Below are 219,321 nucleotides of genomic sequence, written 5' to 3'. Positions count from 1 at the left end.
GTCTGGCTAAGGGTTTATCTATCTTGTTGATTTTCTCAAAGAACCAACTTTTGGTTCTGTTGATTCTTTCTATGGTCCTTTTTGTTTCTACTTGGTTGATTTCAGCTCTGAGTTTGATTATTTCCTGCCTTCTACTCCTCCTGGGTGTATTTGCTTCTTTTTGTTCTAGAGCTTTTAGGTGTGCTGTCAAGCTGCTGACATATGCTCTTTCCTGTTTCTTTCTGCAGGCACTCAGCGCTATGAGTTTTCCTCTTAGCACAGCTTTCATTGTGTCCCATAAGTTTGGGTATGTTGTACCTTCATTTTCATTAAATTCTAAAAAGTTTTTAATTTCTTTCTTTATTTCTTCCTTGACCAGGTTATCATTGAGTAGAGCATTGTTCAATTTCCACGTATATGTGGGCATTCTTCCCTTATTGTTATTGAAGACCAGTTTTAGGCCGTGGTGGTCCAATAGCACGCATGGGATTATTTCTATCTTTCTGTATCTGTTGAGGCCCGTTTTTTGACCAATTATATGGTCAATTTTGGAGAAAGTACCATGAGGAGCTGAGAAGAAGGTATATCCTTTTGCTTTAGGATAGAATGTTCTATAAATATCCGTTAAGTCCATTTGGCTCATGACTTCTCTTAGTCTGTCTACATCTCTGTTTAATTTCTGTTTCCATGATCTGTCCATTGATGAGAGTGGTGTGTTGAAATCTCCCACTATTATTGTGTGAGGTGCAATGTGTGTTTTGAGCTTTAGTAAGGTTTCTTTTACGTATGTAGGTGCCCTTGTATTTGGGGCATAGATATTTAGGATTGAGAGTTCATCTTGGTGGATTTTTCCTTTGATGAATAGGAAGTGTCCTTCCTTATCTTTTTTGATGACTTTTAGTTGGAAATTGATTTTATTTGATATTAGAATGGCTACTCCAGCTTGCTTCTTCTGACCATTTGCTTGGAAAGTTGTTTTCCAGCCTTTCACTCTGAGGTAGTGTCTGTCTTTGTCTCTGAGGTGTGTTTCCTGTAGGCAGCAGAATGCAGGGTCCTCGTTGCGTATCTAGTTTGTTAATCTATGTCTTTTTATTGGGGAGTTGAGGCCATTGATATTGAGAGATATTAAGGAATAGTGATTATTGCTTCCCTTTATATTCATATTTGGATGTGAGGTTATGTTTGTGTGCTTTCATTCTCTTTGTTTTGTTGCCAAGACGATTAGTTTCTTGCTTCTTCTAGGGTATAGCTTGCCTCCTTATGTTGGGCTTTACCATTTATTATCCTTTGTAGTGCTGGATTTGTAGAAAGATATTGTGTAAATTTGGTTTTGTCATGGAATATCTTGGTTTCTCCATCAATGCTAATTGAGAGTTTTGCTGGATACAGTAACCTGGGCTGGCATTTGTGTTCTCTTAGGGTCTGTATGACATCAGTCCAGGATCTTCTGGCCTTCATAGTTTCTGGCGAGAAGTCTGGTGTGATTCTGATAGGTCTCCCTTTATATGTTACTTGACCTTTTTCCCTTACTGCTTTTAATATTCTTTCTTTATTTTGTGCGTTTGGTGTTTTGACAATTATGTGACGGGAGGTGTTTCTTTTCTGGTCCAATCTATTTGGAGTTCTGTAGGCTTCTTGTATGTCTATGGGTATCTCTTTTTTTAGGTTAGGGAAGTTTTCTTCTATGATGTTGTTGAAGATATTTACTGGTCCTTTGAGCTGGGAGTCTTCACTCTCTTCTATACCTATTATCCTTAGGTTTGATCTTCTCATTGAGTCCTGGATTTCCTGTATGTTTTGGACCAGTAGCTTTTTCCGCTTTACATTATCTTTGACAGTTGAGTCAATGATTTCTATGGAATCTTCTGCTCCCGAGATTCTCTCTTCCATCTCTTGTATTCTGTTGGTGAAGCTTGTATCTACAGCTCCTTGTCTCTTCTTTTGGTTTTCTATATCCAGGGTTGTTTCCATGTGTTCTTTCTTGATTGCTTCTATTTCCATTTTTAATTCCTTCAACTGTTTGATTGTGTTTTCCTGGAATTCTTTCAGGGATTTTTGTGTCTCCTCTCTATGGGCTTCTACTTGTTTATTTATGTTTTCCTGGAATTCTTTCAGGGATTTTTGCGATTCTTTCAGGCATTTTTGCGATTCCTCTCTGTAGGCTTCTACTTGTTCTCTAAGGGAGTTCTTCACGTCTTTCTTGAAGTCCTGCAGCATCATGATCAAATATGATTTTGAAAATAGATCTTGCTTTTCTGGTGTGTTTGGATATTCCATGTTTGTTTTGATGGGAGAATTGGGCTCCGATGGTGCCATGTAGTCTTGGTTTCTGTTGCTTGGGTTCCTGCGCTTGCCTCTCGCCATCAGATTATCTCTAGTGTTACTTTGTTCTGCTATTTCTGACAGTGGCTAGACTGTCCTATAAGCCTGTGTGTCAGGAGTGCTGTAGACCTGTTTTCCTCTCTTTCAGTCAGTTATGGGGACAGAGTGTTCTGCTTTCGGGTGTGTAGTTTTTCCTCTCTACAGGTCTTCAGCTGTTCCTGTGGGCCTGTGTCTTGAGTTCACCAGGCAGCTTTCTTGCAGCAGAAAATTTGGTCTTACCTGTGGTCCCGAGGCTCAGGTTCGCTCGTGGGGTGCTGCCCAGGGGCTCTCTGCAGCGGCAGCCACCAGGAAGACCTGTGCCGCCCCTTCCGGGAGCTTCAGTGCACCAGGGTTCCAGATGGTCTTTGGCTTTTTCCTCTGGTGTCCGAGATGTGTGTGCAGGGAGCAGTCTCTTCTGGTTTCCCAGGCTTGTCTGCCTCTCTGAAGGTTTTTCTCTCCCTCCCACGGGATTTGGGTGCAGAGAACTGTTTATCCGGTCTGTTTCTTTCAGGTTCCGGCGGTGTCTCAGGCAGGGGTCCTGACCCTCCTGGGCCCTCCCCCACGGGAGCCCAGAGGCCTTATACAGTTTCCTCTTGGGCCAGGGATGTGGGCAGGGGTGAGCAGAGTTGGTGGTCTCTTCCGCTCTGCAGCCTCAGGAGTGCCCACCTGACCAGGCGGTTGGGTCTCTCTCTCACCGGGTCTGGGAGCAGAGAGCTGCTGCGGGCCGGGATCCGCGGGTGTGGGACTTCCGGTAAACACAGAACGTGCCCGGTCCTAGAGAAATTCTGCTTCCATGTGTCCCAAGCTCACCAGGCAGCTTTCTTGCAGCAGAAAATTTGGTCTTACCTGTGGTCCCGAGGCTCAGGTTCGCTCGTGGGGTGCTGCCCACGGGCTCTCTGCAGTGGCAGCAACCAGGAAGACCTTGTCCTCATTTTTAATAGCTAAATAGTACTCCATTGTGTAAATGTAACACATTTTCTGTTTCCATTCTTCAGTTGAGGGACATCTAGGTTGTTTCCAGCTTCTGGCTATTACAAATAAGGTCACTATGAACACAGTGGAGCACGTGTCCTTGTGGGGGGGTGGAATATCTTTTGAGTATATGCCCAGGAGCAGTATAGTTCAGGTAGTGCAATGTCCAATTTTCTGAGGAACCTCCAGACTGATTTCCAGAATGGTTTTACCAGTCTGCAATCCCACCAACAATGGAGGAGTGTTCCTCTTTCTCCACATCCTCACCAGCATCTGCTGTCACCTGAGTTTTTGATCTTAGCCATTCTGACAGGTATAAGATGGAATTTCCTGACAGCTAAGGATGCTGTCTTCAAGTGCTTCTTGGCCATTAGAGATTCCTATATTGAGAATTCTATTTAAGTCTGTACCCTATCTTTTAATTGGGTTACTTGGTTTGTTGATGTCTAGTTTCTTGAGTTCTTTATATATTTTGGAAATTAGCCCTCTGTTAGATGTGGGGTTGGTGAAAATATTTTCCCATTCTGTAGGCTTTGTTTTTCCATCTTACCTGTTCCTGCATTTTTTTTTCTTTTTCTTTTTTCCTTTTCTTTCTTTTTCTGCATACAGGATTAAGCAAAATAGTCCCTCACAGAGCGGTCCTTTCTGACCACACAAGCTATAACCACATCACCACTATACTACTGCATACTTGAATTCCCTTCATAGCATATAGAGATCTATCTACTTCCTTTAGATAGGCAGGTATTGTTCTGTTTTTGAGACAGGGCCTCTCACTCTGTAGTTCAGGCTGTCCTGCAACTCACTACATAAACCAGGCTGACCTAAAATTTGCAGTAAATCTTCTTCAATCCTTCTGCTTCACTGCTGAGTGCTGTAATTATAGGTATAAACCACCATACCTAGCTTTAAATTTTTAATTAACTAAGCAGGGCTGTGGTGGTACATGCCTTTAATCCCAGTACTCAGAGGCAGGCAGATCTGTGAGTTCAAGGCCAACCTGATCTACTACAGAGTGAGTTCCAGGACAGCAAAGCTACACAGAGAAACCCTGTCTTGAAATTTTAATTAGTTAATTAATGTGTTTATATGCTTGTTTGTATGAGTTTATATATACCACATTCATGTGGGAGCCCTCAGAGGCAAGAAGATGGACTCAGATCCTCTGGAACTGGAGGCACAAATATTTGTGAGCTACCATGTAAGTGCTAGGATCCAAACCTGAGTACTCTTAGTCACTGAACCATCTCTAGCACCAACCTCTTCACACACGCGCACGCACACACACACACACACACACACACACACACACACACCTTTTTAAAATTTTGAGACTCTGTAGCCTAAGCTAGACCCCAAATCACTCTGAAGCTGAAGATAACATTGAACTCCTGAGGTCCTATGTCCACCTCCCAGGTGGTGGGATTACAGGTGTGCACCACCACACCTTGAGGGAAAGCACATTCCATATGACCTAACTCTTTATACTACATATATCCTATACTGCATAGCTTCCTCAAAAGGCCTAGGACATGGTAGTTAAACATTAATGCATCTAATTTGGAAAAAAAAAACCTTTAAAATGTAAAAGTATGAAATTCACAGCAATAATACTTTGGTTATGTTTTGTCCACCTAGTATGTTTGGGCTATAAAATATTCAAAACAACCCAGGTTCAGAACTTTGGGCATTGCAAAACTGTTCCCAAAGGCTCATGATGTACTTTGTACATCTGTACCTTTGCACTCTGCACTCTGATCCAACTAGGTCTTATTGGTAAAATTCATGTTCTAGTGAAAGGTAAAAGTTTTAAAGTCGCCCCCCCTAGACACAAAGTTTAGAGCAGAAGAAACCGGTTAGGCCCTGGGATTGTATGTTCCAGGAAGCCCCTCCTAGGGCTATAGAATAGGTAATTACATTGGCCAGGTTCAACAGCTTTCTCCCAGGAACTAGCTGACCATGAAGTTAGATTAGACTCTTAGAGAACAATCTTGAGAAGCAGGAAGCAGCTTCTCCCAGGAGCTAGTGGACCATAAAGTTAAACAATCTTGGGAAACAGGGAGTTTCTCCTTGTGATTTTTCACTGGTATTCTTCACACTCTCCAATGACGCCACCCCTGCCTCCTTGGGTTGTGGTTTCTCCCTTTAAATACCCTTTCTCCCAGCCTCTCGGGGTCAAACTCCACTGCCCCTGCATGGGATATGAGTCTCGACCCCAGTGCACTGGTTCCTATCGATAAACCTCATGTGATTACAGCAAAGATGGTCTTGTGTGAGTTCTTGGGGGGGTCGCATCATCCTGAGACTTGAGTGAGGGTCTCCCCACTCCGGGGGTCTTTCACTAGAAGGCAAGTTTTGAGATCTTTTGCTCATTTACTTATTGATCAACCAGTGCCAAGAACATAGCTTGCCATATACAATGAGAGTTATAAAGATAGGCAAAATTTGTCAGCTCTGACCAATAAATAAATGAATGTGGGGTATTTATTGCTTAAAAATAAATATCATAGATGATTTTTGTCAGAATATTCCATAACCATACTTAGAGATAGGAGCAATGGTACACAATGGTAACCCCAGCTACTCAGGCATCTGAGGAGGATTGAAAATTCAAGGCCATCATTGGCTACATGATAGCTTGATGCCAGCCTGAGCTACAGAGTGCAGGAAAAAAAACTATATAAGGAACAAAAACAGGACTTCAAAGAGCTCTTAGCCTATAGCAAGAGCTACATAGAGTTTATTACCGTCATTCTTCGGAGCAGTGTTTCTTAGTCTTCTCTATGCAGTAAACATCTCTGGCAGCCTGGCAAAGTCTAGAGAACCCCTTCTCAGAAGAAAATGTATGCTTTCTATAAGACAAATATGATTATGAAAGAAACCAATTATATTGAAAGACACTTACCAAAAATAACACCCTTGCACATCTACAAAGTTGTAATGTATATACTTCTTTATTAGAACATGAAATAGAAGGCACGAGCTAAGACTATAAATCAGTGGTAGAGATCAGTGGTAGAGTGCTTGCTAGCACACACAAAGCCCTTTATTCAAAGATTCCCAGCATTAGAGGGGGATCAAGCTCTACCAACAGCACTAGCACTAATGGCTACCATAATTTTGAATTGATTGTATGGTTTTCAGAAGAGATATTTATATGACCATATCAACCTGAATGTGCCCAACCTTGTCTGATCTTGCTATTGAGGGTCTGGCCTGGTTAGTACTTAGATTAGAGAAGAGGTATGCAATACCATATTTTCTTCCAACTCAGTAGGTTAGAATGTTTGCTATGCAAACATTAGGACCTGAGTTTGGATACCTAGCACCCACATAGAAAAATCAGGTACAGCTACATGTACCTGTAACCTCAACAGTAGCATGGCGTGTGAATACTAGAAACAGGAGGATTATTGGAGCCTACTGGCCATCAGCCTAGCCAAAGACCAGCAAGCTCTGGGTTCAGTGAGAGACCTTTCCTCAAAGGAATAAAGTGAAGAGTTGATAGAGAAGGAGATGTGAAATCCTTCTCTGGCCTCCACATGGGTATACACACCTTCAAACACACACACACACACACACACACACACACACACACACACACACACTTTTTTTAACCTGATTTTCTCTTCCTTCCTTCCTTCCTTCCTTCTTTCCTTCCTTCCTTCCTTCCTTCCTTCCTTCTTTCCTTTCTATAGGGTTTCACTATGCAGTCCTGGAACTCACTATGTAGTAAGTTGAATACAGGCTGGATTCAAACTCATAGAAACCCACCTGCCTCTGCCTCCAGAATGTTGAAATGAAAGATTTGAGCCATCATGTCTGGCTAAAATCTGATTTCTATTGGTGACGAAGCCACAAGAATTACTATTGCTATAGTTTGCTATTCACATTATCTAGAGACACATTATCCATATCTATTAGTGAAAGTGAAAATAAATAGGAAGGCTTTTTTTTCCACACGAGTCCACAGGCTCTTTAACTTTCTCTGCTGACAGCAATGGACTATGTTTAGAGCAAACTGAAACCATTGAGTCAATGCTGCTTCTCATTATTTCCAAAGTTGTCTCGAGGTATATCAGCCATTCCTTGGGGTTCAGAGAATGTTTGAGGATGCTCACTCTCCCCAGTTGGGTTTTGTATTCCAGTCTCTTCCACTTTCTCAAAGATCTGTACCATTAAGCATTCTCCCTCTCAAGATCATTAAAAAATACAGATGAAAAAGGGCAATGTTACATAGCAAGAACAACAGTAGAACCTAAAAAAGAAAATCCAGCATTATGTCACAATCCTCAGGATTTATTAGCTCTACCAGGAAATAGAGAAAAACTGATAGTCCTCACCTCTGGGAGATGAAACCACAACAAGGTACTGTAGTCAATCTTGTTGAGCACTCCTGCAGTTACCTCTGCAAAACAGAGTTGCACTGGCCTTGTCTGCAGCTGACGCTGGCAAAAAAAAAAAAGGATCCCCATATGATGGATGCAGAGAGTATACAAATGCGACCTTGTAATTTCCAAATGAGATGAGGCCCAGTTGGAATGAATGGCTTGAACTCAGCAGGAGTGAGGAGATGTGAAAACACCTCTGATGAGCTATGAGAGAATGGGTGTTTAATACATACTCTACTGGAATGTTTATCCTTGAGGACAGGGGAGTGGTGGTTGAACGAGCCCTGCATGATGCTTTCCTAGGGTCACAATAACTTGACTGTTGCCCAAACCAGTATCTACTTTCCTTTTCCCTTTGGTGCTGGGAATAGAACCCAGAGGCCTTGTACATGCTGAGCACCGGTTCTACCTGGGAGCTATACTCCAAACACTGAAGGCCATTTCCCAGCCTTTGTGTAACTGGGGATTTCTTACTGCATTAGACATGGTTGATGGCTCTCACCTAGAAAACCCCAGCTGCTGTCTGTGATGCCTCCCTTTCTTGGTTCTTTAGAATTCTTTCACTTCTTCCTTGGCCTCCTCCCTAGAGTTATTGTTGTTGTTCCTTCTCCTTGAGGATCTCATCTACCTTTTGGGTTTAAATTACTTCCCTGTATTCTATCTTCAGCCTACTGTCTCCACTGAACTTCAGAGTTATATAGCCAACTATTTACTGCCCCCACATACCAAATGCCCCTTAGTGCCTCCAGTGCCTCCTAAAGTGAGCTCAGGCATCGCCTGCTAAACATTCTTTATCTCAGTTGGTAGTAATACTACCTTCCCAGACAATCAAGCCTGATCTAGGCTCTTGTTACCTCATTTAATCAATTCCCAAGTCCTATTGATTTAATTCCTAAGCACTGCTTTGGTTTTTTGTTTTGTTTTGTTTTGATGGTGCTGGGGATTGAACCCAGGGTCTCTTGGATGCCTACCAAGTACTCTGCCACTGTGCTACTTCCTAATCCCAAATGCCTCTTGGATTTGACACTTCCTTTCTCCTCCCCACCTATCATCCAAAAGCTCTTTCCCATTCTATTTCAACTGATCAGACTCTATTGTTGTCCCTCTTTAAAAAGATGCTCCAGGAAGAGAGCCCACAAAAGCCTGTTCCTAAATTCCAAATTTTTAAATACTTTTGCTTAAATACCTTCAGCAATCTCCCACCATGTATCCCTATCTGACCTGTAGTCTCCCCGTCAGTTTTAAGGTTCTCCATAGTTTGATAGATGTGGACTAACTTCAGCCAGTTTGACACCATGCTTTTTGATAATAGTGTACAACTTTATAACCCTGTACAATGGTGTGGTTGTTACTAAAGGAAACCCCCAAATTGTACTTGGAGAGATGGAGAACTCAGATATATTATTGGTCAATGGACTGACTCGAGTTACTGCTTCAAATAATAGGACCCCAATCCTTTGTCTCATATTGACATTTTCCTGAGTCCTGGGCTTTAAATTTTAGCCTATGTGGTTACAGACCTCTAGCAGAAATTTTACTTTTCCCAATTTTGATTTTTTAATTGAACTTTATTTTTATCTTATATGTACAATGTTCTGCCTGTGTGAATGTCTGTATACCACATGCATTCCATACTTGCAGAGGCCAGGAGAGAATGTTGCTTCCCCTAGGACTGGAGTTACAGACAGTTGTGAGCCACCATGTGGGTGCTGGGAATCAAATCTGGGTCCTCTGGAACAGCAACCAGTGCTCTTAATCATTTGGTCATCTCTTCAGCCACTTACTTGATTTTTAAACACCAGCAAGCATGTTTACAGAAGCAGATACAGAAAAGTCAAAGTCAAGGCAATTATGTGGGTGCTGTCTACTTCTTTATTTCTCAAGGTTACACTCCTGCTTAACTCTTTCCTACCATTTACCTTCCCTTTACCCTTTTCAGGCCATAATAGAACTTAACTCACTTTTCCTTCTGTATATCACCAGATAAACATAAAGTGCAAATCTCTGTGTACCTTGTATTTTTTATTGCCGTATCTAACAATTCTACCCAGATGGTGAGAGACCTCTTCTCAGGCACCTATAGCTCCATATGCCTGCTACTGAGCCAGCATGTGTCCTCCTGAAAGGCTGGAGATTTAGTCTGACCTTTGTATCCTTATTAAGCAATACTACAGGGCTCAGTGCATAAGAGAATGGCATTGTTTGCTTAGTGAATAGATACATATGAATGACTGCAACAAGCCTGCATCTTCTGGTGGATTTAGTAAATGTCCCAATCAGTATACAGAATAAATTCCACCTAAAATCCATCTTCCCTTCACAGCTCTGGAAAAATTCTTTCATGCTTTACATATCCATCCAGGTAGGCAGCCCAGAAAGCTGGGAGTCATTGGCACAGTTGAGAAGATGTTATGGGACCAGTTGGATGTTTGTTTTATTTTATTTTATTTTTCATTCTCTCTCTCTCTCTCTCTCTCTCTCTCTCTCTCTCTCTCTCTCTCTCTCTGTGTGTGTGTGTGTGTGTGTGTGTGTGTGTGTGTGTGTGTGTGTGTGTGTGTTTTAGAGGTGTAGGAGGGTGAGAAGCACGTCCTGGACATAAGGAGGTGAGGCAACTGGCAAGGGGGAAAGTGGCAGGAGAAGAGAAAGAGATATGAAGAGCCCAAAGGAAAGAGGGGGAGGGGACAGGTAGGAATACAGTCAAGAAAGGAGAAGCTAGCTGGCACCAGAATAAGGAGTGACAGATGCTTCAAACAGGAGGTAGAAGCCAGTGGGAGGGAGGCTGTGGCACTCAGTGCAAATCCATTCTATCTCTAGAACTGCTTCGCCTGCTCGTGCTCAGAAGCAGACACCAAGGTTTATCCTCCTCCGGGCCTCCCAGTTCTCTAGCTCAGAGGATATAGTTTCTCCTACAACCCCAGCAGCCCCAAATAGAGACGATACGAGAGAGAAGGTGGTAATATCTTCCAGTTGGTAGAATTAGGAAAGATTCAGAACCAAATAAAAGACTAGAGGAAGGTGAGTTTCCCTGGGAGGGGACACAGCTGTCCCTGAAACCCCTGCTCTTGTGATTTGAACGACATTCAGAAGGGAGGGGTCCTGTAGGAAGGGTGCAAAGCAACAAAGGAACCCTTTATCTCTGTGAAACATCTATATTTCTTATTGTGCGTGTGCACAACGGAGGGCATGCATATTGCAGCACACATGTAAAAGTCAGAGGACAATTTTTATAGAGATGGTTCTCTCTTCACTTTGGGGCTCTGGAAACTGAACTCAAGTTGCCAAGCTTGCGTCATAAGTGCCTTTAACCACTGAGTCATCTCATCTGCTCCTCAGCCTTTCTCTTTAGTGTAGACCATAGGTGCAGCTTATTACAGGGTACGGTATAGCAGTCTGAGGGGTGAGAGCAGACATGGCTGAAATATTGCAAAGGACGATACTTTCTAAAGGGTAGAAGGGGACAACTTCCAGGAGACTACAGTGCTGACTTATATTTTTAAGCAGGCTTTACATGGTTTCCAAAGTTTCTAGAACAGACAGGTTTCCTGGGGAGTATTTTCCTGGCCAAGTGATTGACAGGCCCATTTGGATTAATTTAGAGAGGGAACAATGGTATCTCTCTGATTTTATTTTTCAATAGGAAATCACAGCTAAATACTGATTTTATGACTTTCTAGACAGTTTAGAATGCCATGTCACCACACAGTGTGAAATATGACTCAGAGCCTATTCTTTTTAAAATTACATTTATTTATTTATGTGTGCACATCATGCACAGTGTGCACGAGGGTAGGTAGGCAGACAGAGAGCAGATAATGACTTTAAAGACGTGGTTGTCAAGTCATTGGCCTGGGTGGTAAGAGGAAAAGGCTGAGATATTTCACTTGCCCCTCATCCATTTAAAAAAAAGATATATTTTTGTTATTAGCTTTTTTTTTTTTTTGGTTCTTTTTTTCAGAGCTGGGGACCGAACCCAGGGCCTTGTGCTTCCTAGGTAAGGGCTCTACCACTGAGCTAAATCCCCAGCCCCTTGTTATTAGCTTTTAACTCTCTCTCTCTCTCTCTCTCTCTCTCTCTCTCTCTCTCTCTCTCTCTCTCTCTCTGTGTGTGTGTGTGGTGTGTGTGTGTGTGTGTGTGTGTGTGTGTGTGTGTGTGTGTACATGTATGTATGTGAACACCTACAGAGAAGCCAAAGATGTCAGGTCTCCCTGAATGTTCCTAGCAACTGATGTGGGTGCTAGGAACTGGACTGAAATCTGCAAGAGTGGTGCGCTCTCTTTAACTGCTGAGCTATCTACATGGCCCCTAGAATCCTGCTCTTTTGACCAGTAATCTGCCCTGCACTTTCAGTTTCTGGCTTTCCAAGATGCTGATTAAGAGAGAAAGATCTCTCCTAGTTGACCTTCAAGCCTGTTACTATCTGACCACCTAGCCAGGAATTCCACTTTAAGAACTAAGGCCCTAAAATCATTTAGGAGATGCGCATATATTTGATCTGGCCACTTTTGACTGCAAGGAGACATAGAAGGGGTTTTTGATGTGTGACTCAAGAGACCTTTGCGGGTCAAATGACCCTTTCACAGATACGTACCTTAGGATTCATAAACATAGCAAAATTACAGTTATGAAACAGCAATGGAATAATGTTATGGTTGGGGGTCACCATGACATGAGGAACTGTGTTAAATGGTCACAGCATTAGGAAGGGTGAGAACCACTGCTTTAGAGTTTCTCCTCTTGCTGACTTTCAGGCAATAGAATGATCAGGGGGACCATACTTCTGGGCCATCTGAGGTTGAAATGACAATAGAAAACACTTCAGATCCAGCAATGTCACAACATAGGTAAATTGAATGGTGATCTATAGGTAGACCAGGTTAGTTTTACACACAAAGAGTTCCTGCATCTGCCTCCCAAGTGCAGGGATTACAGGTGAGCATCATCCAGCCCGTTCTCATCTAGAGGTTTGATTTGGTTTGGTCTTTTGAATTTTGTCTGTCCAGAAATTGCTGTGTAGACCAGGCTGGCCTTGAACTCACGGACATTAACCTACCTCTGCCTCACAAGTGCTGGGATAAAAGTCATGCACCACCCAGCTTTGGTTTAAAGTTTTAATCATGAGTATAAGAAGGCATAAACAGGAACAGCAGGATGCTTCAGATAAAGATACTGCCAAGCCTGATGACCTCAGTTTGGTCCCTGGGGCCTACAAGGTGGAAGAAGAGAACCAACTCCCACTAATTGTCCTCTAGCTTCCACATGCAGGCTGATGTATTTGTGCACCCACACACATACCCAAGCACACAAAATGAATAAATAAAACAGAAAGAACTCAGAAACAAAAGGCTGCGGAGAATCACAAACCTGCTTTTTAACGAGGGAGAAACAGATAGAACACTTTCCTTATCTGCTTGTTTAGACAGATAAGGTCACATGTGTATCATTTTTCCAAAGGTTTTTAGTTTGTGGGTGTTTCCTATGACAACTCTCCTTTCCAAGGGGATGAACACAGCTAGAAATCCTGGCGACTTTGATAGCATGATAAAGACAAAACAGAACCAATCACAACCAGGTGGAGACATACACAGATATGCCACTGGAATCCCTGTTTGGTCTCTTGGTTCCCTGGTCCATGTGAACTCCATAGGGGAAAAATAACATTTTGAGATAAGTGGAGTTTATTATGAGATAAAGTGAGGTAGTCTCAAGGATAAGGGTGGTCAACAACTAAAAAGACCATTGCAGAGGGGAGACGCTCTCCAGGGGTGAGAATGAGCAAGAGACCAGTGCTCCAACCTACATTAAAACATTAAGGTTTTATTTATATGTGTATATGTCTATATGAATGTATGTCATGTGAATGAGTGCTTCCAGAAGATGGAGTCAGTCCCCTGAACCTGGAGTTACAGGTAACTGTGAGCTGCCCAATGTGGATGCTAGGAACCAAAATGTCTTCTGGAAGAACAGCAAGTGCTCTTTCCTACTAAGCTCTTTCTCTCTCCAGCCCTATAACCTGCATTTTTATAGCAGCTTTATACTATTCCAAAGGCAATTTCTGTAATAGGTCTTGATTGTTCATCCAGTAAAGAGATGGCTGTGGAATCTAAATCAGTTCACTGTCTCCCAGCCTCAATATGTTTCGCCCTGAAATGTCCCTATCTGTGAAGATCATGTCTGCCAAGTACTTGGGCTATAAACGATGGTTTCTCAGTAGTGGAAACTAAAGTTGCCAGAGAAAACGTTAGTGAGTCAGGGTGCTTCCACCAATCCAAAACCCAAGGAATGTTACCAGATAGTGCCTAAGGTCTGTTACGAGTGTCCCCCACTTTCCTATCTGCCTGTTATTTCCACTATTTTATCTTTTTTTTTCTTCCTTTTTTTGAGACAGGGTCTGACTGTGTAGCCTAGCTGGCCTAGAACTTGCTATATTGACCAGACTAGTTTGGAATTCACAGATATCCACCTGCCTCAGCTTCCCTTATGCTGAGATTAAAGGCATGCACAATCACCACGTCTGGCTTATTTTATTTTATTGAGATTGGGTCTTACTATGTAACGTTGACTAGCCCGAAGCTTGCTAGATAGACCAAGCTGGCCTTGAACTCTCTGTCTTCGTCTTCACCTCCCAAGTGCTGGGTTATCAAACAAGTACTACTATATACATTTGATTTTATTTTTTATTAGTTTTTAAATTTTTCTTAACATTTTGTGTGCACATGCATGTATTCAATGTACCTGTATATTGTGCAAATGTGTGCAGGTACTCACAGAGACCAGAAAGGGGCTTCAGATCCCTTGGTTCTGGCCTTACAAGTGGTCAGGAGCTGCCCAATGTAGAGACTGGGACTGAATTCTACTTCTTTGAAAAAGCAGCAGCGAGCACTTTTAACCACTGAGCCATCTCTCCAGCCCAAGAGGTAGAATTTTAAGCTGTATATTGTTCAGAGAGCCAGCAGTCCTAAAAGACAGTAGATTCATATACTAGAGTTCTGTCTTCCATCTCATCTTTAGCTGGTAGATTTTATAGGGAAGAGAAACATGGGCAGTCAGTCAATCATTTGAAAGTTGTCTTGCCCTTCTTAGTTGGGTGGTGAGTCTTGTCTCTGAGATTTATGATGTTGGTGGTTTTCTCCTTATTGTTTCCTCTCTAAGCAGGAGGGTCTCACAAATATCAAGGCCACTGAGTCTCCCCATGCAGGTACTAACCAGAACCAACACTGCTTAGGTTCTAAGAACAGATGAGATCACGTGGGTTCAAGATAGCATGGTCATACCTAGATGGCCAGTGAGTCTTGTATACTTCCATAGCCAGTTGTTTGCATGACATCTAGATTGAAAGCTAACCCAGACTAACCATAAGTGTCTGTAGATTCCTTCTTACAGAATGAAGTGCCAATGTGCACCCCTAATATAGGCTATCTAATGCAGTACCCCTATCTTTGTGCCTCCATCTTGTGCTACTGTCCTAATGAACTCAAATCTTTTAAGGCCATGTCATACTATTTGACTCATGGCACATGTGAGGGTCTGTAGTGAATGTATTAACTCTGGCCATAACCTTGTAATGTGGGAAGTACAAATCAAGTTACTACTGGAAAGTCTAGCTAAGGCAAGATAGAAAGTCAGACGATTAAGAGCTAGAGAGATGGTTCGGTGGTTAAGAACATTTGCTGCTCTTCCAAAGGACCTGGGTTCAGTTCCAAGCACCCATATAGGACAGCTCATAACCACTTGCAACTCCAGACCCAGGAGATTTGAAGCCTTTTTCTGGTTTCCTTTGGCACCCAAACACATGTGGCACACATACCCACACACATAAATAAAGTAAAAATAAATATTAAAAAGGAAAATTAAGGGGGCATGAGAGGGAAAGGAGCCCACTATCTCAGAATCTGATTAAAGCTTCTTCCCAACTGAGAAGAACCCCAGCCCAGTCAATAACATTTACTATAAAATGCTTTCAACATAAGAGTTGACATCAATTTCATAGATATTTTATAGTAAAATATCAATGATCCAGGCTTGTAAGGCCTGAATATATATGACCTTAGATAGACCATCATCTCTCTCCCCAAACATTGTGTGAGATTTTCAAACAAAACTATTTATAGTAAATAAATAGGTGTTGTAGCTAGATTTTTATCTATGGATGTGATTTTTATCAGGTGCCCCCCAGAAACCACTCAGTGATAAGAAAGTAATTTCAAAATACCACTCAAATCATATATACTCACACATATCTATGCATATATAATTTAGCTAGTCTTTGCTACTCTATGGTTTCTTCTTTTTCCCATCCTTTATTCCCCTCCCACCACCCACTGGTTTCACCCCCTAACACTAGACAGGAAAGAAACAAGGGTGGAGGGAAGAGAAGAATTAGGAAAGTTCCTGGATCTAATTCTTTTCTTCTGTTTCTTCTTTGATCATGGCTACTAACACAACCACAGCCAAGCCCCCTGAACAACCACCTACCACACTACTTGGGATCCTGGCATTTATGTACCCTCTGAAAAGTTCCCAGAATTCCAAACATCACGCAATCGCAAAAATTGTCTGCAGCTGGCAAAACCACGCTTCTGCTAGAGCACAAGGCAAATTATTGTCAGCTGCTGTAGACAGTCTGAAGCAGGCCCATAATGTCTACACCTGGGATTAAAACAAAAATACATTCTTGTAATATTTCTGTGTTTTTAAAGAAACCAAAAATCCAAAATTCTCACCACATATAATATATTTTATGATAGTATATTGTATGTATGTATGTACACACACACACACACACACACACACACACACACACACACACTATTACAACAGTAAATAAATGGGTTGGATGTCTTCCTTGAGGAGTGTCTACCCACATTTGGGTATATTTTACTTTCTATGGGATACATCTCTTTTTTTCTAATCCTCATACATAAGCCTATATTAAATATCATTAGTAAAATCTCCAACTCTACTTCATAAACTCGCTAGTCCTGAAATATTTTCATAATTGAAGCCACAAATCCTGGTTTGACCTAATTCTATGAGCTTCTAGAACTCCTCAGGTTGATGAGGGTTAACAGTACCTGTTTTACCTGTATCCTGAAACAGCGGCAGAGCATTCCAAGGTCATACCAATAGTCAGAAGCAAATCGAAACTTTACACTGGGGAAGCATGACCAGGGAGCCTGCACTTTTCTGTCTACAAGAGCAAGTGGACTCCATGGCCTTCCTGAAGAAGGGAACAAGTGGCTCTCTACAGTTACCAGAAAGTTTGAGAGCTGGGCCTTAATTGGCCTTGTACGGCAAGAGGGAAAACATTGTCTCCTTTTAGTCCCTCCAACCAAATCATTATAAATCATAAATACTGAACATCCAGAAAGTCATTTATACCCATCTGGTACTTTTAACTACTGTGCAACAGTTAGAGTTGGGCCAAAACTCAAACTTTTTTTAAAAAAGATTTTTATTTTACATGAATGCATGTTTCCCGCATGTATGTCTGTGCATCTTGTTCATGCCTACTGCCTTTGAAGTCCAGAAGAGTACATTGGATCCCCTGGAACTGAAGTTGAGAGCCTCCATGTGGGTACTGGGAATCAAACCAGGATCCTCTGGAAGAACAGTCAATGCTCTTCACCAAGCCATCTCTCCATACCCCACAACACTTTTAAATAAACTGATTAGACATACACTTAAGAAGAGGTTTGACATCAATGCATTTTACTTTGACTTTAAAAAATTCAGTGCCATATGTGTACAGTGTCCTCATATTTTATATACCTTTATGTGGCTTGATCAGACCTTTGTAGCTTGCTTAAGATTTTCAGTCTTCTTTTGGAGAAACATCAATCACCTCAGTCTTCATCAACAATTAACAAGCCAAGCTGTGATGATTTTTATCAACAGGCACAGCTGGTCTTAGGAAGATGACAATTGTTTGATTTAGGAGATAGTCTATGTAACACCACCTTAATAAAAGAAAGCTGGATCCGAGCTACATGTAGGAAAATGTAATAAATTAATATTAGCCGAATACATACTGCCTAAACTTTGTAAATTTCCAGGTAAATCTTACAGAAAGCACAAGACTGAAAAAAAAGCCTGTAAATCTCTTTTTGTGCTTTGTACAGCCCAGAGAATGATTTATCTATGATCTGCCATAGCTATTGTAGGAACGTAGTTCAAGAATGAAGCAGTTCAAGGGGAATTCTGAGTGCTTGTGAGAAAACTCCCAGAAAACAAGAGTCTTGTGACCTCAATTTCTTCCAAAACATGGATTTGTTCTTTGAATGTGCTTTCATACCCTTCCTAGGTATAGCGGATGGGAGTGAGCTTACTTCAAATTATTCATTACAACTGACTATTTATTTATTTATTTATTTATTTATTTATATGCCTCTGTGGAATGACATTGGTTTTGCCATGTGCAATGTGTCCACCGTATATGGCTCATTCTTGTGTTTGGACATTTTATTCATGATTCTTAACTCTCAGAGTATAAATTGTCTAATGTGCTGAATGAAGTTGGCTATTGCATGGGACTGTCGTCTGCCTCATTTGGGGACTCTGCTCTCCCAGGTTCACGCTGCCAACTCAAATGGTAAACTGCTATGGTTTTGGTTTTGAATGAGTGCTGGTAACATAGAGAAAAGCAACAGTACATAGTAAAACATCATCAAGTTGATGTTTACAATATCCAACAGAACTCACTATTGTGTACAGTGAGTGCAAAATGTCAGCAAAATGCTTCTAAGGGGGCTGGAGAAATGTCTCTTACAGAGGACCAAAATCAGTTTCCAGGACCTACATCAGAGAGCTCACAAACACCTGTACTTTCAATTTTCTCCTGCTTATGCCCGTGGGAACCCACACACATGATCATACATACACAGGCACACAAATAAATTTTTTAAATCTTTAAAAAAAATACTCCCCAACTGCTGGATGTGGTGGCACATGTCTATAACTGTGGCATGTGGAAGACAGAAGTTAGAAAAACACAGGAAGTTTTGGAGGCATTCTGTATAGTGAATTCCAGCCCATCCAAGAATGTGGTGAGACTCTGTCAAAAATAAAAAAAACAAAACAAATAAACAAAAAGAAACAGACAAGTTTTAAAAAAGAAAAACAATTTTGAGTTAGTATATCCTATTTTACAAAGAATGATTTGAAGCAGCTATCAATTCCAGGATTTATCTGTGTCTGACATTATACTAGATGGGCAACAGAAATAAACTAGGGCAAGATGGCAAGAAAGGCTAATTATATTTCTTTTAAAATGTTAATATGGAATGGGGGATTAGCATGAGAGGGTACTGGGAGGACAAGGGGAGCTGATATTGGGATGTTAACTGAATAAATAAATAAATTTAAAAAGCTAAAACTTCATAGAATTTATTATAAGTGACGTTATACCAACATCATGAATATCTACTATGCATTTTATAGTGTTAACACTGAAACTTCTAAACATAGCATTCAGAAACTAATAAAGGAATAACATTTGCAAAAATATGTTAATGTTGTAGAGCTGAGACTCAGAATTAGACCACTTAGCTAGCATTGTGAGGTTGGGACCCCAGCTGTATAAAATAAGCTTATATTATATACTCATGTAGGTTTTTTTGGATTTTGTTTTGTTTTGTTTTGGATTTTTGAGACAGACTTTCTCAGTGTAACCAGTCCTGACTATCCTGGACTCACTTTGTAGACCAGGCTGGCCTTGAACACACAGAGATCTGACTGCCTCTGTCTCCCGAGTGCTGGGATTAAAGGCATGCATGGCCATGCTTGGCATAGTATATAATTATATTTTAAAATTATTTATTTCAGATGCTGGAGAGATGGCTCAGTGGTTAAGAGCACTGACTGCTCTTCCAGAGGTCCTGAGTTCAATTCCCAGCAACCACATGGTGGCTCACGACCATCTGTAATGAGATCTGATGCCCTCTTCTGGTGTGTCTGAAGACAGCTACAGTGTACTCACATACATAAAATAAATAAATCTTTTTATTTTATTGTGTATATGAGTGTGTACTTGTCTATAGGTGTACCATATTTGTATATTGCCTACAAAGACTAGAAAATGGCACAAGACTCTCTGGAACTAGAGTTACACACAGTTGTGAGCCTCCCAATGTGCGTGTTGAACCCAGATCCTCTGTTGGAGCCACAAGTACTTAACCACTGAGCTATCTCTCTAGACCATATTTATGTTTTTAGTAATAAAATTTTAATTTTACAAATTATAATTACATTTCCCCTTTCCCTCTCCTGAGCGTGCTCTCTCTCTCTCTCTCTCTCTCTCTCTCTCTCTCTCTCTCTCTCAAATCATAGCCTCTTTCTTTCATTGTTGTTGCATAAACACAATTATATAAATACAATCTGCTCAGTCTGTATAATGTTACCTATATGAATATGATCATAGAGTTAAACACTTATTTTTGGATATCCTATTGGGGTTCTTCCACAGGGAAGACCATTTCTCCCACTTTTAACATTCACCAGATATAGTTCTTTATCTAGAGTTGAGGCCCCCAGATCTTTCCCTACTCCATGTTAGCATGTCCATCGATGTCATTGTTGTTCAGGTCATGTTTTGACTGCCATGTTAATGAGACTTCATGAGTATAATCTCTTTGATATTTCTAGGGAACACAGTCTCACGGCTAATTCCCTGATCCTCTGCTCCTTACAGTCTTTCTGCCCCTCTTCCACAGTGATCCCTGAGCCTTAGGTACAGGAGTCATGTTTTAGGCATATCCTGTTGGGACGAGTAAGCACACAGTGTTTTGTTTTCTTCATTTTGATCAGTTGTGGTTTTCTGCAATGGGTTCCATCTGTTGTAAAGAGAAGTTTCTTTGATGAGAGGTAAGAACTGTAATTATCTATAAGTCTAAGGATAAATATGCAGAACATAGTTATGCTAGAATTATGCTTGTTTAATAAAATTGTAGCTATAGGGTCACCTCCGAGATGCATGATTTTATTAGCCCTGGGTTGTTGGCTAGTATTCTAGTGCCATCTTATTGAGTGGGCCTTTGGACCAATTAGTGAGCTGTTGGTTACTGCCAAGGTGTGTGCTCCACTACTGTTCTCTTAAGTTATCGTGCCATGCAACAGCAATAGCCTATAAAGCTTTAGGAGTATTTTAAGCAATACTGACCAACAACTTGAATGAGACCTTCTCATAACTGTTGTTGGGGTTTTTGTTAGATAGTCTATGGCTCTTGTGGGGAGTATTGTCAGTCCATATGGGAAAAATTATTTAAATTATGTAAGTTATATTATAGGTAGATAGATAATAATATATATAAACTTTCTCAGACATTCTTGTTATTTTACTTTCCTTCCTACTTCTTCTGTAGTTTTCTTCCTCTCCTCCCCATAACTAAAGCCCCCCCCCACTTTTCCAACTTTCCCCTTCAAGTCACTTTTTTTATTCCTTCTTTTTATTTAAATTTTTTACACTCTACATTTTGTTCCCCTCTCAGTCCACTCTCCTACTATTCCACATCCCATACCTCCTCCCTGCCCCCTTGTCTCCAGGGGGTTCCCACCTCCCACCCCAACCCCCACCAGACACCACCACTCCCTGGGGCCTCCAGTCTCTTGAGGATTAGGTGCATATTCTCTGACTGAGTCCAGACCCGGGAGTCCTCTGCTATGTATATGTTGGAGGCCTCATCTCAGCTGGTGTATGCTGCCTGGTTAGTGATCCAGTGTCTGAGAGATCTCGGGGGTCCAGGTTAATTGAGACTGCTGGTCCTCCTACAGGGTTGCCCTCCTCCTCAGCTTCCTCCAGTTTTTCCCTAATTCAACCACAGAACTGAGCAGTTTCTGTCCATTGGTTGGGTACAAATATCTGCATCTGACTCTTTTAGCTGCTTGTTGGATCTTTCAGAGGACAGTCATGATAGATCCCTTTTTGTGAGCACACCATAGCCTCAGTAATGGTATCAGGTCTTGGGGCCTCCCCTTGAGCTGGATCCCACTTTGGCCCTGTCGCTGGACTTCCTTTTCCTCAGGCTCCTCTCCATTTCCATCCCTGAGGTTCTTTCAGATAGGAAGGATTATGGGTCAGAGTCTTGAATATGGGATGGCAACCCTATCCCTCACTTGATGCCCTGTCTTTCTGCTGGAGGTGGGCTCTATAAGTTCCCTCTCCCCACTGTAGGCCATTTCATCTAGGGTCCCTCCCTTTGAGTCCTGAAATTGTCTCACCTCCCAGGTCTCTACTACATTCTGGAGGGTCCCCCCAATTCCTTCCTCCTGAGGTTGCCTGTTTCCATTCTTTCTACCCTCAGGGCTTCAGTCATTTCCCCCCACCCAATACCAGACCATGTTTCCCTCTCCCCTCACCCCATCCCCTTTCCTTCCCCTGTCCTTTCCTCCCTCCCCCTTGTGGTTGTTTTCTTCTCCCTCCCAAGTGGAACTGAGGCGCCCTCACTTGGGCCCTTCAGCTTGTTGATCTTTTTGAGTTCTGTGGACACCATCTTGGGTATTCTGTTCTTTTTTTTAAGCTAATATCCACTTATTAATGAGGATTATACCATGCATGTCCTTTTGGGTCTGAGTTACCTCACTCAGGATGATATTTTTCTAGTTCCATCCATTTGTTCTTAATAGCTGAGTATTATTCCATTCTGTCAATGAACCACATTTTCTGTATCCATTCTTCTGTCATGAGACGTCTGGGTTCTTTCCAGCTTCTGACTATCACAAACAAGGCTGCTATGAACATAGTGAAACATGTGTCCTTGTTGTATGTTGGAGCAACTTTTGGGTATATCCCCCGGAGAGGTATATGCAGTGCAATGTTCGATTTTCTGAGAAACATCCCTGTGGCATGGTGGGGCATCTTTGGGGTATATTCCCAAGAGTGATATTTCCAAGTTTCTGAGGAACTTCCAAATTGATTTCTAGAGTGGTTGTACCAGTTTGCAATCCTGCCAGCAAGGAGGAGTGTCCCTCTTTCTCCACATCCTCGACAACATGTGTTGTCGTCACCCGAGGTTTTTTTTTTTTTTTTTTTTGTTTTGTTTTTTTTAATTAACTTGAGTATTTCTTATATACATTTCAAGTGTTATTCCCTTTCCCGGTTTCCGGGCAAACATCCCCCTCCCCCCTCCCCCTCCCCTTCTTTATGGGTGTTCCCCTCCCCATTCTCCCCCCATTGCCGCCCTCCCCCCAACAGACTAGTTCACTGGGGGTTCAGTCTTAGCAGGACCCAGGGCTTCCCCTTCCACTGGTGCTCTTACTAGGATATTCATTGCTACCTATGAGGTCAGAGTCCAGGGTCAGTCCATGTATAGTCTTTAGGTAGTGGCTTAGTCCCTGGAAGCTCTGGTTGCTTGGCATTGTTGTACATATGGGATCTCGAGCCCCTTCAAGCTCTTCCAGTTCTTTCTCTGATTCCTTCAATGGAGGTCCTATTCTCAGTTCAGTGGTTTGCTGCTGGCATTCGCCTCTGTATTTGCTGTATTCTGGCTGTATCTCTCAGGAGTGATCTACATCCAGCTCCTGTCGGTCTGCACTTCTTTGCTTCATCCATCTTGTCTAATTGGGTGGCTGTATATGTATGGGCCACATGTGGGGCAGGCTCTGAATGGGTGTTCCTTCAGTCTCTGTTTTAATCTTTGCCTCTCTATTCCCTGCCAAGGGTATTCTTGTTCCCCCCTTTTTTTTTCTTTTTTTTTTTTTCAGAGCTGGGGACCGAACCCAGGGCCTTGCGCTCCCTAGGCAAGCGCTCTACCACGGAGCTAAATCCCCAACCCCTCTTGTTCCCCTTTTAAAGAAGGTGTGAAGCATTCACATTTTGATCATCCGTCTTGAGTTTCTTTTGTTCTAGGCATCTAGGGTAATTCCAGCATTTTGGCTAATAGCCACTTATCAATGAGTGCATATCATGTATGTCTTTCTGTGATTGGGTTACCTCACTCAGGATGATATTTTCCAGTTCCAACCATTTGCCTACAAATTTCATGAAGTCATTGTTTTTGATAGCTGAGTAATATTCCATTGTGCAGATGTACCACATTTTCTGTATCCATTCCTCTGTTGAAGGGCATCTGGGTTCTTTCCAGCTTCTGGCTATTATAAATATGGCTGTTATAAACATAGTGGAGCACGTGTCTTTTTTATATGTTGGGGCATCTTTTGGGTATATGCCCAAGAGAGGTATAGCTGGATCCTCAGGCAGTTCAATGTCCAATTTTCTGAGGAACTTCCAGACTGATTTCCAGAATGGTTGTACCAGTCTGCAACCCCACCAACAATGGAGGAGTGTTCCTCTTTCTCCACATCCTCGCCAGCATTTGCTGTCACCTGAGTTTTTGATCTTAGCCATTCTCACTGGTGTGAGGTGAAATCTCACGGTTGTTTTGATTTGCATTTCCCTTATGACTAAAGATGTTGAACATTTCTTTAGGTGTTTCTCAGCCATTCGGCATTCCTCAGCTGTGAACTCTTTGTTTAGCTCTGAACCCCATTTTTAATAGGGTTATTTGTCTCCCTGCGGTCTAACTTCTTGAGTTCTTTGTATATTTTGGATATAAGGCCTCTATTTGTTGTAGGATTGGTAAAGATCTTTTCCCAATCTGTTGGTTGCCGTTTTGTCCTAACCACAGTGTCCTTTGCCTTACAGAAGTTTTGCAGTTTTATGAGATCCCATTTGTCGATTCTTGATCTTAGAGCATAAGCCATTGGTGTTTTGTTCAGGAAATTTTTTCCAGTGCCCATGTGTTCCAGATGCTTCCCTAGTTTTTCTTCTATTAGTTTGAGTGTATCTGGTTTGATGTGGAGGTCCTTGATCCACTTGGACTTAAGCTTTGTACAGGGTGATAAGCATGGATCGATCTGCATTCTTCTACATGTTGACCTCCAGTTGAACCAGCACCATTTGCTGAAAATGCTATCTTTTTTCCATTGGATGGTTTTGGCTCCTTTGTCAAAAATCAAGTGACCATAGGTGTGTGGGTTCATTTCTGGGTCTTCAATACTATTCCATTGGTCTATCTGTCTGTCTCTGTACCAATACCATGCAGTTTTTATCACTATTGCTCTGTAATACTGCTTGAGTTCAGGGATAGTGATTCCCCCTGAAGTCCTTTTATTGTTGAGGATAGTTTTAGCTATCCTGGGTTTTTTGTTATTCCAGATGAATTTGCAAATTGTTCTCTCTAACTCTTTGAAGAATTGGATTGGTATTTTGATGGGGATTGCATTGAATCTGTAGATCGCTTTTGGTAAAATGGCCATTTTACTATATTAATCCTGCCAATCCATGAGCATGGGAGACCTTTCCATCTTCTGAGGTCTTCTTCAATTTCCTTCTTCAGTGTCTTGAAGTTCTTATTGTACAAATCTTTTACTTGCTTGGTTAAAGTCACACTGAGGTACTTTATATTATTTGGGTCTATTATGAAGGGTGTCGTTTCCCTAATTTCTTTCTCGGCTTGTTTCTCTTTTGTGTAGAGGAAGGCTACTGATTTATTTGAGTCAATTTTATACCCAGCCACTTTGCTGAAGTTGTTTATCAGCTTTAGTAGTTCTCTGGTGGAACTTTTGGGATCACTTAAATATACTATCATATCATCTGCAAATAGTGATATTTTGACTTCTTCTTTTCCGATCTGTATCCCCTTGACCTCCTTTTGTTGTCTGATTGCTCTGGCTAGAACTTCAAGAACTATATTGAATAAGTAGGGAGAGAGTGGGCAGCCTTGTCTAGTCCCTGATTTTAGTGGGATTGCTTCAAGTTTCTCTCCATTTAGTTTAATGTTAGCAACTGGTTTGGTGTATATGGCTTTTACTATGTTTAGGTATGGGCCTTGAATTCCTATTCTTTCCAGGACTTTTATCATGAAGGGGTGTTGAATTTTGTCAAATGCTTTCTCAGCATCTAATGAAATGATCATGTGGTTTTGTTCTTTCAGTTTGTTTATATAATGGATCATGTTGATGGTTTTCTGTATATTAAACCATCCTTTCATGCCTGGGATGAAGCCTACTTGATCATGGTGGATGATTGTTTTGATGTGCTCTTGAATTCGGTTTGCCAGAATTTTATTGAGTATTTTTGCGTCGATATTCATCAGGGAAATTGGTCTGAAGTTCTCTTTCTTTGTTGGGTCTTTGTGTGGTTTAGGTATAAGAGTAATTGTGGCTTCATAGAAGGAATTCGGTAGTGATCCATCTGTTTCAATTTTGTGGAATAGTTTGGATAATATTGGTATGAGGTCTTCTATGAAGGTCTGATAGAATTCTGCACTAAACCCGTCTGGACCTGGGCTCTTTTTGGTTGGGAGACCTTTAATGACTGCTTCTATTTCCTTAGGAGTTATGGGGTTGTTTAACTGGTTTATCTGTTCCTGATTTAACTTCGGTACCTGGTATATGTCTAGGAAATTGTCCATTTCCTGCAGATTTTCAAGTTTTGTTGAATATAGGCTTTTGTAGTAAGATCTGATGATTTTTTGAATTTCCTCTGAATCTGTAGTTATGTCTCCCTTTTCATTTCTGATTTTGTTAATTTGGACACACTTTCTGTGTCCTCTCGTTAGTCTGGCTAAGGGTTTATCTATCTTGTTGATTTTCTCAAAGAACCAACTTTTGGTTCTGTTGATTCTTTCTATGGTCCTTTTTGTTTCTACTTGGTTGATTTCAGCTCTGAGTTTGATTATTTCCTGCCTTCTACTCCTCCTGGGTGTATTTGCTTCTTTTTGTTCTAGAGCTTTTAGGTGTGCTGTCAAGCTGCTGACATATGCTCTTTCCTGTTTCTTTCTGCAGGCACTCAGCGCTATGAGTTTTCCTCTTAGCACAGCTTTCATTGTGTCCCATAAGTTTGGGTATGTTGTACCTTCATTTTCATTAAATTCTAAAAAGTTTTTAATTTCTTTCTTTATTTCTTCCTTGACCAGGTTATCATTGAGTAGAGCATTGTTCAATTTCCACGTATATGTGGGCATTCTTCCCTTATTGTTATTGAAGACCAGTTTTAGGCCGTGGTGGTCCAATAGCACGCATGGGATTATTTCTATCTTTCTGTATCTGTTGAGGCCCGTTTTTTGACCAATTATATGGTCAATTTTGGAGAAAGTACCATGAGGAGCTGAGAAGAAGGTATATCCTTTTGCTTTAGGATAGAATGTTCTATAAATATCTGTTAAGTCCATTTGGCTCATGACTTCTCTTAGTCTGTGTACATCTCTGTTTAATTTCTGTTTCCATGATCTGTCCATTGATGAGAGTGGGGTGTTGAAATCTCCTACTATTATTGTGTGAGGTGCAATGTGTGTTTTGAGCTTTAGTAAGGTTTCTTTTACGTATGTAGGTGCCCTTGTATTTGGGGCATAGATATTTAGGATTGAGAGCTCATCTTGGTGGATTTTTCCTTTGATGAATATGAAGTGTCCTTCCTTATCTTTTTTGATGAGTTTTAGTTGAAAATTGATTTTATTTGATATTAGAATGGCTACTCCAGCTTGCTTCTTCTGACCATTTGCTTGGAAAGTTGTTTTCCAGCCTTTCACTCTGAGGTAGTGTCTGTCTTTGTCTCTGAGGTGTGTTTCCTGTAGGCAGCAGAATGCAGGGTCCTCGTTGCGTATCCAGTTTGTTAATCTATGTCTTTTTATTGGGGAGTTGAGGCCATTGATGTTGAGAGATATTAAGAAATAGTGATTATTGCTTCCCTTTATATTCATATTTGGATGTGAGGTTATGTTTGTGTGCTTTTCTTCTCATTGTTTTGTTGCCAAGACGATTAGTTTCTTGCTTCTTCTAGGGTATAGCATGCCTCCTTATGTTGGGCTTTACCATTTATTATCCTTTGTAGTCCTGGATTTGTAGAAAGATATTGTGTAAATTTGGTTTTGTCATGGAATATCTTGGTTTCTCCATCTATGTTAATTGAGAGTTTTGCAGGATACAATAACCTGGGCTGGCATTTGTGTTCTCTTAGGGTCTGTATGACATCAGTCCAGGATCTTCTGGCCTTCATAGTTTCTGGCGAAAAGTCTGGTGTGATTCTGATAGGTCCGCCTTTATATGTTACTTGACCTTTTTCCCTTACTGCTTTTAATATTCTTTCTTTATTTTGTGCGTTTGGTGTTTTGACTATTATGTGACGGGAGGTGTTTCTTTTCTGGTCCAATCTATTTGGAGTTCTGTAGGGTTCTTGTATGCCTATGGGTATCTCTTTTTTTAGGTTAGGGAAGTTTTCTTCTATGATTTTGTTGAAGATATTTACTGGTCCTTTGAGCTGGGAGTCTTCACTCTCTTCTATGCCTATTATCCTTAGGTTTGATCTTCTCATTGAGTCCTGGATTTCCTGTATGTTTTGGACCAGTAGTTTTTTCCGCTTCACATTATCTTTGACAGTTGTGTCAATGATTTCTATGGAATCTTCTGCTCCTGAGATTCTCTCTTCCATCTCTTGTATTCTGTTGGTGAAGCTTGTATCTACAGCTCCTTGTCTCTTCTTTTGGTTTCCTATATCAAGGGTTGTTTCCATGTGTTCTTTCTTGATTGCTTCTATTTCCATTTTTAATTCCTTCAACTGTTTGATTGTGTTTTCCTGGAATTCTTTCAGGGATTTTTGTGACTCCTCTCTATGGGCTTCTACTTGTTTATTTATGATTTCCTGGAATTCTTTCAGGGATTTTTGCGATTCCTCTCTGTAGGCTTATACTTGTTCTCTAAGGGAGTTCTTCACGTCTTTTTGAAGTCCTCCAGCATCGTGATCAAATATGATTTTGAAACTAGATCTTGCTTTTCTGGTGTGTTTGGATATTCCATGTTTTTTTGATGGGAGAATTGGGCTCCGATGGTGCCATGTAGTCTTGGTTTCTGTTGCTTGGGTTCCTGCGCTTGCCTCTCGCCATCAGATTATCTCTAGTGTTACTTTGTTCTGCTATTTCTGACAGTGGCTAGACTGTCCTATAAGCCTGTGTGTCAGGAGTGCTGTAGACCTGTTTTCCTGTTTTCTTTCAGCCTGTTATGGGGACAGAGTGTTCTGCTTTCGGGCGTGTAGTTTTTCCTCTCTACAGGTCTTCAGCTGTTCCTGTGGGCCTGTGTCTTGAGTTCACCAGGCAGGTCACTTGCAGCAGAAAAGTTGGTCTTACCTGTGGTCCCAAGGCTCAAGTTTGCTCGCGGGGTGCTGCCCACGAGCTCTCTGCGGTGGCAGCAACCAGGAAGATCTGAGCCGCCGTTTCCGGGAGCTTCAGTGCACCAGGGTTCCAGATGGCGTTTGGTGTTTTCCTCTGGAATCAGTAATGTGTGCAGAGTGCAGTCTCTTCTGGTTTCCCAGGCGTGTCTGCCTCTCTGAAGGTTTAGCTCTCCCTCCCACGGGATTTGAGTGCAGAGAACTGTTTATCCGGTCTGTTCCTTCAGGTTCTGGCGGTGTCTCAGGCGCAGGGGTCCTGCCGCTCCTGGGCCCTCCCCCACGGGAACCGCCACCCGAGGTTTTAATCTTAGGGTCATTTTGATTTGCCCATTTCTTTGATCACTAAGGACTTTGAACATTTCTTTAGGTGCTTCTCAGCCATTTGAGAGTCCTCTGTTGTGAATTCTCAGTTTAAGTTCTATAGTTTTTTGATTGGGTTGTTTGGGGTTTTTTGGTGGCTAGCTTCTTGAGTTCTTTATATATTTTGGATATTTGCCCTCTGTCAGATGTGAGGTTAGTGAAGTTTTTTCCCCCAATGTGTAGGTTGCCAATTTGTCTTATTATCTATGACCTTTGCCTTACTGAATCTTTCCAGTTTCATGAGGTCCCGTTTATCGATTCTTGATCTTAGAGCATGAGCTATTGGAGTTCTGTTTAGGAAATTTCTGCCTGTGACAATGAGTTTGAGGCTCTTCCCCACTTTCTCCTCTATTAGATTGAGTGTATCTGGTTTATGTTGAGGTCCGTGATCCACTTGGTTTTGAGTTTTATGCAAGGTGACAAATATAGGTCTATTTCCCCTTCAAATCACTTATATCGTGTTATTCTCTGTCTATTAAATTCCATCCATGGCCCCTTTTACTTTCCTGGTTTCTTTGGTTGCTCCAGGCTATGTACACACATTGAAGACTTGGAGCTGGGAACCTGTGATGAGAGAGAACATGCTATCTTTCTGGGTCTGAGTTACCTCACTCAATACAGTCTTTTCTAGTTTCATTCATCTACCTGCAAAATTCAGGGTTTCGTTTTTTCTTTACAGCAGGATAGTAATCCATAATGTATAAACACCACATTTTTATCATCTATTCATCTAGTGAAGGACATTTAGCATGTTTCCATTTCCTGACTATTGTGAATAGAGAGAGCAGCAATAACCATGGCTGAGTGAGTATCTGTGGTGTAGGATGCCGTGTCTTTTGGACACGCCAAGAAGTGGTATAGCTGGACCACATGGTAGATCTATGGTAGTTTTTGAGGAATCACCACTCTGCTTTCCATACTGGATGAACCAGTTGCAATCCCTCCAACAGTGACTGAAAGTTCCCTTTCCTCTCCATCCTCTCCAGCATTTGTTGTTGGTTGTTCCATTGATCTTTGCCATTTTGACTGAGCTAAGAAGAAGGCTGTTTTGATTTGCATTTTCCTAATTGCTAGGCTCTGTGAACACTTTTAAAGCTATTTCTCAGCCATTTTCATTTCATCTTTTGAGATTTCTCTGCTCAGATTCCCAAGTGCATTTTTGAATGCGTCATTTGGTTTTTTGTGTTTGTTTGTTTTGTTTTTTTGACTTCTTGTTTTTTTGTTGAAGATGTGATATATTTTCCAGTAAAGATTTTTGGCATCTTCATTAAATATTAGATAGTCATAGCTACCTGTACTGGTGTTTGGGTCTTTGATTTTGTTCCACTGGTCTACAAACCTATCCTGTGGTCTATCTAGATAATTCTCATTAATGAACTTTTTTGGTAGATCTGATGAATTTTGAGAGTGGGATTATGGGCATGTGGATTTCTCCTGTTAGTTCTGTGTCTATTTGTGTTGAAGATAATTTTTTCATACAATATATTCTGATCATGGTTTTCCGTCCCTCATTTCCTCCCAGATCCTCCTCACTTCCTCATCCATCCAACTCTGTGCCGTCTTTCTCTCATTTGTCCATTTAGACAATGTCTTCGTTAGGATTTCCATTAGCTGTGATGAAGCACCATGACCAAAAAGCAAGTTGTAGAGGAAAGAGTTTATTAGACTGACACTTCCACATCACAGGCCAACATCAATGGAAGGGTGACCAGGAAGTCTAACAGTACAGGAACTTGGAGGCATGAGGTGATGCACAGGCCATGAAGGGATGTTGATTCCTGGCTTGCTCATCCTGCTTTCTTATTGAACCCAGAACCACCAGCCCAAGGGTGGTACCTACAGTGGGCTGGATCCTTCCCCATTAATCATTGATTCAAGAAAATGGGCTTGCCTATAACCTGATCTTATGGAAGCATTTTCTCAATTAAGGTTATCCTTTTAGATAACTGTAGCTTGTGTCAAGTTGACATAAAACTAGCCAGCACAGAAAACCATCAGGCAAAAAAGAGAGACCAGAATAGAAGATAACAACAACAACCAAAAAAGAAAGAAAGAAAGAAAAAAGAAAAATCAGAAGAAACACATATACACACAAAAATAAAACTAATCTTTTTTAAACAAAGCATTAAAGATATATTCGCTCCACTTCCTAGGTACGTAGGTACTCCCTCCACAGTTACTTTCATCCCGAGTGTGGAGTTTATTACCGCAGTAGATTTATCCTTTGATTTTATATGAATATATCTGTAAATGTTTTCTAGTAGCTTTTAGTCACAATATAGTCTTGTTTGCTTGGAGTGAAACTTTAGACCTGTGTTAACTATTTGTGGTACCTTATCCCTCAACATAGTATATGTTGGCACCCAGAGCTGTAGACAATATCTTGTACATTTACATGGTATTCTTCAGCATCCAAGGGTCTTCAGTGTTCCGTATTTCCTGTAACCACAAATGTTATGACTGGATTGGAGAAGAAACCAAGGACCTGAGAGTGATATGACTTGCCCCAAGGTTACAAGGTGACAGAGCCAAGGCTTACAGATTCCTTACATTATCAGACAAGAGGGGTAAGGATCCAGAAGGCAGGCAAAGTGGGAAGGAGAGGAAGGGAGCTTGGAGGTGAGGGTGGACAAAGGAAGGAGGGAGGAAGCAGGCAGAGCAAGCAGAGAGTGCTTTAAAATCTACCAAGGATTCTCATTCTTAACTCTGGCCCTCATTGGGATTGCCTGGGGAGTTTCAAAACTACTGATGCCTGGTATCCGCCCCAGAGATTCTAATATGACTGCTCTGTAGGGAGGCCTGAGTGAGAGGTTGCTTAAAAGCTTTCCAACTGAGTTGAATGTATAGTCAGAGTTGCAAACCATTGACGAAGCTGAGCAATTTGTTAGGTAGTGAATTAGCTGAGGGGGCAGTACTTAAAGGCTGGCTTGTTAACATTAATAAGATCTTAATCCTTCAAGACTGCCTTGATAATGTGATATAAATAAGGTATTGAGATCTTCAGCCTACAGTCTATTGATAGAAATGAGCTAAAATGAAGGTGATAATCCTGTTTCCTTAGTGTTGTTCACACCAGTCTTAGACAGTAGTGTTCAGTTGTTGTACCCACGCAAGACACAGGGAAGAATGCCACTCAATGAAGGTCACATTAAGAGTTCTTTATTTGCCAGAGTGGAAAGCTGGCTCACACCAGAAAGGACTATTGATCCCAAATGAGGCTGGGTAGGATTTATAAACTAAAAACCTCAATTACATCATACCGGAGACAGGCTACCATGAGGGTTGGGGGATGGGGGGTGTTTTTAAAAGTTTTACTTCAGTTGACTCAAACAATTTATTTTATATTGTAGAACACTGGACTTAGAACAAAGCTGCATGATGAGAATGTTCTGCTCAGCAGGATGCAGTTAGCTGGGGGCGGAGGTGGGCTGGGTTTGAGGGGCCGTTGGGTGAGTTAGCTAAAACTAGGACAAAATGGAATTACTTTGGGTAGTTCACAGTTATCAGGGCTTTAAAGGGGAGAAGGACAGTTTTCTTGATGAATGCTAGCAAACCCCACAGAGTAACAAAATTCAGCAAACATTATAAGTACTTCTTTTATGTGGAGCCTATGCAGCTGGGAAGGAAGACAGAGATGGGAAAATTCCAATCCTTGTCTGGAAGAGGTCCATACTAATGGACCATTCAGACAAACTAACAGCCAAATATACAATGACTTAAGTGTGGCAACCATGGGTATCAGAGACTGCTTGTGAAAGGCTTTATTCAGTGGATCAAGAACAGAGAAGTGGGAGCTCTGTCCACAAATACTTTTCTCAACTGCTGCAAGTTGAGAGGTTACAAATACAGGAATAATGAAGGAGAGAGATGGGCTAATAAAGGGGGAATGGGCATATCTTTTCTGGGCCCTGCCTGTTGTCACTCCTTTTCTAGTCTGGTGTTTCTCATTGTGCTAATAAAGCCTTTAGCCTTGGGAGAGGAGGAGAAAGACTAAGCCAAATCTAGGTCCAGTGAACCGTATGATTCTGGCAAATTATTTCTTCAACTGTTGGCATGTATATATATACAGACCTGAATAGAACCTGGCATAAAGATTAAGGGAAAAAAAATACAGGTGCAATAATACAGGCAGAGATACTGAGCCTTCTCAGCAGTCATTTGCAGGACCAAGTGAAGGGTAAATGTTTTCAGCCAAAGTGTCTTTAAATCCAGAAAAGTGACCTACACAACTGCTTATCAGAATAACTCACATGTCACAGTTGTTATCCATAGCAAAACCAGTGGGAGACTAGGGCTAGCTGTGAGATCTTCTAAGTGTGTGTGTGTGTGTGTGTGTGTGTGTGTGTGTGTGTGTGTGTGTGTGTGTTGCATGTCTTTGCACATTGCATGTCGATGTCACACCAACAATGGCCATGTTCTTCAATCATGCTGCGCTCTGCTTTTTGAATGTATACCATATTAGCATGTATTTAGTTACTTTGTGCATGAATGTGTATGTGTGTAGGCATGCTCTGGGGCAAGAAGCAACTTTTAGGAGTCAGTTCTCAATTTCTTCTTCCTACCATGTGTTTGCAGAACCAAACTCAGGTTTGTAGGTTTGGTTGCCTTTACCATGTGAGCCACCTCATCAGCGTCTCCATCTTAGTTCCTTTAAACCAAATCCCCTATTGAACCTGGAGTTCGATAGAATAGCTGATAAGCAAACCCTGAGCATCCTCCTGTCTCTATTTCCACAGTGCTGGGATTTTAGGCATGCACCATTGCACCTGACTTTTATGTGGTGCTCGGGATTGGACTCAGGTCCTCATGCAGCGTATCAACTGAGCCCTCTCCATAGCCTTCAAAGTAATGTTTGTTTGTTTGAAGCAGGATCTCATTTATGTAGCCTCGGCTGGTCTAGAACTCACTATATAGACCAGATCGGCCTTGAATTCAGAGAGATCAGTCTGCTTCTGCCTCCTGAATTCAGGGCTTAAAAGTGTGAACAACTTCGACAGTGGTTCTCAACCTTCCTCATGCTACAGCCCTTCAAAACAGTTTATTATGTTGTGGTGACCCCAAAGATAAAATTATTTCTGTTGCTATTTCATAACTGTAATTTTGCTACTGTCATGAATAGTAATGTAAATATCTGATATGCAGGGTATTTAATATTCAACCCCTGTGAAAGGGTCACTGGACCCCAAAGGGGTCATGACTCACAAGCTGAGAACCACTGGATTAATCACCATTGCAGTGATTTGAAAGAGAATGTTCCTCATAGTCTCTGATGTGTGGAAACTTGATCCCCAGGTGGTAGCACTGTTTCCATAGGTTTAGGAGATGTGGTCTCGTTGGTGAGCTATGACCCTAGGGATAGGCTTTGGTGTTTCAAAGCCAAGTGCTATTTCAAGTTCTCTTTCTCTGCTCCCTACCTATGATTCAAGATGCGAGCCTTTAGTATCCTGCTCCAGCCTGGTGCTTGCTGCCATGGTGCCCCACCACAACAGCCTCTGGATCCGTAAGCTCAAATAAACCCTGTCTTCTATAAGTTGCCTAGGTTGTAGTGCTTTATCACAGTAATAGAAAAATAATGAATACAAAATGATAGGGAGTCTGTATTCAAAGAATTATTCTAGAAGGGCCTATAAAGCAGCTCACAGTGTATAAGTTTTCTTCATCAACCAGTCTCATTAGTTCGATGTATATCGAACCAGGACTTCTTTATCCAGCTACAAGCAAGCATGACTACATAATCCCTATTTCTTTCACAAATGTTATCATGTTTTTTGTTTTTTGTTTTTTGTTTTTTTTTTTTTTTTGGAGAAGGTTTTTTTTTTCTTTTTCTCAGCGAGTGAGATGAGAATCTTGCAGAATCTGAGAAGTAGCATGATTTGGTTTATATTTAGAATTATTCTCCTCACCCCTCTACTGAGAATTGGCAGTGAGGGAGAACACAGTGGAAGCATTCAACCCCGTTGGTGACTAGTGGAACCATCCAGTGACGAGCTTCTTGTTGGAACAGAGAAGATGGTGAGAAGTTTTGGGTTTCTGAAGCTATTTTAAAGCCGTCTTATACGGATTGGATGAAATATTGATCTTCACTACAAAGCCTGATAATTGCCTTCAAATATCTATGTGCTCTCTTAGATAAACATAATTCTTGGCCCTCTGCCTTCATAAAAGTACTTAATTGGGTACTAATTTCATTTTATTTCATTATTTCTTCCTATAAAGCTATGGCAGCTCTTCAAAGAATAAAATACTTTAATTTTTGAGTTCATATTTGCACACAATGTATTTTGATCAGATTCACCCCTGCTTCTTCCCTGAACTTCTCCTAGATCCATCCCTGACTTCCCATCTCCTCCCAATTTCATTTCCTCCTTTTAGAAAAAATAACTTACTAGATCCAGTTTGTGCTGCCCACATACTCCTGTGGTGGTGGTGGGACCAATCCACTGGAGTGATTGGCGTGGCTTACCATGAGCCACACCCTTACAAAAATGTGACTCTTCCTCTCCTAGAAGCCACCGACTCTCAATAACTCCTCAATTCAGAATGGGGGCTCATGAGCTTCTCCCCACTTAGATGCAAGAACGTTCAGTGACTTATCTTGAACAGGTCTTATGTAGGCAGCCACAGCTACTGTGAGTTTGAATGCAGTGGTCCAGTCATATCCAGAAGACACTGTTTTTCTTCAGTCCTCCTTGACCTCTGGCTCTTACAATCTTTCTACATCCCATTCTGTGATACAGATGACCAGTTTGTAGCTGACAACTACACAGACACGTGCTCTTTCCACTTTGACCAGTTGCGAATTTCTGTGTAGCTGCCCCCACTGCACAAAACAAAACAAAACAAAAAAACCTTCTCTGAGAGCTACATTAATCTATGAATATAATGATATGAATTTAGAGGGCACTTTGATGCCATGTCCACTCTAGCAACATAATAGTAGTAGATTCATCCCTTGGGCCTATGACCTCCTCAGTCATGGACTTGGGCACAGACTTATAGTACCAGGCATGTACTTCCTTCTGTGGACTGGGCCTTAAACCCAACCAGAAAGTTGCTGGCTACCCTCAAACATCTGTGACCTCAGTAATACTCATAGGCATACCTTGACATACTTGTCATTACTGTTACTCACAGAATTCACAGCTGGATATGACTGTTGATGGCCCCCTATACCCCAACAGCCTACATAACACCTTTCAGTCCTATGAAAGCTAGCCATTAGATAGAAAGCATCTGAGTCACTACCAGTTTGATTTTTCATATCCTGTGTCCAAAACTTGTAGTGTCTTCAGCAATAGGGTTTTATCATCAAGTTCTGGTGAACAATGATGGATCTTGGAAGGCCCAGTCTACTGCGCATAGTGCCAACCCTATGCTCCGGGGTTGTTTAAAGAAGCAAGCTGAATGACCCATGAAGAACGAATGCCTGGGTTGTCTGGATACTCCAAATCAATCTCGGTGTGCTATTTTGTACTTGTAGGTCAAAATGTGATATTTGTCTTTCTGGATCTGGGTTATTCTCCAGTTCCATCAATTTACCTGCAAATACATAATTTAATTACTCTTTACAGCTGAATAAAATTCTACATTGTATAGGCACCTCATTTTCCTTATCCATTCATCAGGTAGTGGACATTTAGGCTGTTTCCATGGCCTAGCTATGCAATTAGAGTAGTGAAGAACAGGGATGAGCATATGTCTCTGTAGTAGGAAATAGAGTCCTTTGGACATATGTCCGGGGTGGTATAGCTGGGTCATATGGCCAATCTATTTCTAGCTTTTTTTTGAGGAATCACCACCCTGATGTCCATAGCAAATGTATCATTTTGCACTCCCAACAACAGTGCATAAGGATTCTATTACCTACACTCTCATGAGCATCTGTTGTCTTTTAATAATCCTTGCCATTTCGATTGGGGTAATTTATCAATGTAGTTTTAATTTGCATTTCTCTGATAGCTAAGGATATCAAACACAAAGTTAGCATTGGCTTTACACTCTTCTGTACCTTTTATAAACAATATATTCCAGAAATCTTTACAAATCAGTGTAAAGGGAACTTACTTACTCCTACTTTCCTTCCTTACTTTCTTATGCTGGGAATTAACCCCAGTGCCTTGTGCATACTAGGTAAATGCCCACCAGTTATGCAGAGACACACCCAGGACCTCTCAGGTTTTTTTCTTTTCTTCTATGCATATGGGTGTTTTGCCTGCATGTGTGTCTGTCCACTACATGTATGCTTGATTTCTGTGAAGGCCAGAAGGGCTCATCAGATGCCCCTGGAACTGGAGTTACAGATGGTTGTGAGTCACCTTACAGATGCTAGGAACTAAACCTGGGTCCTATGCAAGAGGAGCAAGTACTCAACAGCTTGTTTCCAACTTCTGGTTATCAAGATAAATAATCTTGTATATGTAACATTTTACATATTCCTAGGAGTGGAATTACTAATTAATTATTAATGTATGTCAGAAATAGAAGGTACTTAGGGAAGGGAAAGGGATGTAAGGGCAAGAGAGAATCAAAAGGAGGGTAAATATGATCAAAAGATGATTTGTTCATGTGTGCAAGTGTCACAGTGAAAATAATTAAGTTTTACAATTAATTTATTAACTATAACAAAATTATTATCCTAAAAATTTGGTGTCAATAGCCAACCGTAGGCATAGGTATATCATACCAGCACTTGGGAGGTGTAGGCAAGAAGGTCATGAGTTTAAGGCCAGCATTAGCTATCCCAAAATACTCTGGTCTCAAAGCAAATAGACAAAAACTGTAAAGAATACTTTGGAAGCTGGGTACAGTAGCATACACTTATAATCCAAGACCTCAGGAAGATGCTGAATCAGGACTGTTGAAAGTCCAAAACAGTTAAAGGCTAACCTGGTGAATTGGCACAATGTAGATCCTGTGAAGTGCCAAACCAGGCATACTAGAAAAACTGGGAATAGAATCAAGTGGGAGTGTAGTTCAGTAGAAGATCATATGCTTAGCTTTCTCAAGGCCCTTGCTCCCATCTGTAGCACCGACAAGGAAAAAGAAAATGTAAGTAGGAAAAGCACAGATAAAAGAAAAAGAAGATCCAGGGAAAAGTAAGAGTGAACAGGACTGGAGAGATGGCTCACTGACTGATCTTCCAGAGGTCCTGAGTTCAATTCCCAGCAACCACATGGTGGCTCACAACCTTCAGTAATGAGATCTGATGCCCTCTTCTGGTGTGTCTAAGACAGCTACAGTGTACTCATATACATATATAATAAATATCTAGATAGATAAAACAAAGTGAGGTGAACAGAGTCGATCTCTGTGGATTTGATAAGTTTTACAGAAACAAAAGAATGAGAACAAAGATATATTATGAGCAGTGCTTTCTTTCTAAACATTTAAGAAAATAATTTTAGGGGTTGGGGATTTAGCTCAGTGGTAGAGCACTTGCCTAGCAAGCGCAAGGCCCTGGGTTCGGTCCCCAGCTCCGAAAAAAAGAACCAAAAAAAGAAAAAAAGAAAATAATTTTAATATAAAACAGTGATCAAATCCCATACGAGATGTTAGGAGCAAAAAGATAAGACACAGTCACACCCCTACATGCTAGAATCATGTCTAGGTTTCCAAGAAGTGACCACATAAGTATTTCCGCAAAGCAATTCTGAAGAACTATAGTTAGTCGTGTCAAATCAAACAAGTTACTACATCCAGTGGAGGTCTAACTAGATTTCTATTCCTAATGTACAGGGGTCTCGTGCTTCACTCCAAGTGGTTAGAGGTTGGCCTCACATTCTTGCATGGTTGGCTAACTCACGATTGCACAGCTGAGAGGCAAATCAGTACAGGGACTCCCCACCCCTTTGCAGGATTATATTCTAATACCACCAGACATTCACAAGGCTTGGGGAAGTCTGGAGAAGGCCTACTCCCTGGCTGAGGGGGAAAACAGTAACCATGTCACAGAAGTCACCTAGACTATTCCCCTTCCAGGACAGAAGGTTAGAATTGCAGAGATTAATGTAAGACTTTTGGTCTCTTTTTTAAATTTTAGTCTATGTATTATGTTTAAAGATTGACCTCTCTTGTGTGTGGTGGTGAAAGGACAGCACATGGGAGTTGGTTCTTTCAACCATATGGTCCTGTGGACCAGATTTGGTGGCAAGCACCTTAATTGTGAGTCATCTTACCTCACCACCACTATTCTACCCCACCTCTTTTTTTAAAAAGAGATTGGGTCTCACTGTGTTCCCAGGCTGCCTTTGAGCATCTGGCCTCAGGGGATCAAATGCCCCTCCCCCTTGATTAGCTGGGACTATGGGCATTTGTCACATTTCTGCACTATTGGAGGGACTGTGCAAGTCTGTGAATTGCTTGGGGTTTCACTTCTCAGTAGCATGAGAATCTTGAGCACTTTGGGTTTATGTTTTCAAGGAGTTAAGAGAGTTGTTGACCCATAAGACAAGGTCCTAAAATGTTTGGAAGCTTGCATCAGAGGATGTTGCTGAGATTTTTTTCTCTGTTTTAGGCTATGCATTCCCTGTGAACCATCACAGCATCAGAATCCAGGAAGCTGGGGTCACAGCTGTGAGCTGCCTGATGTGGGTGCTGAGGACCAAACTCAGATCCTTCAGAAGAACAGAAGCGCTCTTAACTGCTGAGTCATCTCTTCAGCCCTCCACCCCCAAATTAATTTTTAATGTGTCTCTTTGCAGGGTGGTAAATGTGTAAGTCATTTTGGAAGTCCTTATTCCAAGTTGTGAAATCTCAAAGGCAAATGAGAGAGCATTTCATAATATAGTGACTGGCTCACTCCATTTTCTCTTTCTGTAACAAGCTATCAGAGACTGGGTAATTTACAAAGAGTAGCTTATTTGGCTCATAATTTTAGAAGGTAGGAAGTCCAAGAGCATGAGGCCAGCATCTGTTAAACATCCTACTATATCATGACATGGCTAAGGATATCACGTGGCAAGAAAAGCAAATATGTTAGCTTGAGTCTTTCTTCCTCCTTTGAGAAAACTACGAATGACATCATGGGGGACCAACTCTCTCATGACTTCATCCAATTAGAATTACCTCTTAAAGGCCCCACCTCAAAATGCATGAATTTGGGAATTAAGTCTCCAACCATTATGTTTTTTAAAAAGATGGTGCTGAGTTCAGGGCTCTTGCTGTCTTGTAAAAGCTCTATTTGGAGATAGACATTACCACCCTTCATTTTTGCTTCCTGTCTCCATTCCTGTCTAATTCCCAGCTTCAGGTCGTCTCAATGGAAAGAAGCTACTCCATTGCCCAGGAGCTGCCCCATCAGTCCAGGGTAGGCCATGGAACAGTGAGTGTCACTCACATTTAGGGTGGCTGTTCTGACCTCAATTACCCTAACCTAGATAATTCTTACAGACATACATAGACTTTAACCAATCCCTTACAGGGATGTTCAGAGGCTTGTTTTCTAGATGACCCTAGGTCCTTTAAAGATGACAATCAATATTAGCTATCACAAATGTATTTCATTATGACATTTTCATACATGTACATAATGTATTTCCTTTCCTTCATCTTCTTTCACTCTCATTGATCTTCCTCCTCTTTTTAATCATTCCTTCTACTTTCATGTCCTTTTTTTGGTTGTTGCTGCTGCTGCTGCTGGTGACCCACTGACCTCCATTAGGGTTGTTAAAACGAGGGCATGGATATGAATTTGTTTACAGGAGTATGGACACCTTACCAGCAACTAAGCCACTAAGAAACTGTCTCTCCCTCTGCCATCAGCTATTAACTACATATACAGCCTTGGATAAGGGGTTGGATGCCATCCCCTTCCATGGCCAAGTGTTGATAGACCCAACTTATGCAGACCTTGTACAGATATCCATAGGTGCTGTTGGTTCAACAGCCATATCATGACTGGAAATCAGTAATCCACACTTCTCTTTGTTTCTCCAGCTCTCACATTCTTTCTGTTTGTCTTAGTTAACATTTATATTGCTGTGACAAAACACCAGGACCAAAAACAATTTGGGAAGAGAAGAATTTACTTCAGCCTATACTTCCACATCACAATCCATCACTGATGGAAATCAGGGCAGGGACTCATAGGAATCCGGAGGCAGGAACTGAAGCAGAGCCCATGGAGGGTGCTGCTTAGTGGTTTGTTTGTATAGTTTACTCAGCCTGCTTCTTATAGAACCCAATGCCATCTGACCAGGGGTGGCACTACTTACAATGGTCTAGGCCATGCAATATCAATAACTAAAATTAAGAAAATGTCCTACAGGCCAATCTTATGAAAGCATTTTCTCAATTGAGAGTCCCTTTTATCAAACGACTCTAGCTTATGTCAAGTTGACATAAAACTAGCCAGAACACTGTCCCTTCTTTGATGTTTCTTTGAGCCTTAGAGAGGGTAACAGCCCATTTATAGCTGGGTTTCCAGCAGCCATTTATTTTCAGGACTTTGACTAGTTATTGGTCTCTGCAGTCACTACTGACCACCACAAAAAGAAACTTCTCTGATAAAGCTGACAGCATCACTAATCTACAGGCATAAACACTGTTATTTAGAAGGTAATAGACATATCTTATTCATTTAGCAAAGTAACAGCAGTAGCTTCTGACCCACTAGGGCCTATGACTTCAAACCCAGCCCCAGCCATGGGCTTTTGACTAGGTTTTCAGTATTAGACATGAATTCTTTCCTACCAGAGCCAATCCCAGCAATAGGGTCTTACTGTCTTGTTCTGGTGGACAATGAACAAGAATGATAATTATTTATGTTGTTTTGGGGGCCTCAGGAGCTTTCCTAACAACTCATAAGAAAGAGCCCACCTTTGGCATTGGAATTTGTGTAAGATACTCTATAGCTTTTGGGAGTAGCTTTATCCACTCATACATAGGTACTTCCGCTCAAACTCTTTCTAAAATTTTTTATTTATTGATTAGCTTATCGAGTTTGAGGTATCCTTGTGACTCTTCCCACACAGCATTAGCTTTGGTTAGCATCTCCCACAGTAGCCACTCCCCCTTGCTTGAGCCTTCCCACTCCCAGTGTCTTGCTTTCCACGTTCGCATCACATGTATTCCACTACTCCCTCTTAAAGAATATTTCTCCTCTCATGGGCTCCTTTACTGTTTTCTGGGCTCTATACACACCCACTCCTGCATAAATGCACGCATCAAAGTCAGAAGCTAGGATCCACATATAAGAGAGAACATGTGGTGTTTGTCTTTCTGAGCCTGAATTACCTCACTTAATATAATCTTTCCCATCTGTTTTCCTCCCAATTTCATTTTACTTTATGTTTCAATAAAATTCTGTTGTGGGCTGGGGATGTGGCTCAGTTGATAAAGATCTTGCCTATCATACATGAAGCTCTGGGTTTGATCCCCACCATCACATAAAAACAGGGGTGATGACCACTTGAGAGATAGAGGTAGATGGGTCAAAAGTTCATGACCATCCTTAGCTACGTATTGACATAATGAGTTTCAGGCCAACCTGGGCTGTGCAAGACCATGCCTCAAAAAGTTCCATTATGTGTATATACCTCATTTTCATTGGTTGGCTCCATATTCTTGCTACTATAAATAGAACAAGGGTAAGCATAGCTGTGCAAATATTTCTATAAAATATAAAGTCATTAGGGTATATGCCCAGAAGTGGTATAGCTAGATCATATAGAATTTTTAGCTTTTGGAGAAAATTCCATGCTGGTTTCCATGATAGCTCTACCACTTTGCAAGTTGACAGCATAGTTGTGGGTTCCTCTATGCCCTCTATGCCCACATCCTCACTAGCATTTGTTTTCTTGGTGTTGGCCATTCTGACTGGGGTGAGACAGAATCTCAAAGTAATTTTAACTTCCATTGGACTGATGACTATGGATACTGAGTACTTAAAAACAACACAAAACAAAACAAACCCTATTATCAGCCTTTTGTGTTTCTTCTGAGAACTCTCTGTTCAGTTCTTCAGTCTTAACTGTTTTCCTTATAGTGTTGAGATCTTTGGTGAAGAGGCCATGTGTGGTAGCACACATCTGAATTCTAGCACTTTAAAGGTAGGGACAGGAGGATTGGGAGTTCAAGGTCACTGTCAGCCTGAGCTATGTGAGATTCCCCTCTCAAAAGTAAAACAGTAAACAAAAATTCTTTGCTGAGGGGTCTTTCTATCTATTGCTTTTCTGTTGTCAGTATTTTATTTAAGTTCAATATGTGGAGATCATTAAATTCCTAAAACATCTTCAAAATAGTTGGTCCCACCAAGCTAGAAGCCTCCTCACTGCCAGCTATCTTATAGTGGTATAAGGTGCTATGCAGTTTCCTGGGGAGACAGTCTTGCACAGCTATGAGCCATTACATATCAATATCAACCTGCCAGGCAAGATGCTCCCACATGTACAATGGTGGCACTTCTGCTATGAATTAGATTTGAGATCCATGCCATAGGCAGAAATCCATGCCTGGCTCAATGGATAAGAGTGGGTACTACTCTTGTAGAGAACATAAGTTCCCAGCACTCATGTCAGGCTGTTCACAACTATATGTAACTTTAGCTCCAGGATGATCCCATGGATCTCATAGGTACATAACTACACACAAACAACACAGGCAGGCAAGCAGGCAGGCAGACAGACAGACAGACAGACAGATAAGCATAGACACACAGAGAGACATAGAGGCAGAACAGGGGGAGGGAGAGAGACATCCATGGAGACACACACATGCATAATAAAAAAGTAAAGTAAATCATAGCTGGGAGGTGGGGGCACACACCTTTAAACCCAGCCCTCAGGGAGGCAGAGACAGTCAGTCTCCAACTTAGGGGCCAGCATGGTCTACAGAGTGAGTTCCAGGACAGCAAGGGATAAACTCTGTTTTTAAAAATACCTAAATAAATACATTAAATCAAATCTTAAAAAATAGGGTAGAACCAAAATGCAAATGCTTCACTCCTTCTTTAAAAGGGGAACAAGAATACCTTGGCAGGGAATAGGGAGGCAAAGTTTAGAACAGAGGCAGAGGCAAACCAGAAGAGACTGCACTCTGTGCACATCCAGACGCCAGAGGAAAACACCAAACGCCATCTGGAACCCTGGTGCACGGAGGCTCCCGGAAGGAGCGGCGCAGATCTTCCCGGTTGCTGACGCCGCGGAGAGGACTTGGGCAGTACCCCACGAGCAAACTTGAGCCTTGGAACCGCAGGTAGGACCAGCTTTTCCCCTGCAAGAAACCTGCCTGGAGAGCTCGGGACGCGCGGAGGCGGAATTCCTCTAGGACCGGGCACTTCCTGTGTTTACCGGAGGTCCCACACCCGCGGATCCCGGCCCGCAGCAGCTCTCTGCTCCCAAACCCCGTGGGAGAGAGACCTCACCGCCTGATCAGGTGGGCACTCCTGAAGCTGCAGAGCGGAGGAGACCACCGGCACTGCCCACCCCTGCCCACATCCCTGGCCCAAGAGGCAACTGTATGGGGCCTCTGGGTTCCCGTGGGGGAGGGCCCAGGAGCGGCAGGATCCCTGCGCCTGAGACACCGCCGGAACCTGAGGGAAACAGACCGGATAAACAGTTCTCTGCACCCAAATCCTGTGGGAGGGAGAGCTAAACCTTCAGAGAGGCAGACACGCCTGGGAAACCAGAAGAGACTGCACTCTGTGCACATCCAGACGCCAGAGGAAAACACCAAACGTCATCTGGAACCCTGGTGCACGGAGGCTCCCGGAAAGAGCGGCTCAGATCTTCCCAGTTGCTGCCGCCGCGGAGAGGACTTGGGCAGTACCCCACGAGCAAACTTGAGCCTTGGAACCACAGGTAGGACCAACTTTTCCCCTGCAAGAAACCTGCCTGGTGAACTCAAGACACAGGCCCACAGGAACAGCTGAAGACCTGTAGAGAGGAAAAACTACACGCCCGAAAGCAGAACACTCTGTCCCCATAACTGGCTGAAAGAAAACAGGAAAACAGGTCTACAGCACTCCTGACACACAGGCTTATAGGACAGTCTAGCCACGGTCAGAAATAGCAGAACAAAGTAACACTAGAGATAATCTGATGGCGAGAGGCAAGCGCAGGAACCCAAGCAACAGAAACCAAGACTACATGGCATCATCGGAGCCCAATTCTCCCACCAAAGCAAACACGGAATATCCAAACACACCAGAAAAGCAAGATCTAGTTTCAAAATCATATTTGATCATGATGCTGGAGGACTTCAAGAAAGACATAAAGAACTCCCTTGGAGAACAAGTAGAAGCCTACAGAGAGGAATCGCAAAAATCCCTGAAAGAATTCCAGGAAAACACAATCAAACAGTTGAAGGAATTAAAAATGGAAATAGAAGCAATCAAGAAAGAACACATGGAAACAACCCTGGACATAGAAAATCAAAAGAAAAGACAAGGAGCTGTAGATACAAGCTTCACCAACAGAATACAAGAGACGGAAGAGAGAATCTCGGGAGCAGAAGATTCCATAGAAATCATTGACACAACTGTCAAAGATAATGTGAAGCGGAAAAAGCTACTGGTCCAAAACATACAGGAAATCCAGGACTCAATGAGAAGATCAAACCTAAGGATAATAGGTATAGAAGAGAGTGAAGACTCCCAGCTCAAAGGACCAGTAAATATCTTCAACAAAATCATAGAAGAAAACTTCCCTAACCTAAAAAAAGAGATACCCATAGGCATACAAGAACCCTACAGAACTCCAAATAGATTGGACCAGAAAAGAAACACCTCCCGTCACATAATAGTCAAAACACCAAACGCACAAAATAAAGAAAGAATATTAAAAGCAGTAAGGGAAAAAGGTCAAGTAACATATAAAGGCAGACCTATCAGAATCACACCAGACTTTTCGCCAGAAACTATGAAGGCCAGAAGATCCTGGACAGATGTCATACAGACCCTAAGAGAACACAAATGCCAGCCCAGGTTACTGTATCCTGCAAAACTCTCAATTAACATAGATGGAGAAACCAAGATATTCCATGACAAAACCAAATTTACACAATATCTTTCTACAAATCCAGCACTACCAAGGATAATAAAGGGTAAAGCCCAACATAAGGAGGCAAGCTATACCCTAGAAGAAGCAAGAAACTAATCGTCTTGGCAACAAAACAAAGAGAATGAAAGCACACAAACATAACCTCACATCCAAATATGAATATAACAGGAAGCAATAATCACTATTCCTTAATATCTCTCAACATCAATGGCCTCAACTCCCCAATAAAGAGACATAGATTAACAAACTGGATACGCAATGAGGACCCTGCATTCTGCTGCCTACAGGAAACACACCTCAGAGACAAAGACAGACACTACCTCAGAGTGAAAGGCTGGAAAACAACTTTCCAAGCAAATGGTCAGAAGAAGCAAGCTGGAGTAGCCATTCTAATATCAATTAAAATCAATTTTCAATTAAAAGTCATCAAAAAAGATAAGGAAGGACACTTCATATTCATCAAAGGAAAAATCCACCAAGATGAACTCTCAATCCTCATCTTCGATTGGTTTATATACAAGTGTGCAATTTCTAGGCTTGAAAGTAAAATGATGCTATCTGGTGCTGGATAGAGGAGCCTTATTTTTTATTATGGCAGCTTGCTATTTTTGTAACATGGTGATTTGGTTCAACACAATAAAGTACAGTAGTAACTGATCTCCCCCTCTTCCTGGATGAGTGAGGAGATGATTAAATGTTGATGTCAGCATCCATGAGCATATTCAGATGAGCTTCTGCTTCTGTTGAAAAGGATGCTGTGTTTGATTGTGGTCCGAAGCTTTGAAGCACTACTTGGCATCTCCTTCCTTGGAGGTCTCACTGTTTAAACATAACAGATTTGATAGCTTGTTGGTAAGGTGAGGTCCAGCTTGTCTCCACTAGGTCATCTTCATGTGAATCCGGTGGTTATACGGTTTTGTTCTAGGGATATTTCGTTTTTTTAATAACGGTTTTAGCTGACATTCATGGAGAGAATGAATCCTTAGAACTGTGCCACTAGTGAAAGGAAATCCTGTCTAGAGTATGTTTCTTTACAAAGCTGTGTCACACCATCCTTTGGGCCCTCTGCTGGAAAAGTAGAATCAAGTCTCAAATAATGCCTTTTAAATTGTATCCTCTAGTATTATAGATGTAGGACAGTACTGTATCATACCTCTGTGGATGTAAAATAGCTTGTACCTGCTTTATGACACGTAGTAGTAACCGTGCTTTATCAGAGCTGTTTTTAATGATGTTGCTCAGAATGTTTTCTTTCCAGATGATGATTGAGAAGCTAATTTAAAAAAAAAATGGTGCCAGGTACCACAAGAGTAACAGAACTGTGCTGTTTTCTCGGGTTTTGATTTTTACTTTTTTTTTTTTTAATGGAGTGTGCTGGATGTCTCTACAGTTTTGTTCAGATGACTGCAGAACCTGGAAAAGCTGTTGCTGCTGTTGATGCATAACACACTGCTATTATTGGTCTTTTTATATAAATATAAATATATATATACAGATATATAATTTGAATTCTTTGAAACTTTAGCTGTGCTGTCAACTTTGGAAAAAAGTATCCCCGTTTACTGTGTTGAGTTGGCACTGTACAGAAATTAACAGCCATATTGGTCTAGAAATGTTGAACTTAAGTTTTTTCCATTTGTACAGGGGTAACACACTGTATTAAATATGTAAGGTCTTATATACGTGGGTTTGATTACAAAAACTAATAAAGTATTCTCTAAATTAAAGAAAAAAAAACAATTACCACAGGGGAGAAAAAAAATCCTATGGTTTCTGAAAGTTGTAGATTGTAATTGCTTCAGTGAACATGGCTAAACCATTGGCAGTGGAATCAGATAGAGGTTGGGAGGCAACTAGGATGTGTCAGTAGCACTATACAGAAAAAACAGAGGCTGAAGAAAGCTCATCTCTACCAGCAGAGAAGAGAATGTATTTCATTTTTGGAATTCATGATATTTCATGGAAAACAAATGAAGACAGTAGTATGAGAAAAATAGGGATATTGTTGTCTCCTTTTCTTTTCCAATCGCCCGTGTGTGTGTGTGTGTGTGTGTGTGTGTGTGTGTGTTAGTTTTTGTATTAGTCATGGTTCTCTCTCACCAAAGAACATAGGTAATACCTCTGTATCTTATAGGAAGGTATTGTAATGACATACAGTCTGCAGTCCAACAAACTCAACAAGGGGCAGCTGTGTCCAAGAGCACATGAGTTGCTCATCCCATGGAGACAGTAATTTCACCTGCTCTTCTGTACTTTCTTAAGTCTTAGGATCCAATGGCTGTGCTGGCAAGTAAAAGAAAGCAGGAAAGGAAGAGTGCATCTTCTTTCTTCTGATGTTCTTATGCAGGTCTCCATCAGAAAATAAATCTGAGATGGCTCAGTCTAAAAGTGTGTACCAGCATGCCTGAATCCAGAGCTCCCTTTGTCTCAAGGTGACCTTGAACTCTGATCTGCTTACCCCATTCTCCTGGGCATAAAGGCGTGTACTACCTTGACTGAGTCTAAGCTTTTCAAGGTCACTATGCCCCAAGATCACCACGTGAAGAATCAGGAAGGAAGCTTGTGACTTCCTGCCTCTAGATTTGAATCACAAGTTTGTCCTCCATTTCAGCATAGTAGTTCATTCCAGAAGAAGTCAAGTTGACAACCAGGAATAACCATCACACTTATTTTTTCAAAAGGTTGACTTATAGCATAGTCTGCTCACAACCTCATTAATTTGGCCAAAATGATTTTGCACTACAATCCCATTGCTTACCTTTCCGCAGTGCTAACGTTCCCGAGCTGCCTTACTACTTCAAGCATCTTTTGTTGGTTGGCTTTGTCTTTGTTTTGCTTTGTTTTTGGTGACACTGGACTCCTATGTAACCCTGTCTGCAAGTGAACTAAAGTGTGGAACAATACTCACAATACACTTATGTCTAACTCCTGCTTACTGTAAATAAAGATGTTTTCCATTAAAAAAAAAAAAGAACAGAGGCAGAAGGAACACCCATTCAGAGCCTGCCCCACACGTGGTCCATACATATACAGCTACCAAACTAGATAAGATGGATGAAGCAAAGAAGTGCAGGCTGACAGGAACCGGATGTAGATCGCTCCTGAGAGACACAGCCAGAATACAGCAAATACATAGGCAAATGGCATCATTAAACCACTGAACTGAGAACGGGACCCCCGTTGAAGGAATCAGAGAAAGGACTGGAAGAGCTTGAAGAACAACAATGCCAACCAACCAGAGCTTCCAGGGACTAAGCCACTACCTAAAGACTATACATGGACTGACCCTGGACTCTGACCTCATAGGTAGCAATGAATAGCCTAGTAAGATCACCAGTGGAAGGGGAAGCCCTTGGTCCTGCCAAGACTGAACCCCCAGTGAACGTGATTGTTGGGGGGAGGCCGGTAATGGGGGGAGGATGGGGAGGGAAACACCCATAGAGAAGGGGAGGGGGGCTAGGGGATGTTGCCCTGGAAACCAGGAAGGGGACTAACAATCGAAATGTAAATAAGAAATAGTCAAGTTAATAAAGATAAAAAAAATAAAAAAATAGGGTAGAGATCAGGCTGTAAGAGGGACCTCAATACTGTTGTCTAGCTAAATTGGCATAGTAGAAAACTGCCTTCTAAATATTTATGTCTATATTCATAGATAAATACTGGGGGTTGGGGATTTAGCTCAGTGGTAGAGCGCTTGCCTAGCAAGTGCAAGGCCCTGGGTTCGGTCCTCAGCTCCGAAAAACAACAACAACAACAACAACAAAAAAAGCCAAAGTGCTTCATAGATAAATGCTACGCTATGCTTTAATCACAGAAGCCTTTTCCCAGTGAATGGTGGTGAATGAAGAGACTCGTGGCATAGGGAACATTGCAGAAGAGTGGGGAGAAGAAATGTAAGTGGCAAAAGAAGCAGTGTAAAATGGCATCCTGTGGGCAAGATGCAGCTGTTTGAGATCACAAGCTCACAGCAATTCCGGATGACTGTAGGCATGATGGAAGAGACTCAGTGGAGCATTACTTCCCACTGCTGACCTATTTGCTGATAAATTCAGGGAAAGGGGTGGTCATTCCATGTAGTTGTGTGTCCACTGTTGACCCCACCAGGCTCCAAGAGACACTTTCAATCCAATGGCCACACAGATGGCCCTGATTAAACTAAAGGAGTCACTAGACAAAATCCAAACTCATGAATCTGTGGAAAGGAGTGGCAGAGATGAGGAGGGGCATCATAGGAATGAGAAGGAGCTGACAGGATTGTGGGAACGGACTCAGAATGAATGCGCAGAGAAAAACAGTTGGTTCCAATATAAATTGCAGGGTATAAATGCTAATTCCATGTGTCAGCTTGCCTTAATCATAGGTGCTTCTTATTCCTGCTACCTAGAGACCTTACTTCTAGAGGAATGAGTTCTTCCACCATTCCATTGCCCTACTTGTGAAAAAATGGTACCCAGCCACTTTGGGTTTCTTGTGCTTGAGTTAACAGGCAAGGAAGGAAACTCTGGTGTGGGCTGGAGTGACTGATTCTGACCACTAAAGGGAGGTAAGTAAATGTATTCTGGAGTACAGGGATCCCTCAGAGAATTTCTAAGTGTTTCCACGACTCATGACCAAGATCAATGGAAAACTACAACAGCTTAATTCAGACAGGACTACCAATGGCCCACGCCCTTCAGAAATGAAGGTTTGAATTGCTCTGGGTAAAGAATTGTGAGCAGTTGAAAGGATGGGTAGGAAAAGGAAGGTAATTATGAATACTACATATAACCAGGAGTTTATCTACAAAAACAAGGCTTATAATCATCACTTCCTCCTTATTGTGATAGGAGTATTCATTATCTATGAATCAAGTATCTTTGTTTTCTTCCCTCTCTTATCCTTATCATTACTATTAGCTGCATTAATTTTATATCAGCATTTGTTATTAGATATTAAGAATAGGAAACAGGGACTGGAGAGATGGCTCAGTGGCTAGAGAGCACTGGCTGCTCTTCCAGAGGACCTGGATTTAGTTCCCAGCATCCACATGGCAACTGACAATTGTCTATAATTCCAGTTCCAGGGGATCTGACCTCCTCCTGTACATGGTGCACAGACATGAACGCATGCAAAACATCTGTGCACATAAAATGTAATAAAACGACTTTCTATAAAAAGAGAAAAACAATTGAGAACCTCCCCTTTTTATAATAGAATAGTTAGGACATGATAAAACAGTGACCAGAGCAGCTTAGGGAGAGAAAGAAAGCCAGGACAGGAGTTCATGCAGGAACCTGGAGGAAGGAACTGAAGCAGAGACCATGGAGGACATTGCTTACTGATTTGCTCCTGTGCTCACATTCATCTACCTGGATTATACAGCTGAGGCTGTACAGGAAGAGCACTGCCTTCAGTGAGCTGGGCCTCCTACATGAATTAGCAATTAAGAGAATGCCCCACAGACATGCCCACAAATCACTTTGCTAGAGGTTCCCTCTGCCATGCTTGATAACCAAGATTAGCCATCACAAGTGGTTAGGTCATTAATGTCCTTGTCTTTTTTTTTTTTTTTTTTTTTGGTGGAGGTAGAAGTTTTGGCCTTATTATGTAGTACAAACTAGTCTTAAACTCTCTATTCTTCTGCTTTAGTCTCCCAGGTGCTAGGATTACAGGTGTGTGCATCCACACCCATTTTATTTTATTTTATTTTTGGTTTTTCAAGATTGGGTCTCTCTGTGTAACCCTGGCTGTCCTAGAACTTTCTCTGCATAGACCAAAGTGGTCTCAAACTCACAGAGATCTGCTTGCTTCTGACTCCCGAGTGCTGAGATTAAAGGTCTGTGCCACCACCATCTGGTGCATCTAATTCTTATTATCTTCCTTTTTTTTTGAATATTACATATTGGTTTAAGGTGATGTGTATGGGTGTCAAGTTGCTAATGGACAGACTTGTGATGGTTGGCTTTGTGTATTAACTTGATTGGTGCAATAGGATGCCCAAATATTTGGGCAAGTATTGTTTTTAGTGTTATGGTAACAGACTCTATTAAAGGGAGTGCTGGGATAGATTAACAGTTAACTTAGCTCATTGCAATCTGTAATGGGTAGGCCTCATTTGATCAACCAGTTGAAGATCTGACTAGAAGAAAAAGATGAACCCTTCCCAAAGTGCAGAATACTTACATGACTGCTCTTGAATCTGGGCATTGTTTTTCATGCCTTTGGACTCACACTGAAACATTAACTTTTCCTAGAACTCAAGCCTGTCATTTTGAGTCTAGGACTTACATCCATGGTTATCTGGGGTCCCAGGCCTTCAAATGTAAGTTTCCAGTTTGCTGACTCAATCTCTTAGGGCTTTCCTCCCATTAATTGTGGTAGCCAGTTTCTTATTAAATTTCTCCCATTCTGTGTCTCTGTGGGTTTCTCTCTCTCTCTCTCTCTCTCTCTCTCTCTCTCTCTCTCTCTCTCTCTCTCTCTCTCTTTCCTCAAATGGCCCTAACTCTATGATGGTCCAATTTATTATTTTTCCACTATGGTATCAAAGTAATATGCTCTCAGTAGAAATTTTACTTGGAATTTTTAATTTTGACCTTTTTCTGGGCTAGCAATATGCAGTATAATCTTTCTCTTGCTAGGCATTAGTGAGCCAGCTGTAGCTTCCAGTCAGCCTTGTAACTGTGAGGGGAAATAATGTTCTAAGCACACTGTAATACTAAGCTGTGACATTTAGTAGGTGAGGTACATTAAATGCCTTTTGACCTATCTTATTTTCAAGTGATTCTAGGATGTAGCCCCATTGTAAGTTAAGAAGCATGCCTGTATTTATATGCGTATATTTATTCTGTTTGTCTGGAGAGCTCTGGTTAATACAGAGCTGAGCTAGGAGGAGAGCTATAACCTTCAATGAATGAAACTGAGGGGCTACGAAATTCTTAATTATATGGCCTACTATATAACAGTGGGAATTTGTGGCACACGCAGAGTACTACAATATCAGTAGAGAACCAAACAATTAGAATGTGGACTTTGGCTCTCTGCTCCCAAACCCCGTGGGAGAGAGACCTCACCGCCTGATCAGGTGGGCACTCCTGAGGCTGCAGAGCGGAGGAGACCACCAACACTGCCCACCCCTGCCCACATCCCTGGCCCAAGAGGCAACTGTATAAGGCCTCTGGGTTCCCGTAGGGGAGGGCCCAGGGGCGGCAGGACCCCTGCGCCTGAGACACCGCCGGAACCTGAAGGAAACAGACCGGATAAACAGTTCTCTGCACCCAAATCCCGTGGGAGGGAGAGCTAAACCTTCAGAGAGGCGGACACGCCTGGGAAACCAGAAGAGACTGCACTCTATGCACATCCAGACGCCAGAGGAAAACACCAAACGCCATCTGGAACCCTGGTGCACGGAGGCTCCCGGAAAGAGCGGCGCAGATCTTCCCGGTTGCTGCCACAGCGGAGAGGACTTAGGCAGTACCCCACGAGCAAACTTGAGCCTTGGAACCACAGGTAGGACCAACTTTTCCCCTGCAAGAAACCTGCCTGGTGAACTCAAGACACAGGCCCACAGGAACAGCTGAAGACCTGTAGAGAGGAAAAACTACACGCCCGAAAGCAGAACACTCTGTCCCCATAACTGGCTGAAAGAAAACAGGAAAACAGGTCTACAGCACTCCTGACACACAGGCTTATAGGACAGTCTAGCCACGGTCAGAAATAGCAGAACAAAGTAACACTAGAGATAATCTGATGGCGAGAGGCAAGCGCAGGAACCCAAGCAACAGAAACCAAGACTACATGGCATCATCGGAGCCCAATTCTCCCACCAAAGCAAACACGGAATATCCAAACACACCAGAAAAGCAAGATCTAGTTTCAAAATCATATTTGATCATGATGCTGGAGGACTTCAAGAAAGACATAAAGAACTCCCTTAGAGAACAAGTAGAAGCCTACAGAGAGGAATCGCAAAAATCCCTGAAAGAATTCCAGGAAAACACAACCAAACAGTTGAAGGAATTAAAAATGGAAATAGAAGCAATCAAGAAAGAACACATGGAAACAACCCTGGACATAGAAAATCAAAAGAAAAGACAAGGAGCTGTAGATACAAGCTTCACCAACAGAATACAAGAGATGGAAGAGAGAATCTCGGGAGCAGAAGATTCCATAGAAATCATTGACTCAACTGTCAAAGATAATGTAAAGCGGAAAAAGCTACTGGTCCAAAACATACAGGAAATCCAGGACTCAATGAGAAGATCAAACCTAAGGATAATAGGTATAGAAGAGAGTGAAGACTCCCAGCTCAAAGGACCAGTAAATATCTTCAACAAAATCATAGAAGAAAATTTCCCTAACCTAAAAAAAGAGATACCCATAGGCATACAAGAAGCCTACAGAACTCCAAATAGATTGGACCAGAAAAGAAACACCTCCCGTCACATAATTGTCAAAACACCAAACGCACAAAATAAAGAAAGAATATTAAAAGCAGTAAGGGAAAAAGGTCAAGTAACATATAAAGGCAGACCTATCAGAATCACACCAGACTTTTCGCCAGAAACTATGAAGGCCAGAAGATCCTGGACAGATGTCATACAGACCCTAAGAGAACACAAATGCCAGCCCACGTTACTGTATCCTGCAAAACTCTCAATTAACATACGTGGAAAAACCAAGATATTCCATGACAAAACCAAATTTACACAATATCTTTCTACAAATCCAGCACTACCAAGGATAATAAAGGGTAAAGCCCAACATAAGGAGGCAAGCTATACCCTAGAAGAAGCAAGAAACTAATCGTCTTGGCAACAAAACAAAGAGAATGAAAGCACACAAACATAACCTCACATCCAAATATGAATATAACAGGAAGCAATAATCACTATTCCTTAATATCTCTCAACATCAATGGCCTCAACTCCCCAATAAAAAGACATAGATTAACAAACTGGATACGCAACGAGGACCCTGCATTCTGCTGCCTACAGGAAACACACCTCAGAGACAAAGACAGACACTACCTCAGAGTGAAAGGCTGGAAAACAACTTTCCAAGCAAATGGTCAGAAGAAGCAAGCTGGAGTAGCCATTCTAATATCAAATAAAATCAATTTTCAATTAAAAGTCATCAAAAAAGATAAGGAAGGACACTTCATATTCATCAAAGGAAAAATCCACCAAGATGAACTCTCAATCCTCATCTTTGATTGGTTTATATACAAGTGTGCAATTTCTAGGCTTGAAAGTAAAATGATGCTATCTGGTGCTGGATAGAGGAGCCTTATTTTTTATTATGGCAGCTTGCTATTTTTGTAACATGGTGATTTGGTTGAACACAATAAAGTACAGTAGTAACTGATCTCCCCCTCTTCCTGGATGAGTGAGGAGATGATTAAATGTTGATGTCAGCATCCATGAGCATATTCAGATGAGCTTCTGCTTCTGTTGAAAAGGATGCTGTGTTTGATTGTGGTCCGAAGCTTTAAAGCACTACTTGGCATCTCCTTCCTTGGAGGTCTCACTGTTTTAACATAACAGATTTGATAGCTTGTTGGTAAGGTGAGGTCCAGCTTGTCTCCACTAGGTCATCTTCATGTGAATCCGGTGGTTATACGGTTTTGTTCTAGGGATATTTCATTTTTTTAATAACGGTTTTAGCTGACATTCATGGAGAGAATGAACCCTTAGAAGTGTGCCACTAGTGAAAGGAAATCCTGTCTAGAGTATGTTTCTTTACAAAGCTGTGTCACACCATCCTTTGGGCCCTCTGCTGGAAAAGTAGAATCAAGTCTCAAATAATGCCTTTTAAATTGTATCCTCTAGTATTATAGATGTAGGACAGTACTGTATCATACCTCTGTGGATGTAAAATAGCTTGTACCTGCTTTATGATACGTAGTAGTGACCGTGCTTTATCAGAGCTGTTTTTAATGATGTTGCTCAGAATGTTTTCTTTCCAGATGATGATTGAGAAGCTAATTTAAAAAAAAAATGGTGCCAGGTACCACAAGAGTAACAGAACTGTGCTGTTTTCTCGGGTTTTTTTTTTTTTTACTTTTTTTTTTTAATGGAGTGTGCTGGATGTCTCTACAGTTTTGTTCAGATGACTGCAGAACCTGGAAAAGCTGTTGCTGCTGTTGATGCATAACACACTGCTATTATTGGTCTTTTTATATAAATATAAATATATATATACAGATATATAATTTGAATTTTTTGAAACTTTACCTGTGCTGTCAACTTTCGAAAAAAGTATCCCCGTTTACTGTGTTGAGTTGGCACTGTACAGAAATTAACAGCCATATTGGTCTAGAAATGTTGAACTTAAGTTTTTTCCATTTGTACAGGGGTAACACACTGTATTAAATATGTAAGGTCTTATATACGTGGGTTTGATTACAAAAACTAATAAAGTATTCTCTAAATTAAAAAAAAAAAAGAATGTGGACTTTGAGTCCATAATCGGTGAAACCATCAAACACTGCACAATGGGATTGGAGAGATAGCTCTCTTGATAAAGCACCTGCCACAGAAACATGGGGACCTGAGTTTGGATCCCTAGCACTCACTATAGGCTGAGCATGGACTCCATGATCTCAGTGCTGGAGGTTGAGAGATAGCGATTGGAGGATCTGTGGGGCTGATTGGCCAGTCATCCTAGTCAGTCAATGAGTTCCGGTTCCAGTGAGAGATCCTGTCTCAATAAGATGGAGAACAATTAAGGAAAACACATGATATCAATATGTGCTTTTTCCACGTGTGCAAATGTGCACATACAACAGACACACACACAGACCCATGAAAAACACGTACACGCAGGAGCAAGTACATTTTTTTAAAAGAGGCTGAACAAGGGAGGTGTAGCACAGTGTGGCAGTGACTCAAGAATAAAATCCTCAAAAGGAGGAATCTGGAATCTAATTAAGAGGTTTTATCTGGGGCTGGAGGGATACTTCAATGGTTAAGAGCACTGACTGTGGGGTTGGGGATTTAGCTCAGTGGCAGAGCGCTTGCCTAGGAAGTGCAAGGCCCTGAGTTCGGTCCCCAGCTCCGAAAAAAAGAACCAAAAAAAAAAAAAAAAAAAAAAAAAAGCACTGACTGTTCTTCCAGAGGTCCTGAGTTCAAATCCCACAACCACATGGTGGCTCACAACCATCAGTAATGGGATCTGATGCCCTCTTCTGGTGTGTCTTGAAACAATGGCAGTGCACTTACATAAAACAAGCGAATCTTTAAAAAAAGAGGTTTTGTTTGGAATTAGAGAGATAGTGCAGCAATCTATCAAGAGTACTTGTTCCTCTTCTAGAGGACCTGAGTCCAGTGACCTCACAAGACTGTTAAGTCCAGTGCCCTTTCCTGGCCTTCACCCTTTTATGGACTCTGTGGGCACTGCATACAGAGCTGTCTGACTTCCCTAGGAGGGAAGGAGCATGGTTCAGTGGGGGGTGGGGTGGGCGGGGGAACCATACATAAAGTACCAGAAGGCCTCAGTTTTTAGAATCACTGGAGGGAAAAAAAAAGAATGGCAATGGTTTGAGAGACCAGTATTGTAAAAAAAAAAAAAAAAAAAAAAAAAAAAAAAGAACGTCTATGTTCCCATTGGTACAACAAAGTGACTCCTAACCTTCAGAGATGTTGTGAATATAGGGGTTTTATGTGAATGAATGAATGAATGAATGAATGAACATTGTGTTCTAGAAGAGAAAATCTCAGAATGCAGATTAGAAAAAATTTTGTTTCCATGTGTGAGGAAGTAACAGAGACTAGATTACTCTATTGCCTTAAACAACTAAAAAAACTAGATAGTATACGTGAAACAGATCTGAGGCCACAGGAAGTGTGCTATTGTGCTCCCAGGGAGAATGAATCATGATGGTCTGGAGGGCTTCCAGAACTGGCGCAGGGAGGTTGTGATGATTAATCCTGGCTGTCAACCTTACTGCAGTGAGAGGCACCTTGAAAATTTGTAAAGTAAACTTCTGGCTGTTTCCTGAGTCATTGGCATATGGGTCAGTGAAACAGAGTCAGGAAAACCTGCCCTGACTGTGGGAGGTACTGTCCAAACAAAAGTGAGAAGGAGGGAGGCATAGTGGTACACACCTTTAACTCTCCTAGCACTAGGGAGGTGGAAGCAGGAGGTTCACTGTAAGTGAGGTCAGCTTGTTTATAGAGTGAGACCTGAGGTCAAATGGTCCATATAGTGAGACCGTCTCATGGCGACAGATTCTTTCAGGGGAGGTCATTGTCTTCAGTTGTGCACTTACTGGTGAGACCACCAGGCTCCATATACATGGTCACACAGATGGCCCTGGATATACAAAGCAGGTCACAAAACATTAAAAAGGAGAAAAAAAGAGAGACCTGGGTGTAGGAAAGGGAATTGTATTGAGGAGGAGGGTTGACAAGGGTAAGAGGGAGAAGAGAGTGAGGGTGAGAGGAATCAGAATACATTGTATACATTTCAGATATTATCAAAGAATAAATGTAATTAATAACATCAACAACAGCATACTTTGTAAAGGTGCAAGGAGACACATGCATAATCATGTCCTAGACCTTGCTTGAGTGGACACATCTTATTGTTGCTGCCACCACCACCTCCCATAGAGATCAGGCTCAAATGATTCAGTCTCGGAATGGAGAGTTGGCTGCAGAAAACAAAAACAACAACGAAACAAAACTACCCCCAGAGCAAAACCAAATGAAAAATTAAATGTGAAAAATCCAGCACCAAAAAGGTAGTATTCATGTCTGATATCCAAGAAAACTTATCACGCATGTGGCTAGGGTATGGGGAACTCAGTGGCAGGGCATTTGCAAGGTCAGGCTGGTGAGATGATGGTTCAGCAGGTGAAGTTCCTGGCCTCAAGCCAGATCACTTGAGTTTACTCTCTGGGGCCTACATGGTGGAAAGAGAGAACTGACTCTTGGCACATACACAGGTAAATAACTATTTTAATAAAAAAAATTTAAAAGGCTGTAGGTCCAATTTTCAGAACAACAAATAATGATAATTATTATTAATAATAAAAGATAAACTATAGTGCAAAGGAAAATTCCAAGGCATGCAAAAAAAGCAGAAAAAGTTAAGCATAGGAAAATGACCTAGATGATAGAATAGGAAGAAAAAGGACATTATGCTATTATTAATATATGTCATAGCCAGGAGTGGTGGTAGATACCTTTAGTCCTAGCACTTACGAGGCAGAGACAGGCAGATCTCAGAGTTCCAGGCCAGCAAGGGCTACATAGTAAGGATCTTGTCTCAAAATATATGTCATATATTCAAGAATGTGCTGAAAAATACAAACGTGGTCAAAATAACAACACTCAAGGGAAACTCTCCCACACAGGGCTTTGCCCCTTCTCTACTTATGGCTGAGACTCAGTCTTTATTGGAGACAATGTGGCTATGTTACATCAAATGGTAGAACTTGCTGGAAAGCTGCCCTTAGGAACTTTGTAGAAAGCCACTCTCTAGGATGCTAAAGAAAGCAATTCAAGGGAGTTTTATTAGTTAGGTTTTTTTCTTTCCTGTAATGACCTTCCTGAGGTAGACTAATGTAGTTTAAAAAAGATAAACTTGGGCTGGAGAGATGGCTCAGTGGTTAAGAGCACCAACTGCTCTTCCAGAGGTCCTGAGTTCAATTCCCAGCAACCACATGGTGGCTCACAACCATCTGTAATGGAAACCGATGCCCTCTTCTGGTGTGCCAGAAGACAGCTACAGTGTACTCATACAAAATAAATAAATAAATCTTCAAAAAAAAGATAAGCTTAATGGCTACAGAGAGGGCTCAGCAGTCCTGAATATTGTCCACTCTTGCAGAGGACCTGGGTTCTGTTCTTAGCAACTGCACTAAGTGGTTCACAACTCCTTGTGACTCTGTTTCCAGAGGAACTGACACCTTCTTCTGGCTCCAAAGGCACCTGCACATATGTGGGGCACATACATACAGGCAAGTGCGCACGCGCACGCACGCACACACGTGCACACACACACATGCACACACACACACAGAGAGACACACACACACGAAAATAAATAAGCCCTTTTTAAGGCTTATGTAGCTCACATATTTGAAGGTGAAAATCTGGACAACATAGGACAGACTCCAGTAAGGATTCTCTTTGGTGATATCACCTCATGGTGACTGTGAAGGCAAGAAAATATGTAGAAGCAAGCCATCACATTGCTAGATAATAAAATGGAAAGAGCAGGGTTTCCCAAGCCTTTCTAATGGCACCCCATCGATTAACCTTAGAATTTCCCACAATATAACTTTTCTTTGTTTTTTTTTTTTTTTTGCTTTTTGTTTTGTTTTGTTTTGTTTTGTTTTTTTTTTTTTTTGTCTTTGAGACAGATTCTCAAAGTGTAGCTTTAGTGGATCTGGAACTCATTATGTAGACGAGACCGGCCTTGATTTCATAAAACTTGCCTCCAGACTGCTAAAATAACCCCCCCTCTACTTTTTTTCTTTTTCACTATTTATGGGTGTTTTTGACTGTGTATGGACATATGTGTACCCTGTGCATGTCTGGTACCCAAAGAGGTCACAAAAGGGGACTTGCATCTCTTAGGACCAGAGTTACAGACAGTTGTGAGCCATCATGTGGGTGCTGGGAATTGAACCAGGATCCCCTGGAAGAGCAGCCAGTATGGCTTACAGGGTCTCAGTATGTGATTTAGGCTTCCTCCCCTGCCCCGGAGCTGAGGACTGAACCCAGGGTCTTGCGCTTGCTAGGCAAGCGCTCTACCACTGAGCTAAATCCTCAACCCGTGACTTAGGCTTTCTAAGCACTGAGATAATATGTATATTCCACTATATCAAGCGGCCCGGGTGCAATACCTCACCGCTTCACAATACTAACTGCATCCTGGGTGGAGACTAAGCCCCCAACACACGAATCTTTGGAGGACACTCAAACCATAGCAGAAGGACTCTTAACTGGAGGCTTTCTGCCTCAACACTGCTGTGCCAGGGAAAGTTGCTGGCACCCAGTACTGCTAGCCATGCACTGCAAGAGCTGAGGAATGGAGAAGTTGTGAGTGCTTTAGTATCCAGGCAAACTGCTAAATAATTCAACTGCAACTCCAAATAGAAGTTGGCTACTGGGTGTTGCTGGAAACCATGCATCAGAAGGGATGGCTGGTGGTCGTGGGACCCCTAGCTCTTTCCTGCCTTCTCTTTCTCCCTCTCTTCCTTGCCTCTCCTTTCTAGTGCTGGGATCGGAACCATGGCATTCATTTCACATACTTAAGTGGGTGCTCTGGCACTGAGATAACATTTCCAGCCCTTTTATAAACATGATTTCTAGATTCGTTTATTTGTTTTATATGTATGAATGTTTTGCCTGCATGTATGTATGTGCAGTATATACCTGCCTGGTGGGTGCTCATGGAGTTCAGAAGAGGGTGTTGAATCTGCTAAAACTGGAGTTATGGATGCTTGTAAGACACCATATGGGTGCTTGGCACAGAACTCAGATCCTCTGCGAGAGTAGCAAGTGTTCTTAACTTCTGAGCCACCTCTCCAGGCTCCTTGGCTCCTCTTTTGGTGAAAATATCTCCATCCTTCCTTTCTCTTCCTCACCTCCCTCCCTTCCTAAATTGAACTCAGGAGGGTCGGTGCACTAGCTTTGAAACAGGCAATGTGAAATTGCCCCCTTTCAAGTAGACATTGGAAAAGTTGCAAGTGCTACAGGGCTCTTTAAGATGGCGCACAAGAAAGCAAATTCCTCCTTCAAGTTTCTTTCCACTGCCCTCTACTGGTGAGTCAGTGCCACCTGGCAAAGGAAAAAAAATATTTAAAACAATCAGACCCATTTTCACAGAGTAAACAAAAAAGGTTGAATTTGAAACCGCAGTGGGGAGGAGAGGGAAATCAGTCGGCAACCATCTACCTCTTTGGCTGACCAGCTCCTATGTACACACAACTGAGTTTGTGCTGTTAGAAACAGTGAATAGTCTGTGTTGCACAAAGGAACACACAAAGTGTAAGGACTTTGGCAAGACAATTCTTTTATCAAAAAGAGTGCACCCAAAACCAAATAGGGCTACGGACACATGGGCTAACATGGATCCCATGTTTTATCCCTGAAGTAGGTGGCAACTGCATCTCTCCCATAGGTGACAGTTTGACTTCACAAACTGATGCTATTGGCTGGTTGGAACAAAAAGAAAGGAGAAAGTTCAGGAAATATGAGTCTTTGCCAGACTAAGTAACTTGGATTTTTTAAAAACGTTTGAAACTATCCCCCCTGTTTGCTATAGCTGTTTTTTCTAACCTTATCCAGCATTTGTTGGCTGTGTGAAGTCTTTAGTAACAATAAATTATTGTTATAATGAAAGAAGGCGTAAGCATGGTTTAAGGTGGTCCCTGAAGCAAGCCATTGATCTTGCTCAACTTGAGGTTTTTTAACCCTGGTCAGAAATTCCCTTGAACAGAAGGAGTTTTGTCCTAACTGGCCTTTGCTGCTATTTTTTTCATTAATTAATTAATTTACTTTACATCCCCTTTACTACTATTTTAATATTTTCCCTTCTGAAAAGAGAACCCTAGAGGAGTTTAGGAATCAGATTAGGGTCCTCTGGCAAGAACTGCCAAGAGTACCAAGATTTTTTTTGGCTTTTCCTCAAGAAAGAACACAGTTACATTTCTTTGGGGTCTTTTTTACCCAACACTGCCTAGTCAATTTTCTACTTCCTGCTCTTATCATCCCTTTGTCTCTAAAGAGGTAACCCTAGCTGCCATTGTGGGATTTGGGCAGTGACCAATCTGACTTCTTCCAGTTGAATTTAGGGCTTTGGATGTGGTAGTTTGGAGGTAACCTTTCAGAGGGCCAGACTAAAAGATTCCACCTTTCAAATGTAGGAAAGGAAGTCCTTGACAAGTGCCTGCAAAGAGAGGTGAAGAAGTAAAAACAGGAGTCAGCCTAGTTAGGGAACCGGGAGAATCAGAAGAAGCCAGAAGAGAGGATATCCAAATTGAAGTCCATTAGAATCTCTTCATGGGCTCACAAGACTATCCATCTACTGAGCTCCTCCTTGTTTTTCTTTCGGCCTCCAAAGCTAGACTCAGAGGTGATCAAACCACCACCTTCTTCCATCATTTGGTAGCCATCAAAGTGGCTAGAATCAGCCTGTGGTCCTTTCCAGGTGGCTTCTACATGGGGAGAGACAACAAATGTTTTAATTTTAGGTCAAAACAAATCTGGGCCTATCTTTTTTGGTAGGTAGGTGTTGCAGTGAGCCCAGGGCTGACATCTTATATCTGGGTAGCACTTTTTCTTATTAAGCAGAAAATCACCAGTGAGGAATAGTTATCTTAAACAATATCTCATATGTATTCAAGTCTATTATCTGGGGAGTAGGATCACTTGGACTATTTTTAAAAGTCTACCAATTGTTTTAGTGTTTGGTTTTGCTTTCTTAAGACCATGTCTTAAATCACACGTTTCAAATGTCAAGGTCAGCTGAGGATCTGATCCTCAAAGGTCACTTGGCTTTCTTTTACTAGCTGTTCCATCTATGTGAGGATAAGTCAAAGTACTTGTTTGACCATGGCTTTGCCCTAAAGCATAGAGGAAAATTTTCCTGTGTTGACTTCATCTTTGTAGGCTGGACACTTGCTATAGTTCATCAGGTGAGGGTCTCTGAATGAGAGAACAGGTAGATTTCCATAGTTATAGTGGATGTTCAAAGCTGCCCCACAGTTCCCTGGGATCTAGTTGACCTTGGCCTGGAAAGAGGGAAAATACTTCCCTTTTTAACCCCTATGACCCCATTAGTATAGCTTCCAAGTGTGGTTATCGAACATCCAGAAGATCAGTGACACTAGTCTGGTACTTTTAACTACTGTGTAATATTTAGAAAAACCTTGGGCAAGACATGTACACTTCTAAATAAACTTTGGTTATACACACATTTTTGTTCTTTAAGCCAGTCCTTGCCATTGTTATTGAGAGCCAATCAATAGCTCTACTGATTCAAGCAGAGGTTTGACATCAATATATTATACATTTTAATATCATTGTGGTGGTTTGAGTGATAATGTCCCCCATAGGCTCAGATATGAATAGCTGGTCCCTCATTGGTGGTGCTGTTTGAGTAGATTTAGGAGGTGTGGCCTTGCTGGAAGAAGTACATCACTGGGGATAGGCTCGGAGCTCTTAAAAACCACAAGCCATGCCTACTGCACCCCCTCTCTCTTGACTTCCTGTGGGAAAACTCTGCTAATTAAGGAGGAGCATCATGTAGACTCAATTAGATTACAGAATCAATTTCTTTTCTTCTGATAAAACTTGTTCAGTCAGTACCTGAGATTCCTGAAATGCTTTCTCATGTTAAAGGCATTTCAGGTTCCCTAAGCCTCCAGCTAATGACCTTCCTTTGCCCATCCTGGATGTTCCTACTCTCAGTCCCCCAAAACTTTATAAGCCTTGAATAATCTTAAGGAAGGTTGATCTGCCAACAGATAGCTGGTCCCAGTGTGGTCATTCACCAAACCTTCTCACAGGGCTTCCAAAACCCACCCACCCAGGTCATTATTTCTGCTCCCACTGCCCTTGTGGACCGTATTGGCCAATGATCCACAAGAGCAGAGAGACCCACAGCTTCCTACTTGCAGTTCAAGATGTATGTCTCAGCTTACTGTTGTAGCTACCAAGCCTGCTGCCTCTACTCTGCCATCATGGACTCTCATCCCTCCGGAACCATAAGCCCAAATAATCCCTTCATTCTATTAGTTAGTTGCCTTGGCCATGGTATTTTATCACAACAGTAGAAAAGGAACTAACACTGTCATATTTATCATCTCTAACTCTCATCTTTTGTATATCATTAATAAATTACTCAGATCTTTATAATGCTCTAGTTTTCTTTTCCATTCTGGAAACATCTAGACATTTTGATCTTTGCACATGAACCCTTATTTACTAAAACCATTTACAATTTTACATTGTTCTAACATTTTCTTTATTCACTGGTTTTCTTTTTTAATATCATGAGACATAAAAACATAAATTTACCATTGGTTGTGAAAAAATTTTCCCTCCTCATAAGGCCCTTACAGAACACGGGTAAGGGGCTTCTGACAGGAGTGAGGATCATCTGAAAGCAGCCACACTGGAATCTTAACCCAGTATGTATCTAGTCTTTCTCAATATATATACTCTGGCTTCTCCCATAAGGCTGTGTGTGATTAGGGAAAAAAATGAATGCAACTGGCTTGGAGAAGAGGCTGTATATCCAGGTAAAAATCCAATGCCCCCTTTTTATCCACTCCTTTTATGAAGCAATGCCTACCATCAACAGCCACAGCTGGTTTTACAAAGCTCACAATTGTTTAGCTTGTAGAATAGCATTGTGCAATACCACCGTGATAAGAAAAGCTGAATCCAAACTGCATACATAAGTTAATGTAATAAATTAATATTGCCTGTATATATACTGTTAAACTATGAGACTTTGTAAGTTTCTGGATAAACCTTATAGAAAACACAAGACTATCTTTATACTTGGGGTACATGGAGTAACAGATCACAGTCATGGTTTTTGGTTTCGTCAGTGTTATTTTGAGGCAAAGGTTTTTCTCTCTGTTGCCCTGGCTATCTTAGATTTCTTTATGTGTATTGGGGTTGGTCCCAAACTCAGAGATCCACCTGCCTCTGTTGGTTTTGAATGAGTATATGTAACAGATACAGAGAAGCAGCAAAGCCATAGCAAAATGTCATCAAACTAATGTTTACACCATTCAGCAAGACTCAACTAAGAAATCTCTGCTAAGACCATGATGCTACAGTTACTATTGAGAGACTTTTAGGCAGAGGATCCTCTTTATCCTCTCCATGCACAAACACGCCATTACCTGACTTATTTTATCACAGACATCTTTATGAGATAAATGTTGGTATACAGAACAGGTATAATTCCTTCATATAACTGAAGCCCATTGGTTTGCACAGGATAGAAGGCTTGCAGCTGAGTCCAGTAGCAACTAGATGGACTGAACACACCTATCTTTCTTATAAGCTGTCTAGACTTGTCTTATTATCTGTTGGGTCATGCACTGAGAAATAAAATTAACAAGAGACAACACACACACACACACACACACACACATACACACACACACACACACACACACACACACACACACACACACACGTACACACGTCCTATGTGAGACAGACCACTTGATTTTGAAGGGTTACTCTTTGATATTTTTAAATTTTATTAGGTCATGTGTGAGTGGCAGTCTGCACCCAATATCAAAGTGTATCAAGATGACAGATGAGCCTGCCTTTCCCAGTGTCTAATTTGAGCCAGACTTGGGATGATCAACTGCTTGGAAGAATGTGCCCCCAATTAGTTTTGGTGTATCTACAAATGGAGGCAGAGAACAAGAAAAACTTAAGTATTCTCCTTCCTATAAAGAGATCAAGTTGGAGGATTATATAATGATTACATGAGGCAAGAAGATCTTGGTTATTTTGGTATTGAGTCTTTAATATTCCCCTTTAAATATCCTCTTTGACTACTTTTCTTAAAGTTATAAGCTTTCAGTCCATATTACATTTTCTCAATCTAATAGGAGACAAGCATGCTAGCAGTCAGGCCCTCAGGAATTTCCTATTTGTTTTGGAGACAGTTTCTTTACAGCCCTGGCTATCCCCAAATCACTATGTAGGTCAGGATGACCTGGAACTCACAGAGAGCTGCCTGCTTCTGCCTCATGCACCACCCCCCACATACCTGGCTTGTGAATTTCCATTTTTAGGACCTTCTACCATTCAAGGCAACTTGGATTTAAAAAGCCACATTATAATTCACCACATGAAGTCTTGGATTAAGTACTTATAATTTAAAAGAACCTGGAAAAGATGGCATCAGCCTGTTCTTTTCCTAGAGCTATCAATGTCGTTGTAACTGGAAAGGAAAACAGTAGCAAAGCAAATGCATCCAGGGGCTTGCAGGGGCAGAAACAAAAGCAGAAAACAAACATGAAACAAAAGTGTCTCAAGAAGGGAAGGAGAAGTTAGAGAAAAACAGGCAGGGAGATACTAGGCAGAGCAGGCATTAAAACCCAGCACAGCCTGTAATTCCACCTCGGTCAGGAGTTCTCTGCCTCCCGAAGTTGTAGCTGGTGCCTGGTAGAAGCTTGTGTAGCACCTGGCAATCTGTCCTTCGGGTCCCTGTTGGAATGTGACTTCCCAAGTTTTCTCTGGCCTCCTGCAAATTCACACGAACTGTCCATCTTTATCCATTTCAAAGGATTGGCTCCCTTTGAAACCTGCCTAGTACTGGAAGGAGACGGCTGGGAACAATTCTTATGTAACTTCCAGTGAGGGGAAGGATTGGGAAATATAAGTCTTTGCCAGGATGACTTCTTTGTGTTTTTTGTTTTTTGTTTTGAAACTTGTTTCTCTTAGTATAAACGTTATTTCTACCAAACAAGATATGGTGCTTTGTATGAGAATGTCCCCCATAGGCTCAGAGATTTGAGTACTTGGTCCTCAGTTGGTGGAACTGTTTGGGAAGGATTAGAAGTTCTGACCTTGTTGAAGGAGATGAGTCACTAGGAGAGCAGACTTTGAGGTGTTAAAAGACTAGTGCCATCCCCAGTGTCTCTCTATGCCTCTGATTTGTGGATCAAGATGTGAGCTCTCAACTGTCCCTGCCACCATGGCTTCACTCCACCATCATAAAATCATCCTTTAAAACCATAAGCTCCAAATAAACTTATAAGTTGCCTTGGTCATGGTGTTTTGTCACAGCAATAGAAAAAAAATTAGCTAAATATATAAGATATATCTGGCTGGGCATGGTAGCATATTTTTATAATCCCAGATTTGGAGTTATCAGGAGTTTAAGGTCAAGCTGCCTCATTTACACATTGAGTTTGAGGCTAGCCTGCACTACCTGTGACCCTATCTTAAACAAACAAATGAAGCACGAAGATATAGTTATTCTTACATAAGACAAAATTAATCTTTTCACTAAATGAGAAACAAGTTCTAGGAATGATTGTATCCATTTTTTCTTATTCCTTCTCTATTCATTTTCTCTATTAAAAATTAGCCAGGCAGTAGTGGTGCATGCCTTTGATCCTAGCACTCAGGAGGCAGAGGCAGGCAGATGGATCTCTCTGAGTTTGAAGCCAGCCTGGTCTACAGAGCAAGTTCCAGGACAGCCAAAACTACAAAGAAACCCTGTCTTGAAAAACAAAAAAACATTTAGCTAGCTAGCTAGCTAGCTAGTTAGTGTGTGTGTGTGTGTGTGTGTGTGTGTGTGTGTGTGTGTGTGTGTGTTGGGCAGGGTGTGCCACAGCACCAGAATGCTTGTACTTTACCTCCACCATGTGTGTCATGAATATTGAACTCAGGTCAGTGGACTTGGTGGCAAATGCCTTTGCCACTGAACCACTTCATACTCTTCTATTGTCATTGTTTTTTAAAGTCATGTATTTAGGCTGGCTTGGTTTTTTGTTATTTGTTTAATTTTATGTGCATTGGTGTTTCCCCTGAAATTGTATTTGTTTAAGGGTGTTGGACTCCCCTGAAACTGGTGGTGTAGACAGTTGTGAGCTGCTATGTGGGAGCTGGGAATTGAAGCTGGGTCCTCTGGAAGATCAGCTATTGCTCTCAACAGCTGAGCAATCTCTCCAGCCCCATTTATACTGGCTTTGAGCTTTCTAGACATTGAACTTCTGATCCTCCTGCCTCCATCTAGCATGACTAACTCTCAATGCAGCCTAGGCTGGCTTGGAATTCACTATGGACGCCTGGCTGGCCCTGAACTCATGGAGATCTGCCTATCTCTGTGTCCTCAATTGCTGGGATTGAAGATTTGTGTGCTCCACCACACCCAGAATCCTCTTAATTTTTTTTCAAAACAAGATTTCTCTCACTTTGTAGCCTAGGCCTGTGGGGAGGGAGTACACAAAGCACTGAGTTAAATGTGTGAAGCCTCAAGTGAATGTGTACTGTTGACAAGGACCAAGGTCACAGATCCATGGGAACTGGTGAAGCCTTCCTCAGGTCAGGCTCAGAACCAGCAAAGCCATCCTCTAGAGGCCCCATGTGTAGATGTTGGCAGTGTGTGCAAAAGCTAGCAACCACCACTTAGTCTTTCCAGATTACTGCAAGCCAAGACAGTTCCTCTACAGAGGCCTCTTACAGAGGTTAGCTAACTCTTCCTTCCTCTACTGAAGAATAAATGTGGTGAGGCTGCAAGTTGTTTGTTCCATAAGAGCGGGTCCAACCCACTTGACCTCAGTTTTTCCATATGTATGCCTTCTTCATTCCGTCACCAACCTAGTCATATTTCTAGGACCAAACCATGCTAGACACAGTATAGGCTGGCCTCTAGTTCAAAATCTTCCTTTTTCAGCCTCTCAAGTGTTGGGATTACAAGAGTATGCTACCATGCCAGATAAATCTTACTCAATAGAAATGAAGTTGTTTTGCTGTGTACTATGAGAAATGGTTTTTTTTTTTTAAAAATTACATTTGGCTCATCATTGCCTATATTAATTATTCCTCAGGTGTAATTACAGTTGTACAGACCACCCATTATCTACAGACTCAATTATAAACTCAGCTTCTGACAACTACTTGTATAAAAATGAAAGTAAGGAGCAAGAAAAGTAATTAGCATATCTAAATAGATGCACGAATAAGCAAAGAACAAGGAAAGCTACTAAGGCACTCAGTTTTGTGATTGATCACGAGGTTATAATTCGTATCTAGCCTTGTGCCTTTGTTTCTTCTAATATTCATTCTGCATTTGTCCTACTTTCACACAAAACCCCAATAGAGCTGCCCAAACTTACATTCCTAAGGAGCCTGAAGATCATTCTGTTGTGTTTTTCTTTCCCTGGTACTTCTTAACCTTTACCTCTTTACCTCTGAGCACAGAAGTACTAAAAAAATAAGTTTCTGCTTTGTACAACTGGTCCCTGTTTTCACTGTGTAGCAACTGTTCAATTTCCACTTAGTGATTAGGATCAACAACTGAAACTCGTGAAATAACTTTTTATTTTTGAGACAGGGTTTTACTATGCAGCCCTAGCTAGCCTGAATTTGCTGTGTAGACCAGGCTTGCTTGAAATTCACAGAAATCTTCCTGCCTCCAGCATGCTGGGATTATAGCTATGTGCCATCATGCCAGGCTGAATTAACTTTCAAGTTCCCTTCTTTTGCCTGTAGTTTCAACTGGTATTAAGAAACTCCAAACATTCAAAATGTTTGTCCTTCCATTTTGGTGGAATCATTTTTGTACCCTTTGGTAGGGAACATCTAGTTCTTTTGGGACTAAGATTTCCAAACTGGTTAGAGCTCAAAGTTGCTGAGTCACGAAGTAAAAACTGTGAGTGGGTTTCTACTAATTACTAATTGTAATGTTGAGAGTAACTATTCCCGTTTATACAACTTGATTCTAGGACCTGACTATTTTGGCTATAAAATAGACAGTACTACATAATGTTCTCTAGCTTGAAGTATATCTTACATCTAAACAACAACAACAACATCAACAACAACAACAACAAAAACACCACTGGGATCACACTTAACTACCTAGTAAATGATTCTACTTTTCAGTTAGGCCAGGTCTGAAGTGGAAATGTCTAGTTCTTTGGAAAGTTAGTTATGTCACATGATGTTTTTCTGGGGCACACAGGTGAAAGGATGTTTTCCTGAAGCAGACACAGGTGAAAGGATGTTTGACTATAGCAGACACGTGAAAGGACTCTTGATGAAGGAGTATAAATGTGACCCCACACACAGTGGGAAAGAAGCACTGAGCTTTGGTTTGGTTTGTTCTGCTTCATTATTCTTTACTCAAGACAAGCATGTATGGTTCGTCTTACATAGTATTGTTAAGCTCAACTTGTGATAACACTGCCACTGAGAGAAACTCAACCAAGAACTCCTCCTGAAGTTCCTGTGGCAGCTTGCTGCCTTTGTGGCCTCTCCTTAGACCAGTTGGTAAGCCTGGTGGTTTCTTCAGGATTGAACTATAGTTGCTTGGTGTCTGCTTGCTGAAAGGACTAGACTGTAGTTGCTGAATTGTATTTGGTGTTTGCTACGGGACTGACCTGCTGCCCAAGAAGATCAAGCTCGCCACCAAAGAACTATTGCTGAACAGTCCACTTCCCCACATCCTAATAATAGCTTTTCTCCTCCACTACCTCTGCTGGGTGGTGGGCTAGAGGAGAGCTTGAACCTTTATTAAAAGTAGGTTGCAGGGGTTGGGGGTTTGGCTCAGTGGTAGAGCGCTTGCCCAGCAAGTGCAAGGTCCTGGGTTCAGTCCCCAGCTCCAAAAAAAAGAAAAAAAAAAGTAGGTTGCAAAAAAATTTATGGCTATACCAGGTCCTTTAGGATGGTGTGGTATGTGATAAAACCAATTAGTTAGCCATGAACCCATTGCAGCACTTGCTTTGCTCTGAGATGAGTTTGTGGATTTGGAGCGACACTGTGCAGAAAAGTTTACACATTCTGGTGGCACAGCTACTATGGGAAGGAAAGATAAAACTATCAAGAATATATCTCTATTCCCTTTAGGATGCATCTCTGTTCCCTTTAATTATGTTAGAAATTCAAAGGGGTGGGTGGTTGAGTGGGGGAACACCCTCATAGAAGAAAGAGGAGGGGGAATGGGATAGAGGATTTATGGATGGGAAACCAGGAAAGGGGATAACATTTGAAATGTAAATAAATTTAAAAAATAAAAAAAACAAAGAAATTCAATATAATGATCAGCCTATCACCAGGTAGCTGGCTGGTGGGTTCCATGAGAAATAATACCACATCAGGAAGTAAATTATACTCTCTCCTGGTTGGTAGTTTAAGCACATAGTAATAGAATTAACTCTGTCATCCTGAAAATGGATAGCCCATGTAGTTAAGCTCAGGCCCAATTTCCATCCATGTTATTTTATTTTTGTCCATGTACCCATTGAGCAAATATTGGGATAAAAGGGGGTAACTGACATTCATAGGTCACATGTTTTATCCACTGGATAATTGATTTTTATTCCATGTGTATGAGTGTATGCATGTATGTATGCGAGTGGGCACGCACCTGTCTGGTTCCCATGGAGGCCAAAAGAAGGCTCTAGATCCCCTAGAACTGAAGTTATAGAAGACTGTGGGCTGCCATGTGGGTGCTGTGACTTAAACTTGAATTCTCAGGAAGACCTGCCAATGCTTTTAACAACCGAGTCATCCCTTCAGCAGTGGATTATTTTGGGTTAGCATAAAAATGGGTTTCCTTGTGGCATTGTCATGCATATAAATTATTATGTTTTGTCTTTATTCACCTTGCTCTTGCCCTTCCCTACCTTCAATTTATTCCTCTTCATGGCTTCCTCCCTCCCTTTCTGGTTTCATGGCAGGCATATTCTATTACTCTCTGTTCCTCTCTTCTCATAGTCTTCACTTCTACTTTCATGTCTATTATATATGTTAAATGCATATTCTCATTCCATAGAAGAGAAAACTTGATATTGTCTGAACCTGTCCGATTTTGCTTAATATGATTTGCAGCTCCATTAATTTTTCTGTCAATGTCATAATTTCATATTTGTCTGTGGATTAATAAAATTCTAGTGTGCATATGTATGATATATTCTTTTTATGTAGTATAACATATCTTTTTGTTTTTAAATTTTAAAGTCATCACACCAGGGGCTGGAGAGATGGCTCAGTGGTTAGGAGCACAGACTGCTCTTCCAGAGGTTCAGAGTTCAAATCCCAGCAACCACGTGGTGGCTGTAATGGGATCCAATGCCCTCTACTGGTGTGTCTGAAGAGAGAACAGTGTACTCACATACATTAAAAAAAGTCATCAGACCAAAAGCAATGGGGTTTGTTATGGCATTTTCATGCATACATGCCATTATACTTTCTTCTAATTAATTATTCTACCTCATTCTCCTGTCCCTCTCTTGCTGGTCTCTTTCCTCCCTCCCTTCTGCTTTCATGCCATGTGTTATCCTAGTTTGCTATTTGTTACTGTGATAAAACACTGACCAAAAGCAACTTGTGGATGGAAGAGTTTATTTCATTTTTTAGGTTACTGTCCATCACTGAAGGAAACAAGGCAGTAATTCAAGTCAGGAGTCGAAGCAGAACCCACAGAGGAACACTATTGGCTTGCTTTCCCTGATGATAGACTGTTACCCATAAGATAGTCATTCATCCCCTGGTTTGCTTTTGGTCAGTGTTTTATCACAGTAACAAAGAGCAAACTAGTACAATGATTGTTCTGGAGAGTAAATGTGTCTTCTCATACCATTCAGGACAATTATTCAATTGAAGCTCTTTATTCAGGTGACTCTAATTTATAGTAAGTTGACATTAAAATACAATCACTCATGTGTTCTGATTCCTCCCTGCTCTCTTCCTCCACACTTCCAATCTCTTTCTTTACTCCCATGGTTCTCTTTTAGTTTCATGATATACCCACACTTAAATCTAGGTTCCACACATGAAAGAAAACATACAGTATTTGTCATTGTTTTGTCACTGTATTATTTAGTTTAGCAAAAGTGATTTTTCGATTTTCTTGTTTTCCCTACAAATGACATTTTACTTTTTTGAAGATTCTTTGTGGATGAAAAAAATTACATTATGTATACATACTACATTTTATTAATCCATTCATTTGGTGATGGACACTTAGGCAGGTGTCATGTCTTGTCACTAATGAAGAATACAGCAATAAACATGTATCTATCTATCTATCTATTTATCTATCTATCTATCTATCTATCTATCTGTGATATATTGACAGACCCCTTCAGAGTGGTATAACTGGTCATAATGGTAGTTCTATTTTGTTTTTTGGAGGAATCTCCATAGAGATTTTCATAATAGTCACAACAGTTTAAATTCCTACCAGCAGTAAATAAAGGGTTCCTCTTGCCCTACATCTTTGCCAGGATCTGTTGTTTTCTTGATAGTATTCATTCTGACTGGGCAAGATTTGGAATTTCAAAGAAATTTTAGTTTGCATTTCCCTTGATGGCTACTTTTGAAACATAGTCTTATACATTTGTTCTTCTTTGAAAACTGTCTACTCTATTGGCTCATCTATTGATGGAATGTCTTGGGACTGTTGGTGCTAGTTGGAGGTTTTTTTTTTTTTTTTTTTTTTTTTTTTTTTTTGAGCTGGGGACCGAACCCAGGACCCTTGCGCTTCCTAGGCAAGCGCTCTACCACTGAGCTAAATCCCCAACCCCTAGTTGGAGCTTTTAAATAGTCTATATATCAATGCCCTGTCAGGTGTATGCTTTGAAAGATTTTCTCCCATTCTGTAGGCTCTTCACTGATGCTTTCCTTAGCAGTGAATTAGCTTTTAATCTAATGATAGTCCATTTGCCAATTCTTGGACTTATCTCCTGTACTATTAAGGTCTTTTTCAGAAAGTCATTGCCTATTCTCATATATTCAAATGTTTTACTTATGCTTTTCTCCAGCAGTCTGAATTTCATGTCTACATTGTGGTCTTTGATCCTTTCTGAATTGATTTTTGTGCAAGTTGAGAGATATGAATGGATGTAATTCCATTTTTACATGTGGATATCTACTTTTCCCACTATAATATGAAGAATGGTAAGGATTATAAGACCTAAGAATAATTGTATTACTTCACCATTTATGTATAAGGACACACACACATATACTTGGCAAGTAGTTTTCACTAAGCTTTTAATGGATTGCTTATTACAGAGTAAGTAAAAGGTTCATGTTAAGTATTGCTTATTTACATTTCTTTTTTGTGAATTACCTTCTCATGACCATGTGTAGTTTTCTATTGGGGAGTTTGTCTCAGTAATTTAATGTGGCTGGAGAGATATCTCAGTGGTTGAGTGCTTGCTGTCCTTCCATAGGACCTGAGTTAAGTTCTCAACACCTACATTGGGAAGTTCATAACTACCTGTAACTCCAGCTCTATATAAGGGCTCCTACAGTGTCTTCTGGCCACCTTGTGCACCTGGAACCATGTGCTGCACATACCTGCTTCTTCCACATACACACATAAAAATATTTTAAACACAGCATTTTTAGTGATTTCTGTAGGAGTAGCTCTGATGCTAAGGTCCTGTGACCCAAGTGGTTCTTGATTTATTAGTAAAGATGCCACAGGCCAATTGCTGGGGAGAAGGAATAGTGGGACTTTGAGACTCCCACAGGCAAGCTGGGAGATGCAGGAGAGAAAGAAGAACTCACCATGGTTTGGAGGGAGAAAAGCCAACCGGCCATGTGAAATTTCGGGTGGAGCAGCCACAGGCTACTTAACAGGCAGGAGGTTGGGGATGTTGACCTGGGACTAAAGGTGGCTGAGCAACTGAAACAGTGCAGATTTAGGGTGCTGTGCTGGGAGTACTGGAAGATTGGAGGTACCCAGCAGTTGAGCCAATAATGCAAGTTTAAATTGAGCAACTGTGTGTGTCTGTTTTTCATCTGCTGATCCAATATTCTCTGGGAGAGGGCTGGTAGTTTGGTCCACCAGGGGATTAAGGCAGGGTAGCAAAAGCTACATGAAACACATTTCAATGTAATTTGATCACATTTACCCTAAATCTCCCTCTACATCATGTTCTCTTCTAGAAACAAACCAAACTAACCAAACAAAACAGTGGGGAAGTGGTGGTTCAAGCTTTTAATCCCAGCATTTGGGAGGCAGAGGCAGGTGGATCTTTCAGTTTAAGGCTAGCCTGATCTACAAAGTAAGTTCCAGGATAGCTTGGGCTATACAGAGAAATCCTGTTTCAAAAATCCAACCAACCAAACCCCCAACCCCCCCAGAACTCCAAATTCTGAAAAATGAAACTTAAATACGTATGGCTCAATAGGTAAAGGTGCTTGTTGCCAAGCCCAAAGACCTGAGTTTGATCTCTGGTACTCACATTGGGGAAGGAGAGAACCAATGCCAGCAAATTGTCCTTTGAATTCCACAGGTATATTAGCAAGTGTGCACAGCCCCACCAATAAACGTAGTTAATTAAAAAAAAAAACTTTAAAAGAAGAATAAAGTCAGGTGTAACCTCAGCAGGTGGGAGTCAGGGGCAGAATTAGAAGCTCAAAATCATTTATATAAGTGAGTTCAATGTCAGCCTGGGGTACATAAGACCCTGCGCTTCAGGGAAGTAGAAAAAAAAAATACATGCAAGACTTACATGTTGTGGTGTAGAAATGTATTTTTAGACTGTTTGTCTTATGATTCTGTTTATGCTATCTTCAATATTTTATTAGCCATCTACCTCAGTTTTCCCCATTATGTGTTCTGTAGTTTTTAGCCTTAGCAAGATTTTTCTGTATTTCATGAGCTAGCTTGCCTATATTTTGTTTAAATAAGTAAGCTTCTGTTTCACCTTAAGCGTTCATTTAGTGCAAAGCACAGAGCAAACTTCCTATCTTCCTATAGCACTGTTGCATTTCCCATTCTTAAGGAAAAGGTCATTCCTTTTCCAACAGGTTTTTTACGTTTGGCTTCTATTAGGCCATAGGGCATTGAATGCTCAGTCAAGACTGTATTCTTCGGTCTTTTCATTCTGGCTTCTACCTTGTTTACCCTGTCAGTTGATTGTGTGTAGGGGCCAACTAGATTGTATTTCTACATGGATAACCAGTTAGCTTCATTATTTATTAAGCTTCTCATAGTTTTTCCATAAGAACACATTACTTCCAAGTTATTTTTGTAATTTTAGTTGCTGTTGTAAAAGTAATGTTTTTCTTTCTCTTCTCTACTCTATTACCTCCCCATTTCATTTATTTTTGAGAGGGGGTATGTGTGAGTCTCTATTCACTTTTCTGAGTGTCTGGGATTATAGGCCTGTACGACACAGCTGGTTTGTTTTCTAAATGACTGTATTTGAAAGAGTTCTACTATCTCCTCTATTATGTCAACTCACTTTCTTCACTTCATTCTTTTCACCCAACTGGGAATTGAACCTAGACTCTACATTTTAGTTTCTGCATTGTGAAATTTAGTAAGCTGTTATCAAAATGGTGCTGCTGCTGGGGCTGGAGAGTTGTCTCAGTGGTAGAAACCACTGGCTGTTCTTCAGCAGACCCCACATGGATGCTAAGAATCATCTGTAATACAGTCCAGGGGACTTAACATACTTTCTGGGACTGCACAAACATGGTACACTGATACACTCAGGCACATTATAAAAAACACTGCTAGGCAAAGTAGCAGGTATATTACAGACCAACTACTTGGGAGGTTGAGGCAGGATTGCCAGGCTGGGCAGATCTTAATGTTAAAACTGTAGATCTTAATGTACCACAGTATATAGTATGAATAGAAACATCTATATGACCAGCTATACCCAGTTTAAGAAATTATCATGTGATATTGCAGCCCGTTGTGTACCTCTTCCTAGCTACGTTTCTATTCATTTTGCTTTTCACTCATCTTGGACATTAAACAGTACTTTTTTTTATCTATGTAGCTTTTCAGATCCTTTATGCATAGGAATATTTTGTAATGTTTTGAGACACGGTCTTATTACATTGCCCAGGCTATACTTTATCTCCCAAGAGCTGGAACTACAAGCATACACAATTATGGTTGGCCTATTTTGCAACTTTTTGAGCTCAGGCTGCTCTCAAAGCTATTAGGCTCATGTAATCTTAGGGCCTGTCTGCCAAGCAGCTGAACTACAGGTATATCACATCTAACACAATGGACTGTGACTTTTTTTTTTTGCTTACCACTGATGCTGCATATTACAACTGATATTTTTTAGTACATTATGATCCTACTTTATAAATATATTCCAATTTTATATCTTCTAGATATCAGTCTATGTGAATAGTATAACTAGGCCTCTTGTTAGGTTTAAAGTCTAGTAAGAATTCTTCCCTAGGATTCTACCTATATTTTTCATTCCTACAGTCCCCTCAACCTCAAATCCACACACTCCATTCTTTTGTGATGTGCTGGTCACCAAATCTAGGGCCTTGCATATGCTGGGCAAACGCGTATGACTGAGCTGTATTAGTTCTGTAATCAGAGTAAATAAGACAGGGTCTCAATTCTATTGCCCAGGCTGGCCTTTAGCTCACAGCAATCCACCTGCCTCAGCTGTCTTGGTTCTTCAGTAACAGATGGGAGCAACCGTATGAAGTTAGAACTAGCTCTTGTTGACCCGACAATTCTTCCTTGGGACTCCTATCCTTTTTTTAAATAAAATTTTTATCCTTTTGCTCAAGGCAGATGTGATTTATTTTTACTACAACTGGCTCAGGCTCAACCTAGATGGCTCTTTTCCTTCTTAAATGCAAAACTCCTACCCAACTTTACCATGTTCTCAAGGCCATTAACAACTGGGAGAATCTACAAAGCTGCCTGGTCTACTCAGATACCTTAGTATTCTGCATGTGTCAGAGAGGTGATTGCTTCCTCCCAGACAAGATGTTCTGAGATAGGGACAACACAACTGCCTTCTCAGTTGTCAGAGCAAGGTTAAATACAAGACACCTAATGTTGAATAGAAAGAAAATGCCAGCCAATTTATCAGGCCCATAGGATGAAGGTAAGGACATCTTTTGCTTTCCCACACCTATTATGAGACGTTGTCAATAGGGGAGAAAAACAAAACAAAAAACCTTTAAGCTATAATGCCTCAATGAATATTAACCCCCCCCCACACACAAACACTACTTGGGGTTTTTTTCCCCCTTTTCTTTTTTTCCGGAGCTGGGGACCGAACCCAGGGCCTTGCGCTTCCTAGGCAAGCGCTCTACCACTGAGCTAAATCCCCAATCCTGGGATTGTTTTTCTTTCTTTCTTCTTTTTTTTTAAAGATTTTATTATATATAAGTACATTGTAGCTGTCTTCGGACACACCAGAAGAGGGCATCGGATCCCATTACAGATGGTTGTGAACCACCATGTGGTTGCTGGGAATTGAACTCAGGACCTCTGGAAGAACAGTCAATGCCCTTAACCGCTGAGCCATCTCTCCAGCCCGGGATTGTTTTTCTAATTAAATTTTTATTAAATTGTTGTTGTCCAAGGCTGGAACCATCAAAGTCTGATAAAGTGCTGAGTAGAGAATAAAAACCACAAGAGACTACTAGATAATCTCTGAATACTTGCAAACAAATAACAAGACAGACAAAACCAAAAAAGGTGGGGCTGGGGATTTAGCTCAGTGGTAGAGCGCTTACCTAGGAAGCACAAGGCCCTGGGTTCGGTCCCCAGCTCCGAAAAAAAGAAAAAAAAAAAAAAACCAAAAAAAAAAAAAAAACCAAAACAAAACAAAACAAAAAAAACAAAAAAAAAACCAAAAAACAAAAAACAAAAACAAAAAAAACCAAACAAAAAAAACCAAACAAAAAAAAAACCAAACAAACAAACAAAAAAACCAAAAAAGGTTATCTTGTGGAGAGCTAGTCAAATATTTTGCTTATTAAAATTTACTAGGAAGGAACCAAAACTTTAAAGAAATTAAACTTATCACAAATGTTTACCAAATGAAACACTGTGTGGGTTGAGTAAACTCTGCTGCAGTGTGTTCCACTGCCTTGAGTGCAGATCTCATCTTAAATAACAAAAATTCCCCCCCAATTCCTGGTGTGTGTCAGTCTTTTCTCTGAGGAAACTGATGGAAGAAGGAAGTTAAAGCAGAAAGGGCAGAAATGGTTTTCTGGAAAGTTCATTTATCTAGTTTGTGTATAAGAGGGTTTGACTTTTTTCAAAATATTTTTTGTTTGAAAAAAACTCCGTTGTGAAAAGTGAGTTATGAAGAGTGCTCTTTATTTGAAACCTCCACAACACAGATGCCAATCTTGTCTCGCATTGAATCATTAGCTGTGCACATCAACACATTCCAAGCACAAATTAAGAAATGCAAACAGAACAAAAAAATATATATATATATAATTTTTCCCCTATCCAAAGGTTTCAAGTCTCAATGCAGCAAATCCTTCTGAACACAGAATCTGAGGAGCACACTGTTCAGTTGGGACAAACAGGTCCCTGCAAAGGCAACTGCCTTCTTAACACATGGGGTGGGGATCATGGACGGCATGGAAAAGGGAAAGGCAAGGAAAGGGTAGAGGAAAGAGAATGAGAAGCGAACAGGTATGCACTAGGGAAGATGGGCAGCTGGGACACACACATGGTGAGTTGGTGAATTTCATTTATTGGATTTTGACATTTTCTTTCTGGATCTTTTAAACCCCCCCCCCTCCCCAGGTCCAAAAATGGTAGAAAAACCCCACAGAAGTAGGCAGGGCCTTATTTATTAGGCCAGCCCAAAGCCTTCAGAGCACTCCTGGATGGCCAATAGTAGCATGTGGCGGAGCTTCTCAAAGCTCTCATAGGCAGGCAGGTCCAGTTGATTAAAACTAAAACGAAAAAAGATTAATCCATGAGAAAAGAAAAATGAATCCCAGTATTACCAACCTTCTGTTCTTTTCTGAGCCAGTACTACTGCTTTTTGCTGACTCTCCCACTTTTTCTCCAACCTGTTAATTTGGCTTCAAAACTGGCATGAATGGATGTATGTACACCATCATACTATGTGCTTGCTGATGCTGGCATAGAGAACTGCAGTTATAGATGGTTGTGAGCCATCATGTGGGTGCTGGGAACTGAATCTGAGTCTTCTCCAAAAGCAGTATGTATTTTACCTGCTAATCTAGCCCCCCATCTATTAGTTTTTAGCTTTTTTAAAATTATTTTTTGAGACCAGGTCTTGTATATCCCAGGTTGGCCTCAAACTTGAAACTTCTGATTGTCCTGCCTCTCAGCACTACACGTATGCACTACTTTATGTAATTTATGTGGTATGAGGAATAGAATCATGTATTGTGCTGGAAAAGTACTTTTAACCAACTGAACTATTTACCTCCAATCATAACATTTTCTAAGAAACAACTGCCTTTAAGGAGACATTTGGTTCACTAGTGATGTATATGTATGGGTATATATATGCATGTTACTGGAGGTGCCTATAAAATCAAGAAAAGGGCATTATATACTTTGCAGTTGGGAGTTACAGTGGTTGCAAACTGACTCCCATGGGTGCTGAGAACTAAATTCTGGTCCTGTGAGAAGGAGCTCTTAATCACTGAACCATGTATATCCAGCCCTTCCCAGCCAGGCAAAGCTTTGGAATATGCCACGATTCCTGAAAGTGCTATTTGTCAATGTCTTTCCAGTCTTCTGTTTAGCCTATCTGCTCACCTCAACTTCCTCTATAGACTCAATAAACTGAGGTTTATAAGGTTGTAGGCTAGGCAATACTTGTGCTCCCAGCCTTGGGTAGTTGTCTAGAAGTTATCAAGTCTACAAGCGCAATACAATCACTGAAAAGGAAAATGTCATTTCCTAACCATGTGTGAGCTGAAGGCAGGCGATCTGTGGATCTGTCGTCTCGATGAATCTGAAACTTCTGAATGCCATTCATGCCTTCAAGGGCAGCAAATCCTTGCAGGGGCACCTTGGAAGTACCTGTGACAAACTGGAGGAACTTGGCACGGTCTGCTTGGTCAAAGGAACGCAATGCTCTCCAGAACCATTGGATCTGTAAGAAGAGACATACAAAACACCAATGTTAGAGAGCTTGTAAAGATCAGGAATGGCAAAAAAAAAAAAAAAAAAAAAAAAAGATCAGGAATGGCAGTAGACTTGGAATATTAGTCAAGCCCCTTTTGTGGAATGTCCCTTCACAGGATGGGTGAGAACATCAGCTCCAGAAGAACAAAAAGAGGCATAGGCATACTGTTATTCATAAACTAGCACTACTGATGATAAGTGTAACACTTATCAGAGTATGGGGACACCTCTGCTAGCAGCAGCTCACCTGAATGGAGTTGGACTGGTACTTGTGGTACTCAGTGTTAGATTTTAGGTCATCTATGTCGATGGTAGGCAGCCCTGATATGAGCAGCTCTAACTCCTGCTCAGTAAAGATGGATATGAGGCGCTTTGGAATGATTTCATAGAAGCCTTCTAAGAAGGCTGCCAGCTGTTTGCGGATGGCTCCTGGTGAAAGAATAAAAATGGAATCAGAACGCACACAACTCAACTGAGTTATTATAATACAGCCTCAACTTGACACCTGACACGGACAGATCTTCCTGCCTTACCTACCACTGTTTCTAGGCCCCTACAGGATAATAGATGAAGTCTTATTTTGGTCAAGTGTTGTGGTGAAATAAAAGGCTGACCTCTTTTCCTTGAACAAGCAGAGATCTATCCTAAAGGACACTTCTCGTACCTGTCATTCTCATCTGGCAAACCAGGTGTACATATTCCTTCTTGTTCTCCTCTGTTACTAAGATGTTGGCTCCATTGGGTTTGAGGTCACGAACCTCACATACTCCAAATTCTTGAACCTAGAACATTCAAGATACCAATCATAAATATCAGGTTTGGCTTGGCTTACAAGTAACACAGAGGTGCAGGAATGCACCCTATTTCCTTGTTATGTCCCAGACAGGGAGATGAGGCAAAACCATAGCTAACTATTTGTTTTTCACTATTCATTAGCCTAGAGCTCCTCTGCATAAGAAAAAGCTGAAGGATGGAATGAAGGAAATTAAGTCTTTGGCCCTAAAACAAATGAGAAAAGGGTAATTTTAATTTTCTTCTATAATGAACTGTTCTTAGGACTGAATTAAGCACTGGGACAGTGTGTGTGTGTGCACACACCTACTCACAGAAGTCAAAGATGAGTTTCTTTCCCTACTATGTTCTACCTTACTTTCTGAGTGTTTCTCAGTGAACTCAAAGCTCACTGATTTGGCTTTGAGTTCTATGTGTCCTGGAACATTTTTTCCACACATTTGAAAAGGGGGGTGGTGGCGGGCGTGGCGGTGCCCAGATGGCTCAAGTTTGGTTCCCAGCACTCATGTTTGGTTGCTCAGAGGTCTACAACTCCACAGGATTCAATGTCTACTTCTGGTATGTACATACCTGAACACATGGGCGTATACATAAATAAAACTATTTCATGTGTGTATGAATGAAGGTTTGTATGAGAATATGTACACAGGCTGGGGATTTAGCTCAGTGGTAGAGCGCTTGCCTAGCAAGTGCAAGGCCCTGGGTTCGGTCTCCAGCTCCGAAAAAAAGAAAAGAAAAAAAAAAGAGAATATGTACACATAAAGAAGCCAGAGGATAATGTTGTCTGTGTGTTCTGCATTATTATTCCGTAGACAAGGTCTCTTCCTGGAACTAAACTAGCAGTCAGACTATCTCCAGTGATCCTCTTTTGTGTTGACTCCCGGAGCACTGTGTACTAGAACATGGCCATACCTGGTTTTTTAAATGGGTGTTAGATCTGAACTCAGGCCATACATAAGGCTTGCAAAACATGCTCTTACCCACTGAGAAACTAGGAAAACTTGGATTATTTTATCCATTCTATTTTCTGTTTGATAAAGACAAGTCTTTTCTCAATTGATACAGTCAGTTCCAAGGTGTTCCCCAAATATATCTCCCAACTTACCTCAGTGCTGAAGGTGAGGTCATAACCTAATGTAGAGACATCATTTTCAAGCAGATAAACTAGACCCTGGTAGAAGTGGTAATCCTCACTCTCCATATCTGTATACCTAGAAAAATGCAATTAGATAGGGTCATGGCTTGGTTGAGGAACAGACAGGAAAGGGTGGTAAGGATATTAGAGTACTAGGGCTAAAAGCAGTCTAAAGACTAGCACAACCTCACCTGACAGATTTGCCCAAGATGTGTTTGTAGAAAGACCTAGTAAAGTAGCACTCCAGGAGGCGGTTGTCATATACAGCTTTGGCTACAATTCGTCCAACAAACTTGAAGTAGCTGAGGTGGTTGGGGTTACAGTGGGAAGATGGATTGATCGTGTAGGTGACCCGGTCACCAGGTGAGGTACGGAACAAGGCATACATAGGGTTGAACATCTCTCGAGAGATGATCATGTACCACTCTCGCAGTAGACCCCCAGCATCCTGCCCTTCTTCTCCTTCAAACACTATATACCTGCACAAGAGAGCAGAAATGAGAGAGCTGTGCAGAAAGCCACGACAGATCTGACCATTCATGTAGCATCATCATGTAAGCAGGAAAGATTCTGTGAATCTGACTTTGGAGAGTCCATTGTTAGATGAAGAAGTGAGTACCAGGAGAGGTTTGGAAAACCTCTGTGATACTTGTTGCTGCAAGCTATCAATTTCTTCCAGGTGGCTTCATAATCCACCAATGAACAATTAATGACTTGGTGGGGGCACTCAAGCACATGGAGCCTCCTAAACCCAGGGTTACGAATCTGCTTTGCAGGCAGATATCTAATCTATTCCTGATATACTAAGCCCACATCCTTGTCTGCCTAAAGCTTGGTGACTAAGTCAGCCAAAAGGTCAACCAGCACTCCAAGTCCAAAAGCAGGAAGCTCAAATATCATCATCTAAGCCAGAATGTTACTGGGAGTTTTTTAACTACTTCTCCTAAACTTGGGGCCAGATTAGGCCACTGCTACCATATAGCATATAGGCCCTGAACCATCTTGGCTATTTTCTCTCCCAAGTTCTTACAATCGATTCTTCATTTCTTCAGGAGATTTGCGATGCAGCTCACGATAGGAGTCTTCAAATACATGGTCACGGCGGACATGCACGGCCATGTCTTCTTTCCGGAGCCCTTCGTCCAAACGTTCCAGCTCTTGGCGGAAATATCTTAGGATGTAGAAAAGGAAGGAAGTAGGATTGGGGGTGACAAAGCAAATTTATACCTGTCTGTTCAGAAGAAAAACAGGGACACGCTTGTTCCCTTTCATCTTTTAACCTTACACAGCTGGGCTAGATCATTTATTATGAATTCAAAATTTTCCTATTTTTACTGAATAAGTGATCACAGAGACTGTTAGATTTCTATTAGGAAGGACACTTATGGGCATAGAAGGAGCAGAGATACCAAGGAGTCTAGAGTCTCATTTTGACTGTACCACCACCACTATGACTCTAAAGGATAGGATGAGACTTTAGAAATGTAGTACCACCAAAAAACCCTTATAACCCTAGAACAAGTATAGCTTCCCCCCCCCCTTGGGAGGCGACACAGGTATCATTTATGTAGTTCTTCATCACAACACATGCCAGGAACAGGGCACATACTTGCGCTTGACATCAAAGTCGAGGACACGAATGTAATCTACTAAGACAGCGAAAGGTCCATCAGCGAGATGGGTGGTGGACTGCCGAAGTATCTGGTTTAACACAGTGCGGTGAGTCTCTGAGAGAAAAAGATAACAGCAGGAATCAGCATATTATATAGTTCCTAAGAAACTACAAAACAGTATACTAGCAACCAACTTGCTTTTATTTGTTTTAGGGGCCTAAATCAGGAAATAGCTAAAGTCAGGGCCCACTCCTAAGGAGTGAATATGAAATCTGGGCATTTCTAACAACTGGATTTATAATAAAACCCAAATCCTTTGGAATGCAAACGTAGAAGAGCTTCTACAGCAGAACTCTCCTGTCATTACTAGGTCAACTTTTTGCTGTATGTGTGTGTGTTAGGTGTTTGTATGCAAGTATGTTTGTGGACTCTTTCATTCTGCTTAATTAGATAGGGATAAAATACTTTATTCATGGGTCTAAGAGTTCCATGTACCTGCAAAACGAAGGAACTTCTGTGTGTCAGGGGGCAGGCTTGATGAGATGTGCATAGATGAGGGCTCCCTGGAGAAGAATGGGTCAAGGGAGGATGGAGTGGCTGGGGTTAAGGGGGCAGGGGAAAGTGGAGGAGGCTCATCCTTGATGTGTGCCAGCTGGCTCTCACGGGTATCTCGAACAGGAGGCTTGCTCTCCCGCTCTGTGGCATGGACCAAAAAGAAGGCCTCGACAGCAGGCTGTAGCACTACAAGATAGCAATGACAGCAAAGTGACACTTTACAAAGTTAAACATAAAAACACACACACCTTCCTATATAACCACATCACAAATTCAAAACATGGAATAATGAAAACTTGCAGGGTAATACAAAGCCAAGAGAAGTCAGAGAAAAGCAAAATAGGCAATCAATTATAAAGAGAAATCTCAAGTATCAGAGTTATCAAGAGAAAGGGCAATTCTTTTTGAATTCTTGTTACAGACATACAGAGGGAGTCCAACAAACTTAAAAAGCAAGATAATCACCACCACCACTACTTGGCAGAAAGTGTCCAAGAGCAGACCAAGGGGTTGGGAATCTGTAACCTCAGGAGAGCAACTCACCTAATACTGCATGCTGATCATGAGATTCTTCCAGTTCCTTTAAACATTCCCCTAGCATGTCCCATAGCTCATCTAGGCTCAGTTGCTCACTGAGCAGGGGTAACTCAGGTGGTCTCTCCTCTTTCTCCTTCTCTCCCTGTGGTGTTCCATCTGAGACTACTAGACACACAAAGGACAGTCAGAAACTTTCAGAGCGTCTCTCTTGAGAGTTTTTCCCAGAACAAAAGCACAGGACACTAGACAGACTGACTGGCCAGTATTACTCATTGAATAATATCTAGAAGGTAAATTAAATATCAAATTCAACTCCTCAATTATACTAGTCTCTTTTTAAGTTGTCAAAGGCCATATATTGTGCAGTCTTGTCATTGCCTCCTTAGCCAAGGAGGAATCTCTTGTTTAAGTTAAGGGCAACGTGCTATGAAAGTTGTCTTCCGGTACAAATATGTTTTAGGACATTATGTTCATTAAATTCTGATAAATTCCGCCTTTGCAATCAGCTTGCATTCTCCTTTCTTTTTCTAAAAATAAGGCTAGGATACAAATTAGATATTTTGACTCAATAATTTTAAATAAAAGTCTCATGCCTTTTAAATTAAGTCTACTGGTCTCAATTTAAAGCCCTTAAGAAGCCTTAGTAATATTTACCGCCCAATGTTCAGATGATTCAATAAAGCATTTCAAAACTGGGTGTCCTAGAAGAACACTATTTTCAAGTAATTTTAAAGGGCATCAAAAATATTTGGTACGTAACTTATTGAAAAATGCCACATTTACTATGTGCCAGGTACTTGGTTAAGTATTACACATATAAAGTTCCTTAAATTGTGGTGTCCCAAACCATAAACTTAATTTTGTTGCTACTTTGTAGTTATAAATCATATTTTACTAGTTATGAATCATAATATAAATATCTGTTTTTGGAGACCCCCATGAAAGGGTCATTCAACCCTCAAAGAGGCTGTGACCCATAGATTGAATATTGCTCTAGGACCATCTACCTTGTTTTTTTTGAAATAGTGTCTTTCACTAACCTGGTTATCAGCAAGCCTAGGGACCTGCCCATCTTGGCTTTCTCTAGCACTGGGATTGTAAGTGTGTGTGTTACCATGTCAGGTGTTTTTGACCTAGGATTGAAGTCATCCCCCATGGCAAGCACTTTACCTACATTGGACACTGGCTGTTTCCCCAACCCCAACAGTATTGCTTTAAATAAATCATGCCTTATAATTCAGAGCTAACAAATGGGGGAGCCAAGACTTGATGAACATGCCATATTCATGTACAATATGCTACACTTCCTTCTTCTCCTTTTCTTTCTTTTATTTTTTTCTGGGGGGGGGGGGGTGGGTTCAGACAGGATCTCTGGCTGCCCAGAAACTTTGTATATAGACCAGACTGGCTGGTCTTGAACTCAGATATGCCCACTTCTGTCTCTGTAGTACTTGAATTAAAGACATGTGGCACCATGTCTGACTCCTTTTATTCTTCTTATAGTAACATTTTCTCACTTATTTATATATGTATATGTATGGGGGTGTGTGTGTGCCATGGCATCTATGGAAACTAGAGGGCAAATCTGAAGGAGTTTTTTTCCCCCTACCATGTTAAGTACCAGGGGTACTTGGTAATGACTATAAGCAAGTACCCTTACCTGCTAAGCCAGCTCATTCATCTCCTTTTAAGATAGAGTCTCACTGTGTAGCTGCAGGCTTGGTATATGAACAGCTCAATCTTGCCTCAGCTCTATGTATTTATTTAGCACAAACACATAGGGCACATGCTGGAGTAAAACTTGAGGTCATTAGTACTCTCCCCTTTGACCATGTGGGTTCTGGGGCTCAAATTTAGGTTGTCAAGGATTGGTGCTAAGTACAAATACCCTTTACTTGAGGAGTCATCTTGCCAGACCCTAAACTGCTACTTTAAAGACAGGTTCTCCCTATGTTGTTCAGGCTGACTTTACATTTATAGGTCCATTAGAACTTTAAAAAAAAATCAAGCAGCAGCAGTACTGACCAATGGACTGAGTATCTTGAGCACTGGGAGATGGCTGGTCCACATCCATGGGTGATTCCTCTCTCCGGACAGATGTCTCTGACTGGTTAGAAGACTCCGACTGGATAAAAGGAAAAAAGGTCACATAAAAGGTGCAACTCTGCTTTCCTCCAGGACTAGAGGTTGGCCCCTGAATGTCTCATACATTGAGCTTAGAAACTACCTTCTCCTACCTGGCTATCAAAGTATATAGCTCCCTGGATCAAAAGAATAACATGCATACTTCTTTTTTACTATGAGCTTGCAGGTTTCTCCAAGAGCTCCCTGGATGCCTGCATTCTCTATAAGCTGCTCCTACCCAATTCCCACTCATATCCCACTCTACCCCTACACTGATGCTCTGAATATAGACAAAAATTAGACGTTTTCTAGACCAGTTTCTGTTTGTGTACATACTCTTAAGGTAGGTAGAACATAAGATTTTGGTTATTATTATTTGTTCAAACTGAACTCGGTATAATCTCCCATAGGTGGGGTACTTAAGCTATGTCTTTATCAGGTAGGACAGGATACTGTGCAGAAAAAAATACCCAGAGGGCAGCTCTTTTTCTTTCTACCACTGCTGGAGTCATTCCCCCAAATTCTGTACTATATGCCCAGTGTGACCAGCAATATACTATATTTATTAAGAGAGGGTTTCTCTGGTCCTGGAACGCACTATGTAGACCAAGCTGGCCTTGGCAGATCCACCTGCCTCTGTCCTGAGTATTGAGATTAAAGGCCAGGGTAGATAATAGTGACCATAGATAATATATACCAAGCTCAGGGGACTTTCAAGGGTAGCACTTAAAAGCTGTCTTTGCATTAATTTCATGACACTAATTTTTTTTAACCCTACATCCCCTTCAGAACCCAGGCACTGAGCATAAGACAATTTGCACAACACTACTAACTGGATAGCTGGGAATGGGTATGATGGCCAAGCTTTAAATTCAACCAGGTATCAATACAAACCAGTAAATGAAGAGTAAGAGAAACACCAACAGAAAGTAACCTTGCTGTCTAGAGGCATTCATTTAGCAAACAATGCAAAAGCATACAAGGTATGAGCAATGAACTCCCACTGATGACATGGTGCAGGAAGGAGGGTAGAGAAATGAATGAGGGGCCACAGGCATCATGCTAACCGTTGCTGCTTGTTGCTGTCTCCGCGCCCTTTGACCCTCACGTACCATTTGTATAATGGCATCAGCCTCAGCCTCCAGCTGCCGAACAGCTGCCTGGATGCTGCTAGCTGAGCCTAAACCGGAGGAACCTAGAAATGGGAAAAAGGAAGCCACGATATAAAACGTAGAAAGTGGGAATGCTCAAAATCCTTTCTTCTTCATGGATGCCATAAGGCATCTTGTTGAATATGAGTTTTAGTTCAGGCAGTTTTGTATCCTCATAATCAAGTTCCAAGGTAGAGGTAGAGAGGAGCAGGGGAAATGATGCCAGACAAATGGATGGTGGCATGTAGAGTGTTCTATGGGACAGAAGCCACTGTCTGAGAACATGGCAAATATTTTAGTTAAGAGAATTCAAGGAGGCAGAAAGCAAACACTCATAAGTCTTTCTCAGAGAAATGTTGGTCTCCCCATTTCTTTGCCAGATTTCAATCATCCCTCAATTATAACTTGATCTACTCAATCTGAGATAGATAACTTGAATGGGTTATTCAGTACAGCAATCAACATTTGATACTTTAAAACGGCGGCGGCGGCAGCGGGTGTGTGTGTGTGTGTGTGTGTGTGTGTGTGTGTGTGTGTGTGTGTTCTTTTTGTGGAAGCAGCGGGTGTGTGTGTGTGTGTGTGTGTGTGTGTGTGTGTGTGTGTGTGTTTTCTTTTTGTGGAAAGGTCAAATAGAAACAAACAGGACATTTTAGCCCAGCACTCCCAGGGACTCTGGATCCATCCCCCCACCATCCTCAATTAGACACTCTACTTTCATACCTAGCCTGCCTGTCTGCTTGGCTTTTTTGTTAGCTCGTCGTGTGTCATCCCGCAGCTGGATGATGACCTGTAGTACCCTCAAGAAGAACTTCTGGGTGGATGTCTTGGATGTCAACATGGACATAGAAGGCAGTTGGAGCTCCCGGCCACCCAAGGGTCGCTTCTGAGATGCCACAATTACCACATTCTCAGCCATGTCAAACCTGTATAGTGTAGAGGTGGCTTAGGTATATTGACATCAAGGTATAAATACTCAGAATAAGGAGAGCTTCTGGTATTAACTAGAGAAAATAACCTTATAAAGATAGCACTAGTCATTGGAGAATTTTTTCAAAAACACCAGGTCAAGTATGTCATTGAACAAATAGAAAAACCACCTACAGATATGAAAACGAACAGAAAAACTAGCAAAGGTCACTTTTCAAATGTCCCAAATTCTAGCCCACACCCACCTGCTCTGCATTTTGCCTTTCAGTTTGGTGGTCTGTGGCTGCTCCTCAGGTAGGCCATCAGGCGAGAGGGTCTCACATTGGGCTCGCCGCTGCTGTTCCAGATTGTATTCCCGTAGTTCAGCGAGTAGGGTACCTGGGTAGGCAGGAGTCAATTGTTCAGAGATTTCCTTAAAGCAGAAAGCAGAACCTTACCAGGACATCTTTGCAGGAAATTTAAGTGAAAAGAAAAATTTTCTATTTATTATTTCTTCTGTAGACTAACCACTTGGGGACTACCAATTCATCAGACTGTCTTATTGATCTATACAAAATGCAGTTTTGGTATAGAAAATAAAAAGGACCTTTTCTGGAGACAGATCATTATCTAAGTTCTATGTAGGTCTTTAAACTTACTCAGGTTTTGTGGTATTCTTACCCTTTCTCAAAGGATGCTATGGGACTATGAGATAATCATGTATCACCCAGGAACAATTTTAAAGTGGTAGAACTTTAGCATCCTCAAAACTATACAAAAGAGGGCATTATTCTGAGTATAATTCCTGAACCTGATCATAGTGTAGGTATATTTTTTAAGATGAGAAAAGCTGTCTTTCCAACTTTATCATGGAGCTCTTATAGTCACTTATTAGGGAGGAAAAAAAAGCAGGTTTTCTTGTTCTCATAACAGTAATGAATTGTATTCCCTTACTTCTTCACTAAGCATAGATGACTAGCTATATAACGGTTGCTGGTAATATGAAAACAAGAGCTGTGCTTTAGGAGCATGGTCTAGTGTGAGTGTGTGTGTGTTGCTTATAAGAAAACAGAATATAATGCTTTAACATTATTACCGATCTGTTTACAAAGGGTATAACCCAAATGACGGGCTCCATTCAGTAGCAGCTTAAGAACAGTGTCTCGCGTCCCAGAGTCCCCTCGAGAGAGCTGCAGTAACACATTGGCTGCATCTTCCAACCCTTCTTCAGAACAAGAGTGGGATGTCAACACCTAGGTAAAATATAGGGGAGGTAATTAAGTCCTAACCTGAGAACTGAAATGCCTACCTCTTTCCTTCAACTTCAGAAGGTATAAAAGAGCTTAGACTTACCTCCACAGAGAGCTGTAGCTGGTTTTCAGTGAGGCCAGAGGATACCATTTTGAAGTCTACACTACTGCTGCCTCCTTCACCAACCTTTGCTGGAGATTTGTTGCCTTTAGTAGTGGAAGCTTCGAGGAAACAGAACATATTAAAGCTCGGTGATGGCATAAGCCTGGAAGTGCTGCACTGTATAGGCCTTCAAAATGGCAAAGCAGAGAAAATGACAACCTATCTGTCAAGGCCAAATCTGTGTGCTGGGAATTGAACTTAGGATATTATACATACCATGGAAGCACTCTACCACTGAGCTAAATTCTTAACTATGCCTTGTAAGGTGACCAAAAATCCTAAGTATTTCTCTAAATCATTCCCCCATCATACATAGTCCACAACTTATTCTTTAAAACTTACTCTGCAGACAATTTTTAAAAGATTTATTTTTTTATATAAGTACACTGTAGCTGTCTTCAGACACACCAGAAAAGGGCATCAGATCCCATTACAGATGGTTGTGAGGCACCATGTAGTCGCTGGGATTTGAACTCAGGACCTCTGGAAGGGCAGTCAGTGCTCTTCACCACTGAGCCATCTCTCCAGCCCTTGCAGACAATTCTTAACTCATCTCCTACCTGGCTTATTTTCTCTACTTCCTGAGATGACCTGTTACTTTAAATCACACTTTATTCATTCAGTCTATTATTGTATAGTCTAGAAATCTTTGATGAATAGGACTTAATTCCACCCCCTTTGGTGGAGCCAGAGGTTTGGCTTTATACAAACGTGTATACATGCATACACCATACACGCAGACTGTGGTGGTATGGGGAGAAGGGTTAAGAATGAACATCCTGGGTTGGGGATTTAGCTCAGTGGTAGAGTACTTGCCTAGCAAGCACAAGGCCCTGGGTTCGGTCCCCAGCTCCGAAAAAAAGAAAAGAAAAAAAAAAAAAAAAAAGAATGAACATCCTGCCCTCACAATAATCATTTAGGGAAAACTATCTGGATATGAAGTGGGAGCAAGGTGGGAGCCATGGCATAACCCCCATAGCTTTGACTTGTAACACTTACTTGAAACAGTAGTGGTAGCAGTTGTGGGGGTAGTCACTGTGGTAGAAGCAGCTACAGTAATGGTGGAAATAGCTGTAGCAGCAACCAGAGCGGGAGCAGAAGTGACAGGGGTAGTTGCAGCAGGAGGTGTGGGCGTGGGAGCAGTGGCAGTAGTGGTGGTGGTGGTAGTAGATGTATTTGAGGTGGCAGCAGTGGAGGAACCACTGTTGCTGGAGTTAGTTTGCACTTCTGATACTTTGTTTTCTGGGAGAGCAATTGAGATGAGAGAGAGGAGTCTTAGGAGTTTCTCAGTTAAGAGAGAACTCCGGCGGATGACTGGATGTGACAACATGTTCATGAGCTGCCCCAGTGGAGAGGCTTCAAGGCTGTGTAGGGACGTTTCCCCTTCACCACCAGCGCTCACTGGTACTGACTTCACGGAGTTCTTGCCTTTTCGGCTAACATTCATGTTATCCAGTTTTACCAATAAGTCCCAGAAGTCTGTACAGATGCCACTGCTGGAGGACTGTGAGGAGCAAGGGCTGCAGGCCTGCTTACTGCCCCGTTCCCGATCACTCTCACAGTTTGTTTCTTTGGTCCGCTGCTGTGTAAAGTGGCTGGGAAATACCTGCAGGGAAAAGAAGAATAGGCTCTATCTAAATGGCCTCTGTAAAGGATAAGCCTGACAGGAAAAGACAATTGCTTCTCAGACTCTTCCTTTTCTTTAACAGCTCTGGACAGATGGATTATATGACTTTTATCCAGTAGATGGTGAAGCAGCCTAGAGAAAGAAAGACTTTGAAGCAGCACATCAATTACCAATCTTTTCTAAATCTTTTGTCTCTCTGCACTTAGGAAACAAGGAGAACAACACAGCCTGGCAAAGTTGTTGGTATTAAATGAGGTAATGCATTTTGCTTGGTGCCTAGTACAGGTAGATCCCCAATACTGTGTAGCACTGTTTATTATTAAAAAAATACCGAATTTGTCACTTTCTAGTCAAACCACAAAGTCATTAAGTGTTCTGAATCTCAGCTTCTTTATCTGTAAAATAAGAATCATACAGAGTGCAAACAGTTGTTTTAATGACTGAGGTAGTACATTAAAAATTATAAAGAACAAAGATAAAACTCCACGAAGTGATTTATTGGACAATTTCTCAGAAACAGCAAATTGCACAATATAAAATAAAAAACAAAGAGATTCGTTAGCCCTTTACTGTCCAGATCTCACCCAAGGTGTTGATGCCCAGAAAGCCCTGGGGTCAAGGATTCCTTCAAGCTCCTCACCTTGGCCAACTGAATGAGTGTATCCAAAACATGTCTGCAGACAACAGGAGCAGCCTGGGGGTGGATGTGGACAGTGGAACCACTGCTTGCATGCTTCTCTGTATGTTTACGCCCTCCAGAACGCTGAATCTGGAATATGTTAGTCCTACAGCCTAAAGCAGCATCCATTGATACTGAGAGCCAGGAGAGCTGATTGGAACTTTTGGACTCCATCTTGTGGAGCAGATCCAGGGGACGGTTTTCATGGCTGCTTGATGCACAGCTCTTGCTTGACTTCTTGCCCCTTTCTTCGCTCGTGGAAAGCTTGGGTGTCTCAATGCACAACTCACTCTCACTGCTGCGCTGCAAAATGGACAGGAGGCTGCGGATGACCCAGTGGCGGGTCTGGGCATGATAGCAGAGATTTCTCAGTACTCGGTGTAGACGGCTAGTATTGAGCTTTGGCTCATCCACAAAAAGTAGGACCAAAAGGCAAGATAGGGCTTCATGGTCTAGAAGGAGTCGTCCTCGGAGGCGGAGGAGTGTGTCCACATTACTGCCAGAAGGCCTGGAAACAGAGCATGGTTTCTGGGTAACACTAGCTAAAGCACTAGGATCAGGTATATGAGAAGAATGAGTGGGATAATGCCAGGGATACTGTAAAAAAAAGACAAAACAATCCACAGCAACAACTCTCTTGTGTATCTAACATATACCAGGTACTTTACAACTTCTTTCCCTGAAGGATGTTGAATATTGAGATTGTGAGCGAGAGGCTCAAACGAATCAGATAATTGGCTTTTAATTACAAGACCACTGAGAAGTGAGCAGAGATTCATATTTTTATCATTTACCAAGTGATGAAAATCTAAGGTCGATGACCCAGTGCTTGCTTTTGCCTTCTCTAGATTAAGGGGCTGTCATTCTTTTCTAAGGACTGATCTCTTCCATAATTGTTCTAGAATGTTAAATCTACTGTGCTTCATTATTCAGTAAGTATCTCTTCCCTACTGCTGTTAGCTTATCTGTTGCAGTCCTAAGGCCAAGTAGGCTCCCACTTTCTATTTTGTTAACCCATAACTAGTGTCCACTGCTAGCCTGCCTTTTTGAGTCTGGTCTTTCAGCTAAGCCCAGTCAAAGCTATGGTACTCTGAAAATAAGGGAATTTAGAAGGGTTTTGCTTGTCTACTCATTTCAAGGAAAACAGCCCAGAATGGTCATCCAGGCTGCCAGAAAATCTTTTAGTTTTTCTACTTATAAAATTAAGGGACCCGGAAGATAGTATGGTAGGGTTTTTTTTTTTTTAAAGAAAAAAAAAAAGACAAGGGTACCTATTATGGCTGCTGCTACCCCCCATCTGGAAGGTTCCACCCCTCTGTACAGCAAGGCGAGTATACTGGACCCCACGGTTGCCACTCAGGCGACTGGTAAAAGCTACAAGAAAAGAGAAAGGAAACTGAATTTGGTGAGAAGAAACTGGGTTCAAGCAACACAGCAGGTAGTAAAAAGAGGTTAATTAAAGTAAAACAAGGCCAAGATATTGCAGAGCCCTCCCATTTGCGTCCCTCTGTACCTGGGCTTCGGAGAATGGCAGAGAGTGCAGAAGTACTGCTGTGTCCAAAGAGACGCTCATGCATGAGCTGTCGCTGCCGGGCTTCTTGTTCTCGCCTTAGAGCTTGAGCCTCAGCTGCAATGTCAGGTGGCATCACAGCTAACACACTGTCTTCCATGTCCTCTAGGACACTCCGGCGCAGATCTGAGGGTAGAGTCTGAATGAAGGTCACAGGGTCCATGGGGGTGTCTGAGCTGGCATTCTGAGCCAGTTCCCGTCGCTGCTGTTCAGCTCTCTGCTGTGCTAGCACCTATAAAAAGAAATCAATCAATCAATCAAAATATAGCTATTTTCAAGCTAAGTCTGTTCTCACCATATTCCTGCTCACATACTTCCTCTTGAATTGCTGGAGGTAGAGCAGCCAGGAACTCAGGGCTCACTTCAGTCACACCAGGGTTCCCCACTACTGCAGGAGTTGAGCTATTTGTGGAGGGAGCAGTTCGCGTTGGTGGACGTATGCCCAGCTGATTCTGAAGGACTTCCCGACGGATATCATCAGGGAGAGCAGCCAGAAAGGAGGGATCCACACCTTCAGGAAGACTGATACCTAGAGATAGAAAGAAATAGTTCGACAGTTCAATTAAGTTCAAATAGTGTACGCTGTTACTCAACCTTTATAAAGACTCTTTCATGTCGATGTGTATGCCTACCATTATGTAGTGTCCTACTACAGAGACCTAGAAACAACTGACCAATGACTGAAAACTCCATTAACTCTGAGCTAAGGTAATCCATTCTTTTAAAAGTTGCTTATTTCAGTCATTAATTTCCATTGGTTCAGCAATGGAAAACTGACTAACAGTGTCAGTGAGGGTTATAGATATTAAAGGTCCTATTCTATAAAGGTAGGAAATGGTACAGATGAAGAATGTGAGCGAGCTAAGGCTAACCTGACTTCTAAGTCTGAACTCATTTTATTTTATTTTATTTTATTTTATTTTTTTGGTTCTTTTTTTCGGAGCTGGGGACCGAACCCAGGGCCTTGCGCTTCCTAGGCAAGCGCTCTACCACTGAGCTAAATCCCCAGCCCCGGAACTCATTTTATTATGCAACATCTGCATCCTCTTATTGCTACTCTATCTTCAAGACTCCCACCCCCACCCCCAGCTTACACACATACATGGAGGAAAGTATTTGGAGGGTATGTCCAAGCAAAGAATTTTTGGAAACAGAAACCCTATCATTATGGCACACATGGACTTACCAGCCAGGGGATCTTCTTCTTCACTGCTTGTTGAAGGTAGTGGCTCTTCTAAAATTCCACGAGAGTCTGCCCCAGAGATAGCCACGGCAGAATCTCTGGTGGAAGAACTCTCAGAGGATGCAGGTGGGGAGCTAAGGGAAAGAAATCAGTCTCAGGGTGTTCTTTATACAATTTTCCCATAAAAAAGCAAACAAAAAAGAAACCAAGTAACAAAAACATTCCTAATACCCATTTCTCAAATAAGACACATTAATCATAGTGTAAAAAGCATGCTCAACAGTGAACAAGTTAGAGTTTGGCTTGAAATAACCTCTAAAGCATTACTATAGTCTCTTGGCTGTATAGTACTTACCTGTCCTCAGGTGGCTGGGTGGATTCTCTTGACACATCAGGTCTGCCTTGCACATCTGCCCCAACTGATGGGGCATCTCCAGGAGTGGAGCTACCTGCTGTGGGCTGCTCAGAACTGCCAGCTGCTGGAGTATCACCCACAGCCTCTTCTAATGTACAGGAAGCCAGGCTGCTAGTGTCCATGGGAGAACCTTCCAGTTGACTGCTGACAGCTGTTAATGCATCTGAATCTTCAGCTCTCTCTGGGGAAAGAGAGGCTAGAAGGAAGTAAGAGTGAGAAATTAGATGGCTGCTTTGAATCCAGACTAAATAACAGTCAAGGTCATTGGTAGGGTTGTTTCCTTTTGCAGGAGTTAGTAGACTTTTCACTTGTCTACATCACCACTTGATTATCTATAGCCCACTCTTCCATCTCAATTGCCTTTTACATTTCTTCTTAAGACTTTTCTATCTATTACATGTTTGTTCTACACATGTCTGTGAAACAATGTCCCTAGATATCTGAGGTAAAGATTTTGTTACTGTCAGTTTTCCTGCAGGTACCATGCCAGTCAGTGGTTCCAGTTATCTAAATAGACAAGGCTCTTGTGATGGTTGTTGATCATTAATTTGACCAAATCTACTATTACCCAAGACATGGAGACATGGGCCCCTGAAAACATCTTTTAGGAATTACCACTGTGGGTGGTAGCACTCCCAGGGACACTAGGCTGTTCAACTGGAGAAGGGGCACAGAGAATCATGCATATATTCATTGTTTTATGCATAATGATATGTGACCAGCTCCCTCAAGTTTCTGCTCTGACTCTCCCTACTATGACAGAATATAAACTGGAACTGAGAGTCAAAATAAACCCTTGTTCCCTTAAAATAACTTATCAGATTATTTTTACCACAACATTAGGAAAAGAAACTGACAGTTCTTCACAAAAACAAATAAACTGGCATCTTAAGAAAAAAAAAATCTCAGGGGTTGGGGATTTTGCTCAGTGGTAGAGTGCTTGCCTAGCAAGCGCAAGGCCCTGGGTTCGGTCCCCGGCTCCAAAAACAAAACAAAACAAAAAAATCTCTCCAGGCTATAGTATAGAAATTATGGTATAGTGAACTCAATTTAATTTGCTTTGTTAAATATATTTTGTTGAGAAGAATTCTGATGCACCATTTTAAATAAGTGAGAAGTATGTGAATGATAGAAAAACTGAATGACATAAAAAAATTTCAGTTTAAGAAGGCACCACCAACTTTGAAAACTTATTTTCAAAGAAGTTAAATAACAAACCTGATGATAGTTCAGAAACGAGTATTGCCCAGATGAATGGCTAGTACTATCATTAAGCTATGCAACAATAATTAACAGAGGACACAAAGAAGAAATCTCAGCTTCAACCAAGAAAGCTGAAGTGTAAACCTAGGATTCTGAGATCCTAATTCTAAGTGAGAAAGCAGAGAAAAGTTACAAAGATAGCAATTCTTTCCTTTTTATACACCTTTAAAGCTGACGTATTACTCACTTATGGTGGGAGCTGGAGACAATTCCATTTGAGTTGTTTCTGCTTCTCCACTTGGTCTTGTGGGACCCAACTCCTCCAACTCTATAGGCATCAATAGCTGTGTAGAGTTTCCCACTTCTTCAGCAGGCGACTGCAGTTCCTGAGAAATCTCTCCTAAGGATGGTGGGGGTGGAAGTGTTGGCTGCTGCTGGGAGGGTTGTAGGGTACCAAGTGTCTCCTTGGACTCAGATGTAGGTGCATCCGTTGAAGAGGGGGTTGTTGGATAGCTGTCAGGCATAGGAGTCCCATCTTTATTGGAAAGAATGATATTCAAGGTTAAGGGGAACTTAGCGAATGACCATGGGAAGAATCCAATTAGTATATGCAGTCTGGTATGGACACATTCAAATAAAAGACATGAAAATCTTTCTCAAATCAATCTGTTACCAGAAACAGCTCTTGGTTGGCCTATCATAATGATGAAGGCTAAATAACAATACTATTTGTGTCTCAAGACCAGAGATTTGACTCTTGATGATCTAAAAAATGCAATCCTTTCTATGTTCCAGGTAGAAGAGTACCACATAGATAGGGCAAGGCTACCCAGAAAAATCTAATAAAAGTTTACAGAGCTTTACATTTCCTCATCTACTTGGAACAAGAAACAGTCAGAATTCTACATTGCTGCTGTTGTTTACAGATAGGGTCTCATGCAGCCCAGGCTGTCCTCAAACTCTTTTGTTTTTCTTGCTTCTGCCTATTAAGTTTTAGAATTGCAAGAATTTAGAAACAACAATTCTATTCAAAATTCCTAAAGTTCAGTTTCCATTCATATTCTTCATATTCATATTCTACTACAAATAAATGAAGTTATCATAGAATCAAAGAGTAGAAGAATGCCCAGTTTATACTCAATGGTAAAATTATTGGTTAATATTTTCTAATATATGGAACAAGCCATTTAACAGTACTTATCTCACTCTATCATCTGTTCCCTTCCACTTCCCTTTATTATATTCCTGTTTAGTCAATAAACATTTACAGCTTTTCTCTAATGGAGTCAACATTGCCAAGACTTAATGTGAGTATGCCACACACCAGGGAAAGTAGTAAGTTGTATAGTTATCTTCTTATTGGGGCCTAAAATCCCTACCCCACAACAATACAACTTACTACCTCACCCCAGCATGTGCAGATGTCTCTAGTAAGGATAGCAGGCAAAATGCCAGTTTACCTGGTAGCATATCCCACAAAGCTATGATCCCCCAAACTCCATTTTTTAAGACATGTTTTTAAGACTTTTAGATTCCATAGACCACTAAGATTTTAGACTAAGAATGAAAAGGACTAAAGTAGGCATTACTTTTGGTTTTGTAAGGAAAAAAACCCCAGTAACTTAGTAACAATATTTTGTTATCCAAGGTCTAGAAAAATATAACTTCTAAACATAAAAGTCCTTTGAATGGGATAAATCTAGCTCTGAAACACAAACTAGACTTCCCTTTGTTAATTTTCATTCAGGACTGGCAACTGAGAACCACTGCTATCAGGTGTTCTAAGGAAGTGTCATACCAAAGGATGTACCTCAAAGATGTAAAGCCTAGTTTGTGGGGGAAAAGAACAAGATACATGACCTGTGTACATGTCAGACAGAAAAACATGGCACAACCATAACAGGAACCTGAATAGGGCTAGCTGGATGGGAAGTGTACCACCGTGGGAAAGACAGTAGACTGTATAGTTATCTCCAAGATGGGGTATGACCCTAAAACTATACAATCTACTACCTCATCCCACAGAGCACCAGTGTCCGTCTTCAGCCCATGCGGCCAGCTATTTGGAAAGAATCCACTGATTAATTAACAAGAATGGAAGGGAGGGTTACCTGAGACATTCTGTTCAGTGGAGTCATTTGTCTTAGATACAGTACACTGCAAAGAGAAGAGAGACTATTGGGAGATGTTACAAGCACACAAGAAAGGTCAAATATGAGAGTCATTATCCCTTACCTAGACTACCCAGGAATTCAAGGACATGTGGGCATTTCAGAATAACAAAATATTATCTAATTTCTTTATACATACTATACAAATGTTCAACAACAGCTTTGGAGAGGACTTGGGGATATAGCCCAGCAGGAGAGCTCAAGTTTACCATGTGTGATGTCTTATTTTTTATCTCCAGCAATACACTAGAAAGAATGCACTAGGCTACATAAAGACAAATGTATGGGAGTGAGCAGGAACAATGAAAGAATAAAAAAGAACACATCAGAAATTAGCACAATTAGTCAAGAAACTCTTAGCTCCATCTATTTCCCTTCTTCGGATTTATTATTTTTTTCCACTCTAGCTTTGTTTTGGGGCATTGATTTGGATCAAATCTTGCACATGGCTAGTGAAGTATTCTACCACTGAGCTTATAATCCAATGTCCATTTTAGCTCTTTTAGTCATAAACAATGTTACTGCTTTTAAGGCAAAGTTTTATATAAAGATATTTGTTAGAAAAAGTCTGTACTTATAAATACCTCAATGTATTTGCACTAATTTTAGTTAGCATGTTAGGAATCAAACCTGGACCTTGGACAGACTGGGAGATTGCCCTATCACTAAGATATACCCTCAATATCAATGCCCCCCCCCATTTCTTTTCATGTGTAGGAGTATGTGGCTGTATTTAAGTATATGAGCTCAGTTTATGTTGAGCAAGCACATTATCACTAAGCCAATTCCAGTAATTTTTAGTATTTTACTTTGCCTTATTGTTTTATAGTAAGAGTTCTGTGAACGGAGCCTGGTGTTTGTTGGAGGCTTTTTTTTTTTTTTTTGGTGGTTAGGTTGAGATAAAGATGGTGTTGGATCACATGGAATTGGAGTTAGTTTTAACTCCAATTTAACTGAGTGGGAACCAAATTGAGGTTATCCCCAGATCCTCATATCTTTATTTTTAATTTACCTGAAAAGGAGTCAGAGCCATCAAGGATACCACAAGAAAACCTACAGAATCAATTAACCTGGTCCACAGGGACTAACTGAAGACTAACCTATAAACTAGAGAGATGGACCTAGGTCCCTACACATTTGTTAATAGATATACAGCTTGGTCTTCATGTGGGACTCCTAACAGCAGAAGCAGGGGCTATTCCTTACTCTGTTGCTTGCCTTTGGACTCTTTCCCCTAACTGGGCTGCCTTATTTAGCCTCAATAGAAGATGCATCTAGTCCTATTGCAATTTGATATACCAATGTGGGTTGATATCCATTGGTGGCCTCCCATTCTGAGGAGAAAGGGATAAGGGGAGGAGGGGATTAGGGGAGAGAATGTCAGAGGGAGGGACTGGGAGGAGAGGACAGAGTTGGAAGCTTTGATTTGGTATGTAAATTAAAGAAAAAAATTACCTAATATCTTAATTGCTGAGTGGTATATACTATAGCCTTCTGCTCCATTCTTTGTGTGTTTCTATTAGCTTTTATGCATATACATTAGTTGTATGGTAATAGATTTCAGGGTGGGAAATTTTCTGGAAGTCCACTGTGAAATGGGAGAACCAAGAACGTGGGCTGAGTGAGGGTCTACCTTTAGGCCTTAGAGAGATAGAGACTACAAAGTAGGAATATTGTGTAACGAACCATTTTGGTTCGTTCACATTTCCCCAGTAGGATAATGGAGAAATAATTTAGTTCTGGGTTTGATTTTTTTCTTTTTGCCTAAAAACCAGATGAATAGTCAATCTGAAAATGAACAATCTTCCCTGTCAAATGTAATATTCTAAAATTTAGTAGTGGTTTATAGTACTATGAGCATGGCAAAACCATAATGAATATAAAATGATTTATCTCTTAGGTCCTTTGGAGTCACCTGTGCGCTCTGATCTCTGTTCTCCTTGTCTTCTTTGCCTTTGTCTATTATTTTTGTTTCTTCCTCAGCCAGTTGTTTCCTGCGTTTCTCCCTTCTCTCTTCTAGCTCCTCATCTCTCAAGAATTCCAGGTGATTGACAATGGGCACTTTAACCACTACAAGAAAAAGGTAAAGATCAGAGGCTGATTTGGAGAGGTTGAGGAGAAGTAGAGAGGCAAGCTAACAGCCGGAGAATCAAAAACAACACTCTGAATACTCATTTTAGCATGGAAAGGTCCATTCTACACTGATATTCAAGTTGCCACAGACCTGAAACACAGTCATGCATACTCTCGGCATCAAGAACTTTGCATTCCTCTGTCCATCGTGTCAGAGCTGTTGGGATGCTAGACAGGGTTCCTATAGGAGAACAAAATAAAGTGACATTCTTGACTTTATGAAGTGTTGATTGACCTAAAAATTGCAGTACTTCCCTAAAAGGACCCATCATCTGTCCCAAGTTTTGCTGTATTACAGGTACCCAGAGGCAATAAAGAGTTGTTGCCCTTCCTTGGCTAAGACACCAAGTGGTTTTGGTGCCTATAAAATGCAGGAAAGATACTATTTTTCTCCTTAGGATTAAACAAGAACCAAAGATCTCTATCCTCCCTCTTACTGCATAAACTTGCCTGCTTGGCTAGTGGCTGTACTCTGGTCATGAAAAAAGTCATCCAGCAGCTCGTCATCAGACCTGGCGATGATATGGACGTCATCATTGCCAACTAGAAGGCGGGCCCGGCCTCGGCTTTGTAAGGGAAGGCTGCTGCTTAGCTGAAGAATGTCAGCAGCAGCAGAGGGACCAAGCAACCTGTAGGGTAATGGTAAGGTACCACTTTCATTTTTAAGTCCACAGAAACCTGTTATCATGAGATAGAGCATGTAGATCTATTAAACTTACAGGATTATGGATAAGACTTTATCATACTGCATCTAAACCTTTATTACCATTCTTATTAGCCTGTCAGTTTGATAACTGAGCTTAAACTGTGCATTATTCTATGGTTCCTTGAACACCTAAGTACCACTAGGGAAGTTTTTATATGTTACGTATAATGCCTGTGCTGTATATCTTTAAGCCACTTACATTAATTCATTTTAAAATTGTTTCACTTACTATGGGTCAGACACCTTATTTGTGAGAGACTGTTTATCCTTATGGTCAAGATAATGTTCAGGTTCAGTTAAAATTCTTAAGAGCTCCATTGAATCCAACTTCTCATTGATTCTGCTTCAACACAAACTCACCTCTGGAGTATAAGAGGAGGGTTAGGCTGGCGATTCCCAGGGTAGTGAACATGAATGGTATGTCCTGTATTGGCTGTGAGCTGTCTTAGGGTCCTTTGACTGCGACCGATGCCCTGGGTAAGACGAGTTGTAGAAGAGCCACTGCCCAGTGTCAGAGAACTGTGATCTGCATGGCGTACCATCAATGGGTGGGTAGTAGGGATATTTCCTGGGGATGGGGGAATGTCTGCTGCAAGGAAAATATGCAAAAGGGGTCAGTGCCCAAAATAAATTTCTTTCATTGCTGTTCATGTGTACAACCATGTCTCCTGGGTCTTACTTACTCACATGAAATGTGATCTTTCTTCTTTTTCCCTCATTCCCACACCTAATCCAGGCTTTGATACAACCATAGGTTATGCCACCACCTCGTTGTAATCCTACCTTTTCCCAACCCATTTTCAACACAACCACAGTGATGCCTCTAGGCACTTCAGATGCTGGCCCCTTGGTCTAGAAGACTCTGCTTCCCTTTTGCACCTGTTCTTTTGTCCTCATCCCAAGATGTCACTTCTAAAGTCTAACAGGTCAGGTTAGATATATCTTTACTCTGTGCATTAACGTACTACAACGTGGTTCTTTCTTATTTATAATTCCTTACAGACCATAAGTTCCTATAGAGGGTGAAAACTCCTGTTTTTCTTTACCACCTTATCCCAGTACCAAGGACCGGTAGGCACATGTCAGATACTCATTTTGTTGAATGGACAAAGGCTCAAATATAAAGAAGGTTGACGAAAACCGCAAAAATTCTAAGAGTATCATAGAAGGTATCTTGAAATTATCTACTGCTCATTTTTGTTTTTCTCTTCATGCTTTTCATTTACAGGTGACAAACTGAGGCTCAGAGGTAAAAGATTATGGCCAAGACAACAGACCAAAACTGTTAAGTGTTTTCAGCTATATTATGCTTGTGATTTGAGGTAAGACCTGTCCCATGAAGACAGCTTGATGCTAAGAACTCGTCGCTATAAGGGAACGTTGATGTTGATAGGAAAGGAGTGGAGAGATTCATTCTCTCTCCCGATCAGTTGCATCCATGATGAACAGTGAATATATAAAATCCACTCCCTAATGCCAGGCTCAGCGATGTCCATCCAAACCCTTGAGATCCAGCGTTACATATTAAGGATTATTGATTTCCCTGTCACTGCAGTGTGCATTCAGGTGCCTCATGTAGTCAGACTTGGTCTCATTTTTTTTCCTCAATCAAGCAAAACATCAAGTTGTCCAGGCTCTAAGAGCTCCCTGTTTACTGAGGTGGAGATAGTAAGAGCAGCCTCCTCCGATTCCTTCTTGCAAGGATATGTATGCTATCCAGACAGATGGATTCAGACATCCCTTGACCCAGGATGTCAAGACAGTAAAAGTGGTGTCCTCTATCAGATTGATAGCTGCTTTAATTTTGCTTGGCTTACCCTAGAGAAGGGTATAAGAATCAATAGGTAAAAACCCAGCTGAGCCCCTGTATCTTACTAGCACTGGAGAACATGTTGTCAAACTCAATGATGAGATCATCCTCCCGGTCAAAGCGCTCAAATCGGACCAAGGGAGAAGCGTTCATATCAGGGTAATCCTCATCCAATTCCATCTCAGAACCATCATCGTCATCATCTTCATCTCCTTCTTCACCTTCATCATCCTCCTTAAGGGAAAATACGAGATGGAGAATTGCTGGAGGTAAGTGTTTTCTGAAGCCTGGTGTCATGGCCACATGAGCACATGAGGGAGGGAGGCGACGAAGCTAGCTAGCAACCCAGATTGTCCGTTTTTCTGTAGTTCTGTGCTCCCATGGCAGAGGTCATCTGAACCAACCCAAACACAGTCCCCCCTCACCTGATCATCTTCCTCATCTTCCTCCTCCTCCTCCTCTTCATCCTGACTATCATCCTCATCCTCGTTACTGCCACTGCTGTCCTCTTCCTGAGTGTGCTCCTCCTCATCCTCAGGGTCCAGGATATTCATGGAATCTAAAACAAAGGGAGCACATTGGAGGACTATACTGAGTAGCTAGAAAACAGGCCACTGTGCAGGCCGGCAGACTGAGCGGGAAGGCGATGGGGTATCTGACTCTAAGAGAGGAAGAATCAGATCTAGGGTGATGTACAGACTTAGTGAGCCAGCCCAGATTTCCTGAGAGTGCCAATCAATGCATCGACACGCTGAGCAGGGTTGCTGAAATGTGGAAGCTGGCTCCAGGGTGCTGCTTGAGGAGCCACGATGTAGGGCTTGGCCAAGTCTGTCGGTGCCCCCTTGCCTTTCCAGTCCTATTTTGCTACTGACTGCATCCTGTTGATAAGAGGGAATCTGGAGCGATGATAGCAGGTGGGTGAGAAGAAAGCGAACCAAGTAAGAAGTGACAAACTTTGGGCAAGCAGTAGTAAACCGTTATTTGAAAAACTGGCTGAGGATAAAGTGGATGGTGTATGTCAGCGCATGCAGACAGATGCTTCCTTATTCTGCACATTTGGGCAGCTGCCTCCAGGAAAACCCTAGTGTAGTGTCTGTCAGACGTGCAGGGCAAGAAGGGAGGCCTTTCTGGCCTCGGCACTCTCACCTTCTCGGTTGGCCTGCAAGGTGGAAGCTTGGCTGAGGTTGGAAGGAGCTTCATCCATCAGCACGTCCTCTTGTGATTCATCCTCTCCACTTCTGCTCACTGAAGGTTACAGAGCAGAGCCTTCACTGAACAACAGAGGACTTCCCTTTCCAGACTGGGTGCGTCTAAGTAGCTATGTACACCTAATAGATATCCACGTTTGGCTTTTTCCTCCTTTTTCTTTTTCCGATGAGGGAGAATACCTCGATTCTCTGCTGTCAACTATCTAGATGAGCTTGGCCAGTCACTTTACCTGTCTGAGTCTCAGTTTCCTCATCTGTAAAATGGAACGATCACATCTGTCTTGCCAATCCCACTAATTGTGCAATCACAGAGTACGATGGATGTGAAAAAGCTTTGTATCTTTTAAGAATACATGCCTACTTCCATTTATCCTTTGGTTTTCTTGACCATTAAAATAAAAACATAAACACCTTCACAGTGAGGTGGCAGCTGGTTACCTTTGTCATTTTCCATTTGAAACTTAAAAGGGGCCATCCTTAAGGAATGACCACTCTTTTTTTTTTTTTTTACATTATTGAGACACAAAGGCAAAAAGCCCCTGGACTTCATTGAAGAACTGAAAGAAAAGCATTTTCTCATCCTACAGCCTCTTCTAGGCCTCCAAGAATAAACAAACAGTCTTTTGATGTGCCTGATGTGATCATCTATACTGATGGTCACCCCCCCACCACCCGACACACACTTCAGACCTGTCACAGGCCTGTAGACAGCTTGTTAATTTCATTTCTGTTAAAATCATCAACATCACGACAAGCAGCAATCTAGGCTGGCTATGAGCCCTTAGGCAGAGCTGAGCAAGCAGATGATGAGAAGAAGGGTCCTCCCAAGAGAGACTGAGACAAAGGAAGAGGCTTAACTCAGTTCTGGGGCTCTCACCTATAATTGTACTGTTCCCAGATCCGCCATCCCTCTCAAGCAACTCATCTATCAGGTCCTCCAGTTCATTCTCAACCTGGAGAGAAATAGAACATACATATGGATGCACAGAAGTCTATCATTGTGCTAGAACTGAATCCCTTTTAAAAAAGCCAGCAAGGGAGCATATGTTTCTATAATGTGATAGGATGTTACATACAAACCAAACCACACACTTGGTGCTATTATCACAGAGACCACATGCTTCCAATAAATCCACACTGTCTTTCAAATGGGTCCATCCTGGTTAACTGACTCCAGGTTAGTCTTTAAGACCGTCCAGGAATACATGCAGATCACTGCAGAGCCAGCAGTTAAAGTTCATAGGCACAATTTCTTATCCACTGCTACCAAATCTATCATGCTTTTAAAAAAATTGTTAGAAAACTGGTATTTTAAATAACCCAGTGAGATCTAGTGGTATGGCATATGATGGTGCTAAGTAGCTTTCAATAATGATCAGACAGACCCAAGTAAATTAAAGACACTGTACCCAAAGGCCTCAGGTCAGTTTTTTACTTTAACATTTCATCTATGTCTGATTGGAATTTGTACTATTTCACAGTTCTGCCCCCAGCCCCACTTTAACTAAAACAATTCAAACAATTTGTTGAGCATCTACTAAGCACATCTGTGTGCCTCTGAAGGCCGCTTTGAGGCAAGATCTAAAGTACTCACCCACCCACAACACTTGGGGTTTGGTTCAGTGCCACAACAGAAGAAATGTTGAAATGATCTGCCTCCCTACCTGCATCTCTTGTGAACTGAGCACCTCAGGCTGCCCAGCAATCACCACTGAGTCGGTTTCAGCCTCCCCATCCATGATATCCCCATCTGCCACCTCTGTCTGAGTGACATCATGATCCTCCTCCTGTACTTCTGCCTCCCCAGGCTCGCCTGAAACAACCAACCAGCATAATAATCAAAGTGTGTTTATATGCTGGGCATCATGAGGCAAGCATGAACACAATGATTCATCTTTATTTAGGCAAGTTTACGAACTCTCAAGAGTATAAATGAATATGTGACGAAGGAAAAGACTTGGCTACGGGTGAGGATAGCCAAACAAAGTGAAGGAATTCCTTGTGGGGCAGATTTCCACACCATTATGACAGATATCTGCAAGGCTAGCAAGTTCCCAGGGAAACAATAAGCTAGAACAGTTTAATTCCAGAAGCAACAACACCCACCCACCCAGTTCTCCAGACAATTCCTTGTGATTCCCTACCTGGATCTTGCTGATGGCTACTTGAGTCCTGAGAAGCTCCTTGGGCATCCTGCTCAGACTTGCTCTTGCTAGAAGCACTCTTGCTGCCAAAAAGGCTACTGGGTTGGTTTACAATCCGGGAAAGTGTTTCCAAGGGTTTTAGGGCAGCATTGACTGTGTTGGCCATATTGGGACTGAGATACAGAGAAAGATACAGAAACTAAGGATAGAAATACTATATGCTGATCTGCTTAGTATACCTAAGGTTCTTATGGTGTAAACCAAGAGAGAAAAGGCACAAAATCTAGAACTTTCCACTTTCCACTTGGGGATTCAAATACTATTTGATTTTAATACTTTCAAAGAATATAGCCCAATAAAGCAAAAGTTAAATCAATGTCATTATTTCAAGAAGCTATGATAAGCAATGAGAAATCTTTGAGTTTAGAAGCCAGATTTCTAGATGACCACATATGAATAGTAAACCACTTATTAGACTATCAAGGAAAAACAGAACCATTCAACCAATTAACCAAACAAAACCATCTCCAAACCCCTTTTATATATTGTCTTTAATCCTTTTTTGAGACAGCCTCATATAGTTAGCTCAGGCTAGTCAAAGTCTCCATTTAGTAGAGAACAACAGTGAACTCTTGATTCTCCTTCCAAATTCCAAGTCCTGGGATTACAGGTGTGTGCCAACCACACACCTAGCTTTTAGTCTTTAATGATCACTTTTAAGTATAAAATATAGAATTTACAGAGTTCAGTGAAAATATCATAGTACCTGCAGTTAAGAGATGTAACATTTCTAAGTGTTGTAAGATACATGTGGCTAAGCAGAGCATCACTGAAACCAAAAGTCCAGTGGATCTTATAGATCTGACCGCAGTCTCGGATACCAACCAACACTAAAATGAACCAAAGCTCATGGACATCACAAACTGTTTAATAAGAACACAGATGGGGAAATGATGATAAGTGATACATTGATAGGGATATAAAACAGAATGGTTCAATCATTGAAGGCTAGTTGACCCACATGACTCTCCAAAAATGATGGGAAAAGTAAATATTTTTTTTCTTAAAATGTTTAATTTGGAATGTTCACATAAACTGTAGACTCAGGAGATAATCTGCAACATATTTACCCTGAATTCTTCAGCATTGTCAAATGTGCAAAGAAAAGCAAAAGATTCTTTAAGACAGTGTTTCATGCAGGTCAGGTGGGCCTTGACTTCTTGGCCGTTTTTTCTTCCCTGTGTGTGCTAGGATTATAACTGCTACCAACCTTGATTTATGTAATGTTGGGTATCCTTCATGCATACTAGCCAAGACTCTACAAACTAAGATATATTCCTGCCTAGAGAAACAGACTTTTTGACATCAAAATGTCATGCATGATCTTCACTGGATCCTAGATCAAAACACACTCCTAGGGTTATTAAAGGCACAATTAAAATAACTCGAAACATATGAATACAGATCAGTGAAAATATGATTATTAAGCATTATATGGCAAGCTTTTTGGGTATAAATGTTTCACTTTTAGGAAACATATTTAAGAGGTTAAATAGTATGTTTTAAAAAAATTAATTTCCAAGAATTGAGCTGCAGAAAAGCAAAACACAAATGGAGTAAAAATGCTACCAAGATGTAAATATAGACTCATAGCATTACATGACTGAGTTTGGATGTTTAACCTCTAAAAGAAATGGTTTGGGAGTGCTATTATTGAGCTTAAGCTAAGTTTGAAGAATGAGGACAACTAAAAAAAAATCAATAGGTTAGCTGTGCACGATATGTGTATACATGTAATTCTAGTACTTGGTTGGAAGGTTAAGAAGACAAGACAACAGCTAAGATTGTAGGTCCCAGCTTAGTAGTTAATCTTAACAAGGATTACTAATGGTAGGTTAAAATTAAAAAAACCCAGTATGGGATGTCTATCACCTAAGATAGCTTTAAACTGTTGCAGTAGTTTAAATAGGCAACTCAGAAAGTAACAGAGTAAAAGGTACAGCTAAACTACACTGCAAGGAAGCAACTGCACCAAATCTAGAAGGCAAGACTTTTGTAGAAAAGCAGTCTTCATCACTTCAGAAAGTATTAAGAATAACACTAAACCAATTAAAATCTATCCATTTTTAGTGCACACATCACAATATTCACCTACATCTGATTCCCCACCGACCACATGGCACAGGACATTACTTTACCTGGACAAGTCTAGGCTGTGAGGAACTCTGGCCAGGTCATTGACTAGTCCCTTTTTCAGGAACAGTCGAATGATGTTGTTCATGCCATTATGCTGAGTTTTGGCGGTGGCACTACTGTAGAAGCTGGAGGTGGAAGGGCAGGATTCCATGATAGTACTGATGATACACATCACTGCCTGAAGTCTGGGAAAGAAGTTTGATAACTCTGTCAAGTGAATACTGCCCATTTTTAAATGATATCTTTACTAACTTGCCTTAGATACCCTCTTATGTTTTCTGCATTTTCTTCTGGAAATAATACCTACACAGAGAATTTACTTTCTAATTAGTACACGTTGTTTACTACAGAAAATTTTAAAACCTGCTCAATTTTGTGTCTGCATATAGTGAAAATATCCCTTTGGTTTTTTTTCCTAAGTTGCATATCTAGTTCACTTGACTATGGGTACCAGACGTCTGTTCAAGTTTAAGGAACCCCTTGGACCATGAAGTAAAAAATGCTCTTGCTGATCAGTACTAGGTCAGGCATGAAACTTTACCTGGCATGTTTCTCTGTACTCTCAGCCATAGCAAGCGCCCGCCCCAGGGCTGCTTTTACTTCATTCACTAGGGCCACCTGGGCATCTGTGCCGCTCCCGGCAGCAGCCAGACTTGCAAGGAACAGACGGGCCAGGGCAGGTGTGTCCTTGTCTTCTGCATTCTGGGTGTGTGGGAGGAGGTGGTCCAGGACAAAAGCTAGCACACTGCAGTCCTGAAAAGTCATCAATTGTGACATTTACTTACAAGTGCAATTAAGCCACATCATACATATAGCAGCAAAGACACTTTTTCTTTCAAGTCATCCAAGGTACAAGCTTGCTAGGTAAGTAGTGAACCAATTAGCAATCTTTAGGAGGCTTTAATAAAGCTTCAAGATCCCATCTATTTCTCACCACATGGCACAGACTGTCATGGAGCTGTCACTTTGCTTTCTACTTTTTGAGATGTGGCCTTACATAGTGTAGCTCTGGCTGGCCTAGAACTTGCTATATAGACTATTATGGCCATTAGGTCTCCCTAGTGCTAGGAAGCTGTGTGCCACCAAACACAACAATACTTGATATTTTTTAATTATAATAAAAAAGAGTGGGATTCATACAGCCTAGGCTAGCCTGAAAGTTTATCTAGAGTACTGGGATTCTGGGAGAGAGCTAACCACATTGAATTCTTTAAAAAAAAAAAGATTTATTTTAATGTATGTGAGTACACTGTCACTGTCTTTGGACACACAAGAAGAGGTCATTGGATTCCAATACAGATAGTTGTGAGCCACCATGTGGTTGCTGGGAATTGAACTCAGAACCTATGTTAGAATAGCCAGTGCTCTTAACCACTGAGCCATATCTTCAGCCCCTAGATTCTTAAAATTTTGAGTGACTTTGATTACAGCAAGCAAATAAAATAGGTCAAGCATTTTCTCCAGCTGATAGTTGGCTAATCCGAGACCTAAAGAAAAGTAGCTTGCACTAAGAGGTTGGTCAAGGATAGGAGATTTAAATACCCATTTTTGAATACTACAATTCCTTTTGACATTTGCAATGTGCCTGAGACCCTGTACTGAAAACTGGGAGCTGAATGAAAGAAAGAGAACACAGTTAAAGACAAAACTAAATAAAAAATTCAATATAGAATTACTTAAAAATGCCAAAAAGGTGTAACAATACAGGAAGTTGAGATGGACCCTTCTTTTACTCTATAATTTCTGCTCTGATTTCTAGGAAAAAATTAGGTTGTATTTTTCAGGCAGATTTTGGAAGTAAGAAGTGACAGTTGCACAACACTAACACAACTCACCTTTAGTAATGATTTTATGTCAAATTTATATCAATTAGTAGAGTAAATATTTCTGGAGATTGGAGAACTGGACAAACTCATTCCCAATGAAGTACAAAGGTAAAAATACTTCTTGAATCTTGGTAATGTCATCATATTATACGTGTGCAATGTAACCAAAAAACAAGCACTTAGCTTAGAATCAAAGACAAGGGTTTCAATTTTTGTTCTGGCCCTATAGTGTGTGCCTTTACTTGGATCTCTGAATCTTATCTCCTAACTTAAGGAGATGCTTCTACTAATAACTCTGAAGTGGAGGCAAGGATTATCAATGGTGTTTGTAAAACACCGAGCCACACTTATAAGATGTTTGGATAAGTAATAAGCAAGATACTCAATACATTTATAGTTAACAGTTTTGTTCCATAAATTAGGAGTACAACTTATATGAATAAAAACTTTGATATAAAACCAAGTATATACAAATTGAATATATACATGTCAAAAGGGCTCACATATACAATATATAAGGAATCTAAAAGTCAAGTGTTAACTGGCATTCAAACACAGTTCCAGCTATTCCTGAGGGTGGCAAGACTGAGCGCAGGAATTAAAAAACAAAACAAAACACAAGGAAATGCAAGTCCCAAAGATAAAACTACTAACAAACAAACTGGAACAAATAAAATGAAATATCATGTGATGGTGTAAGGTGAGACAATCGGAACTCTCATAAACTACTAGAGTGGTAAACCTTAGTTACCATCTGCTAAAGCTATATAAATTCATGTTCTAGAGCTCAGCAATATTCTAAAATGGAAAGATGACTGAAATGTCTATTAAAAATAGAAATTGACCAAACAAATATGTATATTCATAACAGATATCACAACCGTGAGAAAAAAACTCTAAATGGGGAAAAAAAAATCTCAAAATTTGTCAAGCCAAATAAGATACAAGATTTTCATCAATTAAGTTCCCTACCCTGATTACTCTGATTGCTTCACATCATGACAAAAAGACTACCTTTTCTTTCAATGAGTACTTGGCATTCATAAGTTTCCAACAAAGTCTAGGATATAAACCAACTATTTTAACACTAAAAGAAAATACTGGAAATATTACCTCTTTGATCAACTCAGACTGGCCCACGGTATAGCTGTAGTTTGCAATCAGTGTAGCAATACCAACATAGGACCTCACCAACTCTGCCAGAAGACGAAGGATAGTAGAGGTAGGCATTAAGGGTTTGCTGCCCTTGCCTTTCTGCTTGCCTTCCTCAGAAGTCCGGTCCCCTTCTTTATCCTTCTTTCCTTCTCGAGTCTCCTCTGGAGTTGAAGCTCCTGAGAAAATAGGCAAACACTTCTTAATTTTAAACTGAAATAACATTAAAACTCAAGCCACAGGTAGAAAGAAGACAGTATTTCTCCATTTTAGGCCACTTGTACAAATCAAACACCGATTACCACTGTAATTGAATGATGATGAATATGGATAAAACATAGAAGGAAGATTGGACTAACCATCCATTCACCCGCTATTTCCTGATCTTTATGCAATTTTATGCCCTAGAAATAGTAACTTTCTAAATATTTATCTTTTTTCTTTTGTTCCCACATACTTGCCTAGTACACACTTGTGTAATTTAGTAAAGTGCCATCTAGAAACATGGAAATACTATGTACCCTTTATATCTCATGGAAGTATGTGTTCATTCCTTTAGTTATAATTGTTAGTGTCTCCCTAATTAGACAAAAGTCTTTAACTGTAGTTAAAGTCTATATAGTCTGCCACATACTAAGGGCAAAGACATTTTTCTTTGACTAATATGCTATTACCCAGTAAAGCCATCAAAATAAGTTAGCAAATATTTTATTGATATTATTTTTAATTGTATGTGGATATGTGTGTGAGTACAGATTCCCAAAGAAGCTATGAGCCACCAGAAATACTGCTGGGAACAGAATTCGGGTACTCTGTAAGAACTATGGGTTAGAGTTCTTAATCATTAAAATCCAAGCTTCTCAACAAGCCATTATTTCAATGAAGATTTTTATTATTTTTTAATTGTGAGTGTGTGTGTAGGGGCATAAAGAGTGTGTGCAGATGTCGGGGCAACCAGGTATCATATCCTTGGAAAGTAGAGTTACAAGTGGTTGGTTGTAAGTGACATGTAGTGTTAAGAACTGAACTCAGGTCCTTTGAAAGGTAAGATGGTTTACTTTCTCACATTTTAATCTCTTGGAATTAGTATAATAATATATTAACCAAAGTGTCTTCTAAATTTTATTTTAAAGCTCTATTAAAGGAATCAACTACAAAAAGTATATGACTGTAATCTTGTCAATGGCATAAACACTCTATACAAGCCAGCTCATGGAGTCAAACAAAAGGAATATATACTCTGGTACAAACAGTGTCAACAAAAGGACATCACCATAATGACCATTACCAACATAATGGAAATTACAATTCTATTAAGTTTAGCACCCTGTATCTGCAGAATATCTGGCACAGCCCTAAAAAAAAAATCAGTTAGATGAGTAAATGTAAAAATGACAGTGACACCTGTTAGGAAACACCAGTTTCTTTATCTTCACAATAGATAATATGAAAAGGCAAATTATTACCCTCTCCTTGGGAGGTTCCAGTTGTGGAAGTTTCAGCAGGGGCACCATCTGCAGCAAAGACCTGACTCTGGAAGAGGAATACATGTGAGCTGTGATGAATACAAGTGTTAAGACTCCTTTTAAAACTGATGTCTGAGAATGCTGTAGATTCTTAACCTTTAAACCACATTCTCCCTATAATCTACAGAAAGCTATCGCAGTTTCCAGAATAGTCAAGTAAAGAAAATGAAAAAAAAAATCATAGAAGATAAAATGCCAAAGACACCTTATTTTTTCAGCAATAAATAATTAACACATGTATTAAAATTAATACTTTTTTCTAAACGGTCTCAGTATGTAGTCCAAGATGGTTTTGAACTCACAAAAACCTGCTTGTCTGTCTCCTGAGTGCTCCGATTAGAGGATGAACTTAAACTTTTAAAGCTTCCTTTGATTAACCCTAGATACCTGAGAAAGTAGGAACAGTGGAAAAAGAGGGAAAATGTACAAACGTTGGAATTGGACTTACATTTAAGGAAAAACCTGACTGTGTATCAAAGTCACTGCTCTGACGAGTAAGTGACCGGTACTGCTGGTATACATCGTCACCCATGTCTTGTAGGAGCTGGCCAACCTCTTGGGTCATTCCCCCAGGTTTAGGATCAGATTTGTCTGCTAGAAAAATAACAAACATCTAACTTAAAATATGGTCCTTTAATTGTACAATATCAGTACTATGTTCCTAAGGCTGCACTTAAGAGCACCAGGGTAGTAATTATGCTGTAAAACAAATATAACTATAATTGGTATACACAATATAACCTAGATTATGCAGCATGGTACATCACCAAATTTTGTGCAAATGCCCTTTATAATGCTTACACAATATCAGTTAATGTACTTCTCAAAATGTACGCCTGTCGTTACTGACAGAGCATGGTTGTTATTCCAACACTAATTAGTCTTATGATCAAAGCAGTTCATTAGTCTTTTTACATTCTTAAAGTTTCGATATTAAGCCCCAAACAAACACAAGCAAAAGGCTTGTACAGTATGAGGCCAGTAAATAGGTACATCAATTAGAGCTAAATCATTGTATGGACTGGGGACTTGAAGATGGGGTAATGATATTTGATATGAGGAAAGGATCAGAATATTATTGTAAAGATGAAAAGCACCAAAAGAAAGTCTTGAATTGTTCTACAGTTATTACTATCACTACTTATTACAGTAATTACGACCTGTATAAAACTGAAAAGCTTGGCTGGATTAGAACTTTGGGTTCCAAGTAATTCAAACATAATTTTCCAATCACTCACATGCAAAGGAGGATTAGGGCGGAGGTCTAAAAAGTAAAGAAGTCATGTCACACGAATAATATCCTTTTTGCTTTTTACTTCTAATAGGCATTGTGTAAATAAATACCAAAAACTGTGAATTTTTGGTCACACCTTTCTGTTTATGGTATATTATTTTCTCAAACAACAGATACTGGTAAAATCCTCATCAACATCATTCAAGATCCATTATTAGAACAGATTTATGCACTTGATCTTAAGGACTCACAATTATTCTTATACCTCTTAAAATGTATGATAATTAAGTATCTTCAGGTGTGCATTACTTGTCAAATTGTTTTTTAAAGATTTATTTTTATGTATGTGTGTGTGTTTGTGTATGTGCATATGTGTAAAGGTGACTGCAGGGGTCAGGGTGTTGGATACTCTGAACCTAGAGTCAGAAGTGGTTGCCAGTTGTCTGGTGTGAATGCTAGAAACTGAATCCAGGTTCTCTACTAGAGTGACAGATGTTCTTACCTTCTGAGCCATTTATCTCACCCATGCCATATTCACTTTTTGATCCCAGGACTGTGGGTGTAATGCTTACTAAGCCATGTGCTAGCTGAAATGAACCACGTAAGATAATGTATCCTTTAGAACACTGATTCCAAAGTTGGCCAGATACATACCTTCCTCTGGAGCATGGTACGCAGCCAAAGCATTCAGCATATCATAGATAACTTCCTTAATAGTATCAGGAATGACAGGCAGAGATGAAGGCTTCAAAGGTGTTGTCTTTACCAGCTGCACAGCATTAGGACCTTTAATTCTAAGATTCTCAAATTCATCATCTGAAGCTAGGCCAAAATCAAACAGTAAAGTCAGAAAATAGAACACTGGTACCTAATCCTCATTATCAACAAGAAAGTATCCAGAACAAGGAATTGTGTAATATGTAAAAGCTGGAGAAACAATCACTATAGATTTGTCTTATATTAAGTAAATCTGCCTTTTTATACAGTATAAAGAAATTTTGTTTTTCTTGAGATGTAGTATTTATATTTCAATAAAACAATCTAATAAACTTTTAAATGTCTATATGAACTTCTGGGGAACTCATATACCAAACCTCCTAGAAACAGATCTAGAATCCAATTCAAGTGGTAGTGACCATTCTCACTAGTTTCCTCTTGTGCTGAGATACTTCTATTTTTCCATTCAATTCATGTTTACCATGGGTTTAGGCTAGCTGTTCTGTAATAGATTTCCATAATTTAATACTAATGTAATTACTTCTTCAACGAAATAGTAAAGATACAGGTAGCACTGTAAATTTCTCAAGGGATCCCATCACCCAAACAAATAATTGTTTTTCAATGATCACACTTACATAGAAACCATCAACTATAGTGAACTTTTGTCACATCAAGATGAACTCTTTGTAGGCAAAGACTGGAGTCAATGAGTCTTTGGTAGCTGTAGGAAGGCCTAGAGAAGTTACTGAGAATTTCCTACAGAATTTACTGAGCCAAATGTTCAACCCATGTCTCAGATCTGCCTAAAGAGATTTTCTGAAAAGCTATAGTAGTAAACAAAACTGACCAGTTCCTGAGCCTCGAGGGGCTGGAAGGGCAATGCGGATGCAGCAATTGGCTACTTCTGTGAATATGTCTGGATTGCGGCAGGCTGCTGGTCCAAGGACTCGAAGGATGTAGTTGATCTCCCGAGAGCCGAGGCTGCCAGATACCACACCAGATGTAGTACTTCCAGCTCCACTTGTAGCTGCTGAGCGAACAACCTAGTAAAAAGCATTGCCAATTTAAGTGTCTTAAAAATACAATTGAAAGAATGATACACTTGGTCTTCAAGCCCATTTACAATTAAAATAATGTGTCTCAATTTATAGATTTCAAAAGTAAATTCTTATATGTTTATTAATTGAGGTGTATCTAATTACAGATACCACATACCTTCCACATTTAACAGTCAGCTTTTGACTCCCTAAATGCCGTGATTTTAAAAGCTATAATAGTTCAAAATAGTTAACAAAATACAACTATTTCTTCATGCTGTAGGTCAATCATCACTTTGAGAGGACAGCTACAGGAGCTATCAAACTATAAGCATAGTATCCTCTGTGATAAAAACGTTCAGAAAAATACCATCTTTTGGTGTTTAATGCATTTTAACAAACTAGTCATGATATCTAGTATAGCACAGTATAACCCAAAAAACGTCTGTCTTATTTAGTCAGTTATAAATAAGTCTTAATTAAAAAGTTTTGTTTTGCAGATGCTGGCGAGGATGCGGAGAAAGAGGAACACTCCTCCACTGTTGGTGGGATTGCAAACTGGTACAATCATTCTGGAAATCAGTCTGGAGGTTCCTCAGAAAATTGGACATTGAACTGCCTGAGGATCCAGCTATACCTCTCTTGGGCGTATACCCAAAAGATGCCCCAACATATAAAAAAGACACGTGCTCCACTATGTTCATCGCAGCCTTATTTATAATAGCCAGAAGCTGGAAAGAACCCAGATGCCCTTCAACAGAGGAATGGATACAGAAAGTGTGGTACATCTACACAATGGAATATTACTCAGCTATCAAAAACAATGACTTTATGAAATTCGTAGGCAAATGGTCGGGACTGGAAAATATCATCCTGAGTGAGCTAACCCAATCACAGAAAAACACACATGGTATGCACTCATTGATAAGTGGCTATTAGCCCAAATGCTTGAATTACCCTAGATGCCTAGAACACATGAAACTCAAGACAGATGATCAAAATGTGAATGCTTCACTCCTTCTTTAAAAGGGGAACAAGAATACCCTTGGCAGGGAATAGAGAGGCAAAGATTAAAACAAACACAGAAGGAACACCCATTCAGAGCCTGCCCCACATGTGGCCCATGCATATACAGCCATCCAATTAGACAAGATGGATGAAGCAAAGAAGTGCAGGCTGACAGGAGCCGGATGTAGATCTCTCCCGAGAGACACAGGCAGAATACAGCAAACACAGAGGCGTATGCCAGCAGCAAACCACTGAATTGAGAATAGGACCCCCGTTGAAGGAATCAGAGAAAGAACTGGAAGAGCTTGAAGGGGCTCGAGACCCCATATGTACAACAATGCCAAGCAACCAGAGCTTCCAGGGACTAAGCTACTACCTAAAGACTATACATGGACTGACCCTGGACTCTGACCTCATAGGTAGCAATGAATATCCTAGTAAGAGTACCACTGGAAGGGGAAGCCCTGGGTCCTGCTAAGACTGAACCCCCAGTGAACTAGATTGTTGGGGGGAGGGCAACAAGGGGGTGGAGGATGGGGAGGGGAACACCTATAAAGAAGGGGAGGGGGGAGGGGAATGTTTGCCCGGAAACTGGGAAAGGGAATAACACTCGAAATATATATAAGAAATACTCAAGTTAATAATATTTTTTTAAAAAAGTTTTGTTTTATATGTAAAGCCATTATTTCCACAACTGTCTACCTTTGATATTATAATCTTATTTTCTTAATGTTATCAACAATGTTATATACTTTTGCCTATGCATTTTTTTCATGAGGCAAATCTTTAGCCATAGAATTTATAGATGAAGGAATGGAAAGACTACTGAGCAGTTAAAGAGTATACACTTGCGGATATACTAAATTCAGTTCCCAGAACCCAAGATGACCAAGTTACATCAGGCTACAAATGAAGATCCGTGGGACATGACCTATTCTACTAGACTTTGAGGGCACTGTACTCTTGTGCACATACACACAAATTTTCAGAAAGTTTTTACAAAATACAAAATAATTTCTAGATGAAAAGGCTCTTACTCTGCACTATGAAATTGCCCTACAACGATGTAGCCTTACCAATCATGTATTTTGCTACTGATCTTCTTTTGCTCCCTGTCTCCTTCAATTTAACTTAAGTCTTTCAAAGGTTCCCTTTATCCAATCATGTTCTGTATATAATCATTTTAAATATTTGTGTCTTTTAAAGTCAAAATTCTGTCTATATGTAACTTTTCCTTACCCATTTTCCTCAAATATGCTGCATTAAACAACTGTAAGTCTCCAGATTTTGGACACGTGAGGCAAAACCATAGTGAATGAAGAATAAAAAAAAATCTAATATACAACACACAACCTGGTACCATTTTTCTGGTAAGCAAGTGAAAAATATACATATTTTGATTCACTGTGGTCCCAAGGAATCCCTAAGGGCGACAATTTTAATAACCGGAACAAAGCCAGGAAGAAAAACAGGTATGGCAATACTAGTTTATCTATGTGTGAAACAAAACAATGTTCCAAGATAGCGATAAAGTACACTAATATTTATATGGTGATTACTTAAGAATTCTGCAAATGTATAAAGGAAGTAAAAGATTTACTGATTAAGATATTTATCTCTTAATGTTTCCTTAATGTAAATATTTTTATACGTTTTTTTATTTCTTCCACTGATATATTCATTCAGTTATAAAATGTAAGAACCTATTTTTTTTGATTTTTACAATGGTTGTTACTTAAAGGTCCATCTATGGCCAACAGACCAAGAACATTAAAGAACAAAACACAAAGATGTAAAGATAGGCATGAGACACAAAAAATACTGACCTTTTCCATTGTATGACGAAGAGTGCAAGGATCCTCAATGATGTGTCTTAAGAGAAGGGTAACTAAGGGGGTAAACCCATTGAAACCTGAGCTCTGGGTCAAATTCAAGATCATTCGGGTACTCTTCAGCTCTGCAAACATCATGGCATATTTGTGGTCTCGAGTGAGCCTCAAACAGAGGCGAAGGGTGGCATGCAAAGTGTCTGGGTCCACAGGGACTCCCAGCATGCTCACACAGGCTCGGATTAGAACGGTCACCATATCTTCTGTCAGGCCCTGGATTAGGATCTCCCCAATTTTTGTTTCTTCTAGGCTTGCATCTTTTTCAGTGTTCGTACTCTCTAGAGCTAAGGGGATATCTACACATTGGAAAAAATAAAGAATGTTTACAGTTTGAGATTTCATGACATACCTCTCCTTCCAAAATAATCAGCCATTACATGGGCTGAAAAACACACCCAATTCTAAGACCAGATACAAAGGTGAGCATAGGAGAAGACCATCTATCTCTTTTTGTCCCAAGTGTTCAGACATATAAAATCATAGTACCTTTAAATTAAACATTTAAATATATTCACAATGAGAGGGCTGGAGATAACAGCTCTGTGAATAAGATCATATACAGATGAATGACTATGGCAGATGACCCACAACTGTCTAAGTCCAGCTTAAAGAGGGACTTGGTACATCTTCTGGCCTCAAAAGGCAATGAATGCACTTAAACATATCCATTCTTTCATACAGTTAAAACTTAAAAAAAAAAAAAAACCAAAAAACCTAAAAATTAATGCAGGGTAAAAAAAAAAGTGTACACCTGTAATTCCAATAATTTGGATGACAGAGGCAGGACTGTGAATCTGAGAGCAGTTTGGACTATATATAGCAACAGCGACCACTTGAAGGAAAGGGGGGGGGGGGGAATCTAAAACGTAAGGACATACCATTGCCTTTATTTTCTTTACGTTTGATATCGGTCTCCTTGCTTTCTTCCAGTGTCTTCTCTAGTTCCTGTCCATTGCTGCTTTTTGAGTTCTTACTCAGTCTTGGCACCCTGAGGAGAGTTAGCATCACAGGACGTCGGTTTCCTGTTTCTTCATTAACCTAGGAATTCAGACAAAACAAAACTGGATTTAGAAGTAGACATCCTACAACATCTTAACCTGACAGGAGTGGTTTAGAAAAAATAAAGAAAATGCATACCCTCTATCAATAAAGTTTACACTAGGGGGTTGGGGATTTAGCTCAGTGGTAGAGCGCTTGCCTAGCAAGCACAAGGCCCTGGGTTCGGTCCCCAGCTCCGGAAAAAAAAAAAAAAAAAAAAGAACAGTAAATAAATTTTACACTATATGTTGAACATGTACCTGCACCATTGTAGTGAACTGAACAGTGTATCTTCGTCGGCCTGCAGTGAATCTTACACTTGTTTCTCCAGATTTCCAGGCAGAATCAATGGTGCTGTTGTTGCTAGCACTGTAACTACACCAACGCCCAGAGCGGTCATCAAACCAGCGCCAGTTGTTGCTGTTGGACTGTAGGTACTAAATAAAATGCAAATACATAAAGTATCTTCAATTGTCAAAATAACCAGCAGCTATCAGTAGACAACTGTTTAAAACTAATGCAGAAAAAAATGCATTGGACATTTAATACACTAAGAGGCTTTTCTATATCTATCTTTTTATTTCTTGGTATTTTTCCAAGCCAAAAAACCCAGTCAATTTCCTTATCTTAACACCATATTCTTCCTTTTGTTTTAAATTGTCTTTGCAATATCATGAGATATATAAGGAACAAAGTATGTTGCTAGGAACTTACTGAGATATTATGGAGTACTATTAATCTTTGTTTTAAGAAAATATTTCTAGAGGGACTGCAGTTTTTTTCTAAGTAGTCTAAGAACATACTGATTCACTAAGGCCTTTACCATGATAGTAATAATAGTAGTAGTAGTAGTAGTAGTAGTAGTAGTAGTAGTAGTAGTAGTAGTAGTAGTAGTAGTATTATAGTAGCAGCAGTAATATGAACTCTTCATTTAAAAGAGAAACCCAACTAATGAATGAAATCCCTCAAGAGTTGTATTTTGGTAGGATGATTTTTACATCTGATCTTTAAGTTTCTTCTGCTCGTTTCTTGCCTCAAGGAATGAAATGGCCATGTAAAATCACAGACATAGGGCTGGAGAGATGGCTTAGCCTTTAATAGCACTCACTGACTGCTCGTCCAGAGGTCCTGAGTCCAATCCCCAGCAACCACATGGTGGCTCACAACCATCTGTAATGGGATCTGATGCCCTCTTCTGGTGTGTCTGAAGACAGCAACAGTGTACCCGCATACAAGAAATAAATAAAAAAAAGCAACAACACAGGCATAGTGCTTCACATACCTTAGTCATTTGAGCCCTTCTCTTTGATGAGATGGCAGTCTTTTCATAAAAATCAATAAGAAGCAACACTGGGGTGATCCACCTAAAAAGAAATTATTTAATGTAAAGCCAGAAAACTACACAAATTAGGAAACTGTCAGGTATTTTACAGTTGTTTCACAATAAACACCTCAAAATTTATTTTATATATGCTTCAGGAAAGTGATTCAGACCCTAAACTCAAGGTCCAAGTCTCAGAGAAACAGAAGTGAAACCAGGATAAATGAGGAGCCACTCACTTTGGGGTCTGGACTTCCTTTTGCTCTTTGGCAGCCTGTAGGCAGGGCTGAACCACTTCTAAGAGCTTGATTAGGACATTAAGAATGCCACTTGATTCAACCACCCAGGCACAAGGTAGCTTCAACTCCTAATTTAAAAAGGCACAAACACAAGTTAACACAGAAATAATTGAAAGCAAATTCTATTTATAACCTATGAACTGAGCTATGTGACCTCAGATGAGTTACTTTAGTTTTCTATATTTTGGTTTCCTCATGAGTTAAGAGAAGTTATATCTACCTCCGGAGTCATTGTAATGATCAAACATGGTGTCAGGCATGATAATGTGTGTTTAATGTAGAAATGGTTTCTTAATAGTCACCTAGGCTGCACACTCTTTTTGTTTGTTTTTTCAAGCCACGGTTTCTCTATATAACCCTGACTGTCCTAGAATTAGCTTTATAGACAGGGCTGGCCTCAAAAACTTTGCCTGCCTCTGCCTCCCAAGAGCTAGGGTTAAAGGCATGCATCACCACCACTACCACTCAGTGGCTTTGCGGTCTTAATAACATTTATATTGAAAAGTTTTTGATTGATAAGGAAGCAATACAATATTCCAAGGAAACTAAGAAAATAAGGATTCTCAACAGGGGTATTATTGAAGTGTTGCTTTTAAACAGAAAACCATTTTAAGTAATAATAGGTAGTCATTTAGAAAAAAATGTATATATACATACATACACACATGATATAGGGAAATAATTATAACAATATTAATTATTTAAATGAAAAGACTAGAAGAAAAAAAATCTGTAATTCTTAAATGAGATCCTATAACCGACTTTTTAGTTCTTTATTTTCTCATTTTTATCTATTCTTAAAGCATTATAAAAAAAATTTAACTCTTCAGCTGGGCAGTGGTGATGCACATCTTTTAATGCCAGTGCTTGGAAGGCAGAGGCAGGTGGATTTCTGTGAATTCAAGGACAGTCTGGTCTACAGGATTATTTCCAGGACAGCCAAGGCTAGACAAAGAAATTCCCTTCTAGAATGTTATCTGACCTGGTGTGTACTGCTTTTACACATGTAGTACATACTCAAAGACAGAAACTTACCATTATCTTCTGACTCAACACTTGTTTTAAAAAGCACTTCTTGCACTATTCAGAGGTGATATATATCACTTTCCCAACATAGAACCTTCTATCCCACACTTGATTATACACATTTTAGTCTATTAGGAGAGTGTGGACTCATGTGAAATACATGGATCACACTTTGTACTTTTCTCCAGTTAAATGTATTGCTAAGTACTGGGTAATTCTCAGTAAGTGAATTATGGAGGCAAAGGATCTGTTACCTCAAAAAGTAGTGTTAAAAGCAAGATTCTAGTAGCCAAATTGGAGGCCTGTGGCAGGGTAGCCATCTGACTGATCCATTCTGAAACTGTTTTTGTGTCACTTGTTGTTAGAGGAAGGGCGGCTTTGATCAATACATCAGCAGCTTCCCAAACCTAAAAAGGCAGAAAAATGGCCAAGTCATGTACATACAGAGTATCCCAAAGTCTTGTGCAAATATTAAAAACTTTAAACATATTCCTTCTAACCTAAAAATAATTTGTATAAGCATACATTCCAGTAAAAGATGGTATAGCTAGTTTTCTTTATGATTTATCTACCTATTTATAAAAAACTTATGCTTTGACTAGCTGCACAGAAGAAACAGACACTTGACTTCAAAAAGACAATTTCTAGTCTAGTCTAGTGCAGTGTGTTCCATGTTTCTAGTTTTTGCCAGCTATAGGTGCCATAGTAAGCTTTAGCAATATAATTGTCATTCAGCTCTTTCTGTTCCTGTCCCCTCACACATTGATTCATTTTTTTACCTTCTGGAGACTATTTTTTTTTGTGTGTGTGAAATAAATAAATTGTGGAAGACAACCATGTAGACCTAGATTGCAACCAAAAGAATTCAAACCCAGAATATAAACATATGTAGAATGCAAAGCTTTCCAGAAATGAAGTTTTGACAGATGACATGAAAACAACCCTAAATACTCTCAAATTTTGGTACTTTGAGAACTTACCTGGTTGACAACCTGCTTCAGAATCATATCACGATAGTCAGCTCCATTACGTTTGATGGCTGTCATGATCAGATCACAAACGCGGTACACTGTATCAGGCAACTCATCAAGAAGATGGAAGCAGCCTGGTAACATTGTATCTGTGAAAGTGTGGAGCTCATCTTGTTCCAATGGATCAGCATCTTGAAACTTCTCTAGACATTTAGCTTCTTCCTCTTCTTGTTTTTCTCGAGCTTTACGTTCTTCTTCCTCCTTCCGGCAAGCAACTTCCTGGAGGAAGAAAAGGAAGTGGGATAATATATGCCAGACTTGTAAAGGATAAAAAAATTAAGTACCAGACCGAGTGTTTGGCTATCACCTATGTTCTCAAACGAGCATGGCAATGAATATAACAATAGCTAAAAAGATTAATAATGGAAGATAGGGAAAACAGACTAAGAGCACCAAAAAGCATTGTCAGTTGAAATTTACAACATCCTATGTGCTACACTATGCTCCAGAAAACTCATTTTTAGACCCTATCCAATGTTTCCTTCCAGTGTGGTAAATTTAAGTACCCAGGAATACATAACTATGTTCAGACTAATGGTTACCACTATTTCCATTTTGGGTTTTTTTTTTTTTTTTTTGGTTCTTTTTTTCGGAGCTGGGGACCGAACCCAGGGCCTTGTGCTTCCTAGGTAAGCGCTCTACCACTGAGCTAAATCCCCAGCCCCTCCATTTTGGGTTTTATTGACAAGGAATACTAATGCTTCATTTGGATCATCTACAGCTTCATTCTGGTTGACAAAAGGAGCTTAAGGGTAGACCAAAAGGTTGAGATGAATGAGTATTCACTTCCCTGACTTTTCCTACCATTGTACAGTGATTAATGGGTCAAGATACTTTTGAATGCTAGACTTTAGTTACCTCAGGTGACTCTGCCCTTTGATCCATTGGAATATCCTGTCCCAGAGACATAGCAATTGCTCTCATCATCTGGTCCTCTTCTGACATGCTAAGATCCTATATAGTAACAGAGAATTCAATAAATATTCAAATCTCCAAACAAGAAAACCTACATAAGCAAACCCATCACATAAGGAAAGCGAATGAGTCTGGAATGTTGCTCTCTTTAATTAAATCAAAGTAAGGGTTATGTGGGTACAACTCAAAGGACAACTGGGAAAATTACAATGAAAACTAAGTATAGAAAGAGTTCTGCAAGCAAAGCATACAAAAGAAAATGCAGCATGGTTAGGTAATAGAAGTTTCTAGTAGTATATACTGAAGCTTGCAGAGTTAGTATGAGTATATGAAGCATTGGCACAGGACATGGAAAAAAAAAGAGTAAAAAAAAAAAATAGAGTAAAATGTTAAGATTTTTCTGTGTCTACTCACCCGAACAACTCCTCCTATGATCGGAGGAGGGTGGGTTAAAAGATACTCTGTTGCTTGTTCCATTGTACTGGTATTCAACAGTGCCTCCATGGCATGTTCTCTTGTGAAACCCATGTCCATGAGCTATATAACAAAACAAAACAAAACAAAAACAAAAAACCAAAACAAAACAAACAAAAAAAACCAAGAGCCCAAAACCACATTAACAGAGAAATAAAAAAAAATACAAAAATCATGTAACAACTTAAGTTTATATGAACTAACAGTACTTAAAAGTCAGGGCAGTAATTTATTATCAATGTTCCTTTCCGTTTGGTAGTTACATAGTATTGAAGCATTAAAGTTGCTTATTAAAGAACCAATATACTTCTCAATTTCATAGTCTCAAAATGGAGGCCAGGGTAGATGATTACTCTCATTAAAAAAACTTGAGATACACAGAAGTATAAATAGGCACCTATTTTCTGAATTAGAAACTTGTAACAACAGAAAATCTATTTACAAAACTCATCAAGGATTTCACTTATCAGGAAATAATTGTGAGATGTACCTAAGAGTTTGTATATAAAAAAACTATACCATAGCACCCACCTAAAAGAAAATTAAAAGAACAATTTTCTGAATGAGAATACAATTATAATCTCAAACTTCCTAAATATGAGCTTATTTTTATAATAAAAAGTAGTAATGCATATATATAAGACAGATCTGAATAAAAAAAAAAACCTTCACACTTAAAAACTTGAGGAAGGCAAATGCCAAGTACCTAGCATGAGTGGAAAACGCTGCTCACAGAAAACATAGATCATTAAATGAAAATCTTAGTGCCAGGCATGGAATACGTATTATTCAAGGAGCCCCCCAGTGTCCCTTTAAATAGCACAAGTAATTACCTTTGTTTTTGGTTGCCAATGATTAGCTAGGTTGTTAAGACCCCATTGCTGAACATAAAACACACTTTGGTTATAGGACACAGAGAAATCAAATTATAATGGAGCTAGAATATGTTTTGTTGCTGCCTAGCTTTCACAGTGCCAGAAACTGCTATGTAGGTCACTTGGGGAGAAAAGTAATTAATAGACTTACCCGGCTGTGAATCCAGGCATGCTACAATACAAACCCCATGCAATGGTGGCATGATTATTATGGAGGTTAACTAACTGCTTCCTCATTGGATTTGAGGACTGGTCCACAGGAGGGAATTCATGCCTGGATGCCTGGTATTGTATACCTGGTTAAAAGCCCATGGCTGAGAAAATCATGTTGTTAAGCTGCCTTTTAAATGTTTATACCTATAGATTAGTGTTGCATTCAGCCTTTATCAGTAGTTTCTTTTTTGCTGTAGGCAATAGTTAACGCAGAGACTTTTACTCCAAGTATTGAGAATAAGTAACTTCAAGTGCTCAGCCCATATTAAACCCACCCTCCAAAGGCTCAGGGAGTATGGCGAAAGAGGGATCAGAAAGATCTTAAGATGAAAGATGAAATGGAATGCTTCTCAAATGCTGCTTTCTGGACATGCATGGCCCTTGCACTCATGAACTCACAATTAGTTTTAGTTACCTGAACATGATGAAGCCAATGAACATTCAACTAAGGATGGTGAGGGGTTCACAAAGCCCCACCTCTAGCTGAGGAGCTATTGATAGTTTGTGGCTGCTGGGGAAGAGAGAGTAATTCAGGGTCTGGCAACTGTTAAGCTTTCTATGTACCAGTGGATGGCCATATACCTACATACATACGGTCAGCATTAACTGGACTCAGTGGGTTATTAAAAAAAGACTAGAACATGGAGGTAGGAGGGAAATGGATTGGGGAGACTTAGGAAGGAGGTTGGAGGGGTAGCTATGATTAAAGTACATGTATACAATTTTTTTAACTAAAAGAGTAAAAAAAAATGAGAAAACAATGTTAAAGTGTTCTTTGAAACTTCCCCCTTTTGGTCTTTATTTGTCAAAATTCTGTATTTTAAGGTCATACAGGTTTAACAAAAAGTTTTCAAAAATCTTTTACTGGAGAATATATTTAATCATAATAGTTTGCCTTATTGTTTAACTAGAAAGTAGTTGGTAGTACTGCCAAAAATTTTCTTTGCAGGTTCCTGAAAATGTAATTAATGTGCTTATGAAAATGCAAATGTTTCTTGCACATAGTTAGTACTGGGACCACATCTTTTACCTTTCTCCTCAGTATGAAATCAAATGCTTTGAGAAAATAAGAACCAAGGACTCAGTGGTATGAAAACTTAGAAAATATACAAGCAAGATAGGTGGCAAATAACTCTCAGAGTTTGAAGTCAGTCTTGCCTAAAGTGAGGTTAAAAAACAAATTATGAGCATTAGATTCTATAAGATAAAAGAGTCATTCTTGGACTCTGAGGCTAGCACTCTACCTGTTGTAGCTGTTGCTGGTTGACTTGAGGTTCTCTGCGCGAGCCACCTTCTTCCTGGCCTGCTTCTTCTTCCCCTCGAGATCCTTCCTTCTCTTTGCTCAGTCTTTCTCGAATCACAGGTTCCCCTCGGAGAATGTGGCACAGAATGGCCAGCATAGACTCAGCCATTCGTCCCCCATATACTTTAAGGGGTTTCCGGTTCCACAGGTTCTTGATACAAGTAAAGGCTGCCTGTAAGCCATTTGAAAAGTGTATGATGACTTTCCTAATCAACTCAAATCCTCAGAAGGAAAATAAAAGATTCATAGACACACCCCTTCCACAATGAGTCAGTTCCAACATTACAACCATGACCAACAAGTTAGACTGGTACTAAGATGGTTTAACAAAGTACAGTAGGTATGGTGGGTTGGGAGCATTTAATTCATCAAGAATAACCAATAAGAAGAATATACTTCATGTTTATAGCAGGAAAACTAAGGCTTTATTCCTCTTTGTAAAAAAAAAAATAAATAAATAAAAAAAAGAAAGACTAAAACCTTATATGGAAACCATATCCATTTGTTTTTCAAAAATCACATATGGACAGAGCTCAGTGACAACTATTTAGTTAGCATGAGAATTTTTTTCCCTTTTGGTTGTAAAAAAAATGTATAATACTTACTTTTTGGGTTACTACAAGGAAGCGAAGGGCACTAAATTGTGGAAAGCTCTGGACCCCTCCAGGCAATTTGGCAGGCAACGAATGTGGAGATTCAAGCACCGTAGTGGGATTTACCATCTTTTCTACAAGCATAAGCCAGGCATCTAGGAATTCTCCTGTGCCATCAGGTAAGTCTGAATGTTCCAATCCCTCAGAAACGGGAACTTTTCCTCCCATGGATAGAGCCCAGTTGAACGTTCTAAATTCAAGTAAGACAAAACATGTGAAGAGTATTAACTAGTATATTACGGTGAAAGATCACTACTACACTGGTACCCTATTTTTTGTCCTCCTGGTATACAATCTTTTTTTTTAGGTTATAACTTTTACTTCTTCCTTCCCTCTCCTCACTCTAATAACTCCCATATACTACTCCTTGCTCTTTCAAATTCATGGCCTCTTTTTTTCATTGCTACATGAATGCATATACATGTATACTCATACATATATATACATATCATGTCCAATCTGGATAATGCTACTTGTATGTATATTTTCACGGCTGACTATTTATGCTCTTCCCTTGAGAAGACGCTCTCCTACTCTCAGCATTCCTTACTTGCCTGTATAGATCTTTGTGTGGGTTTGAGTTCTTGAGGCCTTCTCCCACTTTGGAATGTCTATTGTTGTTTTCTCTGTTCAGTTCATGTATAGGCTGACAGGCTGCTGAGACTTTATGGGTACAGCTTGACATTACTAGAACACACAGTCTCATATCAAAGTCCCTGGTCTTCTGGCTCTTACAATTTTTCTACTCCTTGTTCTACAATCTTCCCTGAGTTTTAGGTACAGAATTATTTTGTAGATGTATCAGATAGGACTAGGCTCCACAACTCTGCATTTTGAGGGGTTGTGGTTTTCTGAAACAGTCTTACGTAATGCAGAAGAAACTTTCCTTGATGAGGGGTGAGGACTACATATATTGAGTTAGGCTCAGAAGAAGCAGTTATAACTTTTAACATGCCATTTACAAATGTTTTCAAGACTGAAAATATCCACTCAAACTGACTAAGTTTATCTTAAAATGTTTTAGCCATGTTTTGGCCAAGCCAAGTAAAAAACAACAACCAAATTTACTGTACTGAAAGAAACAAAATTAGATTTACTCTTCTAAAATGTATTATGAAGGGAAAGCCAAATATAAAAAAAAACAGATTCTTTATACACTTATGCACACACTTTTTTTTTTTACTTTAGTGAGTATTTGCAAATGTGTGATTATCAACAAGGAAGAGGGATTCAGATTCCCTAGAATGAAAGTTACAGGTGGTTGTAAGATGCCAAATAAAACTTGGGTCCCCTGAAAAGCTGCAGGTCCTCTTCTCTGTCCACCCATCTCTCTAGCAGAAAAGCAGACTCTTACTTCAGAGGGAATTACATGGCTTGGTCATGAAACACAAAACGACACAACAGCTCTCTCTATATATCCTACCAGCACAGGATAAATGACTTAGAAAGCTGTGAGCAGGTAAGCCACATAGGAAAGATCAAAGTACAAGAAACGATTCTTTGTGAAGCAAATAATCCTTACTCAAAAAGAGCATTGTGACCACCAGAGCAGAGAAATTTCTGCAGCATAAGATGGTAAGGATACTTTCTCTCATCAAAGAGCATTGGAGAGGTGAATCCAACTGAACAGATGAAGAATGTCAGTCTAAAAAGAAAAAAAAAACATTTCTAAGATACACACAAAAGCAACAGGAAATTGAGAGAAGAAGTCAAAAGGAAAATTATTTAGGTGAAGGATTATTTAGGCACTGCAGTGTTACTTGCCACCCAATTAAGATTTAAAAGCTTACTGAAATGCAATTTAACAATAAACCCTTTAGAAAGTTCCATGTTCTATACTAAGTACAATAAAAACACTTCATAAGGAATAAAGGGAAAATATGGGACTCATATTTTCCTCAGTAGAATAGGAACAAACACATCATTTTTATAGCCACTTTCTACTCCCTGCACCTAAAATAGGAACTCACCTGAAGCGGGGAGTAGGTGTATATGGTGGGGGCTGCCATGATAAGCCTTTTGTGAGTAGCTTAGTGAGGGCTGAAGCTGTTGATCTAGCAGCAGGTGTTGGTGCAGTGGTGGTACTGGCAGCATGATGGCTCCTTCTTTGGCGGACAGGAGAACCCACACACAGTTTAACAAGGAGTCCAAAGAGTTCAGCAAGCGCTCGGCCTAATCTGGAAGAAGCTGAAATCCAGAAGGTAGTTTAATTCTATAAAATATTGAAACAATCTTACAACATCACAACTATGTGCCTCAGAGTTTAATAGCAGTAAGTTATATTACCATTATCATTATTTTTATAGTATGTCTACAGTTCAGAGGATACCACTGAGAAGTCTACTCTCTCCCTGTACCTTTACATGGGCTATGGGATTACAGGAAATATGCTGTCACATGTGACTTTCCATCTGGGTGTTGGAAACCTGAACTTGGGACTCTCATTTACAAACAGCAGTCACTTTAGTCATCTCACTAGCCCATTTCCCTTTATATGTAAATTTACACAAAATACATACACATGCAAGCATACATAGAACACAGGTTATAAATAAAAATTTAAATGATGTAATATATATTATATATAAATATGAATGGAATAGAACCTGTATGTTCTATTTATATTGGTCTTAAACATCACACTCAAAACCTAGTGAGATGAGCTATCTATATGAAAAGAAGTTATTCATCTTTCTATTCTACATAAATTCACAGGGCATAATTTTAATTATGGAACAGGCTACTGCCTGGATGGAAGTTCTGGCAGACTCAGAATCTAAAAACTTAATAGGAAAATGTAACCAAGCATTGTTTCTCAATATTGCTCATACATGAACAGATAATGAAGCAAATCAAAAGTACGAAACAAAATGCCTGATAACAAAGAAACAGACAAAGAAAACTTGATTCTGATTTACCACAAACTTAGAATGTTTTAAGGTCACACTATTTAATTAACTATAGTTAAGTGAGAAACACATTATCTAACTTTATTCCCATTTAGGAATAATTAGTAAAAACCATATCAAAATAAACATGAACAAAGATAAAAAATCTTTAGTATCTGAAGGTCATTTAGTGCTTGCTAAGTTAGACAGTGGCAAATATTGATAAATATCCAAAATAGGTCTTTGCATGTTGGTATCATATAAAGGGGCAAAAGATGGCAAAGACAATCATTTTATATCTTTAATAAACTTTTGTACCCTGATAATGCAGTCCCCTGAAGCAGCCAAAGTAACTTTAATAAAACACAAGAAATTATGTTACTGGATAACCAAAGCAAAAGGAGGTTGTTGACAAATGTAAGTGCTTAGAAGAGTTATTTCTAGAGGCATAAAGTAGGTCAAATACGCATTACACTGCATAAAAGTATGTGGTAGACTCTGTAATAAGGTACACCTCAGGTACACCTCAGTGAGACATTATCAGTAGAGTGGTAGGAGATGCCATTTGCAATAACTACAGTATGAACAGTAAGTAAAATTTAAAAGGGAGAGAAGATAAAACTTAGGATTTTTTTCCTTTTATATCTTTAGCAACTAGTATAGATCATGTGACACAATAGGGATTCAACAAAGTACATGTGAGAGTCACCACATTCCTTCAACACTGTCTTATTTCAAAAAATATGGTTTTTCTAATTTAACTTGTTTGAGTACTGTTCAAAGAGGGAGTTTTAAAAATGGAGAGTAACTGACCTGACAGCAATGGCTTGATTTGTTTAATTCTTGCAGCCATGGCAGGTGTGATTTTAGATTTGCCCTTAGAATCTGAAGAAGAAGGTTCATCTGTCTCCATGGGTGCCAATGTGTCACCATCTAGCTCAATTCCTTCCAATAACCCCTGGGCAGAAGCATCCATACTTCCAGCAGTCCCATCCTGTTCTCCATCTATAGAAGTAAAAAGGGGGTTAATAAGATCATGCAGAGCCAGCATTTACTTGGATCCATTTTTGAAGGGTCTCAAAAAATACTTACCCATGGTACTTGTCCCTATTTAAATTTCAATTAGTTCCTATGTTTAGGAGGTCAAACCAAACCAACCTTCCACATCAAAACAACAACACACCAATGTGCGTTTATGTTTGGAGCTCTAGCAAGTAAATAACTGCTGGCATCCCCAAATGAAAGCATATGAAGTTATCTAAACATATATTATCATATTTGAAGTTATCACTGAAGATGTCTTGCTAGAATCTTAGTTTGTTCAAACTAAAATTGGGTATTATAGAACACTGCTAGACAAATTAATTTAATAATTACACACAATTAGGAATTGTGTATGAAGTTTTAAATAGTTTTATTATATTTATGCATGTGAGTGTTTTGCCTGCACCTGTCTGTGAACTTACATACACACCTGATATCCACACAGAAGAGGGTGTTGGGGCTTAGGATTTTGAGTACCGTGTAGGTATTAGTAAACTGGATCCCCCAAAAGAGCCAATGTTAAGTTGTCATCTCTTTCTAGTCCCTTGCAGATATGAACTTAAAAAAACATATACTCTACTCTCTTCATTTAGTATGTGCATGTGGGAAGACAGACACTCGTCACCCCTGGTAGACAAGTAGAATAAAAAAAAATCTTCTAGGAATCATTTCTCTTATTCAATGATATGGGTTCTTAGGAACTGAGCTCAAATTGGCAGTCAAAGCTTAGCAGCAAGGGCCTTCATCCATTGAGGAATCTTGGCAGTACTGCTTTTTGTTAAAGATTTACTTACTTATACATACATGTGCTGGAGTGCAGACAGACGAGAAGAGAGAGTCTGTGGTCTTCCTCTCTCCACTTACTCCTTTGAGGCATGTTCTCTCACTGATCAGACCTGGGACTATAGATTTATCAGCTAGGCAGGAAGCCGCCAAGCCCCAATGATCCATTTATTTCCAACTTGAAACCCGAAGTTACAGGCATCCCTGCAATGCTAGTCTTATTATATATGCATGGAAAGCCAAACTTGGATTCTTATGATGGTACAGCAAAGTGTTCTAAAAGAGACATCATCTCTTCAGCCAAAGCCACCTCTTTACAGCTAAGTTCTCGTGCTGGTTCCAAACTCACTATGAATTCAGAGGTAACCTCGAACTGCTCATCCTCCTGCCTTTACGCTATAATTAAGGATTACCTGGCTATGTCTATGTATTCCTAAACCTCAGAATTCCTCTTTAATGGTTTTAAAAATTTGTGACTTCTTTGTTAACCAAACTGCTAGAAGTGGGGTGAAGCCTGACCAACAGAAACCCACAAAACAAGAGTGTAAACTGTTGGGAGAAGCAATTCTTTCAGGATTTTTTTTTTTCGGAGCTGGGGACCGAACCCAGGGCCTTGCGCTTCCTAGGCAAGCACTCTACCACTGAGCTAAATCCCCAACCCCTCTCTTTCAGGATTTTAATTTTATCCCCAGTTCTTAATTTTTGTCAAAACCTCCATGCTCTGGTGTATACCTATTTTCAGTCTTTCCACCTGCCATAACAAACAGCTGCTATGTTCTTACATTTTAAGATATACTTATTTTAATTTTAGTTGCTTACGATTTCTCAGTAATTTTGATTCATTTTAAAGAACATCAGATAGATTTTTATACACAGAATTATCTTCAGTATTTTTCAGTTTTATGTACTTGGGGTAGGTCTTTTTAAAAAATCTCTGGAAAGACATATCACTTTCGTGTGACATCAAGGTCAGGAGAATTTTATTTGATTTCTGATTATACTATTACAGAACTCTCAATGCAATTAAAAAAAACCCCAGAAGATAATTTCCAAAGCAACATTGTCTAATAGAATGTAAACCATGTGCCAAATTTGGATTATCCATATTAAAATGTAAAAAATAGGTGGATGTTTTCTAGTAACAAATTATTTAATCCAGTATGATCAATATTGTTATTCAGAAAGTTGAGAAAAATTGTTTTTACCAATAGGTTACAGAGAACTTACACTAAAAAAAATGAGAAATCATGTATGATATCAAAATATTACCATGCCTTAGGTATAATAATTGTGAGGACCCAATCTTGTATTTATATAGAACTACATGCAAAGACTTTCATTTGCCAAAATAGAAACTAAGCAGGGAATAGTCAACTCTTGGTGCTTAAGAAACAAAAACATAACCTAAGATACTCTTAAATATAGCCAGGAAAAATATCAGGCAGATACCTCTCAAATGTTGTGTATTATTTGGTGGCAAAATATGTTATGCTATATTTTTATTAAAATGTGTTTTTACAGGAAACGACCAAAAAAAAAATCTAAATTTAATAATTAAAAAAAAATCAACAAAACCTGAAGACTAAGGATGTAAGTTGATGTCATTATGCAAGTAAAGGGAGACAAGGTAAAAAGAGGCCTGTCATTGGAGAGAAGGAAGGGAGGCCGGAACAGAAGTTTTATAAGGAAGGGAGAAACAGAGAGAGATGGGAGGAGGGAGCAGAAGCTGTGAGAACATGGCAACAGATTCTTCTCTGTACATAGAAACAGGTTGTTATGATTTTATTTTTAAGGGATGGGTAGATATAGGATTTTGTGCTGTCTAGATGGGCAAATTACATCTAATCAATTGGATCAGAGGTTATTTATTGTGTGGCGTGTACTTTCCTGTGGTGACTTAATGAGTCCACAGCAAGAGAGCCTCATGATAGGTGGTCTCTGTTATGAAACTGGCGTGACAGCAACACTAAGTTTCACAGTAAGCATTTGAAGTCACAGGGACAGAACTTAGAAGTAATAGTCATTACATTTTAGTTTCTTACAGTTACCTGATCTTTTTCCTCCCTGGGTCGTACCTGCCTTCTCATCCTTTGGAACAAGTTTCTGCATGTCCGCTTGGCCAAATTCACATCCAGATGGTAAGCTACGACAAGGGAAAACAGTGGAACAAAAAAATCAAAGCAAACAAGTAAGTAAACAGTTTACTTATATTCTGCAAGGTCTCTGACTTGCTTGGGCAATACCTCTTAGGGCACTTAAGTTATCCTAAATGCAATAAAAAACAACTTTCATTCTTGAACTAGCAACCAAAAAGGCTATCTGCATTGTGCTAACACAACCATCTCTGAAAAATCAAAGTAAACATTCATAAGATGTTATAACTTGTCAGTTAAATCCATAGGCTAGAAAGTAGGAAGGACAAAATACTGTAACTTTTTAATCCAACTCACCCACCCTGTTCAAACTTTGTCTGTTAGAAAAACCAAGAGAGATATTAAGAGAAATGAGCACTCTCTTACCTGTTGGGGGTACATAAAGAGAGGAGGACAGTGCTTTCCCACACAAGAGAACAGTATAACTGGCTTAGCTTGCTCAGAACACTCAAACCCAACTGAGAACCCCACTGGTTTACTGAGATAGAACGAATTTCACTCTGCAACAAAAGGATAAGTAATTTTACGTTTGAGACAGTCTCCACACAATTGTATATTTAAAATACTATATTTTTTAAAATATGAAACTTTACCTATTTTAGAAAGACTTATGATGCATTTTTTCCTTGTTTGGTATGGTATCATCTGCCTATAATCCCAGCACTTTTGTAGGCAAGAGATAATAAGTTTGAGCAATGTCGGGGCTACATTATATTGTAGCTGGTAGAAAATGCACTCTTGCCCAAAAGCAGAAAATAATGTTTTTGAACTATTGTTCTATTTTTTGTAATTACTGAGACATAAACGAGGTAAAAATAAACACACACACACACACACACACACACACACACACACACACACACACACACACACACAGAGCCAGGCTATTGATTTTCTTTTACCACAAGTGTATGGGTACCTAGGCTTGTGGAGTCTAAATAACAACCTGTTGTTCATGTGCTACCAACTTTATTTTTTGAGAGATTTTGGCTAGACCACAAGCTCCAGAAATGCACATATCTATTTTTACAGTGCTGGGATTATAAACATACGCAAAGTTGCCAGGCATTTATTTGGAATTTCTCAGGATTGAAACTCAGGCCCTTGCTGGGCAAGGTGACGCATGCCTTTAATCTCAGCACTTGGGAGGCAGAGGCAGGCAGATCTCTGAGTTTGAGGCTCAGGTCTACATAGAAAAACCCTATCTGAAAACAAAAAAGAAGGAAAAAAAAGAAAAAAGAAAACACAGGCCCTCAGATTTACACAGCATGTATTTTGCACCTGAGAAATTTTCTTTATGAATAAGGAAGACCACTGCTTGCAGACACAGCATTTAATACATTTTCTTCTTGTTGCTGTCTGTTAACTAGTAATTTAAATATTTTGTGGTAAAATTTCGTCATCTTATTGTTGGACTGTATAGAGATTAGATTAGGAAGTAGTAATGGTTTTTGAGAAGGCTTAGGCTTTAGAGAAGCCCAGTAACCTGAGGTTGAGATATTTAGAACCTACATAAAAGCGAAAAAGAATGAACTTCATAAAGTTGTCCTCTGGTCTTGCCATGTGCAGCATGGTATGCTAAAAACCCATCTTGACATCAGGCCCACACAAGAGTAAACAAAAAACTAAATAAATGTAGTAAGATGAGTCTCATATTTGCTATTAAAAACACAGTGTTAAGATGCAATGGCCACCCAATTAATTTCTGCCTGTAAACAGTCAACATTTATTAAAGATAGCAATGAAAAAATATTAATGTTTTTCTTAAAGTTCCATTCATATAATAATTATATGGCTACACAACAGCTAATAAGAAGGCTTTAAGCTGAAACCATAGCACCAAGATTATTCTTACCTGTCCAACTCTGCAAGTGTGAACAAACATCATGATGTAGGCATGGGCAGCAGTGAGAGCATGCAACAGAGGCGTAGCCTGAGCTGAGAGGGTAGCATCAGCAACATTGCCTGCACATGCCAATTCTCTCAGTAACACCGAGCCCCCAGGGGATTCAATGGGCCGATGTAAAGGCTCCAAGGAGGAAAGGATCAAGTCTAACTGAAGGAGACCTTCTTGAAGAACTTTGGGTTCATGTGACAGGGTCTGAAACAAGAATTATGAATGTGTCTCTACGTAAAGAAACACATACACTATGTTCTTAACATTTATAGCGAAAGTGAGTATTACTTGAACTCTCCGAAATTTCAGCCAGTCATGTCTCTCAATTTAGAAATGGGAGTACCAAAACATGAAAGTCAGAAATGATATATTTCACTACCTTTGTATAATAGCATATTATGTTTAAACTTGATGAGCCAATCATACTTAAAGCATGTAAATGTCAAACAGGACTGTCTGTTGTACTGCTGTATGAGAGGTTAGTTTCGAATTTTGCTTAGAAAGGAGCAATGTTAGGCAAAGTTCCAAATCTTGAAAATGAGTCACATTACAATGTTGTTTTCCATTTATTTCTAAGGAGTAAATTGATATTTGAATAAAGCAAGTATTGTAGACGGAGGCTGAGAAGGTATATGAAACTCAACCTCCTATGATGTTGTATAAATTAAACAGATGTATCTGTATCTAGCAGTACAAATGGTGCAGAGGGAAATAAAGGAGAAAGCAAGTATTATAAAAGCTACCAAGGCTAGTCAAACTATCAAGTACTTTCAGAGCTATAAAGCTGTCTTCTTTCCAAAACAAGAGCGGTGATTCTGAGATTGGCATCAGGAAGGCAAATTATTTTAATAGACAAACCCAAATATTACATTTCTTTTCAAGTTAGGGAAGAAAAATCTGGCAATTAAAGATTACCACTTGTTATGCAAAGCTAGAAATTATTTGCCTTCCTATGGCTTGAAATAAATCTATCCCTCCTCACAGAGCATCTTAGAGGTGGGGTAGTTAGATCAGTCCTTTCCCCTTGTTCTCTTATGAAAGCACTTTACACCTGCAAAGAGTGAAACAAAATAAAACATTAAATTGCAGTTTCTAGAAATTATTTATCACTGCACAAAACAGCCAACAGAGGAGCTTTATTGTAATTACTATCAAAATTCCCCAATCTTTCTTTTGCTGAGTTGGAGGCAGATATAAAATTTCCCTCATAATTCGTTTACAACTTTCCAAAGAACCCCCAAAAAACCAAAATAATCCTGGGGTACAAGAACACAACTGAATCTGGAGTTCTCACACTTCCTGGTTTCCAACCTTATAGTTAATAGTAATCAATATTGTGGTACTGAACAATGAATGGAAAAGAATAGAGCTGAGGAAGAAATGTCACATTTTATAGTTAAATTGTCTTTGAAAAGAGTGAATAGGGGATGGTTTAATAATAGTACAGTCTTTTCAATGAATGATATTGGGGGAAATGTAATATAAACACATGAAATAAAGTGGAACCTCTTGGGTCTCTAAATACTCCAAATGTGTCAAGAACTAAGGATTAGAAACTTCTAATACCTAGATTAAAGTATAGGAATAAAACTGTCTGAAATTTCTTGGATCAACACCAAAAGCACAGAAAACAAAAATGACAATAACAAAAGACAAAATGGGCCTGGTCAGCATCAAAACATTTAGTATGTCAAAGGTACTGTCAACCAAATAAACAGGCAACCGACAAAATGAGGATATTTGCAAGTGATGTATCTGAAAAAAGAGGCTGATATTCAATATATACATTCCACAATCAACAGCAAAACACCTTAATTCGATTAAATATAGGACACGAATATACATTTAGCAAAAGATGCACATATAGACAATAACAAAAGTTTACAAAGCAAGAAATGCTATGCTCAACACCACCAATTATTTGAAAAATGCAAATCAAAATGAAAACGAAATACTATTTTATATTCAGGAATGGCAATTATTTAAAAAAACCCAAAGATTTGGCATGAAAATGGGAAAATTACAATCCTTATTATGTGCAGCTACTAGGAATAGAAAATCATCTTGGAAAAGTTTGAAGGTTTCACGCAAACACACATACAAAAATAAAATTATTATTTGATTGAGCTATTTCACTTCAAAATATACATCCAAAAGGCAAATCTTGGAAGCACTATTTATACACTTAAGTTTACAACAGTACTCATCAGGGGCAAAAATAGAAGCAACTTAAATGCCCAGTAACAGAGGAATGGACAAAATGGAATGTGTATTTCGTAAAATATCATTTAGCTTTAAAAAGAAAATTAATAAAACTGATAAACACTTGATGCCACCATAACACTCTTAAATACTATACAATGCTATTACATAAGGTACCTTTAAATTGAGAAAGTAGAATAATTGCTAAAGGCATTAGGGGAGAACAAGTAACTTGCAAAAAAAAAAAAAAATCAAAGGTGTTGCGGAAATAAACTTTGTTTTGGCAAATTTTAAGCAACAAATTACAATCAATTCATGACTAATAAAGCTTGGGAAAAAGAATCAAACACTGCAAAATGAATGAGCATACTAAAACCAAAAACACTACCGTAACAAAGCATGAAGAAAGCTAGAAAGCTTTTTGGGAAATACTTTACACTCAAATGAATTCAAATGGCAAAACTACACGCAAATGCAGAAACAAAAATTAATTTTACTATGGAAAATAGTATAAAATATAGTAAGTGGAACAGACACAAATTTATCAATTTTTAACTATAGGTAAGGGAGAACACAATGAAAATACATACAGAGATGTAAAATATTTGGCTAGATGTTTCTTACCAATATGGATTTGCAGACACCTGCAACAGCCTGACAGGCAGCAGATGTGGGAAAGTCAATGGGCAGATTGGGAAGACCCAAAATGGTAACCAAAGGTAAGAGTCCTTTCTGATTTACAAATTCTTGGCAGTGGTCATCTGTTGTATTGTTGCTCAGAATAGATTCCACAAATTTCATCTAGGTAATAAAAAGGTTGTTTTTCTTAAACAAGTTAGAAGATAAAAGTTGGAAGTAAAAGGTCGGTATGGAATCAGGATAGGGACAGCAAATTAAGAAATCAGTATTTTCTGTAGTATCACAACTTCAACTAACAGGGAAAATACAAACTCATATCATCCAGAAAATAAGGAATTACAACTTCTCGATCCACCTTTTCAGCACTCCAGAAGTCAATTGGAAAGCAAAGAGATGCTAAATGACCTGCGCTCAGTGCAACACTCTGAATTAGTGGCAGAAACAGGTCTAATGTCTTAATTGTCTCATGTACTCCATTTGTTGTGACTATTCACACAAGTCCTTATAATATAAATAAAATGAACTCTAGGAATCAAGATTTGAACTAAAACAAAATAAAACTTTAAGGGATAGAAACGTATAGACAGAAGAAAAATGATCTGGGCAAGTCTAAGTACTTAATGTAAGTCTATAATAAATGCTAAGTGAAAACTTAAATTCTGAGAAAATTTTAGTGCTCTTCATATTTTCCTAATGAGATAGGAAACTAAAAGGCCCATGTACACAGAGTGCGGGGGGAGGCGGGCAGGTGATAAAATGATTAAAACATTAAATGATTATGCTGACAGCCTCACATAATTTGCCTGAAAAGTACACATCTTTAGCTGTAATGACTCTTACCACATTAAGGATGTAATCCATGAGGGGGATAGGTATACGTTCCTCTGTACCAACAACCCTGTCAAAGAAAAAGAGTCAGTTATACAGAAATTCATACCACCAGGGAAAAGGAACAAAGTGAAGTCCTTTTACTAAGTTATACTCCCAGAGCCTTTATTATATGAACCTTAAGACTAAGACATGAAGAAAAAGAGAGCTGAAATCAAAAATGAAGGAAGAGTTCAGAGTATAAAATAAAAATCCAGGCCACAAGAAATATAGCAATTATTATACTTGTAACAAATGATACATCCTATCTAAGAGAAGTTACTGTTAGAGGAATTCAACAATATTCTAAATAAATTGAATTAAAAGACCAAACATTTGCTCACAGGAAAGGACCAAGCAAAGAAGTAAACAAACATAAAACATAGCTATAATTTTAAGTTAGATTTAGAGCTTAGAAAGAAGTGGAAGTTTGGATTTATTTGCAAATCTTTACTATTAACCAGGTGTAGTAGGATATGCTTTTAATCCTAATACTCAAAAGGCAGAGGCAGGGGCATAGGCAGGAGGAGCTTTCTGACTTAAAGGCAAGGCTGGTCTGCAAAGTGGTTACCAGAAAAATAGGGGCTGTTATACAATGAAACCCTGCCTCAAAAAACAAAGAATGTTTGAGACTGACCAATCCTTAAGAACAAAACTAAAGTCAATTTCCAAGGCCTCCTTTTCCTATTAATAAGTACTTGTAGGATGACAGTTCCTGAATTAGACAACAATTTATCAAGTTTTTTTTGTAGCTTTTTCAAATACTTCAACACTGGATGCTAATGAGAAAGTTACAGATTTAGAAAAGTTATCTTTAAATTGAATTGCCTTTTGCAAGAAAATGAGAGGGGGAAACAACCTAACATAGTATACTGACATGAAAACAAAATACAACTCAAAGACAGAAAACTTAAGTAGGAAATAGAATATCTGATGATGCTATGTGTATCCTTGGATCTGAGTAAGAGGTGGCAGAGGAGGAACAGAAAGTGGTGTTGAGAAAAACAGTACTGGTTGTTGAAGGAAAAGACCCAGAAAGATAAAATGCTAATAGTAAGACAAAATATTAATAAAAATTTGCCAACCATGAAAACATTTGGCAGAAAAAGGGAGAACAGAGAGGTTTGAAGAACAGCCATGGCTAAGGTTTAGGGTTAAGGATTTTATAAAGACCCTCAATGAAAACGTTTTAAAAGGGCTGGTGAGATGGCACAACAGCTAAACAGTGAGCTATTTTTCTGGCTGCATGGGGAAAGAAAGGAAATCTTTTTGTTTTGGTTGATCTTTATTGTAATTCCACCTCATTTTCCTTACTTCGTAATTTATTAAAAATCACAGTAGAGACTGAAGGTTGGTAGTAATGGAAATGACCTTTGTACTCTCTAGGCTTGACCAGAATGGCTTGTCTGGCAGCTTACACTGCTTAATAGTAGAAAGTACTGTTCAAATCAAGTGGACTTGATTGGAGCCTTCTGGGCAGAGTACAAAGCAGGGTGGCAGTGCTAGCCTTGTGAGAAACTTCAAATGGCCACATTACCGTCAGAAATTAGATATTGAGATCACTATGAAATCTGGGAGGCTATTTTAGTTAATCCTTATATTTTAGGTCTCTTTGGGTTTCTGAACTACCCTTTGTTGTCACAAAGGCACAAGAAATAATAGTAAATTAGTACAGCCCATTCCCCATAATATATCAGGCAATGTGTTGGGTGGTTTTCAATATCACCTTAAGTATTCATACCACTCTGAGAAGTATTAAGACCTTCCAAAGAGAGGAAATCTTTCAAAACAGGACTGAAAAGATTTCAGAGAAAGAACATTTCCTTGACCATAATGCACAACTGCAGTGTTCCATCACTTGACCAATTAATTATCCTTCTCAACTCAGCCTCACCACCTTGGAAAGAACCTAAAGATCTACCTCTATAACTACAAGTAAATAAAATTCAATTCAATAAAATTCTTGCCTCTTTGTAGATGCCAAAATATGTGATATAGTGCAGAGCATAGGTAATACAAGGAAATGAAACATAGATGGTCCTTTCATTGCTAAAAGGAAGCTGTAGAAAGGGGGGGGGGGAGGCAAACCAACAGAATTTATAACACTACTCCAGGAACAAACTCATTCAAATATCTATTTTTGTTCTTTCCTACATCTTTTAGCCATTTGAAAACACTAAAAAATGATCAGTTATCTCCATAAGAACTCTATCTACAAGTTTAACATTTGAAGCAGTCACATCCCTGAGCAACAAAAATCTGTAGTCATAACTGTCAAAATTTCCTCTGCTCAAGTCAGACTTTCTTGGCTTTTGGAGAGACTACCTTTGGCACAGAAGCTGGATCAATGTCTGTATCTCTATACTCACATTTGCTATAGATTTGCATAAACCAGACTTATGCATATAATTTAAAAGTTCCTTGATGTTAAGTCATGGACCTACAGTTTTAAAATGACTACTGCTCTAAAAGTTGCAACAGCTTGGCAATATCAAAGCCACATTCCTCCACATCCCAGCCCATCATTAAAAAATGAGGAACTGACAGGCACTCACTGGGATTATTACGGAACACAGGACTTGGTTGAAAAAGCAAATCTAGCCGCTCCTACCCAGTTTAGAGAGAGGGCAACATTAAACTATGATGTCTATTAGTATCCACCTAAGTCATATGGTAGAATGCCCCACTATGCCCTGAAAAGCAGCAAGAATCTGGAAGTCCCTTTGGAGGGATTGAAAGGATTGTTTCAGAATAACTTAAGAGTGGTTAGATGTACCAATACACACTCAGTACTTAGAAGGCTGAAGAGGGAAGACTAAGTTTGAGGACAGTGTATAAGAAATTCAAAGCTACTCTTACATGCATAGCAAGACCATAGTTTCTGAATGTAAACTAGAAACCTAGAGTCTAGACTTACAGTGCCTAAGGGTTATTATTCTACATTTCCAACAAAAACTATTATTGCAGTGTCATCCATAAGCCATTATTACTTTAAAAAGAAAAAGGGTACATCTTAGCCTCAGCAAAACAAAAACCCAAGTACATCAACAAGAAAACTAAATAAATGCAACCATAGTTGTAGAACAGACTGAGTAATAGTCTATTGAGATGTGTTAACATGGATGAATCCCCAAAACATGGTGACTAAAACCAAATGCAGAAACCATACATTAGGTGCACATTTTGTTTTATCATTCTACTTATAAGGTATTCTAGAATATGCAAAATTATTTCATACTCAATAGAAATGAGATCACTGGCGCAACTTTGGGATGGATAAAACAGAAAATAAAAACTATGGTATACTTTGTGAAATATTTGAACATATATAAATTGCATTTGGATATGTACCTATGACATTGGAAGATGGATAGAAGCAAAGAAATAGGAATTTGTGGATCCACTTAAGAAAAAGGTGACAGGCACTTATCTAAAACTCTTTGGTAATTCTATTAAAGACAGATAGGCACAATTAAACAGCAATTTATACAGATTAATTAATAAAGAAAAGAATCAGCATATGGGAGAATATAAGCTTGTGTTCCCAGTTAGAAGATGATCTGGAATGGGGAACAAATGTAGATAGGGATATAAAGTATCTCAAGTAAGTAATACAGTGTGAAGAAATGAATGCTTTCCAGAAAATGTTAATTTATGCGAAAAGCAGCTTGAATTCACAGTACATTAGATCTAAAATAATCATAAGACATCTATCCAAGTAAAGAGGTTATATGCAGATCATACAATTTGACTTCCAATCCCCACCACCAACAATCAACAAATCTTTTTTCATTTGTAGACAGGAAAAACAACTCAACCCTGCAGGTTTACTGGCAATCAGGGTAGGTTGGTTGGGAAGAAATACTATAATAAACTTACTTATACAGCATTGAGGAGAAAAGTCGTAATTTCTTTCAGAATGTCTCCCTCTTTAAGAAACACGGATTTAATATAGATTGAAGATAGTACTAAAAGATTACGTTTTCTGTGTCAGGCAAATGGACAGTAAGTAGTAACTCCCCTCCAAAATTACTGACACCACCAAGTTCACTGCTCGAGTTCCAATTAAGTCTTTTTACTTCTACTATTCCTGGCTTTATACTCTACCAGATTATGTTCCTACCTCCGATGTCCCAGTTTAGCACACCAGATCAAAACTATTCATAGTCACAGCTAAAACATTCGTGCATTTTTCAAAAGAATTTACATATCAGTTATTATTTATTACATGTATGAATGTATGTCTAGAAACATTGTTCCAATTTGGACATAAAACACTGTTTCTTTTGTACTTGAATCAAACATCAGAGGGGGAAAGTATATTTACTTGGAATACTGGATGGATTCTGATTTAGTATCATGAACTAAAATTTTAAGAAAAAACAGTTTACTACACCAGAGCACTATACTACTACAGAGGAAGGAACAATGGATGAAAAGACATAAAAGGCCAGAAAGAACTTTAAAATGATCTCATGTGTGTTTTGTTGTTTTTTTACTTTTTATAGACTGAAATGACATAGGAGATAGGGTATTTACAGTTGCTTTGCTTGAGTAAGACTTGGGAGTTCCGTCCTGCTGATCACAAAAAAGACCCTGAAAAACCCTAGTCCCTCCAAGCCAGTAATTCTCTATGTAGCCCCTGGCTGGCCTCCAAACTCACAAAGATTGGCCGGCCTCTGCCTCTCAAATTATAGGATTTGCGCCACTGGCACCATTGGGGTTATAAGTAATGATATTGTGATACTAAATTTTCTACACTACACTATAAGGTAGGAGAATTTGACCTATAAACACTTACTGCTGATTAGGCTCGGTTTCATTCTGCTGGGCAGAATTAAAGCTCTGCATGGCCTGTACTTCCTCTTCCTCCTCATCTTCACTAGAAGCCTCTTCTGCAGCATGATTAGACCTTGGAGGAGGAGCACTAGTAGTACCATCTGCTTTCTGAATAGATGGCTTCTGACAAATGTATTTTGGATCTCTTCCAAGATTACAGATTTCTTCAAGTAACTAAAAGAGAGGAAATGATTACTTATATATAATTAAGGAATAACTAACATTTTGTGAGGGTTTTCTATGAGTAATATATACACCACTGCTGAAACATAGCCATTAAAACCAGCTTTAAAAACAAGGGAACATAATAAAGTTGTATAAAAAAGTTAAAAATCACTCAAAAGTCACATCCCTGTCCTAATTTACCACACACCAGTAACATACATTGATTCCAATAATCCATTGGTGATGGAGGAAAATGAATGGAGGAAGGGGAAAACTTAAAAAAAAGCCTAGCTAGGATGCTCATATAAATAGAAGCTGAACATTTGTGTATTTGTTAATCTCATAAGAAAGCAATAAAGGCAGGTTTATAAAACCTAAACAAAGGAACTGTATTAATTCAGAAAATGATTTTCAGTATAAAAACCCTGGAATCAACATAAATTTCTTTCTCATATGTTATCTAATGATTGTAACTTTTGTTTTTGAAAAGTAGTACTCCAAAAAAGCAAAGCTTAGAAATTAGGCAAAGACAAATTAGGGTAAGACACTTTCTAAAAGGTCAAAGTCATAACCATTATCAATCCCTACCTTGATGATGGCAGTTGTTGCATCTGTTTTGAGGGTGGGCTGATGTCTCATGAGCTCGTCAACAGCACTCCCCAGGTTGGATGCAGTATCCCCTTAAGGCAAAAAATAAAAAAAAAAAACAAAAAAAAAACCAAAACAACAACAAAAAAAAAACCAAAAAAACAAAAACAAACAAAACAAAACCTAAAAATTAGACTAAGCCCCAAATTCTTTGTGCCAATTTAAGATGGAAAGAAGAAACTGAGCTGCTTCTTGTGACTTTCTACCACCACAAATTCTTGAATGAATTCACATTAAGTCTCAATACACCAAGTAGAGGAAAGAGATCATTCTAGCAAATTCCATGCCAAAGTCTAAGTTAGTCTTATAGAGAGAGGAGTAGAAAAGAAGGAAGAAATCCTTAGGATGTCTCCATGAAGCATAATCAGGACTAGAATGCTGCAGTGGTGAATGGAAATACAGTGAAATGTGCATGAGAGATATGGGTTGAAGGCTGTTGTGTTGTCCCCTCATAATATTGCCCAGGCTGAATTCAAATGGCCAGACTCAGCCTCCAAAGTAAAAAAACGACACTTTTGCAAACTACAGTATTTCTTTCTTGTGACTCACCAATCTACACTCAAAATACATGGAGAAGAAAATCTACTTATTTGTAACTGCTTTAGAGAAGACAATGAGAAATCTGTTCACAACATCACACTAATTTCTTACTTTTGTAGACTAGATGGTAGACTTAAAAGATAAACTACTGGTCCCTATACCTGTTTCTTACCAACATCAGGACAGTGAACTATTCAGAAGCATGGAAATACTATGAAGAAAGAGGCTAAGCATGAAGTATTCCTTCCTACCTGTAATAATAGAATACATGGTGATAATTCCCGTTAAGCTGAACATACCTAGCCAGAGAAACGATGTGCAGTCAAGGAACACTTTCCTTGCTAAAACCAAATCTCTATTATAAAATGAATAGTAGCAACTCACCAAGGGGATCAGAACTTCTCCTCCTCCGCATGGCTGGGAGGTAATCAGGAGACAGAAGAACTTTGAAGAGACGTTCAAATGGTTGACATTGTACAAAAGACTGAAGACCTCGGGCATTCAAGCAAAGTGCACTGAATACATTTGGGAGGGAACCAAGGACTTCCCTTGTAGCAGGAACCTAGAGAAGAAAAAGAGGATTTGAATGCAACTCAAAAGGTCAAATACATATGCAAAGAAAATATAGCTAGAGGTACACTGAGGAATAGAGATTTTGTTAAACAGGAACCAAATGGATTCAATGATACATACAAGAGGTAATGTTTTTCCCCCACAATTAACTTCTTTCAAACTTGCTTCTAAAACATGTGGCACATATTATCTGAGGAAAAAGAGAATAGTTGAGTGGTAGAAGGAACTCACATCTTTGATAAGCAGTGCATGCAGCATGACATCTGTCAGTCCATTGTCCTGGAGTGAGGACAGCAGTGACGGCTCTTGAAATACAAACACAGTCACCACTTCAGTAGCTTTAAAAAAAAAAGGTAAAAACAAATAAGGAAAACTGAGACTCTTCATAGGTATTAAAAGCAAATAAAAACTTAAAACATGTGCTTATTATGAAGATAATTTTCCAGCAGAATACCAATAGTTCAATAAATATGAAGAATTTTATTATATATGTGACCATTTCTTTTTATTTATTCTTCTCTCACACATCACATCTCCCTCCCTAAACTCCTTTCAATCCCTTTCCCACATCCCTTCTACCCTAGATCCACTCCTCCTCTATTTCCCTTCAGAAAAAAGCAAGCCTCCCAGGGATATCAACCAACACTAACAAGCCTTTATTTTTTTAAATAAAAACTGTGCTTTTTTACCATGCTACTAACCTATTCATAACATTCAGAAAACATTAAGTCTTTTTTAAGGTTCCCAAAGACACTGACAGATCAGAGCATATAATATGTCTAGGCATGGCCTTAAAAGAAGTTACTGCACCCTGGGAGTCTTATCCAGGCAGAAGGATTAATACAGACATAATAGTCAGTTAAACAACATCTACCTAAATAGCAAAATGGACAATGGCTTGCTCAATGCCTCAGGTACCAGGAACTCATAACCTTTAAGTGGCATAACATCCTCATAAAATGTGACTTCTGCTCTTTACTCCCTTTCTGACTACAAATGAAAAATTTTTATAGCAATAGATCTAAAGACCTAAACAGACCATCACCCTTTTGATGTGGAGCAATCCATGGTGTACTAAAATCTGGATTAGTGAAAACAATGGTATGCACTGAAAATTAGGATCTTCACCTGCCTAGATGACTGTATGCCTCAAGGAAAGTCTAACCTCAAATATGTTCTTAATATGATGTGCTTGGAGGTATGCTAACTGGAAGTTTCACTTCATGAAAACAGGGATCTGCTTGGTCACACCCAAAAATAGTTCTTCCAAAAATAAAGTTAGTTTATAGTAATAAGACGTTTGATATTTCTTAATCCACCTTACTCTAGAAATACTGAAGGAGAGGTATCCCTGTAAGATAAAGGATGGTAGCAAAGCCCTTTCTTCAGCAATTACTGTGAAATATTTTTACTTTGGGTAGCATGATTACATATCATTTGAATCATGACCTGCAAAAAGGATTCTACTAATAAATTGCTACTCTTTGTAGATTCCTTTTGATTCATGTAGTCTGTGACCTTTACTTGTTTGACCATATTTTGTTAAGAAATTATTCTAGGTTCTGGGAATATAGCTCAGTTGGTAGAATACCTAGCATGCATCTTTAAAGTTAAGAACCAACCTGAACACATAAATAAGTTCTCAACTTTTTGTGAACATAAGGATATTGACCCTTCCATAACTTTTGTTGCGTTTCAAAAGTAGAAACTTACATCATGGTTTGGGGAGTAGCAGAAGATTATCAACCCAGTACAACTGTAGCTTTCATGATGTACAACCAAGAATGTACAAAATATTAATTTTACTCATTAAAACACTAGAGTCCCATCAGCTTTGTTTCCTGATGATAGCCATTGCATGCACTGCTATTCCATAATCACTACTCATATCTACTTTCTTTTACTTGACAAAATCTACATAATACAGCAGAATGCAAACCTCAGCAGTGATACTCATAGGCAAATGCTTACAGAATTTTGTCTGACTAATTATTAATCTCTTCAAGTTAAACAGGCTACTAATCATGATGACACTGGTATTAGACAGGCTAGAGACAATAATTTAAGGCGTTTATAAGGCAGGAGAGGAAAGCTTAAGCCAGAGAGACTAATGAAGATACAATAAACATAAATGTGAAGATCAAGGCAAGTTGCTGGTGGCACATGACATTAATTCCAGGACTCAAGAGGCAGAGAAAGACAGGTATCTTGATTTTAGGGCCAACCTGGTCTACAGAGTAAGTCTGAGGACAGCCAAGGCTACAAACAAAAACCCTGTCATAAAAAGTGGCTCAGTGTCACAAATGGCTCAGCAGTTAAAAGCACTGACTGCCCATCTAGAAGACCTGAGTTCAATTCCCAGCAACCAGAGATAGTGGCTCACAACCATCTCTAATGGGGTCTAATGCCCTCTTCTGGTGTGTCTAAAGACAGTGACAGTACACTCACATAGATGAAATGAATAAATCTTAAACAAAAAGACCAACTCAAAAGTGAAGCCCAACAACCTAGGGTTGGGCACAGGATAAGACATGTCAAATTCTTTATATGCTGAGTTTCAGTGGTTACTTCAGGTCACAGTGACCTTGCCATTCATGAATCTTGTTACTCCCAAATAACTAAAAGCATATGCAATGTCCTCTGTTAAGCCTACTTCAACTGTATTCTTGTCTGTCTGATCTGATACAAATTTTTCCAGTTGGAACTCTTAGGAACTACCTTAGGCTGTTTTACCTTTGTCACAACTCCAACTCCTTTACAAGAACCGATAGGTATTCATATTAACATTTAGTAACTGGAATATCAAAGAACCAACTACTACTGTTTCGTGAAGTTTCACTAAAAAAGGAACCATTGGGTCCTATTGCCATCTAGGGAGTAAACGCAAACATATTTTGGTTCATTAACAAGGCCTTAACTCATTGAGGCTACTCAGACCATGTTCTGGTTTCTGCAACAAACCAGAAGCCCTTAATAATTAACAAAATAATAAGTTTCTGTGATGGCTGGTTGTCGAACATTAACTAACCTCTATGTTGGCTTAAGGTAGTTTGTATCTCAAAGGGACTTTTTACTGCATATGGGTAAACAAAAGGTAAACATTTCAGTAAATAACAAACAAGCCCAAACAGTAAATTATATTACTAAATGTTCCAAACGATCAAACATCCATATTGACTTTTCCTGGCCATCAAACACTATTGTAACCAGGGAGCCACACAATTGCTACAATTACACTGAGTTGACTTAGTTTGGACTTTCTGAAATTCATTTATAAGAACACTAGACTAGAATTATAAAACCATATTTGAATTTATTCAATGAGCTAGTCTTAGATGCTTCCTGTTTCCCAAAAGTTTTCTCATCAATACTGAATGGTCTAAATTGAAGTACATCTAGTCTCTGTAATCTTTTTCTAAAGGACAAGCTTGGTAGCACAGGAATGAAATCCTAGCTTCTCAGGGGATGGAGACAAGAGAATTTAAAGTTAAAATCCAGCTTGGGTGTGAATGAATTCAAGACTAATCTGGGTAATATACTGAGATCTCATTATATTAAGGAAAAAGATGACTGAAGGCCCATCTCAGTGGTAGTACACACTTGGCTAGCATGTGCTATCCCATGAACCCTACATCACCACTCTAACCCATTTCCCTTCAAAAAACCAACCAACCAAATAAAATAACTACCACCTATGCATATGCTTCATTCTTGCTTTTGTGATGCTGGAGTAGGAAATGGGATGTACAAGGAAGTCAAGTATTCTAGCATTAAGCAACCTCCCTCAGTTTTTAAGAAGTTTTAAAGCTCTACACACACATACGCAGAGAAAGAGAGACAGACAGACGGAAAGACGGTGGAGGGGGGCTTTAAAGCTTTTTTTTTTTTTTTTTTTGAAGCCGAATTCCTACCCAACTCTGCCTTCCCACTCCTGCCTGAGTTTGTCATAGTTGTTTAGGACATTGATTTAATCCTGAGCCAGCCAGCCAGAGCCAGCCAGCCAGAAAAGAGGCTGGCACTGAACTCCAGGGAACTGCCGGCCTTTTATCTTGAAGTAGTAAGTATGTGTCAGAACATTCAACCTAGACCAAACTTCAAATTCTACTCACCTAGGAGGAAGAGTGATGGGCCATAGTATTCTGCATTGCTGATGATGTGTTTCAGAGAGGTAGGTAAAGAACCATCCATCACTAAAAGAAATATGTACAAAGACTATATTATATGATCAATCTGGGAGAGGCATGAAGATCAAGGGTGATGGGTAGCAAAATGTTACAATGTAGCATTAATACATGTAAACCTGTATTGATACAGTCTAGGACCTCTGTTTGATAATCCCCCTTACTTAATTTTATTCATGCAGTAATTGTTAATAGTGAGTCAAAATAAGAACAGACATGGGAAAAGACATGGAGAGTTTGAGAAGTGTTAGTAAGATAGAAGAGATCAGAGTCCAAAGCTGGGAGAAGTAGGAAAGGCAGCTTGTATAAGTGATCCTCATGTCTAAGAAACATATTAAGTTAAAAAAAAAGCTATCAGTTTACTAAGTATGCGTTAGGAAAGTATATTGAATCAAAATACCATGTCGTATGCCATCTGAAAAAGCAGGGTCTTGAATGGCCTTCTTGAGGAAATTCAACATGGACTTGAGAAGTGCTGCTCGTTGTGGAATACACTGAACTCCTGGCATGATAGAAAGGAAAGATTATCATATTGTGTTCACCATTAAATCACAATGAATAGGCACACAAGGCATGTACTAAGAGATCCATTTATAAACACTAAAGAAAAAAACAGCAGACATTTAAAGTGAGATCTCTGGACAATAGAATATTCTGAAAGCTGAAATTAAATCACCAAAGATAGCATAAGGCCAATATTAAAACAGAGAGTTAAAAGAGAGAGAAGAAAAAGAAAGGAAGGAAACAAAAAGAAAAAGACAGAAATACTGTAAGATTAAAAAGATTCAACTTTGAACTTCACTGCGTTATGTCTCTTTCTATAATGTGTGGACTGTGAGAAGACCGCAAATGTTGCAAGACATGTTCTCATAAGATAACCTCGAATGTACCATTAACTGCCGTGTAATGTTCTCCTCTTCACTAGTCTAAGTCAGTTACTGTAAAAGACTGTGTATCTATGTGTCTACGCACCAGGGCGGGGTCCAGGGCCAGGGCCAGGGCCAAGGCTAGGGCCAAGGCCAGGGCCAGGGCCGGGTCCAGGGCCAGGACCAGGGCCAGGGCCAGGACCAGGGCCAGGACCCGGGCCAGGGCCAGAGATGCTAGTGCTGCTGTTGGAACTTGATGCCCTTAATTCAACATCCAGCCGGTGCTCCATAGATATGGACGAGCCTGGACTGCTTTCCATAGTTACATCTGCAACTAAAGTACAAGTTATGATAAACTAATTAGAATAAAAGGTACTAAGAAAAGAAAGATTTCTGAGAAAACTTCCACTGAGATGTAAAACATGCAACTTTGTATGTTACTGCTAAGAGGGAGATAGTAAGTAGAGACTATTAACAGAGGTTAATTAACAAATATAAAAGTACTGGTGTTCGTAGGCAAGGATGTTTATGATACATAGATTGAACAGTACAAGTAGAATGTTTATGCTCTCGTCTTTCTGTTCTAAAAACTATATACATGTAAATGTGAACAATGAAAAGGACATAACGCTTGAATAAACCACAATGTCAGAGGGTTTTAAGACTGACCATTAACATTTCCTTTATATCCTTAAAAGAGAATCTTAAATTTGTAAAAGCAAATACTATGTTTAGGTTGTGAAAACACTAAAGAGGATCCTACTAAGTTTCATAAATGAAGCATTTTTAAGTTATTTTCATGCATGTACCTACTTATACAAGAAGCACAAAGAACTGTGCAACTTTGTACTGAGTATCTAATTTCTTGAGGACTATAATACAATCACTTAATTTTAAATACTTGTTTCCTATTCTCTAGTTGCAAATTTACTGAATCAAGCATTTCAAATGGCGTCAGAATCTACTAAGCACTTATCGTTCTGCTTATTAAATTCTGATAATTGGTAATTATAATGGATAGGCAAACTATTATTTATCAGCAGTTAATAGACAACATATTTTGCTCAATACTTGGGATCTCACCTGTTAACTTAAATGTCAGCTTGTTCCCAATGAAACATAAACAAACTGAGAAAAAGGATTTCTGGGGACTATAACATGCACAGATAAACATGCCCAAAAACAAAGTCAGAAAAAGGAACAGTATTCTACTAATGTTAACAAACAATGCATTATATTTATTACCTATATCATAAACATAAAATAGATGTCATAATAATTTATGTCATTAAGACAAGACTACTGCAAATTCTAAGAAAGCTGTTGGGGGGATGTTTTTCTATACTATTATGAAGTATATATTAGAGGGATTCAAATGTTAAAAAACATACACACAACACAGCTGAAAACTAAAAAGATCTGGTTTTGTATTTTTAATTTTATCACTTCAAAGATCCCTAAACAATAACCACTTGACGTCTCCGATCCAAGATAGTTTTCCAAAGTCCCATTTATGAGTTTATAGTCTCCATTGTAATTTATCAAGCATATATTAAGCAGTCAAGATGTAAGGTACTGCCGTAGCAAAGACACTATTTTGACTGCACAGAGCTTATTATGTTTTAATAGTGTAAATAAGATAATGAACTAAAACATGTCCAGAGTGACTTTAATGGTCTACTCTAGCTCTACTGCTTTACCTCCTAGTTCTATACCAAACAATTCATACATCTATATAAAAAAAATTGTTAAATTATGTACATGAAACTTGTGTGCCTTTTAGTATATGAGTAAGAATTAAGATTTGGGTAGCATAATAGAAAATCACATACACGGAAATATTGGCTTAATAACTTGTTAATTACCATCCATATCAGTTTCCATTTCTTCTCCTTCTTGAGTGGTACTAGGTCTCTGGATCTTTGGCTTGATCACAAAAGGGCATTCTTTACGACACAAATCTACTTCGTGCTACAATCAAGGGAAAAACGTTAAGAAAATCCTATACATTTTAGGGATTAAAAATTCTAACTAAAGAATATCAAGCAGATTGTAAACTCGCTAGAAACATAAGAGAGGTAAAAAAAATGGTAGTTGGGAAAACTCCTAGACTCAGCACTCAGTGGAATTCAAGGAAATCTATGCAAAGTGATTCTTAAGAAAATAATACCTCAAGTCTATAGATGAAGATAGAAAGACCACTATGAGACTGAAAAGCTGCCATGTCCAGGTTGGTGATCAGGTCAACCACTCTGACAGCTCTGGTTACAAATGTTATCTGGTCCTGCTCATCACCAAGAAATTTTATGACCTGCAAGGGAGAGGCAAGCACAATAAATTAAAAAGATAAATTATATTCCTTTGTAAAAATATAGTATTGGATTCCCCATGAGACAGCACAGTATAAAATTGGAGGGAAGAGAAGGACATATGCTGAATGTTTTATCAAATAATAATGCTATGAATTCAAGGACTGGATTCAACTTCCTGGGGCCACATGCAGAACAATTCATAAATATGATTAAATAAGACAAAACTATCCATTTTATTAAAAGCCAATAATACGAAGACCCACGGTCTCAAAACACCAACCATTATGTCACACTATTATGTATATAGCACTGTGTAGACCCAGGGTCTCCAGGCTACCAAATTATGCTGGCTTACAAAAATTCTTAATATTGACCACAGATACATGTGACATAAACTATAACTCTTTTAAGATAAACTTCCTGTGCTATCTACTCACCCATAAGTCATTAAAAATCTGTCCTCTCTTAGTTGATTCTCACACAATTAGAAAGGAAAAGCAGAGTACCTTTAGTAAGGCTTCCATCATTCCACAAGAGACCAAGGCTTCGCCACCAGCATCATAGCTGGCCAGATGGTACAAAAAGGAGAAAAGAGCTGTGGCAAACTGGTGGGGGTATGGGTCCATGGAAGGATCTAGAAAAGAAGTTGTGAAAGGGATAGAAAGAATAAGCTCAGGATTTTCAGTAATGAAGCTAGCACATTGTAAAACAATGAAAAGGTCGAGATCCTCTTGTTCCTTGGTAAATAATTACTACCCAAACCTACCAATCATGGCCTGAATACAGTTCCGCACAAGTACAGGCAAAAAACCATGGTAGGAGGCAGTTCCAGTACAGTCAATAATACTGCTGAGCTTGGGAGTTCTCTCCAAATGAACAATTGATGTTAATGTTCGTAAAGAAGCAGCTTTAATTTCCTATGAGGACAAAGTAAACACTGTCAAAAACAAATGGATACCCAAACTAAGGTGCTAATACCTTAAAATCAGATTTTCACTAATTTTACTAATACTGTATGAGGAGATTGAGGGCAGTAGAGAATAGCACTGCATATCTGGTATTCAGTAATTCCACAGTCTAATTCACAGAGGAAAAAAAGCAAAGGGTTCAAGTTTCTTGCATAAGAATTTTTGGGCCTTAAAAAAAACAGAAGGCAGATGCATATAAAACTTGATATGTGGACATTAATAGACACTTACCATAAGCTGCTTATCTGTTATTTGAAGGACATCAACCAACTCCTCTATCAACCCATTATACAAGATACTGTTTGCTGACTCTTGCAAGGCATTAGAATAGACTGCAAAAGAGAAGCAAAGACTTTGGCAGAAATGCAGTTACTAAGCCACCACTGGATAACACACCTTCCAATCAGGACAAAAGGATAAAATCACTATGTTATGAGACTGTGGTAAGATCTGGATACCCACCTACTTCTCTACTAAAATTATCAGTATCCTTGAAGAATTTGGGAGGAGTTTTGTAGAAAAAGAAAGCACAGTTCATTTTCCAAACATCACTACTTGATAGTACTATAACTATCCTTAGGATATAGGTATAGACTTTGTTTTAAAAAGGATTTGTGGTGTAAACAAAGGAAGGAGCCAAAATAAAAGAATATTTATGGACTACTGTACACTGACTGGCAAATGTGTGTGGCACTATTAAAAGTTAAGAATGTCACCTATGGTCACTTGATTTTTGACAAAGGAGCCAAAACCATCCAATGGAAAAAAGATAGCATTTTCAGCAAATGGTGCTGGTTCAACTGGAGGTCAACATGTAGAAGGATGCAGATCGATCCATGCTTATCACCTTGTACAAAGCTTAAGTCCAAGTGGATCAAGGACCTCCACATCAAACCAGATACACTCAAATTAATAGAAGAAAAACTAGGGAAGCATCTGGAACACATGGGCACTGGAAAAAATTTCCTGAACAAAACACCAATGGCTTACGCTCTAAGATCAAGAATCGACAAATGGGATCTCATAAAACTGCAAAGCTTCTGTAAGGCAAAGGACACTGTGGTTAGGACAAAACGGCAACCAACAGATTGGGAAAAGATCTTTACCAGTCCTACAACAGATAGAGGCCTTATATCCAAAATATACAAAGAACTCAAGAAGTTAGACCGCAGGGAGACAAATAACCCTATTAAAAAATGGGGATCAGAGCTAAACAAAGAATTCACAGCTGAGGAATGCCGAATGGCTGAGAAACACCTAAAGAAATGTTCAACATCTTTAGTCATAAGGGAAATGCAAATCAAAACAACCCTGAGATTTCACCTCACACCAGTGAGAATGGCTAAGATCAAAAACTCAGGTGACAGCAGATGCTGGCGAGGATGTGGAGAAAGAGGAACACTCCTCCATTGTTGGTGGGATTGCAGACTGGTACAACCATTCTGGAAATCAGTCTGGAGGTTCCTCAGAAAATTGGACATTGAACTGCCTGAGGATCCAGCTATACCTCTCTTGGGCATATACCCAAAAGATGCCCCAACATATAAAAAAGACACGTGCTCCACTATGTTCATCGCAGCCTTATTTATAATAGCCAGAAGCTGGAAAGAACCCAGATGCCCTTCAACAGAGGAATGGATACAGAAAATGTGGTACATCTACACAATGGAATATTACTCAGCTATCAAAAACAATGACTTTATGAAATTCATAGGCAAATGGTTGGAACTGGAAAATATCATCCTGAGTGAGCTAACCCAATCACAGAAAGACATACATGGTATGCACTCATTGATAAGTGGCTATTAGCCCAAATGCTTGAATTACCCTAGATGCCTAGAACAAATGAAACTCAAGAAGGATGATCAAAATGTGAATGCTTCACTCCTTCTTTAAAAGGGGAACAAGAATACCCTTGGCAGGGAATAGAGAGGCAAAGATTAAAACAGAGATTGAAGGAACACCCATTCAGAGCCTGCCCCACATGTGGCCCATACATATAGACAAGATGGATGAAGCAAAGAAGTGCAGGCCGACAGGAGCCGGATGTAGATCGCTCCTGAGAGACACAGCCAGAATACAGCAAATACAGAGGCGAATGCCAGCAGCAAACCACTGAACTGAGAATAGGACCCCCGTTGAAGGAATCAGAGAAAGAACTGGAAGAGCTTGAAGGGGCTCGAGACCCCATATGTACAACAATACCAAGCAACCAGAGCTTCCAGGGACTAAGCCACTACCTAAAGACTATACATGGACTGACCCTGGACTCTGACCTCATAGGTAGCAATGAATATCCTAGTAAGAGCACCAGTGGAAGGGGAAGCCCTGGGTCCTGCTAAGACTGAACCCCCAGTGAACTAGACTGTTGGGGGGAGGGCGGCAATGGGGGGAGGGTGGGAGGGGAACACCCATAAGGAAGGGGAGGGGGGGGAGGGGGATGTTTGCCCGGAAACCGGGAAAGGGAATAACACTTGAAATGTATATAAGAAATACTCAAGTTAATAATAATAAAAAAAAGTTAAGAATGTGCATAATCTAGAAAGGCCTCCTAGTGCATTATCTTTAATCCCAAGACTTGGGATGAATAGGCAGGTAAACTTCTGAGTTCAAGGATAGCCTGGCCAATACCAGGAGCTCTAAGACAGACAGAGCCACATAGTAAGACTCTATCTCAAGAAAATGCATGTAATCTACTTTTTGGTGAATTATACTGGAGTACATTTTGAAGTAAAAAAAAAAGGCTGATGGGAGTACGCTCATTACCTTTAATAAACACTTTCTGGATAACCATTAAAATGGCAGAAATTGTACTAGGTATGGACATAAATATGAAAGATTTCATAACAAGATGTGCAGCTCTAAGAATTGATAATCAGAAACTAAATGAAAGTAGGTAGTAATAGTCATACTGTCCTTTCATGCCTTTTAATGTGACTAGCATGTGACGGGCTGTTCTCCAGGATTTTCTTTAGAATAGCTTATAAATACTGTACCAATATATAGTACTTGAAGTTGCCTGAGGGAATACAATATGTAGGCATACAATCCTCAGAACCAGGGTGAGAGCCTTAAAAGCATGTGATTTCTACATAAAGATGGAGTTATGTCATTTGTAGAAAAATAGATGCAACTCAATGCAAAATGGACAACTAACATGTTTTCTCTCATTTGTATGTCCTAGGCTTTACATACATACAATTAGTTATGTGCTAATGAAATAATAAAAATGAAACTGTCTGGGGAACAAATGTAGTAAAATTGGCCTAAGAGGAGAGAAATGAGCTATAATGGGAATTACACATTCAAATTACATTATATGCTTACATGAAAATGGACCAATAGAATTGTACATAATTAAGAACAAAAACATCTGTGTTTTTTATTCTCTTATAGAGTATTAACTACTTAATTATTTTCAGACCTCAAAATTATACCTGATAGGATGGGAGAACTGGACAAGAAACTATCAAGAATAGGGACCAGTAAGATGTTGACAACCAAGCCTAAGTGACATGACAATAAAAGATTTATTTTTTTCTAGTACATAAAAGAGCTCAAGAATGATGAATAATTACAGTAATCACTGGGATATGTAAATACTTTTATAATTTAGGTTGCCATAATAAGGCGTCATAAAAATAAAGATAGATTCTTACCTAATATAGATATTGCATGCAGTCTGGCCTGAACAGCTTGTAATCGCTTCCTGTGATTAGAAAAGCCATGGGCCAGTCGTATATGAGTAAATAACAGCATCTGCAGAGACAATGTAAATCTTTTTGTCATTACAAATCATTACAAAGGGTAGGTTTTTATTGAGTGGTTACCTTTTAGGCTTCTTGGTTAAAATGGTTTTGTTGCTTGGGTACATACCGAACTAGTATTACCTATTGTGTTATCTGACAGAACTAGAGTGACAAAACATCCTAATATTTCAAACACTGTCACTACACATTGATAGACAAAAAAATAAGACTTCAAAATTTCAATAAATTATTTGACCATTGCCAAAAAGAACAGAACAAGCTAACACAATTAAATTATCCTAAATGTATCTAAAATGTTGAGAAAGCTATCACCATTACTAGATACTCATTTTGAATCAGCTTACAAATTTATGTTTCCAATCTATCATAACATGCTAGAAGCTATTTTTCTCCTTGAGAAGAGGAAACAAACATCTAGATAGTTAGTCTGCTATGGTTGGACTCCAAATATATATAAATTTTGCTATGGCTTCTGTTTGTCCAACATATATCATTAATATATTTGGAAAACCACCATATGCAAAGTACTTTTCAGATGTATTTTACCTGTTTATCCTTAGGAATGCTGTACATTTTGGTAAGAGATTCCATTATTTCAGAAGGACTTTCTGAAATCTGTATTACAAAAAATTTAGTTAGGAACAAAGCTACAAACAAAAAATTAACTAACCAGTTGTCAAAGAATTCTCTTACCTTGTCAAGTTGTTCTATGTGAATATAATGTAGTGTATTACTAGTTGTCTGAAATTAAAAAATTGAAATAATCATTAGGGGAACACTAAGTAGCTTGTAAGAACCACTGAGAACAAAATGTCATCCTAGGTCTAAGCCAACTGCTTGAAATATCAAGGTAATTTCATAAGTCAACCAAAGCATCCATTTTCCACATAATAGTCACAAGATTGCTTCTTTCAAACTGCTAGTATTAACTATAATTCTGTTAGCCAGGCAAGTTTCATATTTTGTGATCCTTTTTAACCCTTGTCTAACAACCTCTACAATCTCAGTATTCATACCAAAGACTGAATACCTGAGAATAGCTTCTCATGCTTTGAAGACAATTTTAATCTAGAAAAAAATCTTAATAATGAAAGTGGAAGAAAGGGCTGGAGAGATGGCTCAGCGGCTAAGAGCACTAACTGCTCTTCCAGAGGTCCTGAGTTCAAATCCCAGCAACCACATGGTGGCTCACAACCATCTATGATGGGGTCTGATGCCCTCTTCTGGTGTGTCCGAAGACAGCTACAGTGTACTTATATATAATAAATAAATCTTAAAAAAAAAAAAAAAAGAAAGTGGAAGAAAAATCTGATTCATTAGGGAATTTCCATACCAAATCAAGTCTTAGCCCATCATCCAGGAATTTGAAACATCAAGATTTTATACGCAAAATACAGATCTGTTTAACAGACTGGGATAAATACAGAAATTGAAACCCAACTATGTAAGACTATTAGGATGGCATTCCAAACAGAGACTATGAACAAAATATGGTAGTGCCCAAAAAAAGGAGTTGTATCTTTTAGCAGGTTCTAATGGTGAGGGTTGCGGGTAGAGAGCATCCTCTTAGAGGAAAGGGGGAGGAGGAATGGGATGAAAATGTGGGAAGGGGTACTGGGAAGGGGGGTACTGGCTGGAATGTAAATAAATAATAAAAAGTATGAGAAGCAGGCATATGATTAACATTTAGTCCTGAAAAGGTTCTAGGTATATATCTAGCTTCATAGGGCAGCGAACAAAACATCCCCTTATTTAAACTAAGAGATTCTATAAACAGCAGCAAAATAACCAGACTCACCCTCTTCTCTATTTTGACCTCAGCTCCAGGATCTGCATAAAATTCAAAGTGTAGTGTGGTTGCACTGGGTGGATATTTCTGTGTATAAAAGAAATAGACATCAAGCTTAAACTGATTTTAGACATAGATGTCTCCAACACACTCCTCAAACACATTATGACAGCAATTAAAGACATCAATAGTGTCTTTAATCCCTTGCCTTGACCATAGTTCAGATGACATTTGTGGGAAGCAGAATCAGAAGGCTAGAGTTTAGAGATCCAAATCTGTTTTCAAAATCTAGATTAACTGTTATTCTTTTAATACACAAATTCTGACTATAGTTATTCTTGTGGTGGGTTAAGTCTACTAAGTAATAATGCAAATAACTTTAATAAACAATGGAGAATAAGTATCAGGGTTAAAATCTTGGCATCAGCTAAAGAATGGAAAAGGGCATTCTCGTGAAAACTTATTTCCAGCCTCTTTATGGACACTTTTTTAATTACCCCGAACACTCCATTCTGTACCATTCTAGAACATGTTTCATGTTTTCCTGTATGAGTAAACACCAAACCAAAAAAAATCTAAACTCTCAAAGCACATCTTCTTATATAACTATAAAACTAATGACATATTAAATATAACAGCACCCTGTCCATTACAACATACCCTTGAAAGAAAACATGACACTATTATTGTTTACCTTTTTGAAATTTTGTTCAACAAGTGCATCTACCATTTAAAGTTTAAGAATTTAAACGAACATGCCAAATCTCCACCTTGATAGAGAAGCAAGGACTAAAACAGGTAACAGACATCACACAAACCTAGAAGTCTTTTTTTTTTTTTTTTCGGAGCTGGGGACCGAACCCAGGGCCTTGTGCTTCCTAGGTAAGCGCTCTACCACTGAGCTAAATCCCCAGCCCCAAACCTAGAAGTCTTAACATGCAGAATGAGCTTCAGAATTGACCTACTGTTCTTTAGAATAAAATATGTTTTCAAAATTGAAACTCCAAACTGAATAACATTTAAGACATGTTTCCTTTATTACTGACATAGAGTCGTCACAGGTACTTACTAAAGAAATGTCTATCAGCTAAGGTAGGAAAATAACCTGCTCTAATATGTAGGTTTCTGTAACTAGAAAAAAAAGAGCCATACTACCAATGGATAAACATTTCCAGAAGATAAATGAGATTTGATCATATCCACTTGGTATTAAATGGCTGACTAGGCTCTACTTGAAACACAGAAAGCAGAAGGGAAGATAACCTAAATTCATAAGCAGGGAACCAGTAACAAGGTAAGAGGTAAAAGCATGAAAATATACTGAACAATACTAAGTTCTTTTTAAAAAAATATTTTAAAAATGTTATCTGTATGATTGGTTTAATTGCATGTACGTCTACTGTTCTATGTGGGTGCCCGCAGAGGTTATTATAGGGCCCGACACTGGAGTTACAGTTGTTTTTAGTTGTCGTGGGGGTGCTGGAAATAAAATGTGGGTCAACTACTCTTGATTTGTCATCTCTGTGCCCCCGATACTTAAAACACAAAGCACTTCCCATCAGCCATTCCTGAACACTGCTCAAGAGTTCTGATACTTGTGTGAGTGTATAAGTAACTATAGTCAAAACTGATCTTGAAGTGGTGCTATTCCTCCCTCCATACCCCAAATACAGATGTGTACCATTCTTCCCCATTTTCTGGGATTAAAAAAAAAACTTTTGATTTGATTCGATAAATTCAACTTATTTCAGAACTGGGTATATGATCATATACTACTCTGAGAATCTTTTTATCCATAACCAGAACCATAACCAGAATTAAAGTTCAAATTTCCTAAAGCTATTATGTATTAATTTTTCAAGTTCCACAAAAGTCCTGATGTCAAGTGTCAATTTAGATATCATACATTCATTGTTAAGTTAGGGTTAGAACGAGACTATATATCATATCGCAAATAGTTACTCACCAACATTTGCAAATCTCTGCAACATTCTGCCAATCCAAAGCCATTCTCCTTTCCACCCCAGCTCTTAGTAAAGAAAAAAAACTGTTAAGACCATGCTTATGGTTGTAGGCTTATAAAGTATTTAATGAAAAAACAAATTTATTTTATGGTTTTGTGGGGGTGTTCAAGCTAAGAGGACAAAGCAGCAATGGTAGCCAGCTACTGCATTCCATATGTCGAAATTCATGCTTGCTGGCATTTAGTCATAGCTGGCCTTTCTCACCATTCTACTTTTTTAATCTTCCTTTCACCAGGGTGAAACCACACTTTTTTGACATAAGTCAAATTACATACTATGAGTCTTTATTATTTGTATGTTGGTTTGAATAAGAGTGGCCCTTATAAACTCATATATGTAAATGCTTAGAGAGGTATATGGCCTTGTTGGAGGAAGTATGTAAATAGGGAGAGGCTTTGGGCCTTCAAATGCCCAAGTCAGACCCCAGTGTTTCTTTCCTCTCCCTTCATGTCTCCATGTAAAGCTCTTAAGCTCCTTCTCCAGCACTATGTATACTTGCATATTGCCAATGCTTCCTACCATGCTGACCATAGGCTAAACCCCTGAACCTGTAAAGCAAGCCCCAATTAAATACTTTCCTTTAAGAATCGCTATAGTTACATGACTAAGATGTTTTGCCAACCTATGTATAAGAGCTTTCAAACAAGTGCCTGTGGCAATGAGTAGCACAGTTCCTAGAAACATCCAAACCCCAACCATATAATTTTGATTATGGACTACGCTGCATCTTCTTTGGCCTTTGAAATACCCAAAATTTTATCAGCAACACACACACACATACACACACACACATACGTGTGTGTGTGTGTGTGTGTGTGTGTGTGTGTGTGTGTGTGTATAAGGTACTTTCACCATGCTGTCGTATCACAAGAAATGAAAAGTTACTGACAGAAGGTAGTACCAATAAGTAGGCTACTGCCATGACAGGACTGACCATACTGTTATTTGAAAGCAATATAGAAGACTAGCTCGGACTAGCAAAATGGTTGAACATTGCAAACTGAACTTATCTGGCCTTCCTAGCTGGAGCTTAGAAGACAACAGTGCTGAGAACAAAGTGAACTATGGAGGCATAAAAGCTTTCAGGGGAGAACAATATTAACAACTAGACTAAAGATCCTAAGCCTGATATTTTGGTCAAGAATGTGGCTGCCTTTGCCCTGGTCCTAAGAATCTCCCTGGAGCTAAACTGAAAAGTTTTAGATTATTTTGAGACAAAGAATCCAAGACATCCTATTATTGATTCTGTTGTGATATTAGTAATGATCACCTTTATTCAGGCCTACAATAGAAAAGACCAAGCAAGAAAAAAAAAGATATAAAGTATACAATTTAAAGAGGAAAAAAAAAACACCAGAAAATTAAATGTTGGGAGTCATGACTTGTGCTGAAAGAGCTAAGGCCAGACCCAAAATGGAATAAAGGAATAGTACCATTGGGCTAAGACTCCCACGCCCAGCTAGTCCTACAATTTGTGAAAGGAAAAAGCCTAAAGGATTTTCTGCTCCTAAAAAGCACTATCAAATCCAATCTTACACAAATATAATTTAAGAGGTGGGAGAAGCAGGCTCCATCCCATGCAGGCAGCTAAACTTGGCAGCATCAACTATGTGGTTCTGACTTTAAAATTATGAAGGATGCAGGAGAAACAGGGTTGTAGAGTCATTCTACAAGGCTAAATAAAACCCCTAAAGCCAGGTTTCTATCAGGGGATTCCATGAAGGCAGGGAGTATGTTACAGTCAGAGAAGGTGTTAAAACAGAACCATCTCTGACATATTATATTTATTCTTTGATATATTATAGGATTTGGAGTATGTTCTGATGACTTTCCAACTTGCGTTTGATACAGTATTTCCTCACTAAACTCCATTCCTCCCATTTATAATTGTAATGTACATTCTATGCCATTGTATGTTGCAAGAATGTAATTTGCTTTGATTTGAACTCTCTAGGGGCTTGCAATTAAGAGACTACCTGGAATCAAAGAATAGACTGACTTTTAAATTGTGTTGAGACTATGAAAGGCTATGGGGACTTTTGAAATTGTAATAAATGCACTTTGCATCATATGGCCATGAGCCCAAGGAACCCAGAGAATAAAATGTAGTGGTTTGAATGAGAATGGTTCAAATACTGCAAGCTACATTTGTACTTGGAAGGATTAGGTAAGGGACAGCCTTGGAGGAGATCACTGAGTCTAGGCTTTGAGGTCTCAAAATCCCATGCCAAATTCAACTAGCTCTGTCCATCTCCTACTTGAAGATCAAGACGTAAGCTGTCAGCTATCAGCTGCCATGCTCTTGGCCATGGTCATGACCTATAACCCTCTATAATCATGAGCACTAACTCTTTCACAAGTTGCCTTGGTTGTGGTGTTTTAATCACAGCAATAGGAAAGTAATTAAGAAACACACTAAAAGAAAACTACATAAACACTTTACCTTTCCTCTATCAACTGGCTAAAAACTATTTTCATAGCAGTAATGATAATGAAAACAGTAGCACAAGAACTCCAAACACTCACCTGTTACTAAAGGAATAAATGCATTTGATGAACAGTTCAGAATCAATCAACTTTGTAAGAATTTTGCAAACTAGTTTCCTGATATTAAACTTACCAAACCCTAGCCTATATTCATTAGCTATAAACAATAGTCCACATTCCTGGAGTGAGGACAATGAATCTTCATGCAATAACAGTGTTTGATTGTTTTGGTCTCTGAAAGACAAGCTCAAAGGGCTTGTTGCTAAGTTTGCTTAATTTGGAACTTTCCTAAGGAAAGGGACTTGCTGAAAATATAGAGTAAGCAGTTCCTATCCTTCTGGGATAAGGCTCTGGTTAGTACATGCCCATGGAGGTCAAAGGTCAAAGTCAGGTGTTCCTCAAGTGGTATCACCTGGTTTTGAGACAAGGCTTATTTCATTAGCATAGAAATCACCATGTAAAGCTTGGCTAGCTGACCAGAGAGCTCTAAAGACCCACCTATCTCTATATGCCTAATGCTAGGATTATAAACTGTGCCAACACTCCTTGTATTTTTATTGAGTTCTAGAGATTTAATTCAAGTCCTGGTGCTTCCATGGCCAAGAACATTCCTGTGAGCTAGGTTTCTCTATTTTTGATATGCTACTTGTCTTCTCAAAGGCAAACTATGTAAGCTAAGAATTATATATTTACATTGATGTATGTACAATGTATAAAAATGTAGTTTGTAAAGGGAACATCAATAAAAACAGAAAACGGAAATAAGTTTTTGTATACTATTATTAAAAAGAGGCTCAGGATGTACCTTACTGATTGTGTACTTGCACAGTATACACAGTCTTTTGTTTCTTCAATCGCCTGAACCACAATCAACAACAAATAACTAGTATTAAAAGTATAATTTTGTAACTTAAGATAACAATTCTGATTTCCAGGGTAGTTAACAATGACTAGATAAAAAACCAACAGGGAAACTGAAAACCCGAACAATGTCAAGTCAACTAGATTTAACAGACATATAGAACCTATGCAAGACTAGCACATATACTCTTTCCATAACACATCACAAACTCCTACAGTAGACCTTAAGTAGCAAAATAACCCTTAATACATTTAAACCAAATCTGCCATTGACAGTGTCATTAGATATAGGGAAAAATCAGAAATACATCAGAAAAATCTGGAAAACCATCACATATCTGGAAAATTCATTAGAACATGGTAATTAAACAATACTCCAATGGGGTCAAAAGAAAAAAAACCATGGAAAAATCATAAAATTACTTAATATGGGTAAAATGAGAGCACAAAATTCCACAAATTAAAATACATATATTAAAAATCACATATTTCAACACTTTTATCTTAAATAAACCAGTCAACACATCTCAAAAGAACATGTAAAGAAAAAAGATACAACTAAACAGAGAAAAACAATATCTAACAAAATACAAACAAAACTATAGCTAGTTTGAACAAAAAGGTACACTTTCACAAATACATATAGGGGTTACCAATGAAGAAACAAGCTAAATAAAAACATGTAAAGCACAAGGTCGAATATTCATTAAAAACTATTTTTAAAGCAATTATTGTTAATTACAGCCAAAACATTCATGAACAAAAAAATATTTACTATGACAACTGATTACAATAGGAAAAATGAAAATTTCCCAAATAGAAAGAAAACTGAGACAACCACAAATGCCATAATTTGACTGTATTCAGATTTCTTACTTAAAAATTTAAGCTTACATGGAAGAAAGAATTGGTTTCTTCCTTTATGGAAACAAGACCTTCTTAACCCCATGTGGTTTTCTCTTTTCTTCCACACACCTCTGTTAAATGCAGTTTTGCTGTGCAGCACATGTTTGCCAACATGCTTACCTGCTTCTGTTGGCCAAGTGCTGAACTTAAAGGGGTGTGCCATGCCTGGCTATTCAGTTATTCAATTATTTTATAGTTCCTGTTTTTGTTAAAGCAGAGCTCCGTGTATCCTAGATTGGTCTTGAAATTGCTACACAGACAAGGATTTGCCTTCAATTTCTGATCCTCCTGAGTGCTAGCAATACAGATATTTACCACCACACTTAATTTATCCATGTTAGAGAAGCACTCTACCAATAAAACTACATCTTTAGCCAAATATTTGCAATTTTAAACATGTAGTTCTTTAATATATCTTAACAATTTTTACCAAAATTGTTTCCTGAATAGTAACACTGAATTCATCTTCTGTTAAATTCATCTTTTACATAAATTATGCACTCACTCTTACTTTCCTTCTCCTGTTACCTCTCCCCTCCTCCTCCCCCACCCAAGTATTCAAGAAACGCTCTGCCTAAGATTGGAGATTAAAGGCATACACCACCAATGTCATAGATTAATTTCTTACATGTTTGTTATATATGATTTGGAACCTATTGAATCATCAATTGAGTACATTAATTACTATACTTTTTAAAGATTTTTTTATGACAAACACACACACACACACACACACACACACACACACACACACACACACTGTAGTTGTCTTCAGACACACCAGAAGAGGGCGTCAGATCTCATTACAGATGGTTGGGAGCCACCATGTGGTTGCTGGGATTTGAACTCAGGACCTCTGGAAGAGCAGTCAGCGCTCTTAACCTCCAAGCCATCTCTCCAGCCCCTAATTACTCAACTTTTATAAAACAATTTAGAGCCTAATAAAGCAAGTACTTCCTCATTATAGTTCTAGTATTCTTTTGGCTATTTTTAGAAATTCCATAGAAGATAGGAAATTTGTTGAAAACCAATAGGTAAGAGTATACAAAGGCTAGAGGCTACACAAAAGATACAGGTTAAGTCAAACCACAAATTTAAACATACAAGGCAGATACAAGGCTTGACACAATTTCTTTTTTTCTTCTATTTCCCCAACTAATAGATAGCACTGAAACACACTTGGCTAGTACACTAACAAAGCATGATATAAAATTAAATATGCTGTAAGTGATATTAGAGAAAAATGTATCAAACATGACCACAACCAATTTTCTTCTGTAAATTTCTAGATTTTGTTTTTAATACTAGGAAGCAAAATCTCCTTTGTCATCAAAACAAATGTTTATAAATTTTAGGAGATACTAAACAGGACTATTAAAATAACACTAGTCCCTTATCCTTTTATTCTTATGTATTTGTACCGTTTTCTCAGTTATACATGAATTTGTCAAAGACAGTGAGTGTTTCATTGTTTATCCAGGAAGGGTTGAGTATAAACGTCTTTAATGGTACCAAATAGAAAATTGGACAATGACTAAGGAGCTATCTTACAGGCTTTAATGAGACCCCAGGTATGAAATAACAATTCTCCAGCAACTCCAAAAACCTAAGAACAGTAGATACTGCATCTCTTAACTTTTTCAGGAACTAAGAGCCCATATATTTCCCCCCAAAATAATATACATAACCTATGAGCCACATTGTGCTCACCTACCCAGTGGGCATTATTATATGACCCTAGTAATTAAGTAGGTATATATTTAAAATAACTAGGGTATCAGTCATGCTTAAAGCACCACTTTAGAAAGATGAAATGCAAGGGAATAACACTCGAAATGTATATAAGAAATACTCAAGGTAATAAAAAAAATGAAAAAAAAAGAAAGAAAGATGAAATGCTAAAGTATTCAGACATGAGAGAAGGCGATATTTTTAAGATGAAATTTGCTTTTAAAGGTCTGTTTGTTTGTTTATATATTTATATGAGTACACTGTAGCTGTACTCAGACACCAGAAAAGGGCATCCTATCCCATTATAAATGGTTATGAGCCACCATGTGGTTGCTGGGAATTAAACTCAGGAACTCTGGAAGAGTAGTCAGTGCTCTTGACTGCTGAACCATCTCTCCAGCCCAAGATGAAATTTTATTAATTTTAATAAATAAATAATTTTAAATAATTTTTTAAGAATTAATTCTTAGTGTTAAGATCATTTTCTAGTTTTCCCTCAGATCGGTGTCATAAGTCTATCTGGTAAGTGCTATCCCTGTGTATTTATCTATTACTTGACTATCACACTGAATTTTAATAATTTTTTGAGATAGGGTATTACTATGTAAGCTTGGGTGGTTTTGAATTCTCTATGTAAATCAGGCTGTCTTTGAAATTAAGAGGCCCACTGCCCTATTCCTTTTGAGTGCTAGATTTTAAAGATGTATATGTCACCACACACTGACAGTTCTAACAATTTTATATCATCTCCCTAGGAAACCAAAAGACAACCAAACTGACAGCAAACTCTTTTAAAGAGTAAGGCAATGGGTGTATGCTGGGAATTGAACTCCAGCCTTCTACAAGAGTACACTCTTAAACTGCTGATCCCTCTACTACAAACTGAATGACAAAGAACTATTCGGCATTTTGGTGGATTCTTTAATTTCTTCCTCCATTAGGAATACAGGTAGATTCACAAATTTAAAGCTTCCTTTCAAGTTCTTATTACATTTTCACTGACTTATTTAATATGTCTTTGGCATGCACACCTACATTCTATAGTATGCAAGTAGAGGTCAGAAGAAAAGATTTAGGAGTCATTCTCTTACCACGTGGATGTCAGCATCAAATTCTGGTTATTAGTGTTAAGCTTGGTGGCAAGGACCTGCTGTTTGATTAATGTGACAAACAGCAATTTATTATATATCTGGCTGGCCTGGAACTCACTATGTAGATCAGGTTAGCGGAAACTCAAAGAGCTCCACTTGTCTTTGCCTCCCTCCTGAGTGGTGGGATTAAAGGCTTCCCCCAGCTCCTATTATCCTTCCATTCTTCCCCCCACCCCATCAATCCCCTTCTCCCCAACAAGACCTCCTAATTTAATGTCTTTTTATGTGTACCTTCTATTTAACTGAAGTTGCTTACAAACATGATGCATGCAATGTGATCAAGTGATTAAAGTATTTCTTTTGAACTCTGGATCCCATATTGAACTGCCTCGCATTTCTTACAATGAGGAAACACTTAGAATGTGTTTAGAAAGCAGATTTGATGGCTAGAGATGTAGTTTAGTGGTAGTATTGTCCAGCATGAGCAAAGCCATGTTTTATCCCAAGCACTGATTAAAAAAGTGAAAAAGAAAACAAACTGATGTCTTCATGTATGTAATTATAAATCCAAGAAAAAAATGTCCAAAAATTAAAGTGATTGTTTTCTTCATTACCATATACGTCATAGAATTTGTTAAACTTGTGAGTAATGAACCTAAAATAGCCTGAAATCTGAGCCAATCTTAAGGTACCCATTAAATTGGCTTTTAAAACAAGCCTTTAGTCTGGTTGTGGTAATATATGCCTATAATCCTAGCACTAGAGGGGCTCATGAGGGAAAACTTCAGACTATCCCAACTGTGGTCAGTTGAATGAAACAGCCCCAATAGAATTACATGTTTGAATGCTTGGTCCCAGGTTAGAATATTTCAGAAGAATCAGGAAGTGTGGCTGGTAAATAGTTGTGGCCATGTCAGAGGTGTGCTACTGAGGTTTGAAAAACTCATGCCAGGTACAATCTCTGCTCTGCCTCCTGCTCGCAGATCAGGATGTAAGCTCTCAGCTATTGCTCCAATGCCTTGCATGACTGCTTGTTACCATCATGTTCCTCTGCCATGATGGTTATGAACTATAAGCAAGTCTCCAATTAAATGTTTTCTTCTAAAAGTTACCTTGGTCATCATGTGTCCTCACAGCAATAGGACAAAAGTAGTAACTAAGATAAAGACCCTGAAAAAACCTCTAAGACAGCTTCATAGCAAACTGACTCTGTTATCAGTTATCCTCTAGGAATACCAAAGTCTTAAAATAGGGTTGAATTTTGCTATAAGAAATCTTACCACCATTAGAAAATAGCACTAAGTGTTCTACAATTATTCTAAACAATTCTTTATCTTAAATTCCCAGATGAGAAAACTGGTATCAGAATTAAAGATTTGAATATACTTTTTTCTCCCTGTATGCTTCTTTTCCACAAAAAATCCTTATTCTGAATTTACCCGAAGCAACACTATCAGTTTTGAAACGAGGATTTTGTTTCATTAGCAGAGTTGATGAAATGTTTCAAATTTAATTGATATTTAAGAATACTCATGCTTTTTGAAACTTTGTTACACTGTCCTAAATACCAGTAAAAGTCAAAAAGTTAAATTCTAATCCACTTTGACAAAACAAGAAATGCCTGTTAAACCATATGCTCTGATGTCTTCACTTAAAACTCACCTCTGCCAAATGTTGCAGCCTTGTCAGTAGTGGAGTCCTCTTGTCAGATCCAAGACGTGTGATATAGTTTGATCTTTTGCTAAATACATATAGAAGGTTAAGGACAGCCAGCACCACTTGCATATCAGAGGAAGCCAATAATGTTGTCAAATGCTATAGGAACAAAAAGGGGACAAAGTTTTGTGCATTAGGAATTTGGCACTAAAAACTTAAAAAAATTTAATGTAATAATGTATCAATATTAAAAACTATCAAGTTATTGATCCACGATACGCAAAAATATAGTCAATCTCTTATAATCTATAATCCCACACCCAAGGAACAGCTGGCTACAAAGCTCAGTAACAGTAAAAACTGTAAATTGCAGTTCGAAATTATATCTGAGTCTTTACAGTAAGGAAGAATTTCAAGATAGAAATGTTATGATACATATGTAGAACTAAAAAAATTATATTTCTAAGCATTGTGAAATGAAGCTAATTGTATACTATTATTTCCTTTATGACAAATATATAAAAGACTCATAGAAACCAAAGCTATCAACAACAGTTGTGTGCAATTATTCAAAAAAGAACAATTAAAAGTATGGTACAAGCTTGGGAGTTATCTGTTTTTTCCCAGAGAACATTCACTAATATGTTGAAGCAAATAATCGGATAAAATTAAAATCAGTATGCAACTGAGTTAGAAATCAACAAAAGTGTTTTATTTGTTGATTATCTTAATGTTCATGAAGTTCCTTGGGCAGCACATCTATTTCTTTGTCAAGAATGACTGTTTATGCATCCCCACTTGATAGAACTGGTACAAGACCTTTAGTTCAACTATTCTACAACTTGTCCAAATTTTCTGTTTGTTCTGACTGTTTCTTTCAGAAAATAAAAGAGTGGTACTGAGGTAATCAAGTTGGGCTAAAGGGAAATTGTTTCTTTTTATAGTATTTATGACCACTAAATTTAAGATTTATTAATTTTATGTGATTTGTCTAAATGTATGCCTGTGTACTACAGACAGTTGTGAGCTTTCAAGTCACTGCTAAGAATCCAACCTGAGTCCTATGCAACAAGTACAAGTACACAACTGTTAAGCCATCTCTTCAGCCTTCTTTTGACCATGGATTACATTAATCTTTATGGGTACAAAGAATACAGGCTCTTATAACAAGTCCCACCAAAAACATTCATTCGCCTTACCATGGATAGTTACCATGGTAACTTAGAATACCTCCAATAATCTTGGGCAAAGATTACTAAATAGTCCACAAAATACTTCAATACAGGTACTGTTTTATTTATGCCTTGAAAAGGTAGAGCAAGTATGAACTAGAGAATCTTTCCCATCATTCTTTTTTTTTAAAGGTTTGTTTATTTATTTTATGTATGTGAGTACACTGTAGCTGTCTTCAGATACACCAGAAGAGGGCATCAGATCCCATTACAGATGGTTGTGAGCCACCATGTGGTTGCTGGGATTTGAACTCAGGACCTCTGGAAGAGCAGTCAGTGTTCCTAACTGCTGAGCCATCTCTCCAGCCCCTTTCCCATCATTATTAAGACTGGTAGTATTTATGCTTATGTCATTCTATTATCTCTTTCCCTTTGTTGTTCTCAGGATTCAACCCAGGGACCTATACACACTAGGCAAGTCTACTACCTCTAAGCTAAATCCTCCCACTTACTACTATCTTTGAAGCTGAAAATCATATAAGAGCTCCACAATGAAAAGGAAAGCACCAACCATCAGAAATCATTTGTTAGTGGACATACACAGTTATAGTTAAGAACAGATGACATAGCCTTATATTCTCTTACCTCTATGGAACTGTACAGATGCCGAGAAAAGCTGTACTCAATGAGCAAGGCTGTGAAGTTCAATACAGCCAACAGAAGCATTTTCAGCTGTTCTTTTTCTGGCCTATCACATACAAGCATCCATGACATATTCTCCACTGTTTGTCCAGCATCTGCCAGAATTCCATCAAAGCGGTCCAACAGATCCACCCAGTGATATAACTCACACTAAAAAGGAGATAAGGAAGATATAAAAATATGATAAAAGCAGCTTAGTGAAATGCTCTAATAATCTCAGTATTGAGGTGGCTACAGTAGTAGGGTATGAATTCTAAGAAGCCTGGGCCACACAGTGAGCCCCTATCACCAAAAGAATAATAGTAATTTTAATACACTGAACGGGTACTTTAGAGTGGAGTTTTATTAAGATAGAGCTTTGTTTTGACTTCTTCAAACATCAATGTATTTATGTGGGTGTGTGCATACCACAGCATATATGTAGAAGTCAGAAGATAATTTGGGGGGAATTGGTTCCTTCCATCCATTATGAGGGATGCAGGGATCAGACTTGATCTCTCAAGTCACAAGACTTGGCAACAAATGCTTTTACTTTCTGAACTCTAACACATTTATATTCTCATTCTCATTCTCTCTTCTCTTCTCTCTCTCTCTCTCTCTCTCTCACACACACACACACACACACACACACACACACACACCCAACAAATTGGTGTTTCTTTAAAAAAAAAAAAAGGTTCTTGGCAACAATTCTGGCTAAATGCCAGTAGTCAAGAGCTGTGATACATATGCTAGATAGATACTTAAGTAACTATAGAATCAGGCTATTCCACTGTGGTTTCTCTTGTCATTATCAAAGCACAAAAATGATATACTAATAGCATTTTCCCTGTCCTCTGTTATCATGGGTTTACGTACCTTGCCAATGTTCCATGTTTTGATTTGCTGCAGTTCCAAGAGGAGTTGCTCATCGTTACAAACTTTGAGTTTGTCTATTAAGGCTCTGCAGTCTGCAGGCTAAGAAAAACAAACAAGGATTCACAAAACATGTTTAGCAATTAGGGAGAAACACAAAGAAGAATGGGACAAGTGACCCTTAAACCCATAAAGCAATTAACTTTTGCTTATATAAAATACTAGATCTTTTAGATGACAATAGAAACCTATAAGGAAATACTTTCATTCTGAACAATCCACTATGCATTTATTTAAATAAATAAACCTGAATAAACCTGTATATGCAGACTACTTGAAGTACACTGACAATAGAAATAAAGGAAACAAGCTAAGCAGCACTAAAAAGCAAAATTAAATAATCTGCAACATAGCGGGAGGGGGAAAGGGGGAGAAGGGAGGAACAGAGGGAGGGAGAGAAAGAACACACTTGAAGCACATGAGAGTGCCAACCAGCCTGAAAGGAAAAGGCTAACACTGATTTTTTTTCTACAATATTAAACCTTGAATTCAAAAAGATCATAGAGCTTCTGAACTTTGTAAAACTATGACTCTATTCTTACTTGCATTCCCATTTCCATACATTCCTGATCTCTTGCATTGATGGACAAGACCATTATCAGGTATCAAGGAGTAGATTGATAATTTATAATAAAGGTTCTTCTGAGAGTGGAAAGGAAAATGGCATAAAGACTGAGACTGGGAAACATCTATTAATGGACAACAGGTAGGAAAGTGATAACACTTGGGAATAAACTAGCTTTGGAGCCAAACAAATGTATGCTTTGTTTTTGGTTTTATAATTACTAAACTATGGTAAGTCCTACTTACTATCTATTTACTTACCAGAAAAACACAACCTAACATGTTAAAGATCATGTTCAAGTACTTGCCACTTAGCAACTACACACAATAGTGTGATTTTTTAAAATGATCATGCTGTCTTGGTATTTAAGCAAAGAACATGGGATTCAGATTTAATGTCATCCTCTCTTTTAATTTCTGAATCCCCATTCAAGAGATCAATAGTATAATACCACCTATATATCCAACAATACTGTTGTGAGATCTAAAACTGGAGGAACCCCTAAAGATTCCCATCAACAATAAGATATTTAAAAGTATAATTTTCTTTAAGTCAAATTCTCAACTTTGCTAGGATCTCCCTCAAATTTTTGTGATAATCATATGTATAAAAAAAACTGACACAAAATCTTACTACAAACCAGATGACCTCAGCCCTAGCCCCACCCCCTTTTAAGTACAGATTGTAGGAAAAACAGTAAACAAGAATATCAGAAAACATGGAGAATTTGAGCCACCAGTTCACATGGTTCATCTGTCCCTTCTCCATTTACTTGGATTAGTACCAAATACATCAATGGTATGATTCTGTGGCATAGGTAATACCCATACCCATTTTGTTAACATTTGAGTCCTGTAATAACTTGGTATGTTACCATTACATGGCATTTAGTATCTCACAAACCTGGTACCCAAGTCAGATCTTGCTCAAATGCAATATTGTTGGCAAAAGATACTATGGCCTTGCCAAAGACTTTGCTTGGCATCATGACGACCAGTTATGTGAGATACCTGGGTCTAATTGGACAAGCCATACATGGCACAAGGGCAGCTTGCAATATAGCCTGGACCTTTTACCACCTTTCCTAGAATTCAACCTCACTAACATTTCAGTTGCCCACTGAATGCTTCAGAGGTTACCAAGGACTAGACCAAATAGAGTATTTAAAAATGTTACTTCCCAAACCCAAGCATCATGTTTTTCTATCTTTGTGGTATATGGAAAGAAAAATAAACCAATTGTTTCATTGTCTTTCTTGCTTAATTTCTTTCTTGTTTTGAGACAGGGTTTCCCTATGTATCCCTCACTGGTCTTGAACTCAAGAGATCTACCTGCCTCTGCCTCCCAGATGCTAGGATTAAAAAGTTTGTACTACCATACACAACTCCTTATTTCTCTCATTTTCAAAGAATCATTCCAACATCCTTTAGACTTGTGACAGTGAGAGATTTCTTGTTATTGCTAAATGAGAGCGGAAGGAGGGAAGGGTTAGGGGACAGGGAGACAGGGAAGAGGAAAGAGGGGGAAGAAGAGAGTATGTACAGATATCATGAGACAGGGACAATGGTGCAGGGTTGGTTCTTTTCACCTTAGGGGCTGAGTTCATTGTGATTAAATTGTATGACTTTTACCTGGTGAACCATCTCATGGGCCCCCAAAAAACCTTTCCTGATGTGGTAGCCCCACCCCAACCCAACTTTTCACAGAAGTCTATAACACACATTTAAATCTAAGGTACTTGTGTTTTCTAATCAAAAGGTTTACTTAGCCTTACAGTATCTTTCCTTTCTCTGTACATAAAGGCAAACCAAGTGAAACTGTCCTGACTCATAGGAAAAGGCAAGCCATCTGTCAGTTCAAAGTTGCTACCAGAATTTACATGAATTTGTTCCTATTATTAAACCTATGGGAGAAATCCTTTGCAATACTGCCAATATTCTAAGTGGTCAATGAAAAAAAATTCTTAAAAATAAAACCTAGTACTGATATCAGTAAGATCAATGAAAAAAAGAACATTTCTTAAAAATAAAACCTAATACTAATACCAGTAAGAGAAACTGGGAAATCTCCGTTGCTTGAGTAAAATAGGCAATTCAAGCCTTAAAACACAACTAGTCAGTGACTTTATATTCTAAGTAATCTGATAGAAGCTAGGAAATTTACATAAGTGTGACTGTAAGAGCCTTATAATTTACTTAGCATAAAAAATAAAATTTGCATTTCTCTGATCACCTGTAAAATCGATTCTTTCTAGTTTACTGGCTTTGGCCCTTCTCTGAAAGGTTTTATGCCCATTTTGTCATTGGGATATTCAATTCTGACTCAGCATAAAAGATATTAACTACTTTGGGTTACAAATATTTTCTCCAGCTTTTCATGTCCCATGACTCCCCCACACAGCTGAGCTTAATTGTGGTATTATATTATGGCATATAAAAAAAGCACATAATTAACATAATTTGGTGAGTTTAGATGAATACATACTCATTTAACTGTCACCACATTCCAGGTGAAAAACATATCACCTCAAAGTTTCCATGTGGCCCTCTGTGTATGTTTGTGTATTAAGAACACTTCACATGAAGTTCACCCTCAACAAAATTCTTAAAGTACACAGCAATTTACCAGTAATTGTAAGTTCTGAAACTTATCCTTTCTTTTCAAATAGGGTATCACTATGTAGCCCTGAACTTGTGGTTCTCTTGCCTCAGTCTCCTTGTGGTTCTCTTGCCTCAATCTCCTAAGTGCTAGAATTAGACGTGAGCCACCATACCCAACTTTTTACTCGTTTTACTAAATTATACATAGCCATAGAACAATTCCCCCATTCCCCCCCGATAACCAGCATTCATTCTATTGCCTACTTACATACCTTTTGACTATTTTAGATGCCCCATAGTAGAGGAATCAAGTAGTATTTGTTCCTCTGTAATTAACTTATTTCGCTTTTCATTCTTCTGGGGGGGGGTTAATTTAAAATATGTAAGAAATTCTTCAGCTTCATAGTGAAAACCCCCAAATAACCCAATTTTAAAGTGGGCAAAGGAATTTGAAAAGACTTTTCTCCAAAGACATATAAATGGCCAAATGGCACATACAAAGGTACTCAACATCACTAATAATCAGGGAAATGCAAATCAAAATCATAATGAGATATTACCTCATACCTGTTAGAATGGCTATTGTCATGTGTCCTTTTATTTTGGATATGGTATTTTACATTTCCATTTTGGTATTTTGTCCTTTGCTTTAATGCTTGGAAGGGCAATCCCCACCTAAGACAAGGTAAACATTCACCTGTATGTTCTACTTCTCCTATAATTTCTTTTAAAAATATCTGACTTTTGATGACTTATCTACAATTTACTTCAGTAAAACAGTCCCCCGTACCATCCCGCCCAAATCAAAAGTAATTGTCTTGGCACATTTTATTGACTAATACTGTTCTTTCCCACAATATATAATCCCTCTATTAAGTTCTTACATATGCTAGATTGTCCTGATTCTCAATTCTCGTATAAATAGATTACAGATGGCACTGTCTTTTTAAAAAATCTTAATTCCTTAAGACTATTTTTTTATTCTTCACTTTAAAATGATAGTATTATAGTCATCAAAACTTATAGATACCAAAAGACATCAAAAACAAAATAAAATGAAAACTTACAATAACAATATTAATATGTTCAATATATGGCATTTAGCAACACACTGGCATTCCAATGTCAAAATACAAAGTAAAAGATAGACGACTAATAAAATCAACGAACTTACCATTTTTGAAAACAAAAAACTCTAGGTTCTAATAGCTATAGTAAATTTTGATTCTACATGTTTTCCATTGTCATACTGTCTTTAAATGCTTATATTATAGCCTGCAAATCCCTTTCAGGGACCAAATATCTACAAAGTATTTATTGTTCACTATTCCTTTTTCCACTGGTCATTTAGCTACTAACTTTTAATCAAAAGAAGTTAAAATGGCAAGGTAGTATTTTATTTTCTTTTGTAGTGTTCAAGATGGAACGCAAGGCCTCGTTGCATGCTAGGCAAACACTCTACAGAGCTAATTCCTCCTAGTTTCACAAGTTGCTATAGTAACACGTATTAACTGGATATATTTATTTGGAAGATCAGAACTGCTGAACTGGTCACAATGATTTTTTTTTCCTGGAATAAAGAAAACGCACAAAGCAAATTTGGATACTCACAGCCTCAGTAGGTGTCTTTTTGAGTTTAGTCCTGTCTACTTTCATGTTTTCAGTTTTCAGCTTTAAGATCTGCAAAGAAAACCCCCCAAAAACAAAGTTACAGATAATCTACAGCTCTGCAGTCTTAGAGACACAAATATTAGATGAAGAGTTAGTTTGCAAGATACCTAGTGTGACCCTGGAGTTATGTTAATTCACTGCTATGGCTATGAGACAGAAAATGACAGTAGATAAAACTAACCAACAATCTCTGTTACAATAAAACCAAAACCAAATTAAGCCAAAACATAAAAGCTTTTTTCTCCCCTACTGTAAGGATTTCAAATACTTTATTGACACAGGTAAGTAGGAAAGATTTTTTTGATACCTTGGTATGGAAAAACTAATTATTGGGGGGGGGGGGTCTGGGAACTTAGCCAAAATTTTAAGAATGTACACAAACATTTAGCATCATTAATCATAATACTGCATGAGTAAGTACAAAAGTGAAAAGTAGAAGTACCAAAATCCCCCCAAATAAGATGTTTAAATTTTTTACTGAAATCTATTTTATGTGTGTGTTTTGTTCACATGTATGTATGTATATCATAGAGGCCTGGGGTCCAACGAGACCAGAAGCCACTGGATCCCCCCATGGAACTAGAGGTAGGAATGGCTGTGAACTAACATGTAAGTGCTAGGGAAAAGTGATCTTAACTGTTTTCTCTTCAGCTCTAGGATTGGTTTTTGAATTGATTATATAATTATTTTGACAGTTTACACATTTAAATAAAAAATTTAGGTTTCAAGCCCTACTCCATGTCAATCTGCTCTTTCCCATTCCTGCTGGTGGAACCCCCTTTTCCTAGCAAGACCACTCCTACTTTTATCATTTCTTTTTGTGTGTGCCCCACTGAGTTGAAATTACATGGCTAGACTACTAAAGAAATGACATGCCGCCCCCAACAATCCTTAACTTGCCAACAGACCAGGGGAGGGGGGGATGCCTGGTCTCATGGGTGAATCACTATTTTTGGAGACAGAATATAATGATAGAATTACAAGCATGCAAGGCTCAATCTAACCCTCTTGGGTGGGGGTAGGGTCAAACAGTTTTTTTATCTCAGTTATACCTTAGAAAATTGTTCCTGTGTTCACATGCACCTGTGTTATGCATGCATGTGGAGGTCAGAAAACAACTTTGCAGGAGTTAGGTTTCTTTCCTTCTACCAGGTAGGGTTGAAGGATTAGGTTCAGGCTGTGAGCCTGGTTCTCAGTTTTTTGTTTGGTTGGTTTTGAGGGATTTCTGTTCTTTTAAATGAGAATAAAGCCCTACTCTGGCTGTCCTGAAACTTACTATATAGTGACTTTCAACGACCACTAGGCTGGACTTGAACTCTGAAGACCCACCTGCCTCTGTTTTTTGAATGATGGGCTTAAAGGCATGTACCACCATGCCTTAGGATATCAGCTACTAACTTTTCTGGCTTTTTGAAACAGGGTTTCTGTTTACCCCTGGATATGTTCTGAATTCTTCTAGGTAGACCAGGTTGTCCTCAAATTCAGAGCTCACCCATTTCTGCCTCCCAAGTGCTAGGATTAAAGGCTTATTTTGTCTAGTCACTACTTTTCAAATTGTAGAATTGCTAAGAGAGTTAATAACATTAGGTACTGCCTCACATACATTTTTTTGGGTGTGGAGAAAATACCTAAAAATCTACTCAACAATTTTTATATATCCATTAACTACTGTCACCATGTTGTATGTTCCTGGAATTCATTCCTCCTTCTACATCATCTTACACAACATTAAGATACTGTACATACACATACTAGTATTGACTGAGGGACAGACATGATTATCAATAAATTAGACTAAAAACCCAGATATACAAACACATCCAAATGACATCAAGCATGTCAATAAAAGTTGTCAGAATAAGAATACATCCATAAACAAAGCGATAATCTATGACCCAAGTGTCCCAGCTTACATAAATTCAAGGAGCTAGAGAGATGGTTCAGCAGATTGTGCTGCTCTTGCAGAAGACCCAAGTTCAAGTCTAAGTACCCACTTCAGATGGTTCATAACCACATCCAACTCCAGCCAAAAGAGATCCAAGTCCTCTTTTGGACTCCACAGGATCCTGCACTCACATACACATAGTCACACATGCACATATCCAGATTTTTAAAATTAACTCAAAATGTTCCAGACTTAAACAGAAAATGTATATAAAAGCCTATTGGGAGAAAATAATTGCAAACCATGTATAGTACTTAGAATATATAAAGAATTCCCAAGGCTGCTTGCCTCACCTTAAGGTTATACTTCCTAGCTGCCCACCTTAGTGACATGTCAGCCTCTGGCCCAGCACTCTATTCCATGTTCTTGTAGCAGATTGCTTTGGAAAGGTCACCAAGTAACCTCCCTTTGGCTTCCTGTTAGTGCAGTGCTTGTCTATCATCCTGGGCTAGCCTGGAGGCTAGGTGCCCCACAGGTCTATTAACTGGGAACCCTCAGGGGCACAACATGAGCCATGCTTGGGAAGAACCACAAGTTCAGGCCTCTGATTCCAATGGAACCAAAGATCCCTGAGAGACTAAAGCTTTGACTCCAGTGGTCTCAAAGGGCAATGTGGATCCTAGGTTTTGACTTCTGAGGTTCCAGTAGTCGGCTACCCCCGCAAACCCCTGCCGCCTCAGGTGAACATGAATGTTATTTCTAAAAATTCTGGGATACAATCAAAAGGTCAAATGTGAGAATTCACGGTGTAGAAAGAAGAAACAGATAAAATCAAATGCTATTTATTGGCATTATAATAGAAGTAGATAAAACTACATACATAAGACATATAGAAATCCACATAGATATGACCAGAGAAGAAACTCCATGATACATCATAGTCAGGATGTCAAAAATACAAAATGAATAAAAATACTAGAAGTAACATGAGGAAAATATCAACATACATACAAAGGCAGAAATATCAAACACATCCCAGACTTCGCACCAGCAAACAGAAAAAGCACAAAATGAAGTATTGTTTTATCAAACTCTGAAGTAACTGTGAGCCAAGTTTATCTAGCAAAGTTTATCTTTCAAAGTGAAGAAATAAGAATAGTTCAAGACAAACACAAATTTGATAATCAATAATAACCAAATTAGCGCTTCGAAAAATTCCTAATGGAATATTATAGAAGGTGAACAATAGACTACTTTATGAGAACACACAAAAGTGTACAATCTATAAAAGAAATGGATGAACTAAGTAGACTGTGAAAAGAAACAACTATTTATATTTGGAGCCCCAAATTTCATAAGAAACATCAAAAGGCATAAAAAACACAATGGTCCAAGCACAATAGTGAGAAACTTACAGGTCTTCTGAAATAAAAATGGGCAAAAGAACTTCAGATAGGATCAACTTAACAGAGACACATTTAGAATATTCTACCTTACAGGGAATATACATTTTCTCGGAAGTACATGGAACTTCCAAATTTGGTATTATAGAACAAAAAGTCTCAACAAATACAAAATAAAAAGAAATCAGGCTAATCCCTTGTGTCCTATCAGATCTCAGTAAATAAAGTAAAAGCAGAATTTGACAAAAGAAACTACAAAAATATTTGGGGACTAAATGATATATATTTAAAGTACCAGTGAGCCATCCGAGAAATTGAGAGGAAAATGCAAAATTGCCAGCTGCAAACAAAAAAATGAGAGCAACCTACTAGAACCTCCCTTCTGAGAGACAAAGCCAAGGCAGTCCTAAGAGGAAACTTTACAGTATTCATATTAAAAAGTGAGAGATGGCCACGCCCACAGGGTGGGATGGGGGGTGGAAGTGGCACCTTGGCAATCACAAGTAGAAGAGCTGGGCAGAGAAAGCCAGGAATGAAAGGAAATGGAAAAGTGGGGGAGGGGAGCAATCTCTAGGAATTGCAATAGACCTGGGACAGGGGAGGCTCCAGGGAGTCTACTAGGGTGACTCTAGCTGAGACTCCTAGTAGTAGAGGATATGGGGCCTGAAGTGGCCATCTCCTGTAGCCAGCCAGGACTCCCAGTGGAGCTAGAGTCACAATCCATCCAGAAAACTTTCAACCCAAAAATGTATCCTGTCTACAAGAAATGCACACCCATGAGCACTAATCCCTGACACTATTATACTCTGTTATCTTTGCAGACAGGGACCTAGCATAACTGTCCTCTGAGAGGCTCCACCCAGCAGCTGACAGAAATTGATGCAGAGAACCATTGCCAAACACTGGATGAAACTAGGGGAGTCTTGTATCAGTGTTGCAGGAAGTACTAAAGGATCCAGAGGGGATAGGAACTCCACAGGAAGACTAACAGAGCCAACTAACTTGGACCCTTGGGGGCTCCCAGAGATCAAACCACCAACCAAAGAGCACACACGTGCTGGATCTAGGACCCACACACATATTTAGCAGATGTACAGCTTGGTCTTCATGTGAGTGTCCCAAAACTAGAGCAGGGGTGACCCTGACTGCTGCCTGCTTGTAGATCCTGTTCCCCTAACTGGGCTGTCTTGTCTGGCCTCAGTAAGAGAGGATGTGACTTGAGATCCCCAGGTGGGTTGGTACCTCTTTTCAGAAGTGAAGGGGAAAGGGGTATGTGGGAGGCAGGACTGTGAGAAGGGTGACAGGGGAGAGAAAGGGCAGGCTGTGATCAGGATGTAAAGTGAATGAAAATGAATAGGAAATAAAATGTGAGAAATCTCAAACAATCTAATGAAGCACATCAAGGCTCTCAAAAAACTGCCAATCCAAAAGTCAGTAAATGGCAAGGAATAATAAAGATTAAGGAAGAGATTAATGAAATAAACAACAATAAATAAAAAAATCCAACCAAATAAAATTAAGACTCCTATCAGAAATTGATCAAAGATTTTTAATCCCCCAAATTATGTCAGACAGAAATATTCAATGTCCATTTCCAGCAAATTTTATGGTTTTGCTTTTCTTTAGCACCAAATAGTCCATTTTACAAATATAGCAGATTTTCATTATCCATTCATCATCCATCCATCATGATGGACATCTAAGTTAATTCCATTTCCTTGGAATATTAAATAGAGCAGCAATAAACATGGAAGTGAAAGTATCTCTATGAAGGATATGGAGTTATGGGTATATGTTCAAGAGTGGAAAACTGGGTCTTCTGGTAGTTTTTTTTTTTTTTTTTGGAAGCACCCTCACCAGCAATGAATAATTGGATAATTGTTTGTGTCTTTTTACTCTATCTTCTGTACTTGGGAATAAGGATCCCTTTTTCCCTGTTTCCTGTCCCTCAAACATCTGTCAGATCTCTTGATAGACAGCTATTCTCATTGAGTGAAATGGTATGTCAAAGTAGTTTTATTTGCATTTCCTTGATGACTGGGGATGTGAATACTTTAAAATTTTCAGAAGTAGGACTTCTGAAAAGTGCCTACTTAAATTTCATTACTCAGATGTTGGTTCAAAATTGTATTTGCTTAGTGTTTAATTTATCCAACTCTCTGTAAATCTGAATATAAACCTTTTGTCTGAAGTATACCTCGTAAAGAATTTCTCTCATTGTGGGCTGTTGATGTGCTTTCTTTATAACTTTATTTGCTGTGATGCAACTTTGTAATTACATGCTGTTCAGTTTGCCAATACTTGGTCCAGTACTCTGCTCTAGAAATTCTGTTCCAAAATTTATTACCATAATGCCTAGGAGGGTATTCCCTATGTTTCTTTCTAAGTCTGGGGATTAAAGTCTTTGATTAATTTCTAGCTGATTAATATACAAGGTGAGGATTAGAAATCTAATTTTATTTGGCTGATTTTTGTGTATTATCCTTTCAGCCTATTTCAGTAATCTCTTCCATTAATTATTTTTAAAAAATTAAGTATTTTTAAAATATTTGTTTTGTTTATAGGAGGTCCAAAATAAAGGAAGCAAAAGACACAGATTGGGAAGGAAGATTATCATTTCATCTATGTAGAAAATCCAAAAGATACACCCAATGGCCACAAAAAAAAAAAAAAACACCCAAAACCTCCCTCCTGAAACCTCCAGAATACAGTTAATGTACAAAAATTACTCTTATATATGCTATCATGAACAACTGGATTTGAAATGAATACCATATATATATATATATATATATATATATGCATCTAAGAATACTTAAATATCAATGTATCAAATACGTTCAAGCTCTAGGAATGTGTGTGATACTAGTCAATGAAAAACAATGTAGCCCCAAAATAACTGCATATAAATTTGGTCACCTTTGACAAAGAAGCAAAGGCAATATATGATATGCATGAGGGATTAAAAAAAAAAACAAAGGTACTGGAATACCTGTGCCCCCACAAGTAGAAGAAAAGAATCATAGTACTTTGGAGAGTGAGGCAAGACCCTGCATCATAAAAATGTAATACAAAACAGAAAAAACTCCACATTCTCCAGAAAAGACAGTTCAAAATAGATCACAGACCTATTATCAAAATGTAAAATACATCTCCAAAGAGTTAGATGATAACAGGTTTTGGTGAACAGCCAGCATGGAGAAAATATTTGCTAAAGGCGTCAAGGAAGCTCACTGGTAAAGTACTTGGTTCAATCCAAAGTAGCAGAAGACAGAAAACAATTATTCAAAACGCGCATAGAATAGAACGTCAACAAAAATAAACCAAAGACGCTACACAGCAAGAGACTCTGATACTCAGCAGTGAGATTTCACTATACACTGACATCATTGTTACCAAGGATGTACAACAGGAACTCCCTTAGATTGTCTGGAAGATGGCTAAAATGGCTTTACAGAACTAAACATATTCATAAAATATGACCTAGTACTTGCATTCCTTGGTAATTGCCCAAAGGAGTAGAAAGCTTATGTCAACATAAATACTGGCATACAACTCTGCAGATTTATTTGCAACTGTCAAATTTTGGGAAAAACTATTCTTTGGTAAAAAAAAAAAAACTACAGTGTATCAGACAAAGGAATATTTAGTACTAAATGAGCTATCAAGAAATAGATGTGGAAAAATCTCAAACTCTGATTACTAAACAAAAGGAACAAATGGAAAAGGCCAGTTACAGAGCCTTTAATCTCAGTGCAGAAGCATGTGTATCTCTGTGAGGCCAGCTATAGTGAGTAGATCAGGACAGCCAGAGCTACATAGTGAGACAATAAACAAACAAAATGTCAAGTCTGAAAAACAATCTATAAACATAAGAGACTACTCTAATTATATGGTATTCTGGGAAAATATGGAGATAAGAAAAAAAAAAGACTACTGATTGCCAAGAGTTAGTGACTAGAGTACAAAAGACTTTAAGGCAGGGAAATTATTCCATGATAGGTTAAATACACGCTATTATAAATACAGTTAAGCCCCAAAACTTTCTAATTCCAAGAGTAAAATCAAATATAAACTATAATCTTTGGATGATTCATTAACTGTCACAAATATGCCATTCTAGTAAAGGAATGTCAATAATGTAGAATCGCGTACATAAGTGAAGACAAGAGTTTCTTTCTTTGAGACACTGTTTCTCTACCTGGTCCTGACTATCCTGGAACCCAGACACCCAGCTATCTCCCAAGTGCTGGAACTAAAGACACATGCCAATCCTGTTAAATTTCTATGTGAATTAACCACTTAAAAAATCTTCCAAAGCACAAAGTACTAAGTAAGTTACCCACTAAATAAAATAAATTTATAATGACCACTTCACTGTTATTTACCAAAAATTGTAAATGAGGTCACTGGTAAAATCTTCCCAAAAATTAGCATCTGGCTATAATTACAACTGTTTTTGACTATAGATACTGTATTTCAAGTGTCTGGAACAACAGAAAAGCCAGCTAATGCAGAAAAGCAATTTATTGAAAGAGAATCTAGTGGCTCAGAGAACTGACAGGAGCCTAAATCTCGTAGGCTCTGAAAATGGTAGAATTTAAGGAAGCCAGGTAACCATATCCAAGGGTGGGACACAGAAGCAGTTTAGTTGGGGTGCTTCTGCTGCCAATACCAGACTTTAGAAGCCTAAAAGGTACTGGTGGTAGCAAAAAGACCTGTAAATCATCTGATGTCCCAAATTCTAAGTATGAACTTCTTCTGCATGCTGCTCCCTGACACACACCAGGAACCAAAATGAAAAAGCAAAAACAGATGCTCCCTATAACCAGTGAACAACTAGTCTGTTTTCTATCATTCAACTGCAAGAAATACTGTAGTTAAAAAAGAAATGAAAGATAGCAGTGTCCTTGAGATACCAATTAAAATCCTCAAGTTTTGTTCCCAGTTCAAGACTATTATTCCAATGGGGGAGGGGGGGATATTTACTTAGTGCTCGCTATAAGCCAAACAATACCCTGTATTTAAAAGAAATGTTATGAACATAAGTACACTGCCAGGCTGACAGATATACTTAATGATTCTAAAAACAAATTGGTTTAAGGAAGGCACACAACAATGTTATAAAGTAGTGCCTACTTGGTATCTAAAAATTCAAGTATTCTAAAGAATAGATTTTGCAACATGTCAATTAGAGACTGAATGTATTATTACTTCATACACAAATATTCTTCCAGCCCAATTTGTCCCTATTTACAGATAGAAAACTAAAGTCCAGAGGAAAAATCAGCACCTTGTCTGGTTATCAAATCTTGAGAGATTAAATTTTAACTATTGTACACTATCGCAAATAAAAAGAATGGAAATTGAGGAATAGATTCTAACTTAGAGGTCAAGCAAATGAAAACTCCATTACATAAAAAAATCCCAACAAAAGAAGATAGCTTTTTAAAAACAAATTTCTGGAAATGTTTTGCTGCCTTTGTTGGGTCAGAATATAATTATAAGCATCAAACAACCTCTCTGTTCAAGTGGTTCTTCTTAATTTTTGCTATGCCATATATAAAACTATTAAGAAAATGGAAGAGGGGTTGGGGATTTAGCTCAGTGGTAGAGCGCTTGCCTAGCAAGCGCAAGGCCCTGGGTTCGGTTCCCAGCTCCGGGGGGGGGGGGGGGGGGGAAGCAGCACCAAAACAAGAGGATCTTGACTTCAAAGCCAAATCTGGACTACATAGCAAAACTCAATGAAAAGGCTAACACAACTGAAAGAGTCCCCATAGTCCCTGTGATAGTTGTGGGTAGAAAATAATTTAGTCTCTCATTATATTAACAGAATAATAAGTACTTACAAGTTTGAATAGCACAAATACTAGGATCATATTTTATCTAATCTCTTAAACCTTTACTGGGAAATCTCCACTTCCCTTGAGGAAGACACCTTAACAGGGTGGGTATGTTGATAAACAAAATTAAAAAAAAAAAAAAACCAAAAAAAAACCAACCTAACAGGACACAGCACACAGGGATTAAGTTATTAAGACAGCATGCACAAGATCTGTGTAAGCTCAGGCTAGACAAAATCCCAAAATGAAGAGCAGGAGATAGGCATGAAACTCCATCACTAACTGAGATACTATTAGCATTTTATAGCTGCTGGGAAAGTCAGGTTTCTTTAATGATGGGCAGAGGTTGACAAGACTCCAGGATAGGCCTCACTCCCAAGAGTAGCTGGGCAACAGAAATTAGACTCAATGAGTTTTAAAAAAATTTCAAGTTGAGTGAGTAGGGAGGTAAGGGTGGATCTTGAAGTGAATAGAATTTACATTGTATAAAACTGTCAAGGAATAAATAAAAATTACAGTACTAGAATTTGCCTCTAACTGGGCGGTGGTAACATACACCTTTAATCCAGTATTCAGGAAGTTCTGCAGAAGCAGGCAGTTCTGAGACCAACCTGGTTTACAGAAAGTTCCAAAATAGCTAGGACTATTCAGGAGAAACCTTGTCTTGAAAAATCAAAAAGAATTTGTCTCTAGATGGCAGAAAAATACATACTTTTATTTATGTTTTATGTTTTTCAGATCCTTCCAAATTTTCTATAACTCATACATTCACTTACAATAAACCTTTATCACGTGTAACTATTTTTGTTACAGAAGACTAGTAGTCCCTGAGCCAATAACAGGGATCAAATTTAAAACAGTATTACTTAAGACAAATGCCTTAGATGGTTGTTTTGTGTATCCAAACCTTGACAGAGTGTTACTCAATTTCTATTGGTAGTAAAAGGTACCATAAACAGAAATAGAGACGCAAAGACACACAAGTGACACTCAAAGTTTCAACTGAAGCCGTGTTAACATTTAAACAAATAAAACTAGAGAACACTAAACTCCAATCCCATAAAACAATATACTAAATACAGTTTGCCTTACAGTGATTAATTTTGCCTCTTGGCCTTCTCTAACCAGAAAATTTAGGTAGGAGCTACACTGACCATGATAGCAACAAGCTGTACCTAAAAATAAAAACCAATGAAAACAGAGAGCATGGATTTAAAGAAGGGAGAAGGGCATCTGGAAGGTTTAGAGGGAGAAAAGGGAAGGGAAAAACTTTGTAAACATAATCTCAAAAATTAAAAAAAAAAAACAACCACTTTTAGAATTACTGATCAAAGCAAGCCATACAAAAACACAAGTAAACCCCAGCCTACTATTCACTATTGATTAGAGTTACAGAAATCACTGATTACCTGATTTGTTAAGGAGGATTCGGCATAATTTTTTTAAGACTTTCTATTTGATCTACATCCCAGTTAATAAACAGCAAAGAGTTTACTCTACCTATCACACATTAATATCTAACTCTCATGACAGCTTGAGAGATGAAGACTGTGACCAATTTACTAAGGCCAAAAAGTGTCTACAGGCAGGGATATAGCTGCAAATTTGTTCAATAACTCTAAGTGCAGTTCAAACTAACAACCACCCCGCCCCCGCCCCTCACTACAGGCACCAGTATCCCTATCCCCAGCTACATAAAATGATATGGGAGGACTGCTCAGCTAAATCAATGACCTGGCAGAAAAATGAAATAACAAAACAAGCAGCCTTTACTCACCCAAGAAAAAACTGGAAATTCATTTGCAGACATTGCTGGCAGTCTCATAAAATATGTGAATATACTACAATCTCAGATAAAATGTGTATGCTTCACAGATGCCTTTAATCCCAGCACTCAGGAGGCAGGGGCAGGTGGATCTCTTTAAGTTGGAGGCCAGATTGACCAACAGAGCAAGTTCCATGACACATGACATCCAGGGCTAAATAGAGAAAGAGTGTCTCAAAATATCAAAAGTAAAAAAAAAAAAAGCTTGTATGTGTCTCTGCACCAAAAACCACTAAAAGAAAATGATGAAAGGAATACTAACAAAAAAATGTGAAATTTCCAATAACATTGTAGGTGATAATTGGTAGTTAAGATGGTCTTCTACCCTAAGATCCTGGGAAGCTAGAGATCCAGGAGTCACCTTTCTGGCCATCAATTCACAATAACAAACAAACTGCAACTGAAGAACTAGACAATACAACAGGGATCACTGAAGTTGTAGATTACCAACTGTCAACAAACAGGAAATAGCAACAGGAAAAGAAGCTCTTAATATTTTCAACAATAAAATAAAATCATTACCTATGCATTCAATTGGTGCTTGGGAATAATCCTAGTCTATATTCTTTACAAATTATCTTCTTCTGTGTGGCCAGACTTGGTGGTAAAAATCTCTTATATAATGACTGGTGTTGACTCATTTAGCTTACCATTACATACAGTTTCAAAGATTATAAGTGATTTGTCCACCTTATGCCCATTTGTAAAAGAAAATTAAACTTGTCTACAAAAAATAAATCCAGTCCATACCTAATAAGCAAATTTCACCACACAGATAAATTAATGAGTTCAAGGAAAATATTTTAATCCGTCAGAAACCAAGTCACTTAAAACTTAACTTACTTCCCTTGAAACTCCTTTTAGAAATGAAAAATACCTGGTTATACAAATACCTAACTAACTCAGTTCTGAGGTAGGGACTGTCATACACTTTTTTTAAAGCTTTATAAATGATTTGGCTACACAGATCAGTCTTGAGACCTGCTGTACTTCTTTTGCCAATCCATGCATGACTGACTTAGAAACCTGCTACAAAATAATGCAAAGAGGGAGTAGGGTATAAATAAAACCACAGCCACATGCTGGTAACTGTTAGTAGCTGGGTAGCAAGTACATAGGTGTTCATTGTACCATCTCCACACATTGAAAAGTATGCTAAATTAAGGCTCTATCCTGTCAAGACTGCTCTTCCAGAGGTCCTGAGTTCAATTCCCAGCATTCACATGATGGCTCACAACCATCTGTAATGGGATCCTATGCCCTCTTCTGGTGTGTCTGAATCAGTTAATCCAATGTCCTTTCTGGTCTCCACAGGCACCAGGCACAAACAAGTCACAAATATACAGACAAAACACTCACACATTTAAAATGAATGTATTTACTTATATACACATAAATGCAAAACCAAAATTTTCAGTTGATACTACCCTCTGATTCAGGGTCAACTATGAATCAACAACTGAATGTGATTATAGTACATTAAGTTAACCAATAATCTGGATGTAATAAGAATTGACAATAGGAGTCACATGAAATTAATGTTTCTACACAGCAAAGAACTTAGAATAAATAACCATCAGAAGAATAGAAGAACCTCTTTGCCTGCTATTTATCTGACACAGATTAACACCCAAATGGTCAAATGAACAAAAGAAATGCAAATGGTCAAAATAACCTGTAAAACCAAAGTTTGTATGATATGTGCATTTTTTCCTAAATAGCAAATATATAGTTTCACAAGTTAAAAGCTAAAAAAATGGGCTTTGAAAACATTTTCTTTTTCAGTGCTCAGATCAAACCAAGGGCTTGGGGCAAAAGAAATGCTCCACTAATGAGCTACACTCCCAGTTCAGAAAACAGTTAAGTTTTATGGGTTGAAATTCATTGCCACGTATTGACATATAACACCACATATATGTGTGAAAACAGAGACAAGAGTTAGCTGTGATGGCTCTCACTTGAAACATTAGGGACTTTAAGGCAGCAGGATTGACAGATTTGAGGCTGGCCTCAGCTACATAGTGTCAGGTCAACCTGGGCTAAAATGACTGTCAAAACAAAAATTCCTCCTAAAACCAAACCAACAACAAAAACACCCATAAAAAAAATAGCCAAATTAGACTAGCCAATAAAAGGATGACAGTGGAAATGCTCAAATTATACCGTATGATGTTCTCAAAGAATAGAAATGTTTTTAAAAGGCTACAAATTAGACTCATACTGGAATATAAATCAAAGGTGTGTGTATAGGTGTAAGGGTGGTCTTTCTTTGAATACCTGCCTTCTAAGGTTTTTTTTTCCTCAAAATTTTCCCCAGTGAGGAAATTTCTGCACTTTCATAGATAAGACCTGGTAACACACTTAGAAATAAAAGCAAGTTGCTTAAAGGAAACCTACAGCATAGTGGCACAGTACTGGGCTGTTTAACTTGTGCTTGGTGCCTAACTCTACCACTATACTATACACTACACACTAGAGCCAAGTTATTACCCTTAAATCTGGGCCCATAGTGTATAAGTTCTCTGTTCCAAGTTTTCTTGTGGAGTATGGAGAAGATTCTATTTAAAAGCTGCTGGTGCAGCTATGAATCACTTAACAAGAAATATTATTGTGAACACACCCTAAAGTAAATGTCTATACAGACTGCTACTCATTATACAATCTTTTACCATCAGTAGGCAATACATTTTTCTGTATCTAATTCATTACTGATCCTACCATCAGCAAAAAATAAGCTTGTCTTGTACCATGTTTCAACACCAGATCTGGTGGCACATGTTGCAGAAATCTTAATGTCTCCATTACAGAATACATTCCTGACAACTATACAGGAAGTTTCTGAGCTACGTAAGGTATCTTCTCAAAACAAACCACAAACAGAAACTACACTGTTAGACAACACATGACTATAATTTGTCTTCTAGAGGTAGTGATCTATCTGTACTGCCTATGAAGCTAATCTTTTTTTCATAGTAATGGGATTTTTAATTTTAATTCATTGTACTCTTTTCATATATTATTACATTCAACTGCAGATTCCCCTCCCTCCTTTCCTCAGTCCTTCCCTATAACATTCCTCACACTGTTCATACTAGTGTTTCAGTGTAATTTATAAATCTCTTGCCAAGTTCTCTATTCCTATTGTTTATATTTGTAAACTACATTTTTTTTAAATTTTTGTATAGTCTACATTGGAGTTTGAGTGAGTATGCCATGGTGCACACATTAAAGTCAGACAACAAACTGCCAGAGTTGGCTCTCCCCTTCCACCATATGGATCCCTAACTCAAACATATGGAACTCAAACTTGGTAGCAGTTGCCCTAACCTGTTGAACCATCCTACCAGCACCCTATTGCTCATCTTTTGTTACCTCCATTATGTGGCACCAATGATTATGTCCCCAGAAAAAAATGTGTTGCATAAATATTATTGCCTTCGTTTAAAGGGTGAGGAAACTGACTCAATTTGCACTAAGTGACATAGCTACTACCTACTTATTTTACATAAACTATAATGGCTTCATCTTTACGGAGTACTCTATAATTACAATATCTTAAAATATTATTATTAATACATAATCACATATTTTATTATATATTATGATACTTAAAGGCTCAATGCAACCTAAAGCACATTTTAAATTTTATATATACTTGTTATAAACAAACGTGTAGGATTTTGATAAGCATTTTATAAGTAATATAAATTTAGTAAAATATCTCAGATCCATTCAAATATTAATTTTTATTGTTTCTTTATATATTTGATTAATATAAGAGTATATGTACGTGCATTTTAAGGCAAACACAGAAGGAAAGAGGGAAAAGGTAGAAAGCAGGCAGTTAAAAAAAACAAGACACGGGCCTCAGACCAGATATAGGTTTATTCAAAGATTGTAGCAAGGCAATAGCAATCGCATGTGCCACTGTGAACTCTCACCTTGGCCCAAACACTTATTACCTTGTACTCAAAGAAGACAATTGCAGGGTTTCTCAACATAGCAGCAGTTTTAAAGGCTGAGGAAGCACAGAAGTAGGAAACCTATGCTTATTCAACTAAATGAAGAGGGGCAAAATACAAATTACTTTAAAAATGAACAGAACTAGGTGTGCTAATGCACACCTGGAATCCTAGCATTCTGAAGGCTGAGGCAGGAGAATCATATGCTCGAGGCCAGCCAGCACCAGTCAAGAAAACAAAAACAAGAACAGTTTCTACTTACAGAACCATATGGTACTTTAGATACTACATAAACTAAATGATTTTAAAAGAGTTAATACTCAACAACTTTTCTAACATGCTAGTGAAATACTGTTGCAAGGACTCATTACAGATTAATAAGGTTGTGGCAGAACTTAGAATAGAAAGACAATTAACAGTAAAGAGCCATGTAAAGGGGGAAGATCATAGCAACCATTAACATCACAATACTGATTCCAATAACCAAATGAAGAAGGTATCTCCACAGATGAAACAAGAGGTTAACTTAGCCAGACTGTAATGTCCCAAATCTCGAACTGCCCGCACTCTATGCCTTCTATTTTTATCATGAGTTTACAAACCTTTCTACTTAAAATTCTAATACAATTTTTTATTAAATAAAATGTAGAGGGGTTGGGGATTTAGCTCAGTGGTAGAGCACTTCCCTAGCAAGCACAAGGCCCTGGGTTCGGTCCCCACCTCCGAAAAAAGGAAAAAATAAAATAATGTAGGAACAATGGAGAAGCAACCTGGGAAGGTAAAGTGGAAAGAGAAAAATGGAGACTGTGCACAAAGCTCATACCATGACAAAGAAATAAAAATCTCCTTCAATCTCACCTTTTGTCCAGCTCGAAAGCAGAAATCTACAATAATCCTGAAATATCCTGATACACTAATAACAAGGAAACTACCAAAGACTACTAGGGATTATGCCAGGAAGAGTCAAGAACCAACTTTATAATATTATAGAATCTTCCTAGCTAGAAGAATGGACACTTTGAACGTCAAAACATTAGCTTCAGAATGTTTCTATCCATGAGTACCTAAGTACACACATTTACATAACCTTCCGAAGCTAGCAGGAAACCAAAATATATCAAAGGCTGTTTTTAGAAGCCAGAAACAACCCAATAATTAAGAGAGTGACCTGCTCTTCAAGAACTGGAGTTTGGTTACAAGAAGCAAATGGCTTGTAACTTCAGCTCCAAAGGCTCTGACACCCTTTTCTGGCCTCCATGGATATATACATGTACAATGCATACACTAAAGGCATTAGGCATTTTTTTAAAAAAAATAAAGCTATGTTTAAAAAGATTAAAAAAAAAGTTGAGTGTGGATCATACCCATAATCCCAGCATTCAGAAGACAAAAGCAGGAGGATAAAACTGTGAGCTTAAAAGCTAGACTGGGCTAGTTCCAGGCCGGACCTAAAAAGAAAAGGAACTAAGACGCTCAGTCAGTAAGTAATATGCTTACTTACAAGCGCAAGGACCCATATTTAAAACAAAACAAAACGAACTGGGTGTTGTATGCTTAGAAGGCAGAGAAGATCCTATCTCAAAACCAACAATAAGAAGTCTCCTCACATCGATGGAAACCTAACTAAGGCAGTATGAAGAAGTTCATGACACCTTAAGTAGTATGTCTATCAAGTTTTTATAGCAAAAATAAGTAAATGTAGGTGGGCAGCAAAGGAATGACACCTGAAGCTAGTCTATGGCTTGCGCACGGTCCAGAGCATGCACACGCACCTTCATTACAAAAACTGAGTGTTCATTCTGCTCTTTCTACATCAACTATGTACTTGAGTAACCAAATTAAAAATGAGGGGAAATAAAATATTAGGAGAAAATAAAATGTTGGTGTTGAAACATCACTATTTTACTGTCCCCAATGATTTAATGAATTAAAAAGATTCACGTCATCAAAACACAATGTTGTGAATGAACATATACCCTCTGATGTTTGCCAAAGGGAATGAGCCTGAATTTATAACACCTCTGGACCCAGTTGCCAATGTGCAAGAAGTAAGGATTTCAAAATTGCTTTTAGCCGAAGACAATATTAAATAAACTGCTCTCAATCTTAGAGAAACTTCTTTTTTCAGTGACCAGCAGTAATGCAGACTAAGTGACTTAAGTGCTTAGCCCTAAAATGAGAAATCTGTATTAACCCTGAAGTGGAAGCTTCTGGTTTCTTTGGAAAAGTCAGTTATGTCGAATCATGTTTTGTTGGGGCATACAGGTGAAAGAATGTTTTCCTGAAGTAGACACAGGTGAAAGGATGTATTGCTATGGCAAATGCATGAAAGGATGCAAGATGTTCAGAATATAAATAGGATCCCATAGGCAGTAGGAGCTTGAGCATTGGTTTGCTTTGCTCCACCATACATTATAGCATTGCTGAACTCCACTTGTGGTGACACCACAAAGAGAAGCTCTCCAAAGAACTTCTCAGGAGGTTCCTGTGGTTTTTTTGCTGCTTCTGCAGTGACCATCCCTCTGTCGAACTCTGTGCTTTCTTTTGGATTGAACTGCCCTTGCTGGTTCATGTATGGTGACTGTCAAGTGGACTGGACTGTAGTTGCTGATTTGTATTTGGTGTTTGCTACCAGACTGAACCTGCTGGTATCCTACAACAAAGAATGGACTTGTTCCCAAAGAAATATTTCTAGGGGTTGGGGATTTAGCTCAGTGGTAGAGCGCTTGCCTAGCAAGCGCAAGGCCCTGGGTTCGGTCCCCAGCTCCGAAAAAAAGAACCAAAAAAAAAAAAAAAAAAAAAAAAAAAGAAATATTTCTAAACAGGTCCATTTTCCCTGTATCACAGTAACTTTTTTCTTCCACTACCTCTGGTGGGTGGTGGGCTAGAGAGGTTGAACTCTTATTAATAACAGTAGGTTGAGAAAAACTTATGCCTACATAACTCTACCTGCAAGGCTCAGGAAATATTTAGGAAAAAGAGGCAGAAAGAACATTAAGCCGGAGGACAGGTAGGAATGCCATAAAATGTCTTCTGGATATGGCATGACCACTGCTCTCATAAACTCACATATCTATGATTACCTGTCTGTATAGGATCAAGCTAATCAAAATTCTAGCATGGATAGGGAAAGGACACCCCCAAGGCCTACTGGCAGTGGATGGCTGATGGAGGGAAGAGTCTTTTTTCTTTGGGAAAAGTGGACATGGTAAGTTACACATGCTCCACAGTATACACGTAAGAAGAATAATCACTCTTTTTAGAGTGGAAACATGAATCTGGGACAGGAACTGGAGTGGTTAATGACCAAAATGCACTGTATACACATGTAAAATTCTCAAAGAATGTATTTACTTTAGCTGAAGGTGATAGTAAATAAGATTAAAGAATGTTTCACTGAGAAATCAGTCTAGAAACAGTAATAGATAAAATTCTGCACCAACTACAATTATATGATAGCACCACTATCACCTGGAAACCCACAAATGCAAAATTCATTCCCCCTCAAATTATGAAATCAAAACTTGGAGATACAGCAATCTGTTTTAATAAACCTAGGTGATCTGATGTTTCCTAAAGTTTCAGAGCCACTGTTTATGATTCGTGCATTAACTCAGTTCAACTTACTCAAAATCCTGTGTGATAATAGGTAACAATCACTATTTTATAAAGGAACAACTTCACTATAGCATAAAGAGATTAATTTGTACAAGATGATACAGCAGGTAAAAGTTCAGGACTTGAACTGAGGGAATACTCTATCATTGTACAGACGTCTTTCCACCAGTAAGAACTCAATTCCCAGAATGCCATAGCAGAGAAAGGAGAGCTTCCAGCAGTGGCATGTACCTGTAGTTTCAGCTACTCAAAGGCAAAACAAGATAATCACCTGTGCACAAACATACAAAACCAGCTTGAGGTGAGGGAAAGGGAAGTGTACAAAAAAACACTAGCAAAGACTAGTATATGCCTCAATAAAAAATAGAAAGGCAAATATAAGTAAATTTAGCATATTACAACTATAAAAACTATCTCTAAAAACTTTTCCAAAAAGTAAACACCTACAATATACAAAATACAATATATCTAATTATAAGGACTTAAAACCTGAGTTGTGCTAAAGGTGATTCATAGTAGTCCATCTGCACTTAGCAACCTTTTAATTTTTTTAACTATTTATTTTATTTGCATAAGTATTTGACTTCATGCCTGTGTTATATGTACTGTGTATGTGACTGCTACACTAAGAGGTCAGAAGAATATATTAGATCCCCTGGAGCTACAATTTCATATGATTATATGCTGTCATGTGGGTGCTGGAAACCGAACCTCTGTCTTCTGAAAAATCAACAAGTACTCTTAACTGATAAGCTATCTCTGTAGGCCCTAAATCTTTCTAATTGTAAATCATGAAAAAGAAAATTAAGTCCTTCCTCTACTTCTTTCTTTTAGCTCCTTTTATTTACCACTATTTTTAAGATTTTTACTTATTAATTCCATGTAGTATGAGTACACACACTGTAACTGTCTTCAGACACACCAGAAGAGGACATCAGATCCCATTACAGATGGTTGTGAGCCACCATATAACTGCTGAGAATTGAACTCAGGATCTCTGGAAGAATAGTTAGTGCTCTTAGCCACTGAGCCATCTCTCCAGTCCTCTTTACCACGATTAAAAAGGTAAAACTGTTTTCTTTCAATGTTTAAGATTATATGAACAAAGTCTCTAAAGTGGAATCAGATCTACAACTTGCATTTATAGTACTTCATAAAAGCAAAACAAATTCCAACATTCTGTAAAATCACTTTCCATGTGTCACCATTATGATTTTTAAAGGACAACTGTTTAAGTACCTTTTAAGAAACTCAAAGTTGAAAACTATTAGGTTAACACCTCAAACTTGTTTTATTCAGAGCACCACTCCTTGATTAGAAGCATTTCTATAACCAGAAAACCAAGATGGTCAGCAAGTACATCAAGTTTTACCAACTCAACCTCTATGACACATCAACTAAGAAGCTTCCAGAGAACCTGAAGAGCTGAATTATTCCTGACATTAACATATATAAATATTTGGTAACCAGTCATTGAAGAAAAGGGTCAAAAATACAAGAAAATTTTAAGAGCATAAGGACTTGTGAACTGACTGTGCGATCACTGCAAAGCAGTCTAACATGGTCACAACTATACAACAGACTTAAAAATTTAATCTTATGAGAGGCAATGTGGAATGTGAAGGCCAAATATTTTCAAAGCAACCGAGTTTGGCATTTCAATGATACTTTGAACTGGTGGTTAAAAACACACAACAAAAGGAGAATTAAAAAGCCAACACTGTTTCCATTGTGAACTTCCAGTGTTAAGAAGGGGGTGATTCAAATATTGGAATGTCTACTGTGCACAATTCTGTACCAGTCATCCCAGTTTCATAAAATAGAGTTTGAGTCTAAGTAGTTTTGTTTAAACTACAGAAACTTAAGTGTTAATATTTAACCCCTATATCTAACATGCTCATGTTTTTTGTTGTTGAAAGCATGAAATTGCTGGAATCCCCCCCCAAAAAATCCTTTAATACTTAATTTTCAAATAAGGACTTGTTTTCACAGTGATTCATAATCATATTTATGTAAATAATTCAAAAATTTTTATTCATAACTTTTCCACTTTCTGTTCCCTTAATTTACAGTTCTTACTATTTTACAGATAGGCACAAAAACCCTTACTCTGTCCGTATTTGTATATGAGTTAAAGGCTGGCTGGAGGCTATACATTCAACTCTCATTTTCTGGTTTTAACCATAGTACAAACCCAGAATGGCTAACACTGCACAAGCAAAATAATTCATCAACGGTTCTTAATAGCTAAGGTCTGAATCACAGAATCTAGGATAACAGCATTAAAAACAACCAACTACCTAAGAATATTACAAATCCACATCAAACAAAAACTTTATTCCAAATGTCTATATTTCATATAGAAAACATTAAACAGAACCAGGACATGGAATTAAAATCAAATATCAAATCAGACTGCCACAGAAAAAGGGACCTATGACTAGTCATTTTAGTATACCGACTAAGCCAGCAATATCAACTCCAACTAGAACCAAAGAGATTACTACCACTATTGTTTCATTATAATAGGTTATCTAGGGTCTTTAACAAAGAATGGGTTAGACATCACTATAGACTAATTTTCAAATGTGAGAAAATGCGGAAAGAATTTAACAAATAAATTGGACAAAAAAGAGAAATATAACCTGAAGATTAAAACAGATTTAAAGTCTACATAAACTATTTCATAAATGGACTTTTCTCTGAATCAAACTACAAATAAAGTATCAGGGAAATTTAAAAACAAGCCGATTTTCTACTTTTTTTTTGGGGGGGGGGTTGTTTTTTTCGGAGCTGGGGACCGAACCCAGGGCCTTGCGCTTCCTAGGCAAGCGCTCTACCACTGAGCTAAATCCCCAACCCCCTACTTTTAAAATTTCAATCTTAACTGAAAATGATTTTTGGGTTATACTGTCAAGAACTTTCAGCTATCTATACAATATTTGTATAGATAAAACTAACATGTCAAGAGAGGTTTATTTCAAAATATTTCTATGGGAAGGGGGATGCCATAGGATGAACTAGAAAAGCTAAAGTACGGGGCTTGGGGGGTTGGATAACATACTACTGAGTTTGGTATATTTCAAATGTTGTGGCTTAATTTATAAATGTACTAACAGTATGCATTTAAACAATTCCCTTAAATTTACTAATGAGCTCCATCCACTGAAATATTTTAAAAAGAAAATAATACCAAACCTGACCCATATAATGGAATCAAATTAGCACAAGCAAAAAAAAAAATGGAAATTCCAGCTCCATCTTCATTTCGAGATGTAAAATATAAACACCAACCACAAAGATCTAAAAAAACCAACACTAACCTAAAATCACAGCCAATCATAGTCATCCTGGTGGGAAATCCCAACACTGCTCCAACAGCTTCCTGAAACTTCCTGACCAAATTCTGGTCTCCTGTTTTTGTTCCTCTGAAGCACTAATAAAGACACTCAGGTCAGGCTACTGGAGGACCTACAAAAAAATTGGGGGAAAGACGTATATCATTTATTAGAATTGGGTAGTTAACCATTATATCAATAGACACACTCAGTTATTTTTGAAGCAATAGCCCTTAAATGCCAACTTACATTTTTAGAAGCTGCTTTGAGCAGTAACTTAAGAACTCCAAAAAAGAAATGTAGAGTGTTTCTAATGACACTTAAACAATACCCCTAAAAACTGTTTTCAACTCAAACAAAATAATAGCAGGTTTAACAAACTGACACTAAGGAAAACACATTTTTGTGGGGAAAAAAAGCTGTACACATTAAAATTATTTTTCACCTTCATAAGTGCTTTTTGGCCATACTGGGAGACAAACGATAAACATCCTGGAAATTCAGGTTGAACTTTGTCACTGAATCTTAGACAAAGTTTTTATTTGGTACTGCCACTCCTTCCTCTCTTCTCAGATCTACCTAGAATAAATTAAACCTTTTAGGTCATGCCTTGATCATCATTCCCAGACTTAGTATAATGCTGAAGGATAAGAGTTAATTAGTGATTATTGCTTAACCCATTGTAAAAGGAATCAAGACAAGAATCTCAAAGCAAAAAAAAAAAAAACACAAAACAAAACAAAAAAACAAACTAAAAAAATCTCAAAAGCAAAGTGTCCTGTCTTTCAATTTAAAGAGTAAATTCATTTTCCTACAGCACTTCCAACTCAAACCCTGAAACTCAAAACTGAAATTGACATATAGTTAATTACCAGATGCTACCCACTAAAATTTGAATAATAGCATACTTCTTACAACTATATTTGTACTCTAACCCCATCACCCTAGGAAAAGAACCACTCTAGTACTGAATAGAAATATTAACAGTAAGAAAAACTACTTCCAAATCAAATGTTAGAAAATATAAAATGGCAAAAGCACAACAGGAGGTAGTTATCTAAGAGCCAGCTGTGGTTGCCTTTGAGGGAGAAATGCTGGTATTTAGTTAGTAGATCAACCTTCCTAAGGTCTTGCACATAGGTATTATCCTTCTTAAATAAAAAGATTGCCAAATATGCCCCCATACTGACTCGAGGTATCTTAGACAAAGTTTAAGTTTGTCTAAAAATGATAATAGGTAAAAAGAAAGAAATATAAACACTTAAAACCTAAGTTTAACACTGCAAAAAAATTCATGACTTTTTTGAGGTGAAGGACAAAACAGACTGTCTTTGAAGGAGTGGCAAAAATGAGTAGGCAAGGGATGAGGCACTCCCTTCCAAAAGGTAGAACACCTGGGTGTGGTTCATGACAGAAACATAGCTGGTGGTCATTCCAAGAGAATGATTTTGCACTCAAAAGTCTTATACTAATGGAAGCCTCAAATAGTGAGAACATAGTCAAATATGAGCCAATGATCATACAAAGTGGTTTATGAGGAAAAAAATTCAAAGTAGACAGGAGTGGATTCCTAAGCATATAAAAATTTACAGCTGAAGAAATAACAATTTTTTAAAAACCTTACCAGGCTGTAAAGGTAGAATGTGACACAAAACATCTACTAATATATTCTCATGTATAAAAAAAAAAAGGCACCCAAACTTCCTATGAGGCAGGCATTTTACAAATTTTCTGAATCTAGAAGCAACCCTTTAAGGTAAGCATTACTATCCTCATTATATAAACAAACAGAATCTGAAAAGTAATTTGCCCAATGTCATGAGTTCAATGTGAACTGGAAGTAAACACTATTTTCTACACCAGGCTGCTTCCCATGAATTGGGAATGTTGACATCTCCTCAATCTATGCAACACTGGTGCTAAATAAAAGAAGTAATTCAAATCATGTTATCTACAAACGGAAACACATGATATGGAATTAATTGTCTATAATAGAAGTGATTTGAGGAGAAAGGAAGTTAAGTAAATTTAAAAGAAGCGTGACTATTTAAGGGGCAAAACACGTAGAGAAAGGAAAATGTACTGGGGGTCCACAGTGCTAGAGGATTCAGCTCCTGGGGGTGGGAGGAAGAGCAGTTAAGAGAGAAGTATAAGGCTTAAGAAGTGAGAAGCACTTAAATGGTGGTTAGCAGTAACAAAACAAACTGATATACGCAGACCAACAGACTACAGAAATATAGGCGGGAAAGGGGGCGGGTCCCAGAGTTTGTAGCGTGGAAGGGGTTGGAAAAACAGAAAGTTTCATCTAGTTGGGGCACGAAGGAGACCCCTAAGACTGCAATTATGCGACCACTGACCCGTTTATTGTTCTGCCCAAGAATGGTCTCAAAGCATTCAAAGTTGAAGAAATCAGTACGCTGTCCCCGCGTCAGGGATCAACAAGCAAGAGGACCTAGGAAAATGGAAGGTTACTAAGGCTCCATCCACAAAGATGGAGTAAATGCAGGGGACAAGATAAGCTCTTTTAACAACTGCGCCAAAAGCACCATGGAAGGAGATGGGACAGGGTAGATGATTCAGGCTATGCTCTAAATTAGGGCTAGAGAGGAGTGATAGGAATTTTTTTTTAACTTCTCCCCTTAGTAATGCATCCCGATATCCACGTAGCTGAGAGATTTGACAGGGAGATAGAGTTTGGGAAAGGGAAGGTACTCTAATGACTCTACAGATTGACCTCTCAAACCTTAGCTCAAAAACTGCGGGAGCTGGGGAAGCAGAGCCCACCTCGGATCAAGAAAAACTAGGGGTTTCATATGGGTCCTTGCAAGGGCTGAGAAGCAAGCGCGCAAAGATTATGAGACCAGTCTTTGGTGCGTCCCCCTCTCCCACCTTTCAATCTAATCCCCAGCCCACTGCCCAATAACTATCCACTCCCTCCCGCACTTCCCAACCCGCCCACTGCGACGACGAAAACGGAGGCGTAGAGCGATTGGTGGGGCAAAGGCAGGCCCACACGCGGCTGAGGCCAGGGAAATGGTGTCGCTTTAACCGGTAAGAAACAGGATGGTCTTCATCTCAGGAAGGATTTACCGGCACCACGACGTTTCGCCATTCGTCATCTCCTTAACGTCTGGTACCTAAGAAGCGTCACAAACGCGGAGAGCTAACCCCTTGGTACCATGTACTAGCAAGACAGGCATCAGCCTCCGCCGCCATCTTAACAGGCGGACCGACCCTAGTCACTGCCCCCCCACCCCCAAGGTATCTCCGCCACCGCCGGCGAATCCCACGAGGACGTAACCCTGCTCCCGCGAGAACTCACCGGCTAAGAACGGCAGCACCAGAAAACGCTGCTCGCGCCTCCGCAGCTCCTGCACTCAGTAGCCAACCTCTGCCGCCTTCGCGTGATCCCAGGAGAACCTCCACCAGACCAGGAAAAATTGAGCCCAGCCCGTCCCAGACCTCTCCTTCCACCAAAGCCGAAATCGCTACTGCTCAGCTCTCACCCCACGCGAAGCGAAAAGCAAATGACGCACAACCTCACGGAGCACTACGGGGCGGAGCCAGTATGCCGCCGCCGGCTCCCGCATGCGCTGTTGGAACTATCGCGATATTACGTTCAACCTCGGCGAGACCTTCGTAATTCACTGCAGGATACCGCCCGCGCCTCGCCTTTAGGAAACATGAGATCTCGCGAGACCAGGTGCACGCTCCTAAAAAGGAGAAAGGCGGAGCTTCGTGAAAATGACTGGGAGTTTTTCGGGGAAAGGGAGGAAGCTCTCGTCCTTTAGGGATCTCGCTTACCACGAGGTTTCCGACCCACTGCGGAGCTTGCTACCAAACCTCGCGATGACACAGCTCAGCGCCAAATCTCGGCCATGTCTTGAAAACTACCTCCGCCCCCGATTTAGGTGTCTGGAGCCTGCCTAGTGCTTGAGGAAAATTTAAAAAGTCAACCTGTTTATTCTCACGCTTCCAGCAGAGCTGTACCAATTAGCCAAACTCCATTCTGAAAGCGAAAAAATGGGTTCCCATTGTTACCTTCCTCGAAGAATAACGTGCTATTCTTAACTAACACATAAAAGATGTTCAATATCCCAATAAACACACAAATGCAAATGAAAACAATGACACAACAGATTTTTTCTCAAAACATGGGGGAAAATTTAAAGACCTCTTCCTTCGCCGCACTGCAGGCTAACCTGAATCCATCTTCTCATTAAAAGCTCATATCATTAGTTCTGCCTCCAAAGTCACCAGTTTTAAGTATCGAAGCTTCTTTACGTTATCATAACCAAAAAGACCCAATAAAGTGGTTTTCTCCGAACAAAGGCGTCTGCCCTCAGAAGCAAATTCAAGCTTGGGGTGGGGAGAAAGGTGCTTTTAGATTTTAATATGGCAGTTTTTGCATGTCTAACCAACAATGTTTCTCCAATAAATCTTGGGATCGAATCTGGCCCGTTTGTGGGCTTTTCCATTCTAATGCATTGTTCTGTCTATTCTAATTTAAACATGCTTCCTTCAGCGTACAGTTTAATAGTAAAGGTACCCCCATCTTTAAAAAATTTTCTCGATTATTCTTAGCCATCCCCCCATCATAAACTTTAGAATCGTCAAGTTCCAAAAACTTAGTACATTTATTGGAATTGCATCAATTGCACGAGTCAATATAGAAAAAATGAATATCATTACAAAATTGAGCCTTCCTATTCAGAAGCATGAAATTCCTTCTCCATTTATGCAAACGTTCTTCCATTGTATTCCTGAAAGTTTTATAGTTTGCTTCTAGATTATTTTATTTTTCTTGGGATTTAAAGTGGGGCTCTTTAAATTTTCAAAATTTTCATTGCTTATATACAAGACTGTTCATATTTGACTATTCACTTTTGTAATTAGAAAAATGAAAATGTGCTCAAATATAGTAATAAGCAGCAAAATGCAAATGAAAGCAACGACATGTGATTTTTACTCTATAACCGAAAAGATATGAATATTAGTAACAATTCATGTTGGCATAGCTTTGGAAAAATAGGAAATATCATACTACATTGGAGAGTGTAAATTATTATGGCCTTTGGGGAAGGGAATTTAGATACATCTATCAAAATTTGAAATGCATACACTTTTTGATTCAGCAATTACTTCTCGAAGAATTTCTCCTACAGGAATAGCTTCGTACATGTGCACCAAACATACACAAGTCCATTCATTACTGCCTTACTTGCAATAGCCCTCCCCCCCCCGAAAAAAGCTAGTGTACAACAATCAGGAAACGGTTAAATAAACTGTAGTCCAAGCATACAATGCAGCGATATAAAAATAGGACGAATTTGAATTCCGTGATATATAAAATATAGTTTTAAAAAATAATGCAATGAAACAAAATGAATGTGTGTCCAGCAGCACCATACATAAAAGAACGAACACACACATACACATACACACACACACACACACACACACACACACACACACACACACATAAATGGACACATGCACGCGCACGCGCGCGAGCCTAGTAGTGACCATGAAGCTTGCCTGTTCGCCCCTCACCTTCCTTTTCCTCTTGAGACCGCCTTCCTCCAACCCTTAAGAGAAAAACTGAAAGCTGGGCCTTTACTCCCTCTCTAGGGCCACTTGGCCAAGGCTACTGCCGGTACCTCGCATCCCCAGTGTTGGCCGCTCTCTTGCGCGTTGTTCGCTGCTTCCCAGCTGTCTTGCTGTCCCCAAAGATGCAGCTAGCCCTCTGCTGGAGGCCGCTGAGGACTGGGGGAGGGGAGAGGAGGAGGAGTTCGAGGAAGGTTGCTGCTGCCGCCAGGCCCCTTCAGCAGCCTTTCCCAAAGGCCCTCTGAAGCCGCTACCTCCTAGCCTCAGATCCAGATCCCATGGGAACTGCCCCCTACCTCGAGGAGTCTAAGACAGCCCGTCCCCCAGGTCCAGGAAGGGGGGAGGGGGGTACTATGCTCACCTCAGCCGCAGTGGCTCTGAGAGGTCTGCAACGGTGTGCAGGGTCTGAGGCCAGTAGCAATCTTGTCCCCCCCCCAACCCCCTCCCTCGCCCTCGGTTTAAAACGCCCCCCCCACCGCAGCTCAGCGCAGACTGGATTTAAGGCTCCTCCTACCTCGCGATTAGCCCCGCCTCTTTCCCTTGAGAGGGCGCTCCAGCTCCCTTGGTGGTGTATTCTACTCACCTATGGGAGACCTAGCTGGAGCTACTCATGGCCCAGTAAAGGCCACCATAGAGGATAGTAGGATCACTAAGGAACTGCAATTTGATTCCTCTACAACGAAAATCCCTGAAGGGATAAAACTTGATATGCATTTTAAAAATTAAGGAATGGGGAGTATAAAAGGGCAAGATGGGGCACATTGTGGAAGGCCAGAAAAAAAGATGAGAACCACAGTGCAATCTACAAAGGAGCATAACATTTCTCCTTTGTATTAGGTGAGGTGGTACTGTAATTGGAGGACTCTGTAAACTGTAGATGATCAACATTGGTAAATGTATAGAAATAAAAATGTCCTGGTGGGAGATGGCCCTATTAACTGCTATTCGCTTGGGATATAGAATGAAATTGGAGAGTAAAGGATGGTGGTGGGGGGCATTGATTTGCAACTCTGAATGCTTCAATAAGGTTTGAATTTTAATAAATGAATTAATTTGATTTTTAAAACAAAAATGAAGAGGCATTAGTGAAAGAACACTTGTGACATTAATTCCAATATTACCGAATGGTGGTTCAAACCCTGAGTTGGGAATCTAATTGATGCAACCACTCCCTCCATTGTAAGGCTAATTATTTAACTAATAGCCTATGTTTAAGTCTTATTTATTATTTTTAGTTTGTTTTTTTTTTCTTTTTCCGGAGCTGGGGACCGAACCCAGGGCCTTGTGCTTGCTAGGCAGGCGCTCTACCACTGAGATAAATCCCCAACTCCTATTTATTATTTTTAAAAACAGACTTGGCTTCTATCATAGTGGACATTGGAAAGGAGCAGCCATGATTCTGTGCTATCCATTCATCACCTTGGCTTCAAAAAGGGCTACAAGATAATCAAGACAAGCATATCGACTTTGAGCAGTAAGTGATCAGACAGCTGTGTATCTTTGCCTGATAAAATAGCACAGTGGACTTACTTGAGGTCTCCAAGGACAAAGAGGCCATAAATTCACCAAGAAAAGCTTGGGGACACACATCTATGCCAAAAGATGCTGATTAAAATCTTTTTTGTGTTGAGGAAAGCCACTATCAAAGACTGACCCCCCACCTCCCTTTTGCATATAAAAAATACTTACAGAAAAGGAAAAAAAAAGTCAGAACTATTGGTAGGAACTTCAATATAACTAAATTTATTTCTAAGACATTTCCAATGGTGGTGTTTGTAGAAAGGGAGTAGCTAGGATCAGAAGATTACTCTTCCCCCAAACAGAAAAGCTCTCTAGAAAAGTTTCAACAAGCAGTCTCATCTGAAATGTATAAAAATTCCAGTTATTTAGAATACTTCTATGCTCTCACCCCATCCATTTAATAAACCCTTTCATCGTAGGTTCTGATCTCTTACAACATCTGTTCTAATTCTAATAACTCATAGTGTCTACTCTTAGTTGTAACACCTACATTTCTACTATTAATTTCTTAACCCTGCACCTCTCATTCTAAAATCCCATATAACCCACAGCCTTAGTTTACATTTAGGTCTGTAGCAGTTGCTAGTTCTTTTGCTAATGTCATTCCTCCAATGTTAATTTCAACCAATACCATCCCCCTGCATATGTTTTGTTTCTTATTGTACAAAATGTTAACAAAATATATGAAAGCATAGAGAAAAACATTAATAACTTGACTCATACCACCCAGAGATGACAATTGTTGTTTTATATGTTATGCTTGCTTAACATTTGTCTACATATTACATGTAATATACATAGTTATAATGAAAATAACAGTAAATTATTAATGACTTAGTGAATGTCATAGTATTGAATACTTGCCTATAAGATTTCTAGGTTTTTTTCACCTTCCACAGAAGTGCATTTATTTATTTACAGGACCCAGGAAAGGATAATCCATATAGGAAAAAAGGAAATTCCAAAATCCTCCATCAGTATCTGAAAAGTGGTCTAGGGTCTTTTATTTCCAACTGCAGACACTTTCAAATCTAAAGGATGAATCTCCCTAAGTCTTGCAACTTCTGAGTTCTTGGCTAGCTTCTAATTTCTCAGTAGACCCCTGTCACCCTGAGCCAGCTCCTTGTCTTATAGAATTTCATAACTGCCAAGAACTTCCTTAAGAGAAAGGACACATAGATGGACTGAGAAGAGGAGAACTTGTTCCATTTGCACCTGAAATCTTCTCATCGGGTACCACAATGTCAAGGAAGTCATAAATCTTGTAGTACTTAAAGATGCAATCATTGGTGGTGCAGAACTTTGCGTTTCCAAGCCTGATAGATATTTGCCTGAAGGTCTTGAGCCATCCACTCCTATCTCTTCTATCAGATAGGACTTCAGTTTATCACCCTATATTATCTGGTAGCCTTTGCAGTAAAAGTAATACTTGTCATTGTTTATCACTGGCACACCTCCATGAGGAATGGCATACTGATCCACTGGATCTCATCAAACAGCTTGCTTGTAACTTCTTTGCTGAAGATACTCTCTAGGTAGAGGAGTAGGTTGGTATACCACTTGATTCAGTGTAACCTTCCCTTTACTTCTGGAAACCGTCATTGGTAAGACAAGAGAGCATGTCCAGCATCCTAGTACTCTGAGTGTATTTCACTATGAGAAACAAACAAACAAACAAACAAACAAACAAACAAACAAACACCAACCCCATATTATACAGCATAGCCTCCTGTATGTGGACACCAAAAGCCTATGAATGAGTAACATATAAGTGATGTATAGTGAGGTCACATTGTAGGATGTCATATAGGTGAGAACTGGTACAGGACAGAACGAGTCCTGCCATTGGATGAGAAGGAAGGATGGGAGGGAGAAAAGTTTGAGGAACGAGGAGGAGACTGGAATGGAAAAGAGGAAGAGACAGGAGGAGACTGTGAGTAGCCGTGGAAAGAACATGGAGGCTGACGTTAGGATTCCACGCTGTACCTTCATAGGTTGTTACGAATGTTCTTAAGGGATGGATGTGTACAGGGCTTTGTATGTTTAGGTGGGCAATTATATCTTATCAATTGGGTCAGATTATTGTGTTGTGTGTTCTTTCTTGTGGTGAATTAAGTTTAAGAGTATGTGGCGGCTGGGACACTGGGCCACCACGGAGTTGGGATGTGTTTCTGCCAAGAGATCTAGCAGATATCTTGGGGCACAGCAGTGCCGGACCTAGCTGGGTAAAAGACAGCCCCTAAATTAATTTTACAACAACATCACATACGTGCCTTTTGTGGACTGTGATTAAAAACAAGGATAGCTTGCTGTGTCCATACCACCTTTTAATCTCAGAGTTTATTGATAAGGAAGATGTCTGTTTCTCAGGCACAAAGATTCCTGGTCCAGATGCTAAATGGGTACTTCCTGAGCTCATCTATGAATAGACTAAAGTTAAGAGCAGCAAATAGGTGACTGAGAAAAATCCAGATACAGATATTGTCCATTCCTACCTTTTTCTCCCAGAGAATTCCCTTCTTTTTCAAGATTCTTGTGTCTCCTAATCTTCTTCACCATCAAATCCATCCAGGTCAGCTCATGGTGGTTAGAGAAATGCTTGACCATTTGATTGTTGGAGATCCAGTGGACAGTTTGACACTGAACAATTTGTTTTTGCTTGCTTTGCTCACACATTCAATAAAAGTTCAAAAAGTTCCAATCCTTGGGGGAGGGTTGTTTTGTCTTTGTTGTTGTTTCTGTTGTTATTGTTTAGACCTTAAAGTTATTTTTTTTTTTGGTTCTTTTTTTTTCGGAGCTGGGGACCGAACCCAGGGCCTTGCACTTCCTAGGCAAGCGCTCTACCACTGAGCTAAATCCCCAACTCCCTAGACCTTAAAGTTATTGATCAGTAATGATGATGTTCCAATATCAGTGACCCATTTCCCTCTTTCTGCCATGGTCCATTGGTCCTCTGGGGTGACCAGAATCTAAGTTCCTCTCAATATTCACTTATTTTAGCCTCTGGGTCCCACTTGATGTCAGATTGCTACACTACCACTTCATCTTGTGAGCTCACAAAAGCAGAAGATTGAATTGGAGGCCTTGCTCCCACCTCATCACTACTTCTGTCGTAAGACTCCATAGTGGCCTAACCTCAGGAGCGCAACCCACAGAGCACAGATTGACAAAGTGACTGACCGCTGCAATAGCATGAGGGTACAAGGTTTTTAATCCATGTAAGTGGGGTTGCGCATCCACGCAGGGAGAGGCAACCCAGAACCCAAAGAGCACACAACTTTTATTCGTTACAGAGGGCAGACTTCAGCAACAGAGTTAGCTGGCCTATTCTCATTGGTGGTACACAGAACAAAGGATCTGGTCAGGTATTGGCTGGCCTGCTCAAGGGGCTGTTTTTGGCTCAGTTGGTCACTTTCCTCATCCAGCCCTATACCTGGCCTTGGAGAATCACTGGGAAAGGGCTAAGTTGGCACGTCCCTTAGAGGGGGTTTAACTGGGTGGTTGGGCAGGGTCAGGATGGCATCTTGCGGTTGTTCTTGGAATTTACCACAGGGAGGAGTAGGGGGTCTTTATGGTAACAGTCGTTATTGTTTTGTCTTAATTAGCTTAGTCAGAATCTTGATCACCAAAACTTTATCATATCACTGGGCATCCTGATGTCAGATGTATATCTCAGAAAGGTCACAAGTTTGTCATAGGCATCCTGACCACCAGATGTATTTCTCAAAACCTTGTTTTTTCAGCTTTGTTTTCCACATCTATGAAACTTTATTTCTTCACTTCACTGCTTGAATAGTGGAGGGAGGACCCTGCTAGCTATTTCAGTAGACCAGCCCACTCTCCTATCTCTAACATTGTTATGACAATGTGAAGGACTTCTTCATTCATTGTGTATTTCACCTAGCTTCCACCTCCCCTTGTATTTTAAATTTTCTCTCCTAAATACATGTAAATTCATGATTATGAAACATTCTCTGCAGAAGTCACGGTTAATCTTGATTGTCAACTTGATTGGATTCAGAAACATACATCTAGAAAATTAGTAAAATATACTTCTGTGAGAATTTGTGAGCATGTTTCTAGAGAGGAATAACTAGAAGAGAGTAAGGGGGAGGGAGAGGAAAGGGTGAAAAAGGGATGGGCTGGAAGGAGGAAGAGAGAGAAATAGATTGCTGTAGGGTGCTTTTTAAATTCTCCATCAGTGTGTCAAACCTATAGAATGATATAGCCCAGTTTCAGGACAGGTCTTTCCCCCTAGCTTAATACTTCCTGGAAATCCCCTCACAGACACCACAAGAAGTGTACTTTATTAATGTCCCAGACACTTCTCAGACTGATCAAGTTAAAAATCAAAAGTAACTATCACAAGGCCAGCTCTGTTCCATGTGAAACCCAAACACATCTCTTTAAGTGACAAGTTCTACCCCTGAACCCCTACCAAGGAATATGTTCACTTTATAATGAAATGCATTTAGTTCTTCTCCAAGAGTTCCTGTATAATCTTAAGAATCCTGCTGTTGTAAAACCATAACAAATGGTTTGTCTTTTATCCCCACTAGGTCCGGCACCTGAGTGCCCCAAGATATCTGCTAGATATCTTGCCAGAAACACACATCCCAACTCCATGTCAGCCCAGTGTCTCTGCTGCCACACACTCTCCCCAACTCAATTCTCCACAAGAAAGAACACACAACACAATAACCTCAGATCCAGCTGATAAGATATAATTGCCCACCTAAATATACAAAGCCCTGTACACATCCATCCCTTAAGAACACTCATGGGGCTGGGGATTTAGCTCAGTGGTAGAGCGCTTACCTAGGAAGCACAAGGCCCTGGGTTCGGTCCCCAGCTCCGAAAAAAAAGAACCAAAAAAAAAAAAAAAAAGAACACTCATAACGGGGGCTGGGGATTTAGCTCAGTGGTAGAGCGCTTACCTAGGAAGCGCAAGGCCCTGGGTTCGGTCCCCAGCTCCGAAAAAAAGAAAAAAAGAAAAAAAGAAAAAAAAGAAAGAACACTCATAACAACCTGTAAATACACAGAGTAGAATCTTAACATCAGCCTCCATGTTCTCTCTCCGCTGCTTCTCTTCCAGTCCCCTCCAGTCTCCTGTCCTTTCTGTTCCAGTCTCCTCCTCTTCCCTCAACTTTTCTCCCACCCATCCTTTCTTCTCGTCCAATGACAGGCCTCATTCGATCTTGTACCTGCCTCACCTGAATGACACCATCCCATACTATCCAAACGTTGTTCAAAATTTAAGCTCAAAGTTCTTTTTGAGATTCAAGGCAAATTCTTAACTATCACACACAATCAAAAACTACAAACTACATATTTCAAGAAACAATGATACAGAATATACATTTCCAGTCCTAAGGAGGGGGAAATGGGTATGGAACAAAACCAAGACTGAAAGAAAGCATTAAACACTACAGATCCATGTTTGAGATCTGGCACCATATGAGCTCCAATGAGCTTTGCTAGTGTTGCCCCTACATCTTTACCATTTGCAGCCTACATGACTGTACTCTTGGTTTTATTTTTCTCCCCTCCTGCAGCTTTCCTTAGCAGAAAGGCTACAATCCTAGCATCTCTTAATTCCTGGGGTCTTCATCACCTTTGGCCTCCCTCTCAGCTTCCCACTTAGTCTTCTCAGGAGATGCCTGCAGAGATCCTGACCTGCTATACATTGCTTGTTTGCCCAGGCCTTCTGGGTAGAATGTGTGAATAGATACCTCTATAAGCCTGTAACTTTTGTACTCAACATACTTAGAAAAACAGTATCACATAGATGATGCCAAGTTCTGTACTGGCTGGACAGGAGCTGAGTCACTTTGCACCAAGGCTACAGTACCATCTGAGTACCTTCATAGATTAACCCAGAGAAACACATGCATAGACAGCTCTACAGAGACAATGAGCCCTAGCTATCTCTTCTCCAAGCAAAGTCTTTCAAATGGATTAAAAACTTTACATTCTTGATCTTGCAATAGATGACGTCTGTCCAATTTCTAACAAACCATTAAGGCATCTTTTCCATTTCTCAGTGCAGAGTACTTTCTGCTTGGGGCTTGATTTTGTCAAGGGTCTCACTGTGTAGCTCAGGCTTTGCTTGAACTTGTGGTCATCTTGCCTCAGCTCCCTGGGCACTGCAATTACAAGTGTGTAATCTCACAGTTTCTGACTTTTTTGTAAATTGTCTTGATGTCTTCAGTTGCTACTTTTTAAAAAAAATTTTTTAGATTTATTTATTTTATTTATATGAGTGCACTGTAGTTATCTTCAGACACACCAGAGAAGGACATTACTGATGGTTGTGAGCCTGCATGTGGTTGCTGGGAATTGAACTCAGGACCTCTGGAAGAGCAGTCAGTGCTCTTAACCACTGAACCATCTCTCCAGCCCCATTTTCTAAGTTCAACTTTACCTATTGTTTCTTTTCTGAGACAGCTGCAAAAAATTAAGGTCATTCTCTGTGTTTTGTGCATGATTTTCACTGTAAACCCATTTAATGCCAATTTAAGAGCAAGGATATAAGGCTAATTTAAATTTTCTTCTGTCAGATAAAGGAGTCCATTACTGTTATGAAACAATTTCCTACAAGATGAAGTTGACATCAGACATTCTAGAACAGTAGTTCTCAACCCTCCTAATGTTGTGACTCTTTAATTTCTCATGTTCCTTTTAATCCTTATGAGTTCCTCATATTGTGGTGATCCCCAACCATAAAACTAGTTTCATTGCTACTTCGTAACTGTAATTTTTGCTACTGTTATGAATTATAATATAAATATTTTTGGAGGTAGAGATTTGCAAAAAGGCTTGTGGCCCACAGGTTGAGAACCACTTTTCTACAGAGATGGGAACACCCCATCCTGCAGAGAAGCTCACTAAAACTATATTCAAAAGGGTGTGACGTAGTCCTTCCAGCCTGGAAACTCATTAAAACTCAGAGAGTAAAAATTCGAAAGCTTCAAGAAGTCCCTGAAATTGACCAGAAGCACTAGTCTTCTTCCTCCCTAAGTTTATATAAGTAGTAAGGACTACTGGAAGGCATTATCTCATAAACTGAGTTGCCTGGAAGAGGCTCAGACAATCTGAAGTCAAAAAGATATCTCCTAACCTGTCAAACTGCCTGCAAGTTATTCAGTGAACTCCAGGTTTCCAGCTTTCATGTCACCCATGCTGTGCTGGCCTTTGGCAATGCAGCAACCTTTGTGTCATTCTTGCTCCTATAAGTAACCTCTCACACATACTCCTGTTGAAAACCCCAATATAACTCATTGATGGTCTGGAGACTTAACTGTTTTAAAATTATGAGCGCAAGATATATATATATATATATATATATATATATATATATATATATAGAGAGAGAGAGAGAGAGACAGAGACAGAGACAGAGACACAGAGAGACAGACACAGACACAGATAGACAGATATAGAGACAGAGACAGAGATAGAAGGACAGAAAGAGACTGAGAGACTTCGAACACTCAGCCCTAAATGGAATGTCTTCAAATTCCTCCCCTCAGAGGTCACTCAGGGCTCAAGAACCCAGCAGAGCGGGAGGCACAGTGTTAGAGCCAGAGGGGATGGAGGTCACCAAGGAAGCAAAGCCCTGTAAATCAACATGAGCCAAGCTCATATGAACTCACAGGGTCTACATGGATCTGCTGTACGTCATCTGAGTGCACATTATGGCTCCCGGTTTAGTGTTTTTATGGGACTCCTGAGTATGTAAGTAAGTGGGTCTCTGATTCTTACATCTTTTCTTGGGCTATTGTCCTTCTGTTGGTTGGTCTTATCCAATTTCGATGAAATTTTGATGTGATAGTTCTTATTTTATCTTATTATAATTCATTTTTTAAATTATCTCTGAGAAGCCTGTTCTTTTGTAAAGAGAGACAGAAAGGGAGTGGATCTGGATGAAAGGGAATGTAGGGAAGAACTGGGAGGAGTAGAGGGAGGGGAAACCATAATCAGGTTATACTTTGTGAGAAAATAATCTATTTTCAGTAAAAAGGGGGAATAACTGCTTTTAAATCTAGTTAAAATTTAGAACAAACAAAACCAATATATTGATTTTTTTGCTTTTGGATTTGAGGCATGTTTTGAGAGAGAGGGAGAGAAAGAGACAGACAGAGACAGAGAATGAGAGAATGAAATTGGTTGGGTAGCAAGTTAGGAAGGATCGGGTTGGGGATTTAGCTCAGTGGTAGAG

The 219,321-nt window shown here is 39.2% G+C and overlaps 1 protein-coding gene and 2 non-coding genes across 46 annotated transcripts; all 3 read right to left on the bottom strand.

The window, feature by feature from the left end:
* Window positions 1-79,955: 79,955 nt before the first annotated feature.
* Window positions 79,956-210,046, bottom strand: Huwe1 (HECT, UBA and WWE domain containing E3 ubiquitin protein ligase 1). Of its 44 annotated transcripts, none has more exons than XM_063280198.1 (87): window positions 207,295-207,433; window positions 207,063-207,109; window positions 206,330-206,424; window positions 204,418-204,551; window positions 203,958-204,105; window positions 182,039-182,107; window positions 177,206-177,304; window positions 176,291-176,497; window positions 174,480-174,632; window positions 165,684-165,764; window positions 163,727-163,804; window positions 162,622-162,669; window positions 162,475-162,543; window positions 161,818-161,917; window positions 158,390-158,490; window positions 157,957-158,107; window positions 157,697-157,824; window positions 157,049-157,189; window positions 156,744-156,849; window positions 154,985-155,212; window positions 154,413-154,514; window positions 153,941-154,021; window positions 150,063-150,169; window positions 149,643-149,820; window positions 148,659-148,750; window positions 147,868-148,079; window positions 143,040-143,097; window positions 142,185-142,361; window positions 139,317-139,562; window positions 137,828-137,961; window positions 137,357-137,451; window positions 134,295-134,486; window positions 132,564-132,780; window positions 132,116-132,238; window positions 130,546-130,783; window positions 129,882-130,112; window positions 127,490-127,612; window positions 127,019-127,114; window positions 126,110-126,379; window positions 125,384-125,536; window positions 124,044-124,171; window positions 123,766-123,847; window positions 122,744-122,920; window positions 122,324-122,483; window positions 121,383-121,741; window positions 118,359-118,554; window positions 117,446-117,613; window positions 116,006-116,151; window positions 115,498-115,564; window positions 113,993-114,210; window positions 111,595-111,806; window positions 111,056-111,238; window positions 108,858-109,030; window positions 108,378-108,526; window positions 107,591-107,666; window positions 106,652-106,750; window positions 105,931-106,064; window positions 105,571-105,739; window positions 104,056-104,284; window positions 103,440-103,618; window positions 103,081-103,170; window positions 102,772-102,926; window positions 100,797-100,842; window positions 98,933-99,220; window positions 97,423-97,678; window positions 97,071-97,201; window positions 96,199-96,413; window positions 95,828-96,116; window positions 95,586-95,688; window positions 94,276-94,822; window positions 93,008-93,614; window positions 91,949-92,067; window positions 91,692-91,848; window positions 90,862-90,994; window positions 90,410-90,612; window positions 89,606-89,733; window positions 88,440-88,539; window positions 86,421-86,579; window positions 85,818-86,063; window positions 85,319-85,436; window positions 84,740-84,880; window positions 83,901-84,188; window positions 83,680-83,785; window positions 82,447-82,564; window positions 82,030-82,211; window positions 81,560-81,750; window positions 79,960-80,569 (listed from the first exon to the last, which is right to left on the bottom strand). In XM_063280198.1, exons 6-87 carry the CDS (start codon window positions 182,081-182,083, stop codon window positions 80,467-80,469), a joined length of 13,383 nt encoding a protein of 4,460 aa, XP_063136268.1. In that variant the 5' UTR covers window positions 182,084-182,107; window positions 203,958-204,105; window positions 204,418-204,551; window positions 206,330-206,424; window positions 207,063-207,109; window positions 207,295-207,433; the 3' UTR covers window positions 79,960-80,466. The 44 variants fall into 44 exon arrangements, with proteins under 44 accessions (NP_001395856.1, XP_063136268.1, XP_063136286.1 ...); XM_063280216.1 differs by having other exon boundaries at window positions 165,684-165,746; XM_063280204.1 differs by having other exon boundaries at window positions 204,418-204,547.
* On the bottom strand, window positions 99,999-100,106 carry Mir98 (microRNA 98). The gene has a single exon (NR_031855.1). It is a non-coding gene; the product is annotated as a microRNA 98 (primary transcript).
* Window positions 100,627-100,709, bottom strand: Mirlet7f2 (microRNA let-7f-2). Its single transcript, NR_031807.1, has one exon. It is a non-coding gene; the product is annotated as a microRNA let-7f-2 (primary transcript).
* Window positions 210,047-219,321: the final 9,275 nt, after the last annotated feature.

This window comes from Rattus norvegicus, chromosome X, assembly GCF_036323735.1.
Source record: "Rattus norvegicus strain BN/NHsdMcwi chromosome X, GRCr8, whole genome shotgun sequence".
In the NCBI taxonomy this organism is placed as follows: domain Eukaryota; kingdom Metazoa; phylum Chordata; class Mammalia; order Rodentia; family Muridae; genus Rattus; species Rattus norvegicus.
This window is presented reverse-complemented; position numbering and strand designations above follow the sequence as displayed.

Bases quoted from the DNA above. Each gene is read 5' to 3' on its own strand.
- Huwe1 (XM_063280199.1), bottom strand. From the start codon at position 182,083: ATGAAAGTAGACAGGACTAAACTCAAAAAGACACCTACTGAGGCT. The intron at 155,213-156,743 runs GTAATTAACAAG...CTTGTACTTTAG, and splicing joins AATGGAAACTGATATGGATG to TTGCAGATGTAACTATGGAA. The intron at 132,781-134,294 runs GTCAGTTACTCT...TCTGGATTTCAG, and splicing joins AATCAAGCCATTGCTGTCAG to CTTCTTCCAGATTAGGCCGA.